This window comes from Labeo rohita, chromosome 5, assembly GCF_022985175.1.
Source record: "Labeo rohita strain BAU-BD-2019 chromosome 5, IGBB_LRoh.1.0, whole genome shotgun sequence".
Lineage (NCBI taxonomy): Eukaryota > Metazoa > Chordata > Actinopteri > Cypriniformes > Cyprinidae > Labeo > Labeo rohita.
This window is the reverse complement of record NC_066873.1, coordinates 35,626,364-35,860,816: the sequence shown is the minus strand read 5'-3', so window position 1 is coordinate 35,860,816 and position 234,453 is coordinate 35,626,364. Positions and strand designations below refer to the sequence as shown.

Below are 234,453 nucleotides of genomic sequence, written 5' to 3'. Positions count from 1 at the left end.
CACATATTCCAGTCACTAATGCTGTTTGCTCTGCTGCAGCCCCATACCACGACAGTTGTTTGCGTTTGCATCTGTCGTTGATGAAAGTCTGGATGGTCCCTTTGGTCTTTGGTACTGAGAACTCAACGTCCATTTTTCCCAGAAACAAGGGAATCACGAGGGAAAAACGTGGAGTCATCTGACCACAGGATGCATTTCCATCATCTTTTTGACTGAGTTGAGCTCTGGCCCAGATAACCCCATGGCATCACTGTATAGAACCGATGTATAGTTTTCTGCTAGAGTAACAGAAATTTAAGTTGCATTTATTGATGCTGCTGCAGAATGTGTTAAGTGACAGCAGTTTTCCAAAGTACTCCTGAGCCCATGTGGCTGTATTTAACACCGCAGCATGGCGGTTTCTTATGCAATGCCATCTGAGGGCTCCATGCACATTTACTTGAGGTGTCTTGCCTTTCCCTACACAGACTGACATTTCTCTGGATTCCCTGAAACTTTTCACAGTATTATGTGTGGTAGTTGGTGAAAGACCTAAATTCTTTGTGATTTTCTATTAAGAAATGTGATTTTTTTTTTTTTTTTTTCTTTTTTCTTTTTTCTTTTTTGTTTGATGCTTTTGTCCTGAAAATTGGCACAAAGTGCCAAAGACTGAAATGCTCCTTTTATACACAAACATGATATCCTCACCTATTTTTATTTCACCTGCTTACTGTGAACTGTTTTAAAACAGTTTAATGTGGATATTCTGTAACTTTTTCACCATTATTTTGCCTCTGACTCCTTTTTGGAGTATGTTGCAGCCATGAAAATCAAAATTTGGTTATATTTCCAAAATAAAATTAAAAGTTGGCAACTGAAAACACTGGAAATTTTTCTTTTGTACTAAAGTAAATTAAATAAAGGTTAAAGAAAATGAAAATATAACGCATACTTGATTTTATGGCATTTCACGAAACATTCCAACTTGGAATTGGGATTGTAATCTAAATTCTGTTGAAAGTAAAAAAAAAAAAAAATGTAGACATTGTTAGAGATTACTTTTCACATTTAACTTATATGATAATGGTGAGAGAAGGGTTCACTTCAGTCTTTTTCTTATACAAAGCTTGAAGCCTGAAGCACATGCATACTGTTACATACTTTTCTGAAAGCACAATCCCCATTTATTGTAATTGCGTAGAAAATAGTGAACTTCAGAAAGAAAGTCACTCATGTTTTGGAACAACATGAAGAAATTTAATGTGAAATTGTCAGTAATTTGATTATATTATGTTTACTCTTGTAAACATGTATTGACCAAAATAAAGGGTCAGTAAGAATTTTAATACTTTTATCTGATCATGGATGTAGTACATTGATCAAAAGTGACTGTAAAGACAGTTATAACAAAATATTTATGTTTCAAATGATTTATATTTCAAATATATGTTGCTCTATTGAACATTCTAATCAAAAATCTTTCTTTTGAACATTCCATTTAAAGAATCCTGAAATGTATCACTGTTTCCACAATAATGTTAAGCAGCAAAACTGTTGTCAACAATGATAATAATCAAATCAGCTCATTAGAATGATTTCTGATGCTGAACACTGCAGCATTGGCTGCTGAAAATGCCATCTCAGATGGATTATGTTTTAACATGCATTAAAATAAAAAAAGTTATTTAAAATTAATAAAATTTTAGAATAGTACTGTTTTACTTTTTTTCTTTTTTGATCAAAAACAGCCTTGGTGAGCATAAAAGACTTATTTTAAATGAGACATCGGATGCAAAATTCACTTGTACATGATGTTTGCATATAAATATCTTAGCAGTGTATGTACACAACCACCCGACGATGATAAAAATCTATTCATTCCTTTTTTTTCAAATCCCCCAAAAACCTAAACAGCAGAATAACCACAGGTGTAGTTTATCACATTAACTGTAAATATGTTCTACTAACCTTTGACACCCAGAAACTGTCTAAACAATGTCAGCCACTCTGTCTGGCAATGACGGTCAGAAACCCTGAAATCAAAAGCAATGTGCCTTTTACCGCTTTGAGAAGGTGTTGTATAATTATAGGGATAGTGTGTTAGGATTCTAGGCCAGTGGCTCAGCTTTGTGTGCGTGTTCTATTCAGACAGAGATCCTCTGTGCCTGGATTATTGTCCTGCTGCTCAGCACTGACGAATGATCGGCAGGTTAAAATCCACACATACATAACACACTTTCACTGAGGGATTGAAGCGGCATTGTGTGTCGAAGACAGAAGGATGAAGTGAATGTATTAAAGAAAGAGAGAGGTATTGATAGCGAGAAGCTAGGAGAAGGTTTCAGATGAATAAATGTGAAAGGCCCGTTAGTGTGACACATTATGCAGAAAACTGTCACACTATCATATTTAGAGCGGACGCAATATTCCCAGCTGTCATTTGTGTTTGTGGCTAAATTGTGCTGTTTAGCCATGAGTAGATGGCCAGTTTAAATATGCTTCCCAGATATGACAGGCAAAATTAATTTATCATCTGTCCAGGGACGGAGGCGTCCTCAGTAATAGTTTAGGTTACAAGTGTTTGCCCAGGTTGAATACTCATAGACAAATGCATAGTCGGATATGTTCGCCAATATAGAGCCTACTTTAAAATATGTTTTCTAATTCTACTTTCAAGCTTTCCCTTTTATTTTATTTATTTATTCATTTATTTAATTATTTTCAGCAAAGAGCAGTGTCACTTTTTGATTGAGTTGCTGTATAGAAAATAAACATTTTCCAGTGTGTTTTTGCTTTAAGGTGTTGTTTGACCTGAGGTCATAACAGTACAATAAATCAGTTGATATGGACTAAAATCTGCCCTCTTATAAGAGGCTTACGTGCCCAAAATAGAGGCTTTGGTGTGACAGCTATTATATACAGATCACAGCCTAAAATGTTAGTATTTTTTCAGTGATTCTTGAGTGACTGATGTTTGATAATGTAGAAGAACTGCTTCTTATGTGGCATATTTTAAAATATTTACTAGTGACATATGTTTAGGACAAAAGATGATTGAACGGCAAAATGAAAAATGTTGGATTAAAATACAAATTCTTCCAGTTGTCAAACACAGAAACATGAACGTTATGTGAATGAAAAGTGTTCGCGTCACTGTTAGGGCAAATCCTGGTCTTGTGGTTTGGTACAATACCATCTGATTATATAATGTGAAGATTAGGATTACTAACAGCTGGATTGTATTGTAGATAATGATGGACAACAGTATAATGAATGCATTTTTCATTATAACTGTAATTTATGTCAACTTTAAAAAGACACTTACTAAACACAGTTTGTTGAATTATTGAACATTAATGCACACCCTATATGAAAGAGAGAGCTGTGTAGCAGTATCATGTTTGTTGTTTTTCACGTTTCATTTGCTGTAGTTTGTAGTAGACTCTTTTGAAATAATTTGATGAAATAACCAAACGGTAATGCGGTCAAGACCTGGATTCAGTTGAAAACTATATATGAGTAGGTGAGTAAGTGTGTTTGTTTTCCCATGTTTGTGTGTTAGTAGAGTAAGTGTACATTGTCAGGTGTGTGTGTGTGTGTGTGAGAGAGTGTGTCGTGGGGATAAAGAGGATGAGTGTTGAGCTTTGATCTGCTCTTTGAGAGGTTAAACTCTGCCACGTGCTGACCTCACATGGCAGGGATCAGACTAGTAAAGAGACAAGACAAATTGATAGCGATAGACATAAAATGAGAGACCGAGATGACAGTGAAACCATATGTGAAGATACTCTCTCAAATTGCTAACATTTAATGTTGTACAGAGGAATAATAGTCAGTGAGTTAGTAAAAGTTTGATATGTTCTCAGAATTACGAGTTACTGTATTATCTCACAATTCTGACTTAAAGGAGAAGTCCACTTTCAGAACAACAATGTACAAAAAAATGTACTCACCCCCTTATCATCCAAGATGTTCATGTCTTTCTTGTCTTCACTCTTGAAGAAATTATGGTTTTTGAGGAGGGGGGGGAGGGAGAGCGAGCCGGCGAGTCGCCTCAAATGGCTTACTTTGCACCCCCTTCCATCCTCTGCCCTAATTGCTAAATGTGATCATTTTGGAAAGCGAAAGTGAAACCAAAAAAAACTGCTTGCATAAGAAAATGACTGACTATCTATTTTGACATGTAGGCATTTTTATATTTATGTACACAATAATAATCTTTTACATTGTAATCCTTTCATATTGAATATTTGGCTTTTTTTTGTGTTTTTTTTTTTTTTTTAAGTGCCACTGCATGTTACTCTGTGTGTAATACACAGAGTGTATGTGCGTTGTGCACCTGCCTATAGGTGCATATATTACTAACGCGCTCTATAAATACCAAAAAAAAATGTTGCGCCATTAACTTTAGACCAGGTTTCATTTGGTTAATGGCGCAGTCTATTTCAGTTGCCTCAAAATAGCAACAGTGCGCCTAAACACACCTCGTTTTCAAACCAGCACACACATGGGCAAAGAAATGGGCGCAAACGCATTTGCTATTTAAACAATAATGCACAGGACTTGAAAATGATAATGGCGTCAGGCTGAAACTAGGAATAAACAGGAAAAAAAAGGATTGTGAGTTTATATCTCGAATTGTGAGCTTATATCTTGAAATTTTTAAGTTCAGTTTTACAAACTCGCAATTGATACAAACTTGCAATTCTGACTTTTTTTTCTCAGAACTGTTAGATATAAACTCGTAATTGTGAGTTGTAAAGTCCAATTTTGAGGGGAAAAGAAGACTATGTACTATGTACTTGTGAGATATAAAATGTAGTTTATATCTCACAATTCAACTTAACTTCCAATTGCGTGTTATAAAGTCAAAATTGCGAGATCTAAATGTGCAGTTCTGAGAAATTAAGCCAGAAATGCAAGATATAAATTCACAATTGACAGAAATAAAGTCACAATTCTGACTTTTTTCGCACAATTGCAAGTTTATATCTTGCAATTATGACATTTTTCGTCAGCATTGTGAGACATAAACTCACAATTGCAAGTTTGAAAGTTTGATGAGGAAAAAAGACTGAGTTCTCAGAATTGGGAGTTACTGTATTATCTCACAATTCTGACTTAACTTCTAGTTGTGTGTGAATTGCGTGAGGAAAAACGTCACAGTTGTGAGATATAAACTTAAAAATAGTCAGAACTGTAAGTTTTTATATCTCAATTTTTAAGTCCGATTTTTTTTTTTTTTTTTTTTTTTTTTTTTTTTTTTTACAAACTCGCAACTGATACAAACTCACAATTCTGACGTTTTTTTTTTTTGTTTTGTTTTTTTTTTTAGATATAAACTCGCAATTGTGAGTTATAAAGTCTAATTGTGAGAGGAAAAAAAGGACTGTTCTAAGAATCGTGAGTTTGTATCTCACAATTCTGACCTAACTGTTAGATATAAACTCGCAATTGTGGGTTGTAAAGTCCAATTTTGAGGGGAAAAAGACTATGTTCTCATGATTGCAAGTTTATATCTCACAATTCTGATTTTAAAGTCAGAATTGCGACATATAAATTTGCAGTTCTGAAATATTTAGCCAGAAGTGCAAGATATAAATTCACAATTGCAAGAAATAATTCAATTGCAGTTGCAATTCTGACTTTTTTTCTTGCAATTGCAAGTTTATATCTTGCAATTCTGACTTTTTTCCTCAGAATTGTGAGATATAAATTCACAGTTGCGAGTTATAAAGTCCAATTTTGAGGGGAAAAAATGAATTCAATTTGAGAGATATAGACATGGGATGTGATATGCTATCTGTCTCTGTCACACTCTGTCTGTTTACCCCAGTGAAAACAAAGTTTCCAAGGACAGCTGTCATTTATTATACACACTTTAAATTACATCATTTATATTATATTCTTTTTATTTGGCTGGTGGCAAAATAAGTAGTTTGAGGTCTTTTTAGTCCATTTTTGCCTCTATATGAAGTCTGTAGTAGGGTTAGATCATTTCCTTTTTGAACTAACTTTTTTATAATGTAATACTTTTTACAAAGTGACATCCACTGGCAGAGGCAAACTGGGCTATGTTAACTAACCAAACCCTGACCCCTTGGGTTCAAGTCTGAAAACGGAAGATTCACTACCACTATTCTGACCTACTTGCAAGAGACTTAACTGCTGTGGAGTTCTTTGGATAATACAGTGTTTGCCAAATCAAGGATGTAATGGAATGGTTGCACTAATGGTTTGCTGCCAGCTTCAAGCTCTTTAGAAAGTGCCAAGAATCACTAAGGACGAGAGGGAGAGACAATTATGAGTTGTACAGAGAAATTAAAATATTTAGAGGTAGCAGGACTCCTGACAGCCTCAATGTTCTGATCGTAGTGTTCGGAGAGACCTATAATTAATTCCCCCTCCTCCTCTTCCGCCTCTTAATATAATTACTGTGTCTTTATTTTGAATATGATTGTGAAGAATTAGTCTGGTTCCTTGGATTTCTGCAAGGAAAATTTCTGCTTGGGTAGTTTAAATTGCAAGAGCTTGACATTATTATTGTGAATATTAGAAGCAGTTCAGGCATAATTTGAGGTGAAGAAACTGTTAACCCTAAAGCAGGTAGAATTCTTTTCCAAAAAAAGAACCATTTATAATTCAAAATTCTATTTTTATGATCTGTACAAAATATTTATGCCCAGTACATTTTTTCTGGTAAAACTATTTTTAGACTCTCCCCTAAAGGACACTGATGAAGTGTCTTGAACTCCCAGAGAGGTGTGGGCGAATTTGGAGATATTAGAATTGGTGCATTTTTTTCATGTTTGTTGATGGGCTGATCTCTATTTCTGTATCTCCTTCTGTACCCCAAGTGAGATTAATCGTCTGGACCTGGGTCTGGTTGTGGAGGTGTGGAATAAAGGACTCATCTGGGACACCTTAATAGGAACAGCATGGATCCCACTTAACACCATCCGCCAATCCGATGAGGTAAGTTGGCGCCACCAGCCAATCGGAATGAAGAGAATACGCCCTCAACAGTCGCACATCTCAGCTGTCTATCTGGTGAGGCATGAAAGTGCCACTCCCACCTTGTTTCACACAAGACATTAAGACCATCTGAGTCATGCTTGGAGCTGAGGTGGGTGGGGAATGCAGCGCAAATGGTGAGAATGATGAAAACCATGCCTGAATTGTTTCCAACTGGACAGTTCTGGAATAACCACAGGGTGCCAATCAAAGGCAGTCAATTAAAGAAATCGATCACCTCAAAATTAAAATGTGCTGAAAATTTACTCAAGATGCAGATTAGTTTTTCTTCATTGGAGCAGATTTGGACAAATGTAGTGTTATATCACTGGTCAATGGAACCCTTGCAGTGAATGGGTGCTGTCAGAATGAGAGTCCAAACAGCTGATAAAAACATCACAACAATCCACAAATAATCCACATGACTATAGCCCATCAATTAACATCTTGTGAAGCAAAAAGCTTTGTGTTTGTAAATAAATAAATCCATCATCAATATGTTTTAAACTTCAAGCCATTGCTTCCAGCTAAAATATGAAAACCCTGTCCATAATATTGCTTTCTTCAATGAAAAAGTCATCTTGTCTGAATCAGGAGAGGAAAATGCACAGATACAAACAAAAGCAGTTCTAAACAAATGGATTTTGATGTGAGAGTGCTGCAAATGTTTTTTACTGGAGAAAGCGTTATTGTGGATAATGGACCGGTATTTAGCTAGAAACATGCTAACAGCCACATTTTCTGCAGAAAATATAAAAATGTTGTGGAATTCGTTAACGTGACCCTCATGAATTTATTAAATAGAAAATGCACATACTCTGTGAAATAAATATAGTCAAAGACCCCCTGGTGAAAAGCAATGCCTTCTGACTTGAAACCTCCAAACGCTCCCCCCCCAAATCATTTGTGTGTTTTATTGCTGCAGTGCCTTCATGCGGTTGTCTCTCTGTATATCTGTATATAACTGTATATCTGAGTCAGAGTTAGCATGGCATCTTACAGGTCTCTTTCTCTTTGATTTTAGGAGGGACCTGGAGAGTGGACTTCACTGGATTCTGAGGTTCTGATGAAGGAAGATGAGATATATGGCACTAAAAACCCCACTCCTCACCACGTGCTGCTGGACACACGCTTTGAGCTCCCTTTTGGTAGTCATAATAATATAATATAATATAGTATAATAATGTAATGTAATGTAATGTAATGTAATATAATGTAATATAATACTTTTTAGGGCCACTGTATTATATAAAACTCTAAATGAATTTGGAGAGATAAAAGAGAATTAAATGGAGAGCATCTAAGGGGAAAAAGAAGAGAGGAAGCAAAGGGTGCTGATGTATTTGTGATGTTTCTGCAGTAACCTCTGTGTCTCATGTCATATTAAACACTGTGAATACAGAATTGAGTGCTGTGTGGCCAGAAAAGCTGAAAGGGAGGAGCGAGACATCCATTGAAACCGTGGAAGCTGGAGTTTTATCTAAAGATATCAGACTTTCTTTTCCTCTTATTTCTGTGTTATTTGTTGCTTGTGCAGATATTCCCGACGACGAGGCCCAGTACTGGACTAAAAAGCTGGAGCGCATCAACTCTATGAGGATACATGATGAGGTACAGACTGTGTGTGTTTAGATGGAGTAGAGATATGTGAATATGTACAGTAGAATGAACAGTTTTAGTTTGATGGGCCTGGGCGAGAGGTATGTGTGTGTGTATGTATGTATGTGTGTGTATATATATATATATATATATATATATATATATATATATATATATATATATGATGTTTTTGCACATCCATCAAATGGAATTTTGTATTGTTTTTGGGTTTGTCAGCTATTGCCTAAAAACAACTCAGAACCTTAAATATAAAAAAGATTAAAAAATATCTCATGAACTTTCGATTTGTATTTTCATACATAGTGATTATGCTTATGTTAATTTGTGTCAGGTATTTTGTATTTGGTAATTTGCTCTCATCAATTTTGCACTGGTACACCAAAAAAGGAATTCTGCAGTTTAGTTAAAAGAATGATCTTCTACTGCCTACTGCTGTGAACACTAAGGTATTGCAAGGACCTTACAGTTATACTGCCAAAAGACCACTAAGATGTGCTGTATAACCAATTGAGAGGAAGATTACAGCACATGAATATCACATATGATTAGTTTCAAACAACTCCAAGCTGACATGGTTTATTGTTGTTTTAGTCATTGTAATACATAAGTAAATAAGTTTAAGTAAGCCTCTGCCCTTAGTTTATTTGATTCAGCTCATTTCTGAAAACACACAGGCATGATTGCTGATGTTAGCCGATAACTTTTGGCCTTTTTGTTAACTTCCTGTCTGCTTTTTGCAAGTATTCACTGCAAGATGAAGCACGAAGAAGACAACTGCCCCCAGTGCCCTCCCAGTGCTGTAAGTATTCTCCTGTCAGCCTTTACTGTGGGGAAAAAATTTAATTACATGACGAGTCCCCTTTAAGACAGTAGATGGCAGTAGTTTGTAGCTTATGCTTAGTTTATAGTTTATGCATTTGCCCTGATGTTAATGCCATTCAGACTTTTATGTTCTGTTTGTTTTATTAATATTACAAGTGTCAAGATTCACTTTTGCTTTAAAGGACAGTACACTCAACAAATATTATCGTCATTTATCTTTATGTTAACCTAAACCTTTATTACTTTCTATTTTACTTGGAACATAAAATCTGATTTTAGATAGATTGACACTATGCTAGTCATTGTATGAAAAAAGTGGAAGTGAATACTGTTACGTCTAACATTCTGTGTAATATTTACTTACATGGAAAAGACTGTCATACTGATTTGTAAAAACAAGAACGTGAGTAAATAATAGCTGAATATTTATTTGTGGGTGACCTACCTAACTGTGAAGTGATTTACTGAAGTATTTTATAGCGTTTTGTAACAAAAAAATACAGAAGTGGATTTATGATATTAAATACTTAAGAAAGCAGATTTGCATGCAAACTCTTGAAACACTCTTTGGATTATGCAACTCTCTTGCAACAGTAACACTTTTAATAAGACCATATTAGTTAATGGTAATGCATTGACTAACAAATGTATTGCTTACCTCAATATTAAAGTATTTATGAGTCTTTCATAGCATTTGTTAGTACTGTTCATTCTTAGTTCATGTTAGCTCAGGTCCTTTAAATATTAACAGATACAAATTGTGGTTTTAATAATGTATTAGTAAATGATGAAATTGAGATTAATAAGCACTTTAGACTTTTATTGTTAGTCCATGTTCACTAATGTAGTTAAAGTTATCAAATGGAACCTTATTGTAAAGTGTTGCCATTACATCTTCTGCTGTTTAAATTTCTCCACACCACTAGGCAATTGGACATACTTTGGATGGAATGATCAGCAGAGTATGTACTTTGTGTGTGGTGAAACTAATCATCATCATTTCACTTCTTTTCTTCATTTTTTTCCTAATACCATTTATTAATTTACAGAGAAAGAAAGAGTGAATAAGGTTCGGTTGGAGGCACTTGTAATGGAAGATTTTATTCATATGACACATACGCAAACAGATTCTAAGAGAGATTAAAATGAAAATTTACTCACTCTCACGTTGTTCCAAACCCGTAAGACCTTTGTTCATCTTTGGAACACAAATTAAGATATTTTTGTTGCAATCCGAGAGCTTTCAGACCTTGCATACAGAGCAACACAAATGACACATTCATGGCTCAGAAAGGTAGTAAGTAGCTTCACAAAATTACAGTTTAACCACTAATGTCACACAGACTATTTTTACAATGTCCTTACTATGTTTCTGGGCCTTGAATGTGGTAGTTGTGTTGCTGTCTATGCAGGGTCAGAAAGGTTTTGGATTTCATCAAAAATATCTTAATTTGTGTTCCGAAGATGAACGAAGGTCTTACAGGTTTGGAACAGCATGTAGGTGAGTAATTAATGACAGAATTTTCCTTTTTGGGTGAACTAACCCATTACGTACAATATATGTAATATTTAGTAGTAACACACCAGAATCTAAGAAATCAAGTTGTCTAATATGCACTACCAGTCAAGTGTTTTGACATACTAGACTGAATTTATGTTTGCCATCTTAAGTGGTGGTCACACTACACTTTTCGCTCCACTGACCTCCATTCATACGCATGCGAATGTGGGAGAGTGAAAAACACAAGCTTGTGTAAAGAAGTTTCGCATTTCGCTGCATTACCAAGTTTAGGTTTGGTGAACTCTGACCTGCGAATTCGTATCATGTGAAACTGTGTGATCAACAGAAGATCAAAACTTTACAGCATAACCTCATAGCTGAATTAAAAGAATAGAAATTTAAAACTGCAGAATTGCAGGAAAGTGGAGTAGATTGTATGATTTTACATTTGTTAGGTGTTGAATTTAAGTTTATGAAAACGTATTATGATTTTTCTGTAATTATAAAAAAAAAATATTCTTAAATTAGGAAAATAGTAATAATAAGGAATGTGTCTGTGTGCCCAATCTAATGACTAATAGTGTACATAAACAAGAGTAAGTTTAGTGCATATGCAAACTGAAATTTTCCACTATTCTTCTTAGTTTCCCATTTTGGTTATTCTTCATTCCTTCATTATCCATATATTTGTGCTTCAGGCATTTATTTGTTATGGATGTGATTTGTATTTAGAAATATGTAATTAACATTTGTATTTAGAATAATGTAACTTCTTTCAACGCCAAAGGATTAGTTTAAATCTTTTTATGCTTGTATATACAGTATATACACTGACCAAAATTATAAATGCATTGAATACATTGAAAAAGTCTTAGATCTTTGAGTTCAGCTCATGAAAAATGGGGGCAAAAGCAAAATTATTGCATTTATGATTTTGGTCAGTGTAAATTAAAACAAAGATGCTGTGATTGGTCACCTTTATTTTATTTTTTTTTTTACCATTTTTAATTTCTTATTCCTTATTATTTCTCATTCCTCATTTCTCAATATGAAGTTTAAAAAAAAATAATACATTTACTTTTAAAATAATTTTTGTTGGAGTATGGCATATACCACAGCTGTCAATGCTTTGCATGGTCGTTGCATTTATTTAGTTCATTTTAAGTTTTAGGTGACGTCCTCCCTGACCACACTTTACTAACTTCTGGATTTCATTGTGCTGTAGCTTTTGATGACCATGACAGCGCTGTGGATGACAGGGACAGTGATTACCGCAGTGAGACAAACACCAGGCCTCCACGATACCACACCACAGCTCAACCCAATTCCTCTGTACATCAGTACCCTATTGGCCGAAGATTAGAGAATCAGACATTGTCAAAAGAGTCTAGGACAGACTGTATTCAGAACTATGACTTGGATTATATAGAAGAAAGGGAACAGAGGTATGTTTGAAGACTTGATTACACAAATGCACATCTTGGCATACATAATTTTGAAATATTGCTTTACCCACTCATTATCTAAAAATCATTTAGAAAAAGCATTATTATTTTTAGTATTACAATTATTTGAAGCAACCCTGTCTTGAATTTACTTGCATTAACAAACTTGTTTTCTTGCTTTAAGTTTACGTTACTGCCAGTGCAGTAAGACAGAATGCACATAAAATATGATGTATGAATAATATCTAAGCATTGCTTCAAAACTACATTTAAAGTCATTAAGAAAGTTGTTTTTTGCTGTCAGTTTAGTTCCAAAAATGTTCAATTTTAGTTTCTCATACATTTTCATTTTTCTGTCTTTTAATTTTATCCATCTGTATATTTTGATTTAAGATTTTGTTCATTTTTTTCCCATGCTCATTCTTTTCCTCATCCATGCTTCTGGCACCTCACTTTATGCACACCAGAATTTCAGCTGGTACAGATGATGTCAGAATGATTCCAGTGGACAGTGGTATGGGAGTTGAAGACTGGGAGACCAAATACAAAATTAATGACAACATACTAGATGATTACCTGGAACCAGAGCAGAAAACATGGGATGACGATGATGACACCAAGAGTGAAATTTATAGAATCGTGAGCAGCCCGGGTGACTCCAAAGGCAGCCAGTTTTGCCAGACAGTAGAGTGTGATGCAATGTCCCCAGAGGAGGCTGAAGAGTGTGATGCATCAGGAAATCCTATCAGGAGAGCAGCCACAGGCAACAGTGAAGTCCGTTTGGTCTACAATGAAGGTAGAAATTTCGAGGATGAAATTTCCCCTCCCGAGATTTCCATGATTCCTTCAATTAGGCAACTTCGTAGGGCAAACCAAGATTCATATAAAGAGGGGCTGTTGTACAAAACCAGGATGTGGGCCAAGAACTCATTTGAAGACACCCTTGAGAACTATACAATTTATTGTGAGGAAGAGGAAGCCAGGATGAGGGCAAGAAGTGAATATGGGTCTGCAGGATCTGATGAAATGCAGTTCTCTCTTGGGTCTGAAGAAGAGCTAGATGATATGGCATTCGTAGAAGAGGATGCACAGTATGAATATGACAGTTACTACAGTAACGGAAGGTATATTTCCTCTTATGATGAATGGTCACAAGGCTATTACGAACAACAGAGTAGCATGGGGAATGATTGCACTAGGGGCCCAGATGAAATATTGTCGTCTGTGCAGAAGCCAAAAAAAGAGTATCATGATACTATGGACGAACTTCAGAACTTAGTTGACTCTGTGTCAGAATATCTGGCTGGAAGAGAGGAGGAAATTAGTAAATATGAATCAATGCAAACATCTGCCACAAAAACAGAAACAGAGAGTGACGAAAAGAAAACTGAAGGTGAACCAGCTGAGGTAAAAGAGGACAATGCTGTGGAACAAAGTATTGCAGGTGTTAAAAATGCAATGAGCTCATTGTTTAACTCAATTACAAATACTAAACCAGCAGCTGAAAATACAGAATCAACAGAAACTGTGACAAAAACTCCATCTCCAGTTCCTCCCCAGTCAGAGTCTGGTATTTCCAAACTGTTCTCTTTCATACCCAAATCAGCTGGGAGTCCAACTCCTGTCGCTGTTGTACCACCTGCTAATCAGGAATCTAATGCAGACAAGAAGTTCTCTTTGCAGTCGCTGTTGCCATTTCAGTCCCCAGAGGTCAGTCGACCAGCTAGTGCCACATCAGAGACTGATGCTGCAAACACTGCCGTTTCAAGTGGCTCTCAAGCTCAGGACTCCACTCCAAGTCAGACACAAACAGTGGTTGATTCAGTGCTAGGGAGATTGAGCCCTTTCAGGCTTTTTGGAGACAAATCTAGTGCAGAAACACAACCAAATATATCTCAGGAAAGCACAGAGTCTAAAGAAGCATCAATAGAGATATCCAAAAGTTTGTCTTTAGAGGGGTCTGGCATGCAACCTGAGCACCAGTCCTCATGTGGGGGATCAGGAAGTGGATCAGTAGAGCTCTTACCTGAAACAGAATCATCTGGTGAATTACCTGATTCCATGCCCAGAGGGGCTATGTCCAAGCCAGTAGAAAGTAAAACTGAAGCAAAGCCTGCCAGTCAAACACCCGCAGAAGACGCTGGATTCTTTAGCCCCTTTAAGAAGTCATTGAACTCACTCATATCAAACAATGCTCCTGATGATAAGCCAGCTGAGGCCCCCTCAATGTTTTCCATTTTTAAGCCAGCCGAGGCTCCAAAAACGGAAGATGCGTCTGGTACTTTTGGCAATAAATTAAAGCTCCCTTTCTTTTCTTCAGATGCTCCAGTCAATACTCAGGTGCCCAAACAAGAAGGCGGTATGCTTTCTGGATTTCTAAAACTCACAACAGTTGATGATCCCAGTACTTCTAGACCTGGCGGACCCCAAGCTGGTGCTAGATCACCACTGTCCAGTCGTTCTGCACTGCTTGAAAGTGTTTCCAAAGGAAATGCAGATACTGGCTGGTTCTCTAATCTGTTCAAAGCAAGCTCAAATGAACCACCAAAGCCACAGACTGGAACACCAGCCTCATCAAAGCCAACAGCAGCTACACAAAATATTCCCACTGTTGTTGTGAATCCTGAAAAACCAGACAATGTCAAAGAAGCTTCTGCAGATATAGTTGCAGAAAGAGATGCTGCAGCAAAATGTCAGAATGAGTGCCTGTCTACTGAAAATCAAGGAGAGGTTAAAATAGATACACTGGTTACAGACCAAGTTGAGAGAAATGAAGATAAATCTACACTTCTAGATGGATCAAATACCAAGGCAGATGACCAATGCCATCCAAAGTTTCAAGTGCAACCAAAGACACAAAATGATACACAGGCACAACCTCAGTCTCAGGGTTTGCTATCCAGTCTTTTATCTGGCAGCAACAAACCCCAAGCAAGTTCTGGTCAACCTCAGCAGGGTGGAGGGATACTCTCAGGGCTACTTTCCACTGTTGCTGGCACCCAAAACCAGAGCCAGACTCAACCAGGAGCTGCATCTGCTCAGTCAGGAGGGCTGTTGTCTGGAATATTGAAAATGGCTACCCCTGAAAGTTCAACCACAAGCAGCCAATCAGCGGGCCCACAACAAGAACAACCCTCGAATGAAGGACACTCCTTTGAAGAATCACCTGCAACTGCTCAAAACCACAGCCAACCACAACAGAGCACTGGAATTTTCTCTGGGTTATTCAAATTGGCCAGTGATACAGTTTTAAGCCCCCAAACAGCACCTGCCCAGTCAGCACCAAATCCTGGAAATCAAAATGTCCTAAATCAAGTAACATTGGAGGGTGCATCCAATGAGCCCTCTCAAGGGCTACACCTCAGCCTCAATCTGGAGGCTTCTTATCTGGACTTTTGAAGTTGGCCACCCCTGAGACTGTTCCAGCACCTGGAGAGGTATCCCAGCCTCAGCAGCAACAAACATCACAACAGAACAGCAATCAACAGTCAAGTCAACAACAATTGGATACAAAGAGTCAAGCAGCACCGACTCAACCGCCACCAATTGAACCACCTCCAGGTCAGACAGGAGGACTTTTTGGGGGACTCCTAAAACTAACAGAGAATGCTCTTGCAGGGTCACAGCAGCCAAGTGGTTCTGGCAGTCAGCCTAATCAACAACAATCCAGCAAACCAAATACACAGTCACAACCACCATCTGTTACAGCAAGTGGAATGTTTTCAGGATTTTTGAACAAGCTAACAGCCCCAGAGAGTGCCCCTCAACAGCCACATGCTGGAAATAGTAGCCTGACCTCACAACAAAGCCTTAAACCCCCTGAGCAACCGCTACCTTCTCAGACAGGTGGCTTCCTTTCTGGCCTGTTTGGTATGAGTGGAGATAATAATGCCAATAATGCCAAAAATCCGGCTGTCCAGGATCATCCACAGCAGGAGGCTCCTTGTTCTGGTCAACCTAATGCACAACAAAGTAGCAGACAAAACTTGCAAAAACAAAACCAAGTTCCACCCCAACAGGTACCTCAAACTGGACCAAGTGGAATATTCTCTGGGTTGCTAACTAAGATTGCAGACACCGCCACTGCACAACCCCAGTCACAAACCACACAGCAAACTAGTAAATCTGGTTCAAATGAAAGTGCCCAGCAATCTTCTAGCCAACCGGGTGGGTTCTTTTCTGGGCTTTTTTCAACCAACCAGACACCAGCACAATCACAACAAGGATCTCCTGGACCCAATCAACAGCAGCAGGGAAACAGGCAGCCTTTACAAAGACAGAATCAGATTCCATCCCATATGCCATCAACCCCTGAGCCACCACAAGGGGGTTTGCTTTCAGGTCTTTTCAACAAACTTGCATCAGCAGATACTCCAGCTCAGCCATCGAAGTCTCTTTCTGGGGTTCAGCCTAACCAACAAACAAGTAGGCCAGATGCATCAGGACAGAGTCAAACATCTACCCAACAGCCACCCCCTTCAAGCCAATCGGGTGGACTTCTTTCTGGTCTTTTGAAGATGGGTTCAGAAGCTGCAGCTCCAAAATCACCTTCTGTAGGACAGCAGACACAACCTGCCTCCAGAAGTCAGACACAAGGTCCACAATGTCAAGGTCAGACTGTGTCACAGGGAGCAACACAACAGCAAAGTCAGTCTGGTGGTCTGTTTTCTAGCATTTTCAAAATGGCCACCTCCGATGAATCTGTGCAACAACCTGCCCAGTCAAGCAATCAGCCAGCAAATGCATCTGTTCAAAGTGCCAACAATGAGTCTAGTGGCATCATATCTGGATTTTTGAGCAAACTTACTACATCAGTTGAAGAACCAGTAACAACAAGTGAATCTTCTCCTGGTCAGAAACCAAAACAGCAGCAACAAGACCGTTCTGGAATTAAACCTAGTCAAAGTCGTCCACAGATTCAGAGAGCCAAACCAGTTGAACTTATGTCTTCTGAAGATGGAGGTGCAGAAAAAGATCAGAAAGTTTTAGCACAAAAAGGTTTCTTGTCTGGGTTATTTAGCAATGCCTCAGAGGAAGACACTTCATCCAAACTTACTTCTCAAATCAAAGAACCACCAAGTAGTTCTAATAGTGGTGCAGGTATGCTTTCTGGAATTTTTAAATCTGGATCTAATGAAAATGACACTTCAGGAAAAAGTAAGGACCCAGAGAAGGGCTTCCTTGATAGACTAATGTCTAAGCAGAGTAAAGATGAGTCTACTACTTCAGTTACCAGCAGCACTGGGAGTGAAGCTTCTCAACAACCTGCTAACCTGCATCCAGCAGTGAAGTCCACCCAAGAGTACATGAACGAGGTCCATAGACTCTTATATGGCACGTCTATTAATTACGGCTATCAAGATCTATTGTATACATTTGCTGTTCATGGTGTGATTCCCCCAGAACTGTATGAACATCAGTGTCTCATAGAAGCTCTTCTTTGGCAGCAACTGAATGAATATGCTCTGTTGGAGACCCTAGCAACACAAGTTCCAGACTGTTATTCTGCAAATCAAGTGGAAATGCCATTTTCCTCGGAACCGGTTGTGGAGACACCTGAATGGTGGAACTTGAAAAACATGGATCCTAGTCAGTTCCATATACCCTCACATCCTTGGCAAGATGTTGTCAACCTGCCATTTCAAAGTAATCTTCCACTAGCAAATGGAGAGGATGTTATTGTATTTGACATGAGTAGCCCAAACAAGAAACCCTGGGGAGGCTGTAACAATTTAAATGGCTTCGGTGATAAAAGAAGCAAAAAGACTGCCACTGCCACAAACCTCTCAACAGATGGTGGTTCAAAAAATGATTTGTGCCACTCCAAGTCAGACTTCAGACTAAATAGCAAAAATGCCTCACAGATGACCCCTAAACCACATTTTGATTTGAAAGTTGACTCAAGATTCTTCAGACGACTTACTGAAAAAAAGGGGCCATTGGATTTGACTCCAGGTGCGGTCAACCTCAGTAGCACTGTAGCTGCCAGTGAAGACATAGAGGATGACATGTTTTTTGAAGATTCAGAGTGGTACCAACAGTGGCTGTCCTTGTTGGAGCAGGGAATGTGGTGGCCAGCTGAGGCAGGAGATTGTGGCTATTACGTTTACATGGATGAAGAATATATATACACTCTTTTGACTGATAGGGCTGGGAAGCACCTCTATGCATGTGCGAGCCCGGAGGAGAGCCGTGTTTTAGAACAAATCACTGAAAATATTTCAAATATTTTGCATAAAAAAGACAAACCAAAGATGACTCTCTGTGGTTTTAAAATACCTCTGCTCAATGAAGATGAAGTTCTGTGGGTACCAGGAAAAAAACAGTGTGACTCGCAGTTCCTAAATGCTCCCGTTGATTTGTCTTCAGCTCTTCAGAAAGGAGACAGGATTATGAACATGAACCTTCAGCAGTTCTCCCAAATGTTTCAAGACTCTATAAATGCACAGACAGAGCAACCTGTTGACTTCAGCGTGTACAAACTCAAAAAAGTAAAAATGGGTTCACAAGAGCCAAGTATGATTTCTGCAGAGGAGCAACTACAAGCAGCTGACCTCTCTAGGAAAGAAAACAACCCACGTCATGGAGGACCATACTGGATAAATCAGGGTGTTAAAGACCTTTTCCCTGAAGTATCTGTGCACCAGTTCTCTTCTCCTGTTACTTTCAATTCATCAGTGGGCTACAGACAGCATCCCTCAACTATGAAACCTTTAATTCCTGAAGTCATGATTGGACATGTAGATGATAAGCCTTTTGACCAGAAAACTCAAAGTAAGCAAACTTTCAGTCCTGCTACTGCACCACAAACAGCTAAAAGCACAGCATCAGCAGGATCTACAATTACACCACAACCTCAGTACACTTCTAGAAAACCTACTGATCTACTGAATGGCAATGGAACGCCACCTACATCAACTAGGACACTTCCTGCCACACCAATAAATCCAACAAAACAGGTTGGGTTTACACAGCAGAGTGCAGCCACTACACTTCGAGTATTACCTACTCCACCAACCTCAGAACAAGTCACAAGAAGTATAGCTTCTAAGCCTTCTGCTGCATCTCAGAAACACAAACTGGCAAGGCAACCATCGCAGTCAACACAGTCTCCTTCATCAGAGAAGGTGTCTAATTTTGATGGCTCTAAGACTGAAGTAGTTCCCATAAAGCCAAAACCTCCCACAGTGATGTCAAATCAAAAACGATCATTGCCACCACCACAGAATTTACTTTTTAACAAGCCTCAAATGCCAGTTGACTCTCTCTTTTGTAGTAAACCTATGGATTTTTCTAGAACCTTGAGCAAAAAAGACAAAGGTAATGATGAGAAAACTTCAACAGATACTGATGCTGAAAGGTCTATTCTGGATGTTGTTGACTTTACCACAAGGAAACTAAAAGTTAAAAAGCAGAATGAAGAGACTTTTCACATGGACGAGACAGCTGCTGTTGATCTGACTGTAGAGTTAGACACAGAAGTGAAAAAAATCAGTGTCACATTTCCATCTCTAGAGGTCAGAAATATATCCATTACAATGTCTGATGTGCCTCCAGGAACTGTATCTGCTCCGGCCTCTCCAAGAAGCAGGCCACAATACTTTCCTCCAGACAGTGGAATTCCCATACAAAAAGACAGCTGTGGCAATGAAGCACCCATATCACCAAGACAAAAACCCCAGCCTGCAAGAAAAGGCTCAGATCAGATGGCCCAGGCAAATAGTATTCAAGTAAACTCTGACAGAGTCTTGGTGGATTCACCCTTAAAGGTACCATTTAAGTCAACCTCAAAACCAGATAAACTTGATCAGCTTGAGGGAGGCCCATTTAAGCGAAGTTCCAAACCCAGCCAAGTACCAACTTCCATACCTCAGGCACCATCACCTCGTACAAGTCCTGAAATAAAGACATCACCAGTATTAAGAACATCACTGCAGATGCCTGCTCAAAATAAACAAATTGGCCTCGTAAGGCAGACTTCGCTTGCTAGTGAATCCATGAGAATGAGTCAGATGACTGGAAAGTCGTATAATGAGAGCACTGCTCCAGCAAATTCCGCCAAAGCAACACTAGATATGACTGTAAAGACAGTCAATAAGCATTTGGACACAACAATCACTGTGACTTCAGCAACTGAAGCAGTACCCCTTGTAAGAAGCAGACGGGCCTCAGTCACAGAAATTAATACAGATTCTGTTGGTTTGCCTTTGCTTGTAGAGCCATCAGCACAGGTAAATCTTAACCTACAAAGACATCAATCATTGCCCCGGCTCTTATGTAGTGAATCCAGGTTTATCCAAGAAGGTCCTGGAACCATTTGCAACAGAACTGCAAGTTTGCCAGTGCTGCCCTCTCGTTATCACCAATCAGCAACTGCTCCAGCAAATGCAATAAAAGCTACATTAGATATGTCTGCTAAATCAACTACTCGTTCAACTGTGGTCACTGAGGCAATTCAAAAGGAAGCCATACCACTTGTGAGAACAAGATCAACATCAGTCTCAGATTGCAATGAAGAGCTTGTTGGATTGCCTTTGCTTGTTGAGCCATCAGTGCTAGAGAAAAGTCTTGTCCCACAAAGGCGTCAATCATTGCCACATCTCTTATGTAACGACTCCAAGGTTTTTCAAGAAAGCCCTGTTTTACACAGCCAAAACCGTCCTTATAACAGAACTGCGAGTTTGCCAGTGCAGCTTACTCATCATCATCAAACAGCAACTGCTCCAGCAAATGCATTCAAAGCTACATTAGATATGTCTGCAAAATCAACTACTTGTTCAGCTGTGGTAACTGATGTGGTTCAAAAGGAAGCTCTGCCACTTGTGAGAGCAAGATCAACATCCATCGCAGATGGCAATGAGGAGGTTGTTGGTATGTCTTTGATTGTGGAGCCTCCGAAACAACAGCGGAAAACTCTTCTCATGAGTTGTGATTCACAATCAAATGTAAGTCGAAGTGATGGATTTGAACATATGGATTTGAAAGCATCCCAGATAAGTCCAGTCTTAACCCAACAAACACCGGCCTCTGCTCCAGCCAGTGTGGTTAAAGCAATTATAGATATGTCTCCAAAGCTAGTTGAAAAAATAAAAGGGGAAAAGGAAGAATTGTCTCCAGTGCCATTGATGAAAAGAAAAACATCTGCTACTTGGATTGCCACAGGGACATCTGTTGGTTTGCCTTTAATTGTAACACCCTCTAATTCCCAAGAACATCTTTTATCAGAGTCCTCATCTCCATCACAAGTGCAGGAAACAATAAAAGAAAAGAATAGTGGTACTTCAAGGCAGTCCTTTGAAGTCAGAAGCAAAGCTCCTACACTGCAAATGACATGGCAGTCATCTCTTTTAGGACAACCCAGCAGAATACCCACAGCACCAGCTAATACAATCAAGGACATTGTTGATATGTCTCCAAAACCCTTGTCAGATCTAACAGAGGTTTGTGGAGAAGTTATGAATGAAGCTGGTGTGCTGTCACTTGTAAAGACAAAACCAACCACTGATGCTGAAGTATTAAAAGGGCTAGCTGGTGTACCTCTTCTGGTCGAGACTCCTTTGCTTCCTAAACCAGTTCGCAGGCAAAGCAGATTGCCTGATAAAATGTCATCTTTCTCTTTGATATCAACTGTAACTCAAGGAACAAAAGGACCTTCGGCACCAGCTAACGCAATTAAATCCACTATTGATATGTCTGTGGTCCGATCAACTTCTAAGATGTCTGAGGGGTCAGCAGGTGAAATGCTTCCAAATGGAGTAATGCCTCTAGTCAAAGATAAAGCAGCCATCAACAAATATCCAAAAAAAGACTCAATAGGAATGCCACTGATAGTTGATTCTTTTTCACATTCTGAGCAGGTCCCTCAAAAAAGATCACCTTTTGTATCATTACTAGAGCAAAAAGGTAATCCAGACCAAATGCAGTTATTGAGTGGACGTCATACTACAGAACCTTTGTTGCGCCAACAGATACCTACCTATCACAGAAATGGAATCCTCTCAATCTCGAAGACACAAACCGTAGAATCTCAGCCCTTCAGCAAACCGATGGACTTCTCTGTCAGTGTTTCACCTGCAAAACGCAACTGCTCCTTTGTTATGCAAAATGGACATCCAGTGGATTTTACTAGGAGTGAAGAAGAAAAATCAAAGATTGCAAGCAGATATCCAAAAAATGGTACTAGCACTTTTAAGAAATCCTATGTTGGGGCTATTGACCTGACTGCTGACATAATGATTGACGTAAATAGAAACAAAAGTGTTGATGATGTCAAAGATCTTTCATCTCCAAGGACTACCAGCATGTCCACTCAGAATACATCAGCATGTACAGTGCTTACATATGCCACTACAACAAATAAGAGAGATTCTCATCAACTGTCAGGAAATGTGCAAATATTGGCCCCCCAAACAAAGAATGTAACTAAACCTCATGCATCAAATGTTTCTTTTAAGTCCAATGTGTCTACACAAATGACATGTATATCAAGTCAGATGAAAAGTCATGTGCAGAGAACTGATTTGCATATCTCTAACCCTTCTGTACAACTCAAGAAAGAACAAAGTGAACCTGCTGAACCAATCAACACACAGCTTCTGAATAAGGAGCTTCCATTTGCAAGCAACAAGCAAAGTGTTGATCCACACAGCTCTCATCTCTCTACACAAATCACCGATTCATCTAAGCTGCCCTCAAAATCTATGCCCCGCATAAATTGCTCAGAGCATACAACTAATCAGCAAGTAGCTCAAAGGTCTGTTATCAGTAGACAGCTGGTAAGACACCAGTCAATTCCGTTGACATTAACTGAGAATGAAGAGAGTCAACTTAGGCATACTGGACCATTTATTACCTCAGTTGCCTCTGCTTCAACTACAGTCTCAAGACCCAAAGGTATTATTAAACAGTCAACAGTGGAAAGCTTTGGAGAAGATTGCAACCCTCAGAGTGGGACAGCTACTTTCAGTGGAAAGCCTTTATCATTAGACAATACACTTGTTCAGACTTCAGTTGTTCCAATTATATCAGTTCAAGATGTATCCATACCTGACCAAGGTTTGGCATCTAATATTGTATCTACTGCTGCAAACCTGCCAGTGTCGACTTCTGCCATTGTACTAGACTCAGTAGTTGTTGTACCCACAAGTACTGCAATCTCTCAAGTTTCCATTGCATGTTCAAGACCGATTTCAACAAGTCCTGCTGTCAAACCAAGTGTTATGGATTATCATCAACTATCTTCAGATCAAGTCTCAAATTTAAGCCCAGCCACAAAGATATCAGTCAAAGGTTTGATATCATTGTTCGATGGATCATGCTCACAGCCAGCAACAGCTATTGTCTCACAAAGAAGTGATAAAATGACACGGCCAATTATTAAACCATCACCTAATGATTGTATTGAAGTTAACCAGGAAATGACAGTGTCCCCAAACCTGACAGTGATGAAAACAGACGACATGTCAGTGATCAGTGGAACCATACCAACCAGTGTTCAAGCACATGCGTCACCATCCTTAGTTGATCCACCCATAGTGCCTCTTCCAAGTCCAGCATTTACTACACCGCCATCTGTAATAAGACCACCTGTTGAACTTAATGAAGTTTCACCAGTTCCAGCTCAAGGTTTGATCAGTGAACAGTCTTTAACAAGAACTTCACTTGTACAACATAACAAAGCATCAGTTTCTCAGACTGAGGCATCTGCTCAAAGCTCGGCTCCAACATATTTTGCCACAAGTTGTCAGCCAGCAGAGGCACAGTCTCAAGAAAATACTTCTGGAAGGATCCCCTTTCCTGAAGTTTCAGTCACAAATGATAAATCATTTCTGGTTGCCACCAGCCTTTCTACATCTTCCGATGTATCTACAGTTACTCCCTTAACACATCAAACACAACCATTTGAAATGTCAACTCAACATCATTCTGCTACTGTCAGTGGATGTGATGCCCAGCATACGACAGTTCAAGCAACTTCACAGTTCTCTGTACCTCAAACAGCAGCATTGTCTCAGTCTGTTTCAACACAAGATACTATGGTGGACAGTGTTAGTCAATTAGATGTTACTCCCCAGCGGCTGGCTTTGTCTGAGATGATGTCTATTGAAGAGGCACCATCTTTCATTCAAGTTTCACCCACTGAGCTAGAGGGACGATCATTTGTTATTTCTGGTTTGGGCCCAAGAAAGATGCTAATACCTCAAATCATGATTTCAGAGGCTAGCAGTCCTGAAGACTGTCCTAGTGAGGAAGATACATTGACAGATGACCCTGATACAACAGAGAAAGATGACTTTATCATTAAAAAGACTCCTATGGAAAGCACTGATGGTTCTCAAGACAATTTAGCTATCGAGGTTGTGGAATCTCAAGAAACTGACAGTCAGAGCATAAAAATAAATCTCTCTAATATAATGGCATCCCCAGAGGATCTAACAGAGGTTTCAGTGATTAAACATGATGGCTCTATTGATGTACTCACCAATTCTGATGTATTTTCAGCACCATTAATACGAAGCACTGTTAAACAAAATGAGAGTATTTGCCCTGAGGCCAGCTCTTCTGAAAAAACATATCCTGATGATGATTACAAGAAGGATGAGCAAGTGCCTAATCTACAAGATGGTGCAAACACAGAATCAACAATGTATAAAGAGAAAATAGAAGATCATGAGGCATCATCTAAAACAATATCAGACAAATTGAGTATCATTTCTGGACCAGTGTCCTCTGGAACAGAAAAGGTACCATTAGAAGACAGTGTAAAAACCTCTAAAGTAATGTCTGATGAACAGACTGTTACTTCTGGACCAGTGTCTTCAGAAATGGAAAAACTACCACCAGAAGATGCTCTAAAAATTTCTAAAATAATGTCTGTTGAACTGAGTATTACTTCTGAACCATTATCCTCAGGAATGGAGAACATACCATCAGAAGACACTCTAAAAACCTCTAAAGTAATGTCTGATAAACTGAGTATTGCTTCTGGACCAGTGTCCTCAGGAACAGAAAAGGTACCATCAGAAGAAACCTCTAAAGTAATGTCTGATGAACTGACTATTACTTCTGGACCAGTGTCTCCAGAAAAAGAAAAGGTACCATCAGAAGACACTCCTAAAACCTCTAACGTAATATCTGATAAACTGAGTATCATTTCTGGACCATTGTCTTCAGAAACAGAAAAAGAACCATCAGAAGACCCTCTGAAAACCTCAAAAGCAATGTCTGATGAACTGAATGTCACTTCTGAACCAGTGTCGTCAGGGACAGAAAACATACCATCGGAAGAAACTCTAAAAGCCTCCATATCAAAATCTGAGCCAAGTACAAATAAAGTGGAAGCACATAGTTCAGGGCCTGCAAAATTGCATGAAGAGGCAACACCCACCAGCACCGAACCCGTTTCTTCTTCTACAACTGCTGAAGAGCATCCTGGCAAAGGCATATTCTCACTTTTTGGCACTTCATCTTTGGGTCAAACTCAGCCTCAGGGTGGACAGTCTATACTAGGTGGGATACTCCCTGGGTCCTCATCCTCTAAAGAAATACCAGGTACAGGATTATTCTCAATGTTTGGAAGTTCTCAGGCAACCCCTGCACCATCTGCACCTAAAGAGCCACCTGGAAAGGGCTTATTTTCTATATTTGGTGGGTCTGTTGCTCAGCCACAACCTGACCAGCAATGTTCACCTGTGCCTGGCCCAAAAGATCAGCCTGCAGGACCAAGAGGACCACCAGGACATGGACCAAGAGGGCCACCAGGACATGGACCAAGGGGGCCACCAGGACATGGACCAAGGGGGCCACCAGGACATGGACCAAGAGGGCCACCAGGACATGGACCAAGAGGACCACCAGGATATGGACCAAGGACTACATCAGGACCTGCACCAAGTCCACCAACTCCAAGAGGGCCCACTTCCAAAGAACCACTGGGCAAAGGACTATTTTCTGTGTTCGGTGGGTCTTCTCAGCCCACAGCACCAAAAGGGGGAACTGCTGCAAAAGCACCAGGATCTGGATCCTCAATACTTGGAGGTATTTTGCCTGGTTCTGGGGTCAAAGAAAACAACGGGCCTGGTTTATTTTCTATGTTTGGTGGAGGTAGTTCTCAATCCCAACCACCAACTGAATCCACCAATCCACCAGCCGAGTCCACCAATAAGGAGTCAACAGGAAAAGGATTGTTTTCGATGTTTGGTGGGCCAAGTCCAGCTGGAAGCTCTGAGCCAGAAAGTCTCTTTAAAGTTCCTTCTGTGTTCTCATCAGATAAAACAAAATCTACTGGATTCAGCCTCATGTCTTTTGTGGATGATAAAAAATCTGATTCAAAACCTGCAGATGCATCCACTGCAGTGGTGGATTCTCTCCCATGCAATATAACACCCACACCATTAACTGATGCAATTAAAGATGAAAATACATCAGTTGAGAATAAAGAAGAGGTTCCTGCAGAGATCACCGATGAACATCCTGGTAAGAAGGATAAGAAGCTGAGTGATGAAATAAAGGACATGTCTACAGATGATACAGGGAGGGCTGATGAAATGCACTCTGCCGTAAATGATAATACAAAGTCTAAAATGGTGACACTAATACATGAGACTGAAGAGGTTACACCTCGGACAGAGGAACAAGCTAAAAATGAAGAAACTCCAGTGGCTGATGAAGTACATAAGGAACAAACCATTAATGTGCAACTTAAAAATGAGGAGCTGGACACGAAAAATGACAAAGACACTCTAGCCACTAGTTCAGAGAAAGCTAATTGCATGACACCAATAAACGAGACTGAGAAGATTGTACCTCTGACTGAGGAGAAGTCTACAAATGAAGAAACTTCAGTGGTTGACAAAACATATGAGGAACAAACCAGTAATGAACAACTTAAAAATGAGGAACTGGACAAGGAAAATAACAAAGAAATAGCCACCAGTCCAGAGAAGATTGATTTTAACAAAGATTTAAACCAATTTGTGCTTGAAAATTCATCTGAGCAAGAGAGAGTTTCAGAGCCTTCTGGGCTTGAGAAACTTTTAGAGGTCTCATTAGAATCTGAGAAAACTGTAGAGCCTGCAAAATCATCTGAATTGCAAGACTCGGTGCAGAAAAACATGGAATCAGAAAAATGTGTGGAACTGGAAAACTCTCAGGAAACTACCAAACCTGTGGATTCTGAAAAACCCACAGAAAATGAGAAAACTCTCACTGAAGAAAAAAGGAAAGTTGGTGATGAAGAAATACCAGACAAAATTTCATTTGGACCTGTAAAAGACACTGTATTGAAAATTTCTGATGGCCAGCAAGCAGACCTTAAGGAAAAACCAGATGAAATCACCAAGTCAGAAGACAGTGACAAAACCTTAATAGTTGCAACTACGCAACCATCTTCAGATCCACAGTTGAATTCTGCTGTTCAGCAGCAGCAACAGCCTAAACAAGACACTACTGTACCTCAGCCAGGAATACTGGGTTTTCCAGCTCAGCCAAGACCAAGAATGGCAGGGCCTTTTTGTCAGCCCAGACCTGGAATGCCTGAACCAAGAGGTCCTAGACCTATGATGTCCAATCAACCGAGACCGAGAATGCCTGGGCCTCAAAGACCCCCAGAGCCTGCTGCATTTTCAGGTTTTATGTCAATGTTTTCTGGCCCAAGTGCTTCTAGCAAGCCAGCATCTTCTAGTTTCTTCTCAGTGCCTCAGACCTCTTTCTTCAAGTCATCACCGCCTTCTGCTCCAGCACAGCCACAACAGCAGAAGAGCTCATTTTTTAACCTTCCAACCAGTCTGCCAACAGACTCCCTCACAGGTGATCTGTTCGGATTGTTTAAAGGTACAGAAGCAGCAAAATCAGATGAAGCCAAGCTGCCAGAGAAAGGTCATGATGGGGCACAAGACTCTAAAGAGCAAATAAGCTTCACTGCTTGTAAGTCAAGCACAGTCTCTGAACCTGAGTCAACTGTGGCAAGTACTGAATTAGTAAATGAAGAAGAACATAAGGAAGGTGATTCAGAGTCATTAAAGCTTGCTGAAGAGCAAGAGGTCAAATCTCCAGGTGAAACAAAAGATGAAAGCAAGGAAATCACTGAGACATCTGAAACTATTCACACAGAGACTTCTGAATCGGGTTTACCCTCAGAGTTAGCACCAGGAGACAAAGAAATTCCACCATCTACGCCCAAAACAATACTTGAAGATAAACTACCAACCTCACCACCTTCTAAAGGTATCTTTGCTTTACCTGGTTTGTCAACACCATCTCTTGGTGGTTTGATGTCTGGTGCAGCAGAGACAGCCAAACCTTTCAGTTCTCTTTTTGGCTCTTCCACTCCTGCCCCTTCGGTCAGCACCAACCCTTCCCAACCACAAGCAGAGAGCAGTGGTCTGCTTTCTGGTTTAAAAGGTTTGTCTGCAGGTCTCTTCCAAGAAGAGAAGTCGGCTCCTCCAAAGGAAGAGACAATGTCATCAATGTTTGGAAGGAAAATAGGCTTCCCATGGCAAAGTTCACCCCCTCAGACCCCTCCTGCCACCCAGTCCAAATTCCCAGACTTGAAGCAGGAAGAAAATGACGAACCTGAGGCTGATAAATTGTCACCTGAATCAGACGTCACAGGAAGTGCAGATTACAGTGATACAGAAGGTCCCAGTGACAGCTCTTTGCATAAGCAACCAAGCTTTGACACAAGCCCAGAGAGTCCGACAGGAGCTTCCTGTCTGGAAGGAGAACATTTGGACAAATCCAAAATTTCCAAAGATCGCACAGATAAGGACAAGGACCCTCCTGATACAGATGCCAGTGCAGAAAAGCCATCAGAGACCCTTCAACAGCAAACCTTTGATGAAAGGCTAGTAAAATCATAATAAATGGCTATTGTTAGGACATTTATTATGGTTTGTTGTGAACATTACCCTCCATCTTTCCAAGATATATAATTTTTTTTTTATTCATTATTATTTATTTGATTAAATGTTAATTTATCCATTCACATTATTGATCAGTTTATTTTGGTTTCTTACAGTCTGTCAAGACAACACATAAACTGAATAACAATAAAAGAACATTGCTTGCCCTGTAATTAAGAATCATTTAAAGAACCACCTAATCCATTAATCCTTGAAACTGTACTTAGATTTTAGAGCTCATTGCTACTGATAAATTTGATATTTTTAGATATTTAGAATTGTGCAGTTATTCTAAAATTAATTTAATAATTGTGTCTTTTTGTGTTCCTTCACCAGTCCGGTGGACAGTTCTCGATTTGGGTCTTCTGGTAACCTTAGCCAAGCCAGTTCCCAGTTCAGCTCTGAGCCAGAAGAACAAAGCTATTCAGATGCTCAGATTAGGCCTTCTGTTGTTGCTCAATCTCTTCCAGCCTCAGGTGACACAGAAAAAGGAGAAAGAGAGATACTACCAAATGTTGAGAAAGAAGTACAAGAAAAGAATACGCCCAAGCCTGTTGCTAATCAAGGGAAAAAGCCAGAGAGGCAGCACAGGTAAGTGTTGCACAGTACTAAAAGGTGCATTGTTTGACCCTTTTTAATTGATTTTAATTGTAATGTAACTTTAGAATATTTACACATTGTTTCATTACAGTGATGTACCTTGCAGTTCTGTCAGAAAATGCAACACTTCTCTCAGAATATTGTTCCAGTTGCAAATGTTTTGGTGTTTATGTGCTTATTGTTTTTGTTTGCACTGCAACAACAAACAAACAGAGAATAAAAATCAAACTTGATGAAATTTCACACAGAACTCAAAAATGGACTGGTTAAAATTATTGGCACCTTGTCAAAATTGTAAGAAATAATTGCTTTTCAAGCATGTGATGCTCCTGTAATTTGTATTTAGACACACCTGTGACAAGTAACAGGTGTGGGCGATATAGTAATCACACTTGCAACCAGTTAAAATGGAGAAAAGTTGACTCAACCTTTGTGTTGTGTGTCAAACTGAGCATGGAGAAAAGAAAGAAGTGTAAGGAGTTGTCTGTAGATTTGAGAGAAAAAATGTGGGAAAACATGGACAATCTCAAGGCTACAAGTCCATCTCCAGAGATCTTAATGTTTCTGTGTCCACTGTGCACAATAACATCAAGCGTTTTACAGCCCATGGCACTGTAGCTAACCTCCCTGGACATGGACGGAAAAGCAAAATTAATGAAAAATTACAATGAAGGATTGTTTGAATGGTGGATAAAGAACCCTGATTAACTTCCAAACAAATTTAAGCTGATCTGCAGACAAAAGGTACAACAGTGTTCATCTAAATGAAAAGGGACACTATGGTAGGAGACCCAGGAGGTCAAATTTCTGAGGGAAGGGTTGCATTTTCTGACAGAATTGCAAGGGTGCTGATATTATTATTTTATATCAGAATCTGAATTTCAAAACTGCATCTACAAATTATATGTAAATGCTTAATATACTCTTCCAGGAAATTGACCAAAAGTGTAGTTACAGTGAATGATTTTATCCACTTGGTTTTTATCTCTGTTTTAATTGTCTTTTTTCAGTTTCTATGAGGATGGACCACCTCCTTTCTCTCCTTCCCGCCTGCGCTGGCTGAAGGCCATCAATAAAGTCAGAGTGAAGCTGCATGAGGTAGGAGGGAAGGAACAAAACATATCTCACCTTTTCAAACAGTTAAAAAATATTCTTTCACTCGTTTGCTCTCTTGATATTTATCTAAACTCAACACGTCCTAGTTCTCTGCCCTTCTGCTGTCTGGTTGATTGAGATTCACATGACAAATTCAAAGTCACAGGCCACCATTGGGAATGAAAATAATGGCATTTCAGTTATTTCCAATGTTGATTCTTTTTGAATGGCCTGTATTTACAAGATTAGATAAAGAAATATGTGTCGTTTTATTTTTGAAAATTACTAGTTTGTGTCAAGCTCCCTGTTTTGTATGTAAAAGAAACTCTTTGCTATTGAGTTGTCATATCTGTGTTGTATATTTGTTTTGTTTTTATGTGTTCGTTTGTGTATGTGTGTTTATACTGAGAGAGAGAGAGAGAGAAAGATATTCAAAATGATTGCAAACAGCCACTGAATGTATGTGTCATTGTAAGTGTCTTTTTACTTACTTAAGCTTTTCTCTGAGTCATACTCTGGGTGCTTTTGTAATTGAAAGAATTGTGTGCCTCCCAATATGCTCTGCTATTGTTTAGCTGTGGTCTGATTTGGATTTAAGATTTTTTTATGTCTATTTTTTTATATTGTTTGACGTGTACTGCTGGAAAGGCTGTAGGTTGCTTGTAGCTTTGATTTAATTCATTCTCCCACAGTACTAGATGATTGTTAACCCTGCAGAGGAAGGCTTTTTTAAAATTAAGATTAGATGGTTATGTACTACTACTTTTTGGTGCAGTGTAACGACTGGTTCCCTCAGTAACCTCATTATACAAAATAGAATATTTGAGACACCTTCAAAGGGTCATTTAAAGATTCTCCAAAGGGTTCCACCAGTGTGGCATTCTGAGAAATGCCTCAATTTTCTTTGTCTTTTTTATAGTATAACATTGTCAGTGCAGAGTTTGTCATATAGAATTAACATTGTGTCCTTGAATGGTCTTTAGAGGCACAAGGTGGAGGGGGCAGGTTCAGTAGGTATAAGAAAAGAAGAGAAATGGCAATGACAGAGATGACACTCTTTGTACATCAAAACATGCTGCCAAGTTGTTGTTGTTGTTGTTGTTGTTGTTGTTTTTGTAGTTTAACAATAGCAATGCCACTAGAAAAATCAGATAATAGAAGAGATGTAATAGGTTAAAGAAACAGTTTAAAAAAATGACAAAAAAAAGTAGGGATGTACTGGAATGAAAATTCTAGGCTTAAACAGGCACTGAAAATTCTGAATGCCCTTGGCTAAAAAACGAAAACCAAAAACCAAAAAATAATTTTTGTTTTAGAAAAATATAGTAGTCAAAGTAATTTGTAAGACTTTTTTTAATTTAACTTAGTATTTAACTTAAGCATTGTTTAAAAATTACTACATGTCTGGCTTACAATGAACCCAAAATAGGTTTTATTATTAAAGATTCAGACACATAATTACAAAACGCGTCAGCAATATTCAAAACATGAACATTTTTGACCCTGGACCACAAAACCAGTTATAAGGGTCAAATTTTTGAAATTGAGATTTATGCATCATCTGAAAGCCAAATAAATAAGTTTTAAGGACCGAGATACAACTGTTTGAAAATGTGGAATCTGAGGGTGCAAAAAAATCGAAATATTGAGAAAATAACCTTTAAAATGGTCCAAATGAAGTACTTAGTGTAATGCATATTACTAATCAAAAATTAAGTTATGATATATTTATGGTAGGAAGCTTACAAAATATTTTAATGAAACATGATCTTTACTTAATATCCCAATAATTTTTGGCGTAAATGAATGATCGATGATTTAGAACCAAACAATTTATTTTTGGCTATTGCTTTTTGTTATCGCTGTTGTTTTCTATGTAGTCATGATTCATGTAAAACTTAGTTATTGGTCTACGTTGATATTTGCAATCTGCCTCAGCAGCTGTGTCCTCTGATGCATGCAGCTGCTAGCGGGAGGGACCGTAGTGATGGGTGATCGCTCTATTGAGACAAAGACAGTGACAGGGAAAGTGTTGGGCAGAAAAGTCGTGTCCAAATGATCACTATTTTTCTGCTGACAGCTTAAACAGTACGTTCTGCACTTAATGTTTGGAATATTTGTACAATTTCTTTATTAATGGATCTGAAGCGCAGAGGGTGTTCCTTTAGCATGTTTTGTGTACTGTATGTTTGCATTATGTTGTTTTAAGTTAAGTACTAGAGACAAGTATCAAAACGGACAAGCAAGACAGACTGTGATTTTATATATATATATTAATACATAATCCAAAGTGCTGAATATTTCTTTGTTTAAAATAGCCATTTTATCTCAATGAGAAGTAATTTGCCATGGCAACTAAGTGGCATTACTATGGAAACACAACCTTGATTGTTGCATGTGGAGCCACCCTTGGGCACCTTTTATATGCATATTTCATGTAGTTTGACTGGATCCAGACAAAACCATTGATCATACTACATTTCTCTTTTTTAAAGACATTAAGTGCTGGTTCAAATTGCTGTCACATGTCTTGAGAATGACTTCAACCCATTATTAGCAGCTTAGCTGTAGTGTTTTATTCATGTGGGCGATTTCATACAGGATTTAGGAAGTGAATTTAAATATCCGTTTTTAGATAATTTTGATAGATGTCATTATGTTGTCAACACATTTCCTGAAATGTTCATACTGAAATGATTATGCATGGTAGGAGTCTGTTTATTTTCTTTGAGGTGACCTGGTAGTGACAAGCTTTTATACTAATTAAATCTGACTATAATCACTGGTTGTTGTGGTAACCATTAGTATCCAGCTTTTTAGTTTTAATGCAAAGATTCAAAGCGGTGATTTAAAATCACACTGCTTGCAGTGATAAATGTTTTGTGGAAGTGTTAAGAGTACGTTGAATAATAAATGAATTAGTGCACTTAATTTTAACAGCTGTAAAGCATGAATGGAGTCCCTAATGCTGCTTTAAATTGCATTGAAATCAACTGTGTGTACTCATTTTTTTTTTCACTTCCATTTAACAGGCACACTGTCATAGACTAATTGCAGGGACAGTCTCGCTTGGGAACCCCAGGTTAAGGAACTTGTGCAAGGACAAAATACAACTGTAGCAAATCTTGACTGGCTAATTATTTAGAATAATTTCAGATTAATCAGTTGTGACCCATGCTGGCAAAATAAGTCGGAATGCGCGCAGTCTAATTTTCAGCTATAGGTTTTGGTCAAATTTGAGGTTTTCACAAAAATTAGTTCATTGAATCCTCTTCTAATGCTCCATATAGAAATTAAACATCTAAAATGATCTTTATTTGTATGTTTTCTGAGAGAAGTACCTTTTTCTCTGCTCACTTGATGACTGCTGCTTCTCACCACAAATTGTAGGTCTATTGTTGCATACCGCAGCATTCCAGCTTTGTGAATATTGGACCACAAAAACCAGTCATAAGTGTAAATTTAGAACAATATTTGGCCAAGATACAATTATTTGAAAATCTGGAATCTGAGGGTGCAAAAAATCTAAATATTGAGAAAATCGCCTTTAAAGTTGTCTAAATGAAGTTCTTAGCAATGCATATTATAAATCAAAAATTAAGTTTTGATATATTTACGGTAGGAAATTTACAAAATATCTGATGTATATATGTATATACAATGGAATATGATCTTTACTTAATATCCTAATGATTTTTGGCATAAAAGAAAAATCAATCATTTTGACACATACAATGTATTTTTGGCTATTGCTACAAATGAAGAGTTCAGATGCAAAACCACCTAAAAGCCATCTCGGTCAAAAATGAGATAATGATACTGAGTGAATGCTCCTGACAGTATAGGCAGACAGATAGTATACGTCCATCAAATACTTTTACTAAATTCCAGCTTCAGCCCAATCAGAAGTACCAGTACTTGCATAGAAACCTATATAAAGTAGCCAGAAAGAAATGCTAATTTTAAAGAAATTCGACAGATGGATTTAGAGACTTTTGCATCTGAACTTTTCAAATATACCCATGCTACTTAAGACTGGTTTTGTGGTCCAGGGTCACATATAGTAATTATTAATATGAAAAGAATTAGAGGAAAATATGCAATGTTGCTTGGCGATTTTGCTTTGGAAACTTCAGAAAACTTTAACTCAATCTTTTTTTTTTGTCCGATTCCAAAAAGTCATATATCATTTTGAAGGAATTTTAATGGAAAATGAAAACAAAAAGAAACTCATTTTGCCAGCACAGGTCCGATCCTGATGCAGGATCTGGCATTCTAAAGTAAAACCTGGATGCACTGTGCCTTGTTTACAAGCTTAAAATTAAGTTTAAACCACTGATGTCGCAAGGACTATTTTAACAATGTCCTCACGGGCATTTCTGGGCATTGACAGTGTGAGTTGCATTGCTGTCTATGCAGGGTCAGAAAGCTCTCGGATTTAATAAAAAAATATCATAATTTGTGATCCGAAGATGAACAAAGGTCTTACGGGTTTGGAATGACATAAGGGTGAGTCATTAATGACAGAATTTTCATTTTTGCGTGAACTATCCCTTTAAGGCAGCTTTCATTGTTTTTGTTTTTTTGTATCACATCGCACTTGATTATGAAATTGTGTGAGACTCAAATAAAGTAGCAATCTTTTTGATTTGAAGCAATTTTGACTTAAACACATTTAAGATGAGTGTCCTTGTTATATTCGTGACAATATAAGAGGACAGTAGATGGGAAAGATGACGAGAGCTGAAAGCTGAAAGATGATGGCGTCAGATTTGTCCTGCAGGATTAAAACTGAATTTGAACAGTGAAATGATAAAGGCTTATTTGAACAATGCTTCTGTCTGTTTGTTAGCTCTTATAGTGTAAATTTCACATTTCTTCTTACCACACTTAAGAAATGGCGAGGCATCTAGCAACAGCGCACATACACACTTTCCCCGGTGGAGTTGAAGCGTTTTTTTTTTTTTCTCATAAGATTGATGACTTTGTTCTAGTGACTTAGTAACCACAAGAATAATTATTTGGACATTACTCCTCTTTGTTTTTTATCCAGATATTTAGTACATGTTAAAAGCTTTTTGTGCATATGAATTTAGTTCCAGTGCATTCTCTGGGAAGATTTATGCATCACTGATATTTTAATACAAATATAAATTCAAATACTAAACTTTTTCTTTTATACAAAACATAAAGGCACACAAAGAGCATATAGAACACGGATCTGTTTATGTAGGCCAGTTTTTTTTTTCTTTGTGAAATTGAGGACAGAATATATTTATTTATATTCCAGACCGGACGGACATTAATATCCTTCAGACTTCAAATCACTATGCCCATTACAATAGTCATCCTCAGAGCTGGAAAACCCTAGAGAGATGGAAGGGAGAAGATGTGTCAAAGGAAATCAGAGCGATAGAGAGAGAGAGGGAGAGAGAGAATGGAGCGAATGAATTGGATAAGGAAGAGTTTCTGACTCTGAGTAGTGGGTATGCACAGAATACTAACAGGAAGGAATCAAAGGCCTGTAGGATGACATTGGCTGAAAGTCACCAAAGAAATTCACCCCTCCCAATCGCACCTCGGCTTCCTTTTCCTGCTGATTTCCCTACAGCGTCCGCAGAACCTGTGATAACACTGTGACAGTCTTTACTTCTCCAATGTTGTCTCCCTAATCAGAAGATCAAAGAGAAAATGCCTAGAGGGAGTGCGGGTGTGAAGCGGTGAATGGTATGCCATCCAGTAGCTTGTGTATATGGTTGATGGATCATCGATCAGGCAGTATACTGGATTTTTTATTTTTTATTTTACTCCTTGGATTTCTCTAATTAATCAATTGGATTTTTAAATCTGTATATATTAGTGATACAAATATAAGGGATAATGCACATATACTCAACCACTTTGAATAAAAAAACATTCAGAGTGATAAAAGATCCTCATGTTGGGGTCCTAATCACCTGCTATTTTGTGAGTTGAACTATGAATATACAGGTGCATCTGAAAAAAATTAGAATGTTGTGGAAAAGTTAATTTATTTCAGTAATTCAACTCAAATTGTGAAACTTGTGTATTAAATAAATTCAGTGCACACAGACTTAAGTAGTTTAAGTCTTTGGTTGTTTTAATTGTGATGATTTTGGCTCACATTTAGCAAAAACCCACCAATTTACTTAACAAATTAGAATATGGTGACATGCCAATCAGCTAATCAACTCAAAACACCTGCAAAGTTTTCCTGAGCCTTCAAAATAGTCTCTCAGTTTGGTTCACTAGGCTACACAATCATGGGGAAGACTGCTGATCTGAATGTTGTCCAGAAGACAATCATTGACACCCTTCACAAGGAGGGTAAGCCACAAACATTCATTGCCAAAGAAACTGGCTGTTCACAGAGTGCTGTATCCAAGCATGTTAACAGAAAGTTGAGTGGAAGGAAAAAGTGTGGAAGAAAAAGATGCACAACCAACCGAGAGAACCGCAGCCTTGAGAGGCTTGTCAAGCAAAATTGATTCAAGAATTTGGGTGAACTTCACAAGGAATGGACTGAGGCTGGGGTCAAGGCAACAAGAGCCACCACATACTGACGTGTCATGGAATTTGGCTACAGTTGTTGTATTCCTCTTGTTAAGCCACTCGTCAGACGTCAGAGGCGTCTTACCTGGGCTAAGGAGAAGAAATGGACTGTTGCCCAGTGGTCCAAAGTCCTCTTTTCAGATGAGAGCAAGTTTTGTTTCGTTTGGAAACCAAGGTCCTAGAGTCTGGAGGAAGGGTGGAGAAGCTCATAGCCCAAGTTGCTTGAAGTCCAGTATTAAGTTTCCACAGTCTGTGATGATTTGGGGTGCAATGTCATCTGCTGGTGTTGGTCCGCTGTGTTTTTTGAAAACCAAGGTCACTGCACCCGTTTACCAAGAACATTTAGAGCACTTCATGCTTCCTTCTGCTGACCAGCTTTTTAAAGATGCTGATTTTATTTTCTAGCAGGACTTGGCACCTGCCCACACTGCCAAAAGCACCAAAAGTTGGTTAAATGACCATGGTGTTGGTGTGCTTGACTGGCCAGCAAAGTCACCATACCTGAACCCCATAGAGAATCTGTGGGGTATTGTCAAGAGGAAATTGAGAAACAAGAGACCAAACAATGCAGATGAGCTGTAGGCCACTGTCAAAGAAACCTGGGCTTCCATACCACCTCAGCAGTGCCACAGACTGATCACCTCCATGCCACGCCGAATTGAGGCAGTAATTAAAGCAAAAGGAGCCCCTACCAAGTATTGAGTACATATACAGTAAATTAACATACTTTCCAGAAGGCCAACAATTAACTAAAAATGTTTTTTTTTTTTTTTTTTTTTTTTTTCTCGGATTTAATAATTATAATTTAATAATTCAATCTAATTTGTTGAGATGAATTGTGGGTTTTTGTTAAATGTGAGCCAAAATCATCACAATTAAAAGAACCAAAGACTTAAACTACTTCAGTCTGTGTGCATTTAATTTATTTATTACACAAGTTTCACAATTTGAGTTGAATTACTGAAATAAATGAACTTTTTCACGACATTCTAATTTAATGAGATGCACCTGTATTTCTGCTGCAATGTCTTCAAGTTGAACCAAACTTTTATTTTGACATGTTGTCGTAAATACCTTTACACTTTTGTGTGTATATGACATGATGCTAGTTTTACTCGAATGAGTAAGGTAAAATCAGTGGTGGATGAAGTACACAAATCAAGTACTTGAGTAAAAGTACAGATATGTATAATAAAATATTGTTCCAATAAAAGTAAAAGTGCTCCTTTTTCATTTTTACTTGAGTGAAAAAGAATCAGTTAAAAAGAATCAGTTTGTGATGAAAATAACAGTACGTTTCGTCAGTTAGTTTACCTACAAATCACTGCATTTCTTACAAATTTCTTCTCATTTGAAATTGGATACAGATGAAGTAGCACAGTAGGTTTACATTTGTTGAATGCATTATTGAGAGAGCTATTGCGTGTGAATAAGTGTTGTACTTGTTTAAATCACACTTTATTCAGTATCTTGAAGGAGCAAACAAATTCATTGAAAACTATACCTTTCTGCTCATGTTCATTGCTAGTCTTCACATTCTTTTTGATTTGAGTGATCCATCTCTATCAAGCTATCTAAATAAGCTATGTTTAACATGTGAATTCTTGCTAAATATGCAGTTATATTATGGGTCGTTGTCATGAATTGTACTCATGATGGAGCGATGCTGGAGCGCTCTTGGAGCGAGTGAAAACCACGTCACTCCGACTTTTAAAATATCCGCTCCTCACTCCATTAAAAATCACTCTGCTCGCATACTCTGGTCCACAACAGCTGGTGCGTGATGTGTTAACGTGCTCTGGCACATATACAAGAGCAAGCATCCATAACTTCAGTTGATCAGCCTCAAAAGTTGGGAGTCGGTGAAAAGTCAACACTCCCAGATGAATTTGCGCAAGCAAATATAATCTTTTAGTTTTTAATCCGTTGCAACAATCAGAACAGTTGGACATTGCGGTGGATCAGAGGTCAAAAATTATATAAATACTGTTCAGTTTCTTGCACAGAATGATTGTTTCGTGTCTTAACACCTCAATGTATCGTCACGAACCACAGGGTTTAATTTGGTTTTGTTTGTGTATGTTTCTTTGACTCAAAAAATGGCATTGACTGCCATTATATGACTGACAGACTGCAACGGTTTGAGTTAAAATTCTTTGTTTGTGTTCTACTGAAGAAACAAAGTCACCTAAATCTTGGATGCCCTGGGGGTAAAAAGATAAACATCAAATTTTCATTTTTGGGTGAACTGTCCCTTTAAAGCATCCGTATTGGAATCTCAAAGGTATATATTAGTATCTAAAACCCTGATAGCTTTTGTACCTTTTTTTTCTAAAGGTTATATGACTTTATTTATTCTATGGAACTTTTTTGTCTATTATATGAAAATTTGAACAAAATAGGTTTATAAACAACATTACAACCCACTGACTTTATGCACAAAATGATTCATATTCTTGTATTCTACTGAAGAAAAAAAACAGTTTTGAAACTACATGAAGGTGGATAAATAACAATTTTGTTCATGGATGAACTAATCCTTGAAGCAGTTTTTCTAGCAAAAATTACATGAAAAACTTGCTGCACACATGATGCAACTCATCTAGCACTTTGGACACAGCGACGAGATGATGTCATAGTGAGAGGAAGAAGAGTTGTAGGAGCGATGTGGAGTGTGTGCAAGCCTCCGCAAGGGGGAGGAAAAGAGAGAGAAACAGATGGATGGAGAAGTGAAGAGTGAATAAGGCAGAAGTGTGAGGAAGAGAGAGAGAGGGAGGAGGAGAATGGGTGAAAGTGTGTGAACACTCACACACAGCTGAGGGTGGATGTGTTCTTAGCAACAAGCCAGAGGAGTGTAGGAGGAAGAGACTGGAGAATCAGAGATAGAGGAGTGGAACACTGACACAAATGTGTATGAAGGAGCAGGAATACAAATTACTATATATTTGAATGAATTATAGTTTGTCAGTAATTGAAATGAGAAGATGGGACTGAGGAGCTTGCCAGGACTGTACAGACTCATTTAACTTGTGCTGTAATAGAGATCATAAGCTACTGACAGTCATATTTCTTAAGTTAACTTATTGGATTACTGCGGAAGCTGCCTGGAGCTTTGGATAATGTGGGTTTAGACTCAATCTGTCATTTTCACTATATTTCTGACATTTATTTTACCTTGGTACTTGTTCAGTTGCTTTTCATGGACTTTGTACACTGGAATCACAATGTGGAGCTCTCTTTTTGATTCAACTCTGTTGGAAATTCGTCACTATGTTTTTCACATGCATTTGTGGTTTAACTGATTTCTGCACCTTCAACGTGGTAAGTTAAATATTAAATATCTTTAAATAATATTTTAGATTGGTATTTAGAGAATTTATCTGTAAAAGCTTGCAACATTATTTTACAAAAGGTTTTACTTAATTTTCTATATTTTGTGCCACTCTTTAAAAAAGTTATTGTTTATAATATTACTAAGGAAAATTTTAATTCATTTCTCCATGTTCTCTATTGACTGTATGTAGTTTTATGCAATTGAAACATGTTTAATAAGTAACCTAATTATGTGAATACTTTCCTCTCTTATCTAAGATGTCATGTATTCATTGATTAAAAGTTTGAGTGTTGCTTAGTGATACTTTTCTATAATCTAATGTGTGTCCTGTAGTATAGACATTGGAGCTGGTTGTCTCTATCATTTTTGTATTATTAGTTGCAGTGACTGTGCAGTGAAGTCAACAGGTTGTTCTACCAGCATTATGCTTGCGTTTCTTTTCGAATGTGTGGCAGATTTAATATTTACTTATTTACCAAGTTAAGTTCAAAGGTCATGTTATATGTACTGATCAACAAGCTCTTCAATGTTGACTTTCTGTGCATTTCTGGCCTTTTATTCTTGAATGAGCTTCTGTGAATACACTAAGTAGGCATGCCATTGAAAGGCCGAATACAGAGTTCATGAGTAATGGATAATGGTGCCTGTGGCTGCATGTGTTTGTGAGTTCAGCATGACCTGTGTGGCAGGCAGCCAGAATAAGACCTTGTAAACATTGTTAACAACGGTGCTGCTTAACATCACAGAGATTATTGAGTTTGCCAGAAAGGAGAGGTAATATTTTACACACATAATTCCTCCACATAATTCCTGACTACTAGCATCCCTGACATCATTTCTGACTATTAGCTTCTCATTTGGAGCTGCCTTTTGATGACAGGATCACTGACGTGTAAAGCAGCTAATCACAAACATTTTTTTTCCTTACTCCTGGATCAGTTTTGTGCACCATTTTTTTGCAGCAAGCATCAGACAGTCTGTAAACAGACTGCAAACACATGGGTGTGCCATCTGAAGCTGACACAAGGTCTCATTATTAATATTCTGAGATCAGCTTCCCCTACCCAATCACTTACTGTTGACTCTTTAGTAACTTGTCAAAAAAATAAAAAATAAATTGTGCATCTCTGTATTAAATATTCTTCTCCTCCACACAATGTTATTTTGAAAAGTTCTTTTCTCTTTGTTCTTTTGCTTTGAGTGCTTAAAAAATGAAAACGGGGGGGGAAAAAAAACGCTGAAATGATCAATATTTGATGTATAGCTGATTGCAGTAAAGAATAGATTTGCCAAGGATGAATGTCTGGTCATTCCACTTGACTGTCTGGTTGAAATGATTGTGAAAAAAGAGAATGGGTGATTGGTCAGTGTGAGAGAAAGAGACATAGATTGAGACAGCAGTTTTCTATAGATGATTGTGATCTTATAGTGTCTTTGGTTGAAGTATAGTTATAATTGTATTACATTTTAAAGGAGACCTATTATGCCCCTTTTTTTTACAATATGCAGTATTACTATAAGGTGTTACCAGAATGTGTCTGTAAAGTTTCAGCTCAAAATACCCCACAGATCATGTATTATATCTTTTTGAAAATGCCTATTTTGAGTGGAAGAAGAACCATGCTGTTTTCATGCATATCTCTTTAAATGCAAATGAGCTGCTATTCCCCACCCCCTTTTTCAGAATAGGGCTGTGCCTTTACACAGCTTGTACCTGGGATTAGGGCTACGTGATTGACAAAAAATCAGAATTGTCGATTATTCCCTTGAAATTGTAATTGCAATTATTAATTACGATTATCACCATTTACATTAAATGATGTTTGGAATAGTTTTATACCACTGTTTGAAGCAGAGTACGTGAGTGGAGCGGCAACAATTTCCCCTCCGCGCTCCAAGCATTCAGTAATCACTCCACTCCGGGTTCACCATTTCCCACTCCCCACTCCGCTCCTCGCTCAGCTGATCAGGAACACCACTCTGGAAAATTTACGGCGAAAGTATTTCAGTATGTTTTGAAATATAACATAGCATATATTACAATAAAATAAAACAAAATAAAATACTAGGGGAGAAGTTTTGTGGCTTATTGGACCACCAAACAACATTTCCTACCACATTCCTATCAAGCTTATTACGTGGTTGTCAGCATTAAAAAGTTTTGTCTGCTTTTTTCAGTGCAAATTTTATTTGTAAAGGATGAAAATAATAGTTCATTTTTGTCAGTTATTTTATCTACGGATTGCTGCATTTCCTACAGATTTCTGCTCATTCGAAATCAGATACAGATGAAACAGCGCTGTAAGATTACATTTAATTGAATCCATTATTGAGATAGCAGCTGCGTGTGTAAATAAGTATTGTACCTGTTTAAATCATGCTTTCATCTGAAAATATTTAGTATCTAGAAGGAGCAAACAAGTTCATTGAAAACTATCCTCCTAAACCTCCCGCTCATGTACATTGCTGTCATTATAATCTTCACATTCTTTCAGGGCTCAGTGATCCATCTATACAAAGCTAGCTGACTATGTTTAACGTGCAAGTTCTTGCTAAACTTGCAGTTGTATTACAGGCCGCTGGCATGAATTGTACTCGTGATGGAGTGGTAGTGAAGCGCTCTTGGAGCAAGTGAAAACCACAACGCTCCGGCTTTTAAAAAAATCTTTGAAAAATTACATAATTGTGGCATCTGTAATTGTAATCACGATTAAAAATTCAATTAATTGTGCAGCCCTCCCTGGGATACTCTGCTAAAAAACGTCTGTTTGGTTTTTATTATCATGTCTGTCGCACTGAAATCAAGCGTATTAAACCATATTAGTTTGAACTTCTGATATGTGGTTTTCTGAGTGCACACATCCAAAGCACACGCACAGAAAGCAGTTGTCACACAGCATGTGAGTAAGTTCTCCAAGGTGAGTTCTCTTTCATGTCTTATTGCGCTTAAATTGTCAAATACACAAAAGTTTGTTAAAAACACAGGAGTTACAAAAACAGTCAAGTATGTCTGGAGGTATACAGTTGGGAAAGAGATTGCATGTTTATATTAGATCTGTGTGGCACGTAATATAATAATAAGATCCCCATCCTACGTCACAGCGGTAGTGAAACCTTATGCACTAATTTTTTTTTTTTTTTTTTCACATGCTTGTAGAGAAAGACTTACCAAAACAAAGTTACTGGATTGTTCTTTTTCACATTTTCTTTAGGTAGATGCACTGGGGAACTGGTTATAGCACTTAAACAGGAAAAAGTCAGATTTTCCTGATGTCACCTTTAATATAAATGTATAATATTTTCACATTTTGTATTGTCTGTCCAGAGTTCTTCCATTAGTGTGAATGGAACATGCAGATTTCAGTCTTCTATGTGTGTGCTGTAGAAAGTGTGTCTTCTATATGTAGCAAGGTCACAGTGTCTGGTAGTGATGACAGAAACACATGTATTTGAACTGAATTTAAAGCTCACTGCAAGTGAAGATTAATTAAAAGCCCTGGCTTTCATCACATTGTGCTTTATACCTACAAACAATTACTCTGTTTCGTTTGTAATACAGTACTGTACATGAAAGATGAGATGTGCAAAGCTGGGAGCTCTGAAGGAGTCATTACCAATTAAAATTCCAATTAATCTTACAGTCACGAACAAGCTGTTTTTTTTAAACAGCTCTTTAACCCTCTACTGCATGATGTTGGTAGCACACATTTTCTTCAGTTTGGCAATAAATGGTTAATGCATATTGATGACCATTGTCTTTATTGTTTGTTTATTGAAGTATTTATTGAATTGTAATTATTAATGCATGGTGCACCATGCAGAAGTTACACTTTTTGGCTTTGAATCACTGCCCTAAGGATAAAATGTTTCGTTTTTTTTTTCACCAAATTAATTATTTTTATTGTTTTTTTGTTGTTGTTGTTGTTGTTGTTGTTGTTGTTTTTTACACCCAGCAAACTCATTTTTGCAAGTCATATACAGTGCATGCATAATTATTAGGTATGTTGATATTTCCAAGTACATTTTAACAATTTCAAACCACATCAATCTTAATAACCCTTATTAATTTTGTATTTAATCATTTATAAGTGATGTATAATTGTCCATGAAGGGTGGAAGTGTAAAACTTCTTATATTCAGGTGTGCATATTTATTAGCACGTTTTCTTTTACAGATAAAATGAGCGAACTCGGACTGAAAAGTTAAAAATTATTAAATGCCCATGAGGAAGATGTAATTCTAATGTAATACTAGATTTTGTAGAGTTAAGGCATGACCATTGGACAGCAAAATGCTCATTGGGTCAGCACAGTCAGAAAAAAAACAGGTGGAGAAGAAAAGACACATGTTTTAACTGCAAAAGAATTAAGAATTAAGATGAAGAATTACAATTTTAAGAATAAAGGTGTTTTACGATGGCATAGAAGAACCTTTTTTGTCTAAATGGTACCATAAAGAACCTTTAACATGTGAGGAATCTTTCTGTTTCACGAAAGGTTCTTTGTGGTGAAAAAGGTTCTTCAGACTGTTAACGGGTAAGAAAGAGATGGTTCTTTAAAGAACCTTTGACTGAATGGTTCTTTGTGGAACCAATAATCGTTCTTCTGTGGCATCACTGTGAAGAACCTTTTAAAGCACCTTTATTTTCCAGAGTAAATTTAAACCATCAGGAACCATTTAGTTTTCAGCGCCACTGTTTTTAAGAACTTCAACCTACCTGGAGTCTCCAGAAGTACAAGGTGTCAGATTCTCAGAGACTTTGCTTGGTTAAAAAAAATCCTCACTTGCCGAAGTGTTGTGAAATACATGAAGACATTTTTTTTTTTTTTTTTTTTAATGGGCTTAATAGACCGATAAGTTGAGAGTAACTCTTGAAGAACCAGCACCACATTCTCTTGTACCACTCTCTCAAGAGTTTATCTTCCAGAATATGGCAGTACATTTTGGGAGTTTATTTTTAGTCTGTCCCCTATCCTGAAAAGTCTGTTTTGCAGAGATAGACTAAAATGGACTCCCAAAACTTACTTCCAGATTCTGGTAGATAAACACTCCAGAATTCCAGAATTCTTCTTGTGGTACAAGAGGATGTGATGCTGGACCTTCAAGAGTCACTCTCAACTTGTCCATAAAGCCTGTAAAAAAAAATCAGTCTTCAGGTATTTCACAAAACTTCAGCATGTTATTCTTATTAAGTGAGGGTCATTTTTTAGGATTACTAAACCAAGCACAGTCTCTGAGTCTCCAGTCTCCAACTAGGTTGCAGTTCTGGAAAATGGTGGTGCTGAAGACTAAATGGTTCCTGATGGTTTTGCACCTAATTCCTTAATTCGTAATTCTTTTGCAGTTAAAACATGTCTTTTCTTCTCCACCTGTTTTTTCTGACTGTGCTGACCCAATAAGCATTTTGCTGTCCAATGGTCATGCCTTAACTCTGCAAAATCTAGTATTGCATTAGTATTGCATCTTTCTCACGGGCATTTAATAATTTTTGGCTTTTCAGTTTGAGTTAATTCTCTTTTAACGCTCATTTTATCTGTAAAAGAATACGTGCCTAATAATTATGCACACCTGAATATAAAGAGTTGTTCACTTCCATCAATTAGAAATAAATAAATACAAAATTAATAGTAGTTATTAAGACTGATGTGGTTTGGAATTAGTAATACGTGCTTGGGGGGGGGAAATATGACCAGAATATCAACATGCCAAATAATTACACACACACACTGTAAATTATTTGTATATAATGAGAATTTGCCTGAAATGTCTGTTGCCTAGGAGAAACTTTCTTTTTTTTTTTTTTTTTTTTTTTTTTTTTTTTTTTTTAATAATTTGCTTTTGATTATGGTAATAAGGTCTGTTTTTATTGGAATTCTGCAATGTCTGCAACAGAAGGTTAAGAATAGCATTGTGTAGCATCCTCCGGACAACTGTAGGGCTGGGTGAAATGACACTGAAATGGTTTTAGCTGCCCCCAGTGAAACATTCCTCAAGCACTCAGTGTCACAGATGCCTCACTTTGGCTGGCACCTCCTCTCTTGTTTTTTTTTTCTTGTTTTTTTTTCTACCTTCCTGTTTCAATGCCTCCCTGAGGTAAATGTGCTCCACTCTTAAATGTTAGTGTTGTAAGTGGTAGTTTGTTTACCCTCTGCTTTCTCCTCCCAGCATGCTTCTGTTTGTTCTGTGTCTTTGTCTTCCGCACTTTTAGGTAGATGGAAAACCCATGCATTGAAGATTTGAGCAAAATACATAGGTGCAGAATGGTCTTACCTTTAGCCCTTGTGCTTCAGTGATCTCAAAGAGCCACATTAGTGTGCTTCTCACTGTGCTTATGTGGATCACTCATCCCTGAATGCCCTTACCTACAGTGAATGACAGAAAGAGAGCGAGAGGGAAAGACAAGGTGAAAAGGCGAGACAGAGAGGAATGCAAGCAGACTAGTGAAGCGTAAGGCTGTGTAAACAAAATGTGGCATAAAAAATGTTTGGCTTTTTAAAACTCCCATCCAGTTGTTGCTAGTTAGACGAGCTTGAGTGTACAAACGAGACAGGAGATGCAAACGGACTAAGGTATGTATCACATATGAGTGATATAACCTCAACTCACACTTTCAACACCACGTCTAACACTGTGGTTTAACCATACTATAACTGTCTTCTCTCAGCCTCACTTGTCCAATCTAACACCACCTGAGAGAGACATACTGGACCATGTACTTATTTGTGAGAGACTGCTAAATTATGCAGTTGGTGCCTGTCAAAAAAATATGCAGCATGCAGACTCGTAGAACAAGGGTGTCAATATAAGAAATAAGCATAATAACTCTGTCAAGAGTTATACCAGCTTAACATCCAGTCGCTTTGTAATTCCTGATTGCCTGTGTAACTTTTCTTATTAAGCTGATGCTTGGGAGCAGATAACAGTATTGAAAAAGTAAAGATGAAAAAACAGAAGAGAAGAATTTTATGCAGTTAATTGCCATCTTTATATAGAGATATCTATCTATATACAGAGAACCTGACTGCAGGTATAGCACATGGTTTCCATAGCTACTGTTCCAGTGTCACATGATTTTGCACTAACATGTGACATTTTCTCTGCTTAATTGACTCTCCACAAGGAGTCGATGAGCCAGCATGCCTCTTCCAGTTATTTTTGTACTGAAATCCAAAAATGAATTAAATGTTCCTAAGTCTGTATTTTACAGGTTTGAAATATTCCTGTATCTATGACAAAATTGTATCTTGCTGTATTTAATATTTTAGTATACATAAAGAATGAGAACAGCTTTGCAAGTAGCACAAGTAGACCGGCAAGTAGCACAGGTATATTTGTAGCAGTAACCAAAAATGTATTGTATGGGTCAAAATTAGTGATTTTTCTTTTATGCCAAAAATCATTAGAATATTAAGTAAAGATCGTGTTCCATGAAGATATTTTGTAAATGTCCTACCGTAAATATATGAAAACTTTGATTAGTAATATGCATTGCTAAGAACAGTGGTGGGAATAACAGCGTTATAAATAAACAGCGTTATTTTTTTCAGTAACAAGTAATCAAACGAAGTACTGTTTCCCCCGGCATTACTATAGTTTATTATAATAATATTATAATTTTATTTTTCAGTTCATCTGAATGGATGCGCAGTGTACCTGTATTTGACAAACCGTAACTCTAGTGTGAAGGCACACGTCTTGTCATCGCTTTGTCTTACACACACGCAAAGAAAGATACAGAGTGAGAGAGTCTTATATACTATGCAAAATGGACACGCTACATGTAAACCATATTCTTTGTTGTATTTTCCTCTCAAAATAATGAAGTTCCTTCAGAATTCTTCAGCTTTTAAGAACTGCCAGTTTCTCCAGTAGTAGGCAGAATTAATGCACAAACAGCAAACTCATTGGCTGACGCTCACCTATTATCCCTGTTTTGATTTCAGCAAATCAGTTCGAGCAAACGCAGACAACGTGACTTTTAGTTTTTTCCCTTTTTTATAGAAACACTAAATGACAAACAATATCTTACTCACCACCACCAATCGTAAGTTCAGTCAACATGACAAATATGCATTCATAGATGGTTATTCTAATTACTAAAAGTTCTAAATACTAATGTTTAATAACTTAAGATATTTATTATTAGTCTGTTAAATAAACAAAAAACATTTACTGGCCGATGGCAATTTTATTGCCAAGGTGTCTGTAGAAGGTTGATATTTACAATAATTTATTGAGTTTGATAGATGTCTCTCACGTTGTCTCACATCAACATTAAAATAGTGTAGATTAGTGTACAATTTTATTTTATTTTATTTTATTTAGTGTCCATTAGTGCGATATGCTCAATTTTCATGTCGTCCTATCGTCAGCCTATGAGATCGCCGATACACTATATTATTGTACTAATTTATTTAATTATTTACTTACTTAGTTTCACTGCCGGCAATGAACCAACACTAGCATAAGGCTAAAAGCAGCCTAATCTTTTCAATATGACTTAATTTGTGTTTAACATGATAACAGATTTAATAGAAACATTGCAAGTTACTGCTTAAAGGGGTCATCGGATGCAAAGTTCACTTTTTCATGATATGTGAACATTAATGTGGCAGTGTATGTACAAATCTACCCTGTAATGATAAAAATCCAAGCAGTGGTTTTTAATTAATCTGTAAAAATAATATTCCCTTTTTCAAATCGAGCCGTTCTCAGATGCCTATAAAACTGAAAAAACGGCACGCATTTACAGTGTCAGCTGAGCGTCACACGAGCGTCAGCAACTGCACGCAATTACAGATTGCATACTTCCCACCCGAAACGCCCCCTCCCGCTCACCGTGATTTGTACCTTTGTGTTTATACCAGCCACCTCGGAAGTTTCTGATACTCCCCAGAAGCGGCTCTCTGCACTGCACCGCTAAGTAAAACAATAGTTACTTTTCCTGGTTATTAATTACTTTTATAATGACGTAAGTCTTTGTGAGAAGTAATTAGTAACTATAATCAATTACTTTTTTAAAGTAACATGCCCAACACTGGCTTAGAACTTAAGTCGGACAACTTTTTTCTCAATATTTCGAATTTATTTATTTATTTATTTTTTTTCTCTACACCCTCAGATTCCACATTTTCAAATAGCCATATCTCAACAAAATATTGTCCTATATCCTAACAAACCATTCATCAATAGAAAGCTTATTTATTCAGCTTTCAGATGATGTATCAGTCTCAATTAAAAAAAACAATGACCTTCAGTCCACATTTGTGGATTTTATGCATGCCTGTGTATAGCCAAACATTCTATTTATTGATTTATGCATTCAGTAGCACACGTCTATGTGTACTAGTAGAAATTGCATTTCAAAAACTGTCAGTGCTGTTTTGCTATATTACTTTACTGTTGCACATGGATTTAAGTGAATGTTCTTAAAAGGTGTTTAGTTTATCTTTTGCGCTTCTTATCTGTTGTATGTTTTCTCTCAGGCAGATAAGCAAAGCCATATATTCTCTTAAACTGTTGCATTTTCAGTCTTTGCTAGAAAGCTGGGATTATGTTATTTTATTTCCTTGCACTTTTATTTATTTGTTTGTTTGTTTGATTTATTTGCTTCACTGATTTGCTTCAGAAGATGCACATTATTTAGGTGAACATTTGCGTATATGTGTGGTGGATTTTTGAAGAACAAAGGGATAATTTATGGGTGTGTTTCTGAGGAGAAAATGCTAGTCAGCCCAATAGTATGCTAACTTTGGCATAAATATTATTAGTGTCACATTTCTGCAAAGTTCAAATACATTGTACCACTGTCAGTGGTATTTTGCACTGATTAATGTGAAAATTAATAATGGGACAATTTCAGTGTGTGTTACCATTGATCAATGCTTTGGGAGAGTCAGTATAGAGATGCAGATGGTACATTCAGATGTTTTGATGATTATTTTATGTTGTTGCAAATACATGACAAAACTTTGATAAGGGAGGAAATTAACTGTAACTTAAACTGATGGTATTCACCTTTTTCTTCCCGTAAGAGTGGGTGCAGCCATTTGTAAATTTTTTGGGTCTGGTTTCCGGTCTCATCTGCTTCCAGATTTTTAGCTGTATAAAACAGCTAGTTTTGCTGCTTGATATTACAAATTGGTGTGTTTTACCATATTATTCTAATGTATTATCTTAATTATGAGCACACTGGTTTGTAGTGCAGACAATTTTACTGTTTACTGCACTTTCTTCTTCTTGTTATTTTCCTATAGTGGATAATTAACTGGAATGCTCACCCATATTCTTACATTCTTGTTGAAGAAAAAGGTGGATAGCACCGAATGCAAAATCAGTTGTTTACTTTTCTTAACCAAATTTGTAAATTTGCACTGGCGTGATGCTTTAAAATATACTCTTCCCCCATAGTCGTGGATTTAGCCCTGCTTAATACGACTGATAATCTCTCACTTATATTATCAGATGCTGTATTTCAAGCCTGAGTAATGTGATTCAGCTCTACAGCACAGAAACGGGGAGGAAAAGCGATGTTCTCCCGCAACCGCTGCAATGGACAGGATGGCACTGGCGTCCCTCAATATCCCCGACCCAAAAAGAAAACTGCGGTGCCAAAAAGAAGGCAGCCTAATCCCAAAGTTGCTCTGGTGTTGCGTGGGAAAATTCATCGTTTCTTGCAGGGATCTGCAGATCACGCTGTCCAGCCTTCTGGTGTTTACTATGCTGGAATCGAAGAAGAGGATGAAGAGGGGGAAGAGGATGTTGAAAAGCTACAGAACTACTACAGGAGAGGATTAGCTTCAGCAGAGGTCTGCTGCTCACCTCAGTTGCCAAATGGCCATGGGCTGGGAGCAGTTTCTGGGGCACCTTGTGTTGGGGAAGTAGAACTAAATCGCGAAGGAGGCATCAGGATTCCTTGCACTTTGCAGCACAACAGTAATCCGACAGACGTTCAAAATCAAATGACCCAAGATCTAAATGGGACCGGGTTTTCATCTGGAAGAGGACTTGATGGTGAGCCTAAAAGAGAGACAGATGCTCTACTGTGCCGGTTAAATATGACGATGCTGGATGAAGTCGTGGAGGGGAATAATGAGGATTTTCAAGAAGAGGAGTCGAGTGCTATCGTTGAGCACATACTGAAGGAATTGCGAGGGATCAACAAAATTCAAGAGGAGATTTCAGACTTGAGGGAGTACCTGTCATCTGTTCGTGGCTCTGTCGAAGAGGTCTCTAGCTGCGTAGATGCCGTCCTAATGGAGATCGAATGCATGCGGTCCGGAAACAAATCTGGTGTAGAGACTTGGCCGGGAGCAATGGGTGGCACCGAGAGTCATTCCCACCACACACACAAATCAAATAACACTGTTAGTATAGGCTGCTACAAGCCTTACCCTGTTGAATCCTCAAGCAGCTGCGGTGATATACTCTCAGAATATCAAGTTGTTGATGGGAAGCACAAAGAGGCGCCAAGGCTTACAAGTGTTGAGACTTCAAACCACAATGAACGTCATCCTTTTAGGTCTGATGTATCTCAAGGTGCAGGGAGAAGGAAGCTTAGCTTTGGTTATCTTGAGCGCCAGGATGGACAGGACTGTCCAAGCACCAGTTCCCTATCTTCGGGTCAAAGTTCAAAGTCTGAATCTGATCCAGAAAGACCCAACTCTGAACATGGCAAAGCAGGGGCTGAAAGTCAGACTTGGAACCCAGCGACTTGTGGAGAGATTGGTTGGAGTGAAGATGATTCTTGCTCCAGACAAGGCAGTTTTGAAGAGGCAGAGGACAGCTGGGATCCATCAAGAGCTGTAAGAACTTGTACAACAGGCACCTCAGATCAAATATCCATAGTATCTGGCAAACACTTCAACTCTCCTGTCAGTACAAGCAATAGAGAAGATTGGAAGTTGCATGATGCAGAAATGCTCACTGAAGAACCTGGTTTGGGCTGCCTGAATTGCAATGCAGATAGTAAATGTCCTCAGAGCTCTGTTTGTCAGAATGACATTTATTGTGAAATTAGAAATAGTTCAATAGAAAGTGTGATTGTTGAGCCATCCAGCAACCTTCTATATAAAGGTGCATCATTCTGTAATCAAAACGTCCCAGACTCTGCTGATGACAGCAATGTGGCGTTTAATGTAAAAAAGTTTGGTAGAGCAGTTCTTGACTTCAAAACTGCCTTGCGGGGAGCTCTGAAGAAGATGGATGGAACTAGTGCTACTTTGCCTGGTGAAAAGGTCGAAGTCCATACATTGATCTCTCCATGTGAGGAACAAGAAGAAATGATAAATGTTGTAAATACTGAGACGCCAAATTTAAAGATGCCTCAGGTAGAGATGGAGACCATACAACTAGAAGCAAACTATTCTGAGCAGCCTCAAGTCAGTACTGAGAAAGGTTTCGTAGAGATACCTCAATGCATCTCCACCAAAGCAAATCCTGAGTCACCTCTTCACCAGCATATTGAAGATTCAGAACATCTAAAATCTCCAGGGTTGGACTCATCCACAAGTAATGCTTCAGATGCTACATCTGGACATCCAACCAATGATCATTTACCACAGTGTTACTCTACAGACATTATCCCAGACTCTTTTTCCCCTGAGGAACTAGTAGATGAAGATGAGCAAAGAACACCAGTGGGGGAAACACAGCCTCCCACAGAGACTACTACAGAAGGAGGTAGTGAAGCAGAGCTTAGTCAGCGGGATGCACGTCGTCTGAAGTGCCTAAGGAGTTTCCAGCAGATTCTAAGGGAGAAGAGAGAATCCAGAAGACAACTCAGTATAGTGACCATGTCAACATTTTCTGAAGATGATTTGAACCCAGGTATATACTGAGTTTTGAGGCCCTAAACTTTCCTATTCATTGTTCTACTTCATTATAAGTTCTTGTCTGAAGTTTCAACTTTGCAGTGTCAGTGAATTTCTGTGAACTCAATTAATGAAATGAATGTCAGAAAGAGAAAGGAAATCATTCTGATGTCTTTTCCCATGGTTGTGCACATCAGATATGTCTCACAAATAACATTAAACACTACATATTATTTTTTTGATTCTGTAAGATATCATATCTCATCTGAAACTGCTGACTCTCATAGCCAGTGGGTGTTTGGCCCTTTCTTGCAGATTTATTAGCAAGCGCCCTGCTGAGTGTTAAACTAGTCTTGTTCCCAAGGCTCAAACAAACTAATTACACTCATCAAATTGAAATGAAAACAAATCTGACATGAAAGTGCGGGGAAATTTTAGGAGCCATTATAAATGAATAATACATCTTAGTGAAACTTTCATGAACTGTCTAGATCAATTGAGAAATGCGGAGTTATACAGTTCATATACTCGTTCCATATACACAAGGTTATTAAACTCCATGTAAATATGTTCTTGGACAACAACTTTGCTTGCTTTATAATGTTATGTGTAGTTAAAGAGTGTCTGGTTCTAGAAAAATGCAGTTATAGCTTGATGTGCTGTTTGTTGTTATTTTCAGATGGAAGCCAAGATGAAGATCAGGTTATATAATTTTCACATTGTTTAAAAAGTGCCTTGATGTTTTATGTTTGCAATGCTAGAGATAAATAATGCTGTTTGAAGATCTTTCATGTGCATGGTGCTAACAGGCTCCCTTGACTTAGGTTTTCTGCATTGTGTTGAGTTACTCATGTCCATGTTTTATTTCATTTTTTTTTAAATCATGCCTTGATCCCATGGCTTGTAGTCTATGCTGCATTGTAAACATTACACACATTTCAGACCATGTTATTTATTGTGGCTCATTAATTGCTGAGTCAAGAGTTTTATAGCAATGATTTTTCCCTCAACTTTTTTGTTTTGGGTGTTTGGCATTACAGATGATTTTGCATGATTTATTGGTTTTGTTGCAATTACATTAACAACTCTTTTAGAGACTTTTGAGTAAGAAATGCTTCAATTAATGCACACCCTGTTGCCAAATAATGGGTTAAAAGATAAAATGGTTTGTTTTAAACTTTTTTTTTTTTTTTTTTTTTTTAACATTGGTTAACTGCATTAGTTAAAAGAGAAGTACACTTCCAGAACAAAAATTTACAGATAAAGTACTCACCCCCTTGTCATCCAAGATGTTCATGTCTTTTTTTCTTCAGTCGTAAAGAAATTACATTTTTTGAGGGAAAACATTTTAGGTTTTTCTCTGTATAATGGACTGATATGGTGCCCTGAGTTTGAACTTCCAAAATGCAGTTTAAATGCTTCAAACGATCCCAAATGCGGTTGTAAACATTCCCAGTCGAGGAAGAAGGGTCTTATCTAGCGAAACAATCAAAAGCTCATCTTGTCTCACTCTGCCGGAACTGTTTTTTCCCGGTTTATGACAGTTAGGGTATGTTGAAAAACTTCTATCTCATGTTCTCCCCTCTATTTCGCTTTTTTACCTTTTTTGTTAAGGGTGTTTGATCTTCTTTGCATGTTCACTTTTCAAAGACCTGGTCAGGACTTCTGCAGCGATGTAGGATGATTTTGAAATGAATTTTGAAGTTGAGGGAGAAAATACGATTGGAGTTTTTTTGACATACCCTAACTGTCTTGAGCCAGAATACACAGGAGTTCAGGCAGAGCAAGACAAGCGTTTATATTTTTTTTTAGTGAAAATAACCGATTGTTTCGCTAGATAAGACCCTTCTTTCTCCTTTAACATGAACTAAGAATGAACAAAACTTCTACAGCATTTATGAATCTTAATGTTAATTTCAGCATTTACTGATGCAGTATTAAATCACAGGCTGCGTTAACATTAGTTAATGCACTGTGAACCAGCTTGAACAAACAATGGACAACGGTATTTTTAATAACTTACATTAACAAAGATTAGTAAATCGTGTAATAAATGCCTGTTGTTCATTGTTCGTTCATGTCAGTTAATACATTTATGTTAACAAATGACATCTTATTGTGAAGTGTTACCCTCGTTTTGCATAGCACAGAGGTGGCGTAAATGCCATTTCAATAATTTATCCTAATTATACAGTAAATAAAAAATACTAAACAAATTGTGGTATAATTGCCTCTTTCCAAGATAAATCTGTATCTTTCAGTATTCACTTTGCATCCAAAGCAAAAATCCTTAGGATACTATTGTGCATCTTAAAAGTAAATTAAATTGTGATTTCTGACAGGAAGTGTATGTTAGAGTTTTGATTACTTTCTGAGCCCATGCATGTTTAATCTTGTCTTGACTAGAACATATTGCTTGTATATTCACGAATGTAGTGGTGAAATTCAATCAACCAAACAAAAGGGCTTTCTCTATTCTACTTTCTCCCTGTTTCCAACTTTCCCAAGTGCTGTTTTTGTTGTCTACATGAAGCTTTAACATTTTATATTTGTTTTAATGCATGACAATATGCTCAACCTTTCAACAGAATATCAATGGAGACCACAACAAACATCCATGGGCCAAATCTGGGTATGATCTCCTGCTCATTCTTTTTCACTATCTGAACTGTGTTGTTGTTTAGCTGTTCTTTACCAAGCATCGTTACTGAAATATCCATATTATTATCTTCAGGGGAGGAGGAATATTTGGCATTGATAGCATGCCTGACCTTAGGAAGAAGAAGCCTATCCCCTTGGTTAGCGAAGTGGTGAGTGATTTTTATTTTTATATTCATTTATTTTTTCCCACACCTCCACCAATATTGAAACGTAACATACTGTCACATTTCTTATCTAATCTAACTGCAAGATTAGCTGAAATCTGATCTGATCTTCTTTTGTCATTCTTTTTCTCAATGCTTTCCTTCATTACTAGGCAATGGTAAGTAAACCTTTCTATTAGTGAATGCTTCACAATTCAAGATGTCTTTTTTCAGGTTTTACTCAAAGCAGACTGAAAAGGAATACTTTGTCCTAGACATTTTGTAGGCATGCGTTTTCATTTTAAGGTCTAGAATGTTATTTTAGCTATAACTGGGTGTCCTAAGAAAATTCCAGTGACAAGCAATTTGCCTGTTCACATTGAAGGCGAAAGTGCTGTCTTTTTCACCAACAAAATATTATATGTATTATATAGATGTAGATTGTATGTCAAAAATGATTTGTGCTCAGTTTCATTTTCAGTGTGTGATACCATCATCTTTGATTTGCTGCTCAATTCTGGTGTGATTGCAGCGATCGGTAACGCTACATCGCCAATGAAAGACCGTGTGACATTCTGTCTCAGAAGGGTTTGATATTACAAGTGGTGTGTTTTTGTTCATAATGGATTTTGGTCTTCATGTAAATGTGTCAATGTAATTTTCCAGCCATCTTGTAATTGAATGTCTTCTCTTCATCTTTAAAGAGGGACATCTTATGTGACTGGTGCATTAAAAACCAGACAAGTGTGCATACGATTGAGCAACGGAGCTCTATTTGAAGTGCTTGTCTTCTCCAGTTCACTGACATGCCCATGAGTCAGAAATGGTGAACTTTTATCAATCGGTCTTTGTTGCGACACAATAAAACTGAAACCCACACAGATATATTTGACATGCTGTGGAGGGGACAAAAAAGAATAAATGCGAAATAAATACAGGCTTGAACTGAAGCGTTTGGCTTGCACAACTGTTTTCATGGCAACAAACGCTTCTTTTTTTGTGTGTGAAAGTTATTTATGAAGTGTGATAGGCTGAATATAAACAAAGGTTATTGCACAACTCTGGAATACTTGATTACGAATGGTCAGTCACTGAATATTTCTTTGTTATGAGTCCTGGATGCTACAATTGAATGTTACCTTAAATGATTTCCTCCTTCTAATTTAATGTCAGTGTTTACATGTATTAAAGGGAAATATAATACATGTAATATTGGTCTTTGGTGTCCCAGAATGTGTCTGTGAAATTCCAGCTCAAAATACCCCACTGATAATTTATTATAACATGTGAAAATGTCATTTTGGGCACATAATTACAGCTTTTAGGAATGTAATTTTATTTATATGTTCTGTCATTCATTATTTTGTCTAAATTTTAATATTTTTTGGTAATAATAATTTAGATATGCCAACCATGATTTATACACTACCAGTCAAAAGTTTTTGAACAGTAAGATTTTTAATGTTTTTTTTAAATGTCTCTTCAGCTCACCAAGCCTACATTTATTTGATTCAAAGTACAGCAAAAACAGTAACATTTTGAAATATTTTTACTATTTAAAATAACTATTTTCTATTTGAATGTATTTTAAAATGTAATTTATTCCTGTGATTTTAAAGTTGAATTTGTAGCATCATTACTCCAGTCACATAAACCTTCAGAAATCATTCTAATGTTCTGATTTGCTGCTCAAAAAACATTTATTATTTTTATTTTGAAAACAGCGAAGTAGAATTATTCCAGGTTTCTTTGAGTAGAAAGTTGAAATGAACAGAATTTATCTGAAATAGAAATCTTTTGGTGTAGTGTATAACGTTACATAAGCTTTTTCTTTCAGATAAATGCTGATCTTTGGATCTTTTTGATGAAAAGAAAATGTACTCAGTTTTAAATATTGATGATGATGATGATGATGATGATAATAATAAAATGTTTCTTGAACAGCAAATCAGCACATTAGAATTATTTCTGAAGGATCACGTGACACTGAAGATTGGAGTAATGATGCTGAAAATTTAGCTTTTTGACCACCGAAACAAATTACATTTTAAAATATATTCAAATAGAAAACAGTTATTTTAAATAGTGAAAATATTTAAAAATGTTACTGTTTAATGTTACTTCGGATCAAATAAATGCAGGCTTGGTGAGTAGAAGAGACTTCTTTAAAAACATTAAAAATCATACTGTTCAAAAACTTTTGACTGGTAGTGTAAGTTGGGGAAAAAATCAGATTTTATTGCATTTGTATGACGCTGCAACTTGATTTTTTTTTTCTTTTTGTTCATAGAAGTGACATTTAATGTAATATCAATCCTTGTAGTTAGCTTTCAGGCCCTTTTTTTCATTGACTAAACCTTAGCCTTGACCTGCCAGCCCCCTCACTCACCCTGTACCACTCACAATTGACTTGCTGAGCAATTGGTGGTTGGAGAAAAGATGAAGCCAGCCATTTGCTTGTTTTGAATCACTGTCATTAGCTAAGAGAGGCTAAATTGTGCTCTTATCTCTATTCTCATGGAAAATCAATCTTTGGAGTATTGGTCTGCCTTTTGCTATGTACAATCATGGAGATTTATTTATTTATTTATTTTCATTCATGAGCGTTTTTTTAGGCTGGTTTTTATGTGTGTTGTTTGTACTATTCTTTATTATGGTTTTTAGTAATTTACAAAGTCAGCTATGAAATGCTAAAAGCTATTCAAGTAAGACATGATGTCCTAATGGCCGAATAGTGTATAGCATATTAATGGGAATGTAGTAGACACAGGCATGGAATAATATTTACCAGGTGTTTAAGGAAACATTACAGATAATTTTGCTAAACCCACTGGGCGAGCACAAAACAATTATGGTATAATGGGTACTACTATTACTAATTGTGTAATTAAGCACATGTTCATATTCAACCTTTGTTCCCCTCTCAGTCTCTTGTGCAGTCCCGGAAAGCAGGGATCTCGCATGCATTAGCTGCACGCTCTTCACTGAAGGATGAAGAACTGGTAAGACTGCAAAATACACAAACATCTGTCATCTATCTGCTTTTCACTTTATTAAGTTGTTGTGTTGTAGCTGAAGTAGCAACAGAGTTTTTCTTCTGCATTGTGGCATACTTTTGAAACAGATTATCGCAAAAGACAAAATGGAGGGCAGGACTTGGTTCTAACAGTTGGTTGTTGATTGAATGGAGGCAGATCTACTGTGAATTGCAGCAGATTGTGGGTGGGATTAAATGATTGGAAAAGTCTAGCTTTTTTTGTTTAGTGATAGTTGTTAATGAGTCCCTTGTTTGTCCTGAACAGTTATATTGCCTGCTGTTCTTCAGAAAAATACTTCAGGTTATTGGTTTTTCTGCGTTTTTGTGTGTTTGAACCCTTTCCAACAATGACTATATGATTTTGAGATCCATCTTTTTACACTGAGGACAACTGAGAGACTCTCATGCAACTATAACAGAAGGTTCAAACACTCAGTGGTGCCCTAGAAGAAAAAAATGATGCATTAAGACCTGGGGGGTGAAAACTTTTGGAGTTTGAAGGTGAGGGTAAATTTAACTTATTTTGTCTTTTGGGAAACATGTAAGTATTTTCTGTAGCTTCCAAAAGACAGTACTAAATAATAAAAAAAAGATATTTAAGCAAAATAAGAAAAATGTACACATCTTCATTCTGCATAGTTTTTCATTCTGAAGCATCAGTGAGCGTTTGAACCTTCTGTAATTGTTGCATATGAGTCTCTCAGTTGTCCTTAGTGTGAAAAGATGGATCTCAAAGTCATACAATCTTTGTTGGAAAGGGTCCAAATACACAAAAATGCTGAAAAACCATCTGTGGGATCTGAAGGATTTTTCTTAAGAACAGTGGGCAGTTTAACTGTTCAGGACAAATAAAGCATACAGTATATAAACTTTTGAACAGGGTAATTTTTATAATCATTTTCTCTTGTGGACTAAATGTAAATGTATTTTATGTGAAATATCTTATTCAGGTGTATGATCCCTCTTATTTTGGTAAAATAATGAACATTTTGCACATTCTCCAAGGTTGACTTTGAATATATTTTTCAGTAAATAATGATTTGATTTGTATCATATGTCTTCATTAAAAAGTTTACACCAAGAAAATAATTAAAAATTAAAGAAATAATTATGCATCTTTAGCAGACTTTTGTATAAATTTGTATAAAAGATATTTGTATAAATTTTTATCACATTCATGCTGCGTTTTTGTCATTTTAATAGCTTGACAGCAACCGTCTCCTTTTAATTTCATTGCACGGCACTGAGTTTTTCATTGTGTTTCGTAACAACACACGTGTTGTAAGGATAATAGAGTAATTGTTGGCAGAATTCTAGTTGAATTGTCTTTTATCAAAATTTTCTGGACTGATGAATGTTTTTATGTTTTTATTTTTCTCCTGTAAATAAAAAAAAGCTGTATACCACCTACACATTATGTAGATAAAGATGTGATGTGGCTCTCATTTGGTCATCACTTTGACACCTGTCTGCCCACTCCCATAGCTACACCTACATCCTGAACCAAGACCAGAATTCATAAAGAGTATTTTGTACTCTTACTCTTACCTTTTTGCCTCTCAATGCTTTCTCGTGTTTTCTCTTTGAACCATTCTTAACAATGTCGTGATTTTTCATTCCAACACATCCTACATGTGATCTGGGCTTTTTTTGAAATGTCTTCTTCAGGGTTACGGCTAGGGCCCATTTCTGGCAGAAACTATTTTCAGTTTCTTTCTCTCTCTGTAGAAGAATCACGTGTACAAGAAGACCCTCCAGGCTCTGATTTACCCCATTTCTTGCACGACGCCCCATAACTTTGAAGTTTGGACGGCCACCACGCCCACCTACTGCTATGAGTGTGAGGGTTTGTTGTGGGGCATCGCGCGGCAGGGCATGCGCTGTTCAGAGTGTGGAGTCAAATGCCACGAAAAATGCCAGGAGCTTCTCAACGCAGACTGTTTACAGAGTGAGTCACTAACCAAATATGAAAAAAAGCAAGAAACAACATAAGAAACCAATATGTATTATTGAATTAGTGTTGCAAACTACAGTCACGGTTAGCTGTTTAGTTTAGTAGTAATATTTATCTAACGTTATCCGTTATGAATGTTACATCAGTGCCATTGACGGATGCTTTTTAAAGGGGTCATCGGATGCAAAGTTCACTTTTTCCATATTGTTTAAACGTAAATGTTTGTTGGCAGTGTATGTACCAATCTACCCTATAATGATAAAAATCCATGCAGAGGTTAATTAATTAATCTGTAAAAATAATATCCCCTTTTTCAAATCGAGCCATTCTCAGATGCCTGTCGGTGTGCCATCACATCGACAGAGGCCGGACCCATGATAGTTAGACAAGAATATCTCTGATTGAGCGATTGAGGTGTTGTGTTGCTGGATGTAATAATGAACATAGTGGTCGCCATTTACTCCCGACATATGAGCCACTGAAGATGCAGTGGATTACGTTTGTTTGTGAAGGGAATGCGCCTCCCCATCTACATAAATGCATCCATGTTCACGCAAATCATTCGTGATCCAGTTTCACCTACAGCAGAAGTGAGTATAAGGGTTTTTTATGAATCTCTGCAATCACCTTTCCTAATAACGTGCTAGTTAGCAAGTTTAGTGGCTAAAAGCGGCTAAATTAAACAGGTTCGTCACTCCACAGAGAGAAGAGAGGGGCGGGGCGAGGCGAGCAGAGCTCATTAACATTTAAAGCAGCCTCGACCAGAAAGGATGATTTTTGCATAGCTGATTTTAACCAAGGTATATTATAGGACGTTTCATTAAGACCCTAAAGAATTATATCAGCTTGTGGAAAATGGGCATCCGATGACCCCTTTAATGAATGTAACCAACTCAGTGAGGAGAAAGCATGTAAAAATGACTAAGAAATATTTAAGATTATACTCTAGAACACTAATTCTCAATATGCAATTAATGTAAAATATGCATTTAAAATTTTACCTTAACATTAATAGAATTTGTTTTATATTGCAATTGAATGATATTATTAAACACATCTCTACACTTGCTAGGAGCTGCTGAGAAGAGCTCCAAAACGGGAGCAGAGGACAGAACCCAGCATATCATATCAGCCATGAAGGACCGCATGAAGATCCGAGAGAGGAACAAACCTGAAATCTTTGAGATGATAAGGCTTGTGTTCAGTATGACTAAACTGAGCCATGCTCAGCAGATGAAGGCCATCAAACAGACTGTGCTTGATGGAACATCAAAGTGGTCTGCCAAAATTTCCATCACGGGTACGGCAGCAGGGACAGCTGTTATTGCTCTGATACCTTTCAGTGATCTAAATATTCAAGGAATAGTTGTATAAATGCAGATTTCTAATAGAGCTTTTATCAGCATGCACTGTGCCAGCATTTGAATGGATTTTTCCATTCATTTTTTTTTTTACTGATTGTGGGTTAACCTTGCAAGAGTCTGTGTGTTTGTGTGTGTTTTTCAGTGGTAAGCGCTCAGGGCCTGCAGGCTAAAGACAGAACTGGTTCCAGTGATCCGTATGTGACCGTTCAGGTTGGCAAGACTAAGAAGAGAACCAAAACTATCTACGGCAACCTTAACCCTGTGTGGGAGGAGACGTTCAACTTGTGAGTCTTATACAATATTTTCAGTTCTCTTTGTTCTTTTGAAATCCTGTCTTTTTATCTGCTGTGTTCTTATTCTCATTTCTTTTCAGTGTAATCAGACAAAATCTGTATGTTTTTAATGATGCGCATCTCTCAGAGGAAATCATTGCTTTGGTGTTGTTATATGTCATCACCCTTTTCTCAGATATTTCTCCAAAGATTTCATAGGAGGAGTAAAAATAGAAACAAGACCATAGACCTGTAAATTAAATATGGAAAGCATAGTTCAGATAGTTTGATGGATATTGCGATTTGCAGACTTTTGTATCTTGGCAAATCTGATCACGGTTTGACTGTTACGATCTTTCCTGAAACTCCACAGGAGATTACAGTAGATTTTGCTCAGGAGAAAAAAAATCTGAGAAGTATTACACTTCAGCAAAAGTATCTATTTGCTCTCCATGTTATGTTATTGCTGGCGACGAGAAATAGTGAAATGAGATATTGATATAAGATTTTAAAGAAATCTCATTTGCAAGTTTTCTGCACTACAGGGTAGTAAGTCAAAGTCAAGTCAAAGTTTTTTTATTGTCATATGCGCAGGGTAGAGCGTACTAAGTACAATGACATTCCTTCATGGAGAACTTCTTTCAGTGCTAAGACAACAACCAACACATTTTCACTCCCAACTCGTTACACCCCTTTGCGTCACAATTTGACTCTCAGGGTACCCCTTTAGCATCACTTTTGAATGTGCAGGGTCCTCAATTGCTTTCAGTTGTTTGCATTATGCATTGTATTTAATGGTTTGCATGCATTTGCAAAAATAGTTACTTTCATACACATAACCCCACCCCTACCCTAAACCTACCCACTTCTGAACAATATACACTGTGTGCAGAATTATTAGGCATTTTGATATTCTGGTCATATTTTTTTTCCAAACACATTTTACCAATTCCAAACCACATCAGTCTTAATAACTACTGTTAATTTTGTATTTAATCATTTATATGTGATATATAATTGTCCATGAAGGCTGGAAGTGAAAAACTCCTTATATTCAGGTGTGCATAATTATTAGGCATGTTTTCTTTTACAGATAAAATGAGCCAAAAAAGATATTTAACTCAGACTGAAAAGTCCAAATTATTAAATGCCCATGAGAAGAATGCAATACTAATGCATTACAAGAATTTGCAAAGTTAAGGCTTGACCATTGGACAGCGAAATGCTTGTTGAGTCTGCATGGTCAGAAAAAACAGGTGGAGAAGAAAAGATGCATGTTAACTGCAAAAGAATTAGGAATTAAGGTGAAGAATTAGGTGTGACACCATCAGGAACCGTTTAGTCTCCAGCGCCACCATTTTCCAGAACTGCAACCTACCTGGAGTCTTCAGAAGTACAATGTGTCAGGTTCTCAGAGACTTTGCTTGGTAAAAAATCCTTAAAAATGCCCCTGACATAATAAGAATAACAAGCTGACGTGTTGTTAAATACATGAAGACAGTTTTTTTTTTTTTTTTTTTTTTTTTTTTTTAATAGGCTTTATAGACAGATAAGTTGAGAGTGACTCTTGAAGGACCAGCACCACATCCTCTTGTACTTCTGATTCAATAATTTATCTTCCAAAATCTGGCAGTACATTTTGGGAGTTCATGTTTAGTCTCCTATCCTGAAAAGTCTGACTTGCAGAGATGGAATAAAATTAACTCCCAAAACTTACTGCCAGATTTTGGAAGATAAATTCTTGAATCAGAGGTACAAGAGGATGTGATGCTTGTCCTTCAAGAGTCACTCTCAACTTATCTGTCTATAAAGCTTATGAAAAAAACTGTCTTCATGTATTTCACAACACGTCAGCTTGTTATTCTTATTAAGTCAGGGGCGTTTTTTAGGATTTTTTTTACCAAGCAAAGTCTCTGAGAACCTGACACATTGTACTTCTGAAGACTCCAGGTAGGTTGCAGTTCTGGAAAATGGTGGCGCTGGAGACTAAATGGTTCCTGATGATGTCACACCTAATTCTTCACCTTAATTCCTAATTCTTTTGCCGTTAACATGCATCTTTTCTTCTCCACCTGTTTTTTCTGACCATGCAGACTCAACAAGCATTTCGCTGTCCAATGGTCAAGCCATTAGTATTGCATTCTTCTCATGGGCATTTAATAATTTGGACTTTTCAGTCTGGGTTAAATATCTTTTTTGGCTCATTTTATCTGTAAAAGAAAACATGTCTAATAATTATGCACACCTGAATATAAGGGGTTTTTCACTTCCAGCCTTCACGGACAGTTATATATCACTTACAAATGATTAAATACAAAATTAATAGTAGTTATTAAGATTGTTGTGGTTTGGAATTGCTAAAATGTGCTTGGGAAAAAAATATGACCCGATTATCATCATGCCTAATAATTATGCACACAGTGTAAAACACAAAACAGGCAAATAAAAGTACAGTGAGAGGTTTTATCGCATGTCCTTAAAAAGTCTTAAAATGTCTTTACGTTTTCCTAATAAAAGGAAAACTTAAAATGACTTAAATTCGGATTCGATGGGTCTTAAATATTTTTGGTCTGACAGACCTAATGACTGTTTACAATCATTGAACAGACCAAAGTTTTTATTTTATTTACTTTATTTACCCACAGTAGTTACTGCATCATTAAACAGAATCACAGTAGCAGAATACAGGTCGAACTACCTTTTTTCTGTATATAATGTTCTCAATAATAATTATAACAAAAAAATAACCAGCAAAGCATCAAAACGAATGATTCTTCAAATTTGAATACATTCAGCGTAAACAGCGATTGATAATGGATAGTGCATTTCTGGTATCAAAATCATGCTGCCTGTCTCTTTGTGAAAGACTTCAAAACAACTACAAAACAAATTAGCGTAACAGCACACATAAAGAAAATCTGAAGAAACACACTGAGGTAAAAATTCAAAATGTGTAGTTTATTTATAACATGATATAGTTCAGTAACATACCAAGGGAGCTATTTTGCTAAATGTTCTCACGATTGCAAATGTTACATTGATTTTTAGTTCAATAAACAAGTAATGTTAGTTAGTGAAGTAGTTAGGTTGCTTACATTTTAGACACAATATTTACTGTTTTGTTCTATTTCACCAACGAAAATGGTTCTAAACAAGGATCACAGCAGAAGTAAAGCACATTCTCTAAGCAACACTCTACTAAATTATTCAGCGTTTTTGTTACTAAATGATTCAGCGATTTGAACGAATCAGTTGAATGAATAACTCAATGACTCACTCAGTAAATTACCACGACCTGCTGTTAGTTTAGTATGTTTAAAAGCATGCATTTTCCCCTCAACATTTCTTATTTGTGTATTAGTCTCATTAGTCTCAACATTTATTGTTGTTTTAATTTTACAGTGTAAATTATAGAATTGATTTATAAATTGTAGTAATTTGACATGAAAGGTGATGCATAAATTTTAAAAGTTTAAAAAATAAACCATGAAGATTTAAGTATGTAAAAGCTGATAGAACATTGAAACTAATGCTTTAGAATAAATTGTTTTCAGCACCAAAAATCTTAATGTGGTTTATGGGGCTGTTTTGTGTGGAATATTATCTGCTGATATGAAGAGTTCACTGCATATTGTAGTAATAAATAGAATTTATGACAGCGATGAAATTTAGTTTTATGTCAACGTGACACCAAGGGCTCCTGACCAAGCGTCAATATGTGACGAGCTGGGAGTGAGAATGTGTTGCAACATACAATTTACAAAAGTTATGAGGTTTTTAAAGTTTACAATACTGTTAAATAAGCGTTATGCAGGAAGAAAGTACTGCGTTGCATTATATTTACCAAAAATCTAATGTGACATGGTATAGAAGGAATAAAGCAGTATGCAACAGGATCCTTTGATCCCAACAGCATTGTTGTGATATTGCCATATTTAAGCAGTGTTGTGAGACAAAACATTGGTAATGATGCGCCTTATCATTAATTAATAACCTGTCAGTTTATAAAAGCAATAATTAAAGGGATGGTTCACTCAAATATGAAAATTCTGTCATCATCCCTCAAGTTTCAAACCTGAACACAAAAGAGGGTATTTTGAAGAATGTTGGTAACCAAACAGTTGCTGGTAGCCATTTTAATAAAAAGTAACTAATACTTTATTATTTAAATAATTTAATATATTGTCTCAGTAAATAGTTATTCCAAGTAATACAGTTCAGTTCATTAACATAACTGTAGGCTGTTTACAGTTGTCAGGAAATATAGCAACTTGTGTTAATATTGAATGGTTGAAGCAGCGGTTATTTGTTCACAACCTTACCCTTTCCTCCCTAGTGAGTGCCACAATTCATCTGACCGCATTAAACTGCGTGTATGGGATGAAGATGATGACATAAAGTCTCGTGTGAAGCAGCGTCTGAAGAGGGAGTCCGATGACTTTTTGGGTCAGAGCATTATCGAAGTCCGAACCCTCAGTGGAGAAATGGATGTCTGGTACAACCTTGGTAAGTTCCTCAGTCTATGTTTGTTTCAATGTGGGGTATTACACAATTCCTTTAAATTATCTTTTTGATTCTGAATTCTCTTTATTCTTTGAAAGTAGCACTCCTGATATATACAGCTGTACAGTCTTGACGTCAATTTGTAAACAAACTTGAAGTTTAATTCACTTTGGGTCCCCTCTGGAGTTTTAAAAGGGTTTAGTGCTTTGTTCTACAAAGTAAATGACATGCTTTCACGTCGCAAACATGAAATTTGAAACTTTTATGTGCTTTAATGCAGGTTGTTACTTACAGCTGAAGTTGCTCCATAAGGGCTAATGAAGACCTTATTTTTCTCATAAATCTAAAACTGATTTTTGAAAAACCTATTAGAAATTCTTAAGGGAACCCATGACTAGACGTGGTAATTTAAGAGTCTTAAGAGTTTTAGGACTGCAAACTGAATGGCTCCATTTTTTTTGTCGCAGTGTTGCAATTGCAGTGCAGGTCATAAATGTAATACATATTATTTAATTTTTAATGTTGTAATAAGCCTAATCACATTAAAATGATATGATGGAATGAATTGAATGCATTTAGATGAAAGATTAGATTGTAACTGAAATTTTACTTTTAGCTATTCATGAAAACTTGCATAATGAATTAAATATGTCAAACATTGGTGCTGGACGTTTTACAGTCAGTCAGATGGTTTAACTAGTCTGCGGCCACATGGCTGCTTCTCTCTTTGCATAATAATGTTACAGAAATGAGAAGTTGGAGGAATTGTTCATCAGTTTTGATCAAATATTCAGTATTAGTATTCATTGTCAAATCTTGAATCTGATGTCTTTACATCTGAAGATACAGTTTTCTCTAAAAAAAAAAAAAAAAAAAAAAAAAAAAAAAAAAAAAAGTTGATTAATGTTACTGCAGGATGTGTATCTACTGCTATACTTGGGTCAAGGGTCATCATTAGGACGAGATGCGATAAATGAAGACTTGTCTTTCATATCAGATATATAATGCCCATGTGTAATCTCTAACTTCTGCAGAAAAACGCACAGACAAGTCAGCTGTATCAGGGGCCATCAGGCTGCAGATAAGTGTGGAAATTAAAGGCGAAGAGAAAGTGGCCCCTTATCACGTTCAGTACACTTGTTTGCACGAGGTAAACCTCTACACACACCACCTTGAATTCATTTTAGATGGCAAATGTCTGTGTACACTACCATTCAAAAAATGCAGGGTTAAGTTTTTAAAAGAAATTAATACTTTTATTCAGTAAGGATGTATTAAAAGTGATAAAGGCCTTCATATTGTTACAAAATATTCTTCTGTGTAATATCAGCATATTAAAATTATTTCTGAAGGATCATGTGACACTAAAGACTGGAGTAATGGCTTTTGAATATTCAGCTTTGCCATCAAAATTACATTTTAAAATATACTAAAATTGAAAACTTTTAAATTAAAGGTATATTGTTCAAACAGTTTCCATAGCAAACACATAACTTGGACTCTTTCTCCTGTCTTTTTTTGTAGAATTTTTTTCACTTTGTGACAGACATTGAAGGGCAAGGTGTGGTGAAGTTGCCTACGGCACGAGGGGATGATGCCTGGAAGGTCTACTTTGATGAGGTTGCTCAGGATATTGTAGACGAGTTTGCCATGCGCTATGGAATAGAATCCATCTATCAGGCGATGACGTAAGCCCTGGAGCCTTTTGTCTGTATTGTGACAGTCCTTTGCTCTTGACAGGACATATCTGCAGGTAGTCACATCAATGCCCATTAATAATCAGTCAGTCTTAAAGAGATAGTTCACTTCAAAATGAAAATTAGTAACACTCTTCGTTCATCTTTGGAACACAAATTAAGATGTTTTTGATGAAATCCTAGAGCTTTCTGACCCTGCAAAGACAGCAACACAACTGACATGTTCAAGGCCCAGAAAGGTAGTAAGGACATTGTTAAAATAGTCCATGTGACATCAGTGGTTCAACCTTAAATTTAGGAAGCTATGAGAATACTTTTTGTGTGCAGAGAGATCTAAATAATTATGATTAATATATAAATGCTAACCTAGACTTTTGTCTATTCAGTAGTGGGACTTGTTTTGGTGATAAGCAGTGAATCACAATAGAAGCACTGACTTATTGTGTATGAAATGAGAAGTCAGTCTACTTGTATGTATTAATGGAAATGAATAATGGATATTATTTTTAAAGGGACTTTTACCATTATTACATAACTGTACAACGGTTATGTAGTTATAGTAAATGTCACTTGAATCATAAAAGCATTCTCAATTTCTTACTGGATGTCTTTGTCTGTCCACCTGTAGGCATTTTGCATGTCTGTCCTATAAATACATGCTGTCTGGTGTCCCTGCCGTAATGAGTACGCTCCTGGCCAACATCAACGCTTTCTACGCTCATCCCACCTCAGTCACCAACGTCTCCGCCTGTGACCGTTTCACTGCCTCCAACTTTGGGGTAATGCTAACTCAGCATCACACACACCCAATGTGGCCCGACCCCTGTTGGGACAGTGTAGGGTTTGATTATTTCCTGGGATCATCTTAGTAAAGCTGCTCTGAATGATAACAAAGAATAGCAACGTAGCTTTCCTTTTTCTTTGCGGGGCTCTATGTTTACTTTTCTTTTACTTGAACGTTTACTTGTTTACTCTTTCTTTCTTTAACTTAAAAAAATTAGGAGCATAGTCAAAATTTTAGGAGCACCTTCTAATCAATTACAAAGGTGATATTTGACTCCTTAAAGTTAATTAAAGGGGAATTTTGTTTTTACCTTTGTAATGGCATTTTTCTAACTTTATTAAAAGTAGGTCATACTTTGTCAATATTTTTAAGCTATATTTTATAAGCTTTTTTTTTTAATTTCTAATTAAAACAACAGAATAAGAACAAGTAGAACAAGAATAAGTTACCAGTCAAATGAAATCAGTATTAACAAAATTAATTTGTACTACAGAGGTGGCATAGAAGAACACAGAAGTGACTTCTAGGTGTATTTTCATCTTTAATGAGGCTCAGAGGTGGCATGAGTGCAATCATATTCATGTTGAGATTAATGTTGAGATTAATTGAATATAGAAATATTAAATGATTTAAATGACTGAAAAGATACTTTAAAATTGAAACTAAAATTGCCAGTAGATGGCAGCAAGTAACTGATTTAATTACTGAATCATATCATTCATTCGATTCGTTTGAACAGCTGATTTATCCAGGAACAAAGCAAGTGACTGTCCTTACGAATGGGAAATTGAGTCACTGACTCACTAGATTCAATTAAAAATGCTTGAATGAAGATGCGCAGCGGCTCAGTTATGACTTGTTTTAAACTATTTTTGATGACGAAATGGAGCAAAATCAGGCAATAGTGTTATAGTCAGACAAAGTCACTTAGTATTAACTTATTTAGCTGTTGTATTAAATTAATATCTCATTTACAAACTCCCTTAAAAGACATTAAAAGCTGTCACTCATCTTAGTTCATCATGAAAGTTCCATTATAATCAACAAAGCTTTCTACTCGGCACAATAAATCTTATTAACACTCTCTCTACACTTTGTTTATAAATGGATTTGTGAGATTTGTCTGTGATACATTACTGAACGCTGCAAAAACACAAAAAAACTTTCTTTTTAAAAAAAAAAAAAATTAATACTTTTATTTAACAAGGATGCATTAAAGAGCAGGTTATATGGGTTTTAATTTGGGTAATTTAATAATGGGTTTGTCATATTTTTGAGTCTTCTGCCTGTTACCGATCACTAGGTAACACATTTCCATAATATTACAATAACAGTAATAATAATATCGCACTATATTATTGTTTTATGTAAAGGTGCTTCCTTTGTCAATGGTAGCACTCGCTAGCTTGCTCAAGTACTCCTCTCTGTGCCAATCACAACAGACTTGGCCAGCTGACCAATCAGAGCAGAGTGTGCTTATGGAAGGCAGGGATTTGCTCCGAACTTGCTTTAAATGAATCGTGTCGAAATCATTGACAAATGACTGTAATATTAAATGTATATTCTGAGAAAATTACAATGTTTTCTGTCCTTAGATGCATTTAAACCTGTTCTAGGGGACTCCAACATAATATTAGGAAACTTTAAAATACCATATGACCTGCTTTTTAAACGAGACTTAATATGCCCCTTTTTACCATATGTAATATAAGTCTCAGGTGTCCCCAGAAAGTGTCTGTGAAGTTTTAGCTCAAAATAGCACACAGATCATGTATTATATCATTTTGAAAATGCCTATTTTGAGTGGAAGCAGAAACACGCTGTTTTTGTGCCTGTGTCTTTAAATGCAAATAAGTTGCTGCTCCCCCACAGGGCTTGTTCCTCAGATACTTTGCCTGTTTGTCTGTTTGGTTTTGATTTTCTTGTCTTTCGTGCTGAAATCATGCATTTTTAACCATATCAGTTTAAATCTCTGATATATGGTTTTCTGAGCGCACACATTCGAAGCACGTGCACAGAAAGCGGCTGTCACCTGGCATGTGAGCAATAATTTGTTACACTAAACTAAGTAACATTGAAAAGTCCTAGTGCTGGACTAAATGTCAGCTCTTTTGGAATGCCGCTCAGCCAAATTCAAAGACTAGAAACACCTGTTGTATAAGATATAATGTCACATTTGGTCACACAGTGATGGTATGTTTGATTGTCATAATCAGAGTCACATAAAACCTTTGATCCCAAACCCACTGAGGCTCTCCTACGACACCGCTGAAGATGCTGTCGTGGGAGCCTCTGATTCTATCCGAGCATGAGCACAGCTGCTTGGATTTGTGCACAGCACAAACTCTCCCATCCCCTCCTTTTCTTGTACTGGACCCTTCTCTGTAGGAGTCTTGCTCATACAAGGATTTTGAAAAGATACAACATGGTGAATAACTGAGACCTTGTCGGTGTCCCTGACCCTTTGATTCCCTTTCAGGTTTTCTCATTGCCATGAGACGGATTTATCCAAAAGCCTGTCTCTGGTGTGTTTGCACAGTATGTTTTTGTTCACGTGTGTATGTGTGTCCACACTCGGTGTCCTTGGCTCAAGGTCTAGATTCCATTCAGAGCAAAAAAATTTTAAAACCCCACAAGATGTGTTTCTCTGACACCAGACTCCCTTTGGCTTTATAACTAAATCATACTTTGCTTTTCCAAGTACAGAAGGAAAGAGCCAATTCTTTTGTCTGTTTGTTTAGGTTTATTCACCACTGATTTATTGTTCTCTGTTAATGCAGAAAGATCGGTTTGTTAGACTGCTGGATCAGCTCCACAACTCTCTCCGTATTGACCTGTCAACATACAGAGTAAGTATTCATCATGTTCATTAAGTTAACTTAATCTACAGACACAGCTGATGCAGTCTAGGATAGTGTGGTGTGAAAAAAAAGACAGCTTCATTGGAAAATGACAGAAAATAATAATACTTTGTTTACATTATATTTACATTTTTTGTTGTAATACTACATCTTATATTTCTCAAGCTCTTCACTGAAACCTCAATTAATTTATTTGTTTGTTTATTATTTATTTGTTAATGATCATTAATATTAATAATGGATTTTTACCGTATAAGATTGAAAGTGGGGTCATGGACAAGAGTAAAACAATACAATTTATGCATAAACTATTAAAGACATAGAGACTATTAAACTATTAAAGACTTTCACTTTCATAATAAAATAATTTTAAGTTTTAATGTGACTGTTATGTAAGAAAGCTGAAAAAATCTGTTAGTTTAAAAAAAAATCATACTTATTTGTAAAATGTGAATGTGTCATACCCAATCATGAAATTTTCAATTTTTCAACATTGAACAACATTTTCAATCCACACATAACCAAAAAAATCATTGTGCCTATAGAAACATGAAATATCAAGACAAAATGTTTTTTTTTTTTTTTTTTTTTTTTTTTTTTTTTTTTAACGTTATGTTTATATGTTATATTCGTTATATATGGGCACACTTCCAATTCTTGCTATAAACGAACCATTTACTACGACTTTTACCTCAATAAACTCCTAATTTGCTGCTTGTTAATAGTAAGGTAGTTGTTAAGTTTAGGTATTGGGTAGGATTAGGGATGTAGAATATTGTCATGCACTTTATAAGTGCTACTAAACAGCCAATATGCTAGCAATATGCATGCTAATAAGTAGCTTGTTAACATTGTGAATTGGTCCCTGTACTAAAGTGTTACCATACACAGAGTATATTATTGTGACCCTACAATAAATGTATGTTTTTGGAATATTTTTTAAATATAATGATAAAACGATTTTGTACATGTGCATAAGTTATTATTTGTTACTGCTTCTGAAGTATCCATTTTACCAACGTCATATTGTGCTTCTTACTCAAGCTTCCTGTGATCTTCATTCTGTCCCTTTGATCTCTAGAATAATTTCCCAGCCAGCAGTAAACCACGTCTAGCAGATCTCAAATCCACTGTGGATTTGCTGACTAGCATTACATTCTTCAGACTGAAGGTAAGATAACGTACCTCTAAAGTAGATCAAGTGTCATGCTGTAGTGCCCTTCTTGCTGTCTTTGGGAGATACAGGGATGTGGGTCTTATTTGTAATACATATATTGAGTGACAGATCCTATAGAGATGAGTAATTCAATTGTTTCTCATATAGTCTTGAGTAAACGTTCTGTCATTTCTGTCTGCCTGAGTTCATACAGTAGAAAAGGATAATAGAAGGTTTGAGATGAAGATTGATTTCTTTGTGCTGAAAGAGAGAGGCTTTTGTGCGGGCTTTCATAACGGGGATTAGTCACTATTGATTTGTTAGCGGGTGTTACATTGTTTTTATGTAGACACGTTCTTGTCTTCTCCGGTGCCCCCTGTGTCCAGGTTTTGGAACTGCAATCTCCCCCGCGTGCCGCCCATGTGGTTAGAGACTGCGTGAAAGCATGCCTCAACTCCACATACGAGTACATTTTTAACAACTGCCAAGAGCTGTACAACAGACAGTTCCAGCCGGCCGTGGAGCCTGTGAGTAAACATATTCATGGCATGCACAGGTGTGTTTGTATACACACAGATGGGGATGATTACACTTGTGTTTGACAGTAAGTTTGGATATCTCTGTTTAGATTGTTATTATTAGAGATTGAATTTCTCATGTATTTTTTAGCATTTCAACCTGGGACATCAGCCTGAAATGAGTAATATTTTATAGAATTGATCTGTTACCATAGAGACCACATTTGTTCATAAAGGTCAGGCCCATGAATCATCAGTATAATTCTGAGTATCTTCAATAAACTAACTCTATCTATCTATCTATCTATCTATCTATCTATCTATCTATCTATCTATCTATCTATTTTTATCTATCACCTTGCGAAAGTATTCATACCCCTTCATTTTTTTTTGACATTTTATGTTGCAGCCTTATATAAAACTGGTTTTAATTACCTTTTTTCCCTACATCAATTTACACTCCATACACCAAAATGACAAAGCAAAAAAAAAAAAAAAAAAAAAAGATTTGTGTCAACTTTGCAAATTTATTAAAAGTAAAACAATAAATAAGTACATTGCATAAGTATTCATACCCTTAACTCAGTACTTAGTTGAAGCACCTTTACAGCCTCAAGTCTTTTTGGGTATGATGCGACAAGCTTTGCACATCTGCATTTGACAATTATCTGCCATTCTTCACCTCACCTCTTCACCTCTCAAGCTCTGTCAGCTTGGATGGGGGCTGGCAGACATTTTCAGGTTTCTCCAAAAATATTTGATTGTGTTCAAGCCAAGGCTCCGGCTGGGCCACTCACGGATATTGTTGTCTATAAGACACTCTTGCACTCTTGCTGTGTGCTTGGGGACATAGTCCTGTTGGAAGGTGAACCTTCTGCCCAGTCTGAGGTTCTGAATGCTCTGCACTGGGTTTTCAAAGCTATCTCTATATTTTGGTGCATTGAGTGCCCCTTCTACTCTGACGAGTCCCTCAGTCCCTGCTGCTGAAAAAGAGCCCCACAGCATGAGGTAGCTACCAGCACACTTTACTTTTGGGATGCTACTGTGCAAGTGATGAGCAGTGCTTGGTTTCCTTCAAACATGATGCTTGGAATTGAGGTTCATCAGAATGGAGAATTTTGTTTCTCACAGAGGGTCCTTTAGGGGCTTTTTATTTTTTTTTTTGCAAATTCCAAGTGTGTTTTCATGCGTCTTCACTGAGGAGAGAATTGAGTTTGGCCACACCCCCATAAAGACCAGTTTGGTGGAGTGTTGCATTGATGTTTGTCCTTCTGTAAGTTTCTCCCGTCTGCATATATGATCATGGAGCTCAACTAGAGTGATTATCAGATTCTTGGTCACCAGTCTAACCAAAGCCGTTCTCCATCAGTTGCTCAGTTTGGCCAGGAAGCCAGCTTTAGGAAGAGTCCTAGCATCTTCAATTATAGATAATAAAGGCTACATGCTTCTGTGAACCTTCAATGGAGCAGAATTTCTTTCTGAACTCTTCCCCAGATCTGTGCTTGATGCAAGCCTGTTTTTGAGCTTTATAGGCAGTTATTTTGACCTCAGGGTGTGGTTTTTGCTCAGATATGCATTTTCAGCTGTTATAACTTTAATGAGAGGTGTGTGGAGAAGTTTAACTCCACTTGAAGTGTAGTAACATCTACAAGCAATATGAAAGCTCCTGAGCTAAATTTCAAATGTCCCAGAAAAGGGTATGAATACTTATGCAATGGTATTCCAGTTTTTTATTTCTAAGAAATTTGTGAAGTTGATACAAACCTGCTTTGTGCTTTGTCGTTATGGTGTATGGAGTGTAGATTAATGTGGAAAAAAGTAATTTAAGCCAGTTTAACATAAGGCTGCAATATAACAAAACATGAAAAAAATTAAGGTGTATGAATCTATCTATCTGTTCTTCTTTCGTTCTATGATTCTAATATCTGTTATTCTGTCATGTCATGCACTTGTTCTATACAACAGAAACCACAAGAAAAGAAAGAAGAGGGAGAAGAGGGTGAAGAAGAGGAAGACAAGAAGGATGAGAAAGAGGAGGAAAATGCTGCTGTAGAGGAACCAGGACCAAGTGTACAGAATTTGGACTTTTGGCCCAAGCTCATCACCTTAATAGTTTCCATCATAGAGGAAGACAGGAACTCCTACAGCTCGATCATAAATCAGTCAGTCACTGCACAGATACACACACAATATCACATGCAAACACTTTGAGCTGTTATGTTTAACCTGGTGTGTCCTTTGCAGGTTTCCTCAGGAGCTGGATGTGGGGAAGGTCAGTGCTGAGGTCATGTGGACACTGTTTGCTCAGGACATGAAGTATGCACTGGAAGGTATGAAGAAATATGTATGGGAAGCATGTGTGCCCTTAAAGCAGGGGTACCCAAACTTGGTCTTGGAGGACCAGTGTCCTGCAGAGTTTAGCTTAATTAGACACACCTGAACCAGCTAACCAAGCGCTTACTAGACACACTAGAAACTTCCCGGCAGGTGTGTTGAGGCAAGTTGGAGCTAAACTCTGCAGGACACCGACCCTTTGAGCACCCTGCCTTAAAGTATGTCTGTGTTCACTACAAATTTTTTGTATTACTCCTAACATCATTTCACCTTTCCTTTTTTATCTGTGTCTGTCTTCAGTTCTTAATCATATCGTCTACAAACATTGGAAGAATGGTAAAGGACAATTCTATAAAGCCTATTGGAGTAATGAGAGTGTGAACTTGGGCATACATTTTTTGTTATAAATGCAAAATAATTACACCACTCTGTTCCACGCAAAGTAACGTGTTCCCTCAAAGGGTCCATAATTAGACTTTTGCAACATTTTGTTGCAACTTTGTTAATTAACATTTCTTTGCAAATAGTTAAGTTTACATGTTCATATTCACCAGTTCTTTGATCTTTAGATTAATCAAGCAATTTTTACTACTGTACCTTTGAGAAGTAATGTGAATTTGCATTTAAAATGAGTTGTGATTCCAATATTTTAGGCACTGCCAACGCCTTTAAAAGGATCCCTGGGTATTAAGACTTATTTGGCTTAATATAATGTAAATGATGTCTTTTACTGAAATATGTAGTAGAAAATTCATGAAAGAGTCCACATTGTTTTATACATATTTTGGACTATGGTGGCGCCATTATTTCAGTGACGTCAAATAGTTGCACTTCCAACTTGGAGTACACAACTAAAATGCTAATATGATGACCACAGCAATTGAAAGAGCTTAGAGGTGGCGATGGATATAAGCGTAGGCTTAAACCAAATGCTGTACCATCTATTTTTTTTTCCCACAAGGAGTTTAAATGCCCCTGGATATCAAGTAAAATCCACACTAAGAAACTCTTTCAGTGGCATGACAAGTGTTAACATGTTTACATCCTGCCCAGGATGACCTCTAGCATCTCGTCTCTGCCGTTTATGAGCTCTTTCATTAGGTGTGGTCTACTAAAAGCCTCAAAAGCATCAGGGCTAAAGTGGAGAGAACAAAGACGTAGGTCTTTATTAAGTTTTATTTGTCCAAAGGCATCTTCCCATTATTTCTCCTCTTCTTATCGCTAGGAAAGCGGTTGCTTCTTTTGTTGCCCTTGTCTTAAATTTACAACCAAAAGCCACACAATGTGGCATCGTATCAGTAAATTATTTTCCAAGTTGTTTATTCTGAGTTGTGTTGTGGTGAAAATAGCAACAGGTAGCAGGAATAGCTCACAGAGTGCAGCCATTTCACGTCATCAAAATAATGGCACCCCCAATAGTACAATATATGTCTAAAACGATGTGGATTTTCTTTAAATAACGTAAATCTTTTATGGGTTGTCTACAACATATTTTAGTAAAAACATCATTTATGTTATATTAAGCCATACAAGTCTTAAAGAAGAGGTCCACTTCCAGAACAAAGATTTACAGATAATGTAAATCCCCCTTGTCATCCCAAGATGTGCATGTCTTTCTTTCTTCAGTCGTAAAGAAATTTTGTTTCTTGAGGAAAACATTTTAGGATTTTACGACCGCATTTGTAATAGTTTGAAGCCGCATTTAAACTGCATTTTGGAAGTTCAAACTCGGGGCACCATATCAGTCCATTATATGGAGAAAAATCCTGAAATGTTCAACCAAAAAAAAACAATTTCTTTATGACTGAAGAAAGAAAGACATGAACATCTTGGATGACAAGGGGGTGAGTACATTATCTGTAAATTGTTGTTCTGGAAGTGGACTTCTCTTTTAATACCCAGGGTTCCCTTTAATAATAGCTTCTATAGCTTTGATACCAAAAGGAATGTTAGTACCGTTAGGGTGATTAAGGACAGTATCTGCCCTACTTCCTCCTTTTTACATCACCACAACTGTGTGGGCCAAGTTGCGGAGTACTAAATAATAATTATGGCCGGTGGGGTTTAATGTGCTCATACTTGTGACTGTGCACATAAACGACTTATTTTGCAGTTTAGCTTTAATAATTTTTAGGGTTGGCTGGGGAGGGAGCTTTGCGTTGTTAAGGGATCCCTCCACTTTTTTTGAAAATAGGCTCATTGTCCAACTCCCCTAGAGTTAAACAGTTGAGTTTTACCATTTTCGAATCCATTCAGCTGATCTCCGGGTCTGGCGGTAGCGCTTTTAGCATAGCTTAGCATAGATCATTGAATCTGATTAGACCGACAGCATCTCATTCTCTTATTTTTACAACAGTTAGAGAATAGAACCCCTGGTTTCCTTTTAGATCTTCCAAGTAGGAGTATGATGTTTTCCTTTTGATGCTAGTACTCTTCTTCTGAAACCACCCTTTCATTACACACCTGCACTTTTTTTTTTTTCTTCATTTTTTCTCAAGTTTTCTTCACCTCTCCATTCTCTCCTACTTTGTTTTCTTGATTTTAGCACCTGCCACATTCCATATTCGCGGACTTGATTTTTATGCTGGTAAGACGTATGGTTAAGGTTCTGTTAGAATGTATGTGTTGTGCACATGTACACTACTGTTCAAAAAAGTTTGCAGGATGGTTGCAGGATTTTTTTTGTTTTTGTAAAACGTCTGACCAAGGCTACATTTAATTTATCAAGAATAAAATGTATTATAACTAATTTATTAAATGTATTACAATAACTCTTTTAGTATATTTTAAAATGTATTTGTTATGTCAAAGCTGAATTTTATCATTATTTTATTATATTATTATTATTTTCTTCTTATTATTATTATCAATGTTGAAAAAAGTTGTGCTGCTTAATGTTTAATGCTTAATGTGGAAAAAATGTATACATTTTTACATTTTAAATGTAATTCAAAAGAACAGGAATGTATTTGAAGTAGATTTTTGTAACAATGTGAAAGTCTCTACTGTCACTTTTAATCAATCTGATGCATCCTTGCAGAATATAAGTATTAATATATATATATATAAAAAAAGTCATACTGTCTTCAAACTTTTGAATGGTAGCATATGTGTGTAAAATGTATTTCTTAGCGTTAGCCTGTACAGCTAGAGGATTTCAGATGAAAAAGCAGTTCATTCTTAGTTTATTGCTTGTTGGAGAATACATATGTTGAAGGCAAAGGAGAGTAAATGTTTACTGGGTGAAATTCGTGACAAGGTAAAAGAAATTTAAACTGTTGACTCATGCTTGCTGTTTCCCCAGAGCATGAGAAGCTGAGGTTGTGTAAAAGTGCGGACTATATGAATCTGCATTTCAAAGTCAAATGGCTCTACAACGAATACGTCCATGACCTGCCCGCCTTCTCCGACACTGTCCCGGAGTACCCATCGTGAGTCACCCTGCTGCTAAAATTCTTTCAGAGCATCTCTGGCTAAACTTTTCTCTCTTTTTTTCAAATAATCTGCAGTTTGTTCTTCTTTTGAGAAGTTTTATGTTCTCGCTCACACTCTATCATCACCTACAGTCCCAAATCGACTATGCTTTCCTCTGTTGTTTAAACGTTCTTGACCACTTGCTGCTTCGCTGCCCTCCTGCTTTATTCCTCCTCCTGTTTCTCTATATTTCTTTTTCATTTCCCATCTGTAGGTGGTTTCTGCCATTTGTTCTCCAGTGGCTGGCTGAGAATGAGGAAGTGTCGATGGAGTTTATGCATGGAGCTCTTGAGAGGGATAAAAGAGAGGGGGTATGGTTCAGAAAATGCTGTGCAACCTTTCTGTGTTGTCCTCTCTATTATATATGGCTTCTTCGCTCTTGGTCTACCAGGCTTTAAAACATACCCTGTCAAATAAAATTGCTACTTGCTGTCTTCTACCTGTTAGGGGGGATGATGTTTCTTAAAATTAACAGACGTTTTCTTTCCGTTATGTAAAGGGCAAATTTGAATTGTTTTGAAAAATGGTTTTGAGAAATGCTTCTACAATGGCTTCATCATTTATTTATGTTACTTTCCAAAACTTTTATCGATTTTTAAATATTACAATGTATTGTATAAAATACAATATATTGTTCAAAATTTGGGGGGCTGGTAAAAATGTTTTTTTAAAGAAGTCTCTTATGCTCTCCTAGGATGATCAAATATTTAATAATACTTATAGTTACTTAAAATACTAAAAATAACTGTTTTCTATTTTGATATATTTTAAAATGTGATAGTTTTTTTCCCCTGTGATAGTAAAGCTGAATATTTGGTGCTTAAGATTTTTTTTCTGCTTAATGTTTTATTGACACTTTTGAACAATTTAAAGCATCCTTGGTGAATAAAAGTATTAGTTTCCTTAAAAAAAGGAACAGTTTAATCCTAAAATATGAAACTCCATCATCATGAAAATATGAGCATTTCTTGTTTATGATAATGTAAACAAAGAGTGAAATTAATTATTTTAATTGTTTTAAAATAGGTATTTTTATTAGTCTCCATCACACAAACCATTTTGGCCCAATTGTTTTAAGAATTAATTTGTTAACATTAGTTTATATATTAACTAACATGAACGAACAATGATCAATAAGAAAAAAGAAAATACAATCGTCAATTGTTAGTTCATGTTAATTTACAGTGCATTAACTAATGTTAACAAGCACAACTTTCGATTTTAATAATGCATTAGTAAATGTTGAAATTAACTAAGATTAATAAATGCTGTAGAAGTATTGTTTATTCTTAGTTCATGTTAACTAAAGTAGTTAACCCATTGTTAACAAATGAACCTTATTGTAAAGTTTTACCATTTTTTCTGTAATGGCAAAGCTGAATATGCTGCATTTTTCAAGTTCAAAAGCACCACATTTACTTAAAATAGAAAGATTTCATAACATAAGTGTTGTATTATCAATTTAAACAATTTTATTGATCCATGCTGGTAAAATTACTAATGTCCTTAAACAAATAGAGGAAAAGAAAGAAACAGCTCTTTAGGCCTGTCCTCAGACTCTGACTTTCAATCCTAAAAAATGAAAATACATAATATTTCATGTTTGAAACTATGATAATATGAACAAAGAGTGAAATTAATCATTCAATTGGTTCAAATATCTATTTTTATGAGTTTCCACCACACAAACCATTTTGCTCCAGTTTTTCCCCTGAAAATAAGAAAATAAGAGTGCTTATTTACTAATATGAAAACTTTTAAAGCCAGAGCATGTCTATGATGAAATATGAAATGTGATTTGTGAAGAAAACTTCTTCTACTTAAAAAATCAATAAAAATCAATCAACAAATCATAAATAAATTGTAAAAAGCATCTCATTTTCATGCCATTTAGACCTTAATAGAAATAAACAAACAAAAGACATGGGGCAAAAAGTTCCTGCTAAAGAAACATCTTTTCTGTTTTTTCCACAGTTCCAGCAGACATCTGAGCATGCTCTGTTCTCCTGTTCAGTCGTGGACATCTTCACTCAGCTCAACCAAAGCTTTGAAATCATCAAGAAATTAGACTGTCCTGATCCTGCAGTGGTTGCCCAGTACAACCGACGATTTGCCAAGGTGAAGATCAACAGACTCAATCAATATTTTATACTACATTCAAAAGATTATTCCAGAGAAACTGGAAGAGTCTGACAGAAAGATAATAGAGTGAAAATGGAGGCAAGAGAAATATAAGCTGCTGGCACACAGAGTGTTTGTCTTTAGAACGTCACCATCTGTTTCTTAGCCTGTGAGTCATATTTAACTTAGACGTCTGTCGCAGAGACATCTTTGTTGAAGCCTACGCAGGTTTTGTAGGAGCTGAGATGCATTTACATTTTATTAGGTTTTACTGAAAACGGTGACTAAATACTAAATGCAATCATCTGACATGATCATAATCGTGATGTCATTTTGTTGGTAATCGGCGTATTGAGGCCTATTTTTGGAAACAAATCAGCAATTTAATGCATCTTCACATGAAAAATTCATTAGTTTTCAATAACAAAGTCAATTTGTCTGCCTTTCCAGATTACCAGCTCAGAACAAGGTGTTGTTAATTTATTCTACATATCATTTAGGTGTAATAGCGTTCTTTCTTTTCCTTTTTTCCCCCCCTTTCCCAATCAGACTATCACCAAAGTGCTCCTGCAGTATTGTGCTATTCTAACCAAGAGTTTCCCCTCTTACTGTGAGAAAGAAAAAACGGTGAGTGTTAACAAACACTTAAACACTATTTGTACCAATTTTTTAAGAATTTTATATTGTCTGCTAACGTACAGCAAAAATCTCTTTATCTGTCCTTGTGCTGTTCGTCCTTTTCTGTCTCTCCTGCAGCCCTGTGTGTTGATGAACAACGTTCAGCAGATGCGTGTCATGTTGGAGAAGATGTTTGAATCTATGGGAGCCAAACAGGTGAGTGAAACATGAAGTTATTACAGGCTTTTTCAAGGTGTTTTTTTTTGTAGACTTCCTACAGATTGTTACTTGCTGCAGTACTATTAGAAAATGTTCTGTGGTGGTACTATGGTAAATTGACATATAATTGAGAAGAAGCCACTTCAAATATGAAGGGAAATTATGGTAATTTTTGTTTATGCAACAAAAACGTAGTGCCTTATAAGGTACAATACCATTCAAAAGCGTGGGTTCTTTTTCCCAAAAATCTAAGACAGTATCACATTACCTCAGAATTCACTGATTTACCATGAATTTGTGTCATTTTTATGCAGGGTTTCCACTGTGTACAGTACCTAGCAGTGTTGGGGAAAGTTACTTTTAAAAGTAATGCATTACAATATTGAGTTACTTCTTTAAAAAGTAACTAATTACATTACTAAGTTACTTTTTTTATGAAAAAGTAATGTGTTACATTACTTTTGCGTTACTTTTTAAGTTACTTTTTTACGTTACTTTTGCGTTTGTTTTTATTATAAAAAGTTTAATTTTTGGCAAATGTAAAAGCCTTTTCACACCAAAAGACTCAGACTTTAAGAAAAGTTTTTTTTTTTTTTATTATTGTTATTTAATTGTTGCAGGTTTACATACTATGAAATTGAATTTCACAGTTTTTATTCATTTTGAGGAACACTGAATTTGTTTTTTGTGAGTGAGATGAATTAATGCATGTTCGCATTTATTCTAGAACTAACATCTTACTCCTGATTTCCCTCAACATGGGGACAGGAGAGCTTTTATTCAATAAATGGGGAGAAAGCAACTGGCGCTACTTATTTGAAAAAAATAACTCAGATATTTTCTTGTCAATTAAAAAGTAATGAGTTACTTTACTAGTTACTTGTCAGTTACTTGTACTAGTTCCAAGCCAGCCCTGCTGATACTAAAATGTGACATGTAAACACTGCGGATCACTGATTGGTCAGAGAGAATTGTCTCTACCAGCGTCATTGGATTTGCGAGACACCAAACCCGCTAGATTTAAAGGTGTCCTGACTCATGACATTAAAAAAAATTAAAATAAATTTGCTTAATTTAAAAATTAAATAAACTTTAACTTTTGACATATAAGGCATATATGGTCTTTGTACCATTAAAATATCCTGCACGTTTCATAGCTTAAAATGTCCTCCTCTTTATAAACAAAGCATTTATTTAATCAAGCTCCAAAAACAGCTTAAGGTGCAAGGTGACGTCACATGGGCACAAACATTTGCATAAACACTGCCTCCAGAGCAAAACATCCATGAACAGTTATCTTCTCACCACAGGCCCCACCCACTGGCGTTTAGTAGTTTAACGGCTGATCTCAAGCTTGGTGATTTTTCCAATGTTATTGATTAATTAGAATATAATGTTTTGGCATGATATTATTCGTTAGAAATCGAGGAATCGTGATTTACCGACAATAAACCAATGATAACAGTAAAGAAACGAACGATCCAACCACGTCAGCGCACATGATTAACCACTCACATGTGATGCGCTCAATCGCTAGCCGCCATTCACACAAAATGTGCTTTTGTGTTTACGAAGATGTGAACTTCTTTCAGCTTGAGCGCCGCCTTTTTTTAGAATGCCTTTTCATGCAACCCGAGTGCAAAAGTCAAACGTGTCTGTGTTTACATAGAAAAAAACAATGGAAAAGCAGAGCAATCGAATAAAAAAAAAAAAAAAACCTGTGTAAAGAACTACTACTATATGTCTGATATTTCATGTTTGCATCACGGTGACAGGCTGAAAGCTGCTGTTTTGAACATATAATATGTATGAGACAAGTTTGTAGATGATGTAGTTTTAGTTCATGCATCTTTTTTTTGCAAAGATATTTAACAAGTGATTTGTGTAACATTTACGTCATGCTGACAACTTCATATGTGGTGCACTTAGAATAGAATTTTCTTTAACTAGAGGGGTAATAAAGAAAAAGTTACTTGAATCATGTTGTCATTAAATTTTCAAGTTAACTAGTTAAAAATCATAAAAAATAGAGAACTGGTCAAACGTTCAGAAAAAATCGGCCAGCCCTAGGCCGATCATTTGAATACGAGTGTTGCATTGCGTCAAAAGCAAATAGCAATTACAATCACTGACGCTATCTTGTCTACATTGGATGCAATATACAGGTGCGTGTTCTCTTTCTGACACTTTCTGAGTCTGTCGTCAATAGGACAAATGAAGTGAAAGAACGTTCACTTTGATGCATTTCATTTAAACAGCTTGTTCACGTCTTTGTCCAGATATCAAAAGGGAGCCTGTGTTAGGAACAAGTGAATAGTTTATTTTTAATGGCATCCCGGATCATGTCAGAGGATTGTTGGGACTTCGGAGCATGTTGAGACACAGTGTCATGGAGAGTTCACAAAGAAACATTTGTTGAACGATGAAGTGGTACTAGATCTAACTGCAGTTGCATCACAAACCATAAGTAAATGATTTCATAATGCTTTGTCTGGAAATTACAGATTGGATTTTTGATGATCAAAACACATGCAATAGCGATGGGATGTTGATACATTTTTCTATGGAGTGACGTTAGCCAATCATAACAGTGACCGATTACTAAGAAGCCTTAAAGGACCCTTCCCTTAAAAACAGGGTCAAAATAAGGGTTGAAAATAATTATTTTCCCACATATTTATGAGGGGTTTTTTTGTGCAAAAAACTTTATTAACATTATAAGTAAACCTCAAGAAACATGTTAAAATAAAAAAAAATCCATGTCATGACCACTTCCAGGATAAAAATGTGCAGATAATTTACTCACCCCCTTGTAATCCAAGATGTTCATGTCTTTCTTCAGTCAATAAGAAATTGTTTCTTGAGGAAAAAAAATTCAGGAATGTTCTCTATATAGTCTATATATAGTGGTTTCCCCAAGTTTGAACTTCCAAAATGCAGTTTAAATGCAGCTTCAAATGGCTCTAAACAATCCCAGCCAAGAAAGAAGGGCCTTTTCTAGCAAAGCAATCTGTCATTTTCAGAACAAATTGACAATTTATATAATTTTTTACTTCAGACACTCCTCTTGTCTAGGTCTGCATGAACAGTTTTTTTTTTCACAGGTCAATACAGTTAGGGTATGTCGACAAAAACTCCCATCTCTTTTTTTTTTCCCCAACTTCAAAATCGCCCTACATCGCTGCAGAAGTACCGACCCAGTGTTTACAAAGTGAACATGCAAAGAATATCAAACACCTTCCTTGGTTGGGATTGTTTAGAGCCATTTGAAGTTCAGTCTTGGGGGCACCATTGAAGTCTACTATATGGAGAAAAATTCCCCAAGAAACATTTTAAACAACTTTAAAGCTTTAAACGACCAACGCATGCAACTTGAAAAGAAAAATGGCTGTATCGTGGTCAGTAGATGAGGTTGCGGTGCAACTATAACGATCATTTGTAATCCCACCCACTTTGAAGCGGTACTGAAGTGGAAACGCAAACCAAGTCGTGCAGAGAAAAAGCAAAGTCGTGCCGAGTCGTACCACGCAGTTTAAAAGCATCATTGCGTTTGCTTTAGCGAGACTATGTAACTGGGGAAACTGAAGTGTATGGTTTAGGTTCGATGACGATGGGCCTGCTGGCATTTCGTGCATGATATACTTGTGGTGAGCAATGAACTGAATGTTTATTATCTGTCAGGAGTTCATCCAAATGTTCCACATCTTTTTGGAAATTCTGGTGAATCATCTGCTGGAAGACATGAAAATGCTATTTCTATTTTTGGACATTAGTGTGTTTCTCAGATTTTTTGAGTAGATATATATATGTGTGTGTGTGTGTGTGTGTGTGTGTGTGGTGAATGCTTATATTAGCTGAGCTAACCATATGCATTTTTTGTGTATAGTATACTGTTGAGGAAGAGCGGGTAGGTGAAGCTGTGTATTTTTTAGAACCTTCCCTCATCAACCTTCCCTGTGCCTTAGTAGGTGTTGTATTTAGACACTTTCACTAGGTTGCAGTGCCCTTTTTAAACCACCATATGCCACCCATATGATTCATCCCTCCGTTGTGTTGTTCTCTTCATATAAAATCCATAAATCACTCAACATTGATCTCTGTTTTCACTCCCAGCTGGAAAATGAGGAGGAGCCTGAGGATGATGAGGAGGAGGTGTGTTGAGAGAGTTTGTGGATAGGGTCCAAAATTAATTGTTAATTACCTGCCAATCATAAGTGAATTGAGAAAATGACAGTCTTTTTTACTTAAAATTATTTGTGACCCTGGACCACAAAACCAGTCATAAGTAGCAAGAGTATATTTGTAGCAGTAACCAAGAAAACATTGTATAGGTCAAAATGATAAATTTTTCTTTTATGCCAAAACTCATTAGGATATTAAGTAAAGATCATGTTCCATGAAGATACTTTGAAAATTCCCTACCGTAGATGTATCAAAACTTGAAAAATATGCTTTGCTAAGAACTTCATTTGGACAACTTTAAAGGCGATTTTCTCAATATTTCGATTTTTTTTTTTGCATCCAGATTTTCAAATAGTTGTATCTCGCCCAAATATTTTCCTGTCATAACAAAACAAACATCAATGGAAAGCTTATTTATTCAATTATTTATATTACTGGTTTTGTGGTCCAGGGTCGCATTTAATGATATTTTGGTCTTTTAAACTATCATTAAATATTTTACATTTAGTCAAAGATGCATGCAAATGTGAATATGTTAAAAGCTAGGGTTCACAAACACACAATTCTGTTTCTTTTGGTCTCCTTCTGCTCAGGCCATCACTGATGATGAAGGCAATGAGGTCTGTACAATCAACTCAGCAGTACAGAAGAATGTGTGATGACATGAATGTGTGTGTGTGTGTGGGTGTTTTGCAGGATTTTGTGTAAATCAACGACACAGTGAAAGTCTTCTGCTACTACCTAGCACCTTTTTTTTCTTTTTTGTTCTTTGTTTTCACTGTTACTCATCTTGTCCTTTGTTTTTCATTACCAGTCAGATGAATCAGATGCTAAGGTGAGAAACAGGCATACGTCTCACCTGATGTGCTTCTTTATGAAGCTGTTTATCAAAAATATGAAAAACATTATAAATGGCTGTTCACACTGACAGAGATACGCGGTGACTAAGCGACCGGATGCAATGCAGCAATTACCATACAGCCTATGCCTGCTAGTACAGTACAGCAAGTTTTTAGCACTGAGATTTTCAACAGAGCAGATAGTTGCACTACCACTAAAAGGTTTGGGGTCATTGAGTTTTTTTTTTTTTTTTTTTTAAACAGTAATATTTTAATTTTTAAAAATATATATTTTAATATGTAATATAATCCTTTGATGGCAAAGCTAAATTGTGAGCAGCCATTACTCCAGTTTTCAATGAAAAAAAAGTTTTCAAAAAACAAAAAAAGTGTTACTAACACTTGTGCTTGTTAATATTTTTCTGGAAACTGTAATACATTTTCTTTAGGTCTCTAATAGATAGAAAGTTCAACAGCTTTTTAATGGAACCATTTAAGACTTTGTTCTTGTTTTTGATCGGGTTAATACATCATTTCAGAATAAACTTTTAATTTCTTTTCCAAACAAGAATAAAATCTTACTGAACCCAAACTTTTTAAAAGTAGTGTAAGTGAAGCTCCATTTATTTATGTATTTATTTATTTATTCATTTTTTGTTTTAAATGGAAGCCTGTTTCCGCCACTGAATAAAAAAAAATAGATTTTTTTCTCAGAATTGCAAGATGTAAGCTTTATAGCACAAAATTGCAAATTATTAAGTGAGAATTGTGAGAGATAAACTCGCAATTCTGAGAAAATATCAGTCATTTTCCCTCTAAATTAGATTTTACACCTCATAATTGCAAGTTTATATCTCACAATTCTGAGAAAAAAAGTCTTAATTGCCATAAAGTCAGAAATGTGAGATCTAAGCTTGCAATTACACTGTAAAAAACAATTTGTTGAGGCAACTTAAAATAATTTGTTACCCAGCTGCCTTACAATTTTAAGTTCCGTCAACTCAAAAAAAAAAATTCAGCTTGAAGTGTTATACTAAGTGACAACAGTAAGTGATTCAACTTAAAATTTTAAGGCAGCTGGGTTGCTTACCCAGCTTTTAAGTTGTTACTTAGTACAACTTAACATTTGAAGTTGACTAAACTTAAGTTGACTAAACTTAAAAATTTAAGACAGCAGGGTAACAAATTATTTTAAGCTGACTCGACAAATTGTGTTTTTTGTTTTTTACAGTGTATGAGAAATAAATTGAGAATTGCAAGTTTATAGCATATTTGACTTTTTTTCTCAGAATTGTTAGATACACAGTAAACTCAATTCTGACTTTTTTCACAATTGCGAGTTTACTGTATAGCAATTCTGAGAAAAAGTCAGATATACGAGAAAAAAGTCAAAATTGCGAGATCTAAACTCACAGTTGTGAGAAATAAAGTCAGAATTGAGAGAAAAAAGTCAGAATTGCAAGTTTATATCTTATATCTCGCAATTCTGAGGAAAAAAAGTCTCACAATATCTCACAATTCTGACTTAATTTCTCCAAATTGCAAGTTTATATCTTGCAATTTTGCTTTTGTAACGTGCAATTGCAGGTATTTATCACAATTCAGAGAAAACAAGTCAGATTTGGGAGTTTGTATCTGAATTGTGAGCAGTACCTTTTTAAAAAACATTTTATTCAGTGGCGGACTTCCATAATTGTATTTGTTTATTTATTATTTTTGTCTGACTTATGTATCTATGTTTTTTCTATCAGTCTGGCATTTCGGATTCAGAAGGATCAGAGGTATGTTAAGAGATCATAGTGAGTGTTTTTTAAGGATGGACTAAAATCAAAAGCTTGGTTGAAAATACAGTTTAGTCATATCTAGTTTTCATTTACTTGTTCATTCATGTTGTCATTTTATGTAAAACACAATTAGAGATTGTAACATTAAAGAAAATACAGGGTTTGAAACAGAGTGGAGACATATTAATGATGACAATGTTCATTTTTGGTGAACTTTCTCTTTAAGGTAAGGTGATTAGGAAAATCTGATCGAGCAGACGGGTCTTTAGATTGCAGTCACACTCTGTTAAAGCACACATTAAAGCCTAATTGACCCATTAATTGTGACCAGATAATTTAATGTAGCGCTGAAGCTTTAAAAAGAATCAAAAGCTTTCACTTCTGCAGCTGGGATTTGGGCCTTAATTGATTCCTGTATCCAACCAAGAGCAGTGGATCTGAATAAGAACATAAGTGAGGAATAGAAAAATAGGTTTTCTGTATTCATATAATATATATATATATATATAGCTATTCTTATATGCAAGTTTAAAAATATTGATTAGATCGATACAAAAGCTCTATTTTTAATTGGAGGTGAGTGAGTACTCTGTTTCATGTGTCCTGTGGAGTTTGTGTTTTAGACTCCAGCTGTGACGTTAATGATTACAGTTGGGTTAACATCAGCATCAGTACATAATGCAGGCTAATTAAAACACAACTCCAAATACTCAGTGAACTGCAGAGTTAGACTGTAAAACATCTGGAAAGTCCATTGAATAGAAATCACCTTTAAAAATCATACCGTAGGGGTGAATTCACTAGACGGTTGATTTTTTTTTGGCACTCTTTTTTGTTTGTGCATTTATAGAAATAGTTCACTCAAAAATCGAAATTTACTGTACTTGAAACTTACTCCCCCTCAGGCTGGCCAAGATGTAGATGAATTTGTTTCTTATTGGTAGGGATTTAGAAAAATTTAGCATTACATAAATTCCTCGCCAATGCTTCAACTGCAGTGAATGGGTGCCGTCAGAATGAGAGTCTAAACAGCTGTCTAAACATAATCTACACGTAATCAACACTGCTTCAGTCCATTAGTTAATGGCTTGTGAAGTAAAAAGCTGCATGTTTGTAAGAATCAAATCCATCAGTAAGGCATTTTAACATTAAACCACCGCTTCTGGACAAAATACACATTCGTAATCCGTACTAACATTCCTCCAGTTATCCTTTATCAGATTCTGACGGCACCCATTCTCTGCAGAGGACCCATTGGTGAGCAAGTGGTGTAATGTGATTTTAGCAGGTTGGTGTTTGCATTTGGTGGCACACTGGACTGTAATTTGAAAATGAGTGATATATTTTTATTTGTAGATTGACAACAAAGAAAAGGAGATTAAGGTTGGTTTTGTAAACAAAAAAAGTGGCTACATTGTGTGTTGTGAGACCCTGTTGATTGTATACCTTTCAATAGTTTGTATTATGTGCTCCTGTGATTGTGGTTATCCTGTTGCAACATTTTTCAATCATGGGCCATCTTTTATTCCCATGGTTTCCTGTCCTCTTTTCAGTAAAAGTGGCCAAATAATGATAGTTAACTAAAGATTAGATCTGGTACCGTGTTGTCACGTGTCAGTCAAAAGAACTGACATAAAACAGCAACAGTTTTAGGCTTAGCAGGCATTCTTCTAGTGACTGCACCTAAAGTGCGAGTGTTTTGCTGTGTCTATTGTGTCATTGTGTCCAGGCATTTTTAAATCCAGACATGTGCAGACATTTTTCAATTAATTCTGCATTTTAATGATGATGCTGTGCAGTGATGACAAATATTCTGCTGTCCTTGAGTTCGTGTAAGTCAGGTGTTGCAAGTCTGTCAATGTACATCGAGGTGTGTGTGTGTGTGTGTGTGTGTGTGTGGAAAGAAAGAAATAAATGCATATAGAGGTAGGTAGCATTACATTTAAAGGGTTAGTTCCCCCCCCCAAAATGAAAATTCTGTTATTAATTAATCCCCCTCATGTTGTTCCAAACCTGTAAGATCTTCATTTTGGGAGTGCTAATTAATATATTTTTAATGAAATCCGAGAGCTTTCTGACCATGCATATAGAGCAATGTAATTAAAATGTTCAAGGCCCAGAAAGGTAGTAAGATCATTGCTAAAATCAGTTAGAAAACAAAAATAACGATTACGGATTACGGTTTCTTCTCTTCGCTGCGTCAGCTGGACCACACGCATGTGTCGCGCTATTCTTGTGAACGCGCAAGGGAGACTGACATAGTAGAGAAGAAACTGTTGAATAAAGTCATTATTTTGGGGGGTTTTTTTGTGCACAAAAACTATTCTCTTAAACTATTCTGTTAAACAGTTTATATGATGTTCTTGCTACCTTTTTTATAAAATAATAAACAAAATAATGTATGGTTGTGGTTGTGTGGTTGTACTTTAAAATAAAAAGGTAGTATTAAATAAAAATACAATTATTTTACAGTAAACTTAAAAATAAAATGATAATATTTACTTTTTATATGAATTTTCATAATTTTCACACCTAAATTACCATGGTTTTATTTTTGTGTGTTGCTGGCAAGTAAGTACACAAACACTACCATGCAAACGTTACATTTTTATTATTATTTTTAACTTTCTGTTCATCAAAGAATCTTGAAAATGTATCAGTTTCCATTAATTATTAAGCAGCTTTCAAGACTTACTGAAGACTGAATGCTAAAAAAAACAGCTTTGCAGAAATAAATTACATTTTAAAATATATTAAAATTGAAATAATCATTAATATAGTTGTTATTTTAAATAGTAATAATATTTCACAGTCTTACTGTTTTTACTGTATTTTTAATCAAATAAATGCATCTTTGGTAAGCCTAGGAAATATCTTTAAAATAACGAAACCTTACTAGACTCCATACTTTTAAAAGGTAGTATTTAACATATTGAGACATGGTGGAATGATAAAAGCTCTCTTTCTGTTCTAACATGCTACGCTAGCAAAAGAGTATTTTGACATTTAACATATTTTTAACAATCTGCCATATTTAGGCATCAGCTATGTTCTGATTGCTGTCATTGCCACATCACACAGCAGTTTTGTTCTTGTTGTCGTGGTTAGGCATTTTTTTAAATCCACTTTTTAGCTGTTTTTAATGCACAGACGCATCCTATGTGAATAGCCCCTTGAGCAATCGACTGCTCCTGTTTGAAATTTCAACTTCCTTGTATGTCACCCTCACCCCCTGCCATTCATCCATCTGTTATTGACTGTTGTTTTTACTATCTTTCCTTTCATCTGTATGTACAGCTTGACAGGCAGAAGGTGGGTTTGTGAGAGCTAAATGCGTTAGTTTGATGTATGACAGTCGTAGTGAAGTAGTCGCTGCCATCGTATCAGATGCTTTGAGCAGATCAATCAAATATTTAGGGAGCGAGTTTCTTCTCTTCTGTTTAACTTCTTCCTCTGATTACCCAGTAGAATTATTTATCTAGATTTCTTCTTTCCTTCCCTTCAATTTTGTGTACGAAAGATATTGTGGTGTTTGAGTTGATCTGTTTGCTCATTTGCATTTTATAGCTGTTTAAACTTTATTCTTGGTTTGTTTTTGTTTTTACTGTCTTTTTGTTCATTCTTTCTGCAGTCTGTAACTAAGAAGGAAAAGGTGTGTGCACTTATGGTATTTTGGGTAGTACTTAAAGCTTGTGTGTGTGTATATATAATGCACCTAATGTCTATGGTGGTCACAGCCCTGGGGATGAGCATGAGTACTCTGAAGCAAAAATCGATCAAAAACAACTGTGGAGTTCAGCCAAAGGCATTAAATAGAACGGAAAGTCTTGAGATGTCTTTTTAAAAGTTAACTAGTTGTAACCTGGCAAACCATACTGATAATAATAGTGCTTGTGCCACAAGATGCTGGGGGAAAAAAATCAAAAATATGTGGCTCAAAGACCAACAATTGAAAATATGTGCGTAAGAAAGCAGCTTTGATATTTTGAAGTGAAAAGTTTAAGTTAGACCCCTGGAGTAAGATGCCTCATCACCGAATTGAGGCAGATGGTCCCCAATAGTATGTTTTTTTTTTTTTTTTTTTTCTTAGCATTTTATTGACTTGTTGCCAATTATTGAGTGTTTTTTTTTTTTTTTTTTGATAATTCCATGTATGAGATACATTTCAAACATAACCTTTATTTATCATAACCTGTAGGCCAGTTTTGGGTGAAATGATTAAATCTGCATTTATAGTTTCTTTAGATTAAACTGAATTATGGTATAGTGTAAGAAAGATGTAGCTCTTTGGCTTATTAAATTTTCTTGTATTATTTAAATACCTAAATTGATTAAAATACATAAATATGCATGTATTACACTAACATGTTTTGGTCAGTAAGATTTTGGTAAAAATAAATTTAAAGAAAGTAAAGTTTTTATTCACACTGAAATAGTTAAACGAGACAGTAAAGACATTAATAATGTTACAAAAAATCTATTTGAAAGAATACATTTGACCTGAAAAAATCCTGAAAAACATCATCGTTACCACAAAATATTAAGCAATATTAAAATGTTTTCATCATTGATTATAATAAGAACTGAGATTCTTTCTTTGGTGCTTTCTTGAGCAGCAAATCAGCATATTATAATGATTTCTGAAGGATCATGTGACTCTGAAGTTTGGAATAATGATGCTGAAAATTGTTACCTGGTCTAATGACAAAAACGTACCTCTGAGAACTTTTTCACAAGACGTGAAATACGTACCAATAAGTACATACCCCTGCAGTTTCCAGCAGAAATTAACAGTAGAGGTGGTAAAACAGTGAGCACTTGTAATCATTTTCATACACAGTTACTTATGATTATAGCTCCATATATTTTGCTTTCCAGACATAACAAGCTTGCTTGGTTGCTTGGCACGGAATTGGATGCGGAATCCTGTGAAAATCATGACTCACGATGAAAGAGCTGAAAGATGAAAGACTGAAAAATAAGCTAAAATAGCATGATTACATTTTTACTTCACATTCGCTTTTGTTCATACTGTACGATCAAAATCAAATGATTTGCGATATTCGGTTGGAGTGCTTCAAAATAGTGAATAATTTTGCAATGCAGTGGTTTAACTGATTCAGAGTTTTGAAAAGCTCCCATCACTACGTGCTTTTTAAAATTGTTACAAGCGATATCAAAATTCGAAAATGAAATCATTTAACTAAAGATATACGAGACTAATACATTTCTGTTACATGTTAAACCGTACTTTTATTTTGACAAGTTGCTGGTTAGTTTTTGTGTACGCTATGATATGATGCTAATTTTCTCAGATGAAACAGTAAAATTCACATGAAGAGACTCTCACAGCAGCTCTGGAGATTAAGTTCATACGTTTATTTCATCATATAATCAGACCCAAAGGCCGAAAACCACCGCGAGTCTCACGTGTGCTTCACTATTCACAAAACCACGTCTCCGCCATTCATTCATACAGAGCCAAGCGAAACATGGAGGATTCATATTTAAACCGTCTTTTTGCATTTTAATATTCACAGACACTAGTCCATACCGCGATTCGAAAATTAAGTGAGAGTCCTGCTTTTGATTTATTCATCCAGAAATTGATGAATTCTAGCATTCCGCGCTATAGAGTAAATCCGTTTTTATGAATGGACTCCATGATCCCGTCCGCGTATTCACGGAGAAATTGTAGACGCGTGTCCACGTAGAGACAGAAATGACATTCTGTTGTGTAAATAAGATAAATAACATAAGACTATTTTATTTGTTTAATAAAAGAACAAGGTATGGACCTGTTCTATAGCAAAAGGTAACCTTAAATGACTTCTGTTGTGATCTGGCGCTATATAGAAAATAAAGTTTATTTGACCTTTAAGGGGGGCGGGGGGTGCCGTAGGGGAAACTAATATAATGGCAGGGGAAACACTGAACTGTAATGATCAATATATAATTAATACTAATATTTTTATTCATTTACATAGTATGGTTTAGTAAGCTACTTTTTTTTTTTTTTTTTTCCGTTCAGTATCCAGTATCGGTCGATTAATCGGTATCCAAGTTATCGGTATCGGTAAAATCCAATATCGGTCCATCTCTAATATGTATGTTCACCTGTTCTGGGGGGAAAAAAACGAACACTCTTTTAGTGCCACCCAGTGGACATTTTAAATTGAATATGTCACGAAATGTACATGGCCATACATATTTCGCGTTCTTGCGAAAAAAGCTCCCAGAGGTACGTTTTTGTTGTGAGACCAGTTTGCAAAATTCAGCTTTGCCGTCATATGAATAAATTATATTTTAAATTCAATTAAAATAGAAAACGGTTATTTTAAATTCTAATAATATTTCACAATATTACTGTTTGTAATTTATTTTTAATTAAATAAATGCAGCCTTGGTGATCATAGAGAGATATCTTTCAAAAACTTTAAAAAATCTCACTGACCCCAAACGTTTGAACATGAGTATTTTTAAATATGCATATATTATGTATATTTTTACATAGTCATTAAAAATGTAAACACATTTTGCTTCCTGCTCCAGGTACAGGATCATCTTCATTATGTTAATGTTATGCTATAACAACTAAATTAGCAAATGTTTGCTTTTTTTTCCTTTAATGTATTGAATAATGCATTACGTGTGCTCATTTAGATTCAGCATATAAGAGCTTATAGTTTGTATCTTGTGTGTTTGTTTGTGTATGTCTATGTTTTTTTGATTCATGTGTTTGTTTCCATGTTCTGGCATCAGGGGGAAAAGAAGGACAAAGAGAAGGAGGTTTGTGTGCACACACACACACACACACACACACACACACACACAGTTTGTCTGTGGTAGTATTGCCCCATAGTCTCTGGATCAACAGGACTCTGTGTGATATTGAATGTAATTTTGTTTCTGTGTCTCAAGGATGAGAACATGACCACAGAGGTGGGTGATGGAGCTGAGGTAATAAGCTGATGCACGTCTGTGGGTGTGTGTGTGTGTGTGTGTGTCTGTGTGTGGTACTTTCTGAAACATGATAGAACAAGGTCTCATTAGTGTGAGGAGCAAGTGTGTGTATAAAATCTGAAGGGAAGGAGAGATGTGAGCTGTGTGGCTGTGATCCTGTCCCCAGGGTTCCAGTACCTCATTGTGAGAGTCTTGTTTTTTAGGTGGAATATGATTCTTGTGCCCTGATGTGACATAAAAACAATTATCCATAATTCAAAGCTTAAATAATGATGTGCCTTAGGCAAATAATATGATTTAGCTGTTGTCAGTGAATAAGTAATCATTGTTTTGGTAAACACAGTAGCAGATGCTTATTAAAGTTTTTTCTGCTGTCTTGGAGTGTTTTTCTAGAGCAAAATCTAAAACACTCATTAGGACAATCCATGTGTTTTATGGGTAGTTTAAGGTAGTCTTGTGCTGCCAGGCTTTTGATTGAAGTCTGGTCAACTTTGCTACTTATAAAGAAGTTTGGATCATTTTAATGACTTGAAACTTTGATTTTTTTTCAGCAAAATAAACCAATCCTTATTCAAAATATTATATTTTCAGTAGCCAATACAGTACGAGTCAAAAGTTTTGGAGCAGTAAGATTTTTAAAGAAGTCTCTTCTGCTCACCAAGCCTGCATTTATTTGATCCAAAGTTCAGCAAAAACGGCAATATTGTGAAATGTTTTTACTATTTAAAATAACTGCTTTCTATTTGAATATGCAATTTATTCCTGTGATCAAAGCTACATTTTCAGCATCATTACTCCAGTCTTCAGTGTTTTTTTTTTATTTATTTATTTTTTTTATGGGGAATAAATTATAGAAAAATGAATACTTTTTTTTTTTTTTTTTTTTAGCAAGGATGCTAAAAATTAAATTAGATTTGATTAAGTTAATCAAAAGTGATGATAAAGATAATGTTTTAAAATATTTCTATTTTAGATAAATGATGATGTTCTTCAGAACTTTCTATGCAAATCAAAGACCTGAAAAAATTCTACTCAGCTGGTTTCGACATTATAAAAATAATAATAAATGTTTTTTGAGCAGCAAATCCGAATATTAGAATGATATCTGAAGGATTATGTGACTGGAGTAATGATGCTAAAAATTCAGCTTTGAAATCTTAGGAATAAATGACATTTTAAAATATATTCAAATAGAATTTAGTGAGTTATTTTAAAAAGTAAAAATATTTTAAAATGTACTGTTTTACTGTACTTTGAATCAAATAAATGCAGGCTTGGTGAGAAGAAGAGACTTTACAAAAACATTAAAGGAGAAGTCCACTTCCAGAAAACAAATTTACAAAAAAATGTACTCACCCCCTTGTCATTCAAGATGTTCATGTCTTTCTTTCTTCAGCCCGTAAAGAAATTATGTCTTTTGAGGAAAACATTTCAGGATTTTTCTCCATACAATGGACTGATATGGTGCCCCGATTTTGAACTTCCAAAATGCAGTTTAAATGCGGCTTCAAACGATCCCAAATACGGTTGTAAAACCGAGGAAGAAGGGTCTTATCTAGCCAAACGATTGGTTATTTTCATTTAAAAAAATACAATTTAAATACTTTTTAATCTTAAATGCTCATGTTGTCTTTCTCTCCCTGAACCCTGTGTATTCTGCCTCAGGACAGTTATGTCGACAGGGTATGTTGAAAAACTCCAATCGTAATTTCTCCCTCAACTTCAAAAATCATTTCAAAATCATCCTACATCACTGCAGAAGTACCGACCCAGTCTTTGCAAAGTGAACATGCAAAGAAGATCAAACACCCTTAACAAACAAAAAGGTAAAACAGCGATATAAGACGATTTTGAAGTTGAGGGAGAACATGAGATGGGAGTTTTTCAACAAACCCTAACTGTCATGAACTGGAAAAAAACAGTTCAGGCAGAGTAAGACAAGACAATTGTATTATTTTTATAAAAATAACCGATCATTTTCCCTAGATAATACCCTTCTTCCTTGGCTGGGATGATTTACAACCGCATTTGGGATTGTTTGAAGCCGCATTTAAACTGAATTTTGGAAGTTCAAAATCGGGGCATCATATCAGTCCATTATATGGAGAAAATCCTGAAATGTTTCCCTCAAAAAACCTAATTTCTTTTATGGCTGAAAAAAGAAAGACATGAACATCTTGGATGACAAGGGGTGAGTACATTACCTGTCAATTTTTGTTCTGGAAGTGGACTTCTCCTTTAAAAATCTTACTGTTCAAAAACTTTTGACTGGTAGTGTACAATCTTTAATCATACTCTGAATTAGGAAATCATTATAATTCAACCAAAAGATAAATTTGTCTGTGTCTTTTGGACAGTGTCTTTGAAGGAGTAGTTTACTCCAGAATTAAAATTTCCTGATAATTTACTCACAATGTCATGTAAGATGTTCATGTTTTTCTTTCTTCAGTTGAAAAGAAATTAAGTGGAATAAGTGTAAATAGTGGACTTCAATGGGAACCAACATACTGAAGGTCCAAATTGCAGTTTGAAAACAGCTTCAAAGGGCTCTACACAATCCCAGCCAGAAATACGGGTCTTATCTAGCGAAACAATTGGTCGTTTTCTAAAATGATTAAAAATTCTATACTTTCTAACCACAAATTCTCGTCTTGCACTACCTCTGCAATGCACTTCTGTGATTTCATAGATCATGGTGGAAAGCACTTGTGTGGTTAGTTCTTCGTCTGCGTACTCTGGTTCAAAAGGGTAGGGTAGAGTGAAAAACTCCATCTAATTTTGTCCTCCAACTTAAAAATCATCCAACATCGTTGTTTTACCTTTTTTTTTTTTTTTTTTTTTTTGTAAAGGGTGTTTGACTTTCTTTGCACGTTCACTTTGTAAACACTGGGTCGGTACTTCCAGCTAAGTCAGGCGTGATCTTTCCAATGTGATTATGTAATGTGTGAAGTCTTTCTTTAATTAAAAATTAATGCTTCATTCAGCAAGGATGCAAACGGGAGAAATGGCTGCTGAAAACGTAGCTTTTCCCTCACAGGAATAAATTACATTTTAAAATACATTCAAAATATCAAACTGCATTCACAAACCAGCACTGTGTAAACATAATCACGCTAACCAAGTTGTCAGTCACCTAATACACATTACACTATATGATAGCCACTAAGACACACATTTTTATTCATGTGTGTCATCTGGAGCTTTCAGATCCAGTTGCTGTTGTACTCAGTTTATTTAACTTTGTGTCTGCTGTGATGAGTAAATACAGTTGTCAGTGGCAAATACTGATTTTGTGAATGTGACTTAGACAGTAGATTAGATTTCACATCTGTCAGACTAAAATTGAGTTTGACTTTGAATGTTTTTCCCGTTTTATTTATTCAATTTTTTCTTTAGCCCAAAGATGAGGAAAAAGAGGTGTGTGGCGTTTCCCTTGCAGTTTAAGCTTTAACATTCCTGTATTTATCTCAATTCTAACATTCAGAAGCATTTGTGCCATTGAGGATTTGCTCAGCTGTATCATTTTTCTCTCTGTGCCTTTTCTTTTGTTTCCCTGTGTTATTTTCACTCTGTCCCTTGGTAGAAAGAGGCAACAGTCGACACAAAAAAGGTGCGATAATCATCATGGGTGTATGTGAGTGTGTGTATGTGCGAGCGAGACTCTGTCATGTTGTTTTGCTAGAAGCCTGGCTATCTCTTCCCTCCTCCTGAGACTTTCCCTATCACCATGATAGCATAGTGCAAAGACGTCCAGACAAACATGCATTTATGATCAGTTCTGTGCATCCACTGGCCTCAGTGCAAGTCCATAAGTACTGTTCACTTAATCCACAATTAAAAATGCTAATTTGCACTAAATTTTACAACCAGAAAGTGTCCAAATTAAAGTATATCAGTTGTTTTTCTATAACAACGTATGTTTAAATTGTGGTTCAAGTGTCCAAATACTTTTTGTTGGGGCCACGTTCTTGTATGGATAAAGATGCTGTTGTTCTATATTTTTAAAGAGATAGTTTCAAAAATGAAAATTCTTAATTACTCACCCTCATGTTGTTCCAAACCTGTAAGACCTTTCATCTTTGAATCTTTTCTGACCCTGCATAGACAGCAATGTAATTACCACGTTTACAGAAGAGAAGACACGAAATTGAGGGAATTATTACATAACATTGTTATTTTTTTGTTTTCTTTGTGCACAAAAAGCATTTTCATGGCTTGATAAAATTACGGTTGAACCACTGATGTCACATGGACTATTTTAACAATGTCCTTACTACCTTTCTGGTCCTTGACCGTGTCAGTTGCATTGTTGTCTATGCAGTAAGCTCTCGGATTTCATCCAAATTATCTTAATTTGTGTTCAGAAGATAAACAAAGGTCTTTTGGGTTTGGAACAACATAAGTGTGAGTAATTAATGACAAAACGTTAATTTTTTGGTGAACTATCCCTTTAAAATTTAATTGGTGCTTTCAGTCTTTGAATAGCCATAGGCTAGAAGACAGAAAGCAAACAAAACCTACTTAAAAGTTTTCTCTGTTTTACCATCCTGATTGCCAGAACCAAATCTACATCCCTTATACTGTCGATATTGTGTGGTGTTTTAATTGTCCTTCCTCTGCAGCATTAAACTGAATAAATAAATGTTACTATTGTTCATTATTGGAATGAAATAATAACTCCTCCATTCTTTGTTTTGGTATTTTTTTTATACCTGCTTTAATTAAGCTGTTGTTGGATCTGACAGATATATTGCTGAAGACTTTTCTTAGCGTTGAAAATGGCTTTAACAGAGAATGTTTTCAATTTGTTTCACTTCCCTGATGCTGATGCACTTGCAGAACCATGACAAACAGACATGGTGAATTTTTTCCCCCCTCTACATCTTCTCCTTGCCTTTCCACACCTCTGCCTAGTTTAAGTTTGATATTTTCTATTAAACTAACACTTCTTCCCGTGTGTGTGTGCGCGTGTGTGCATGTGTTACTCTTGACAGCTCGACTCAGAGGCTGCGGATATCCTCAATGACCTGCAAGGGAAGCTTAATTCTGTTCTGGATAACCTGAGTGGCATGTTTGCGAAGAGGTAAACTTAATTTTCTGAGGCTGAATTTCATCTGTATATCATTATTACAATCTTTCTGTGTGTTCGGCTTGTAAATGTCACCTTTGTCATAATATCTCTTTCAGAAAATTACTATTCTTTGGATTTGTTTTGGTTATTTTGATGCACTTTGAATGCATCTATGAACAATATAAATTAATACTATATAAACATGTTTAGGGCTGGGTTTGCGATTCGATTCTTATTTCGATTCAGTATCGATTATTTTGGATATACATCAGGTACAGTACATGGTAAATTTTCTCACGAAAAAATCTCTTAACTAATGCTGTAAAATATATATGAGTCTACGTTACTATAATATTAAAGACTAAAATTAACTGATTTGTATACAAACACTTAAATTACACTCAATTTTTTATAAATGTAACGTTTTTCAAGTTTTTATAATATTAAAGTATAATACTTTATAATAGTTTAAATGATTGAAATTGTTAAAAATATTACATAATTATATTTCTACTATTTTCTTTCTGAAATATAAACATATGGAGGATGTTATAAAAGCTTTACAGATTTATTAACATAAAGAACAGTAAAAACTGTAATGAATATGTTATATGGTGCATATTTAGCAACTCTTCATTTTGGCCTTTGGATGTTCATTCATGTTTATTTCATGCTGAAACTGGTATTAAAGAGAAGGAGATCAGTTCTCCCGCTTCTCTTAAACTGAGGTGCTACAGCAATTATTGTTTGAATATTGTAATAAAAAGGAAAGAATATGAAATCTGAGACTTTGTTTCATATCAAAAGTAACCAAGCACAAAGCTTATTGTGATTTATTATATTAGAGGTGCGCTACAATGTTCCGTTCATTAACTAAAAAAACAGGCTAATAAATTCTTGGGATTTTAAGAATCAATATAGTTTTGTAAAAATGAGAATCATTTAAAACTTCTTCTTCTTCTTCTTCTTCTTCTTCTTCTTCTTCTTCTTCTTCTTCTTCTTCTTCTTCTTCTTCTTCTTCTTCTTCTTCTTCTTCTTCTTCTTCTTCTTCTTCTTCTTCTTCTTTATTAATTTTTGTATTTACCCAGCCCTAAGCATAATTTTTAAAGAGGTCATATGATGTTGTTAAAAAGAACATTATTTTGTGTATTTGGTGTAATTGTTTACGCAGTTTAAGGTGAAAGGTGAAAAAAAAATATTTTCCACATACTGTACATTGTTATTGCTCCTCTCTGCCCCACATTTCTAATATGTGTCGATTTTTAAAGTGCAGTGTGCTCTGTAATAAGGCTGAAACGATTCCTCGAGTAACTCGAATACAAAAAAATCATCGGCTTCGTTTAGTCCATTTACTGTAACTACGCGCGGAACATTGTGTTTCCGTGCATGCTCTTTAATAAAGAAAAATGACTTCTTATCCAATTACTCGATTAATTGATAGAATAATCGGTAGAATACTTGATTACTAAAATAATCGATAGCTACAGCCCTACTCTGTAATAATAAAATAGTGTCTTTATCACTGTCAAACTGTGTTTATTTGTTGACCTAATTTCAAGTGATTGAATTATGCAATTTTTTTTCTTTATCCTTTTACCATTCCTGTCTCCTTCTCGCTCTTTCTGTATGCATATAGTTTCCTGGCCCGCATAAATGCATGTGTGCGTCAAATGGCGGAGATCCTGTATCAGATTAAAGGACCTCTGAATCAGAACACTCGTAACACAGCGGAGGCTGATGCAGACAACGCACTGCGGCCGCTTATGGAGTTCCTCGACACAAAGTCAGTTCAACTCAACTTCCTTCAGTTTCAAATCAGTTGTCATATTTTGCCACACTGAAGGTCTCCATGTGTGCCTGTTTCTGTTTCTGCCTATTTCACACTTGGCATTCTAAACGAGAGCTGAGAAATGTGGAATAATAACCTGTCATCAGCTTGAATTGTATTATATCTCACAAATTCCCCATGGAAATTCCCCAGAATTCCAAATGTAATATGTACAGACACATGTCTGTTTGCGATGTGTTGCAGCCTCAGCATCTTTGCAGACATATGTGACAAGACCGTGTTGAAGCGTGTGCTAAAGGACCTCTGGAGGAATGTTCTGATCTGCATGGAGAAAACGATTGTGTTACCTCAGAGCAGCGACAGTATAGTGAGTTATTTTACAGGACACACACATGATCTGTAGTGTTAGACACCTAAAAACTAAATTTAGGACAAACAGTACTATGATTCTCTGTCCCTGCTCTCAGAACAGCATATGTGACCCTGGACCACAAAAGTAGCATGGGTATATTTATAGCAATAGCCAAAAATACATTGTATGGGTCCATTTTTTTATTTTTTTATTTTTTATTTTTTGCCAAACAACATTAGGATATTAAGTAAAGATCATGTTCCATGAAGATATTTTGTACATTTCCTTCCGTAAATGTATCAAATTTTTGATTAGCAATGTGCATTGCTAACAGTTTCATTTGGACAACTTTAAAGGCGATTTTCTCAATATTTAGATTTTTTTTTTTTTTTTTCTTTTTGTTTTTGCACCTTCAGATTCTAGATTTTCAAATAATTGCATCTCTGCCAAATATTGTCCTTTCCTAACAAACCACACATCGATGGAAAGCTAATTTCAGCATGCAGATGATGTATAAATGACTGGTTTTGTGGTCCAGGGTCACACATATGCAGTTTTACTAGCACAAAATGGTCATTATCATTTTTTTTTTTTTTTTTTAATTATCATTTTAATCGTCAGTGTTAGTTAATATTTAGTGATAGCAATGAGTACAGTACTCAAGCAATCAGATGTGACAGTGATGATCAGTCATGAAAGCACAATAACTGCATAATTTTCCACTTTCACTTTCCTTACTTCCCTCCTCATTTTCAGTTTTTATTTTTTTACATTTTTACTGTAGCATTTTGCATTTGCAAAAAAGAGGTTGAGAAAAGAGATGTGACTGATTAAGAAAATTATAATTTCATAAATCTGAATGAAATTTCCTCAGTGTGCCAAAAAAAGAGATTTATTTTATTTTATTTTAAAATATTTTTTAAATTTAAAAATATTTAAAAATATTATTAAAATGTAAAATATATTTAAAATATTATATAAAATATATATTTTTTAAGCTTATTTTTATTTTTATTTTGTGGCAGCCATTTTCTAACTGGTGGTAACTTGTGGTCTAATTTGTCAGAATGCAGTGTTTTTAAAGCTATTTTTAAATTGAGATGGCATTTGCGCTGCTTATGGCAAGTTGCTGATTAAAAATGTCTAGGAAGTGAATGTTTGCATAGGATTAGGCTTATATTTGATCTAGAGACAACATGACCATAATAGCCTTTCTGTGGTTAACACACTTTTGACATTTAGCATTTTAAAAATATCATGTTTTTCAGCCAATACTTGCAGACAGAAGTTTGAAATATTGTTTTTCATTTTTTTTTTCTATTACAGGGAGCTCAACTTCTTACTGCTGCTAAGGAACTGTCTAAGCTAAAGGTATTAACCATTAATACTTCAAAGTTATAATGTATATCCTAAGGCAGCGGGTGTGGTTAATGCTTCTCTTTTATTATAGGGAGGGGTGGAGCCAAAGAGCTTGTCACCAAGGCAGTGTGTGATCATGGAGGCGGCACTGGATTCAATCAAGGTGTGTTGGTGGATATAGCATGCCCGCTGAGTTACAACACGTTAAAGTGTTGGCTGTCTGCTTAAAAACAGAACTGTCACACCAAGTCAACACATTGCACACTGAGTGTTTGGGTTCTTGCGATCGGTGCGTCATTGAAGCATGTGGGAAGGAGAGAGAATTTGAAACAGTCTGAGAGAGCTGCTCACCACAGGCTTGACTTTTCGCACGTAATTATGTGGTCAGACAAAATAAGTTACGGTGAACAGTAGCAACTTTTGCAGAAGGAAATTCGTGGTAATTATCTCTCTCTCTCTCTCTTTAACCTGCTACTGGGTAGCTCTTCTTCCATGCTGGTGGGAACGGTTTAAAAAAAGTGTACCTGGAGAAGAGCCCTGAGCTGTCGTCGCTGCGTTATGCCCTCTCCCTATATACACAAACCACAGATGCTCTTATCAAGGCGTTTGTGACAACACAACATGCTCAGGGTGAGATACATGCACTTGCATACATGTTCAGTGGCTGACTTTTATCAACCGTTGCACATGGTCACACAATCTGTATAAATTATTTGACATTTGCAAGACTCATATATTTTTAAATTGAACCTTTCCTTCTTGCAGTTCAAAATGGTATGGGCATCAGGATCACCCCCAAGGAAAATGTTCGACCTGACAGAGGTGGGATTTGTTCATCCTTGACTCTTTGAAGGGCTAGAAACAGTCTCTCTACCTCTCTCTCTAGAATTAAATGCAGAAATATAGAAATGAAGGGGAAAACTATGGTAGTTCCACCACTGAATAAAAAAAAAAGGTTATTGTGACACTTTATCTCATGATTCTTTTTTTCTCAGAATTGCGTGATACAAAGATTGAGACATAAACTCGTAATTCTGACTTTTTCACAGAATTGCGTGACATACAGTACTCTCACAACTGAGTCAGAACTGAAAGATATAAACAATTCTGACATTTTTTTGCATGATATAAACTTGCAATTGCGAGAAATAAATTCAGAATTGCATGATATAAAGTCATAGTGAGATTAAACTTAATTGCAATCGCAAGTTATAAATTCCAATAAGATATAAACTCACAATTGCGAATTATAAAGTCAGAATTGATAGATCTAAACTTACAATTCAGACATTTTTTTTCCCCAGAATTGTGTGATATAAACTTACAATTGTGAGTTATGAAGTCAGAATTGACAGATCTAAACTCACAATTCGGACATTTTTTTCCTCAGAATTGTGTGATATAAAGTCACAGTTGTGAGTTATAAATTGAGAATTGCGAGATAGAAACTCAATTCTGACTTTTTTTTTCCCTCAGAATTGCATGAAATACATTTGCAGTTGCGAGTTATAAAGTCCGATTTTGAATTGTGTGTTATAAAGTCACAATTGTGAAGTCAGAATTGCAAGACAAACTTGATAGATCTTAACTCACAATTCTGACACTTTTTTTTTTTCCTCAGAATCACGTGATACAATCACAATTGTGAGCTATAAAGTGAGAATTGTGAGAATTAAACTCACAATTCTGACATTTCGTTCTCAGAATTGCATGATATACATTTGCCAATAAAACTTTTTTTCCTGCAAATGTGAGTTTATCTCACAATTCAGACTTTTTTTCTCGTATTTGCAAGATTATGTCTTACATTGCAGATTTTTTTTCTCAGAATTGAGATATAAACTCACAACTGCGAGTAATAAAGTCCAATTTTGAATTGCGAGATATAAACTCGCAATTCTGAAAAAAAAGTCAGGATTGTGAGTTTATTTTTCAGAATTGTGAGTTTATGTCTCGAAATTATGATATTTATAACTGGTAATTGTGAGTTTATATCTCACAATTCTGACGAAATATATTCTGACAAAATATATCTCACAATTCTTTCAATTGTGAGTTTGTATCTCACAATTCTGGGAAAAAAAAGTCTGAAATGCAAGATGTAAAAGTCTGAATTGTGAGATGATAAAGTCGCAGTTACCTTTTTTGTTTTTTTGTTTTTTTTTTGTTTTTTATCCAGTGGTGGAAACGGGCTTCCATAGAAAATGGAATAAATAAATAAAATTGTGTAAAAATAATAATTTAATAATTAATTTGACTAAAAGTATAGTTTTATATACTATAGTTTTATATACCCAGTAAGATTTAGTGTTTTTGTGAGCATTGTGCCTTGTTATAAAGGCTGCATTTATTCAATGAAAAAAAAAAAAAAGTAAAATCTTCAATTTCAATTTTAATATATTTTAAAGTGTAATTTATTCCTGCGATAGCAAAGCTGAATTTTCATTACTTCAGTCTCCATTTGTGGCTCGAGAAACATTTCTTATTATTTAAAGTGTTGAAAATGGTTGTGTTGCTTAAGTTTTTTTTTGTTTTGTTTTGTTTTTAATCATGATACATTTTTATTTTTTAACAGCAGTATTTGTTTTTGTGTGTGTGTGTGTACTTGTTTTTGCTACATTGTGGGGACCAAATGTCCCCACAAGGATAGTAAAACCTGAAATTTTTGCCTGCGGTCCCCACAATGTTAAAAAAAATGATTGAAAATAGTAAATGATGTTTATCTGAAAGTGTAACGATGCAAACATGTTTTCTGTGAGGGCTAGGTTTAGGGTTAGGGTTGGGTTAGGGGATAGACAATATTGTTTGGTCAGTATAAAATCTATAGAAGTCTATGGAAAGTCCCCACAATTCACAAAAACAAACGTGTGTGTGTGTGTGTGTGGGAAAGTGTGGCATGAAATTAACTTTCTGATGCCTTTGTTATTTTTAGCATTTTAGGAAAAATGCTTTTCTGTTCCAACAAACCCTCTGCACATTACATAATTATTTATGAAATATTTTGGCTAAAATAATAACACTTAAGCTACCACTGGCACATTTTGACCGCAGAATTTCACATTTTTAACCACAACCAAAGCATAAAGTGTAAAAAAAAATGCATATGTTTGACTGTAAAAAAAAAAATATGTAAAAAAAAAAAAAAAAAAAAGACAGTATTTGTAAAATTAAGCAATTTAATTGACAGGCTCTGGGGTTGAGCGGCCGATTGGGGAGGCAGTGATTCAGCTGGATTTGTCGCCCCCAGCTGGAAACACTGAGCAGAAACTCGCTGTCAGAGGTGAGACCACTAGAGCAAAGAAGAGCTAAATTTAGGACTCTTATCTGTGCATTTAAGTGTCTGGTGAGATAATGCTGATTTAATCAAGTCTAATGGTGAAAACCCCCCCTGGTGTCTTTTTATGAACTCTTTATCTCTTTCTCTTCCAGTGATTGCAGTAAATGACATGAAATGGCAGACCTCAGGGATGTTTCGTCCATTTGTGGAGGTTAACCTGGTCGGCCCACAGCTCGCAGAAAAGAAACGAAAATTCACAACCAAATCAAAAAACAACAGCTGGACTGCAAAATACAACGAGGCCTTTCAGTTGTAAGTACAAACACCCTCATATATATAATATATAGTTTGACAGTTAAACTTTTAATTAAAAAAAAAAAAAAAAAAAATATTACGGAGAATAGTCCACTCATATGTGTATTGTTCCCTGCTTTATCTCAATCTCAGTGTGTTGGGTAAAGGCGTGAGTCTGGACTGCTATGAGATTCAAATAACGGTGAAGGATTATTGTTTCGGTCGTGCGGATCGGGTGGTCGGGATCGCAGTAATGCAGCTGCGTGATGTAGCAGGCCGGAAAAGCTGCGTGTGCTGGTGTCCCTTGGGCCCGCGTATCAACATTGATGAAACAGGGACCACCGCACTGCGAATCCTCTCTCAACGCTCAACTGATGAGGTTGCCAAAGAGTTTGTCAAACTAAAATCTGAGACCAGACCTGCTGAAGAAGGGAGGTGAAGGTGAAACTCATGATTGACCTCTTCAGTTTATCATTACGGTGAAAGTGGAATGATTAAAACAGAAGAGACTTTGATAATACAAGACAAATGAAAAGATTGACTGTGTGTGACAAACAAGCATTCACAAATCACAAGGACCTGCACTGTTTATAAAATTGTGTATGTTTATTCCTTAAGAGTTTAAGCCTTAAGAGTCACTTAACTGTTTGGCTGGCTTTGCATCACTCTTTATGATGGGCAACCACTCATAAAATGAGTGCTAGTATTAAGAATAGCATTTTCACGATCATTAAACATTTGGAAATATCAGGGAATTTTCAAATGATGATTTCCAGGCAGGAAAAATTATGGAAATTAATAAGTACTAAAATATTAAATCGGCTAGAAATCTCTGGATTTTGTTTTACAAAAATTATCCAGTTAAACAAGCGACTCAAAGTCATGAAAATTTGGGGAAAAAAATCTTAGTCAGCACAAAAATATTTTGTTGGCTAGAAATTGGTATTCGTGGATGCAATATCTGCATTTTTGTTTTGCAAAACTATCTTGTTAATCAAATTACTGGAAAAGTCATGCAAATTAAAAAAAAAAATCTTAAGTCTGCACTAAAATATTTTGCTGGCTAGACATATTTGTGTGTAATTTTTTTGTTTTACAAAAAATATCTAGGTATTTAAATGAAAATTAAAAAAATTGTAAAACATCAACACTAAAATAATTTGTTGGCTAGAAACTGGTATTTGTAAGTTCAATCTCTGCAAAAAAATGTTTACAAAATGGTCTAGTTTATCAAAACAACTGGAAAAGTCATGGAAATGTATTGGTTAAAAAGTTGTAGGCGCCCTGTAGAAGAGAAAAGCAGCATATTAAACATTTTAATGTTTTAAATCACAGTTATTTCAAGCACATAATAAAAGGTATCAATGACATTACAAAAAATGTTAGAAGATGAGAACATGCAAGAATTTTGCCAAATCATGAGTCTGTGGGCTCAGTGGCCTTCAGAATGGGTGGAGTCTTACAGCAGGGGGAGTGGTCTAACAGATTTATTTACATTGGCTGTCTATTCTTTGGTTGACAGCCACAAATATGCATATTTTTAACACACATTTTTCTCTATTGGTCTTGTTCACTAATGTGTTCCTGAAATCTTATCTGATACCTTTAGTACATTCAACATCTTTGTCCATTCCAAATGCTCCAAAGATCATGGTTATATAGTTTGTTTATGGATGTCTCAAAACCGACAAATACGCAAGTAAATAAAGACAAATATAGACCAACCAGTAGTGCCAGACGATGAGAAGGGATTTACTGTATGAAACTTTGTTAACCTTGTGCCAAGTAGTTTGTATGCGTTCTTTTTTGAGGTGCAATGGAGTTATGGTTGATTTTGTTTGTAATATATGCACAACCAAACACAATCTGTAAAGTAGACTACCACATGTGCATGTATTTATTGTAAATTCCAGCTTTTGGTCATATGTTTATTTATGTTTTGTCAATATGTGGAAAGCTATTTATGTATTTTAAACTATGGAGGAAATCTCAGATTGAATCGATATTCTGAATTTATTTATAAATTATTTATGAATTAATGTGCGATTCTGATCTTTCTTTCTGAAAACGGTCATTGTTCTGCTAAAAAGTGTTGGTGTATTTGGATGCATAGATCTGTGGTTTGCAAAACTTGCTCACTCCTTCTAACTTTCTGTATGACTGTGGCTCTTCCTCTTAAATCATTTCCTCTCTTCTTTCTTCTTTTTTTTATTCAGCATCAGAAGCATGTCTTTTTCAGTGTTCCTTCTCTCTTTAGAAGTTCCTCTAGAGGAATCCGATCCAGATACGACAGGTCCAGCCTTGCCCAGCTTGTTGTTCAAAACCACCAGGCCATTTCACACCCCTGACCTCTACCTCTAATAAGGTGACCTGTTTTAAAAATCAATGAAACCGAGGTAAGACTTGTTTCTGTAGAATGCAGATCAATTATTTGCATTAAGTGTCGCATTTTGATGTGGACTACATATATTTATTAGGGGGGCGAATGACATTAATTTTGTTGCGTATACTTTTTCACATCACATTGGCATCACATTCAGATTCTCTCACTTCCATATTATGGGGCAGTTGGTCCATAACATTTGTAATGCATTTTCTTCTTCTTCTTCTTATTATTAATCGGATATGTGTTAAAAAAGGAAGTGTGTATGTATGCTCATGTCTGTTTAATAGTTTGGATTAGTATGATTAACCTGTTGTCTTGGACTTTTCTTGTTTTAATGGGTTCATAATAAGGTTACCTATAATCATTTCCTCTTATAAAATATGTTGTATGCATTTTTGTTACCTGACAAGTGCTGTATCAGGACTATTTTAATGAATATTCACTTACAGGATGGAAATAAGTCGTCAACCTGTAATAGCTTTCTCTTTAAATGTATGCTTGGATGTTTGGCTATAGTTTGGGGACAAATTTCTTCCCAGAAGTAAGCAAAATATGACAGAAAAAAAAAAGAAGTGAAATTTGTATATATGGTACCATTAATTTGTCCTGTGGTGTGACACAGAAAAAGGAAAGAACAAAAAACTCTTAATAATATTTAAATAGCATGAGAGAGATTTATCTTCATTGTTCGACACTATAGTTTTATTTATTTAATATGAAATTGTAATTAACATAATTTTTTTCCCCATGACTTGTTGGACAACTTCAAGACAAACTTTGACAACAAGACAAACTTTGTTGTCATCTGTTCAAAGCTGCTGAAAATTAAACCATTTTAAGGTTTTTTTAAAGAAATTTCTATCTCCCCTATTGCGATACTGAACTGTTTTAAAATATTTTGAGATAAAAACAAATCTTTTATGTGTGTCACACCATAGGACACTAAAGGACAGAAATGGTAGTTAAAGTATTTCTATTTAATTTTAAAATGTCAAATGAGAAAGAAAGTTTAATTTTGATACAAACAATATCAACAAAACAATTTTCATCAACAAAATTCAGTCTCGCAGTCCATCAGTATGTTACTGAAACTCTTCTCGCTCCCCTGCTGCATGTGTGGCACAGCTAAATATGATTGATATTTATGATACAGCTAAATATTATTGATATATGATTGAAACTATATTCATTAAGATGTGAATTAATTTTTTAAAACTATATAGATACTCTTTTTAAGGCATGACTTTGATTTTATTTACTTTCTGTATCGTTCTCTTAGGATCTCTTCCCCTCCGTTAGATCCCTGTTAATTGTCTGTCTATATTTCTGTGTCCTCTCACTTCCACTAATTTCTCTCCCTCAATTTTTTCTGTTTCAAAAACAAAGTATCACATTTTATACTTATTTGCATGACACTTTATAACAGAAACATCAGAAAATAGTTTAATTTATGTAATTATTGCATTTAAGAACACTGAAAATTATCAAAAAAGAATAAAAAGGAATTAAACAAATCTTATTTAATTATTTTAAATGCTTTTTAAAGAGACCTTGTCCTCTGGTGTGACATCTTTGTCCTATGGTGTGACAGTACAGGTGTCACACCGGAGGACATTTTCTGTGACACCATAGGACGTTTCAGCTTTTTGTGTCAATTAATGACCTTGCTATTCCAAGCTAACCTGTCTTTTTGCAAGACACATTTGCATGATTTTCCATGATTATGTAGTTTAACAGTTTTTAATCCAAAAATATAATTTAGGGGCGTCACACCAAAGGACAACAAAACAACACTTTGTGGTGGTTCCAAAAAAGTTAAATATTTGAACAGTTCTGTGACAAAAATGTACCATGTGCACGTCATGGGCTTGGCAAGGGGCTTCAGTAACACGACTATGAATGGGATCCTTCAACTAATACATGTTTTTTTCTGGAATTGGCCGATTTAAAATCAGGATATGGTGTCACACTAGAGGACATGGCTTTCAGAGACAAAATGTATCAAGTTTCTACACTTTCAGAAATTTATGGATAAAAAAATTATTGCAATTTACTAAAATAGACACATGCACAGTTGTGCTGGAGGTATTTATTAGCATTTTTATGCTTTTCTTTTTAATTTATAAAAATTGTAATTTACTGAATCATGAATGAGACGTAGGACAATTTTGACACTTGACTCAAAATGCCATGTCACTCCATCAACCCATATATATATTTATATTTCTTTATTTATAAATATGACAGAACCCCCTTAAAAGGTGTGTGTATATGTATGTATGTATGTATGTATGTGTATATACATTTATTATTCCTTTTAAGGAGGTTCTGTCATATTTTCTGTCCTATTTTGCTCAGTTCTGGGAAGAATACATGTGCATATACATGTTTGTGTGTATATATATATAGTGAGTGTGTGTCTGTGGCGACTGAGTATAATTGGCTTTATATAAAAACAGAAGTCATTGTTTAAATGATTAAGTAAACGTGTATGTTGTATTTAGTCTGTGTGTGGCCTTGTGGTCATAGTGAACATGCTCAGTACTGCTGTACTTTGTCAGTGGTTAGAGGAATGGGGAAAAAAATGGGTTGCTTCCTTTTTTGGTGTGCAGGAAATCGATACTTCTCTAGCAAGCAAGTGTGTGTGTATGAGAGAGAAAGAGAGAGAGAGAGTGAAAGAGAGAGAGACTGAGAGATGTAGAGATCTTAACAAAAGTTTGACAATCTGAGTTTATTACGCAGGAAGACCAAGAGTAAATGTTACCTCAGATAAACTATCACAAGAGTGGAGCAAAAAGAGAGCACTGCAAGTTGCCGCCCCTCTTCCTTGTTTATCTTGAGTGTGTGTGGTGGGGTCTGTGTGTGTGTGTGTGTGTGTATATGGTTGTGAATGAGTCTAGGCTGGATGCCTGCACTCCCTGTTTCCCATCAACGTAAAGTGAGAGCAGATGGAAGACTGAGAAGCGAGAAAGGAGGAGGAGAAAGAGAAAATAAAAGGGCAAGACAAAGAGGAGGAGACTGTTTGGCTGACTTTAGCGATCTCTGGCTGGAGAAAGAACTGCCACACTAGACCTACACACACACTACGATGTCACTGTAGGACATTAACGGTAAGAATCCTGAGGGTAAAAGGTTAGGGGTGCAGCAAGAGGTCAAGGCTCGTAGAGGGGGATTCAGTAGACAGTCTTGAAAATCACAGGAAGTAAAATTGTGGGTGTGAGTGTGAAAGTTGTTTAGTTCGGTTTTTTTTCGTCTGTCAGCAGTCTTAAAAGTGGGGTGGAACGTGTGAGAGGTTCACGTAAGCCTGAGGGTGAGTTTTTGGTAATCATTGCCTTCTGTGCATGTACATTAGGTGTCAGAAAGAGAGTAAGAAAGTTGAAGTGTTTTGAAATTTGCATTTTGACGGACTTTACAACTTTTCTAACCGGGCCAGCTGTCAGAGAAGCATACGGCACACAAGGTTTAACTGTCCTGACGTTACTTTAACACCAGGTAAGAACTGATGTAAACCACTGCTGGTCTTTTTTTATTCTATGACAAAGTAAAAAAAAAAAAATAAATAATAATAATATTAATGAATACTTTCATTTGATCACTTTTTCACAATAGTGATGACACAAGATTAAATGTTTTAAATTGTCTATGTAACTCACTGAAGGCATTTTAATAAGACATATAATATATATATAATAAGACCATATCTGTAATATTTATAAATGTAGAATCTGTAAAAAATGTGAATAATTTTAACAAAATAAGAGAGATCATACAAATTGCATGGTATTTTTATATTTAGTACTGTCCTGAGTAAGATATTTTACATAAAAGATGTTTACATATAATCCACAAGACCAAAAAACAGCTGAAATTATTAAAATAACCCCCTTTCAAAAGTTTGTGAACCCTTGGTTCTTAATACAGTGTGTGGTTACCTGAATATATATGTGTGTGTATATATATATATATATATATATATATATATATATATATATATATATATATACACATACACATACACATATTAGATGGAAAAAGGGGGATAAATAATATATAATTTCCACATAAATATTAAAGGGGTCATCGGATGCTAAGTTCACTTTTTCATGTTGTTTGAACATTAATGTGTGTTGGCAGTGTATGTACAAATCTACCCTATAATGATAAAAATCCATGCAGTGGTTTTTAATTAATCTGTAAAAATATTCCCTTTTTCAAATCGAGCCGTTCTCAGATGCCTGTCGGTGTGGCGTCACACCCACAGAGGCCGCTCCCACGATAGTTGATTGACATGAGCTCTTTCCTTAGACCAGTTGTCACAGTCCAGTAACTTTCCATGTTTTGATGCCAAAGCAGGGATGTAAGTTAGACAAGAATATCTCCGATTGAGGTTTTGTGTTGCTGGATGTAATAATGAACATAGTGGTCGTCATTTACTCCCGACATCTGAGCCGCTGAAGATGCAGTGGATTACATTTGTTTGTGAAGGGAATGCGCCTCCTGATCTACATATATCCGTCTATGTTCGCGCGAATCATTCATGATCCAGCTTTACTTACAGCAGAAGTGAGTATAAGCGTTTTTTATGAATCTTTGCGATCGCCTTTCCTTATAACGTGGTAGTTAGGAAGTTTAGCGGCTAATGTGAACAAGACTGTCTTTCCACAGAGAGAAGAGAGGGGCGGGGTGAGCAGAGCTCATTTGCATTTAAAGGAACAATCCCTTAGAATGAGATGATTTTTGCAGAGCTGATTTTGGCAAGGTAAAAAGGGTGTTGTTTTACACAACCATTGAGAATTTGTAATCAAGTATATTAGAGACTTTTCATTAAGACCCTACAGAATCATATCAACTTGTGGAAAATGGGCATCCGATGACCCCTTTAAGTAGCACAGCTTTTTTCAAAATTGACACTACATTTATTTTAAAAAAATAATTATCATATTACAAAGATTTTTAAAGCATCTTGTGATACTGAAGACTAGAGTAATGGCTGCAAAAAATCAAGCTTTACTATCACAGGAATGAATTACATTTTAAATGTATAAAAATACATAATATTTCACAGAATTTTACAGGATTATCAATATATCAATATATAAATTATTAAAAAAAATTAAGAAATAAATCCAGCTTTGGTAAGAATAAGAGATTTCTTTTAAAAACATTTAGAAAATCTTACCAAACTCCAAAGTTTTGAATGGTAGTGTGTATTTATATCATATTAAAAATATTAAAAGAAAGAAATTGAGAGTGTAGAATCATATTTGTTTTTGGTAAATATTTAGTACTGTTGATTACAGACTTATAAAAATAAAGCAAGAAAACCGTTTGTCTTGTCTGTTGCCTATTCTTAAGACTTGTTTAGTACATTCTGAAGTCTGGTTCTCTTCAGGTTCAGGAGTTTGTCATGGGCTGTGTAATGTGTATCATGGCTTTGTGTATATCTGTGACTGTCGTATGACCCCGAGTTCCTCCGGTGGCCCATATAACTCATTGTCAAATACAGCAGATAAATTATGCAGTGACAACACACAGCAGGCTCTGTCTGATCAGATATGATTATCTCTCTGACAGGCTGTTATTGTTAATGGATAAATAATTGAAAGGTCATTAGAAATGACATGCCTTTATCTGGTAAAATGAGCGGCCTGTCCTTCCTTTTGCTATACCTGAGTGCCGTTGTAAGGACTGGCTGAATTAATCATCAGCTCTTGTCCTTTAGATTTTCCATTAAGGTGTGATTTATCGGTTCAATACCTTTACTAGAATTTATTTTTTATAAATTTGTTTTTATTGATAAAATTATGTAAATTGGTGTAGCAATAACATGCAAGCAAGTTCAATTAGGGCTAGTTGGTTTTATTTATTTATTTATTTTTTTCAAGTATAAGTGTAAGTAGATAAGGAAGTTTAGCTTAGTTGTTCAATGTTTTATTTCCATGAGGGGTTTCAGAAAACAGATAAAACAGAAGTAACTGAGTTCCTCAAATTCTATTGTACTTCTATTGTAATTCTATATAACAGTGAAGCTGCTAGCAAGGATAACAAAAAGCAAGGAATAAAGAATAACAATAGTAGAAGGACACCAGCATGGTTTAGCTAGCATGACATCTTAACTAATTAGTTACGCTTGGTTCGGCAAGCATGACTATCACTATTACTACTACTCATAGTTTCAGTTAGGGATTATGACTAACATAGCTCTAAGCAGAACATTTTGGCACGTAACTTGTCAAGCACCATTTGAGATAACTCAAACCATTCAGCCTGTAAAGAGGAGGTGTGTTATTGGTTTTCATAGACATGCCAGATAGAAAAAAAGAAAAATCCCATAGACCTGCATTGAAGGAAGAACCTGATCTGTACAGTACATAGTTACAAGTGGCTGGTTGCATAAACTGCATCAAACTAGTCTTACAAGTAGTCCAATTTGTTTCTTTATATCTGGTTATAACGTAAATTGGCCTAATTTGAATCCAAAAAGTAAGACCAGTTACCCTTTGGTTAACTGCTAGTTGGTCGGACTAGTTATTGAAGGATTAGTTCACTTCCAGAACAAAAATTTACAGAAGATGTACTCAGCCCCTTGTCATCCAAGATGTTCATGTTTTTCTTTAGTTGTAAAGAAATTATGTTTTTTGAGGAAACCATTTCAGGATTTCTCTCCATGTAATGGACTTCTATGGTGCCTCCAAATTTGAACTTCCAAAATGCAGTTTAAATGCAGCTTCAAGGGGCTCTAAACAATCCCAGCTGAGGAATATGGGTCTTATCTAGCGAAACAATAGGTTATTTTTTTTAATTACAATTTATATACTTTTTAACCTCAAATGCTTGTCTAGCTTGTTTGAGCTCAGTTTTTTTCGGTCATGACAGTTAGTGTACGTCTAAAAACTCCCATCTCATTTTCTCCTCCAACTTCAAAATCGTCAGAAGCACCAACCCAGAGTTTACAAAGTGAACATGCAAAGAAAATCAAAACACCATTTACAAAAAAAGGTAAAAACAGCCATGTAGGACAATTTTCAAGTTGGAGGAGAAGATAAGGCAGGAGTTTTTTAGACATACCCTAACTGTCATGACCGGAGAAAAACAGTTCACACAGAGCTAGACAAGACGATTGTTTGAGGTTAAATAAAGTATACAAATTGTATTTTTTTTTTTTTTTAAGAACCTTAGTCCACGGCTGGGATCGTTTAGAGCCCTTTGAAGCTGCATTTAAACTGCATTTTGGAAATGTAGCTGAAGAAAAAGTGTCTTCTCTAGCGAAATGATCGGTTGTTTTCTAAAAATAAATTCCAGTTTATATACTTTTTTTTAAACCTCAAACGCTCATTTTGTCTAGCTCTGTGTGAACTGTTTTTTCCAGTCATGACAGTTTAGGGTACGTCTAAAAACTCCTGTCCTATTTTCTCCTTAAAAATCGTCCTACATCATTGTTTTTAATTTTTTTTTTTTTTTTTTTTTTTTTTTTTTTTTTTTTTAAAGCGAACTCTGGGTTGGTATTTTGAAGTTGGAGGAGAAAATGAGTTGAGAGTTTTTAGACGTACCCTAACTGTCATGACCGGAAAAAAACAGCTCAAACAGCTAGACGAGACAAGTGTTTGAGGTTAAAAAGTATATAAATTGTAACTTAAAAAAACTAAATAAATAAATACCCGATCGTTTCGCTAGATAAGACTTGTTTAGAGCCCTTTGAAGCTGCATTTAAACTGCTTTTTGGAAGTTCGAATTTGGGGGCACCATAGAAGTCCTTTACATGAAGAGACATCCAGAAAAAAACACAATTTCTTTATGACTGAAGAAAGAAAGACTTGAACATCTTGGATGACAACGGGGCGAGTACAACATCTGTACATTTTTGTTCTAAAAGTGAACTAATCCTTTAAGACACACAGTTGTTGTTTATGCTGACCTCAGAATATCATGGAGACTTGCAGATGGGCTATGTTGACTTGGGTCAGTAACCAGCCACCCAGAAAATGATAGAAAAAAGTACTTGAGACCATACTCATGTCATCATTAGTTAGATCTCCATCATAAATGTGAGATATTTTAACCTTGAACATTGCTCTTTAGCTTCATCTGCCCATTGTATGGTTCTTCCCATGATGCCCGCCCCTGACTGACTCAGTCAGCATGTTTCCTGCGCCCCTTGAGTGAAGCTAAGGAAATGATGAAATCCCACTGCAACAGTGGCAGGCTTCACATTTTGTTGCCTTTAGCTCTCTATACAAGATATTTAGTAGAAGGTCAGCTTCAGGAAGGGTTTAGTAGAGATGATGCTGTTGGTCTTTAATGTACAACTAGAGGTTCTTACGAGGTTCCTGTACTGTCACGGTGCATTAGTGCTGGAAGAGCGCTTGTGTTTATTGATGCGTTCTGCATGGAAACATTCCTTCACTAGCCATTTAATATGTAAACTACAGGGAAAGTTGTCTCTCTTAGTCTTAGGTACAGTACCTTTGCCTCTGTTGACCTGATTCAAAGTGATCCTATCAGAGCTCCTGTGGATGAGTTTGCATGGTTTACATGTCTGAGGGACACTTTGATAAATGCAGATTAAGTTGAAAGCTTAACTCAAAGATAGCTAATGTTCCAAACGTGTTTTAATCTTGTGTGTGACGTGATGTTTGTATAGCTGAAAGAAAAACATTTTCATGAAAACATTTTGTTAGCCAGTTTTGGGAAAAAACATCTGGTTAATCCAAATATTTGTATAGAGGTTACTATAAGTTTGTATTAAATTAAACTTAAAGCAGGCATCAGCAGCGGTGCTGGGAAGTGACTAACTAGCAACGCTACTAACCTCACTATGTTTTTCAGTACTGTGACAGTAGTTTAGCTTTTTCCCAGAAAAAAGGCTACATTTCTCATATGAATGTAAGGCTGCATCACTAATTTTGTCACGTTGTGCTGCGCACAGAACTTTACAGCCCAATGAACTGAATCATATGCTCTCTTCTAGAATGTTCTTCTCTTTTTTTTTTTTTCCATGTGTAGCATTAGAATGCTTGTTTAATCAGGTGAACCAATACATTTGGATGGTTAATGTAAATATTTGAATGTAATATTTTGCATTGTTTATTTATATTATTCTAATTATTATTATTATTGTTGTTGTTATCAGTATTTAAAACAGTTGAGTAAATTTTTTTTCAGGATTCTTTGATGCATAGAAAGATCCAAAGATCAGCATTGATCTGAAATAAAAAGGTTTTGTAACATTATGCACTGTACCGTTCAGCTTGGACTCTGTATTTTTTATTTTTGTGAAAAAGAAATTAATACTTTTATTTAGCAAGGATGCTTTAAATTGATCAAAAGTGATTATAAAGACATTTATAATGTTACAAAAATTTCTATTTCAGATAAATGCTGTTCTTCTGAACTTTCTATTCATCAAAGAAACCTGAAAAATTCTGCTCAGCTGTTTTCAACGTAATAAATGTTTTTTGAGCAGCAAATCAGAATATTAGAACGATTTCTGAAGGATCATGTGACTGGAGTAATCATGCTAAAATGCAGCACTGAAATCACAGGAATAAATTACATTTTAAAATATATTCAAATAGAAAACACATTTTAAATGGTAAAAATATTTCAAAATGTTACTTTTTGCTGTACTTTGGATCAAATAAATGAGAAATGAGAAAAAGAGACTTGTTTAAAAAACACTAAAAATCTTACTGTTCAAAAACTTTTGACTGGTAGTGTATATATACTTATTATGAAATAATATGAGTAAAATATTTATGAATTAATGTAAAAAGGTATCTGTACACTATGTAGGTCTTTTTTTTTTAATTTATAGTGAAATATTTACCAGATTTTTTAGCTGTATCAATGTATCTGTTCAAGTTGCTGTCACTATAGAAATCCATTTATTCATTCATAATAATGTGTGATTAAAAGCTGTAATTAAATTTTAATATGATAATTCTAAAAGATACAGCCTATTAAAAAGCTTTGTTGTTTGGTAGGCTACCTTTTGTTAGTAACTTGTAGTGTAATTAGCTACTATTAAAATGAGCTGTAGTTTACCTATTCTAACTTGCACATATCTTGAAACTTGACAAACTGCAGTTTCAAACAATCTCTCCAAGCACTGCAGTCTCCATACTGGAGTTACTCACTAGGCAATTACTGCATTTCTAAGGAATCCTGCTGCAAGTCGTTGCATGTTTCATACTGTCCTAAGATGCAGGTAAACTGCATCAGCTACGTGTTGCATTCGGGACTCTAGACTGAAAGATTTAACCTTATAATACAGATTACAGTTCAGTAATTATTTTGAATGTTGTATAATCAATACTTTAGTAGTGTATGGTAACTTTCAGTGTTTTTTTTTTTTTTTTTTTTTTTACAGTTTTGTGTAGCACTTGCTGTTGCCAGTCTTTTAGCTTTCCCACAGTCTGCCCAGACTACATTGTACAAGTGTTAACTTGTTTGTCATTAGCGCTTCCTTCTATTGTATAATCTTTAAGCGGTTAAGTTGCATTTCACAATGTTTTCCCCCATTCCCTCACATTTAACCAAACAGAGTTTTGACTGTTTGTTAATACTGTTGCTGTGCATTTAATATATATACACACAGTGACATTTCCTTTTGTTTTCAGTGGGATTCTAAAGAACCACTTGTTCAATGCACTGCCCTACTTTCAAAACCACTATAGTGGTTTTGGTGTCTTATTTTTTATTTTATTTTTTTCAATTATTTATCTGTTTTTGTAATTAAAACCAAATTCAAACCAGAATTCATTAATAGTAATAGCATGTGACAATATAATTTTTTATGTATGTATGTATGTATTTATTTATTTATTTGCATAATCTTTTCATTGAGACGTCTGTTTCTATGTCTCAGCTTCTCTGTGTAATGACACATTTACAGTCAAAGGTTTTTTAAAAATACCCCTTAGGGCACTGTATTATCTGAAGTGGTGTGGGACAATAGTGACCAGAGCATGCCAGCACAGACACAGGCATGCTGGGTATTCAGAAACACACAGCTTTCTCCTTTTGTCTGCATAATTAACTTGAATTCACTCAGATATATCCCAGACACATGTACATACATGTGTATGCACTCTTTTGCTTTTTGTTTTTTTTTAAATAAAAACAGGATGGGGTTATAATCCCATTTCACAGGAACAAAGGAAATCAAGATTTAAAATGTTTGTTGGCCTTATGTCAAAGATAAAGGTGGAAAACTAGAGGGCACACAATAGCCTCCCAGAAAACGTACACGCATATGAATGCCACTTGACTTCTAGACTCTAGACAGTGTTTGTAAAATCACCAGTCATTGTTTTTCCCTCCAAAGAGAGGAAGGTCAGAGTATTGAGTGAAACAAACTATATACATATATGGTGACCATTTTAATCACCTTTCAAATTAATTTTGAATTAAATTAGAACTGGAATTTAAATTAAACTGACAGGACATAAAATGACACCTATTTCAAGCATATTTGTCTTTTAATTCAAATTTAAATTCCGATTGAGTTTGGAATTCAGTGACCTCAATTTAAATTTCTCAAAAAATTTTCTAAAATTTTGTTGGAATTTACAAGGCTAGCATGCGCTTGTGAAAGGGAGAACGCGAGTGGATAATTTATAGTATGTGATTAGTAAAACTGAAAGTTTTTCTTCTTTCTTTCTGTGGTTTGATTTTTCTTTTCTTTCCCCCCTTTTCTCAGCCTGCTTTTTTTCCTCTTCTGCTGTCTACGCCTTAGTTTATTAAGCGTGTCCTGCATACATAACATTTATGCAATGTAATTAAAATGGTATCAATACATTTAATATTTTAGTTTTTCTTCAGTGGCTACTTTTTTTTCTGTACAGTGAGAGTACAGCCTAACCCTACTGTGAGACAGTGAGACAGGTGTTGCTGTAGCGTGCGTGTTTGCAAACATATATCTGCATATGTGGTTTTTATGTGTGCGTATTGTGGCCTGAGCCTTGTCATTTTGCACCCCCTTAGAACCCCTGTACATGTTTCTGTGGTTTTAGAACTCATGTTTGTCTTTTTCCTACTACTTGCACAGCCTTTTACTCACTGACCCCTTTATTTCTTTCCCATTCTGTCTGTTTTCCTGTAAATCACTCCCTGCATCTTGTGTTACAGTGAAGAATTAACTTCTCAAAGTTTGCACATTTGGCTTGGGTGTTGTCTCTGTTTCAGTACATGTTGTGATTGTTTTTTTTTTTGTTTTTTTGGACTCAGTCATTACTGACATTTAGAGCGGGAGAAGTCTTATGCATTCCATTTCAAATTAGATTTTGCAGTGTAAAGACACTGCAGGTTCATTATACAGATTATGAAATTTGATTAAATATATGATGGTAAAAGAATGATTGAAAGAGTACAATGACATGGGGCACTCAAACTTCAAAAGGACACAAAAAGTACCAAAACGGGGAATGAAATAGTTGTATGATGGGTGATGGCTTTTTGTGAAGAAAAGTACAAAATCAGAAGGGGTCATCCGATGCAAATTTCACTTTTACACTTTTAAATGTTTGCGCATAAATGTGTGTTGGCAGTGTGTGTACACATCTTTTTTTGTACACATCAAGTTATTTTTCAAATCAAGCTGTTCTCAGCTTCTTGTCTGTGTGACATCACACCGACAGAGGCCACTCCCACAATAGTTTGATTGACACTGGTGTCTTGCCTTAGACCCGCCCTAAATGAGCTGTAACAGTCTGATCACCATTGTTTCGATGCCGGAGCAGGGAGGTAGACAAGAATGGCTCCTAAGCGATTGAGGTGTTGTGTTGTTGGATGTAATAATGAACACAGTGGTCGTCATTTACTCCCGACATCTGAGCCACTGAAGATGCAGTGGATTACGTTTGTTTGTGAAGGGAATGCGCCTCCTGATCTACATATATCCGTTTATGTTTGTGCGAATCTTTCGTGATCCAGCTTCACTTACAGAAGAAGTGAGTATAAGGGTTTTTTTTATGAATCTTTGCAATCGCCTTTCCTAATAACGTGCTAGTTATCAAGTTTAACGACTAAACGTGGCTAAACGTGACTAAAGTAAACTAAAGTAAACTCACTCCACAGAAGGGAGGGGAGGGGTGATCAGAGCTTATTTGCATTTAAAGGAACATGCAACAGAATGGGCTGATTTCTGCAGGGCTGATTTTGACAAGGATCAAGAATCATATCAAAATGGGCATCCGATGACCCCTTTAAGTTTTTTTTTCCCCTCTTCTGCCATAATGGTCAAAATGGTCATATGGCCTGCTTTTGTGATACATTTGTGATACATTTTTGGTATATTTGCTCACTGTCTGCTAGCATTGAATGAAAGGGAGTAGCTTGAACATTTAGTTAAATAGCTCCTTTTCAAGTCAAGTCAAGAATCTGAAGTCATCCAGGTTGCAAACTACATTAATGTGAGTAAATGATGTCATAATACTTTTAGGTAATTAACCCTTTAAGGCTTCCAATTAAACTTGAGTAGGACATGTACTGATTTGTAACCCCTTAAATATTTATTTTTGGTTTTTATAATGACTAGTTTTTTTCCAGTGATGTGGATGGCATAACCAGACTGTGGCCACAGTGGAAAACAGCTCTTCCAGAGGTGCTGTAGCTAGGGTGCTGTACGTTTAAAGCGCACATTCTTACACACACACACACACGGTTTCTATTATTAACTCTTGCGCTGAAGTCACTCTGGAATTTTGTCCAATGGGTGGGTTTATAAGTGCTGTTTCCTCAACTTGAAATGAGTGTGTGGTGTTTAAGTGTGCGCATGTACTAGCGTTCACATGTTTGGGCATTTTTTAAATGTTTTTCAAAGAAGGCAGCGTTTACTTTACACCTTAATCACATTTTTGCCTTTACTGTTCCATTTCAATTTAATGTATCCATGACTGATGAAAATAATTTATTTAGAAAACATATTTTGACCTTTTGAACTGTAGTGTATTGGTATGTTCATGTCTTTTTGTTTGCGTAAACAGTATGCCACAGTTGTGTTTATCCAAAAATCAGGATGTATTGGTGCTTTCATATAAACAGAAACTGCTTAAATATCGTTTTGAATCACCATCATCATTAAGGAGTTCACACACTCTTCCTGAAAGGGAAGTGGTTCTCAGACACATGTTTTGTTCTTTTTTTTTTCCAGGGAAATTATGATTAGTCCTTGAAAAGGAAGAAGGGAAGCCATGTCATTCTTTGGCTTAGACTGTACACGGAAGAAAGAAAAAGGTACCAAATACAGCTCTGACATCAGAACACTATCAAACCCAAACAAGTCTATTATCACTCAAAAGTGAATCATGCTGGCGGTTTTTTATATCATTTATCAGAAACAATACAATTTCTCTCTATATTTTCTTTTAGAGGTGGAGAGGAAAATCAGAGCAAATGACAGAGAATATAACTCATCCTTCAAATATGCTGTAAGTTTAAAATCAAAACTTGACTGAAAATCATTAATTCAAATCTACAAAATGTAACATTTGTGTTTTGCTTGATGACGTAGGTGACATAATGTGTCATCATGACATTATATGCACCAAACAGCTTCCTCCTAACAGATTGCAGTTATTTTTAGTTACTTTTCTATTGAAAAAAAAAATCACCAACACTTTTATATTTGTTATTGTATTTGTATTTGTTATTGTGTTTCATCACTTGTCACTTAAATTTGGAAATGCCATAAAGCATGTGTAATCTTTAGACAAAATGCATCTTCACTTGTAGCTTGATATCTGAACAACACTACTGAACCATCTTTTTATGTCTATCTTTTCTTCCTGAAGACCAATTCCATCAAGACCTCCAAATACAATCCCTTCACTTTTCTGCCTCTTAACTTGTTTGAGCAGTTCCAGAGAATTGCCAATGCCTACTTCCTCTTCCTGCTCATCCTACAGGTGCGTAACAATCCAAGCTTACTGAGTGGAGCACTGGTAACAGGTTACCAGAGTGAGATGTTTAATTTTTTCAGTAGTTTACCAATCTATAAAATAAGTAAATGAATGAATGGGTATTATGAAACAAGGTCTGTCTTTAGTGATGTTTTCTCAATATGATATGTGACCCTTGGGGACAAAACTAGTCTTGAGTAGCACAGGTATATTTGTAGCAATAACTAAAAATACATTGTTAAATTTTTTCTGTCATGCCGAAAATCATTAGGATATTAAGTAAAGATCATGTTTCATAAAGATGTTTTTGTGAAGTTCCTACCGTAAATATATCAAAACCAAATTTTGATTAGTAACTTGCATTGAACTTCATTTGAACAACATTAAAGGTGATTTTCTCAATGTTTAGATTTTTTTTTTTTTTTTTTTTTGCACCCTCCGATTCCAGATTTGTATCTCGACCAAATATCGTCCTATCCTAACAAACCATACATCAATGGAACACTTATTTAATCAGCTTTCAGAAGAAGTATACATGTTAATTTAAAAAGATGTACTCTTATGATTGATTTTGTGGTCCTGCGTCACATATTTTGGTTTAGTCATGCATATTTCAAACAATGTGATCATAACACAACTCTGACTTCCCGTATGAAGCCTACGCCCCACACATCCAAAATTGCCTAATACTTGTGCAATAATGACCATCTCATGACCCCTTAACTTTTTTAGCTCGCACTATACTAGAGTTGACTTTGAGGGAAGTCAGCCATTTTCGTTAAACTCATGGGAGGCTCTTTCCATTCATGAATCATTTTTGGTCCCAAATTTTTATCAGTTTTACTGATATAAAGAATTTATATGTATAAAGAATTTTGGGTATAATATATCATTTGCTATAATATTATGCTACAAGCCCAACCTCTTTGGCTCACTACTAGTATGTTGTTGCCATTACTTTAATATCAATATTATCAAAACACATTAACATTTTTGTGTTTTGTAGGTTATTCCTGCTATTTCCTCTCTGCCCTGGTTCACCACTGTCGTCCCACTAGTCTTAGTATTATCGGTGACTGCAGCCAAAGACGCCACTGATGATATTGTAAGTACACACATGTGACTGTATACAACAAACTGAAGATCTATTAATGCTTTGTTCATATTGCTTTCTTTTTTTTCCCTCCTGAGAGCAAACAAGCAAGATCTGACTGCGATTAGACTGTTTTAAAATTCTGTCATAGTTTTTTCACCCTAATGTCATTTCAAACCTGTATGACTTTCTTTCCTCTGCTAAACACAAAAGAAGATATTTTAAAGATTGTTGATAACCAAAAAAATGTTTTCCCACTGACTCTCACAGTGTTGTTTGTCCACACTTTGAAACTCAAGGCTGCTGAAACTGTTTAGCTATCATCTTTTTGTATCTTTCACAGAAGACGTATTTGCTGTGTCTCATTTCGGAGGCTGTGTCTTCCGGAGATCGCATTCGAAGGCTGCAAATGCGTCATCGTGCCAGTCTCGTTTCAGAAAAGTAACCATTAAATAGCAAAGTAAAAAAGAAATTACAGTATTTTACATCTCACAAGGAATAACCGTCAATTTTATTATGGTTACTTTTCTTAAATAAGTCATTCTTGATGACGTATGCAGCCTACAAATGCGGCCTCCGGATGACGCAGCCTCTGCAAAGTGACGCAGCTAAAGTCATGCAGGTTTGGAAAAACATGAGGGTGAGGAAATGATGACCGAATTTACATTTTTGGATGGACTATCCCTTACATTCTTTTGGTTTACTCAGCTGTGTTTAGAAACAGCTAAGACCACGTGATAAAGAGAAAATGTCTTCATGTAAATCAATTTTTTTTGTCCTAACCAGCCACAAGTGCAACATTTTGTTGTTTGTTTTATGGCGTGCAGTACAGGATAGCCTTGCCCACTCTGACATCTCATTAGTCAGAAATCTTCATCTTGATAACTATTGCATTTCACCTGGTAAGGAGTATGAATGACTTAAAGTCCCCTTATAGTGAAAATTTTTATGTTGTTCATTTGTCTATGTGGTGTTTTTAATATGCTTTTAGACAATGTGCCAGTCCATTAATCAACACCATTGCTGAGTATTTTTTCCTTAAAGGAGAACTTCCAGAACAACAATTTTCAAATAATTTACTCACCCCCTTGTCATCGACGATGTTCATGTCTTTCTTTCTTCAATCAAAAAGAAATTGTTTTTTTTGAGGAAAACATTTCACCATTTTCTCCATATAATAACTAATACAGTGCCCCGATTTTGAACTTCCAAAAGGCAGTTTAAATGCAGCTTCAAACAATCCCAAATGCGGTTTTAAACTATCCCAGCCGAGGAAGAAGGGTATTATCTAGTGAAACGATCAGTTATTTACATAAAAAAAAACAAAAAAACATACAATTTACTTTTTATTCTCAAACTCTCATCTTGCCTTGCAGTCCTTGATCTCTGTGTACTGTGTCTCAAGACAGTTAGGGTATGTCGAAAAACTCTGACCTTATTTTTTCCCACAACTCATTTCCCACAACTCATTTCCCACAAATCATTTCTACATCATTGCAGAAGGTCCAACCCAGTCTTTGCAAAGTGAACATGCAAAAAAGATCAAACACCCTTAAAAAAAAAAAAGGTAAAACAGCGATATAGGACAATTTTGAAGTTGAGGGAGAACATGAGATGGGAGTTTTTCGACATACCCTAACTGTCATGAACAGGAACAAAAACAGTCCAGGCAGAGTAAGACAAGATGAGCGTTTGGCATTAAAAAGTATATAAATTGTATTATTTTTATTAAAATAACCAATCGTTCAAAATCGGGGCACTATACCAGTCCATTATATGGAGAAAAATGCTGAAATGTTTTCCTCAAATAACATAATGTCTTTACGACTGAAGAAAGAAAGACATGAACATTGTGGATGACAAGGGGGTGAGTAAAGCATTTGTAAATTGTTGTTCTGGAAGTGCAGTTCTCCTTTAAAACTGTAGCTTCCCAAAGACTGTCCCAGAAACTTGGTTTGAAAGAGCCCCTTTTTTTTGATACATCACAAACTTCAATAACCAATCATGTCACTGGATAGATTCCTTTTATTAGCATCCAAAATATACCAATAAGATTATCAGCACAAAAACTAAATATTAAATAGAGCATTTAATAGAGCATACAAGGCATTAGAGCAAAACCGTTAAGTTAGCCGCTAAACCGCTAACTTGAATAATAACCCGCGGCAACAGTGTAAAAAAGTAGCAAGGATTCGGACTCTTTACAGGCATATGGTCTCAGGCGTGAATTGGATTCACAAACTAGGCTGCATTCAGTATCCACTGTAGTTGTCCGCTAGGAAAAACATTGTTTTATCAGTCATTCGCCATTATATCGCGTTTACAACAGTTCAGTTAGTGCAGTGGTTCTCAACAGGGGGGGCGCGCCCCACTGGGGGGGCGCGGAGGGATCGGAAGGGGGGCGCAAATCATGGATCGCGGAACCGGGGGGCCGCCCGGGCCTGGGCGCGAGTAACTTTTGACGTACAAAAATACATAGGCTATAGACTCATATGGATTATTCATTGAAAGGTCGCGATCTCGATTCAAACACACGCAATCTTACTGCTATATGATGATGATTTCGCCATGCCTATAAAACCTTTGAAATCGCAATCACATCGGAATATTTAAACCTGCTTTCGCGCAACCGCTGATTCAGAGAGAGCTCTGCTCATGTAAGTTAAGCTTTATTTGAACAAGCTTCACGACCAGGATACACGGTATAGGTTATATTTCTGTGTTGCAAACATTGAATGATAATTAAAGTATTCGGATAAATGCTCATTAAAGCCCTGCACGGGCCTCATATAGACCGGCCCTTGTCCGACAGCTTATCAGAATTATCGGCCCGAGCCCGTCTTTCCCTCCTTCTCCCAAAACAACTTATACTACTGTTTCAACTATTGAAAGTTCAGTTTTGTATGTAATGGTAAAGTGATTTTATTTCGTTTCATTATTTTGTTACGTTAATTTAGAAAAACGTTTGGAGCATTTTTGTTCATTAAATATAGCCTAAAGTTTTTGTTTTTTAAAGTAAGGACTGTTTGATCAATTTTGCCTTCTCAAATCATCACGACTTGTTTAAAATAAAATCTATAGATATAGGCCCAAAAGAGTTCAAGTATAAAACAATGTTAGTCGCAATGTTAAACTTAGAGAAATGTGCGCTATTAGACGCATACCCAAATTTGTGCGGAGAGTGGAAGCTAAAGGCGCATTGCAGGACACTGAGGCCCCAGCGCGATGACTTGCATTGTTTTTTCAGTGGAAACAATTTAAAATATTCCGTCATTTTTGCTCATAATACATCTTTCGCAACTGTTAAGGGTCAACTTTTATTTGTGTGCATTCACAGCATCAACAAAACGTTGCAAAAGGTGCTTTTATTAAATAAAGAAAACAAACATTATGCGCTTTCTGTTGCCTCAACAGGAGCGCTTCACAAAAATGAACCGAAACTCAGCAAATGCATACCTCACAGACATGATACATATATCTATAGAACGCTTGAAATGATTAATTAACGAAATAAAACAAATACTCTGTCACAAAAACTCTTTCTATATGTAATCTGTAAAGATGCATTTCTCTAAAGGCGCGTCCGAGTCAGGATCGGCAACTTCATCCTTGCTACACTGAAAACACTGGTTTATTAATAAATAATTCAAATATCCCCTTATTTCCACCGAAACATTCATTGTAATTACGTTTGCTGGTGCTTTGTGGCATTTTCAGCCAATTGCGTGCTTGAACGCAGATCTTCCAGCTGCGCTGATTGGCTGCTGCTGGCGGAGACACTAAACGCTTTCGGAGTCGGTCTCGAAAGTGAAAGCAAAAGTGAAGTCTCCTGGTGTTTCCACCAGCGCGGAAATTTGTTTTCATCACCATAATTGGTGTATGTATAAAATATCAAAATAAGGAGAAGCCTAAAACAGACCCGAGGCCCGGCCTGAGTCTGAACTATAACTTGAAAATTGTCCCGAAGCCCGGACTTATTTATAACATTTTAAATGGACTAATTTATAAAATTAAATAAAATAATTAACTAATAACTATACTCTTAAAATTGTCTTAATATTAAAATGTAGACTAGCATGTAAAATGTACAATCTTACAGACTTTATAGACCCCCCACACCTTCCAAATTCGTATAACATCCGCCCTAAATAGTACTGAATATTATTTAGGGCGGATAGTATGCGTAAAATAATACTTACACGTTATTTAGCGTTTACACGTTACAACTTACAGTTGAAGGGGGGGAGGGGGCGAGGGGGCGAGGCGTGCAACATGATAGGGGAGGTTTGGGGGGGCTTTAGTTCCAAAAGGTTGAGAACCTCTGAGTTAGTGGACCAGGAGGCTCTGGCTTGTGTGACTAAGTGGAGGTGGGCTAATTAGCATATTCATAGATCCGCTTATAGTAAATGAGGCAAAGGGGGTAGAGTTACATTCAAGCTGTTTTAAGGCATGAGAGAACTATTTTCACACACACACAAACACAAAAACATTTTAATATGTCATTTTGATGATCAAAGATCAGTTTTAAGGGATAGAAAATTTGACTACAGGGAAACTTCAAGTATTGTTGAAATCAGGTGACACTGTGGGACCCCCCATTCATTTCTTCTGTCACCATGCGGTCCAGAGGACCTCCAGACTTTCTGCCACAACCCAGTTGAGCTAACTCTGGTTTTCCCAAGCTCTGTTTGTGAGTCTTATGGAAATAAATGACATTTAGTTAATGAGACTGGCAGCTTTTGCTACAATACTCAGTCCACCTCTAATTTAAATGCCCTTTGCTTTGGCACACAGGCCACATCAAGCAAACTTTCCCCTGAGCAGCAGAAAATCGCAAAGCGAAAGGTTACGGATCTAAAATTTGTCAGCGGTGGACTGGAAAATTTGATACAGTCAACAGGAGCAACCTCACCCTCAGCAGGAATACAATAGTCCTTATGTTCCTGCTGAGGGGAGTGGACGGGAATTAAGGAATCACGCTTCTCGCCCCTCCTCTGCTCTTTCTCTCCCCTCCAAAAACTGGGATGACCTGGTTTCTGGATGTAGAAGGTCTTGGCATTTGAAGAGGATGATTCACTTCTGTCTTCATGAAGTCATTTATTTCATGAGGACTTCTGTTATCTTTTTCTTTTTGCTGTCATTGAATTTCATACATAATTTTTCTTTAGTCTTTTTTTCTCTTTTTTATTTCTCTGACAGAATCGCCACAGAAGTGACAGGAAGGTGAATAACCGTAAAGTGAATGTGCTCATCAATGGAAAGTGAGTGGCTGTCAAATTTTGTTTGTCACCATCTCACAGTCTTGTTACCTATACATCTTTTTCATACAGGAGTTTCAAATGACACCAAATGCAATAAGAAGATACTTGCATGTTTCCAACATGACAAAATAAGTTAAATTTACCCTGATCTTCAAATTCAAAAAGTTTTCACCCCTTGGCTCTTAATGCATTGTTTCTCCTTCCGGAGCATCAGTGAATGTTTGAACCTTTTTTAATATTTTTTCAACTGAGTCCCTCAGTTGTCCTTATTGTGAAATGATGGATCTCAGAATGATACAGTCATTGCTGGAAAAGGTCCAAATAAACAATTAAAGCTGCAAGCAGCGATGAAAGGGCCCTCGCACCCGGGCTCACCGCCGACTGGTGGCTTTAGGAAAACAGCAAACGGTGGGCAGTATGCTTTTAATATAGTAAATATGGGAGGAATATGTCAAAGTCATTTATATGTGCCAAACTTCCTGCTGCCAGCTGGTGGCGCTAGGCCTATAACTGAATATTGGAATGTAGATGTGTTCAGGCCAGCACTTTTATCAGACATGTGAAGAATGGTGCAGATTGGACATGATATGCTTGAGCTAGTATAAAACGTGACATATCCTGCTGCCAACAGGATCTGAATAAATCTCTAGGAGGAGTTTGTTACACAGTAAAACATGTCACTTCCTGTTGCCAGTAGGTGGCTCTATGCCTAAAACTAAATATGGTCATGGGTATGTGTTCAGGACTGGACTCTTATAAAACATGAGAAGTTTGGGGCAGATCAGACATTGTATGGCTGAGTTATAACAGCTTCGTTTTTCATGGCGAATCATCGAAATTTGACAGGCCGCCACGGACACGCCCTCCAACGAAAACTCAAGATCTTTACAATTTAACGTCACAAAGGGCTTTAGATTAGACTGACCAAATTTGGTGTTGATCTGAATAAATCTCTAGGAGGAGTTCGTTCAAGTACGACGCCTGGAAATGGCAAAAATGACAAAATTTGCTGGGAAAAATCAAAATAACTTACTTCCTGTTGGGATTTGGATTTCGTACCTGGACACTTTTTTGTAGGTATTGGTGTGTTGCATGTGTGTGCCGATTTTCATACATGTACGTGAAACATAGCTCGAGGCGCACTCCGTTGAAATTTTATAGGTGGCGCTATTGAGACATTTTGCCACACCCACTTTTGAAACCCATATCAGACGTAAATTTTCGCCAGTTCTGATGCGTGTGCAAAGTTTCATGACTTTTTGAGCCTCAAAAATGTGATTCATTTTGGAGAAGAAGAAGAAGAAGAAACTGAGCAATTCCAATAGGGTCCTCACACCATCGGTGCTCGGGCCCTAAAAATGCTGAAAAAACCAAAGAATTTGTGGGATCTGAAGAACAGTGGACAGTTTAACTGTTCAGGGCAAACAAGGGACTCATATACAACCATCACTAAAAAAAGAAACAAAAAAAAAACAGCTGTGGATCATTCAGGTAACAACACAGTATTAAGAATCAAGTGTGTGTAAACTTTTGAACAAAGGTCATTTTTATAAATTCAACTATTATTTTCTCTTGTGGTCTTATGTTAAATATCTTATTTAGGTCAGTACTAAAAAAAAAAAAAAAATATTTTGATAAAATAATTATTTGCAGATTCTGTAAGTTGTACGTGAAAATTCTGACCTCAACTGTATATATGATAATGACATGGGTTTCTCAGTAACATTTATGATATCACCAGTGCTATCAGTGATCTTAGCTCAAAACAGTTGCATTTTTTTTTCCCTATTCTGTTCAGCTAATGTGTATGCACTTTCTAGAAAAAAAAAAAAATGCTGATTTAACTGAAAGGTGGGATTTACGGTATGTTGTTCCCCTCATACTGTCTCTGGTTTAACCTGGAATTCTTTGAATTTTAACTAACTACAAACAAACACATCAGTCACAACAGGATGCAGCTGTAGATGCATCAAAAGGTTCTTCCTGTTGATCTGACCTGTGCTCGTGTATTTAGATTACACACACACAATGAATGGCTGCTTGAATGATGCCTCACATTTCTGCCAGTTTTGAAAATTATTTACTGGTGGTCCCTTGTCATATTTAAAGCGTGTCAAACTCAGCGAGCATGTGCGTTTAGAATTTATGTTGGGTTAAATAGAAACATGTGACTCACACACCCTGAGTGTTGCAACTTCTTATAATCAAGATTATGTGGTTTATGTGGTAAACATTAATTTTCTTGTCTCTCTTTCATAATAGACTGATAAGTGAGAAATGGATGAATGTGCAAGTGGGAGACATCATAAAGTTGGAGAACAACCAGTTTGTCACAGTAATGCATTTTACAGATTTAGATTAATATTACATGTAAATGTAATGTAACTTTAAACTTTATATTTTTACTTAAAGATTTAGGATCAGATGTAAATTGATATTGAACATCACCTTGTCTCTCTGTATCCTCCTCACAGGCAGATTTGCTCCTGTTGTCCAGCAGCGAACCTCTCAACCTAGTGTACATAGAAACTGCGGAGCTGGATGGGTGAGTACAAAAAACACGAAAAACAGAGATGTTTGTTTTTATGTACGTGCAGGATATTAAATACAATGGTGTTGTTTTTATGAAGCTGAAATATCTCATGTGAAGTACATAATGAATCCTGTGTTTTTTGTTTTTAAAAATGTTTTTTTTGTGTGTGTTTTGCCCGATTTCATGTTTTCTTTGTCGCTTTTTGTCACACAGAGAAACCAACCTGAAGGTTAAACAGTCTCTGACGGTAACAGGAGACATGGGAGACAATTTAGAGGCTTTGGCTGCATTCAATGGTGAGGAGAGAGGAACAGAATTCTTTGCTTTATTCTAAGGAATAGTTCACCAAAAAATTAAAATTTTGTCATCATTTTCTTACGCTTAAGTTGTTCCAAACCTGTAAAGGTTTCTGTTGAGCACAAAAAAAGAATGTTGGTAACCAAACAGTTGATGGTAGCTACTAGATAAAGTATGGGGGGAAAAAATGAAAGCACAAACTGTTTAATGTTGCTCTGAGATGCATAAATGCATTACACAGCAATTACAACTGTATATTTTGATACTAGAAGCTGAGGAGAGTCAGAGCAGACATAGTTAAGTCTAGCATTTTTTAGTATGCAGCTTTGCATGTTGCATCACATTTTGAGCAGGCACAGACCAACCTTAACCTGGCTTTGTGAAGTTGCTTTAATTTAAAGAATGAAGTTGTAATTATATCCTATACAAATAATGATGAACACACATTGAAGATTTTGCCATTTGTCTGGGTTCCTCCATGATCAAACTCATGAGAAGTCTTACGTAGCTTTACTTTACAATCTTTTTCATTTTAAGGAAGGAACTTGAGTCAGCTATTTGCTACCCTTTTTTTAAATAGTTTTTCTTTTTTTTGACTTCCTTTTTTGTTTGTTTTTGCTGATAGAAATCTCACCTTTTTTGCTACACAAGATGAAATTGAGAACAAACTGAGACTTTTTATTAATTCTTCCGCTTCTCAGAGTTTTCACCTGAGCAAAACCCCATCTCACGTCTTCTCTAGAGTTTCAATACAGAACAATAGTCTCATTGTGTGCTCAGACGATATTAAAGAAAATAGTTACCTTAAATTAACTGAAAACTCCTAAATCGAGGTCTTCTCAACGTCTGTGCAGTAACACTTTCCTCTGGTCTTATCTGTGCTTTATTCAGGGGAGGTGTGCTGTGAGCCTCCTAACAACCGTCTGGATCGCTTTACGGGCACGTTGACGTTCGACACGCAGAAATACTCGCTGGACAACGAGCGAGTCCTACTCAGGGGCTGCACGCTCAGAAACACTGACTGGTGTTTTGGCCTGGTGCTGTTTGCAGGTAATAAACTCAGGCAGCTGTCTGGCGTCCCTCTTTATTACTACAGAGAATGTGTCTGGTGTATGCTTTTGAGGGTGTAAAATGGTTTCCTAGTCTGTAGACTAAACAGACTAGACAAAAACTGACTCTTAAATAAATAACATACTGGATTTATGATTGAAATAATTACAGTGGTTGGTTATCCTGAAGAAAAAGTGTTGTGGTTCATATATATGGCATGTCTTCAGGGCCAGAGACTAAATTGATGCAGAACTGTGGGAAAAGCACCTTTAAGAGGACAAGTATCGATCGACTCATGAATGTACTGGTGCTCTTTGTAAGTTAAACGTTTAATCTACAGCTCCTTCACTTGAAGATTTGCTTTTTTATATACAGTTGAAGTCAAAAGTTTACATACACCTTGCAAAATCTTTAAACTTAAGTTAAACTGCCAGCTGTTTTTCAGAAAAATCCTTCAGGTCCCACAGATTCTTTGGTTTTGCAGCATTTTTGTGTATTTAAACCCTTTCCAACAATGGCTGTATGATTTTGAGATTCATCTTTGCAACTATACTCATATGCAACATTACAGAAGGTTCAAACGCTCACTGATGCTTCAGAAGGAAACACAATGCTGTAAGAGCCAGGGGTGTAGACTTTTTAAACAGAATGAAGATGTGTAAGTTTTTCTTATTTTGCCTTCAGAAGCTATAGAAGTTACTTACAGTACATGTTTCCCAGAAGACAAAATAAGTTAAATTTACCCTGATCTTTAAATTCAAAAAGTTTTCACCCCCTTAATGTATAATTTTTTCCTTCTGAATTATCAGTGAGTGTTTGAACCTTCTGTAATAGTTGCATATGATTCCCTCAGTTGTCCTCATTGTAAAAAGACGTATCTCAAAGTCATATAGTCATTGTTGGAAAGGGTTCAAATAAACAAAAATGCTGAAAAACCAAAGAATTTGTGGGAGCTGATAGATTTTTCTGAAGAACAGTGGGCAGTTCAACTGTTCAGGACAAACAAACCAAAAACAGCTGTGGATCATTCAGGTAACAACACAGTATTAAGAATCAAGTGTATGTAAACTTTTGAACGGGGTCATTTTTAAAAAATCAACTACTATTTTTTTCTTGTGCACTTCATGCACATTTTTTTTGTGTGTGTGTGAAATTTGCTTATTCAGGTCAGTACTAATTAATAAGTAACATGCATTTGTATGATCCCTCTTATTTTAGTAAAATAATTAACATTTTGCAAATTCTACAAGGTGTATGTAAAACTTTTGACTTCAACTGTATGTGTGTGTTTGTGATATACTAATAATATGTTCACCAAGAAAGCAATTAATTAATCAAAAGGGAGTAAATGTTTTAATCTCAAAAATTACATCACAGCTTCCTTACAAATATTAAGCAAAACAACTGTTTTCAACAATAAGAAGACATTTTCTTTTTAATACCAAGTCAGCATATAAGAGTGATTTTTGACAGATCAAGCCAGTGAAGTGGACTGGAGTAATGGCTGCTGAACATTAGGTTTTTGCTAGCACAGAAAGTAATTAAATATTATATGTACAAACAGAAAACTATTTTAATTTGTAATAATATTTCACAATATTTCTGTACGACCAAAATAAATGCAGCCTTTGTGAGCATAGGAGACTTCTTTTAAAAATAAAAAAAAACTGCATCGGCAGTGTGTATAAACAATAAATGTTGACAGAAAAAGAACTGCGTGAATAAATAATAAAATAATAATATAATATTGAATGTAGTTGGTTACTGTGCAAGGAGAAGGTTGGTCAATATAAGTTACCAACTAAAGTTTGACCTGTTGTGTTTTGTTTGTAGATTTTTGGGCTTCTGGCTCTGATGTGTATTATTCTGGCTGTGGGAAATGGGATTTGGGAAAACCATGCAGGGTCAAAGTTCAATGCCTTTCTTCCACGAGAAGAGAACATTGCATTTTCAGCGTTCCTCACTTTTTGGTCCTACATTATAATCCTCAACACTGTGGTGCCCATTTCACTATATGTCAGGTAGAGTGTGTACATGTCCTGCATGCTTGTTTGTTTTCCGTAAAAATTAAATGAAAATGAAGAAATGATGTAAGATGCAGAAATATTCTCCACTATTTCTAGATATCTGTTGCCCATTTGGCTGTAAAACTGCTGTAATTTTTCATTTAAACCTTTGACTCAAATTGCCATCCTGATGATGCAAAAACTTTTGCACTAATTAAAAAAAGGAATGCCATTTTCATTCTTTGTGTTTATATTGCAGTATGGAAGTGATTCGGTTAGGCAACAGTTACTACATCAACTGGGACAGGAACATGTATCACGCACGAACTGACACGCCAGCTGAGGCTCGAACGACAACGCTCAACGAAGAGCTCGGTCAGATCAAATACATCTTCTCAGACAAAACCGGCACGCTTACCCAGAACATCATGACCTTCAACAAATGCTCCATTAATGGGAAATCTTACGGTCAGGAACAATCCCACATGCCTCAGTTTTTCTATTTATAGGCCGATATTATTTCAAAAGATTGCCAATACAGTCATCCCAAGACATAAAACTCCCCTGCCGCGATCAAACAGCCTGATACTGTTTGAACTTAAAAGTGTGTTTTCTCTGCCCTACAGGAGATGTTATTGACAACTACAGTGGACAGAGGCTGGAGATCACAGAGGTGAGAAACAAAGTCTCAAACAATCACAAGGGATTTTAATGAGTCTGCTGGGTTAATGAGTTTGAGTTTGGCAATAGGAAATGACACCAGTGGATTTCTCCTTCAACCGGCTTGCGGACCCAAAATTCCTCTTTTATGATCATACTCTGGTAGAGGCTATAAAGCTGGAGCTTCCAGACGTTCATGCTTTCTTCAGATTGCTGGCTCTCTGTCACACTGTCATGGCAGAGGAAAAAAAGGAGGGTGAGTGGTAGTGTGTAACATGCGTTTTCTTTTTACTGCATGTGTATATTAAATCATGAAGTTTTCTATATACATTTACTCTGTAGGTGATCTGGTATACCAGGCCCAGTCTCCTGATGAGGGCGCTCTGGTCACGGCCGCACGTAATTTCGGCTTTGTGTTCCGCTCACGCAGTCCTGAGACAGTGACAATAGAGGAGATGGGGATTCAGAAGAGCTATGAGCTGCTAGCCATTTTGGACTTTAACAATGTGCGAAAAAGGATGTCTGTTATTGGTATGCTCACTAGTGACTGAACAAATAGCTCGGCCTAAAATGAAAATTTGCTGAAAATGTACTCACCCTCAGGCCATCCAAGACGTAAATCAGTTTGTTTCTTCGTCAGATAAGATTTTGAGAATATTAGCATTATATCATTTGCTCCTCTGCTGTGAATGGGTGCCGTCAGAATGAGAGTCTAAACAGCTGATAAAAACATCACAATAATCCGACACAACTCCTGTACATCAGTTATTGTCTTGTAAAGTAAATAGCTGTGTGTTTGTAATAAACAAAATCATCGTTAAGATGTTTTTAACTTCACTTCATTGCTTATGGCTAAAATAAGAGAGTGCTCCATCCAATAATATTGCTTTTTTCAGGGAAAAAGTCATATTGTCTGAATATGGAGAGAAATATTTGCAGATCAAACACTGTTTGCAAGTAAAAACAATTCTAAACAAATATATCGGAGGCTGACATCACAATAGGAATTATTATAGATTATGGACTGATTATTTGACCAGAAGTCATGGTTTGAAGTTATAATTAAGGTTTGTTTTTTTTGTTTGTTTTGTGTTTTTACAATCTTTTTTACAATCATGTCACATGCCATTGGAGTCACATGAATTACTTGTGGATAGAAGTGAAATTTTTATCAGTTGTTTGGACTCTCATTCTGATGGCACCTATTGACTGCAGAAGATCCACTTGTGAGCAAGCACTGTAAAGCTATATTTTTCAAATCTGTTTAGATAAAAAAACAAACTCATCTATATCTTGGATGGCCTGGTGGTGATTAAATGCACAGCAAAATTTCATTTTTGTGTGAACTATTGTTTTAAGAATGACATAGTGTGTATTTGTGTGTGTTAAATGTGGGGTTTTTCTTTCAGTTCGTAATCCAGAGGGCAAACTCTCTCTGTACTGTAAAGGAGCAGACACCATCGTATATGAGAGACTACATCCCTCCTGCAGCGAACTGATGAAGGTCACCACAGAGCACCTCAATGTGAGTCAACACCAGAGGGCTCTAGTGAGACTACAAAGAGAATATTTGTTTATCTTTCTCAGTTTCACATGCTATCTCACACACTTTAGACAATGTACACTACCAGTCAAAAGTTTTTGAAGAATAAGATTTTTTGTGTTTTCTTAAAGAAGCCTGCATTTATTTTATCCAAAATACAGCAAAAGCAATACTATTTAAAATAACTGTTTTTATTTGAAAATATTTTAAAATGTAATTTATTTCAAAGCTGCATTTTATCATCATTACTCCAGTCACATGATCCTTCAGAAATCATTCTAGAATTCTGATTTGATGCTCAAAACATTTATTATTATAATTACTATTATTATTATTGTTTTTGAAAATAGCTGAGTAGAATTTTTCCGGGTTCTTTGATTAATAGAAAGTTCAGATAAACAGCTTTTATCTGAAATAGAAATCTTTTGTAACATTATAAATGTCTTTATCATCACTTTTGATCAATTTGATCATCCTTGCTAAATAAAAGTATTCATTTCTGAAGGATCATGTCACAGTGAAGACTGGAGTAATGATGCTGAAAATTTGCACTCTCTCACAGCCTTTGTCTCTGTCTCTGTAGGAGTTTGCTGGTGAGGGGTTGAGAACTCTTGTTCTAGCTTATAAGGATTTGGATGAGGAATATTTTGCAGAGTGGAAACAGCGCCATCATGAGTCCAGTGTGGCGCTGGAGGACCGGGAGGAGAAACTGGAGAAACTATATGAGGAGATAGAGAAAGACATGATGGTATGAATAAAACACACACTCATGGAAAAGAAAAGTTTACTGTAATGTACTCTAAATGTTAGCCATTTTTTAGAATATGAAGCTAAAGTGTTTTTGTGCTGTCCTTTTTGTGTAGTTAATTGGAGCCACAGCCATAGAGGATAAACTTCAGGATGGAGTTGCTCAGACCATTGAACAGCTGGCCAGAGCAGAAATCAAAATCTGGGTGCTCACTGGTGACAAGCAAGGTGCTTAATTATTTAATTCTAAAATTCAGCCATGTCTTTCTGCTATTTGTGACCTTTTTCCTCCAGTGTTATTTGAAATATTGGTGTATCTGATCACTCTAAACTAAACCTGATGTATTTGCATTTCTTATTTTCTAAGTAATTTCTAACTCATTTTCTGTGCTGCGCCTCTCATGAGGGAGAAATAAAGTCATTAAGCAACACAGTCTGTTCCCAAAGACTATTTTTGTATTTAAACTCAAACTTCTGTGTCTCACATTATGAAAGTGCAGTGATTCAATTATGTAACATATTGAGGTCAGTGCATGTGTCATTTATAATCATTATGTAATGTACTGATTACCCACCATTTGTGTACGTGTGTGTGTGTGTGTGTGTGTGTGTGTGTGTGTGTTTGTGTGTGTGGGCTCTTGTGTGTTCACGGTTGGCAAGTTTGTTAATTAAGTTCATTTAATGATACATTACCAAATGGCCCTCTAAAAACTTTCCGGTTTCTTGTACTGTCTGTCTTTATCTAACAGAGACTGCTGAGAACATTGGCTACTCATGTAACCTGCTGAGGGAGGAGATGAACGACGTGTTTATAGTTGCAGCTAACTCACCCGAAGAGGTCAGACAGGAGCTGAGGTAATATATCTCATGCAGATGACATAATATGTAATATATATTGAGGCGTAAACACATCATGGCAAGGTCATGGCAAGATTGCTCATTTGGGTGGGTGTCCACAAAATGGGCACTGCATAGGGAAATTTTAATGATGTCATTTAAATTGCATATACAAAATTAGCTTGTAAAAGCATGTTTTTTTTTCTTGCTATTGTTTTTAGACATTTATGTATGTTTCTACAGAATTTCTGTTGTGTTTATTAGGGGTTCAAGCATGTAGTAATTGTAATTATTAGAATGGCCAAGGATCAGCAATCTCGACGTAAAACTGATCATGCAGACCAAACTGTAAGTCGTAGAGGTTTGAAACTTGGAGGGATAGTAGTACTCACATTGCCGACAACATTACCGAGGCTTGCCCCAATTGGCCTGACAGGCGCGCTACAGCAATCAAAAGTACGAAATCGCTCATAACTCCTTAACGTCAGTCACATGCTCGAGTGTCTTATGTTGATGGAATCCTTGGCTCCAGACAAAACGCATGCTCAGATTCCATCTTGGGGCAGGGCCACTTTATCTTCGCCAAACTCACAATATGTATGTAAGAGCTGAATCTGAGGTCACAAGACAAAAATCACAGGGCTTGGACACTTGGTGGTGCTATAAGTTGGAAAAAAAATGCAAAAATAGCTATGCTTACACAACCTTTTGTCCTATCAATGTGAAAATCGCTGTGCACAGTCTTGGTCCAAAGTGACTAAGACAAAGTGTCTATAAGGACATTTTTGCATCTCAAAAAAACATATTAGACAAGGTTAAACTTATTAGACAAGGTTAATGTAGGCCGAATTGGAACGAAACTCAGTGGGCCTGTTTGACTCATGGCCCCAAAGGTCTGTGAGAAATTTGAAAGAAATCAGCAACTGGGGGGAGATAATCAATTTTTGATTGTACGCGGTTTGTTTGTATGCATATACACACAATGTTCAAATCATTTGATAGAACTCCTCATTCCTCATGCTGTAATTCAAATCGTTTGTTAAATGATTGAGAAGATATAAAAAACTTACTTTTGCAAACTAGTCCTAGTTTTTTTGCTCAGTCTGGAAAAAACAACTGTAGTACGATATTCTAGACTCTTTAGGTCAATAATTATCAAAAAAATGTTGACATTTACGCTTTGGGAACCTATAACATGGTCGTTTACGAAATCCTAAAAGCCTAAAGGAAAACTCAAAACTTTACAAAACCTGATGAGCACATGCGACAGGTGATTCAAAACAAGCATGCAAAGTTTTAAGGAGATCACAGCTGGCACTGTAACAGTCATAAATGCTAAAGAACCCCAGTAATCGCTGCTTGCTACCATATTATTTAAATAGTCTCTTTTTTGCAAAGGGATGCCCGTCTGAAGATCCGCCCTGAAACTGAACAAGATAAATTGCTTATTCCTGAGTTTATCCTGGGTAATACTCCTAAAGTGGTTCAGGATGAAAACGTGAATGGAGAATACGGACTGGTGATAAATGGACACAGTCTGGTGAGAAACAGTCTTTTCTCTCATCCATGCTTCCTTTTGCCTAATGTCTGAATGTGATTCTGCCCTTGGTACTGAGACGGGTGTGGCATGGCTGCACAGAGTAAAACCATTTTATTTCCTGTTGGGATCGTTGTGTTTGTAGGCATACGCTCTGGAGAGCAACATGGAGCTGGAGTTTTTGCGGACGGCTTGCATGTGCAAGACGGTCATCTGTTGTCGGGTGACTCCTCTGCAGAAAGCTCAGGTGGTGGAGCTGGTCAAGAAATATAAGAAAGCAGTCACTCTAGCCATAGGAGATGGAGCTAATGATGTCAGCATGATTAAAGGTGAATTCACCTTGACAACAATATAGATGCGTAATAAAATAAACATGCTTAGGGACTTCTTTGTGTTGTTTTATTATATAAAATGGCATATTAGACAATGTTCAGATATTCCTGCAGATATTAAATCACAGTTGGAGTTTGTAGCTTTTATTCTTTGTTCAGAGCAATGCAGTGTTATTTTAGTAATTTATTTATTAATCTTATTCTTTGTATTTTTCTTCTGCAGCGGCCCATATTGGTGTAGGTATCAGCGGTCAGGAGGGAATGCAGGCAGTGCTGTCTAGTGACTTCTCTTTTGCTCAGTTCCGTTTCCTGCAGCGCCTCCTGCTGGTACATGGTCGCTGGTCATACCTGCGCATGTGCAAGTTCCTGCGCTACTTTTTCTATAAGAACTTCACCTTTACCTTTGTGCACTTCTGGTACGCATTTTTTTGCGGCTTTTCCGCTCAGGTGAGCCAAGTGCAACAGAACTGAAAACTGTTTTTCTTTCCTTGCAATTACCCGTTACCTAATTAATGTAAATTATAAAAATCCTGTTTGATTGTTGCATGTCTTTCTGTCTATAGACAGTATACGATGAAGGCTTCATCACTTTGTATAATTTGGTATACACTGCCCTGCCTGTTCTGGGAATGAGTTTATTTGACCAGGTAGGGTGTGTGTGTTTGTGTTACATAAAATGAGAATGTATTTATATCTGTTTATGTCCAAACAAATAGAATTCTCATGATACTGGATTCAGTTGCAAGAAACACAGCTTTTTTTTTATTAACCTTCAGGAAACATTAAAAAATGTCAGTTCACGCTGCTCTTGTGTGTTAAAAAGATGAATGAGACATTGCAGCATTTCAACTGTGAATTAATGGTTAGAAACAAACTGGTTAATTGAAATGAAATATGATTAATATTGTTTTTTAATGTTTTTTCCAGGATGTGAATGCTGGCTGGAGTCTTGAGTACCCTCAGCTGTATGTGCCAGGGCAGTTAAGTCAGTACTTTAGTAAACGTGCTTTCATGATGTGTGCACTTCACAGCTGTTACAGCTCCCTAGTGCTGTTCTTTGTGCCTTACGCTGCCACATATGACACGGCGAGAGACGACGGCAAAGATGGTGCAGACTATCAGTCATTTGCACTGATTACTCAAACCTGCCTCACCGTCACTGTGTGTGTACAGGTCAGTTCAGCCCTGCACTGCAGTTGTGTGTGCAATTAATTAATGAATTAATTTTTTTCTAATTTCTGCTCCTTATTCACTACAGTTGGGGCTGGACCTCTCATACTGGACTGTTGTTAACCATCTCTTCGTTTGGGGAAGTTTGGGAATGTTCTTCATATTGACCTTTACCATGTTTACAGATGGACTTTTTCGATTACATCCACCTTCTTTTGCATTTGTAGGTAAGCAGGGCTTGCATTTGTCTCTTTTTTTTTGCAGAAATTGTTACAATATGTCAAAAATGCTAAATAACCCCAATCGCAGCACTCATACAGTACAAATACAAGTGCTATATATCAGAGCGCAGTACAAAGGCAGCGCTTTGATATACAACATTAAATTTACATAAAATATAATGTGATGAGATTTTGCCCTCAGCCAAAATTATTTTCTCTAGAACAAATAATAGATTAATGAGACCAAAGAATGCCCATTAGATTCACCCAAATCAAATTATATATCAAGTTTAATCCCTATATAGAGACATCAGAGCCAGCAGCAAATTCCAGAAGATCTGGCTGAGGTAAGGCTGCTCTTGGCAGGTTCATGAGCACCGAACAGCCGCTGACGACCTGGAGCTCACATCACTGAAAACATTGAAGCAAATTTTCAAATAGATGTTATCTTCATTAACAAACCACATATTTGAAGTCTAAACAAGTACATTCTCACCTAAAAACTCTTAATACTACAGTGTATTAGTGACACAAAAACAGTATTATTTATAAAATAAGGGTGGATTTTGGCGTCCGCCATGACACTCGTTGTGAGAAATACCACAAGCGGAGTAATCACTAGAATATCGCACTTCCTCAGCCAATCATATTCGAGGACCAGAAAGGACGGTTGTATATTGTTGTTGTTATTACAGTATACAGTGGTTGTGTGTTGTGTTTTACAGGAACTGCCCGAAATTGTCTTAACCAGCCCAATGTGTGGCTGACTGTTACATTGACAGCTATACTGTGTGTTCTGCCTGTGTTTGCTTACCGGTTCTTCTGCGGTCAGATCTTTCCTACCATCAACGACAAGGTATAGAGTTACTTAACATCACATTATCGATCCTCAAAAAGAGTGCAATTCACAGTTCCATTTACTTATAATTTTACAATATGCAGTAATTGACTATGTTTACATGCACATCAAATTCCAATCTATATTCAGATTGCCATATTCAGAATGTTTATATGCGTAAAGAGGAAGTATGCACATTAGAATGTCTTACTGTAATTGTGTGCAATAGTATAGGATAATATATAATAGTATAAAAATGATAGAGTATGAATAATAAAGAGAATAAAGAGAAAGAGAGTGTCTCAAATGTTTGTTGAAGTGGATTGGAGGATAAATGGGTGAACCAATTAACAAAATGCTGTTTTGATTGTTAAATACAGGTGAGGTATAAGGTACGTCCAATGAAAGAACCTGCTCCTCGCCCGCGCCGCACCAGGCTCACCCGAAGGAGCACACGTCGGTCTGGTTATGCCTTCTCTCACGCCCATGGTTATGGTGACCTTGTGACCTCTGGCCGATTTTTGCGGCGACACACACCCATTCGCACCATGGGCTTGATTCCCACAGGACGCTCTCCTGGCTTTAAGCCCACAGGTCGGTCTGCGGGTTACAGCCCGGTCGGGCGAGAACAAAACCCCAAACAGAAAGTTGAACCAACGTCACTGCAGATGTTCCGTGCGGTTAAAGACTCTTCCTTTTGAACGGTGCAGCTTTTCAGCCAGAGCTAGGACCAAAATCTTAAATGCTGTTTACAGGGTTTGAACTCTTGGGGACAATTTCACAGCTGCTGCGTTGTGTATATAGCAGAATATATATACGCACACTAAGAACAAAAGACTTGATTCCTAAATGTACGAAATCTTAGGGAGCGTGCATAGACACACTTGTCACTCAAAATGCAAGTGCGGTTTACAGCAAGAACAAACTGAAATATCCATCATGCTGAAGGACAGGGAGTACTTGTCCTTTTTTCTGTCATCACTACAATGGGAGTGACAGACATACTGGACTGTAAGAGAGCAAATAACAATGAAAGCACAGAACATGATGTCATTATAGGAAGTCATGACTGATCTAATTCAAAACACTGTTTCCTGTTCTCCTCCTTTTCCAGGTACTACGCCCACTAATGCATTTTGACTTGAGTCCTGATTTTAATATGCACCACACCACACCAAAACATTTTTTAGTCATTTCGTATCTCAAAGGAGTCATATCATCCATCAGAGGTCAATTTATAATGTTAATCACCTGTTTTTTTCTGTTGACCTTTAGAATTAAACAGGCCTTTTTGCTACTGTACCTTTAAGAGCTCCATATAAGAGCCTTCTTAGGATGTGAAATGAATGCCTGTTCACACCAAGAACGTTAACGATAATGATAACTATATTAGCAACCAAACCAGTGCACGATAACATTGTTCAATTTAAGTGCACGCTTCAGTTTTGTCATCTGACGCTTTAAATGCTCAAGCTCTTTTAAAGGAGAAGTTCACTTCGAGAACAAAAATTTACAGATAATGTACTCACCACATTGTCATCCAAGATGTTCATGCCTTTTGTCTTCAGTCGTAAAGAAATCGTTTTTTTGAGGAAAACATTTCAGGAATTCTCCATATAGTGGACTTCTATGGTGCCTGCGACTTTAAACGTCAAAAATGCAGCTTCAAAGGTCTCTAAATGATCCCAGCCGAGGAATAAGGGTCTTATCTAGTAAAACGATCAGTCATTTCCTAAAAAAAATAAAAATTTATATGCTTTTTAACCTCAAGTGCTCGTCTTGTCTAGCTCTGCGATGCACATGCATACTCTGTGTAATCCGGGTCAATACAGTTTAGGGTATATTGAAAAACTCCCATCTCATTTTTTCCTCCAACTTTAAAACGGCCTACATCACTGTTTTACCTTTTTTTTGTAAAGGCTGTTTGACCTTCTTTTCATGTTTACTTTGTAAACACTGAGTTGGTACTTCTGCAGCGATGTAGGATGATCCTAAAGTTGGAAAAGAAAACAAGATTTTTTCGACACACCTTAACTGTATTGATCCGGATTACACAGAGTTCGCATACGCATGGCAGAGCTAGACAAGTCGAGCATTTGAGGTTAAAAAGTATATAGATTTTTATTTTTTATTTTTTGAAAATGACTGATCATTTTGCAAGATAAGACCCTGCATTTAAACTGCCTTTTGGACATTCAGACTCGCAGGCAACATTGAAGTCCACTATATGGAGAAAATTCCTGAAAGGTTTTCCTCAAAAAACAATTTCTTCACGACTGGAGAAATAAAGGCATAAACATCTTGGATGACAATGGGGTGAGTCTGATTATCTGTCAATGTTTTGTTTTGTTTTTTTTTTCATTTAGAAAGTGATTCCAATGATATTGTTCCTCTGTGTCATTATTGTTATAATTTTAGAATGATTTTTAAAACTATATCTTAATTGTTATAGTTATCATTGTTGGTGTGAATAGGCCTTGACAGTGCTGAAATGGCCCTCAAATAGTTAAGACCGGACTGACTTGATCAAGGACCTTGTTAAAAATAAAGTCAGTCGCTCTACTAATTTTGGGATGTATTGGAAGTCAACACAGAGTCACACAAACTACAGTAAACGACAGCCAAAAATAGCCTATATCTTACTTATCTTTACCAACTTGTTACCAGCTCATATAATCATATCTATAATAGTGTCCATCCCACTTCCTCCTCATTATTTCATCGTGACTAGGCAGACCAAGCTGCTGAATAGACATTATTGTGTACATGCAGGGGGTTTGTGTTAATATATTCATCACTTTGACAACACAAAGTCACCGCTTCCAGAACAGGACATTTTTGCAGATTTATTTCTATACATGCTTTTTCTTTGGATTTGGACAGGGGTTTTGACTTCCAAATGTTTCATATTGTTAAATCCCAAAGACAAGCATTTAAAAAAGATCAAGGAAACATCCATTTTTCATGTCATGACTTTATTTTGCCTATGTTTAGAGGTAAAAAGAAACGAGGAGACCAGTTTGAACACATTCACAGTATAGAGTGCCTTGCATATTACTTTGATTTAAAGATCAGTGTTAGTACAAAGACTTCTTATGGTTTGGGAACATACAAATGTATATTCAGTACAGTAAAAAAAACATTTTAATTCAGCTTTACTCGGTATACAAATGTACATCATATTCATACTCTAATTGTACTATGCAAATCCTGTACAATCAAAAACATTTTGTACAAATAAAATACTTTTTTACTCTTTTTATATTCTATAAAACGAAGTTTGATCAAGTCTTTTCAGTCACACTTGGCTGTTAAAAGTTCACCCTGCCATTAATTATTCATCCTAATGGTGTTCCAAATGTGCATGACTGCATGAACATAAAAATTCAAAGGATATTCTGGCTACGCTTTGTGATATAATGAAGTGAATGAGGACTAAGGCTGTCAAGCTTAAAAATGATAAAGCGTAAGTCTTTGATAGACATAATTTTGTGTTACTGACTTTCACTCATGTGAGCTGTTAACCACTGCAACTACTTTCTGTTCCACAGAATTTTAGAATTTTTCAGGTTCTTTGATGAACAGAAAGTTCAGAAAAACAGATTTATCTGGAATAGAAATCTTTTGTAACATTATAAATGTCTTCATCATCATTTTTTGAACAATTTCAAGCATCCTTGCTAAATAAAAGTAATAATTTCTATAATATAATACTTTTGAATGATATAGTGTATAATGTTACAAAAGCTATTTATTTCAGATAAATGCTGATCTTTGGATCTTTCTATTCATCAAAGAATCCTGAAAACTTCTAAATATTGATGATAATAATTTTAAAAAGTGTTTCTTGAGCAGCAAATCAGCATATTAGAATGATTTCTGAAGGATCATGTGACACTAAAGACTGGAGTAATGCTAAAAATTTATCTTCGATCACGGGAATAAATCATGTTTTAAAATATATTTAAAAAAGTAGATAGTATAAATATTTGTTATATTTAGACAGAATCTGTACATCTGTTGTTACTGATTTGCATCCACTAAAAATGACTTTGGGACCAGTTGGTTAAAAGTAATGTGAAATATGTTCTGAAAAAAGGTCTAGCAACAATTGTCAGTTTAGCAAGCAAACACCATCTTTAAATATTGCTTATCCCTTTGCAATGACTTTTACACTGTGTGCCCTAAATACCCACATACTTTTTGGAACAACTGTATTCTGTGTTTTCCCTATCCTACCCAGCTAAAATTAGATGGGCCTCCCAGACAGATGGGCCCTTAGACCATTCATGAGACATGCCAGCTATTTAACTCAGAGTCTGAGAGTAAAGGCAGGCATTCTTCGACTAAACAATGAGAAATGCATCTCTAGTAATGACTAGAGAGCGGGCTGAACAAAGAGCTGCCTGCAGGGGACCAGAAGTCTAACACCCCACCCACGCACCCTCACGCTGTCAAACCACAGTATGCAAAACCGGACATCTGGACCCAAAAGACGTGATTTGTGAACGCGGACCATCGCAAAGACGGCCAAAAGTCAAGCATTGTGAGGACGCACACTAGCCTGTACGCGAGGGAGGAGGATGTGCCGCGCGCTTCATCCTGACGTAGCGCCGCTCGCTCCAGCCCTGCGCCGCTGTTGCGCTCAATATCTTCACCACAAAATCAACCCAAACGTGGCGGTCGTTCAGCGTGATTTGACATCGTGATATCAAGGACTCAAGAAAGATGACATTTATCGTCAGCGTGAGTATTAATATGCTTTGCTTTTATAATTTAATGGGAATTTGGTAAACACGGTGTGGTGGAAGCTAACGGGACTGCCTGCTGGCAAATATTACATCACTGCTGCTGATTCAGGTTTAACAGAAATTGTGATTTTGTTCATTATTAAAATGAACTAACACGACATTTATGCGTATTGCTATTTTAAAATGGTAAAATACAGACGCTGTAGTCGTGTGCGTGTAACGTTACGCCGTTATCTCTGCCCGTTTTTACCCTCGCATCGTCGTTGTTAACATTAAATATCTGCACTGTCTTAAATATTTTTACTGTCTTAAAGGTGGTTTTCTCAGCCTTTAGAATAATTAGTAACAGAAATCATGGTCCAAAAGAGGCATAATAGTGCCTAATAAAAACAAACGGTCATGGACGGTCTGTATTTTTATTGTTTTGATGCTGATTGGACAGTGGTTATTTATGTTTCGACTTGCTTTTATTATGATGTTGCATCGCATGTCAAAAAGAAAGGAATATACGAGTGGTAAAATCTCTAAATAGGCCCACAGATACAGGGCGTGCTGCTGTTATGTCAAATATGCCTCCGTGATTCGCTGTTAGCGAGTGAGGCCTGTGTTTGCGCATATCGATCAAACCACCAGCGGTTCGTGAATAAACACCAGTCACATCATCACCTGACAACGTTATAGAAAACCTTACAAATCATAATAACGAAAAATAAAACGGATGTTAGCGAGCGAACACGAAAAGTAGCCGCATGAAGGCTTGTTAATATACACATATGTATGTTTGATGTACGTCATTTACTGACAGGGATTTTTCCATATGACTTGACTATCCCCTAGTATGATTTTAAAGGGAAAATGCTATAAAAATAATTTACAAATACATTTATGCTTTTAATTTTAGTACCTTTATTAAGTGTCATTCCCATAAAGGTTATTGTTAGAGAATTGTACCACCCATTATTATTATTATTTATTTATTTATTTTATTTTAGTGGTTAACTGACTTTTAATTTGTGTAATAAAGTTTAAGGTTTATCTTAAAATGTGCCACCACCACATATTATCATATTTGACCAAATCCATTTGAATTTTATATACATATTATGTCTTTACTAATTGTGACAAATGTTGTATTGGACAAAACAGTCAGATGATGTTGCTTCAGAAGTGCCTCTAACTGAAGAATCAGACACTATCAGCAACATTACCTGCAGTTTTCCTTTATAAATGTGACCTTGGACCACAAAACCAGTTATAAGTGTCAACATTTTACTGAGATTTATACATCATCTGAAAGATGAATAAATAAGCTTTCCATTGATGTATGGTTTGTTAGGATAGGACAAGTTACAACTATTTGGAAATCTGGATTCTGAGGGTGCAAAAAATCTAAATATTGCTTTAAAGAGGTCCAAATGAAGTTCTACTAATTAAAAATTAAGCTTTGACATATTTATGGTAGGAAACTTACAAAATATCTTCATGGAACATGATCTTTACTTAATATCCTAATGATTTTTGGCATAAAAGAAAAATCGCTAATTTTGACCCATATTGTTGGCTGTTGCTACAAATATATCCGTGCTACTTATGACTGGTTTTGTGGTCCAGGGTCACCAATGTTGTTAAAATGCACATTCCGATAAACAAACAGTGAGCTTGTAACATTCTGGATGCTCTCTGGCAATTTGATCACTTCAATGTAGAGAAACACCACTGAATATAACATTTATTTTGTGTTGCATAACGCACAAAGGCTGAAATCTGTTTCTTTCTATCTCTGAGAGAACTTTCTAGTCTGATTCCATTTAACAAAAGCAGCTTGTGTTCAAGAGATGACTGAGATGTCGTCATTTCAGTTAGTAGCTTATTATTGATTGTGAGCGGTTAAAATTGAACATGATAGTGCAATATAATAAAACTGACTGTAGATGATATATCATTTTTGTTTAGCATACCGTTTTTCATAACAACCACAGTAGTTTATTTTATAGAAATCATAGTTAGCTGGTTAATGTTATTATTTGGTAATTGTAGAAGGGCTATAATTGTGTATGTAGTCTGTGGTCAGCGTTTCTATGTTTTTGCTAAACAGGAGCTTGATGTATACTTTTATCCTGACAGACTTTTTATATTAAAGTGTGAGAAAGTAAAAAAAGTCTAGCACTTTCTTTAAAGTCTAGTCTTTTTCGCTCACTCTGTTTTATTTCTTCTTATTATTTGGTCTTGTATAAGTTCGATATTGTGTGTTACTTGCGTGTTTAGTGCCTTGGCCAACACTGATGTTTTTTTTAGACATTTAAATATGAGTCACTTTGGGAAAAGACACATTATGGAAACCAGTAAACCCTTTTTATCCCTGGAAGTCTATTCAGAGACAGTTTACTCATCATTTTCTGACTGTAACCTAATTTTTTAGATTTCTAGGCTATTGTTATCTTACTTCAAGTTGCCAGAATGGCTGTTTGAAAGTAACATCTATCTTTAAAGTCTTGAAATGACAATATTTTTGTCAAAACGGCCTGTTAAGCAAATTACTTTCTGCAGGTTCAAATAGGCTATGTACAGTTCTCTTCTACTGTAAAAAGAAAGAGGATGAATAATTTAGTGTAAATTTGCATAATATCCTTTAATCATCTGAAAATATGATACTAGAAAAACCAATCTGAATTCTATTCCAAATTTGCTACTCGGTTGCTTAATAAATAGTACAAACAAAGCCTGTTTGTAATGCTTTTTACCCAAACCTCTCTGTGTTTGTGCATGTGTGAGAGGCATGCCTTCTTGTTGCCGTCTGTCTGCAGCTGTCTGTCTGATCTTGTAGCTAAACACCCAGTCTGTGGAATGTAGTGTCTGTCATGGCCTGTAGTTATGTAACATGAAAGAGGGAGAGAGAGAGCGTTTCCTGCCCCCTTAACCAGCCTCTCTGTCCTTTTTTCATTTTATTTACTACAGAAATGGATGAGGACGTTGTGATGTAGCTCGACTGGTACTGGTAATTTCAGCCAAATAATTTCCCTGGTCAATCTAGCAGTCTATCACTAGGTGGTCCCTACAGTATGTCTCAGTAGTGTGTGACTGATTAGATGAAGTCAGGCTAAAGTGACTCATGAATTACTGGAAATAGCTGCCTCAGACTGTGTGAACTGATGTAAGGTCCAAGATACATTTCAGTGTTTTTCCTGTCAAGTTGAAAGTGGAGTTCAGCAGCATCCTGTGAGGAAAAGCTTTTCATTAGTGTGGTTTGTTGGGACCCTAAGAACATGAATCTATTTTTTTCTGATGGAACAGAAGTAGCAGCAGTTCTTTTCTTTCACATTTTGACGTACAGTGGTGGCCAAAATTATTAGAGCACTAGTATTTTCACCAGCTAAAATGGTTTTAAGTCAGTTATTTCTGTCTTTTGCTGTAGTGTGTCAGTAAGAAAAAATCAGTTTACATTTTCAAACATTCATTTTGCCATGAGATTTTTGTTTGCACAAGGAGTCTGACAACAGCCGGTGCTCCACACAGAGATCTGATCTCATCCTCATCCAGTCTGTCTGGAATGACTTAAAGAAACAGAACAAACGGAGACAGACTAAATCCAGAAGAACTGTGGCAACATCTCCAAGATGCTTCAAGAAACCTACCTGCAAATCTACAGTACTGTTAAAAGTTTTAGGAACTTGTGTAAAAATGCTGTGAAATGAGGATTCTGTCAAAAATATTGTCATTTAATAGATTTTCTTTATCAATTAACTTCTGTTAACTAAATTAAATCAACATTTGATGTGACCATCCTCTGTGTTTAAAGCAGCTTTTGCCCTAAGTGCACTTGCGCATAATTTTTCAGGTAACTTTGCAGGTAGGTTTCTTAAAGTATCTTGGAGACGTTGCCACAGTCTTTTTGGATTTAGTCTGTCTCATTTTGTTCTGTTTCTTTATGTCATTCCAGACAGACTGGATGATGATGAGATCAGATCTCTGTGTGGAGCACTGGCTCTTGTCAGACTCCTTGTGCAAACAAAAATCCTACTTGATTATTACAATTAATGGTAAAATGAATGTTTGGAAATGTAAACTTACTGACACACTACAGCAAAAGATAGAAATAACGTACTTAAAACCATTTTTAGCTGGTGAAATTACTAGTGTTCTAATAATTTTGGCCACCACTGTACATCCACTGTACATCAGTCAATTGTTGGTCTTACCTTACCAATTAAAAGTATGTAATTTTATTGGAAGATTGAGTCATGACATTTTGATTAAAAAAAACCAAAACAAAACAATAAAATAAATGACATCTATTAAGTAAATAGAGTGAATTTTAATTTCATGCCAACTTTTGTTTTGTTTTTTTGAAGAATTAGCTAATAGTGTTGCATTCCAAATGTCCTTCTGAAAATAAGTTTGTGGATTGGATCACAAACAATTTGACAAGATAATATTTTAAAGTAATGTGGTTCACAATATGTTTTCTTAAACATACACAGTTTGGCAGGAACACATGAGTGTTATGTAATGGAGTTTAATCTGGTCAGACTGCAGAAGGACACAGACAGTTCAGTGAGGGTTCTCATTGACAGGTGATGTTTGCCGAGAATCACTTGCTTTATTATGGTTCCTCACTGTAAAAAGATAAAATGCACAGAATTTCCACATTCTGTGTAATCGTTTACATAATTATTGGCAACATAATAAATGTACTTACAGGAACAACCTCAGAAAAAATAATTGAATTACTATATGTTACGATAATGGCTTTAGTGCCATTTCTGGGTTTTAGGTTAGTTTGGTAAAACATGAAAAAAAAGTAGACTGAGTGCCAGATATTCTTAGATGTTTTCTAGGCATAAAAACACATACATAATCAACAAATGCCCAGTAGGCCCAAGACTTCTGTCAGCCTGCCAGAAACACTCTCGTATTGGCCCTGGCCCTATTATTGTGCCCTCAACCACATGTAAAATGAATGCTAATAACCTTATTTTATAATGCCTTAATGTCCATGTTTAGACAATAATAATCTTTTTTCCTGTTATCCAATGGCACTGTTCTGGATTATCCCATTGATTTTGTCTTAGTCTACAATGGGACAACTATCACCAACATCCTGGCACACACACATACAGAGACTTTCAGATGATGTAATGTGCTCTACTACTTCACAGAAACGGTTTTAGGTCATTGTCAAGCTTTGCACGTCCTGTTTCTTTTTGCTCTAGCTGTCTGCCCACTCTGAGCCCCAACAACAGGTCACCGACCCACAGCCATTTCCTCCTTCCAAGATTTCCGCCTGTCTAAAATAAGGTCAACATTCACCACTTAGCCCTCCCTTCCTCTCTCTAGTAGATTTTGGGTTGGGTTGGAATCTCTAGTGAAGTCGGCACCATTGGTACACAAGTAAAAAATATACTGAATATCAGTTTGACCAAAATAAGAGCCATGGTCATAGCTGTGGTTTAGTGGTTGACACATATGTGCCACAGTGCTTGTGCAGGTGACATGGAGTTCATCTTGCATCATTTCCTGACTTTTACTATCATTTTCCATTCTATTTCTTCTGTTCCCATAATTAAAAATGTCAAAAAATTAATTAAGAAATTATCTCTGAACTGAAAGTAAGATACTGTAGTTTTAAGTAGACCTCACCATCTCTATTGCGATCTGTTGTTATCTCTAAATGATCACCTCAGTGACTTTTACGGTAAAAGCCAGATATAATTTTTTTTTTTTTGTTTCTTTATATTAAATATAATTTAATTGTAAATCATGTCTTTACCTGTGTACCAGTTAATTAATAGATTATCTACATTCTATATCCATGATCATCTGTAGACTGTAAGCAGATCAAGGAGCCTGTAAACTGGATTTAGTTAATTATTTAGCAGTTTACTTAAATATTTACTTTAGGTTTCTTTTTGTGTGTTTTTGGGAGATGGTCCTCACTGCAGAGCACAAGACCTAGTGGGCGAGGTTGGATTCATATCCAACCCCTCCCACTTTACATATCCCTAAACCTACCCATCTTCACCCCTAAACCTAGCCATCTCCACCCCCTGGATGTGGATGTAACCTTGCCCCCTGGATCTTGTGTACTGCAGTGAGGGGCTACTGGATTTTGGTACCCCGTAGATTATGTTGTGTCTTGATATGCTTACACAATGAGACACCTAACTAAAAAGCCCTTTCGCCTTATGAAGTATAACTTAATGTCTAACACGAAGATCATTTAAAACTGAATCCTGTCTTTTGTCTTTTTTTCCAGATGTTTACCTTCCACGATGAGATCCTCTTTAACCTTTTCTTTAACGTTCCTCACTTTCCAAAACCACGGATCGGCATTGGACGTGTGAACTAAAGTCGTCAGAAAACCACATACTGTAAATATCCAAATATTCTTCATCCTCACCCCCACTAGGAGAAGATGGACAGTCCACCTAAGCTAGCCGGGGGAGACTCTTATTGTCCACCACATTCCGCTGGTTCACTGCCAGGTTTCGAGCTCAAGACAGTGCTGTGGTAGTCCACTGAAAAGGAACAGCAACCCTTTCAGCTGTCCTGAGAATCTTGGATTGAGCCGGACTACCTCCCTACCTGAGAGAGACATTCTTCAACGGGAGGCGTTGGTGTACAGTAGCCTCATACAGACATCGAGCAGCAGCCTTAGCTCTAGTGATACTTTTGGCGATGGAGGAATGAGAGGGGAGAAACGGGGGAGAGGAGGGCGAGATGGGAGTATGGCAAGCGATACTTCCTCTTTCACCTCAAGCAATTCTGAAGATCAGGCTCAAGGCCTGCTGATGAAGACACGTGAACGTCCAAGACGTAACCCGTTTCTGCTCAACACTGAAGATGAAGATGACGAGGATGAAGACAATCTGAATGGATATTTGGAAGATTCCTCTTTTCACCTGCATGGAAACTCGCATGAAATCTCAAACGCATCACTTGCAAATGAAGACTTGCCACCGTTCCACCTGCATGACCTTGGGTTCACAGCTGAACCTTTTCTCCTGCATGGGTCTACAGAAAAACAGTGGGGTTCCACAAATGGGCCTCGTGGGGAAGCAGAGAGCAGAGGCCACACAATAGGTGGGACTTTCGATTTGTCTACTCACATGGAGGGCCTGAACTTGCTGAGATTAGATAGCCAGAGGCGCCACGGAAGCAGTGGTTCCACCCTTTCAATGGACTGTGGTGAGCAAGAATGGGGTGAGGACGATGATTATGAAGACCACTCCATGCAGGGCGGCAGAGGAAGCTCAGAGTGTTCCAGTCTTGCAGCACCACATTGTTCCTGTTGTGGCCTTTCTCAGCCATACCCTGAGCCTTTTCACGAATCATTTTCTGAGTGTCACCAGGGCTATGGCAGTGATTCCTCCTGCAATAGCTCGGATGGAGTGCTGGTTAACTTCAGCACAATCTACAACAAGATGAACAATGTTGTCCCGGCCAAACAGTCACTCAATATCAACAGTTCCGCCGAGCAGTCCTGTGCCTCATCTGTGTCTGAACTCATTGGGATGTGCGGAACAGAATGTAGCAGCGGACGCGGAGCTTTCTACCTGGACTTACACACCTCCCCGATCGAGCCCCCTCAGCATCCTTCGGCCACTCAAGAACTTGCAATCTCTTCTTCTGTATCTCAGCCACAAGGTGCCACTTTGGAACTAGATGCCAACTGTAACTCATACCACAACCTTCTTGGAAGCGAGGGACTGTCCTCGGCTGAAACCTCTGCCAATGAACTCACCTCGTGTCTTCAAAGCCAAGCTCGCTTGGTTGTAGCAACGCAGAATTACTACAAGCTTGTGACGTGTGACCTTTCTTCCCAGTCCTCTCCCAGTCCAGCGGGATCATCAGTTACAAGCTGCTCAGATGAGCACAGCAAAGGAAGTCCCACTCAGCCAACAGAGTACTACCTATTCCAACAAATGAAAGAGGACGAAGAAGAGGAAGATGCAGAGGTGCTATATTAGTGGTGTTAGCTTGCATTTAGCATTTTGTGCCATCACTCATTCTATACTCCAGGGGTGGTGAACGCCGGCCCTGGAGAGCCGCAGTCCTGCAGAGTTTTGCTTCAGCCCTAATCAAACACACCTAAACAAGGTAATCAAGGTCTGAAGGGCTACTAGAAAGCTACAGGTGGGTTGGTTTTATCAGGGTTAAAGCTGAAGTCTGTAGGACTGTGGCTCTCCAGGACTAGGATTTGCCATTCCTGTTATTCTCCTTAGCAATATGACACTACCTTTGTACACTGTAGGGCTGCCCTCGACTAAAGAATTTTCTGGTTGACTAGTCATTCATTTTAAGCATTAGTCAACTATTAGTGGCATGTTTATTAATAAACCATATCAATCATAGTAATGAGCCTTTAATTGTCTGCATAGCCTAATAAGTGCTCCAGTAGTGGATGTGCCTGTATGCATGTTTCATATGGATTACATGATCTGACAATATTTGATTTCCATTGGTTCATTTAAAAGTAGTCATTTCACTCTCTATCGATAACCTATATTTTTCACGTCTGTTAGGCAAGTATACAAGGAGAACTTGAAGTTTCTTGCTTAAGCTCACAGAGACAGAGGCAGCAAATGCACATCCTATTTGCTTTATTTTACAAAAGCACAGCGTTTCGTTGTTATTGTGAGAGCACACAAATAAACAGATTTGAAAGATGTATTACTCTTATCTGTTTGACTAAAAATAACGTAAAGTATTTTAAGAGCAAGTGACCACACCGGCACCTCCATCTGTCATGCAGTATAGGCACGCTACTATTCAGCTTCCAAACTCCGCACAGACACTTCAGTAGTGCACATTTTTCTAGGTTAATATCAACGATTGATAGGTGAGTGTTTGGATGTCCTGCCCAATATTACCACATAGACCAGCCGTTAACAATCTGTCCATCACGGACTGCGTGACTTTGCAACTTCCTGTGGCTTTTATTTTCTACTACTAAGTGACAAATAAAATTTTGGTCGACCAAGCCTCTTGTTGTTGACTAAAGGTTAGTTGACTATTACGGGGCAGCCCTAGTACACTGTACCTTCTTATTTTTCTTCAAACTTCTAACATCTTTTACATTACTTTCTTTTCTTTTGCCAGAATGACGAAAACGATCCAAGTGAGATTGACTCTACCCGTGAGAATGTAATCGAGGGGCAGGTGTATATCAACATCTCCCCACCTATGACAGCCTGCAATTCAATTGGTGCTTCGGGGAGCGGTCGACCTCGTTCTCGTAGCTACGATCGGAACTTGGACAAGTCTCCGTCTCCTCGCCTTGGATCCTTGGAGCGCATGCTCAGCTGCCCTGTTCGGCTCAGTGAGAGTGCAGCCCCTAGCCCGCCACCTCCACCACGTGTCACTTCTTTTGCGGAAATAGCGAGGAATAAGAGGAGAACTGGAGGGTCGCCATCACAGAAGAATGGGATGGAGGCCACGTCCATGCACTCTCACTCGTCTGGAGAGTTTTCACCCATCATGGAAGACCTTTCAAAGGGTCAGAGCCACAGTTTGCCACCACTTACTCGATGCCATAGTCAAGGGAGCTGTGATTTGTCCTCCCCGCATAGACCACGGAGCACACCACTTCGGGAATCACCAGGGGGAGCGGGAAAACAGCCTCGAACTAAGGCAGAAGGTAAGAGAACTTTTTTTTTCCAGTATCTTCCAAATACAAAGATGAACTGGTGCATCTAGTTTTTAACCGTGCACTCAAACACTCACAAAGAAGAGCACAAAAGGGTCATGTAATTGCACCTCAACTCAGAATGCTTTTATGACGCAAGATTAATGTAAACACAGCCCACTGTGATCACCCTTTAATTCGTATCAACCTTTTCGAACTTGAATGATTTTGAGTTTGAATGATTATTTTAGGTTCAGGTGCTTGTAAGGAAGCAAGCAGAGTGCGGACGTTTCTAAGGGTGTGTTCATACTTGCAGTTTGGTTCATTTGGTTCATTTGGTCTGGACCAAAAAGGAAAATATAACATTTGGTTCTGGTCTGCTTAGCGTTCACATTTGCATTTTTGACAGTGAACCTAAAGATACCGAACCTAAAGGCATAGTGATATTGTACATTCACAACCTGATTGGTCAGGTTGAATGCTGATGTGTTCAATTTGATGTGGTGATGCACAGACTTTTTATGACATCAAAGTACCCATTCACCAGTCGGTCTGCTCAGCGCTGCTTTAAGTCAGATACACCCAATGCCGTCTGCTGGACTAATTCCGCGTTCCAGACAAGGTTGGAAAATGGAACGTCGGAGTTGAAATGTCCCATTTCCAACTTCTGTGAGTTCTGAGTTCCAGTCAATCAAACGTCACGTAAACATATTTCTGACAATTATGGCAAAAACAGAAGGAGGAAAAACTAAATCCTGCCTTTCGTTTTAAAAGCAGCTGACAAAAAGCTAAAATAAAGGTATCATTTTATAAACTTAATGTCTAATATTTTTTAATTTGATGCAAGTTAACTCCACACTATGCACGTTGGAAGCAGTGACATCAAATGATGTGAGGTTGGAGTAGATCGATCTGCCCCGAATTCACAGGTCAGACATCCGACTTCAAGCTGTTTTCCAGACGTTATTTCCAAGTAGGAGGTGGCAAAAATCCTAATTTCGAATTGTCTGGAATGCAGCATAGGCATTCTTGTTGTTATTGTACATATGATTTTATTTTCACCACCTACAAACTCACGAAGAGCTTATAAAAGGTTTTTTTCCCTTTTTTGTTGCTCCACATTTTCCCCGATTTTGTGTTGGATAAACTACTTTCATGTCACATAGCATTTTGTCTATTCTTTGTCTGTTCTTTGTTTGAACATAGCGGTTCGCTTAGAAGTACAGTGGTTGCCCTTAACATGATTTGTTTGTTTTATTTTGCAAACTAATTTGGTTAGTATCTGCTAAAGGATACTACTCTTTCACCCTGGGGCAGTTGCAAGGCTGTTGTTAGAGTGTTTTCAGCACGTTTAGGCTACTTTGTGGTCGCTAGAGTATGTTACTGGGTATTGCTAGTATGTTCTTGGTTGTTCCTTATTTTGGCCCAAGTCATAAGAAAAAAAAAACTTTACTGGATACTGTACGCTTTGGACCCAAAGATCGTTCAGTTATCCTCAATAATACTCACCCTTTGTCATTCCAAATCTATATGACTTTTATCCATACAAAAAAGTATCTTCTTTAACAGTTCTGTGCAAAAATAAATGTTATGTCAACGCAAAAGAAACAGGCAGACAGGTTAGCTTGAGTTAATGGAATGCATGTTAGTTCTCTCTGTGCGATGCTGCCCCTGCTGGCTTTGACTGGGTACTGCAGTGTACTGAGAGCTCTGACATACGAGTACTCAGGCATGTGGAGAAAACAGTTTACGTAATAGCCGAGTGACGTTTCACACATACTGTGTGCCGGTCAGAGCACACGTAACACACACCCAGAGGTGTACACAGAGGAGCTTCAAAAACAGACTGTTTTGGTTATAATATCCTGGTTGTTTATGCACCTATGTTGGTCATTAAGGTTTTGGAGCAGTGTTTTAAGGTATGTTTTTGACAAAGTTGTATGGTGTTTGTTTTATGTATGGTTTTGTTTCAGCTTCATAATAAGAGCCTGTTGTTGCTGTTTCTGGTTTTATTCCAGCAGTTTTAAAATGCTGTGTCACTGCCCTAGCCTTTCTGGGTTAAATTTGCATCAAACAATTTGCTTCATATGATAATTATATGTATCATGTCAATTATAATGATTTACAAAGCTTTAGTTACTGTTAATGTTTGCATTACTGAATTAAAGGATATTCTTGCCAGAGACTCTGATGTTTTAACTTTCTAATTTTGTTCTTAATCCTTATCTTCTTCTCCAACCCCTCCTTGCTTATCTCTCTCTCTTGTCTATCTCCCCCTAGGTGGCCTGTCTATCTCCACAGACTCCTCTCCAGTTGTAATTCGCTATAGCAAAGATCAACGTCCGACCTCATTACCCATTCAGCCTTTCACTTTCCAGCACCAGTTTGGTAAAACCCAGACGAAGCCTATCCTTCCTCTTTTGGACGGATACATCAGCCATATGCAGGCTCGAGGGGCTGCAGCGGCTGAGGGAGGTGAAGATGACTCGGAAGAAGATCGCAGGCCACCTCATGGCCCCTCCAACGTACCTACAACAGTACGGCCGTCCCCACTGGGGAGCTACTCCCCAGTTCGCCTCCAAGGTGCACCCACCTCTTCTGGAACCTGTTCGACATGCACTCCAACCCCGGGTGGTCCAAGGCCACCGCGTTCCCTTTCTTGCCCCATCTCTGCAGGTCTCCTGCCTCAGCATACCCCACCTGGAATGGCCATACGTACAGAGACTCCTAAACTTGCTCCCTTACCTCCAACTCCGCCTCCACCTCCGCTGATGAAGCAGAGTCCGCTGATGCCTGCATTGCCCACTAGAAATCACTGTTTCCACCGTGGCAATTTGCCGACGCTTCCCAGTTCTGGACTCAGTCCTCTTGGACAGTTGGAACCAGCGCCACAGGAGGAGCCAGTGAAGGTTTTACCAGCATGTGTGACACAGCGACAGCCTAATGGTAGGTTTGGAACAAAAACGAGTGAATTTGGACTGGTCATTCTATAATTAGGAGTACATTTAGAATCTGACAATGTGAAGAAAAGAGTTTTCCTTTTTTCCCCAAAAACCCAAACATGACCTTACATAGCTGCTTTGAAACAATCTATATTGTATAAAGTGCTATATAAATAAAGGTGATCTGTAGGAATATATGCATAAAATACCATCTATGTTTGCTACTGTCTATTTTTACTGGGTAACACAGTTGACAGGTAACTTAGTTGACATTTTTAGTGTTTTGGGCCTATACTCAACATGGAAGCCTAAAACTACTGAGCATATGGTATGTTTAGAAATATATTTTCATAAACAAAACATAAGTTTTAGTTAAATTGTTTTGTTTAAATTTGCAGCAATAATACTTGTGTAACACTGTTGACAGTCAGTTAATCCACTCTTGACACAGGTTTGCTAGTTTAACCAATATTAGGGGAAAGAGAGAGAACATAACTTCTAGTGTTTCATCCATATCATTAAACTGTGCAAATTATGCAGAAAATGGGACAAACCATTCATTTTCTAATGGGTAACTTAGTTGGCAAAGGTTTTTTGGACACAAATAAAACAAGTTATGTCACAATAAACACTTATTTTTGAAGCACACACCCAAATGTCTTGATAACCTAGTCTAACTGAAGACAAACTAAGAAATTCATTTATATTTAAGGTAATTTCCATGCTTAAATTCAGAGTAGATTGAGCAACTTCACAAAATCGGACAGCTGAATATCAGGGTTGTGTGTGAAATGAACATCAATTTTTGAACAAAAGATATGGCTTTTTGAACATATAGTAGTGTGATTGGGAAAATTATAATTGTGTACTAGAAAATTAAGCATCTGGGATTTATATTGCTGAAAATATATTAAAAATATACTTCACGGACATGAGATGTACCCACAATTATAGAATGACCCGGACACAGTTTAGGACACTTCTAATTGCCTTGAGCTTGTAAAAATCAGTTTTTATTTATCATGATTTGAAGTGGATGTGTCAGTAGAATCATATAATGGCTGCCTATCTGTACAAAGCCTTAGCTTCTGGACTTTTCTTTCCTTTAACTACTGCTAACTCGTTCTCTTTTCTGTCCCTCCTGTTTCCCCTTTGGCATTTTCACAATTTTATTTGACCCTTCTTACTGTTATTTCCCTTTTGCAACTTTTCACTGTATATGTACGTTCATCCATCTTACTATCCATTCACCAATACCTCTTTCTCTCTTTTCGTATTCCATCAATCCTTTGCCACCATCCCCTTTTTCCTCCATTTCGCCCCCCTAGTGCACCACCTCTCCCCGCAGGCACTCAAATGGAGAGAGTACAGGCGCAAGAACCCTCTTGGTGTGGAGCGTGGTAAAGACGGCCCTCATTCTTTTTCTTGTGCTTTGGAAACCAAGAGACCTGGAGCTCGTGTCATGCGGCGCAATGTGTTTGATTTCCCTCCCACCAGTCAAACACTCAGCTTCGGCAGACTGAATGGTGCTGAAACAATTTCTATCACCCAACAGGGGTTGAGGGGAATGAGCCGGAAAAGGGGTTGGGGTGGGGTGATTCTGTTTATAAGCAGTAAATGTAGTTCGAGAACACTTAAATGTGACAATCGTATTTTTTGTCTGTCATCACCAGTTTGTTTTGTCTAGCAGTGTCTGTGTATGGTTGCATTTATCTGACTGATGTTGTTTTTGTTTATAGGTCAGTCTTTGAGGCAACTTCCGCAGTACTACAGCGACTTCCTGCCTGAATATTTCTCTCAGACAGAGCGCCCCCCAGAGGAATTCTGCTTATCTCCTGACGCTAATACTGATGAATCCATCTCTATAGACCTGTTGCAGAAGCGAGGTGTGTGTTTTTGTTTTGTTTTGTTTCTGTGTAGTAATCCTAACAGTGTGTTCAGTATCATTGTGAAGTTCTTAAGTTAACCTTACGTCTGGTAGAGATGAAATTTCCTAGATTTATATTTATCCTGTTGAAAAAAGCAGCATGTGCTGGTTAGGTAGGTTTTGATGCATGGATGCTGCTTTGAGCTGGTTAAAGCTGGTCCTTAGCTACTCATGTGCTGGTCCTAAGCAACTAGCTCCTGCTCAGGACAAGCTTGGGACCATGACCATCTTAAACCAGTTTATGACCAACACATGACCAGTTTAAACCAGCTTAAACCAGCATCCATGCTTCAAAACCTACCTAACCAGCATAAGCATTTTTTTTCAACAGAGTATATTTAGATTTACATTTATTTATTTACCTGACACTTTTAATGAAAGTGATTCACAAATTAGTTTTATATGACTTTTTTTAAAATAAAGCTAACAGAATTTAGATTTGTTGTGGGTGAACCATTATTTTAAAGGATTAGTTCATTCTAAAATTAAAATTGTGTCATCCAACATGTTCATGTCTTTCTTTCTTCAGCCGAAAAGAAAGTAGAGTTTTTAAGGAAAACATGATTTTTTTTCCATATCGTGGACTTCAATGGGGATTAGCAGTTTGAAGGTCTAAATTGCAGCTTCAAAGGGCTCTACACAATCCCAGCCAAGGAATAAGGGTCTTATCTTGCGAAATGTCTGTCATTTTTTAAAATGTATTTACATTATAACCACAAATGGTCATTTTGCACTCGTTCAAGCATTACGTAGTCACGTTGGAAAGGTCATGCTTGACATAGATGGAATTACCGAGCTAGTGCAAGATGAGCATTTGTGGTCAAAAAGTATATCCATTGCTTTTTTTTTTTTTTTTAAGAAAAATCGCTAGATAAGACCCTTATTCCTTAGCTGGGATCTTGTAGAGCCCTTTAAAGCTGCATGGAAACAGCAATTTGGACCTTCAACTTATTGAACCCCATTGAAGGCCACTATATGGAGAAAAATGATAATGAAATGAAATGTTTACTTCAAAAACCTTAATTTCTTTTCGACTGAAGAAAAAAAAAACATGAAAATAAGGAGTGAACAAATCCTTTAAGCCATTCCTTTTGGCTCTCTGAATTGTTTCGCAGTTTAAATAATGTCCAGACTGACCTAGATCGGTCACAGTCTTATATACAGCAGTATAATAACCTCAGCAAGCTCATGTTTAAAGCTAGTTATAGTTAGTATGAACCTTATTGTTGCGGTTAGCCCTTTAGCTCTTAAATGAATTATAGTGTTATTGCTCCTCATGCACACATAATATGAATCTGCAGTCAATGTTAAATGTGCCCTGGTGACTAGAATGCGGAAAAAATCTGTCTCTTGATGTTGTTTCCATTGGGACCTCGTGTCAAGGCCCCTTTTGCTTTAAACTTATCTCACATATTGACCCTGTAAACTGCATTAGCACATGGCAGAGTGTGTTTGTGTGTACATATTATTAGTTAGAGTTTAATTTTATATAAAGAAATTAAATAATATAATTTTATTTATTCTGTCTTCTGTGTGTCCTTATGTACTAGGTTTGGTGAAGGCCATAAACACAGCAGTGGATCTGATCGTGGCTCATTTTGGCACCAGCCGGGATGCAGGAGTAAAGGTACAACATTTAAACAGCGTTAAACTCAGTGTACTTGAGTTTTATTGTCTCACCAAAGGCAGTAAAAATTGATAGTACCCTCTGGTCCACTTTCACTCTCTCTTACAGGCCAAATTGGGCAATAGCTCTGTAAGTCCGAATGTGGGTCACCTTATTCTAAAGTACTTGTGTCCTGCCATTCGTGAAATACTGCATGATGGACTGAAAGCATATGTACTGGACCTGATCATCGGGCAACGTAAAAACCAGCCCTGGAGTGTGGTGGAGGCCTCCACACAACTCGGTATGAGAAGAATGATGAAGGTGATTATCATATGTATGAGAATGAAGGAAATGATTTAGGCTTTCCTTTCTCTCCTAGGTCCCTCTACACGGGTTTTGCACAGTCTGTTTTCTAAAGTCAATCAGTATTCTGAGCTGACCAATCACAGTATGAGACTCAATGCCTTCATCTTCGGCCTGCTAAAGTAAGCTTCTTTCATTTCTCTCTCTCTTTTCATCTCCCTGCTCTTCCTCTTACTCTTTCTAATCACACTCATCTTCATACTGCTTATAAAAGCACATTTTTGTACCTTTCATCATTTTTTGCTTGTTAATTCATCAACATGAAATTAAAATGGATTTCTTAATTTACATTCCCTAATTTGCGATTTGTTGGATTCTTGTCAAGTTTTTCTAACTGAATATACAGTTGAGGTCAAAAGTTTACATACATCTTGCAGAATCTGCAAAATGTTCATTATTTTACTATTTCACATTTACATTCACATTTTATAGTTCACAAGAGAAAATAATAGTTGAATTTGTTGAATTGAACGACCCTGTTAAAAATGTACATGCACTCAATTCTTAATGTGTTCTGTGTTGTTACCTGAATGATCCACAGCTGTTTTTTTTTTTTTTTTTGTTTAGTGATAGTTGTTCATGGTTCCCTTGTTTTTCCTGTACAGTTGAACTGCCCGCTGTTCTTCAGAAAAATCCTTCAGGTCCCACAAATTCTTTGGTTTTTCAGCATTTTTCTGTATTTGAACATTTTCAACAATGACTGTATGATTTTGAGATCCACCTTTTGACACTGAGGACAACTGAGGGACTCGTATGCAACTATTACAGAAGGTTCAAACGCTCACTGATGCTTCAGAAGGAAAAACCATGCATTAAGAGCTGAGGGTGAAAACTTTTTGAATATGAGGATCAGGGTAAATTGAACTTATTTTGTCTTCTGGGAAACATGTAAGTATCTTCTATAGCTTCTGAAGGGCAGTACCAAATGAAAAAAATATGATATTTAGGCAAAATAAGAAAAATCTACACATCTTCATTCTCTTCAAAAGTTTTCACCCCCAGCTTTTAGTGTATCGATTTTCCTTCTGAAGCATCAGTGAGCATTTGAACCCTCAGTTGTCCTCAGTGTGAAAAGATGAATTTCAAAAGCATTTCTTATTTTGGTAAAATAATTAACATTTTGCAGATTCTGCAAGGTGTATGTAAACTTTTGACCTCAACTGTAATTTTTCAATTGGAAATGCCTCAAGCAAAATGCAAATGATGACTTTAAAATGTATAGTCAGTGCATTTTGATGCTTTTCTTAAAATTATTTATGAACCTGTCTGCTTTTTCAAAGGTCTAAAAGCACGGTTTGAGAACTAACACTTCTTTTTAGCAGTCCCCCGAGAAATAGACGGCACAGACAGAGTGAGATATTCCGACATAAAGATGATAGTTTCTGTCTTGAATTAATTGATAGCATGGAAGGTGCTGCTTAATATTCTAGGAGTTTCTGAAAGGAAAAAGATTATATATTTGACCATCAATTGCATTGCAGTACTGCAGTGTCTTATCTTAAGACGAAGTTTTACATTCAGTATTGCATCATGAATTTAGCCAATTACATGTATGTAATTAATGTTTGTTCTAGATTTGATGTTTGCTGTTTCTCAGAATTGATTTCTAATAAGCACAATAACACAAAGACAAATCATAATATCTGAAGAAAAGAAAAAAAAAAAAAAAATATATATATAATACATTTTGCCATTTTCTACCTTTTAGAACAGTCTTTGTGATATAAAATGGTGTCTTGGTAGGCAGCTTTACTAGGTTTTGGAAGAGTGATTTTTATTAGCACTATAACAAGCCAGGTCTAAAAAAACCCTCAAATCTTGCTGTCTAAAACTCTGCAGTGCGTTTTGAGAAGTCTTTAGAAGTCATCAAAGACTCCAGTTTTGCTTTGATGGGCCTTGACGTAGTCATCCAGCTCCTGTGCAAACTCCTATTAAAATTACAGTCAGAGACACAGCACTTTGATCATTAGTTTCAATTATGCATTATGCAGCATGCTGATCTCTCTCTCTCACTCTGTGCTGTGCTCACTCTTCTTCTTGAGATCAATACAAAGTGCAGTAATCACTTTCCAGGCTCCTTGTTGTTGCACTTGTAGTATTTCACTTTAAAACTGATTTCCAGGGGTCTTCAACAGGGGGTCCTCAACATCGATAAACATATGTGTCTTTGGACCACAAAACCAGTCATAAGGGTCAATTTTTTTTAATTGAGATTTATATATCATCTGAAAGCTAAATAAGAATCTGAAATCTGAAAGAATAAATAAGGTTTCCATTGATGTATGGTTGGTTAGGACAGGATAATATTTGGCCGAGATACAACTATTTGAAAATCTGGAATCTAAGGGTGCAGAAAAAAAAAATCTAAATATTGAAAAAATTGCCTTTAAAGTTGGCCAAATACAGTTTAATAGGACAATATTTGGTCAAGATACTACTATTTGAAAATCTGGAATCTGAGGGTGCAAAAAAATAAAAATAGTGAGAAAATCTCATTTAAAGTTGTCCAGATTAAGTTTAATAGGACAATATTTGGCCGAAATACAACTATTTGAAAATCTGTAATCTGAGGTGCAAAAAAAATGAGAAATCACCTTTAAAGCTGTCCAAATGAAGTTCTTAGCAAAGCATATTTCTAATCAAAAATTAAGTTTTTAAATATTTATGGCATAACATGGTATATATATGTATGTATGTATTTATGTATATTGAAGGCCCCTGCCTCTGGTATAAATGTATTATTTCTACAGTAATGTTAAACATTTCCTTTTTACCTCAGTAGTTTTGGGTCCATGGTTTTACTTGACAACACTAACCTTTACTTTTTTTCAGCTTGCGCTCTCTGGAATTCTGGTTCAATCACATTTATACACATGAAGGTAGGTCAATGCTTTCTGGACTTCATGCTGCAACATTTATTTTCATTGTCTTGTTTTAAGAGTAGTTGGCTGTAGTTAGGAATGGTGAAGCAGAGCCAATTTTTTCTTATACTCCATTGCCAGTATAATTCTAATATTTAGCATTTTTTTGTTCTGGCATGGTTCTTTAGACATTATAGCAGCCCACTACCATCCATGGGGTTTCCTACCCCTGTCTCAAGGGGCCTGCCAGCCACTGTTTGAAGAGTTGCTGCTCCTCCTTCAGCCGCTCTCACTGTTGCCCTTTGACCTTGACCTGCTATTTGAGCCACACCAACTACAAAAAGGGGAAGAACACCTGAGACGCAAAGAACAGCTGTGCTCTGCTCGCCAAGGCCTCGACCAATCAGATCGCTCCACTTTTCAGCTCATGCGAGGTTGTGGAATGTTGGAGTCTGGAGCACAGGAAGTGGGAATGCTGCCTCAGAGAGAAAGGTTCACGTTGAGAGATGAGGACAGCCAGCTTAGGACGGAGGGAGTGACATTAAAAATGAAATGCGATCGGCGGAGGAGTGCAGGAGCTGAGCGTGAATCACAGGATAAGGAGGCTGGAGTTGGCAAAGAGTGTTTGAGAAAGAGTGACACAGGACATATAGATGGTGGCGGGTGGTGTGCTGCCAGGATGAAGGGAGTTGGAGAAGACTGTGAGAAGGAGAAAAGGAGAGAAAGAGATGGAGATGGAGCCAAACAGAAAAACAGACAAGCTGGCTGGTGGTACCAGCTGATGCAAAGCTCACAGGTTTACATTGACAACTCCACCGAGGGCTCAAAATTTGTGAAGTGGGAGAAGAGGAGGAAAGGTGGCATCGAGAGCCACCGGCAAAGCCTTCCACCTGCTAGAGAAGGTGTGGTTGAGGGGGCCGAGGCCATTCAGCAGGTGGATGAACAGGTGGAACATGGCCGGACCAGCAGTAGCAATATTAATAGCATTGGCAATGGTGTTCTCCACCACTCAGCATTGTCAGAACCCACCAAAGTTGCAAAAGGGAAGCCATCGTGGATGGGAAGTCCACCGGAATCAGTGCTCACTGAGCTGAAGAAGAGTAAGGAGAAGCAGCCAGACTGCCAGGATGCCTATGAAGGGGTTCAGGCCCAGCCAGGAGCAGGGGAGGATGGGTCGGCACAGGTGCTCCGCTGGGGTCGGCTGTTTGGAGCTGGAAATGCAAACAAGGTTGAGAAGAGCGAGCAGAAATCAGTCAGGAAACAAAGGTGAGTTGGCAAACAAACAGTCTCTTTTCACTGGAGATTGATCAATCAGGATGTTTCAGCAGTTAAAGAGACAGTTCACCCAATAATTAAAATTTTGCTATTAATTACTCACCCTCATGTCGTTCCAAACCTATAAGATCTTCGTTCATCTTCAGAACACAAAAGAAGATATTTTTGATGGAATTCGAAAGCTGACAATGCATAGACAGCAACACAACTACAATGTTCAAGGCCCAGAAAGGTAGTAAGGACATTGTTAAAATAGTTCATGTGACATCAGTAGTTAAACCATCATTTTATGAAGCTACGAGAATACTTTTTGTGCGCAAAGAAAACAAAAATAACGACTTTATTTAGCATGCATGGTACTGTTGTGAAAGCATGTTGGAAGACTGAAAGGAAAGAGAAAAAATTGTTGAATAAAGTTGTTATTTGTGTTTTCTTTGCGCACAAAAAGTATTCTTGTAGCTTCAAAACATTAAGTTGAACCACTGATGTCACATGAAATATTTTAACAATATCCTTACTACCTTTCTGGGCCTTGAAAATGGTAGTTCCATTGCTGTCTAAGCAGGGTCCGAAAGCTTTTGGATTTAATAAAAAATATCTTAATTTGTGTTCTGAAGATGAACAAAGGTCTTACGGGTTTGGAACGACATGAGGGAGAGTCATTAATGACAAAATTTTTTATTTTTGGTTGAACTATCCCAAGAATGATCACTATAACAATAACTGTTTTTAACTATATCCACAACAATGGACGATAACACTCATGCACGGAATGCTTAAGTTTTTTAAGGTGGGATGGGTTCGGAATGTGATTCCAATGATATCTGATGACAGATGACATCTGTGTTATTATCATTGTGGTGTCAATTTATCTATGAAGAACAATTATTAAAACACAAGTATCATTCTTGGTATAAACAGGCCTGTTCACATCACAAATATTACTATAAAGCTGGTCCAAAATTAAGTTTGATTTCCTTCAACTTACCAAATCTCAATTTCTTTATTTTCAGAATAAGTTGGTTTTACACATTGCCAGAAGCTAGCAGCATCTTTTACAGTGGCATTTTTTTTTTTTACTATGAACTTATAGCTAATTTTCTACATATATGTTCCTCTCAGATTGCCATCTGGTTGGTTGAGTCTCGACCGTTCCGTGTTGGATCTGGTGGCTCAGTCTGTTGGAGTGGGGAAAAGAGCGGAGCAACAATCTCTCACAACTCAAAGCCAAGAATCCCACCTTGGCCCAACTGAACAAGCACAAACACAGAATCCACAAACACAGAGACAAGCTCTACGGTAATGTTGTTAGACAAGTTATTATGACTAGTTCTGCAATTCTAGAAGAGAAACAGTGTTTGCAAGGCAATGACAGAAGAATTTTAAGTAAGCTAAGGGTTTAGGCTTTGGTTTAGGCTGTATGAAGGAAAATGTGGTGCCATTAAAGGAGAACTCCACTTTCAGAACAACAATTTATAAATAATTTACTCACCCCCTTGTCATCCAAGATGTTCATGTCTTTCTGTCTTCAGTCGTAAAGAAATTATGTTTTTTGTGGAAAACATTTCAGGATTTTTCTCCATATAATGGACTTCACTAGTGCCCCGATTTTGAACTTTCAAAATGCAGTTTAAATGCAGCTTTAAAGGGCTTTAAACGATCCCAGCTGAGGAAGAAGGGTCTTACCTAGTGAAACAATCAGTCATTTAAAAAAAAAAAAAAATTAATCTGTATACTTTTTAAGCACAAAAGCTTGTGTAGCACAGGCTCTGGGATGCGTGTCTACGACGCTACGAATCACGTCTAAGTTCATCGTCTGTGTACTCCGGCTCAAAAAGGTAGAGTATGGTGAAAAACTCTTATTTTCTCATACAACAATCGTCCAACATCGTTGTACCTTTTTGTATGTAAACAGCGTTTGACTTACTTGCACTTCCTTAGTCTTTGCACGTTCGCTTTGTAAACACTGGGTCTGTAGCTCTGCGTGACAATTCGATGTGATTCAGTAGTGGGTAGCGACGTGGACGTGCATCCCAGAGCCTGTGCTACACAAGCTTTTGTGCTTAAAAAGTATACAAATTTTTATTTTCCGAAAAAAAAAAAAAAAAAAAAAATGACAGATCTTTTCACTAGATAAGGCCCTTCTTCCTCGGCTGGGATCGTTTAGAGCCCTTTGATGATGCATTTAAACTGCATTTTGGAAGTTCAAACTCAGGGCATCAATGAAGTCTATTATATGGAGAAAAATCCTAAAATGCTTTCCTCAAAAAACATAATTTCTTCACGACTAAAGACAGAAAGACACGAATATCTTGGATGAACATCTTGGATGACAAGGGGGTGAGTAAATTATTTGTAAATTGTTGTTCTGGAAGTGGACTTCTCCTTTAACAATTGTTTTTTTAGCACTTCGAGGTAAATTAATACCAGTAGTTTGGTGGAATAAAATAGAAATGCTTCACTGTAATTGGCTAAGCATATTTAATGTAATTATTTGCATATAAGAAGATATTACTGCCATGCCTGATTATTTTACTTGATTTTTTTCTCTCAACTAAAGTTTTCTTTTTTCTTTCTTTCTTTTTATGTCTCTTTCAGTGAGGTGAAGGCGTTATGCCATCATATTGCCACAGAGCCAGGGCAGCTCAGTTTCCACAAAGGTGACGTGCTGCAGGTGCTCAGCAGGGCAGACTCTGATTGGCTGCTGTGTGCTCTGGGCGACAGCCAAGGCCTTGTTCCCATCATATACGTCACCTTGATTGAGGACAGTCAGGAGCGTTAAAACTCGTAGGCTCCGATAGACACGGGTGTGAGATGTGGTTGGGGACAAAGACGAGGGTCACTGCTTTTCTGAATATAAAATCTGCTGCACAAGGGATGAGTCTGACGGATTCATTACGTGCTTGCATGTGTATGTAAACACCAATACACCAGTGCACACACACAAACATCACACTTTGCTGTTGTGAAAGCACCCTCTTTGTTTCAGTGAACAGCATTGAGCCAACCAGTGATTAGAAAGTGTAGATCTAGTTACTGAGTAGTAAAATTGTTTGCAATGAGCCATCAGGTTTTGCAACTTAGCTTGTAATCATAAATGTCAATAGCCTTTTAAAAAGAACTAAAAAACCAAATGAAGTTGTTAGATGACACTACTGGCACATATGCCTTGTCTTTACTAAATACTGTATGATTTTATGTAATCTAGATGTTAACCAATTTATGTGTTGTGCACGTGCCCTTCAGAGGCTGCGTGTGAACTGGAGGTCGTTCGTGAACATCTCTTTCTCACACTGTTCGTGCAAATAACTGTATAAAGCTGAATAGTACATCACTGAAAAGAAACGCCTCGGTTTTTAAGTCTACAGGAAGCTCATTAACTTTGAAAAAGACTAAATATATTCCCAGGCTTACAGGACAAGGGAAATCAGCCTGTCCAAAGGCTTTTTTGTCTCTAACCTGTGCTGCTTTGACAGGTAAATTGATACGCTAGTGCTATCACCACAATCTCTGTCTCTTCATTTCAAACTTTTTCAGCAAATAAGGGACAGTTTACAACAAGGTTGCCTGCATGTGACTGAGTGCATCACAGATGTTTTGCTTTTCTGATACTTAAATGATTTAAAGAGTTGAAATAAGCTCAATCTTTAACCTTAAATGTTCTATATTCCTTCCTGTATCAACCTTTGCACAATCCGCAAGAGATATAGAAAGGGAAAATGTGTCCAGTGTTTGTCTACTTAAATTTTTGGTTGTTTTGATTTGGTTTAAGGAGCTTTTGAGTCAGTTTGGCCTATGTTTATTAAGATAGGTAAGTCTGTAGATGAACGGATGGATGTATAGATAGAATGGAATGGATTTAGAGAGTTTTATGTACAGTAAGTAGTTAAATAGATGGAGAACAAAAAAGAGGTCATTGGGGTGGCAAATCCCGTCCCCTTTCAATATATTCAATTAATGAGATGATTTCCTCCAGATAGTAAAAGTGTTCCTCCAGACACTTTAATGCTTAAATATTATTAACTACTATAACACTTTCCTCTGCTTTCGCAGTAGAGGACAAAACGGCATTTAGAGAAGGATGGTGAAATACTACGTATGATATTACAGTGGTACCCTATTGTGCATTAAATTATGGCTCTTTGATGTGCTAAATTTAACTCAAGGCCTTATGGAAGGGAATGTGTATTATGTATTTTATTATAGCATTAAATTGTTATTTCGGGACTGAGTATGATCAGCAATTTTATTTAAAAACCCTCGGGCCCTTGGTATGACACTTGATATGCTTTTGCTTAAAGTAATATATATAAAATCATATTTTGATTTGATTTTTTCAAATTGCTTTATTGAGACATCAATAGATGATTGTCAAAGTATGTTTTTGTTAAAACAGTTTTATGATTTGTATTATTTTCTATTTATAAAATGCATTAGTCATTATTTTGTGTATTTGTAATGTAAATATGTTGCATTCTCATGTTCTCAAAAGAATTATTGACTTTGTTATTAACAGCTTTAAATGCTAATAACGAAAACCATTCAAATGTACATTATACTGTTATGGGATATTACGAGTAGAAAAAAATGCTCTCACAAAAAGCTGCGCAATCTAGATTGTAGTGCTGCTGCTTTAGGTCAATCCTGGTCACTTAAGGTTTGTCTGTTGGTCTTCCAAATACGCTTTGCTTTCCACTAAATCCACCTGGTAAATATCAGAGAGAGAGAGATTGTGAGAGAAATAGCTGTCCAGTGCCTTTTTGAACCAATGCGTCTGTTAGTGGGATTCAAGAGTGGTTCCTCACAAGTGGTTGGTGCCATTCCAGTTGTTTTTTCTTATGTATGAAGTGGGAATTAAAAGACTGTGACCAAACTGGAATCAGACTATTTTACTTTTTCATGCAGATTGATGCAGGATAAACACCAGTGAAAAAGAGGACGCTTTAGTTGTGAGGGTGATGTATGTTTGTGCAATGTTCTCTCTCTCTCCCTCTCTCTATCTGCTTTGATCCTCCCAATATTTCTGGCCTGTATATACTGTACGATACCTGTAGCTCACCTGGCTCTCTTTTCCCCTATGTGACCATGTTGTGCTCCTATAACATTACCATCATGTATGGATATCAATAACAAAGTGCTCATGTGAACAAAGTGCTGATGCAGTGTCTCTTGTCCTTTTTTAAGTGCTGTGTTAATGAGTGATTGTTTGATGATTATGGTGTTTGGTCTTGCGTTTTTCAAAATCCTGGTGCCACCTGAATCACAACACAGTTACCACTGGCCAGTTTTACTGATGAATATATGTTCATTGTTAGTTCATAAATTGTTTTAAAGTAAATTACAAAATATCGCTAAAAGACACTTTTAAAGGCAATGTAAATGCCTATGATGACGGTGATTGTTATTTGATAATAACAATATTAGAAAAATATATGGACACTACCAGTCAAAACTTTTTCGAACAGTAAGATTTTTTAATGTTTTTTTTTTTTTTTTTTTTAAAGAAGTCTCTTCTGCTCATCAAGCCTGCATTTATTTGATCCAAAGTACAACAAAAACAGTAACATTTTTAAATATTTTTACTATTTAAAATAACTGTTATCTATTTGAATATTTGTTAAAATGTAATTTATTCCTGTAATTTCAAAGGTAATTTTTTAGCATCGTTACTCCAGTCACACAGTCCTTCAGAAATCATTCTAATATTTTGATTTGCTGTTAAAAAACATTTATTATTGTTATTATGTTAAAAACAGCTGAGATTTTTTTCAGCTTTCTTTGATGAATAGAAGAAAGCATTTATCTGAAATAGATATCTTGTAATATTATAAATGTCTTAGCACTTTTCTTCAATATAAAGCATTCCTGCTAAATAAAAGTATTAATTTCTATAATCCCCGATCCCCCCCACCCCACCCCCCAAAAAAGTATATATATATATATATACTGACTCCAAGCTTTTAATTAATATAGTGTATAATGTTATAAAAATAATAATAAGAAAAAATGTTTCAGCAAATCAGCATATTAGAATGATTTCTCAAGGATCATGTGATACTGCAGACTAATGATGCTGAAAATGTAGCTTTGATCACATAAATAAATTACATTTTAAAATATATTCAAATAGAAAGCAGTTGTTTTAAATAGTAAAAATTAATTTCAAAAAGCCATTAAAATCTTACTGTTTAAAAACTTTTGACTGGTAGTGTACCTTCAAATACTGTGAGATACAGAGAACCCCTTTTCAGGAAGACAGCAGTCCTGTAAACATGAAGAACGTCATGCAATGACGACACACGCAGCGACATGGACGGATAAAGAGCGACGAAAACTTTCGAAGAGCCATAGCTATTCAAAATAAAACAAACATATATGCAGGATAAACCCAAATAGTGAGTTAATTTGTGTTTTATGTGCAAGTAGGAGTCAGTGACGAGGGCAAGTACAACAAAAACGTAACGTGGGTGTGTTTACAAATAACGGTTTTTAGTTTAAAGGAACACATTTGCAGGTAAAGCTGATTTTTTAGGGAGAGATTATTAAAGTTTTTTTGTGTCTGATAATCATATTAAAGATTATGCAAGTTCTGTCGGATAAATATCCTCCCATTTTGTTGTTTACGTTGACTTTGACATGCAGAACTGCGAGACACGAAAGTATGAATCCTACTATGACCAAGGCTTAAACTAATGAATATTAAATACGTGATGTTAGCCCAGGCATAGACAACGTAACATTTTAAAATCAATATTCATAAGTCCAAGCCTTTGTCATAGTAAGAAAGCTGAGGAAAAATAAAGCAGCATGGTCTAATTAATACTGATATTATGATGAACCGGATCTTCGTCATTGTAAAATCCGTAAATTTGTTACGAGGACAGTTTGACAGCACCAGATGTCAGTCGTCGTAGCTGTTTTAAGACGAAAAACGTGTATGTACATGTCAAATCGTTTTTGTAGAAATACTAAGTGTATTTAAATAGTTTTATTCAGTTTCACCTGCGTCCTTGAATTTAGGTTCAAAGAGTATGTTTTACTTTACTTTGGTTACTTTGCTTGTGCCGTACTTGAGATCGGTGTGACGTCTGTGTCCGGTTACACATCACACATGTTCTGACCTTTGATGTTGTTGTTACTATATTCATAGGTTGTTTGTGAGAACTACCATTCCCTCCCCCTCATTTCTTACCATCATGGCTGAACTTTCCCCTAGATCCCACACATGCACTCACTGAGGGTCCAGTCTGTTAAATGGCACTGTTGTGGCTGTCTGCTGGCAGTTGTAAAAAGAAGAGCACTGAGTACTATGTGTACGCATTCCATTATCAGAGAAGGTCTGGACGCAGACTGACTGCTTTAAAGGTTTGTGCTAAACGTTTCTTGAGAATCCTATATTAGTTTGTTTCCTAATTAGTTGAGAATTTCTTACGAAGCATGTTAATTATTAACTGTAGGCTTTGCATGTGGCCACGTTTTTTTTTTTTTTTTTTTTTAATCCCTTGCTATTCTGTTTACATTCCTGATTGTGTGTATGCACTGGATTAGTGTTATTTTATATACAGTATATACTATTATAGTATTATAGTAGTAGCTTTTATTAATGTTATTTTCAGTTTTCATTTCTTTTCTTCATTTTTATTCTATTTTTTAATCTAATAATTGTATATTATTTTATTTCAGCTTGTGTCAGCTAACAAAATGATTTTTAATTATTTTTAGTTAGCTCTATATTTTGTTTCCTTAGGCTGATAGAACTGTCAACATATCTTCACTTCCTCTGAATGAATGAACATTTTGCATGGCCACTTGAAACACGTGTTTCTCTGAAACAACCCAAAGCTTGCTGTCTAATAGAAATTGGTGTTTGTTTTATTTCAGCTATATATCTTATTTAGACAGTCAGTATAACTTATAGTTTTTAATATCAGGCAAGAGCACGTTTTGCTATATTTTGATTGCATCATAATATTGCACACTGATGCCATCTAGTGTTTGCACACTTTTGATAACCTAATTGTGGCATCTTTGCAGTTGAACACGTTCAAAACTCAAGACAAAAATAAAAGGAATCATCATCTCATCCTACAAGAAGACATATTTGAAGCCTTTAAAATGTGTATATATGCAACCACTGTCAGCTCATACTCATGAAGCCCATTTGAATGCATCATCAGGATCCACAGAGTGAGAGGGATGCCGTCACAAACACCCACCACAGACTGTTCAGGGAAACACTCTCCTCCAATGGACCCAGATTCATCAAGCACCATAACAGTAAATGCAGAAATTCCCCTATCAACTACTAGTAATCCTACTGACCAATCAGAAGGCTCAGCAGAAGTTGGTTGCAGCACTTTTCCAATGCAAACAAGTGAGTCAGATAGGCCCAAATTTGGTTCCAGTTTTCAGGCTAAAGAGAGATTGAAGTTTATTCTGGGAGCTTCTGAGGATAATTCTTCTGATGATGAGACTTTGGTTATGGGTCAGACCGCCAAACCTCAGCCCAAAAGCCAAGAAACAACTAACGCACTACCTACGACGTCATCAGAAGTGCCGCCACCCCCAAATCCATCAACCTGTTTGAGGTGAGCATCCTTAGAGATGTTTTATGTGTTTAAGTTTTTAAGCTGTGCAACGAAAGAAAAAGGGTGATATTTTTGGTGAAGGAAAGAAGAGGTTTTTTTTTTTTTATTCTGTTGAAATTACTATAAAGTTAAACCTAATTTTAGTTGAATGTGGATGTTTTCATTATGAACTATGATACAGAAACATACAGAAACATACTGAATAATATCGAAATTAACAATCTGAATTAAAATGTGTTTGCATCTAAATGTATTTGCATTATAATATTGATTGATATTTATATGGAATCTAAATGGCATTTTATGGAACATTTGCATTTTTAAAATGCATTTGAGACAATGCAGAATTATTTAAATAAACAAGTGCAAAAAAGTTTAAATAAATGGCAACCACTTGTATTTCTTTTAAAAAAAAAAAGAAGAAGCATGAAATGCAGCATGAAATTAATGCAAATAGATTAGTTCAGATTTTCCCTGTTGGGCCTCAGTGTGACCCACTGTCTTGATTTAATAGTTAACTTTGCTATGTAGTCTTGAGATTTGCTCTTTATTCCGGTAGAGGACGCTCTGCCCCACATAAAGTCCAATGTCAAACAGGACAGAGTTATGGACCTGAAATATAGGCATATGGTCATTCTCAGTGATCACATGACTTGCTCATGCTTGTCACCTGTTAAAGTGGCATGCCGCACATTTCTGTACTATTAATGGAAGCAATGCTCCCGATGTTGACTTTCAAAGACATTCTCATTGCATTTCAATGTAAAAAACATTCTTCCAGATTGTTTCCAGAGATACAATTCCCTGGACATATATTTAGGGATGTTCTGTGTTGGGACGAGATGTTCTGATGTGGTCTCTGGCTCTTCCTGTGTAACCTATGGGACGTTGTTGTCCTCTTCAACAAGTAACCTACTTGACATAGGCTCAGTTGGGTGGACTCAAAATCCAGAACAGGACACATGCATGTTGTTTTTCCCATAATGGAAGTGAAACTTTACAGGCCAGAAGGTAAGGTGATTCTTTTGGTGACATTTGTCTGCACAGATCTTTTCTTGTGGTGACATTTGTTGGGATAGATTTGTTAGTATGTTAAGCAGTTTGGCAAACTGCAATCAACAATGGAAACTCTTTTCTCTAGCATGCATTCAACATGGCTAGATTGCAATTTATTTGCAAATATTTGTTGGTTAAGAAACCTTCAGAAACTTGTTGCCATTTAACAGGTATTTTGCAAGGAAGTTTAAGCTTTTGCAGTTATTTGTCTGGAGGGAAACCAAAAACGATGAACATCCTTACCAGGCTCTTAGCAAGTTTTTTTTTCCTAAACATGTGGTGTGGTGAAGTGATGTCCTCACTGACATGGGGGAGGGGACATGAGAAAGAGGAAAAGGGAGGGAACATAGAACGTGTTAGATGTTGTTTTTCATCTCCTGCTTTATAATCTGATACTTTGCCATGGACACTGAAGGAGGGCAAGCGCTCAACTGGTTTCAGTGCCTCAAGAGGTTGGTACCAGATCAAACATGCACTTTGTTCATTCTGTCCTCTAAAACCTCCCATTTGTTAGTGTACGGTATGTTCTTGACAAGGGTAGTACACTGAGAGTATAAAAAGGGGTGTGGTTTCGGTTGTTGCTGTTGTTCCTAGCGGTGTAGCATAACACAGCAGCATGTGAGTTTATCTTAATTGCACAGAAGTGTTAGAATGGAGTTTTGGAATGCAGAACTTGGATTGCAGGATTTCGCTGAAATGCACAACACAATGCAGGCTGTTCAAACTGTGCATGAAGTGTTACACAATGTAACCTGATGATGTTAGCGTGTGTCTCTCTGAGTTCATATACTTGTATAAGCTCAGAGAGCAAAGAACATATGAGATCTGGAGCGATAATGGCAATGTTTATAAGGTTCCCTGATGCAACATGCAGTTCAAAACAAATGCAGCTGTTCACTGTTTGTAGGCAGTTAAGACGCTGGGTAATTGAAAACAGACATGAAGTCCCAGAACGTAGTGTAATCGTCTTTTTCAGACAAGGATAATATTTTTTTTCTTGAGATGAGACAATTACAAAAAATGGGTCTTATTACTAAGCTTGCAGTATATTTCTTTTTGGCCACCCATGAAGACTGCATTAGTCATAAATTATTTAAAATCTAAAAAGATTTTATACTGCCAAGGATGCACATTACATAGGTAACATTTCATCAGCCAATACTAAATTAATTAATTTATTTTTAATCTGTGTACACTACCAGTCAAAAGTTTTTGAACAGTAAGATTTTTATTGTTTTTAAAGAAGTCTCTTCTGCTCACCAAGCCTGCATTTATTTGATCCAAAATACAGCAAAAGTAGTAATATTGTGAAATATTTTTACTATTTAAAATAACTGTTTTCTATTTGAATATATTTTGAAATGTAATTTATTCGTGATCAAAGCTAAATTTTCAGCATCATTACTCCAGTCTTCAGTGTCACGTGATTCTTCAGAAATAATTCTAATATGCTGATTTGCTGTTCAAGAAACATTTATTATTATTATTATTGTTAATATATAAAATAGTTAAGTACTTATTTTTTCATACTACTATGATAGTATTTTGTAATATTATACTATACCATTCAAAAGCTTGGAGTCAGTATAATTTTTTACATAATAATAATAATAAGAAATGTTTTTTTTTTTTGAGCAGCAAATCAAAATATTAGAATGATTCCTGAAGGATCATGTGACTGGAGTAATGATGTTAAAAATTCACCTTTGTAGGCACAGGAATAAATTACATTTTAAAATACGTTCAAATAGAAGAGTTATTTTAAATAATAAAATGTTAAATAAAATAAAAATTTTAAATATTTTAAAATTTTACTGTTTTGCTGTACTTTGGATCAAATAAATGCAGGCTTTGTGAGCAGAAGAGACTTATGTAAAAACATAAAAAATTTAGTCTATGTCTGTATTCGATGTTTATTTGTTCACACTCAAATCCGCTACTTTTATATTTAGATTACTTTTGCTATCATTTAACACTCACTTAAAGTTAAACTTTAAAAACAGCAATAATTTAATAACACTGTAAAATGTTATTTTTTAAGCAAATGAATATCCATTTTTATTTTCATAGTATACATGTTTTGATGCATAAATTTAAAACTATTACAAATGATTGACTTGAGATTTTAGTTTTTTATTTTTCATTTATTTAGACCAAATAGTATAGAATTTAAATATTTATCAGTCACCATGATATTGGTCTGTTAGACATTGTTAAATTAATACTGATATTGTGTTAATAGAATATTAATAATAGCATGACTCTATATGCTACAAAAGGTAACATGCCTTAAATAATGGGTGATGGTTTTTCAAGTGACACATTTTAAAAGACAGTAGTCAGCATCTCAGAATGCTGTTTCCACTGATGCCTGCAGAAAATGAAGTGTGATCCTGCAGGTGATCCACAAGTTCAGGCTGTCACCTTGGCATATATTAGACAGTATATTAGACAGCTGCATGTCACTTGCTTGTCTTCTGCATTCCACATTTACTGTAAAATAATTGCATAATGGCGTAAAAAGTGGAAAGCTAGCTGTTTTTTTACAGTTCAGGGGTAAGTTCAGTGTTAGTCAGAACTGCCTTTATGATAACGCATTAAGCCGTGATTGGCTGTTTAGCTTGTGTGAGCGTTTATATTATAGCACACTTTGACAGAGTCAGAGAGTACAGAGGCCAGATGAGTAGAGAAAACACTTTTCACATGGACGGCTCAAGTTGACTTCAAGACGTCATGCTGATTTGAACTCTTACCTTGTGTGTTTGTTTTTGTAACGTTTGTTAGTTTAATATGCTTATATTGGCTTAAATGGTGCTTTGTTGAAGGCTTACATATGTGACCCTGGACCACAAAACCATTTGTAAGTAGCACAGGTATATTTGTAGCAATAGCCAACAATACATTGTATGGGTCAAAATGATCAATTTTTCTTTTATGCCAAAAATCATTAGGATATTAAGTAAAGATCATGTTCCATTAAGATATTTTGCAAATTTCCTACCGTAAATGTATCAAAACTTAATTTTTGAGTAGTAATATGCATTGCTAAGAACTTAATTTGGACAACTTTTAAGGCGATTTTCTCAATATTTAGAATTTTTGCACCCTCAGATTCCATATTTTTAAGTAATTGTATCTTGGCCAAATATTGTCCTATCCTAACAAACCATACATCAGTGGAAAGCTTATTTATTTAGATGATGTATAAATCTCAATTTACAAAAATTGACTCTTAAGACTGGTTTCTGACGAGAAATAGACCTTATGTTATTAATTATTGAAGCCTTAACTAGTGTCCTTTTTGAAATTTATTGTAGATGTTTGAATAATTAAACTGTTGTTGTTGTTTTTTTGCCTGTAGGCCTAGCATGTCAGGCCCCCACCTGCTGAAAAAGGGCAAAGAACACAGGAAAATGGATGCGCACAGAGATTTCACTGTTGCCTCCCCAGCTGAGTTTGTCACTCGCTTTGGAGGAAACCGCGTTATAGACAAGGTTAGAGTCAGGCCTTTATATGCATGTTGTTTTACTTCATTTTGAACTGTAAAAAAAGTTTTAATATATCTCTCTCATATTAGGTGCTGATTGCTAATAATGGCATTGCTGCAGTTAAATGTATGCGTTCAATTCGACGCTGGTCCTATGAAATGTTCCGTAATGAGAGAATCATTCGCTTTGTGGTGATGGTCACACCTGAAGACTTGAAAGCCAATGCAGGTTAACAGACAAGAAAAATTGTTGTCACTTTGGAATAATTTTATTTGTGTGTTTTATATTATTTATCTTATATTTCATAAAGAAGTGGTTTTGGACATTCTGTTTTAGTTTTGATTTATTTTAGAAATGACGTCTACATTTCATGTTTTTCTCTAGAATACATTAAAATGGCTGATCACTATGTGCCAGTCCCTGGGGGCCCAAATAACAACAACTATGCCAATGTTGAGATGATTGTGGATATCGCCAAAAGGATTCCAGTGCAGGTACGTCCAGTATCCAGACCTGTCCAGTATCTGTTTTTAGATGTGTATTTTCCATTATGACTAATGATGGTCTTGTCTTCTCATAAGGCCGTTTGGGCTGGATGGGGTCATGCTTCTGAGAACCCCAAACTACCAGAGCTTCTCCATAAATCAGGGATAACTTTCCTAGGTATTTCATCTAATTTTCTGCAACTTGTTTAGACACCTTAAAGGATAAGTTCACTTCCAGAATAAAAATTTCCTGATAATTTATTCACCCCCATGTGAACCAAGATGTTTATGTCTTTCTGTCTTCAGTCGTGAAGAAATTAAGGTTTTTGAGAAAAAAAATTTCCAGGATTTTTCTCCATATAGTGGACTTTAATGGTGGCCAACAGGTTGAAGGTCCAAACTGCAGTTTCAGTGCTTCAAAGGGCCCTGCACTATCCCAGCTGAGGAATAAGGGTCTTATCTAGCAAAATGACCAGTAATTTCCTAAAAAAAAAAAACTCTTGCACTAGCTCTATGACTTCACGCATTATGTAATGACATTGGAAAGATTACGTGCAGTTAGTTCTTCGTCTGTGTGCTTCAGTTCAAAAAGGGTAGGTTTGGGTGAAACTCCATCTCTTTTTCTCCTCCAACTTTAAAATTGTCCAACATCATTGTTTTACCTTTTTGTATGTCACGTGTGACTTTTCCAACATGATTGTGTAATGTGTGAGTTTGGGCTTGTGCAAGATGGGCATTTGTGGTTAAAAAGTATATACATTTTTACTGTTTTAAGAAAATGGCAGATCGTTTCACTAGATAAGACCCTTAGTCCTCAGCTGAGATCATTTAGAGCCCTTTGAAGCTGCAGTTTGGACCTTCAAGCCATTGGCCACCATTGAAGTCCACTATATGGAGAAAAATCTTGGAATGTTTTCCTCATAAACCTTAATTTCTTTGAGACTGAAGACATGAACATCTTGGATCACATGAGTGTGAGTAAATTACCAGAAATATTTTTTCTGGATGTGAACTTATCCTTTAACTTTTCTAGTAGAGGACAGAGGGTGTTGATATGATTGACTTTTTCAGGACCTTCCAGTAAAGCCATGTGGGCGTTAGGAGACAAGGTGGCATCTTCCATCGTAGCTCAGAGCGCAGACATCCCCACCCTGCCCTGGAGTGGAACTGGTGAGAGATCCTGTTTACGACATGAGCTGTTGCTAGAGCTCTCCATGTGATGTCTTCATCTTTCTTCATCTGTCTTTTTCAGGTCTGAGGGTTGAATGGACAGAAGAAGAACAAAGGCATGGCCGTGTGATCAGTGTTCCACCTGAACTTTATGTGCAGGGCTGTGTTAAAGATGTGGATGAGGGACTAGCAGTGAGTTTTCACTACAGAATCGGACACTGGTGATACATTTTTGATTTTCTTTATACTCCTAGTTGTGTGTTTTCTTGTGGTTAGAGTGCAGAAAAGATTGGCTACCCTGTGGTAATCAAAGCATCAGAAGGAGGTGGAGGAAAAGGCATCAGAAAAGTGGACAGCTCTGAAGACTTTCCCAGCTTTTTCAGACAAGTACACAGTGCTGAACTTTGATATAACTTCATTATTTTGTGTAGTTCCAGATTTAGATTTATTACACAGTGTCACGGTGTGTTTGTTATTCAAAACAGGTGCAGGCTGAGGTGCCAGGTTCACCTATTTTCATCATGCAGCTAGCCGAACATGCACGCCACCTGGAGGTGCAGATCCTGGCTGACCAGTACGGTAATGCAATCTCTCTGTTCGGCAGAGACTGTTCTATCCAGCGCCGTCACCAAAAGATCATAGAAGAAGCTCCTGCTAACATTGTCTCCACCACCACTTTTGAGCAAATGGAAAGGGTGAGGCCTTTGGTATTAAGCTGTTGCCCGGGTATTAAGACCTCTATGGCTTAATATAACGTAAATGATGTCTGTTATTGAAATATGTAGTGGAAAACCCATGAAAGATTTATACACTGACCAAAATTATAAATATAAGCTGAACTCAAAGATCTAAGACTTTTTTATGCACACAAAAGGCCTATTTCTCTCAAATATTGTTCACAGATCAGTCTAAATCTGTGTTAGTGAGCACTTCTCCTTTGCGAGATAATCTATCCACCTCACAGGTGTGACAAATCAAGATGCTGATTGGACAGCATGATTATTGCACAGATGTGCCTTAGCCTGGCCACAATAAAAGGCCACTCTAAAATGTGTAGTTTTATTACACAGCACAATGCCACAGATGTCAGAAACAGTCTCAGGGAAGCTCATCTGCATGCTCGTTGTCCTTTCCATTGCAATAATCATGCTGTCTAATCAGCATCTTGATATGCCACACCTGTAAGGGGGATGGATTATCTCGGCAAAGGAGAAGTGCTCACTAACACAGATTTAGACAGATTTGTGAACAATATTTGAGAGAAATAGGCCTTTTGTGTACATAGAAAAAGTCTTAGATCTTTACCTTCAGCCCATGAAAAATGGGGGCAAAAACAAAAGTGTTGTGTTTATAATTTTGGTCAGTGTATTACTTAAAAAATCCACATTGTTTTATATATATTTTGGAGTATGGGGGACGGAATTATTTTGATGATGTAAAATGATTGCACTCGATGAGCTACTGGCACTACCTGTTGCCATTTTTACCACAATACAACTCGGAAAACAAAATACTGATATGATGCCACATTGTGCAACTTTTTGTTGTAATTTTCAGTCGAAGGGCAACAAGAGAAATGATGTAAGTCTTCACTGCTTTTCTAGAAATAAGAAGAGGGTAAAAGAATAGGAAGATGCCTGTGGACAAATAGAACTTGTGTCTGAAAAATGTCTTTGAGGTTTTTAGAAGACCACAGCTACTGAAAAAGCTTGCAAACGGCAGAGACATGAAACACTGGATGCCATCTTGGAAGGATGTAAACTTGCCAATGCGTGTCATGATGCCGCAGCCACTGAAGGAGTTTCTCAGTGTGGATTTCACTCAATATCTGGGGGTGTTTAGAATCATTAAGGGGGAAATTGATGGTACGGCATTTGGTTTAAGCTTACGCTTATATCCATCACCACCTATAAGCTCTTTCAGTAGCTGTGGTCATCACATCAGTATTTTAATTTCAAAATTGTGTCGCGATAAAAATAGTAACAGGTAGTGCCAGTAGCTCACTGAGTGCAACCATTTTACATCATCAAAATAATGACGCCCCCCATAATCCAAAATATGTATAAAAAGATGTGGATTTTTTAAATAATGTAAATCTTTCATGAGTTTTCTACTACATATTTCAGTAAGAGATATTATTAACATTCTATTAAGCCATTCAATGCATATTAAGCATTCAATGTGCATTTCATTATTTATTTGATTATTTCTCAGCTTTTGGATTTAGGAACTGTACCATAATGGTGTTGATATTGGCATGCACAATTTATTTTCTGCTCTGTGTGTCAGTATGCAATCCGTCTGGCTAAAATGGTGGGCTATGTAAGTGCTGGTACAGTGGAATATCTGTTCACCGAGGATGAAAGTTTCCACTTCCTGGAGCTGAATCCACGGTTGCAGGTGGAACATCCCTGCACTGAGATGATTGCTGACGTTAACCTTCCTGCTGCACAGCTACAGGTAAAGCACAGTACAGCTGTCAGGAGGAAAAGGACTCAGAAGCATTGTGTGTATGATATAGTGACCCCTAATGCTGTTGTTTGTTTAATGAAGTTTTGAGTTTCTCACTATAAAGTAGTAGGACCAACTCTTATTTCTGCTAATATTTTTCAAATTTTGTATTTGTTGTTGTTGATATATGCATAGTTCTCAAATGCTGATCATAAACTTTTGGTACCTTCTCTCTGCAGATAGCAATGGGGATCCCTCTTTACAGAATTAAAGATATCCGTGTCCTGTTTGGTGAAACACCATGGGGAGACTCACCTATTAACTTTGAATCTCCAGAATGCATCCCCTGTCCACGAGGACATGTCATAGCTGCACGCATTACCAGTGAGAACCCAGATGAGGTGAGCGATTAGCCCAGGACAGTCTTTACACAGTGGCATAAATCTGTTGCATATACACAGTCATTCAAAAGTTTGGGGTTAGGAAGATTATTTTTAAAGAAAAGAATGCTTTTATTCACCAAGGATACATTAAACTGTTCTAAAGTGACAGTGAAGACAGTTATGATGCTACATCTTTTTAAGTTTCTGTTCATTGAATAATCTTGAGAAAAATGTATTAGTTTTCACAAGAAAATTTAGCAGCATAACTGTTTTCAACATTAATTGATAATAATAAGAAGAACTATTTTGTAAGGAGCAAAGCAGCATATTAGATTGATTTCTGGTAGAAGGTTCAAATGCTCATTTCATTTAGTGCTGCCATATTTCTTCAGAGGCTTCAGAAGATAGTTACATTTTTTGTTACTTGTTTCAGTGAGTTACATCATCAGTGAGTGTTTGAATCATCTGTAATAGTTGCATATGAGTCCCTCATTTGTTCTCATTGTGAAAAGATGGATCTCAAAATCATGCAGTCATTGTTGGAAAGGGTTCAAATACACAAAAATGCTGAAAAAAACCCTGAAGAACGTTGTTGTGCCATTCAAAACCCTGAAGAACAGCGGGCAGTTTAACTGTTCAGGACAGAAAAAAGACTCTTGACTTATCACTAAACAAAAAGAAAAAAAAAACAGCTTTGGATCATTCAGGTAACAACACAGTATTAGAAATCAAGGGGATGTAAACTTTTGAATGGGGTCATTGTTATAAATTTAACTATTATTTTCTCTTGTGGACTATATGTAAACATCTTTTATGTGAAATATCTTATTCAGGTCAGTACTAAATAAACAATAACATGCATTTTGTATGATCCCACTTATTTTGGTAAAAGAATTAACATTCTGCAGATTCTTAAAGGGGGGTGTAAACTTTTGACCTCAACTGTAAATGCATTTGTGGTAGGCTTAAGAGACTTTCTTTTTAAAACCATTAAATCTTTCCAAGCCCAAACTTTTTTTTATGCACAATCATGAAAATATCCTCGAAATTATTCTGCAAAATGTACTACTTTGCTATTCATTGCTATGATTTCATTTACTGCTTAATTGCATTTTTTTAAAGATATTTTTAGAAGCGTAGTTTTAATGCGGTTGTTTTAATGGATAGTTTCAGTAGTCTTTGCGTAGTTTAAATGCAGCAGTCCTTGAAGTCCGCCTTAGCTGTTTATTAGTTGATTCATTTATTTGTTATTTTTATCCTTACAAGGGCTTTAAACCAAGCTCAGGCACAGTTCAGGAGCTGAACTTCCGCAGCAGTAAGAATGTGTGGGGTTACTTCAGTGTAGGAGCAACTGGAGGCCTACATGAGTTTGCAGACTCTCAGTTTGGGCATTGTTTCTCCTGGGGCGAAAACCGAGAAGAGGCCATTTCGTAAGTTCCTGGAGACTATCAATAGATGCTTGTGTCTTTTCTTTTTTGCTCTTTAGAAAAAACAAATTATATCAGATAGAGCTCTATTTTTAAAGTAGATAAATCAAAGAGGTCTTTGTACCTATGGCCTGCAGGAACATGGTGGTAGCCATGAAGGAGCTGTCAATCAGAGGAGATTTCAGGACCACAGTTGAGTACCTCATTAAGCTATTGGAGACGGAGAGTTTTAGGAACAATGACATCGATACTGGCTGGCTGGATCACCTTATTGCAGAGAAAGTGCAGGTAAGACCCCTTTAGCAACTCTGTTCTACTTTACCCATGTAAAATAAAATTTGTAGCCATTTACAGTGAAGTGACATTTGTTTTACAGTATGTTATTTTATTGTATGTTTCTTTTAGGTGGAGAGACCAGACACCATGTTAGGTGTGGTATGCGGTGCTCTACAAGTTGCTGATGCAAGTTTTAGAGAGAGCATGTCTGACTTCCTGCATTCACTGGAGAGGTATTTCCACTACTTGGACACTCCAGCATTTACTGTAAAGCACTGAAAACCCAAAGAAACCACTTCTATGTTTTAATGCATTTATGTTTGATTCAGGGGTCAGGTGTTGCCTGCTGCTAGTCTCGTCAACACAGTCAGTGTTGATCTGATCTATGATGGAGTCAAATACTGCCTACAGGTAAGATAAAAAACACTGAAATTCCTTTGGTCAATTTTTATTTAACAGAATTGAATATGTGTGTTTGTTTCTGTGGTATAGGTGGCCCGCCAGTCACCCACTACGTATGTTATCATAATGAATGATTCAGATATTGAAGTTGATGTCCATAGACTCAGTGATGGCGGTCTACTACTTTCCTATGGTGGCAGCAGCTACACAACTTACATGAAAGAAGAGATTGACAGGTTTGAGAAGAAGAGGTATTGTTCTGTATCCCACAGGGTACTTTCTTTTGTGCCAGCTGACATTTGTGGTCTTTTCACATATTTTGTGCAGCTACCGCATCACAGTGGGCAACAAAACGTGTGTGTTTGAGAAGGAGCGAGACCCTACGGTGCTCAGGTCGCCCTCTGCTGGCAAGCTGTTGCAGTATTTAGTTGCTGACGGATCCCATGTTCTGGCTACCCAGCCTTATGCTGAAATTGAGGTAAAGATAAGGCATTTTATATTTCTAGGTAGCAGTTTCCGTTTACAGAATGCACATTTTTCATATGCTGTATATGATCTTGTGTGGTTTACATACGCTTGATTCTTGATGCTGTGTTGTTAACTGAATGATCCACAGCTGTGTTTTTTGTTTAGTGATAGTTGTTCATGAGTCCCTTGTTTGTCCTGAACAGTTAAACTACCTGCTGTTCTTCAGAAAAATCCTTCAAGTCCCTCAAATTCTTTGTTTTTTCAGCATTTTTGTGTATTTGAACCCTTTCCAACAATGACTGTATGATTTTGAGATCTTTCTCTTCACATTGAGGACAAATGTGGGACTCATATGCAACTATTACAGAAGGTTCAAACACTCACTGATGTTTCAGAAGGAAACACAATGTATTAAGAGCCGGGGGATAAAAAACTTCTTGAATTTGAAGATCAGGGTAAATTTAGTAAGTATTAAGAATCAAGCATATGTAAACTTCTAAACAGGGTCTTTTTTACAAATTCAACTATTTTTTTTTCTTTTATGGAGTATATGTAAACGTCTTTTACATTTTGCAAATTCTGCAAGGTTTATGCAAACCTTTGACCTCAACAGTACTTTTGCTGTCTTTTTACAGGTTATGAAGATGGTGATGACCCTGCATGTCCAGCATTCTGGTTGCATTTGCTTTTTAAAAAGACCTGGAACAGTATTAGAGCCTGGGTGTATAGTAGCCCGAATGGACCTGGACGACCCCAGCTGTATTCATCCGGTGATTCAACTATAATTTCTCCTCACAAGATGAAGCACATGATAAAATAAATTGTTTAGTACTCTTTATTTAGAGTGCTGGGAAAATTTGTATTTGGGTTTAGTTAGTTGGCCCAAATATGCATTGGGACAGTTTGACTACACTCAAAATGTACTATATGAATCTAATTGCCCTATGAAAGAAAATAACAACTTACAAAAATCAGCTCATAAAAAAGAAAAGTGAAGATAGTTATGTGAAAAGAATTTGGTAAGATATTTAATGCATTCATGCATTTTTAAATGTAATTCATGCATGTTTTAGTGTCAAAATACTTTCTGAGTCCACAGTTTTTGTGTCTAATTTATATTTTTTCTTGATCTACTCCACCAGGTAAAGCCGAATACAGAGCCATTACCATCCCAGGAGCCTTTACCTGTTGTAGGGGAGAGGCTTCACCAAGTGTTCCACAATGTTTTAGAAAACCTGGTGAAAATCATGGATGGATACTGTCTGCCAGAACCATACTTCAGTCAAAAAGTCAGAACATTAATCCAGATTAGATTAGACTTTCATGATAGTAGCATGAAAACAATTCAGTCTGTTACCAATCCATATGTTGTTACAGTTGAAGAAATGGCTTGACACATTGATGAAGACACTTCGGGATCCATCTCTACCTCTTCTTGAACTGCAAGAGATTATGACCAGCGTGGCAGGGCGTATACCAGTTACTGTGGAGAAGGCAATTCGAAAGGTCATGGCACAGTACGCCAGTAACATTACCTCTGTGCTCTGCCAGTTCCCCAGCCAAAGGGTGAGTGATGAAATTAATATACTTATCTGGAACATAGATTGTGCTCTTATCTGTAGACAGCATTACATAAGTCAAGTTTAACTCATCTTTATCAATCCTCAGAACCATCAAATTATTGGAAATCAACAATTTTAGTTGATTTACCAATTTGTTATTAAGATATTACATAAATATTTAAGTTGTGGGGGCAAAAAAAGTTTTAATCAGTTTTTAATCAACACTTCCAGATAGCAAATATACTTGACAGCCATGCTGCTACACTTCAGAGGAAAGCAGACAGAGAGGTTTTCTTCATGAACACTCAAAGCATTGTGCAACTGGTGCAAAGGTAAGAAATGCCTGATAACTGGTTCAGGCTGATAACCTAATAGATCCTACCTCTGCTGTTATCTTAAGATAACCAAAGACTTCTCTGTTAACTAAAAAATGTCAATATGCACCTATAATCATTTTAGGTACCGAAGTGGCATTAGAGGGTATATGAAATCAGTTGTGCTGGATCTGCTGAGACGGTACCTTCAGGTGGAGATGCAATTTCAGCAAGGTAAAAGTATCCCTATAATCTTGATACCACTGTCACATCAGAGCGAACAGAAGATGATTTAAGACGTTTTACCTTTCTTTTTGAAATATTTCTGGAAAACGGTAGATAAAGGACATAAACATGAAAATGGTTAGTTTTAAATTAAAAAAAAAAGTATAATTCTTTCATTCTCTTGACAGCTCATTATGATAAATGTGTCATCAACCTAAGAGAGCAGTATAAGCCTGACATGACTCCAGTACTGGAGTGCATCTTCTCCCATGCTCAGGTCTCCAAGAAGAACATCCTAGTCACCATGCTCATAGTAAGATCCTTTCTGAAATACTTAAAGGGATAGTTAACCCAGTAAGACCTTCATTGATCTTCAGAACACATATTAAGATATTTTTGATGAAACCTGAGAGCTTTCTACCCCTGCATAGACAGCAACACAGCTGACACGTTCAAGGCCCAGAAAGGTAGTACAGTCATTGTTAAAATAGTCCATGTGACATTAGAGGTTCAACTGTAATTTTATGAAGCTACGAGAATACTGTTTTTCTCAGATTTCATCAAAAATATCTTAATTTGTGTTCTGAAGATGAACTAAGGTCTTATGGGTTTAGAAAGACATGAGGGTGAGTAATTATTGAAGTTTCATTTTTGGGTGAACAGTCTGTTTAACAGTGCTTGTTTATTTTCTCAATCTGTGGCTTTGTGAGTTGATTCCCCTCAATCATTATTAAAATAGCAACAGAATGTTTAAGTAGGAGTAGCTCAAAGCAATAGTTTGATTTTAGTGATGCATCCCATGCTCAGTTAATTTATAATGCAATATCTTTCAGGATCAGCTCTGTGGCCGGGACCCAACACTTGCTGATGAGCTCATGGTCATTCTAAATGAGCTCACACAACTCAGTAAAATGGAAAACTCTAAAGTAGCACTTCGGGCCAGACAGGTATAAATCTCAGGGGTTGTGATCTTTACCTTCTGCTGACTCACTTACAGTATGTTTTAATGTTGACTCTGTTCAAAAATAGCATACTACTGTACTGTACTATTTTATCAGTATATACACTACTGTTCACTACTATTAAGCTGTGCAAGTGTTTTTGACTTTGATAATGTGACTTTGGAGACTGGAGTTATGGCTGCTGAAATTTAAAAATAATAATAAACTACTATTTTAAATTGTAATATTTCACAATATTCCTATTTGACTGAATTTTGATTAAATAAATGCAGCCTTGGTGAGCCTTTTTTCAAAAACATGAAAAAAAATCTTACCAAACTGAAAAACTGGTAGTGTTTACTGTGTAAAGTACGCACACCTACAATGACCTACAACATTTTCCAAAATAATACTGCTTTTATTTCCAGTATAGCAACATATCTTTTTTTTTGACTATATGATTGGACAGCCAACAGTTGCTATGTACATTTTACACAATTTTGTGAAAACAGAATGTCACTCTCTAAATAAAACATGGAATGTTGTGTAGACACAAAATAGCATACGAATTTGATGATGCTTATTGTTTAGAAAAAATGCTTAGTATTTAGAATAAAATAGTAGGCAGCATAAAGTATATATGTGACCCTGGACCACAAAACCAATCATAAGGGTCAACTTTTCTACACCATCTGAAAGCTGAATAAATAAGCCATTGATGTATGGTTTGATAGGACAATATAGGTAGGAAATTTACAAAATGTCTTCATGGAACATGGTCTTTACTTAATATCCTAATGATTTTTGGCATAAAAGAAAAATTGATCATTTTGACCCATAAAATGTATTTTTGGCTGTTGCTACAAATATACCCATGCTACTTAAGACTGGTTTTGTGATCCTGGGTCACATATGACACATTATGCACTAAGAAGTAGACTGGCCATAACAGCTCTCTATGTTTCTTTAGGTGTTGATCGCCTCTCATTTGCCCTCATATGAACTTAGACATAACCAGGTGGAATCCATCTTTTTATCAGCTATTGATATGTATGGACATCAGTTCTGTCCTGAGAACCTCAAGGTAAAGCTGCAGCGATTATTTTGTCTTTACCATTTAAGACTTTGTATATTTGATGATCTAATTCTGCATTTGCAGAAACTCATTCTGTCCGAGACCTCCATCTTTGACGTCTTGCCCAGTTTCTTTTACCACAACAACCGAGTGGTTTGCATGGCTGCTCTAGAGGTCAGTAAAGTTTCACCTTTTCTTCCCAAATGTTAAGGGTATGCTGTCAAGACTTTTCAATGTATTGTGTGGGAATTCCTCAGGTATACGTACAAAGGGGATATATAGCATATGAGCTGAACAGCCTTCAGCATCATCAGCTGCAGGATGGAACATGTGCAGTGGATTTCCAGTTCATGTTACCATCGTCCCACCCCAACAGGTATAGCAGCAACCACGTGTAGATTTTTATATTTAAAATAGGGCTTACAAACATGATCCAGATACGCAAATCTTCAGTGTATTCTCATGAATTCAAAATAGGAGTATTGTGACCAACTTTTTTATACAACTTTTTTATACAGAACAGACCACACTGTTTATGTAATAGAATAGCAATAAAAATTAAGCTAGTATTTGCTAGAACTAAGCTAGAACTATTTTCTAGGCTGGATGTTTCTATATGATCCTCTGTAATGTTTATTCTTATTTTGACATTGTTTTCTATGTATCTCTCCTCTGAAAGAGATCCTTACACCTCATTGAGCCAGTCCATGCCCAAACCCACGTAATACGCTCTTTATTTATTAGCATCTCTTTAATGAAGTAATATATAACCGAGTGCACAAAAACAGATTTTGTCTTACACTCCTAACTTCCGACTTTGGGCTAAAGCCTGGTTTTGGGTTCCCCCTACTAAGCTATACTTGGCGATGGTATTGAGCACAGCACAGGGGCAACAGATTTCATACCATCACGCTGGGGTGTTTGAAGTGATTGATCAACTTGTTTTGAGTATGAAAGAAAAAGGTACATAGGTGATTAGATTGCAGTTACTTTTACAAATTACAGTAGGTTTAAATTATTTAAAATAGACACTGAATCATGCACTTTCTTTGTATATACGTGTAAGTCGACATGAAATCAAAATTGAACTGTTTACATTCCTACACAATCCTGGTCTCATTTGTGAATGGTTAATCAAAAGACAAAAGTTTTGTCTTTTGTTTTGTCATTTTTCATCGAAATGTAATAATCAGAAATATGTTACATTATGGAAGTAAAATGGTTGTGACACCTTTTCATGTCGATTTTAAAGCATCAAAATCTAAAATATTAAAAAATCTTTATACAAATGTTTACAGTTCTTCGAATCAAAGCAGATTGGTCAATCACACTGAATCACGTTAACTGGGTTTTCTGAATACGGATAGTATATTAAGGATTGTAGCTTTTAGATGTGTTCTCATAAAATGCAAAAAGTGATTCTCTGACAGTTACATTTGCTTGCTCCTTATTTTTCTTAGACCTATATAACCTAATGATAAATAATAATTAAAATCTATTTTGATTTTTTTTATAGAGAACTATTTCTGCTAAGATTGTTTTTAACATAATCATGATAGAAAGAGATCCAAATTTAGAGGATGGCGATCCCATGCTAACAACTCACCTGCTCTCATTTCAGAGGGAGCAGTCCTACTTTGAACAGGTAGAGTACAGCTCCTCCCTGCAACCAGTCAGCCTTGTGTGTACAATACCGCAATACCTTGTGTGTCTGCAGCAATGCATGCTGGATGCATCTGTTTAATGACTTGGAGAAATGTAGACCCAAAGGGTGATCCGTTTAATTGATTGATTTGGATTTAATGGCACAGATAATTTTGTCAATTTATTGAGTAATTCTCCAATCCTAAATTTCCTTAAATGTGCTTCCACTCAGCACAGCCCAAAAATGTGGAATGCATTTACCAATCCATTCCTGAACTCTTGCCTGTTTAATTTAGATGAGACACATACTCCAATTTCACTCAAGCTGAGAATATAAAGGAAGATCACTGAGTATTTTGCATTAAACAGCACAAGCAGTGCCATTAATTTAGCATTTTTGTCCATAATTGGTACCCATAATTCCCTTCTTTTGCCTGTTTACTCTCTCATTTACTCACACAACACACACACACATACACAATCCTCTTCCCTTCTCAGAGTGTCTGTTCCTGTGAATGATTCGGGAGAGTTTCAAACAATGCGTCGTCAGGGCAGTGAGCTCTTCCTGGAGGGGGCGCTGTCGCCCCCCTGTCAGAGGATGGGAGCCATGGTTGCCTTTCATAGTTTTGACCACTTCAAAAGGTGCCGTCACACTTTTTTCTTTTTATAAATAGAGAATTTGATTAAATGGTTAACAAAATGCAAGATTTTATCTGAACTGTGGTTTGATTGTGTCATAGGTGTTTTGATGAGGTTATCTGCCGCTTTGCGGATCCGCTTTGTGAGAGTTCTTTGTTCTCTGATGGCTGTTCCACCTTCTGTGATGGGGAGAGTTGTAAGGTCAGATTTAAGATAAAAAACAAACATTAATATTGCACTCAAAAATAAATGTCATTCCAAACCCATATGACTTTTATTTTTCTGTGAAACACGATATTTAGTTAATGATCTGTCTCTGTTTCAGAACATGAAGGAAAACCCCATACACATCATAAATGTGTCAATCAAACAAGCAGACACTGAGGATGACGATGCTTTAGTCAAAGCGTTCACTGCCTTTGCTAACTCTAAAGTAAGTATTTTAAACACTTTAGATGTCCTTTTAGATGTGTGTGCTGCGCCATGACTTGACTCTCTTTGTGCCCAATTTCAGAAAACTGTGCTCTATGAGTATGGAATCAGAAGAATCACATTTTTAGTTGCACAAAAGGTAAATGCACAAAAACACAAATGACTTCCATTGCCAAAATATATTGTCAATCAGAAAAGATTAAAAAGGTATATCTTCCCCCTCAGCGGGAGTTCCCGAAGTACTTCACATTCAGGGCCAGAGATGAAGTAAGTGATGCATCTATTGATTTCATCTTTTAAATATGTACAGTATAGAGTAACAGCTGAACATTGTCCTTTTTTTTCCCTTTAGTTCCATGAAGACAGAATCTACCGTAACCTGGAGCCGGCTCTGGCCTTCCAGCTTGAGCTGAATCGTATGCGTAATTTTGATCTGACTGCCGTTCCCTGCGCCCACCATAGGATGCAGCTGTACCTGGGTGCTGCTCGTGTGGAAGAGGGTGCAGAGGTCACAGATTATCGCTTCTTTATCAGAGCCATCATTCGCCACTCTGACCTCATCACCAAGGTAAACAATATTACTACTAGACAGTATGAAATATTATATTTAATAGAAATTAAGCCACGGTATATTTAAAACCGTTAAGAGTTAGTTTACTCAAAAATGAAAATTCTGTCATTAATTACTTACCCTCATGTTGTTCCAAAGCCGCAAGTCCTTTGTTCATCTTTAGAACACAAATTAAGATACTTTTGATGAAATCTGTGAGCTTTCTGATCCTGCATATACAACAATTAATTTGTGTATCGAACATGTACGAAGGTCTTACTGGTTTGTAATGACATGAGAGTGAGTAATGACAGAATTTTCATTTTTGGCTGAACTATTCCTTTAATTGTTACCATGCCAATTTTACAATTTTAAGCTAAAGCAACTTGTAGTGCATTTTTCAGTTTTTTTTTTTTTTTGTTAGTGTGAATATTTGGGTCAGAATTTATGTGATTACATTAGTCTAACTGGACACCATCATAAATGTTTGCTTGAATAACCCTTGGCATAAATCATACAATAATTTTCTATACTAAATAGAATTTTTACACAAAATTATAATTGGATTTAAAATTTTGGGTCAGACTTGTATTTTAAAAATCTTTGTATTCTTAAAAACAATCGTTCTGATATGCTGATTTGGTGCTGAAGAAACATTTATTATTATCAGTGTTCTACTGTAATATTTTAGTGAAAACTGTGATGCATATTTCTTTGTTAAACAATTAATAGAAAATGTAAAAGAACAGCATTTAGAAGTCTTTATTGTCACTTTTGATCAATTGATTGCATTCTTGTAGAACAAAAGTATTAATTTCTTTAATAATAATAATAATAATAATAATAATATTGATGTACATTATGTCTCAATTGCTTCCAACTCCTACTTTTTTCAGACTTGGCAATAGAAATTAAGAGACAATAGATGTTAAAATGTTAATGCTAATGAATAATATAAAACCAGAAATCCAAAGTAAAACCAAAGTTCTTATTTCATATGATAACAAAATACAAAAATATGACCTGTAGGTTGTTGATGGGTATTTGTAGGGTATTTTTATAAATTGCCTTTATTTTATACGAAGCATTTTTTAATGTATTCTTTTCACACTTTCTGTAGGAGGCCTCGTTTGAGTACCTGCAGAATGAAGGAGAGAGGCTATTGCTGGAAGCAATGGATGAGCTTGAAGTGGCCTTCAGTAACATATCCACTCGTACTGACTGCAATCACATCTTCCTCAATTTTGTGCCAACTGTTATTATGGACCCCTCAAAGGTAAACTTTTTTTTCTTTTAGCCTTAAAGGGATAGTTCACCCAAAAATGAAAATGATGTCATTCCAAACCCATAAGACCTTTGTGGATCTTTGGAACACAAATTAAGATTTTTTTGATAAAATTCGAGAGCAAAGGTCTTATACTTTTGGAATGACATGAGGGTAAGTAATGAAAGAATTTTCATTTTTGGGTGAACTACACATTTAAATGTATTAATCAGCTACTGCCAGTGTTCCTGAGCTGTATTGCTCAGTTACATTCTGTCTTCTTTTCCTACAGATAGAGGAGTCCGTCCGCTCAATGGTGATGCGGTACGGTAGTCGTTTATGGAAGCTGCGTGTTCTCCAGGCTGAGCTTAAGATCAACATCCGCCTCACCACCAATGGAGATGTCATTCCCATCCGCCTCTTCCTCACCAATGAGTCTGGCTACTATTTGGACATCAGCCTATACAAGGAGGTCACTGACCCCACCACTGGACAGGTACAACCTACAGTCTCCAGATTACACCACATGACAGATTTGCATAACACAAAGTAGTCACAGAGGAATAAATGTGTTTGAGTGAATTACTTTACCTTTTTTCTAATACAGATTTCAAAGGTAGATAGACTGATATCTGACCCAGTTGTTTTGAGAGTCACTGCCACAAGTATAGAACATTCAAAGGTCAAGAGTTCATCAATTTAGACACAACAGCAGCTGCTTCATAAATCTGTTTATCAATATGCTTAGTACCGTTTCTTCAGCTGACAGTGTTCCTCCCACCAACATCAAAGCTGTTTATTTTTAGAGGGTGCAAGACTGCTAAACCACAACACAGGGTCGTGAGTGTAGTCTGCAAAAACAATGGCTAATTCAAAGTCGTATATGTGCTTTCATCTCTATTTCGCTGTGCTCTGAAGTGCATTTGAATTTCTTCTTGTAAACTGAAATTGATTCACTACTGACTGCCACTTTAGCTGGGCTATCTTAAAAAAAATGTGATACTTGCAGTTGTTGTCAGACTCCTGAGTTGTAATATTTAATAACATAATCTTGAGGGTTTCAGTCTTTTTCTTATTCAAGTAGATAGAAGCTGTACTTGCATTACTGTAACGTGGTTATTTACCAAAACTCTGTGTCTGTGAAGTGAGACTTTGATGTTGAACAGTTCTAGACAGACTAGAAATCGCATACTATACAAATTGACTCCAATGCCACCCATTGTCTAAAACAGTATCTGAACACCACATGACTTTTCCTGTTTTTCATAATTTTCTCAATAAGGGTTACTTACATGTATTCATGTTCTGCAGATAATGTTCCAGTCGTATGGAGACAAGCAAGGTCCACTGCACGGCATGCTAATCAACACACCATACGTCACAAAAGATTTACTGCAGGCCAAACGCTTCCAGGCTCAGAGCCTTGGCACTACATACGTCTATGACTTCCCTGAGATGTTCAGACAGGTGAGGTGATCCAGTTAAGATTAAACCTGTTCTCACTGTGATTGTGGTGCTGTTGTTTTTGGGATGTATTGTTGGACTGACATTAGCCCATTATCTCTTCTTTCGGTTGTCAGGCTTTGTTTAAACTTTGGGGACCAGGAGACAGCTATCCTAAAGACGTGTTGATGTGTAATGAACTGGTTCTCGATTCTCAGGGGAGACTTGTACAGATGAACAGACTACCAGGAGACAATGAGGTGCTTCAATGAATTCTTACCATTTTCCTTCAGGGATTTTCTGTTCAGCAGTGTGTACACTCTGCTGCTCAGTACTAATTCTCTGTGGATTGCAGGGGAATGCTGTTCATCTGTCATAATTTACCTTGTACAGAAACAACATTCTCAGCAATGAAGTAAATTGATTAGCTGTATAGTAAGTCATTTGTTTGTCCTCGCTTCCCAGATTGGCATGGTGGCTTTCCGTATGAAAATGAAGACTCCAGAGTACCCAGAGGGCAGAGATATCATTGTGATCTGTAATGATATTACCCATATGATTGGCTCATTTGGGCCTCAGGAGGATGAGCTGTTTTTACGGGCATCTGAGCTGGCCAGAGAAGAGGGGATTCCACGCATCTACATTGCAGCCAATAGTGGAGCTCGAATTGGCCTGGCGGAGGAGATCCGCCACATGTTTCAGGTGGCTTGGGTCGACCCAGATGACCCTTATAAGGTGATCGAATGCTCCAAAAGAGTTAAAGGAGAAGTCCACTTCCAAAACAAAGGTTCACATATAATGTAGTCACCCCCTTGTTATCCAAGATGTTTATGTCTTTCTTTCTTCAGTCGTGAAGAAGTTATGTTTTTAGAGAAAAACATTTCAGCATTTTTCTCCATAAAATGGTTCCGATTTTGAACTTTCAAAATGCAGTTTAAATGCGGCTTCAAACGATCTAAAATGCAATTGTAAACGACCCCAGCCTAAAAAGAAAGGTCTTATCTAGCAAAACGATCGGTTATTTTCATAAAAATAATATAATTTAAATACTTTTAAATCTCAAATGCTCGTCTTGCCTTGCTCTGTCTTGCTCTGTGTATTCTGGCTCAAGACAGGGTATGTCCAAAAACTTGTATCGTATTTTCTCCCTCAACTTCAAACAACATTTCAAAATCATCCTACATCGCTGCAGAAGTACTGACATGTGAACATTCAAAGCAGATCAAATGCCCTTGACAAAAAAGATAAAACAGCGATAAAGGACGATTTTGAAGTTGAGGGAGAACATGAGATGGGAGTTTTTCGACTTTCCAGGCAGAGTAAGACAAGACAAGCATTTGACATTGAAGAGCATATAAATTGTATTATTTTTATGAAAATAACAGATCGTTACGCTAGATAAGACCCTTCTTTCTCAGCTGGGATTGTTTACAACCGCATTTGGGATCGTTTGAAGCTGCATTTAAACTGCATTTTGGAAGTTCAAAATCAGGGCACCATATCAGTCCATTATATGGAGAAAAATGCTGAAATGTTTTCCTCAAAAAACATAATTTCTTTAAGACCGAAGAAAGAAGGACACCAACATCTTGGATGACAAGGGGGTGAGTAAATTATATGTGAATCTTTGTTTTGGAAGTTTTTTCAGTGGGAAAATGTGAGACAGACAGGTTTGTGTTCATTTTGCTGTTATATCGCTAATGTTATTGCGCACGTGCGGCGTAAAATCAAACCACTTCTGAATGACTCTTTGGGTTTTCATTTTACAAATCATGTTTGATGCATTTCTGCTTTGTTTTTCCAGCTTTTGGTCAAGTCAAGTGAATTATTCTGTTTTGCCCCTGCAGGGTTTTAAGTATCTATATCTGACGCCTCAGGACTACACCCGCATCAGTTCCTCTAATTCTGTCCACTGTCACCACGTAGAGGAGGGAGGCGAGTCCAGGTAAACCTACTGGTTTTAGCATGCACAGAAAGGCCTATAGCCAAACACCTCTCTCTTCAGCTCTTATATGTTCAAATAATGTCTCAGGTACATCATCACAGACATCATAGGGAAGGAAGATGGTCTTGGAGTGGAGAATCTGAGAGGTTCTGGCACAATAGCTGGAGAAACTTCTCAGGCTTATAAGGAAATCATCACCATAAGCATGGTGAGACCTAACGTCTATCCATAATTTCATCTTTCATCAGACATTTTACAGTGTGCTGGGATCGAAATGAAGTTTATTGTATATACATTATATAATATTCTATGTACATTTTGGTCATCTAGTAACCATTCTGTGTTCCTCTAGGTCACATGTCGTGCTATAGGAATTGGTGCGTATCTGGTACGTCTAGGACAAAGAGTAATTCAAGTGGAAAACTCCCATATTATCCTGACTGGGGCTGGGGCACTAAACAAGGTGTGGAATTTCACATCTGCAGTCACACCTTAAACTGTACAGTGTCATATTTATGTGTGCCGTGTTTCCTTTTATGTTTGAGGATAGATGAAGCCACTTTAAATTAGTGATTTAAGTCTAAAATTCGGAATGTATTTCTTTGTAGGTGCTGGGTCGTGAAGTCTACACCTCCAATAACCAGCTGGGAGGGGTTCAAATCATGCACAACAATGGAGTGACGCACAACATTGTTCCAGATGACTTTGAAGGGGTGCTAACTATACTACAGTGGCTATCCTACATGCCAAAGGTAGATTGTTCACAGATACTGTACTTACAGGTTGAATCTCAAAGCAAGCAAACAAACAAAAACATGCACAGTTCACATTTATCCCCAAAACAATAATAATTATAAACAGAAATAATGATTTAGAATTACAAGGAAATGTAGCTTAGTTTTGACTTTTTGTACCATTAAGTAGTTATCCCGATTTCTCACTAGTGTAATTTTTAATTAACTTAAATTCTCAACGAAGTCTATTTTTAATAAAAAAACATTTTTTTATTAAATCAGCATAAAAAGGCCCAAATTCTACCATTATATACATCATACTTGTATTTAGCAAAGATTCAAGTAACAGGCTTAAGGCACCTTATAAGGGATCTTGGTGACCCTAAACGGTTGTGTATACATTCTTTATTTACACACACGCACACACACACACACACACATTTACATTGCCCAGTTATGATCTTGACAGGCTTTAGCTGTAACCTTTAGCATGACTTTAAGTAGTTTGGCCTGTTAGTCAAAATGCAAAAGGGCAGAAAATTGACTGTTATGGCATACTGTGTGTTTCATCATACTTATATTTATGTTTGCTGTTACAATTTAGAGCAACCAAAGTCCAGTCCCAGTAATGCCTCCGAGTGATCCAGTTGAAAGAGAGATCGATTTTGTTCCTACAAAAGCCCCCTATGACCCTCGTTGGCTGCTCTGTGGACGACCCCATCCCAGTAAGAATCAAATTATCCACATAATCTGTTATGAACATTTCAACACATACCCTCAACCTGTTGACATGGGAGCTTAGGTTGATTCTTCAAATCTTCCTTTATTCCTGTGAACTTGTGTTGACAGCTGTGAAGGGAGCATGGCAGAGTGGATTCTTTGACCATGGTACATTTATGGAGGTGATGGCTACCTGGGCACAGACAGTGGTGGTGGGCCGAGCCAGGTAAGAGAGGGAACATAAAGTAAAGATGTCAAACAAACATTGCTTGATTTAGCTATTTTTTGATTCAATGTTCTGAGCTGAATGAGACTGTGAATGTCCTACAGGCTTGGTGGGATTCCTCTTGGGGTCATTGCCGTTGAGACCCGCACAGTTGAGGTTACCATTCCAGCAGATCCAGCCAACTTAGACTCAGAGGCCAAGGTCAGAGTCCTGACACTGTAAAATGGCGTAAGGCCCCACCTATGGCTCCCCTGTGGGATCTGTGCTAAGCGTTTCCTGTGTTTGCTGTTAGTATGTCCCATTTGTTGTTATCAGTATGGACTTAAAGTGTCTTTTCTGCCTCAGATCTATCAGCAGGCCGGTCAAGTGTGGTTCCCGGATTCTGCATATAAAACTGCTCAAGCTATTGAGGATTTCAACAGGGAGAAACTTCCACTTATGGTTTTTGCCAACTGGAGAGGCTTCTCTGGTGGCATGAAAGGTGTATATAATTGGTTTTCATCATTTGAGTTTGCATTTTAATGTATATTACTATTCAAAGTAACTTTTTTTCAGAAAGGATGCATTAAATTGATCAAAAGTGACAGTAAAGACATTCACTGTTTCAAAAATATTCTGTTCTTTTGAACTAACCCTACCATTCATTAAATAATACTGTATGTAAAAATCTATCATGGACTCCACAAAAATATTAAGCAGCACAAAGGTTTTCGAAATTGATGATAGTTAGAAATGTTTCTTGAGCGCCAAATAAGTATATTGCAATGATTTCTAATGGATCATGTGACAATGAAAACTGAAGTACTGACTGACTGCTTAAAATTCAGTTTTGCCATCACAAAAATAAATGACACTTTACAATATATTCACATAGAGTTTTCAACTGTAATAATATTTTGCAATATTACTGTTTTTGCTGTATTTTTGATCAAATAAATGCACCCTTGGTGAGCATGCAAACTTCTTTAAAGAACAACTTTTAATGTATCTAATGTTTCTTTCAACATGAATGCACTGAATTTCAGATATGTATGACCAAGTATTAAAATTTGGCTCTTACATCGTGGATGCCCTGCGAGAGTTTAGCCAGCCTGTACTGGTTTACATCCCTCCCCATGCTGAGCTGAGAGGAGGATCATGGGTCGTAATCGACCCTACTATAAACCTTCAGCACATGGAGCTCTATGCAGATCGAGAAAGCAGGTGAGCATGTCGATTCAGCCCCACTTTACTACTATTCTAAATCTTCTTTCTTATTTGATTATTCTCCTCATTTCCTTTCTCTTCTTCAGAGGGGGTGTTCTAGAGCCCGAGGGCACCGTGGAGATAAAGTTCAGAAGGAAAGAACTGGTAAAGACTATGCAAAGGACTGATGCTGTGTATTCACGCCTGGCTGAGCAGCTAGGTACATCAATTAATCTCACTTAAAGACAAATTTCCTCACTGGCTCAGGAAGTTTACCTGTGACACACAGTTTTCTGTTCTACTCCATGTAGGAAGCACAGAGTTACAAAGCCAGGAGCGTAAAGACTTGGAGGCCAAACTGAAGTCTAGAGAGGATTTCCTTCTTCCTATTTACCACCAGGTGGCGGTGCAGTTTGTGGACCTTCATGACACTCCAGGAAGGATGCAGGAAAAGGGTGTCATCACGGTATAAACATTAGGCCCATAAGTCTCCATGCGTCACCTTTTATGAAGAGATTTTTTTTCCCATAGCTGTGGATCTTATCAAAGACACATGAAGAAAATATACCAGATCTTCTTTTTCACATAATCAAATGTTTTCAGGACATCCTTGACTGGAAGAACGCTAGGTCATTCTTTTACTGGCGTCTGCGGCGACTGCTGTTGGAGGAGGTTGTGAAGGGGGAGATCATGCAGGCCAACCAAGATCTGAGCAACGGACACATACAGTCCATGTTACGCCGCTGGTTTGTGGAGACAGAAGGAGCTGTAAAAGTAAGGAAACTTAATTCATGTATGATGGGAAATAATAAACGTAAGATTTCCATTTTTTATCTTACTGAAGTTGACAGTCAGTAACACAAATTCAGACAATTGTCAGCTTAGGATTTAAAACTAAAACTATTAAAAGTAGTTTTTAGCAAAGTTGAAATACTGGTGGTACTACCATGTTTAAGGTCCAGAAAGATAGTATGGACATTGATAAAATAGTCCATCTGACTTCAGTGGTTCTTAATCTTAATTTTATGAAGCTACAAGAATTCTTTTTGCATTATGCATTAAGTAATGTACTTTTTTTTTTGGTCTTTGACGCACATTTACGAGAGTACCATGATGCATCAGAGAGTACCAAGGTGCTGCTTACGCAGAAGCAGGCATTCAGATGTAGAACCCTATATATGCTGCACCTTGTTTGCAAGCAGAGGAATGCATCATAGTACTTTTGTGAACGCACGTTAAGGACTGACAGGGAAGAGAAGAAATTGTTAAATAAAGTCACTATTTTTGGTTTCTTTTTCCTTAAAAAGTATTCTTATGGTTGCATAAAATTAAGGTTGAAACACTGATGTCACATGGAGTATTTTAATGATGTCCTTACTACCTTTCTGGGCCTTGAATGTGTCAGTTACATTGCTGTCTGTGCATGGTCAGAAAGCTCTTGGATTTCATTAAAAAAAAAAAAAACAACTTAATTTGTGTTCCGAAGATGAACGAGGGTCTTATGGGTTTGAAACAACTTAAGGGTGAGCAATTAATGACAGAATTTTCATTCTGGGGTGAACCATCCCTTTGAGCTAATACTCAACGTTAAAGTTTAATGATAACTGAAAATATACAAATATACGCTAAATAAGGCTAAAATAACACTGGAGATCATCATGTATCTTCATCACTGGAACTACTATTATCTACAAACTTGACCATGAAGAAGTTAATAATTTTCCATGTGAGGTAATTGTTTGGTTATTGGAACTTTCAGGCATATCTATGGGACAATAACAAAGTGGTGGTAGAGTGGCTGGAAAACCATCTGTCGCAGCAGGATGGGACTCATTCAGTCATCAGAGAGAACATTAAATACATAAAGAGGGACTACGCTCTCAAACACATTCGCAGGTAATTTTCTCCTCTTGGACTGGCATTGAATTAGATTTTTTCCCCCCATGCATGTATTTTGATTTTTTTAACTGTATGTTTTTGAAAGAAATCTCCTTAGTTCACAAAAGCTGCATTTTTAACATTTCAAAATTACAGTAAAAAACAGTAATGCTGTAAAATATTATTATTTAAAATTTTTGTCACATGATCCTTCAGAAATCATAAACTAATTTGGTGCTCAAATGTTTGTTTAAAATTAATGAACAGAAAGTTCAAACAGTATTTATTTAAATTGTAATTGTTTTGCAGTGTCAACAATGTCACTTTTGATCAATTTAATGCATCACTGCAGAATAAAAATGTTTTTTTCCTTTGACAAAGAAACAAGAAACAAAAATCGAAATAGCCAAAAGCCAAAGCTCTGGATTTAGCACCATCCCTGGTTTTCCATTTCTCAAAATCTAAAATGATCTGTTTTATCATACCAATTGAATTCCAAGTCAAATTTACCAGTGACCAACAAACAACAGTCATTGGTTGTATAAGCAAAACCTCTTTTAAAACAGACTTGTGTATCCATAAAGCACTTTTCTCATGGACTTGTCCTGCATTATATGTTTAGCTTAGTCCAAGCCAACCCAGAAGTGACCATGGACTGCATCATCCACATGGCACAGAACATCACTCCCTCACAAAGAGCCAAAGTCTGCCACCTGCTGGCCACCGTGGACAACTCTACCACCAGCTGATCACATCCATACCATTCAAAATAAACTTACACAGACATATGATATCCAGTAGTATTATTAAATAACAGTGCTTTAAAACTTTAAAACTGACAGTTTTAGTCAGTTCTTTGGATCAACACATTGGTCAGTAGCCTTAAACGCACATTTTTAAATATCCAGCTTTCACATAGTCTACCTACTCATCTTAGTGCACAGTTGCTGTTGGTGTGTGACTCACAGTCACCATTAGGATGAACGTTTCTCAGTGGAGCATCAAAGCATTTCCATAAACTCACTCTCAAGAGATGGAAACCGGTATACAGTGTTTATCTGCACACATTTGTGTCCTTTTTGTGGTAATAACCGACTGATGAATGTACAATGATTTTAGGGAATCACCGATCCTTGGAGCGCACATTCATGCTGTGTAACACTTCCTCAGGAATATATGCAATGTTAATTAACCAGAACAGATTATTAAACCACTATTAGTAGAGTGAAGTAACAGTATTTCACCTAAATACAGTCACTGTGTAGATATCAGGGTAATTCTTGATAATAATTTTAGTTTCTAATAACAGTAGTTACGAACAAATATATACTGTAATGATTAGAGAATTGTTAATGTACATTCAATTTGTCATTCGTTTATCTGTTCATATTGAATGTACATTAAGTAATCTGCTTAAAGTTAAATGTATTACATGATAATGAAAGTTGTCATAAAGTGTTATCAACATCAGGGCCACTGTATATTTTAATGTCTTGAGTTTTGGTTGTTTGTATAGTTTATTTCACACGACTGCAGGTAATTCAGCCATACAGTATGTGCTGGTTTTATGAATGGATAAATATGTGTACCTACTGGTGCTGTACTGTACTCAACTGTTAATTCTGATTAAAGAAGACTTCTTGATCAGATGTAATGCCTTTAATCAATTTTGCATGTTTTTAGAATAAGTCAGGTTAATACTAGAGCTGAAGCGCTAGTCCAAGTGCCTTACTTTGTTGACTGTCAGGTTGTTTTTAAATGAAATTGATTGTTATGCATTAAATAATGTACGTTTTCATCTTGGTGGAGTTGTCATTTTTCCAATTCATCTTAGAAATACAGATGGTTTGTTCGGTTGTGTACATATTTGCCTTGTTTTTGCTAAATAATTCTAGCCACACTATTTGTAGGGTGGCATTTAAAGTATGTGATATATCGCCATCCTGTAATATAGTTAACGGTTACTGTATATGCTTGCCATATACAGTCAAACTAAAACATAGACACCAGATATAATTTTTTATATCTTTTTTCCTAGTGAGTGCAGGATTCTATAGTTCATTTATGGAAGTGAGGAATGTGATATATTATACCCAAAATTTTTCACTCAGTGGTGTACTATTAAAATTGATACAAATTTAGGACCAAATGTTATTTTGACACCTTGACATGACAATGCTTTGCTCAAGAGTTTTTTTCTTTAATTTCTAATGTGACCTTTTTGCACCTCAGACAACAAAATTAAGCATTGCTTGGTAATTCGTTGCCCTAAATTGGTGTTATCTAATTGTGTACTTAGATAACAGCTATTCAACCTAATACAGTCCACACAAAGCTTTCCCTATCCGATCTTTTTCCCCCCTCATTCTCTGTAAACACGGCGTCGCCTCAAGAAATATCTGCGTTCACACAAAACCACTGAAACAGACTAAAAACGATGTAGTATACATGCCAGACCAATATGTGGCCCTGTAATTCTGCCATAGAGATACCCTGAAAATAAACAACGAACAAGACTTGGAGTATTTATCCACTCGGGGACCCGGTTTCAGGCTTCCAAAACACCTATATGATACAATTTTTTTCGTAAACAGCTAAACGCATCTCTGTGTGGAGGGATGGCCAAAACCAGTGAAATATCATCTGATTTGAGAGGAAAGGTAGTAGCATAACATAGCAAAAATATTAGATATGCCTAGAGCGAGTCTTTTTCATTGTGCAGAAATTTAGAGAGACGAGATAAAGAATTTGCCTGGTCTTGGAAGAAAGAAAAAGAAAACACCCAGAACAGACAGACTTATTAGACAGGGGAGAAATCTCTGCTAAAAAAAAAGCTGCTGAAGTCAAAAAGGCCACTGACACAGAGCTGTGTGCTCAAACCATTTGCAGCAGGCTGAATGACAATGGGCAGCATGTGAGAAGACCCTTGATCAGCAGGAGAAATCAAATAAAACGCCTCCAGTTGACTAAAGAACATAAGTGTCATGATCTGGGCTGTGGGGCTTCCCTTAGCCACCTGAGGTCGTGGTTTTCCCTTCCTTGCACTGCACTTCCCTGATTGTACACCTGTCTGGTCATTGGCACTCATCAAAGCTCTCACCTGTTCACAATTATCTGGTCTATAAGAACTCATTTCCCACTACTCATGCTGGCTGCATTCTGTCACGTTCGATGTACTAGAAATGAGGTCAGGGTCCAAAATGCAGGGAGGGAAATTTTAATGAACAAAACACAAATAAACATAAACCAAAAGGCCAACACGGCACAACACGACTAGAATCAAAGATCAAAATAAAATGAACAGAAACACAATCTAAAGCATGATCAAAAACGGAGGAACACACACAAAGACAATGCAGCCAGCATGAGTAGTGGGAAATGAGTTCTTATAGACCAGATAATTGTGAACAGGTGAGAGCTTTGATGAGTGCCAATGACCAGACAGGTGTACAATCAGGGAAGTGCAGTGCAAGGAAGGGAAAACCGCGACCTCAGGTGGCTAAGGGAAGCCCCACAGCCCAGATCATGACAATAAGTCTGCAAAATTGTGGAAATCAATTGGAAGTGAGAATTTTGGAAAACCTTTGGAGTGATGAGAGCAAATTTAACATGTTTGGCAGGATGGCAAAAACTAAAGTGTGGAGAACCAAATGAGAAGAACTTCTATGGTGGGGGCAATGTTATGGTGTGGGGGTGTATGGCAGCTAGTGAACTAGGTAAACTACATTTCATTGAACTATGAACTCGGAAATGTTTGTGGAAATTCTCCAGAGTCAGAAGAGGATTAAAGTACTAAACTGGCCACCACAAAGTCCAGGTCTAAACCTGATTGAGCATCTCGATGAAGTGCCAAAAACCCAAAAGGGACTGAAAAAACTGCTGCAGCGAGTTTGGAAAAATATTGAAGTTCAGGTTTGCATGAATCTGGTTGACAGCATGTCCAGGAGACTACAAGCTGTCAATGAGGCTAAAGGTAGCGTAACCAAGTATTGATAGTTGTGCAAATTTTGTCATATTTACAGTTGTCTGAATAATTTTTGGTGGACTGTAATCCATTACATACCTTTCTGTCAGAGTTATCTGACATTATCAAGATGAATTTGTTCTGACAGTTTAACTCTGAGTTCTTGTCAATGTTGAAGGTGTCTGAATAAATTTTGATTTGACTGTACGTGCAGCTGAAAATAAAGTCATTAGGAATTTAAAAAAGTTAAATCGATCCATCTTTCAAACTGAATGTGAAATTTTATTGCTTGCATTTGAAATATTTAGATATGTACAATAAAAAATGATTCATGTCACCATTTCAGCTCTTTTCATAAATATAAATAATAAACAAACATTAAAGAGCAGATACAGTGTCTATCACAGTACAACAAAAGACACACTACTACAGTTACAAGGCTAACAGTTACATAGAAAACAAGTTCCTTTTATGATACAGAAAAAAGCTTGGCAACACCCAAAATCATAATTCCTATTGTTTTGATCTTTGTTCCTTAAGTGTTGTATTAACTTGCAATTCACATAAGGTGTATAATTATAACAACACTGTTGTTTGTAAGTTTATGTTTGGCCACACGATCTGCACTGGACTGCACTGTTATAGGAAATCTTTAAACTTTTTATCATTCACACTCTCACCATGCAAATTCTCTAAAAAACATAATTTCTGATTTGGTCCCTTCAAACCCAATGCATTCAATGCAATTAATATAGTCAGTTTGAATACTGTGACGTCACCATAAATGCCACTCATTTCAGTTCAGGATATCTTAATGTTGTCTTTCTGATGTTGCAAATATTTTTGGCTGCCTCTGAACAAATCTGTGTCTAGGATTGAAAGCTTTAAAAGATGGTCCTGTGAAGTAAAGCTCAGCTAGTTCTTGTGGGTGCAATTAAAGCAAAACGATAGGCTTTGTTCCTGCTTGTGTGTTCATGTACTGGTTAGAAAGGGCATCCACAGCTGAGTATGAAGAGTAGAGGCCTGTCACCTGCAGGTCTGGGTAAGGCAGTCCTCCTGCACTGGACACAGGTGTGACATTGCCGGTGTCCAGGTCACAGTCAGACAGCCGAAGTGGGGAGTTACTGAGTGTACCTAATGCCTCTAGGTTAAAGCTGTCATCCTTCATCTCCTCCCACAGGTTTCCTGTAATCAGAAGAGGAGAAATGTGTGATTTCAGCCTCCTAAGGAACATTCTGGCTTACAAATTTTTAATATTATTTGCTAACCTTGCCAAGAGAAGTCCATAATACTTGGGTCCAGTGCGTCCACCTCTGAATTCATGTCAGTGTGAAGTGTGTAGAAGTCGCTGTGCTGCTTGGCAGGATGCTGGGGGAGGGAGCTGTTTGTCAGGTCAGGGACAGTGTGGAGAGGAGGTGTCTGAGCAGGAGCAGGGGAGGCCGGAGCCAAACGAGACTGATTCTGGAGCTGCAGCTGAAGGTGCTGATGCATAGGGAGGCACTGTAGAGAAAGAGTGACCACTGGTTGGGGCTGCATCTGTGCTGGTATTGGGAGGGTCTGCCCTGGTGGGCAGCTGGGCAAGCGTGTCATGCCAGTATCAATGGACTTTTGCCGGCAGCTCTCCGGTCTGTCTGTTATGAGTTTGTCTAATTCATCTGGTGAAAAAATACCAAAACAAGACAATATTAATGACAGGTTGTACTTTATTTAAAAGCACAGTATGAAATGCTTGCCACTAGAGGGTGCATATTCAAAACAAACAAAGAAACAAAGTCATAGTTTGATGATGCAGTGATTGAGTGTGGAATCATGGGAATTGTCGTTTTCATCCCCACAGCCGATACAATCCAACGTGACTCAGGGAGAAATTAAGTTCATGTGTGAGCTAATGTATTAAAGATTTATTAACATCACTGTAGTATGAGGCAGGGTGGGGCTGAAAGCCGTGGAAGCGAAACGAGGCCGCTTTAGCAATTGCTAATGAGAGACAAGAGTGATACATGACTTGAAAGCAGCTGAGCTTTTATTATTCCACAGTCGTCAGTTTCCACTCTTTCCAGTCATGTGTATGTAGGGTAAAGTAGCGCTATTTTATCATACTAAAAATGTATTTGAGTATGTTGAAAGTTCTGTTAAAATGCTACTCTGTGTGTTCATCACCTGTCTAATAAAACTATTAAAGCGTATTTGGTTTTTCCATTTTTTCTACAAAATAAAAGAGGAAATTGACGGTGTATGACATCGCGACGCAAAGACATATTCTGTTACGCTAGTTAAATTGCTTACTTCTCTGGACTTAAACATTCTTGGAAACTTTTGGGATAATGTATGTACACAAGTCAACAAAATATATAACACTGTTCTAGTGGTTTTTGGATATTTTAATCCAAAAATCCTACATACTGTGCATTTAACTAGATTTTTACACTTACTTTTCTGCTCTAGTTTCTGTACTACTTCAGTTTTCTCTTTGCAGAGTAGTACTGTGAACATTTTTAGTTCTTTTATAATCAAATTCCTGTGATGTTCCTCATTTTAAGTTGCATTAGATTGATAATAGGGCCCTATTAAAACTATTAAATTTTTTTTTTTTTCCCAAATTTTTTTCCAATTTTTTTTCATTTTTTGGAATTACGTTTTTTGTTGTTGTTGTTTGTTGGTTTTCTTTTTTCTAGACTCTGTTTTAATTGTTAAATTAAATTTTATTCATCAAAAAGCATGTCTATTTAATTGAAATCATGAAACTTACAATATTAAACAGCAATTTATTAAAAGTAAAATTAAATTTTTTTTAATTTTTTTTTTACCAAATTTACCTTTTTTCCATTAATTTTCTGGATTCAATTTTAATGGTTTCATTACATATTAATAATCAAAAGCATCTCTAATTAATTGATTTTATTAAAAATATATAATTTTATTTATTTATTTTTTTTCAGAAATACCATTGTGTATTTACATTTTTCTGCTAAATAAATTCTCGTAAACAATTTTTCTGGTAAATAGTAATAATCTTTTTTATTTATTATTAGTAGTACTATCATTACATTAACTCATATTTATGTCATGGCTTCATCAAATTAATTTTTATATTGACTGGTTGCTGTGAAGGGTTTCCGTTAAGTGTACTACTTTTTACTACTTTTGATGTATATATTCAAAATTTCTGTTTTTATGACTGGATTCCATGGATTCCACATCGCGGAAATCATAGGGCCCTAGATAAATGACTGAATCCTGTAATACAGGATTTTACAGTCAGTTCTGCAGGTTTTGTGAAAATTGCATAGTGTGTGATTGACCAATTTTTTGGAGGGTGGATATCAAGCACACTTGACCTTAGTCAATTTTCGTTTGTTATGTGTCTTCATAGTAACAAGGTGCATATTTCTGCATGAGTTAGAGCAAATATGTTAATCAAAGATGAAACTCTGTTTCCTAGTACTGATATAGTCAAAGATTGGAGACCTGGATTGGCCATGCTGCGACGGATGGCTGGGAGATCTTTGCGTTTCCATTTCTGCATCTCTTCCTCCATTTTATCGATCTTTGCAGGATTGAGTGCCCAAAGACAGCCCTTTCTGGAGGAGCCGCTCATCTTGTTCTCCACCTTCTCAAAGCACTTGTTCAAGGACAGGTTGTGGCGTACAGAATTCTTCCATCCATCAGGTGCTGTCTGGGAAACATAGTAATCGACAATATACCGTAAGTAACATTTATTTGATTCCATTGTGTGTCGGCTTAGTCCATCTATTCTCCAGCGTTCTTTTATATAAATTCCTTACCTTGAAATAAGGAAAGTGCTCTTTCATAAAGCTGTAGATCTCACTAACAGGAAGGCTGCCCGTTTTGCTGTTCTTCAAAGCCATGGCAATCAGACAGCTGAGAAGAGATGATATCAAACACAGTCAACTTGAGATAAATAAAGTCTTGCTTCCTTTCCAGAGAATTATAATGTTTCAAAGCTTATCGCAGTGAACTTTATTTCACCTGTAGGAGTAGATAGGTTTAGGAAAAGTCTTGGGCTGCAAGTCCTGGTTGTGAGCAGTAATACGGGGTTGAGGAAACAGACTTTGGCTGTTGTAGTTTCCATAAAGTCCACCGGGAGAACACTAAATAATATAACGCAGAAATTGTATTTTTATATATGATAATACTATTTGAACAGTCTTTACAAATTATCACAATTTCTACCTGGTCTCATGACAAAAATGTACCTCTAGGAACTTTTTTGCAAGACGTAAAATACGTACCAATAAGTAAATATCACTACACTTTCCAACAGAAATGAACACTAGAGGCGGTAAAACAGCGAGCACTTATAATAATAAACAGTTTAGATTACACCTTTATATGTTTCTTTATATGTTGATATGGAATCCTTGGGTACGAATTCCATGAAAAATAAATGAAAGAGCTAAAAGATGAGAGATCGAAAAACAAGCTAAAATGACATGCTTGTGATTGTATTTTTACATCACATTTGCTTTTGTTCACACTATCGGGTAGGTTTAGGTGTAGTGCAGATGTTATGTTATTTTAAAACGTCACTAGTTATAGCGCCACTCAATGAACATTTCAAGTCAGAACTGCGGTGACACGTACAAAACCAACGTCAAATAGAATGTACCATATGAATGGCTCATCTGTTCTGGGGAAAAAATGAACACTCTTTTACCGCCACACAGTAGACATTTCACATCCAAATATGTCATGAAACATACATGGCGGTACGTATTTTGCGTCTTGCAAAAAAGTGTGTAGAGGTACGTTTTTGTCATGAGACCAGGTTGCCCAGTTACTAAACCAACCTGTTGGTTTGCTTGAGTAAAAGTGAGCACTTGTTGAGGGGTGGTCTGGTACACTGATGCAGCACACGGAAACCCAGGGGAAAACTGGGGCATCTACAAAAACAGCACAGAATATATTTATACATATACAAATATACAAATATTAAGTTCTGAATTGGTTGTATACATAATATAAATTGTTTGAAATATTGAATCTAAATCATTACTCACGCTACTGATGGTCAGAGGGCTGTGCTGCATTTCACTCTGTAGATGAATCGCAGATCCTGCTCCTCCAGCTACCGTCATGCTATTCAGCTGAGCTGAAAGTTTCAGAAAAGTGTTTTTTTTAGAAACCAAAAGTTTGATTTGGTTTCAAAATAGAGATTCAGTCCACTGCTGTTAAGGGACATCTTTCTAAAAACACTTTGGTCACTAAGGTGTCCTTGTTACACGTTACATGTACTAACTATTATAACAACAATAAATTATGCATAATTACATGCAAGTAACCCTAAACCATGCCCGAATCCTAAACCTAACCATATAATTAGTACATGTAGTTAATTAATATTACTCAGTACTTAAAGATATAAATACACTGTAACAAGGACACCTTAAAATAAAGTGGAACCAATCCTTTTTTTATATTTATAAAGAACTGGGTCAAAGAAAAATCTAAAGGTTTGGTAAACAAAAATGCAAAATGGCAAATATGCTAAAAACAAATGACAAACAAATAAATATGGACGCAATTAAATAACAGCTAAAGGCTAGGATAACCAGTTAGATATTTTAGATGTCGTTGGATGAATTCTGTTTTTTTTTCCTTTTATTTGAACTGCCATTTTAACTCAATCTGTTCTATCTATTCACAGTATATAAAGCTCCTGACCTGTCTGCCGCTCCAGCAAGCTGTTCTGAGCAGAACTGGCGTAATCGGGCCGTCCAGATCCTATCTGCTGCAGTCGGGGAACATCCACAGAGGTGAGCCAGGACAGGGACTGAAGATCACCAGGCAGCTCGTCCTTTAGCTGCGAAGGGTCTGTAGTCAGGAGTCTACAAAACACAGTATAGCTCTCAGTACTAAAGCACAAATATGAATTTAATGTGAAATACAGAAAACGGAAGCCATGAGGGTGCACAAAATTGCACTTCAATTAAATTTTGTCTTTATGCATCTAGTTGCTAATTAGTTTCGGCATACATAAACTAATTCTTTTCTCTTTTTCCATATTTTCTTGTAAATAGATAAAAGACAAAGTCCTTTTGTAAATCTGTTGTTTGGGGATAGAAATAAAAATACTCTCACCCTCAATCTAATCCAGTTCAGGGAGAGTTATTTACTCAGCCATTTCTTCATTGGGACTAAGCATCAAGAAAGCAGAGAAACCCTCTTGAATTCTCTCCAGACTTCCCTACACACTCGCTATTCAGTCCAATAATTGGGGTCGCTATGACAACCCTCACTTTTCAGTTATTTTGTGTGTCTGGACACTTCAGTGCCCCCCTCTCCATTAAACCAACCTCTAACAGTGGTCAGGTGACCACTGCCTTCTTCACTGTCATTGGCTGAATCATATGTAAACAACGCATGAGATCATTTGAAACATGGGTATGTGGCACACGTTGCCTGCAACAGTTGGTCCAGCCCCATTGAAAAATGATCACCTATTGTGTCCCAAACGACAAATCTGCACAGCGGCACGTGGCTCTATTGTTTCCCCCCCAGACCCTTCCTTGATTGTCTTTACCGTTTTTTTTAACCAACCCCTTGCATTAATCTACTGGAATGACAGGCCTCACACAACAGAGAAAAATAGGATGCCATCTGTTTCCCTGTCCCTTTCCACCCAACCCCTGTCCCCTTCTGCCCCCTCCCCCCCGCCTGGAGGCATCAGACAGTACCTAAGGGGGGTAACTGGAAGGGGGTCGTTGAAGGAGTTGGAGGTCAAGCCACACTGCACACACAGTCTGCCACCTGAATAAATTACAGCATTGAAGGAAGAACTTAGGGACATGGCCTTGAGCACCCTGATTGCTCCAGTTTGGAGCTTCTGAATAATTATCCTTCACACACACACACACACACACACACTCACTAGCTTGAAACCTTAGACACCGAACATGTCAACATTACACTATCATGTGCTTTCAAATGTCTTCTTAACGCCTGTCCACATACAAAGACATGAAAAAGACACCTTGTGAAGGGAATAGGACAGTTTAACACCTGGCTTTATGAGACTTTCTTTTTCCAATTGACAAGTGTTAATCAGTCTTTTTTTGTTTGTTTCAAGTATTAATCTCTACATTAACATTTTGTAAGCCAACATTAACATACAGCATTTCAAAAGTGTAATTTAACATTGAAAAAACATTTTTTTAAGAATAAACTGTGAAACATTATCCTAAAAGACTTTTAATTTTAAAAATGATAATAAAAAAAAAAAAATATATATATATATAGGTAATACTTTACAATAAGGTGTAGTTTGTTAAAATTAGTTAATGTATTAACTAACATGAAGGAACAAAGAACAATGCATTTATTACACTATTTATTAATTCTTGTTAATATGAATAAATATACAGTCGTTCATTATTTGTTCATGTTCACAGTGCAATAACTAATGTTAACAAACACGACTTGTAATTTTAATAATGCATTGGTAAATGCTGAAATTAACATTAACTAAGATTAGTAGATGTTGTAGAAGTATTGTTCATTCTAGTTTAATGTAGTTAACTAATGAACCTTATTGTAAAGTGTTACCAGTATGTATGTAGAATCCTTCACCCAAACAGATGAAATGCTGATTTTTACATGACAATAATGATACTTGAATGTTGCCAGAAGCATCCACTTGTTGTGTTGGCAGACAATGGCTGCACTGTAAATTCAGAAAAGCATTAATATCTGGTTTGAGAAGATGTCGTCTTACTCTGCAGGTCAGATATTGACATATTTTCCATTGATGCACAGATATAATAAAAGAAAAGAATAATAATGATATTCATTATAGGTCTGACTTGAAAACTGTGCTTCAGTAGTTGGGAGCAGAGGGGGGTTTTATTTTGGAAAGAATTCATAACATGCCACATAAACTCAAATTTAGGATTGTCAAGAAAAGGGGGCCTACATCCTTGTACTTATTAGCATTTCTGAAGTCTAATTGTAAACCCAGCTGTGTATTGTACAGTTTACGGTCATTAGGGTGCAGTTATACAAGTGGAAGAAAAAATGATTTTATTTGCTCATTGATGCAAACCATTACGTGTCCCGCAGAAAGGGGGAGGCGGGCGCACACAGTCACGGTTTATCACAGCTCAAGTCGCCCTCGTTTACATTCTAATTGGGAGCCACTTCTCCTTGGTGACCCATGGGGGCCCCCGCCAAGGTCCTCAATCCCTCCGTGTGCCGACAGCGGGCGTGTAAACAGAGCTGATGCTTTCTGACAGATCCATTCAGAGCAAAGATGATGTATTCTCTCACTCCTTTCTTTTTCCACAAACCCCAATTCCCTGCCTCTCAAAACACACCTTTATTTTACAGAATAGGGAAGGTGGAGATTGTATTAAGATTAGCAGCGCTCTTCTTCTTCCCGAAATTATCTTTTTATTCTCTAATCTGCTCAGGGTTCAAAAGCAATGGGTTCAGCCATCAAAGGAAATCACCCCCTACCTGTAGTCTTGTGCCGAGGTGTGGTGACTTTGTACAGGGTTTTCATGAATTCCTGACATCCTGGTTGTAATTCCACTTTCAATCATCTTCTGCCAGATAAAATGCGTAAATCAACCATGCAAAGCAGAGAATAAAAGGAATTTTAGACATTTGCATTTAGTCTGAGAAAACTCAAATAGCTACATATAGTAAAAAAAAATTCAATATTTATGATAAAAAAAAAACCACAATCTGACATTTCAACTAATGTAAACATTAGAACACATCAATCTGCAAATATTAATAAAACACAAAATCACCAACAAAAACCTAAAAGACAATAACTGAGCAGGAAAAACACACACACACACACACATACAAATTATAAAAATGTAATTATTACAATTCATTGTTGATGTGATATTTGCTTTGTTGACTAAACTGTGATCATCAGACGTCATCAGTCACCGTTACCTGTCAGTCTGCTTGCGCGTCTCAATATTAAATGTAATGTTGAATTTAACAGAAAACGTTAAGTATGCCTTAAAAACAGACGAGAAAATGTTGCAGTTGTTTTCACAACACTAGCTAATAGGCTACATAAAGTCAGATATGTATGTCACACATCAGTGTTCATTCTGTATATGTCAGCCCGAAACAGGTGCGCAGCCTCTTGGCGTATTTAAAAACAACAATAATAAAAACACAAAATCACCCGTATCTTACCTGTTAATGGTGAAGTTGTTCTGGGGTATGGATAATCTTGGATAACGAGAAAGAGGAAAGCTCTACTGTTGGTCGGGGCACTTGTTGTCCCGCAAGAAAAAACCGTTTTTTAAATTTCCCTCGTCCGTGCGGTTCGCTCTTGACGGTCATGCGCATTGCGTGCACACGCAGCGCGAGCCGTGAAGAGGGGAGGGGGTCGCGCGCTCTGACTGACAGCTGTTGCCTTGCCTCCACAATCACGTAAATTATCTGTCAGAGCATCTCACCTACTGTTTTTTTTTAAGTATTTAATCAATACGTTTCTTCATCAAAGACATGCGTTTTTCTCCGTGTTTTCTTGTGCAGTAGTCCACGGGTGCGCTTTTACATGTAACTTCTTTTCCTCAAAAAAGAAAAAAAAAAGCTTAAAACGAAAAAGCTTAGTTTACACAAAATCCTTCGTTTCTACCGGAAGCATCGTTTTACACACTATGGATTCCTATAAACAAAAAAACGAAGAGAAACTTCTATAAACCCGGAGACCTGTAACAAACTCAGCCGTGATTTCCATGTTCCCTGTAGCCATAGGCAACACAAAATAACACAAATAACAGTCCCTGATGTTGTTCACCTATTTTTAAGTAGAAACATTATTTTTATACAGATCTAAATAAAGACACATCCTCTCCGTGCGGGTCTGTGAGATATTCTGTCCTAACAAGAGCAGGATTTCAGTACTGCTCTTGATTTAACCGCCTTTGAAGCCGCGTCGTTTGGTTACACTGCGGCGGGAAAACCGCGCTGAGTGGCGCGCGTCGGATTTGACAGATATCACACAGATATGACACACTCGGTTCGGGGTTCAGAATGTAAGAGCACGCAGTGAGTTAAAGGCTCTCATTGGAAATAAATATGCAAGACAGTAAATAATGATATTGACGCCAAACAAAGTGTGTTTTAAAACGGTCTACGGTCTGTATTTGGACACTTTATATTAGTTCTTTAATCTACAGCTACAGAAATGCTGAGTAAAACAATGAACTATGTGTACATGTCTAATAATTTCATACTGCTGCTAATAACTACAGGATTTATTATTGCAATTAATAATAGAAAGAATAACGTTTAATGTTTGGGTAGTTGATAGTGGAGAAAGCAAGCCAGAATAAGTGCATAGCAAGTACCAAAAAAGGACACTTCCACAGTTATTCATAATTTGATAATTTTCTGATTCTCTTTAAACATAACTTCAGGAAACTTTTTGAATTTTGAAATATAGGATTCAAATCCTGTGGGAAGTGATCCGGCCGGTGACGTTAATTGACTTGAACCACATGGGACACTACAGATGGTAAATCGCGAAGTCACAATGGTCACAATCAATGAGCACTTGCAACGGACAAAAAGACGCTCCTAACTGAGTGCTGGGTCCTAAAGCCCGTGTGTGCGTCTCTCAAGCAGCCACTGGAGTGCATGCACTATTTGCAAAGTTTGTATTGTACAGGGAAAGATAACGCCTACTAAAAACCTGTCAGCTGGATTAAGTTATTTTGCCATATACAAAGTATTTTTACATTAAACAGGACGTTCCCAGACGCATCACATTTTACAGTTCTATTTTACTGAAATAAATACTTTTCTTATTGTTTTCATTACATAGCCTACATTATTATGTTACTACTCCAGTTAATATTTATAAGATTATTTTAGTGTGTATTTTATGTGTATTACTTTAATGTCATTTTGGTCTTTTGTCTATTTGTTTATTACACATGGTTTAAAGAAAGACCAATTTTAAGAGTCATTATGTGGCCTTCTATTTTATGCAGTGTTTATGTGTGTTTATTTATGAAGCAAAGCAGGTTTAGTGACTGAAATAGCTTGGCAGACCTATATCATCATTACTGTTTAATCAACATTTTTCTACTTTTTAACAGCTTGCCTATATAAACCAGTGAAAAGTAAGTTTTGAACTGTAAGATTTTTTAAAGAAGTTTCTTCTGGATCCAAAGTAAAAACAGTAAGATTTTAAGAATGTAAAATGTAATTTATTCCTGTAATTTCAAAGCTGAATTTTTAGTATTATTGCTCCAGTCACACAATCTTTCAGAACTCATGAATGTCTTCTAACATTCTAATTAGCTGCACAAAAAACGATTATTATGATGATGTTGAAAACAGCTGAGTAAAATTTTTTAGAATTTTATTAGGTTTCTTTGATGAATAGAAAGTTCAGAAGAACAGCATTTATCTGAAATGGAAATCTTTTGTAACATTGTAAGTGTCTTTATCATCACTTTTGATCTATTTAAAGCATCCTTGCTAAATAACAGTATTAATTTCTGTAATTTCACCCCCCCCCTTTTTGAATAGTATAGTGTATAATATTACAAAAGCTTTATATTTCAGTTAAATGCTGATCTTTGTGTCTTTATGTTCATCAAAGAATCCTGCTAAAAATGTATTCAACTGTTTTAAATATTAATAATAAAAATAGTAATTATATTAAATGTTTCTTGAATAGCAAATCAGCATATTAGAATGATTTCTGAAGGATCATGTGACACTGAAGACTGGAGTAATGATGCTGAAAATTTAGCTTTGATCACAGGAATAAATTACATTTTAAAATATATTCAAATAGAAATCAGTTATTTGAAATAGTAAACATATTTCAAAATGTTACTGTTTTTGCTGTACTTTGGATCAAATAAATGCAGGCTTTGTGAGCAGAAGAGACTTCTTTAAAAAACATAAAAAATCTTACTGTTCAAAAACTTTTGGCTGGTGGTATACATGTAGGTGCAACTTGACTTATAACTTTATATTATACAAATTTATTTACTTTTGTGGCTTGAAACTCTCTCAGCTCTTTAGGTTTAGGAAACTTCCTCTTTATATGGTTAATTAAAACTGTCATCCTGAAACTGTTTGTCCCCAGTTTTAGGATTGTCTTTTGACAAACAGAGCTATACAATTGCCAAACAGAAGTCACAACAGTGTTTCACACTTCAGATCGAGGTGTTTTGATTTTGATATTGTTTTAACCCAATCACTTGTAGAGTGAGGTCATTTTTCTTCTTTTCTCATCTCTGTTGGTTCTTTCTGTTTCCTAGACTAATGAGAGACCCTGAGTGACCCTTTTGGACGACTGTCTACACAGACTGAACCCAGGATGACACTGGACTACAGCAGAGGAAGCCTAAAGTATTGTCTCCAGATGATCTGTCTTTGATGGGTCAAAGGGTTCATTAGGAAGCCTTAAAGAAGGTTTAGTGAACACATGGTCAACAGTAGTGTCCATTGATAAATGATTAGCAACAATGTTGGTTCTGCTGAGACAAATATGGATGTGTGAGAAGAAAGCATCTGAAGAATGTTAACAACAGGTTTTGCACCCAAAAAGAAAAACAAGAAAAATGTTTTTCTTATATGGAGCACAAAAATTCACACTTTTTTTTTTTTTTTGACATTTTTCAAAACAACTTTTTTTTGTGTTCCACAGAAGAAAGAAATTCATTTAGGTTTTGAATGACACGAGTAAATGATGACAGAAGATTTATTTTTGACTGAACTAAAGCCTGACATGTAAAATAATAGTCTGTTTTCCATTTTTTAAATACATTATAGAGCTCATACTCAAGGAGGAAATTTTAGATAATCTCAGAAAAAAATGCAAATCAATGAGATCTTTGTAACTGTATAGCAGACTACTTACATACAATGCATGTCTTAGTAAGATGATAAATGCTTAGTTTTATGATCAAAGCTATGTAGTTCTATCAATATAATGGTGATTGAGAGATGTTCCTCAAAAGCCTGACATATCATATTCGATACTCACACTTTAAGTTGCTTCTGTCCAGTAAGTGTTCATTTTAAAAAATCACGAAAGATTTCACAGCAGAAAGATACATGTACGACGACCTGAAGATGGACATTAATTATACTAAAAATGTATTTTACTTAAAAAAGTATAAACTGTTAATAAGATGAAATGGAGTAGGTTGTATACAAGTTTTTCAGGGACCTTAGATATTTACATACAGTTGAAGTCAAACGTTTACATACACCTTGCAGAATCTGCAAAATGACCAAAACTTGACCAAAATAAGATGATAAGATTTTTTTTAGTACTGACCTGAATAAGATATTTCAAACAAAAGATGTTTGCATATAGTCCACAAGAAAAAATAGTTAAAATAGTAAAATAGTAATAAATAGTAAAAATAGTAAAAATGATCCTGTTCAAAAGTTTACATACATTTGATACAGTGTTGTTACCTGAATGATCCACAGCTGTTTTTTTCCGTTTAGTGATTGTTGTTTATGACTTTGTCCTGAACAGTTAAACTGCCTGCTGTTCTTCATAAAAAATCTTTTAGGTCCCACAATTTTTTTGGTTTTTCAGCATTTTAGCAATATTTGAGCCCTTTCCAATAATGACTGTATGATTTTGAGATCCATCTTTTCACAACTTTTTGAATTTGAAGATCAGGGTAAATTTTACTTGTTTTGAATTTCTGGGGAACATGTAAGTATCTTCTGCAGCTTCAGTACTAAATAAAAAAAAAAGAAAAAAAAAGAAAAGATATTTAGGCAAAATAAGAAAAATGTACATGTCCTCATTCCGTTCAAAAGTTTACACCCCTGGCTCTTAATGCATTGTTTTCCCTTCTGAAGCAAGTGAGTGTTTGAACCTTCTGTAATAGTTGCATATGAGTCCCACAATTGTCCTCAGTGTGAAGAGAAAGATCTCAAAATCATACAGTCATTGTCGAAAAGGGTTCAAATGCACAAAAGTGCTGAAAAACCAAAGAATCTGTGGGACCTGAAGGACTTTTCTGAAGAACAGCAGGCAGTTGAACTGTTCAGGACAAACGGGACTCATGAACAACTATCACTGAACAAAAAAACACAGCTGTGGATCATTCAGGTAACACGCAGTATTAAGAATGTAAACTTTTGAACGGGGTCATTTTTATAAATTCAACTATTATTTTTTCTTGTGGACTATATGTAAACATGTTGTATGATTCCTGTTATTTTTAAAATTAACATTTTGGAGATTCTGCAAAACTTCAACTGTATGATACAGTAGGCTTTATTATAGGGATAAACTAACTGAATAAGGGGAGGTGAGGAAAGACTTTAAAACACTTTAGGTACGTATAATGTTGCAAAATTCAATATGTTTGCTTGTCTTAAATATTTGATCAAGCTTTACAACCTAACTAATATTAACACAACTTAATCTGTATGGCAACATCACTGACTAGCAAAAACGCAATAGAGCGCCTTGCCCTACATAAAAAACATTTGTAACTCTCAAATCAATTGACTGAGCCCCCTTGTGTTAGTGGTCACCTCCTATTCTTCTGTTTCTTTTCTGACCTTCAAAGTTCCAGTTCAAACACCACGTCTTGGGGGTCACCAATCAGGTCACCTCTTGACACTAGTCTTGACCTTTGCTCATATCAGCAGGTCATGGCTGATCTAAACTCTGACAGGGAGAGTGAATGAAAGCTTTCTTCTCTCTGCTATTCATTCAACACCTCCAAAAACGACTTGTGTCGTCCCACTTGGCTTATGTCAAAACGGTTGTCTTTTGCTTGATTTGTTTGAAGATGCCTTGAGTAACCTGTGTGAAAAAGTATTCCCAATGGCACGTGGAGAGCATATAGAAATTGAAAAGCCACTACAAATTTTCATAGGTAAGTCTGGAAGCTTTAATTGTGTATTTAACGCAAATGAAAATTAAACCAAAGAATATGATAACTACTGTTATGTATAAAGCTATTTTTTTCAATTCATTGTTTTTTTTTCCCCAGCTCTTACTGCTCATCAAGAATCCCACAGTAGAAGAAGCGACAAAACATAGCTAATACTGAGAAAAGAGCACATGAAAACGAGAGAGCGAGGTGGGATTTTCGGTGGGAACGCGGCAAAGCCGGTGTTATAATACACCCTTATTCTCCGCTTGGAATCTCTAATGGGAAAATCAAGTGCTGTGACTCCTGTATAATAGGATTTGCCGGGTCTCGTGCTGCATCAGGGCCCAGTGGGCAGCACAAAGCCTGTTAAGGCTGGACAAGCATTACTAGAAAGGGGGGTGTGGAGCAGAACGGGCCTGTGGTGTAAGGGGGTGAAGGTATCCTTGACAACAGAGGTGGTGAATGGGACAACTTTGAATATGACTGTGGATAGATGGGTGTGCATAGTCCTACCTTTACAGTGCAATGGAATTGCTGTTTGCAATAGATACAGGAATCTAAGTCCAATTATTTTGAACAAGTTTAAAGGAGTAGTTTAGGAGTAGTTTTCCAGAACAAAAATTTACAGATAATTTACTCACCCCCTTGTCATCCAAGATGTTCATGTCTTTCTGTCTTCAGTCGTAAAGAAATTACTTTTTTTGAGGAAAACATTTCAGGATTTCTCTCCATATAATGGGCTCTATGATGCCCCTGAGTTTGAACTTCGAAAATGCAGTTTAAATGCAAATTCAAAGGGCTTTAAATGATCCCAGCCAAGGAACAAGCGTCTTATCTAGTGAAATGATCAGTTATCAGTTTAAAAAAAATTCACAGGTTATATACTTTTTATCCTCAAAATCACAATCGTCTTGTCTAGCTCTGCTAACTCTGTGTCTGTGCATTCCAGTTCATGACAATTAGGGTATGTTGAAAAACTCTCATCTCTCTACATCACTGTTTTACCTTTTTTTGTAAAGGGCATTTAAGTTTTTGGACATACCCTAACTGTCATGAACCGGAATACACAAAGTTCACACAGAGCTAGACAAGCAAGCGTTTGAGGTTAAAAAGTATATAAATTGTCATATTTTTTAGAAAATAGCCAATCATTTCTTCAGATAAGACCCTTCTTCCTCAGTTGGGATCGTTTAGAGCCCTCTGAAGCTGAACTGAAACTGCATTTTGGAAGTTTAAACTCACGGGCACCATAAAAGTCTACTATATAGAGAGAAATCCTGAAATGTTTTCCTTAAAAAACATAATTTCTTTACGACTGAAGAAAGAAAGACATAAACATCTTGGATGACAAGGGGGTGAGTACATTATCTGTAAATTTTTGTTCTGGAAGTGAACTACTCCTTTAAGTAATATTCTGTGTTCAGTACAAGTTAAATGTATAGTTCATTCTTGCGGAACACAAAAAAAGATATTTTGAAGAATTGATTTCCATTCTATGGAAAAAGTACTAAGACATTTCTCAAAATATCTTTTGTAATGTTTCACAAGGAAAGGAAATCAGTCATACAGGTTTAGAATGACATGAAGGTTAATAAATGATGATAGAATTTTCATTTTGCTGTGAACTAAACACAGTTAATAATGACTGATTACCAGAAAAATTTGTGTCCCCTTGGTCCCTTTTTCTTTAAAAACGTGTCAATATGGGTTACATTGAGGTGCTTACACTGGAAGTGAATGGGGCTGATGCATTATTGTTAATATATTCACTGTTTCAGTGATATAGACATGAATAACATGCATATTAACAAGATTTTAGTGTGAACAAATTCACATGTAATTTCTGTGTAAAGTTATATCCAATTTTACAATTACATTGTCATGTCAACAATGCCATAAACCCTAAAACAGCCATTTAAACAGCTTTATGAATAAAATAATGCATATGTTTTTGAGAGAACAACAATTGTAAGCACTTTTATAAAATTAGAAGCTTCACATTTCTGCTTTTAAATTCTCACTTAGGTCCATTCACTTACATTGTAAATGGATCGCTGTAACTTCTGTCTTTATTTATTCATTCCTTCTTTAATTCGTTCATTTGTTCATTAAACGAGGGATAAGTTGCTAATGATCTTATCTGTATTGAACGGTGGATATTAATTATAACTTCACTTCCACTCCAGTGGAAACTGGCCTCATATGTCACCTTGTTGAAATTAGCAAGACTGACACTGTACATCACATGCTTGTCAGCCTTGACACAGTATATCTCACACTTGAGATTCAAGGCAAGTGCTGTAGGAAACTCAATCTTTTCTGCTGGATTATTTGGGTCATTAGTGGAGCGAAAAGAGACACCAGTCAGTTGTCTCAAGCGTGAGTCAGATAACAAGACAAAGGGAAAATAAGGTTGGGCTTCGTAGTCATAACTGTCTAAAACTTCTTCCAGTCTAGTCCATCCAAGAACCACATGTAGTAATCGTTCATAGACCCTGCTAAATTTCAGGACAAGCTGTGATTGAATGGCTAACATATGCTGGTTGAGTCCTGAGCCAGCTGGCTTCAAGTGGGCCAAGAGTGCAAAGGAGTGCCGTCTGCCCTGATGACAACTTTATTGAGAGCCTCTCTCAAACTCACTGATTGAATGTACAGTGGTTAATTAGCCATTAATCTATTTCCCTAATCAAAGATCAGAAACAGGAGCCGCTCTGTTGTAATGTTTCGTTTTATCATAGTAGCAGTAGAGGACTGGGGGAAGGGTTGATATCCATGTTTAGTCGGATTGTGTTTCTGTATCTTTGTGTTACACCCAGAGCAGTGGTAGACACCTAGGTAAGCACTGAATAAGATCTCTGGTTCTCTGAACCCCCTCCTGACTGGGCCATGAATCATTAAATACCCAGGCCTTGCAACCAGAACATGGGTCATTACTGTGAAGAGGACAGCAATAATAGATGGGCATCCTCTCTGCGTCTGAGCCACCTTGGTTTGAACTGCTCGCAAGCCTTGTTAAAAAACTGAACGAGTTTTTGGAGAATTTTTTTTTAATCAACATTGGTTTTTTTTTAGATCCACAGTGGAAGTCTGGGGTGTTCCATGGCACATGTTGGGATGGTGGGATTTGCTTGGCTCTAGCTGGATGTGAAAGGACTATTTAAGACAGCGTTGGTCTGGATGCGAGTAGTTCCCGTATTTTGATCGGCAGCTGACCAAAGATGCAGGTATGATCTGTTTGCATGTATCTAGAGATATTCGAATAAGCATGCATTTTTGTTTTACTTTAGAAACATAAGTTCTAACAGCTATTATCTTTACAATCAGGCAACCATGTTTTGCAGCAGAGAAAGCAATAGCATAGAAATAATAGCGATGATGAAAAGATCAGAGATCAAAAGAAGCAATACTTTCAGCATTCAAAGTGACCATTAACATGCTCTTTTCAGTTGCTTCCTGTTTGCTTTTTTCTGTCAAAGTTGGCGGTGAAAACTTCACTGTAGCACAGTATCCAATATGTCACCCAGCTGATTAATCACAAGCTGTAAACCTGTCAAATCTTCAGGTTCCTTTACTCTGAGAAAGAGAGATGTAACTAGACCTCACCGTTCACTTTAGAAGAGTGCTATTGCCCATTATGTCTAGTCTTTCCTATTCTTGGCCAGGTCTTCCGAGGAGTAGGATGTCTTCACCGTATCTTTCTCTCTCTTCCTTCGTTCTCTTCTTCCCTCCCTTTCTGATTTGGTCGAGGTCATCTCAACTCAGCCGCGACTGACACTTTAGACCAATCTGAAGGACCATCTCTTAATTAAAAGACAATAGCTTTTATACTAAAAAGGAAGCAGATGCACCTAATGTGACAAAAAACTTGTGACATGAATGATTGTTATTTTACTTTCTTTAAAAGAGAAAGATTAAATCTTCCAGCTAAAGAAACAGAAACTGATCTCTTGACTTTGGGGCTCATATTGTTTTCACATTTCTTACAGACTATACAGTTATTAAAATATGGTTGATCTTAATCTTAATAGTTTTGATGAAGTTGTGACTGCTTACAGTATTTAAAGGATAGTTCACCCAAAAATTCTGTCATTAAGTACTCACCCTCATGTTGTTCCAAAGCTGTAAGACCTTTGTTCATCTTCGGAACACAAATTACGATATTTTTGTGAAATCTGAGAACAGACGCAACGCGACTACCACTTTCAAGGCCTAGAAAGGTAGTAAGGACATCAATAAAATAGTCCATGTGACATCAGTGGTTCAGTCGTAATTTTATGAAGCTACAAGAATATATTAAACCAATGATGTCACATGGATTGTTTTATAGATGTTCTTTCTACCTTTCTGGGCCTTAAACGTGGTAATTGCATTGCTGTCTATGCAGGGTCAGAAAGCTTATTAAAAATATCTTTATTTGTGTTGTGAAGATGAACAAAGGTCTTACGGGTTTGGAACAACATGAGGATGAGTATTTAATTTAAAAAATTATTCTTGGGTTAACTATACCTGGTTTAGAAATTGGTTGGCAAATATCTATGAAATCTTGAAATGAATTATGAAAATATTTTTACATTTAATTCTGGAAAAAAATATGTATTTATTTATTTTTGCATGGGAACTCCATTAGTGTTTATTTGGAAATGCACCTCATGAAGTTGACTAAATGACAGTTCTGATTACTTTAACATTTTTGATTGCTAGACTCCCACATTCATTTGATTTTGTTTGGAATGGGTGAGTGTGTCCAAACTTTTGACTGTATGTTTGAACCATACAGGTTCTTCAGACCTATGAGAGTAACATGTTGCTTTCAGTTTGAGTCTCTCATTTGAGAAGAGGAACAGGCTTTTCCTGTGCTGATGTCAATGCATCTTATCACACTGAAAGTGTCACACTATAAACATTAGCATCCCCTCTGTCCATTGTTCCTCATGTGACATTGAGTTCAGCTTGTTCCCATGTGGGGACAGAAACTAGAGAGGGGGAGTCTCCACAATAACGCTGAGATTGAGATTGGTTCTGACATCTCAAATGGGGGATCTTCAATGATATTGTTCACCTGCCCCTTTGGCTTAAAGCAGGGCGAGAGGGGGAGGGGCATGTTTTGGGGTTGTCGGTGAGGACATGAAGTAGTGGGGAGCGTGAAGTGATGTGAGGTGGTGGGTGGTGATTCACAACTCGCATGCGGTGGGATGAAAATTTTATTGGCGGACAGGTGGACGAAAATCTCCCGTCCAAGAAATGCGCCCCCCTCCCGAACACAGCACCCTTGATTACGGTGTTCATATAACTGTGCTGTTCAGAACAAGCCTCCATTGTGTGCCCCGAGGGCATGCTAAATGAGTGTCTCAGAGAGCAGCGGGACACAGACCGTTACAGCACAATTTAGTCTGTCCTGTTGTCTCAAGAAGGCCTCATTTCAGAAGCTCTCAGATCAGACAAATATAAGCAACCCCCTCCCTCCCTTCCTCTGTCCCTCCTTCCCTCCATATCTCCCTCTTTCTCGTTCCCTCTTCTGCTACTTTGCCCTCTCCCCCTCTACATCCAACCAGCCCGCACCAGCCCAAATAGGCCAAATCTCATCTATTGTCCTGGGACTGCCCAGTGTGAAATTCGGTGTGACATTAAATGTTTTCTAATGAATAAATTTTGAAAGGATATGCAGAGAGAATATGTGTAATGGAATGTAGACTGCATTTTAAAAGCTTCTTCATTGTCCATCGTCTTTGGAATTTACAGGACAAAAAAACTGGCCTCTTTCAGAGCTAATGAGGTTTATGGGGGTGAAAGGGGGGCGGAGGAGATTTTGGGGGCTTCTAGTCGTTAGATTAGACTTAGGGGTTTTTTCCTTTGCCGTTTCTTCTTCTAATTCGCTATATGAAAGTCAAATATCCTATGTTCTACGAATGGGAAGAAGACAAATTACAGCAAATTCTGAAGAAAAGTAAGCACCATTGGCAATCCTAAAAATATCTAGCGTGTGAAAATACACAATTTTAAGAAGTGGAGTCATGTGTGCCTCAAAAGTATCTTTCTGATATTGAGAAACACACTTCTCTGCTCTCTTTATTAATATACAATGGCAGACACTGAAGTGAGGATGTAACTAGAGCAAATTGTGATTATTAGGGTTTGAGGATTGTGGTTTTTGCAAACAATAGTTCAATTGCTCAATTTTTGGCTAAACCTCTTCCTAAATTCCTTAAAAACCAAAGAAACCAGAGACTTAAAGGTATCAACATTGTAGACTGGAGATTTTATTTAATTTTTTAACAATATTGAGAATAAATTTACATTTATTCAGACACTGGAGGCTAGATATTGGTTAAAGCTTTATTATTAATGTTGGCTTTTATTAAACCTATATCTCAAGGAATATTTCAGTGGAGTGAAAACATGCACTCTTGGCTTTCATATGTATCTCCCAGAGCCAAGTTGGAAGATATGGCCGGCTGTATTTAAGGTGCACTGAATGCTATCTGATATGGTTGGTGGAATAAATCCAACATGCTATTTAAACAGGTTTCTTAGCGAAAGCAAAGCTGTCAGTCATAGGGAC

The 234,453-nt window shown here is 36.6% G+C and overlaps 5 protein-coding genes across 18 annotated transcripts; 4 read left to right on the top strand and 1 right to left on the bottom strand.

Annotated features, from left to right (window-relative positions):
• The first annotated feature begins 16,070 nt into the window (after positions 1-16,070).
• On the top strand, positions 16,071-111,355 carry LOC127165389 (uncharacterized). The gene is made up of 45 exons (XM_051109979.1): positions 16,071-29,224; positions 29,619-29,873; positions 30,893-30,980; positions 56,285-56,328; positions 56,431-56,506; positions 59,428-59,502; positions 61,266-61,485; positions 62,564-62,791; positions 62,998-63,139; positions 67,464-67,633; positions 68,665-68,780; positions 69,155-69,318; positions 69,956-70,106; positions 72,892-72,960; positions 74,054-74,143; positions 74,515-74,655; positions 76,612-76,808; positions 76,891-76,976; positions 80,285-80,411; positions 80,669-80,765; positions 82,429-82,572; positions 83,125-83,202; positions 83,332-83,409; positions 87,299-87,319; positions 87,526-87,564; positions 88,188-88,214; positions 88,409-88,429; positions 90,185-90,214; positions 91,574-91,600; positions 93,515-93,529; positions 93,849-93,869; positions 96,980-97,006; positions 97,139-97,159; positions 100,577-100,597; positions 100,764-100,790; positions 102,175-102,263; positions 103,888-104,034; positions 104,284-104,407; positions 105,719-105,763; positions 105,843-105,914; positions 106,234-106,381; positions 106,517-106,573; positions 108,939-109,031; positions 109,181-109,340; positions 109,476-111,355. Exons 1-45 carry the CDS (start codon positions 16,098-16,100, stop codon positions 109,759-109,761), a joined length of 17,481 nt encoding a protein of 5,826 aa, XP_050965936.1. The 5' UTR covers positions 16,071-16,097; the 3' UTR covers positions 109,762-111,355.
• Positions 111,356-114,482: 3,127 nt separating this feature from the next.
• atp8b5a (ATPase phospholipid transporting 8B5a) lies at positions 114,483-149,990 on the top strand. 5 transcript variants are annotated; one of them, XM_051108661.1, is made up of 30 exons: positions 114,483-114,818; positions 114,972-115,018; positions 115,142-115,200; positions 125,861-125,943; positions 126,079-126,137; positions 126,501-126,614; positions 127,615-127,713; positions 132,901-132,962; positions 135,225-135,297; positions 135,437-135,507; positions 135,709-135,791; positions 136,684-136,842; positions 137,070-137,158; positions 138,676-138,863; positions 139,108-139,316; positions 139,475-139,521; positions 139,599-139,764; positions 139,851-140,039; positions 140,918-141,033; positions 141,635-141,799; positions 141,915-142,026; positions 142,548-142,653; positions 144,034-144,175; positions 144,318-144,501; positions 144,728-144,951; positions 145,068-145,151; positions 145,432-145,677; positions 145,763-145,901; positions 146,621-146,751; positions 147,114-149,990. In XM_051108661.1, exons 4-30 carry the CDS (start codon positions 125,901-125,903, stop codon positions 147,432-147,434), a joined length of 3,621 nt encoding a protein of 1,206 aa, XP_050964618.1. In that variant the 5' UTR covers positions 114,483-114,818; positions 114,972-115,018; positions 115,142-115,200; positions 125,861-125,900; the 3' UTR covers positions 147,435-149,990. The 5 variants fall into 5 exon arrangements, with proteins under 5 accessions (XP_050964618.1, XP_050964619.1, XP_050964617.1 ...); XM_051108662.1 differs by having other exon boundaries at positions 114,969-115,018; XM_051108660.1 differs by lacking the exon at positions 114,972-115,018 and having other exon boundaries at positions 115,061-115,200.
• Positions 149,991-151,103: 1,113 nt separating this feature from the next.
• Positions 151,104-175,136, top strand: rusc2 (RUN and SH3 domain containing 2). The gene is given in 14 exon segments (XM_051108658.1): positions 151,104-151,479; positions 157,738-157,920; positions 157,922-159,439; positions 160,584-161,121; positions 163,390-164,055; positions 165,380-165,577; positions 165,791-165,937; positions 167,529-167,605; positions 167,714-167,888; positions 167,967-168,072; positions 170,783-170,829; positions 171,000-172,077; positions 173,209-173,385; positions 174,685-175,136. Coding segments are annotated over 13 exon segments (4,935 nt in total). The 5' UTR covers positions 151,104-151,479; positions 157,738-157,896; the 3' UTR covers positions 174,869-175,136.
• A 3,240-nt stretch (positions 175,137-178,376) lies between these two features.
• On the top strand, positions 178,377-210,855 carry acacb (acetyl-CoA carboxylase beta). 9 transcript variants are annotated; one of them, XM_051109303.1, is made up of 56 exons: positions 178,377-178,481; positions 179,237-179,451; positions 180,121-180,674; positions 185,092-185,224; positions 185,308-185,446; positions 185,603-185,712; positions 185,800-185,881; positions 186,775-186,873; positions 186,956-187,065; positions 187,150-187,260; positions 187,359-187,568; positions 189,163-189,333; positions 189,564-189,725; positions 190,974-191,137; positions 191,272-191,422; positions 191,540-191,643; positions 191,740-191,821; positions 191,903-192,048; positions 192,140-192,290; positions 192,916-193,050; positions 193,423-193,569; positions 193,658-193,846; positions 194,074-194,174; positions 194,302-194,390; positions 194,570-194,694; positions 195,215-195,328; positions 196,293-196,406; positions 196,482-196,571; positions 196,655-196,773; positions 197,077-197,118; positions 198,019-198,042; positions 198,540-198,683; positions 198,782-198,881; positions 199,006-199,113; positions 199,195-199,251; positions 199,338-199,379; positions 199,465-199,680; positions 200,783-200,938; positions 201,219-201,422; positions 202,238-202,393; positions 202,507-202,629; positions 202,835-203,104; positions 204,217-204,314; positions 204,402-204,522; positions 204,667-204,777; positions 204,923-205,066; positions 205,653-205,773; positions 205,898-205,994; positions 206,099-206,195; positions 206,340-206,475; positions 207,020-207,197; positions 207,287-207,399; positions 207,491-207,645; positions 207,783-207,953; positions 208,939-209,075; positions 209,680-210,855. In XM_051109303.1, exons 3-56 carry the CDS (start codon positions 180,283-180,285, stop codon positions 209,804-209,806), a joined length of 7,188 nt encoding a protein of 2,395 aa, XP_050965260.1. In that variant the 5' UTR covers positions 178,377-178,481; positions 179,237-179,451; positions 180,121-180,282; the 3' UTR covers positions 209,807-210,855. The 9 variants fall into 9 exon arrangements, with proteins under 9 accessions (XP_050965260.1, XP_050965262.1, XP_050965263.1 ...); XM_051109305.1 differs by having other exon boundaries at positions 178,385-178,481; positions 179,303-179,451; XM_051109306.1 differs by lacking the exon at positions 178,377-178,481 and having other exon boundaries at positions 180,264-180,674.
• Positions 210,856-213,315: 2,460 nt separating this feature from the next.
• foxn4 (forkhead box N4) lies at positions 213,316-222,861 on the bottom strand. 2 transcript variants are annotated; one of them, XM_051110555.1, is made up of 10 exons: positions 222,202-222,861; positions 221,497-221,585; positions 218,707-218,870; positions 218,043-218,134; positions 217,833-217,925; positions 217,012-217,133; positions 216,807-216,903; positions 216,490-216,697; positions 214,290-214,676; positions 213,316-214,206 (listed from the first exon to the last, which is right to left on the bottom strand). In XM_051110555.1, exons 2-10 carry the CDS (start codon positions 221,580-221,582, stop codon positions 213,956-213,958), a joined length of 1,500 nt encoding a protein of 499 aa, XP_050966512.1. In that variant the 5' UTR covers positions 221,583-221,585; positions 222,202-222,861; the 3' UTR covers positions 213,316-213,955. The 2 variants fall into 2 exon arrangements, with proteins under 2 accessions (XP_050966512.1, XP_050966513.1); XM_051110556.1 differs by lacking the exons at positions 221,497-221,585; positions 222,202-222,861 and adding an exon at positions 219,124-219,215.
• Between the last annotated feature and the right edge of the window lie 11,592 nt (positions 222,862-234,453).

What these genes read in the sequence shown, in the direction of transcription:
- atp8b5a (XM_051108660.1), top strand. Translation starts at nt 125,901, where the DNA reads ATGTCATTCTTTGGCTTAGACTGTACACGGAAGAAAGAAAAAG. An exon ending in GAAACTGCGGAGCTGGATGG is followed by an intron (nt 135,508 to 135,708) that starts GTGAGTACAAAA and finishes TTTGTCACACAG; the next exon opens with AGAAACCAACCTGAAGGTTA. An exon ending in AGAGGCTGGAGATCACAGAG is followed by an intron (nt 139,522 to 139,598) that starts GTGAGAAACAAA and finishes GTTTGGCAATAG; the next exon opens with GAAATGACACCAGTGGATTT.
- foxn4 (XM_051110555.1), bottom strand. Translation starts at nt 221,582, where the DNA reads ATGATTGAAAGTGGAATTACAACCAGGATGTCAGGAATTCATGAAAAC. An exon ending in AGCACTTTCCTTATTTCAAG is followed by an intron (nt 216,698 to 216,806) that starts GTAAGGAATTTA and finishes TATGTTTCCCAG; the next exon opens with ACAGCACCTGATGGATGGAA. An exon ending in TATGGACTTCTCTTGGCAAG is followed by an intron (nt 214,207 to 214,289) that starts GTTAGCAAATAA and finishes TTCTGATTACAG; the next exon opens with GAAACCTGTGGGAGGAGATG.
- LOC127165389 (XM_051109979.1), top strand. Translation starts at nt 16,098, where the DNA reads ATGTTTTCAGGATTTTTGAACAAGCTAACAGCCCCAGAGAGTGCCCCT. An exon ending in GGATGTCTGGTACAACCTTG is followed by an intron (nt 67,634 to 68,664) that starts GTAAGTTCCTCA and finishes TAACTTCTGCAG; the next exon opens with AAAAACGCACAGACAAGTCA. An exon ending in ATGGAGTTCCTCGACACAAA is followed by an intron (nt 104,035 to 104,283) that starts GTCAGTTCAACT and finishes GATGTGTTGCAG; the next exon opens with CCTCAGCATCTTTGCAGACA.
- acacb (XM_051109303.1), top strand. Translation starts at nt 180,283, where the DNA reads ATGCCGTCACAAACACCCACCACAGACTGTTCAGGGAAACACTCTCCT. An exon ending in ATCAGGGATAACTTTCCTAG is followed by an intron (nt 185,882 to 186,774) that starts GTATTTCATCTA and finishes TGACTTTTTCAG; the next exon opens with GACCTTCCAGTAAAGCCATG. An exon ending in CTGACCCCACCACTGGACAG is followed by an intron (nt 201,423 to 202,237) that starts GTACAACCTACA and finishes CATGTTCTGCAG; the next exon opens with ATAATGTTCCAGTCGTATGG.